This window comes from Ischnura elegans, chromosome 11 (assembly GCF_921293095.1).
Source record: "Ischnura elegans chromosome 11, ioIscEleg1.1, whole genome shotgun sequence".
Classification (NCBI taxonomy): domain Eukaryota; kingdom Metazoa; phylum Arthropoda; class Insecta; order Odonata; family Coenagrionidae; genus Ischnura; species Ischnura elegans.
The window spans coordinates 22,668,296-22,956,653 of record NC_060256.1 but is presented as its reverse complement, the minus strand read 5'-3'; the positions used below and the strand labels follow the sequence as shown (position 1 = coordinate 22,956,653).

Sequence of the window (288,358 nt, the reverse complement as noted above, 5' to 3'; positions counted from 1 at the left end):
TAAAACTAGAGAAACAAACTGGTGTAAAAGGTCGACCAGTTATACTATTAAATTTACCAGCGATGAAAGAAGCAAGAAATAAATACGTAATCAGTAGAATAGCTCAGGCGAAAAGAACTACTAAGACTAGTAAAGGATCAGCTCCCTTAAAGGAGCAGAAAATTTGATCATAAAGTAAGGAAACAATTCATCAGAACCTACGATTTGAGTGTGCTTCTCCATGGTAGTGATTCATGGACAATGACGGAAAATGAGAAACTGATGGTTATTCGGTCATATGAAAATTAAATGGATCGTCCGATTGAGAAATGCGGAATTCCTCGGAAGAGCGGGGGAAGAATAGAAGTATAGTGAAAACTTGGCAGAAGAAAGATTATTCTAAGCGGATATATTTTGAAGCATTTATCTTGGTGGCCTGATGAAGGCAATCCTCGATGGACAAGAAGATGGCAAGAGCGGAATAGGAAGGCCTCGGATATCGTATATACCGATCCAGAAATGAAGGTTGGGAATGAGTATTCGAGAGATTCCATTTGCCTTCACGTGACACCATTAAATCAAAAATCATCAATTATCATTCAAAATTTACGCGAGCTAAGTAACCTAGTAAAATGTTTATTTCCTCCTAGCTTCCTTCATAGGTATCATAGTCACAAAAGATCATACAAATCAACAGCTGAGTATTCGTTGCATAAAACGCTATTAGAACATAAAAAATGGTGAAATACCATTCACTTAAAAAAATGATCACAGAAGTTATTATTTGCAAACTGTAGACTTTTTGGTTTAGACGTGGAAACTAAGAGACGAAAAGAGAAACAGATGACATATGCAAGGGAATATTTAAAGATCTATCGAATAATATTCATAAAGAGAATGATATTGACTCACCATGCTTCTTCAGTCTTCTTCTTCCTTGGAACCTCATTGTAATGCCCCATTAAACCCCACGCATTTCACGGAATTCATCCACTATCCCTTAATTATTCATGCACCTGAAAAGAAAAATTCGCATTAATGGCTGGCAATATTCACGTACTACAAGTTTACAGTTAAGATGGAGCATAATTACAAAAAATTGTCTTAATAATGACCCCAAGGGCGAAACGTGTGGAAAAAAGAAAATGACAAACGAAGTGCTTTAAATCCAATTATGATCGCCAATATTCTCTTACTTTTGCTCCTCATTAAAAGTAGATGACCAATAATTGCAGAGAGGTTTCGGAGTGGCAGTTAAACACCTTAATTAAATTAGTTGACAGCAAATTCCTAGGCTTAAATATCACGGATTTTCCAATATACCTCTTAGAACCTGTAGAATAATAACCTCACCTCACCATTAAAGTACTAACAAGAAAAAATCATAAAAAGGCAAATGAGAGATATCTGGCAACTGAAGCAATCACGTATAAAAGCTTCATTTTGAAATTTCAATTTCTCTCGTAATATAACGAAGCAGTGTGGCTAGTATGAAATACACTGTTCTACGTCTACTGTTAATACCTCATAAATACGGTCACAGCGATAAAATTCATATGCTTGACCTTCGTTAAAAAAGTAACCAAGTTAACGGAGTACTGGACGTAAGCTACCGGATTGCCGTAAGGATCACAACTCCTATGTTGACACCGTTACCTTTGATGTTCTAAGAAACACGTTGAAGGTAAAGATAATACTACTCGCAGGGTACTTATTCATTTCAAATGTCGACACTCCATAACGTAATGCAATTTTCGTAAGTTACAGATATTCCACTCGGAAGCGAATACACACGAACATAAAGGGGGATCAAACAAGTGGAATTATTGAGTATCTGTCAAATAAAACCGCTTTGGGTAAAAATCATGCATGGCATTTCGTCCATTGCCGCAACAGTTTTCATCGAAGGAATTATTTCCATTCAAAATTCACAGGGCTGAAAGTACGATTTTAATCAGAGCTGATGTTTCCCTTTCACTCGTGTTCCTTAAAAAAATTACTCTGAAACTTATTTTAGCTTCTAGTCAAATTCCTCACATGGCATAAAAAGTTAGAACGTGAATACGGTCGGCGTCATAAAAATCGTTCATTCAAAATAATGGCCACAAATGATCGCGATTACTTAATATAGTTGTATAATAAAGTACGTATGTGCGAATTATTCCTTCGCTTTAGAGAATTAGAAGTTCATTGAAAATAATATAATGAAATTTTCACTTAAGGAATAGTTTAGGTACTCACCTCTTAACTCCATGAGAGCTCGCCGCGAAGTGAAGTCCAAGATCTGGGGGAGGGGGACTCCTGGTACTCCGTCAGCCGCGTGACGTATGCAATTGACGTCACGCTGATTTTGAACTGATTTCTTTTTAAGGCAACTAAAAACTTATAAATTGCTAAATATCGTAGATGTTAGGCTATTTAAAATTAATCCAGTAAAATACATTACTAAATACGTTGATATTCTATATTATAAATAAAAAATATATCGCGCGGAAAATCAATACAACGCTTAACCAATAAGAATTGTGCACAAGTTAGCACAAAAATAGCGCGGAAATTCTTTAAAAGCCAACGGTCGCAACACACGTGATCAAGGTTCCAGAATGTTCTAGTCTTCTACGAAGGCCAATGGGTACGTTCGCAGAACACATTATCGCTTTACGAAAAACAATACATTAGACTATCAACGATCTGCATTCAACTGTCGCTTCCAATCCAGCACTTCCCCTCCCCCCACTCAACGAAGGAAGCGCAACACACTCCAGTTCGTCATCAACCGTCCAAGAAGAAGAAACATGTTTTTGCGAGTTTTAAATTCATAACATTAATTTTCCAGACCATTTAAGCCGTTTCTTCGTTCGTTGAAGTCACTATTTCTTACGAGGAAATGAGAATGGAGAGCGGTGACAAAGAAGAAATGCAGCATTATTGATTGAGGTAAGTGAGAACAAGTATTTTTAAGGTATAAGTCAACAGAGGTTGTAATTTTACTCTTATCACGATAATACTCACGCGATAACATGTCACTAATATGGCTCATGTAAAATAATTGTATAAGAAAGTGAGTGGCAGAGATAAGCAGTGTACTGATATTGCGGAGTTCATGTGCGTTAAGAACATTTCTAAAGGCCGTTTTACACGGGGCACGGAATTGCGCAGGTTATAGCTGCATTTATTTCAAAAAATGGCGTGGAATTGCGCGAATGCATAAACGAAATTAGCTCAGGGGTTATTTTGCCGTCTCGCATTCTCGCATGTGTTCTAGCAATTCACCGTTTTACACGACGCAATTTTGACTGCGACTTCGCACGTACGTCAGACAGCGCAATTCCGTGTAACATGTAAAACTGCCTTAATCCCACTATTCGATATTCACATAAGCGAGAAGTATATTTGTGTTCTCATTAGTGATTAAAAAAACTCCCCTTCACAATTCACCCCATAGTCATTGATGTATCAGTAAACGTAACGTTAACAGTAGACGTAGAACAGTGTATTTCATACTAGCCACACTGCTTTGTTATATTACGAGAGAAATTGAAATTTCAAAATGAAGCTTATATACGTGATTGCTTCAGTTGCCAGATATCTCTCATTGTAGATTTAAATTGTAAAATAAATTAAACCGTGTAAAACTGCCTTAATCCCACTATTCGATATTCACATAAGCGAGAAGTATATTTGTGTTCCCATTAGTGATTTTAAAAACTCCCATTCACAATTCACTCCATAGTCATTGATGTATCAAACTTATTGTAGATTTAAATATAAATACCTTCAAATTGAACGAAAGCCACGTTGAACATTAGTAGCTTCCATTCAATTCAAGGATCGCATTCATCTCTTAGGGATAAAACTCACCAATTCTCATTCAGATCAACGCATAATATCGGTAGTAATTTTGTATAATATCGTGATTCTACGAGACGGAAATATTATATCGATTTCCCAGATGTGAATGTGTTATTCGGTATTCTCATAATTGCTTCTTAACGTTCAATCGCAAATGAAATTTCAAATGACATCCACAAAATATTTGTTGCCTTGTTAACAGTGAAACCTATACAGCGCCAAAACAGAACTCTTAATAGCAATCGCGGTCTCCGATCTTCCCAAGAATTTATTCTATTAAATTCAGTCAACAATGTCCTTCCACTATACCACAGATTTCGCTAAAGCTTTCTACGCCATGTTGCATCTGTTCATTTATAATGCCGTAGGTTAGTACCTTGCACACTTTTATTGCAAAAAAGTGTCAAAATAGTGTCATTAATATAATTATGCCATTATTCTCTCATCTTAATGTCTATGACGTTAATAACCCTTGAATGAAATGTTTAAATAACATAGTAGTAATTATTTTTCTGGTCATTCGCAGATTCGTTTCCCAGATAGTCATGCTCAACTCAAGCGATGTCTTGGTTAAATATCCTGATGCCTTCATCATCCTACATTTGGGATTGCTGAATGGTTCGTTGGAAGCAACACTGGAGCCTCTACAACTAACTGAAGATATAATTTACTTGCGAAAGCTGCTACTAAGGAAAATTTGAGGAGCGACTGTTGGAATTAATTTCTTTCCGTGAAGAAAGTCAAAATTCTTGGTCTTCATCATCGAATCCTACTGTAGGTAAGCCATATCGTTATCATTTTAATTAACCAGTTTGTCACCACTTAAATCAATTTTCGTTGATATATTTGTCTTTGTTTTTAATTAATAGTAAAAAACTGGCGCCTTGAGTAGTTTTAAACATTTTTCTAAATAATTAGAAAGTTTGGTTAAAATTTCCCCAAAAATTAACCAATGTTAGTCACATCTAATTGTTCACTTTAGAAGCCGCTAATAGCCTATGAGATGTTCTGAGGTTATAACCGCTAAGCGTAGGAGAGTCCGTTAGCGATCAACAAAGCCCCATTTTCACAACAAAATGTTGCATGCTGCAAGAATAAGCAGTCTGAAAAAATTCTGTAAATGTCAGCTTCAGCATTATCCAAGTTCATCCCTTGGTCACACCTAATACAGTGATTTTTAATTACTAACTGCTAAATTAACGAGTCCATGGATTTTGATAAACGCGTTTTGCATGGGAATTTTAATGAATGTTTCACCAGTAATTAAAACTGAGCCTGTGATGTTTGCTTATCAATATAGCGCAATTCAATAATAATATAGGTCGTAATCCAATAAAATTGAAGAGAGAGTCTTCGCCTGCCTCTAAACCTTTAAATATAAGGGAAACTGACAAAACTTTTGCCGAAAACTCGGATATTCTGACAAAAATTAATATGAGTTTAAAAAATACACTTAGAAAGTTTTCTCTGGTTTTACCTCAGCTATCAAACGATTTAAAAATTTTCAATTGCCATGGACCACGTGAAGAAGAAAAATATGGGGAGGGGGTTTAACTTTGATAAACACAGGAAAGAAATAAATACGGCCGAAATTTTGAGTAAGCATAAATGGCTTGTGTTGCGTCGAAGAATTTTACGGCATGCAAAGCATCTAGTGAAGGTATATACCCTGAATAATCCAAAATAATATTTAGAGAAAGAGCTATACAACTAATATAATCATAATTTAGAAGATGCATTTGGACGAGCGGTTGTGGTAATTCCTTTGAATTCATGTTATTCACGAGAGTGAAAAGTCATTTCAAGCCTGAGAATCCAGCCCAGGGTCGGCCCTAGGAGGTGCGGGGCTAGGGCGAACCTTCAGTGCGGGGCCCTTCACTTAAAATATATACCCCATCTACAAACTCGAGCATTTTGAATCCCTACCACTCTCTGGCTAAGTATGTGTTCCCCTCCCAAATTCAGACTTCGTAATTACGCCGTCATGATACCATCACGCAGTTCGTTTTCAAAACTATCGTATATTTTAATTTTTTTTCGCGAACGCGGGGCCCCCCAAAGCGCGGGGCCCGGGGCGGTCGCCCCGCCCTAAGGCCGGCTCTGATCCAGCCATCACCATACGGGGTGAAATGGGAGAAAGACGCGGTCAAATACGGGCATGCCCGCCGCGATCATTGCTTCACGCAGGTTTGAAGGTGTCCAGAGCGCAGTGGGAAGGGAGAAAGAAGCTTATGCATTTCCCCGGACCAAAAACGTCTCTCTTTCTAACCCACTGTTCCCATGTGGTGACTCAATGTTCTTCTCTATCACACCCTATTTTCACTCGATACGTACTTCCTTGAGAATTTTGTCTGCAATTAACTTGCTCTTACAGACACCTTAATGGAGCTTAAACTACTAGGACTGACGCATGAGAGCAGTTAAATTTAAGTGTTATGACATGGCGAAGTTTATTATTCATCCAATGAATTCGTAATTCAGCTAAGTCGAGCCTGTGAAAATTATTGGCCGAATCACTCGATCATAAAAGGACAATAATTGTATTTAAAACCGATTGAATTAATCTGAAAATAAGTCTTCTTTTAGTTTATCCCGCTATATTACAAAAACGCAAGACTCAGCATTCAAAGAAAATTTCGCATTTTCAAAAAGACTCCACATTGTTTCAAAGAATTTTCCTTCTCGCCAGAAAAATAGGGTGCTAAAACCAGTTTTTTAACATAAATTTCTGCAAAAATGCCTAAGCTTCACATTGAGTTCGAGAGGAGAAGGCTCCCTACCTTTCATCCGACGACATATCCATCGGCGGCAGGTCTCAGCTGTACATCGGCGATTCCCAAAAATGCACATATTCACCAACACTTCACATTCAACACACAACTGATAATGAATTTTTTGATGCACGCATGACACTATCACTTCACTGAATATCTAGATAATCACTCGTTCCTGCCCTTCAGTAACACAGCAGGTAGCTTCACATTATTTCCATGAGACATGCACACTGCTTACAGTTTGACCGATAAGAATATTCCAAGGGCTGAGGCAAAGGCTTCACAGGGATCGTTGAAAGCTTGATTTTAAGCTTGTAACTTCATTCAATGAATTCATTGAGTTATACACTCCAACTTTCGTAAAATCTAAAAAAAAAGAAATAGGCCTTAAGCTGTAACACAAAACATTTCTATTGATGACACTATACATTTAATCATATGGCAAGGAGGAATTATGACAACCAAATTCATGAATATATACATAAACTTATACGAGGTAATAGTCCTTGCTGTTGGAGCCAGATTTTGATAATAGTTAAAAAAAAAAATGAAAAGCCAAAAACAAGAATGTGGGTACAAAAATCTTTAACTTTGACCAAATCCCATTGCCAAAGTATGTTGCCTTCTTGTACAAAAATTATGATTTAATACGTACAAAAAGCATGGAATAATAGGATATTTACGAGCATAGAACTTACCAGTACTCTTCAGCGGTATATCATGCACCTCTCAACGCTAACTGAACTGATTTGAGACTAAAGCTGCACTATGTCAGAGCGGGGACTAAGGGGACAATCCTAAGTGACGCACTGCTTCTAACTTGTAGCCATGAAAAGTAATTGAGGTCGGGGAATTACTAAGGATATCGAGGGAGGTTGCCTGGCACAAAAAGCCCACGGCAGAGTCAAAATTGTTGGCCTTGATTTTGAGTGCATCACGAAGGCGGTTGGGAGTGGTTCGGTTTGCGCGTCGTTGAGTGGAGCTGGTGGTTAAGGGGTAGGGGGAGGCACAGAGAGCGTCGGAGGGGAGGGGGAAGGGCGCCACCAAGGCCCAAGGGCCATGGGCGCCACCCTCAACACAAAAAGACACTGTCTCGTGACGTCACATATTAAGTTTTAGGATAATGTTTGGGGCGTCACTTCTGCTTCTCGAGAAATTTTAGTTTCTCTTACTATTTTCGTTTTCCTCGGTTATTCACCGAAAATATTGCATTTGCGAGTGAAGATAAAGGAACTCAGAAGGAGATGTTGCAAATTGATCATTCTGTTTCGATTTATGTCGAATTTATAATTATTTGTGTGCATTTACTGTGTACTTGCCCCAGTTTTCTCTTTTGGTTCGTATTGTACGTATTATAAGACTTCCTCTGCTAGCAGTTGCGGTGGCCTAGTGGAGTAAACGTGCGACTGAGATAGTGGTGACTGCGAGTTCGAATTCCCAACGTAGAAAGCAATGCTTAAATTTAAGTGCTCCTTTGCGCAATGACGACATAAAGGTGTGCCACTACAATAAGTCGTAAGATTTTAAGGCCTTCTAGGTTTTGCATTCGCTACAGGAAGTAACATCAACATTTTCTTTATGAATCCGTTCCAAGAGATTAGTTGGATCGTTCCATTAATTGAGAACCAGAGAACGCATTCAACGTGAAACCCTAATGATATACAATGTGATGATTATGAAGCCACATAATTCATCTAAGACATCATATAACGACGCATAAAAAGGAAAATTAAACAATATCGATGATCACAAAATGCGAACACTCCACAAAGGTGCAAAAACGTTTACAAATCTTAAAGGACAACCGAGAAAACCGAGGAGAGTTCGAAGTAAATGAATTCTAGGAGATAATTAAGATCGATATTAATCGAAAAAGAATAATAAGTTTCTAGTAATGAAACAAAAAAGTACTTGCACCAGTCTTTGAACAGTTCAATAACGCTAATGCCGCGCCGGGTTTTCACCCGTCCTGTACCACCGGCTAACCCTCTTTCCCGAATCTCTTGCCTTTTAAATATAGCCATTCTTAAAAAGGATAAGACTAACTTGCCTTATTCTTAACTATTGTGTGGCTCACCACAGTTTTTAAAAAGTATACGATGCTATTGCTGCGAATTTAAAATTAATTGAACTGTATAAAGAAATAAAAAACGAGTGAATGACCTGAAAAAAATGTAGGCAATGTTTTTCCACGTCGGATATACGATCTCAGCATCACCACTATGTCAATCGCACGTTTACTCCACTAGGCCACCGCAACTGCTAGCAGAGTAAGTTTTACATTACGTACTATGTGAACGAACCAACAGTGTTAACCTGGGCAGGTACCGTCCGATTCAAAAGTATTCTAGCAGTCAATTCACATATATTCAGCGCCCCCCCACGAATTAATTAACTGGCATTGAAATAGAAAATGTATAGTGTACAATTAAACAGCGAAATTACATTATAACAAAAACTCCATTGCCTGTCCTATTGCGTCGATCGCAATTGTAGATTTTAAACTTTGGAGGAAACTCTACGCTGTCGCTCATATCCTTCGTAAGTCAACTCTCAGTTCCTATAACCATATCTGCGTCCTGAAATTTTTGCTCTATTTTAGCGCTCTTATATATAACACTATAGCAATTAATTGCAACAAAGTTAGTGTAATATTTTTATGTAGAATTTCGGTTGGTTCTTTCTTACGCTTAAGTGCGTAATATTGGGGAATCGCCTTGGAAGTGTTTATTAAATTATATAATTTCTGGAGTAGGTGTTTTGGAATTTTCGTTATTTTCCAGCATTACCACTCCTAAATTTACTTCATGTGAGATTTTTCGCGATGCGGATTACTTCGGAGGATACGTTTAGTCGGATAACTTTTCTCGGTAAAAAAGTAGCATTGGATTTTTCTTGAGTAACCCGAAAAGATTTTATTGATGTTAAGAGTACGTCTTTTAAAAAATTAAAACAAAGTATGATTACTTGGGACTCGATCCCCCCAGAGACTCTACTACCACTACCGCCCTCGTTATAAATCTACTCGGCCACGGAGGCACGAATTAGGAATAGGTATAAGGTGAGTCCAAATATGAATCTAAACACAGGAAATACCTCGCCACGGAGCCCGTGAGCATATGAATACACGGAGCTGTAGACAGCACTTAAAACAATTAACACAAAAAAGCGCAATATCATGACAGATGCTCAGCATTTTCCTGAGTCTCAAAAGTAAAAAAAAATCATCAAAGAAAACGGTTTAAAAGTAAAGTGATCAAGTTGGAGAAGCAAGAAAAATGTTGTTTACTGCCGATTTTATGCACCCTGAAAATTGCAAGTTGGTACATGAGTTTTAAGCTAGTAATCTGTCACAAAAAAGACCGATTGAGCTCGAGGTATGCGTCCTCTTAAAAACTAACACTAAATATCAGCGCTGATGTTGGGCCACTACGAGATAGTTTTTGTATGAGCAATTTTTTTTCGCATAATAAATCGAAGCGGTTAACTAGGGCTGGCTACTGATGAGCAACGGAGCTGTGGCAAGGCGACGTCACTGGAAATGAGTTCTAAGAGGTGTGTAAGGAGCTGTAGAAGACCGTAGCTGCTTTGCAAAAGTTAGTCAAGGAAAACAAACCTGACTAGAGACAAAAGAAAAAGCAAAGCTTAAAATATAGGAGTTATTCGAAGATAAGAGCCTAGATTAGGCGAGAAGCTCATTCCTTGTCCTGGTTGGTTTTTGCAGGCCGAAGCAAGGACAAGAGGTGGGAGCTTAAAGGTTAGGAGGTATAATGGTATGAATTGGTATACGGGTACTTTACTCGGGCAGAGAGGTTCAGATCCAGTTGAGTCTACATGCCCTGACTCGCCCCAAAAAGAGGTAATGCGAAGTTGGGCCTGACCGGTCATATCAACGCGTGGAAAATAGCTGGAGACTGATTGTGAGTGGTAAATAGGTCTAACGCCTCAACAGATGAAAGTTAATTGGAAATAAGTTACACTTATGCAAACCGAAGGTTTTAATCGTTCGTTAACATGAACCGTTCTCGTTTCGTTAAGTTTTAGGACTTGCAAAATACTTGCAACGTACAAAATATCCATTTTTTGTGTGGTGAATTTCTCTCGCCTCTCAAATTTTAAATTCACTATTTCTCGGCAAGCGTGAACCAAGGTCGTAAGACGTGCTCCAGAAATTTGTTGACCGGGGTTTCAATGTAAGCTTTTGAATCGGCGATTCTCGGGACTGTACATTGCTCTATACCGTCATAATCAGTTGGTACTAACGTTGCCTTTTCAAGTTTTCACCGGTGTATTATATTGGTTGCGTCAAAAATTGTGAATCGAAGTATTCGTATATTCCATAACTATGTCGTGATGTGAATCAGAATCTGTAACATGGTATCTTTTGTCAATCTTCATTGGTATATTCCACCTTGCAGCCACCTATTCCACGGATTGGTCTAGGAAATGAGTACATCGATACATAATATGAAACGCTTCTTTGAAACTACGGTTGGGCCATAATTCTGAGGGAGTTGGAAATTTGAATTAGAAATTAGACAACAAGAAGTAAGAAATTCTTTCCCTGTATGATTGGTTCCACCTGAACGGTTAAATTTCCCGGAGCTGTAATGACGTCATCAACTCGTGAAATGTGGGCGTTACCAGCGGCATGGTATATCCTCTTTTCATATTCATATGTGACTCATCGTTTCTGACTTACGAAATTGTGGCTTCATATCTTAGTAGGTTCATTACATGTGCGGTTGCTGCGGTGAAATGTGGGAGGGTTATAATTCGAATTAATTATTCTCTTTTTCATTTTATAAAATAATAGAGTATACACGAGTCAATGCTACATTTATGAAAATAATGGCTCTATCTACCTTTCTTTCTAAACAGATTAAATCACTGAGGTGAAATAAGTAGGGGAAGTGGCAGTAGTTGTATCTTAATTTCCTTGCGGCTGATTACTGTCAAATATCCGTTGAGTAAAATCTCAACTTATAGTATCGACAATACTCAATAACTAACCAGATACATTCGTAGTTGAAATCATTTTATAACCCTAGGGTATGGAAATAATTTAACTCACTAAAATGGGACGTGGATGTGTACATATTATTGAAAACGATTGTACATCACTAGGAGGTACAGATTACAATGTCAAGGGTCGAATAGAAAAAAAATTATTTTTACTTAGCACTTAGCTAACAGGTTATCATTTACGTGCTGATTCAGAAGTCGGAGTTGAATTCCTCCTGTTTCCCAACTAGATATCGTCTTAACCGGGTATTAGTAGACAATTTGGCTATTATTTATTTCTACATCTAATGGTGCACAAACTTTATTCACTACTACTTCGATATTTTCATCACATTGGCTGGTGATGCCATGAATTTCCGTCTTAATGCCTAACATGCGTTTCTCAAGGCCATCAGAACGGTTTAGTGCGTCAGAAAGTTGCGTCTAAAGCACCACATTTTCACTTTGCAATTTGGATACTTGATCTAAAAATTTCTCTAATATTTTACCCTGCGATTCAATTGACTTTAACCTGTTTTCCAATTTATCGTATGGCTTATGAATAGTGTTCTCTAGTATTTTTGATCCGTTATCTTTAGTTATTTTACAATCTCTACGAACAAACAAAATATTTCGTGAAGGGATTTACCTTCCGATTTACTTCTGTCCATCCGGGATGTCTTTCGTTAATTTTGGCAGTCCACACATTTCCAGGATTGTCCTCTTGATTCAATCTCTTCGATGTCAGCGACTCCTGTAGAGAAAAACCATGGAAGGTTTTACGGCAGGTATCGCTATTGATGGAAGTTGTATTCCGTGTAGATGTGTAACACTTTGCACACGAACTAATGCCAGAAAGATTTTGTAAGCCTGCGGATATAACTCCTGTTAGCTCGATTTAACACACTTTTCTTTATACAAGTAAGGCTTCCACTCCATGAAGGCAACTATTTTCACACATTTAGCCGGAAACTAAATGGCTCGCAACCGGCGATGCATAGCGTTGAGTCAACCACACGGAGTGAGAACACATCCATACCCATCGGGAGCGGAACACGAACTGAATGTAGCCAATCTTAGCACCGGACATCGTTGCACTCACTGCCCTTTAGTATACATCTACATACTACCCCACAAGCCGCCTAAAAAGGCGTGCGGCAGGGGGTGTTAGAACACCAGCCGTTTACATATGAAAGAAAATGCTCTAACGAAATAACGACTAGCATTTTTTAAGGTCCTTTATGGTTCGGGGGAAAAACGAATTCACACATCTATCCGTTCGGCAAAATATCTCTCTTAATTTATTGCTTCTGTCGTACCTGGAAATATAGAGGGGCTCTAATATTATGTCCTCAATGTCACTCTTAAAGATATCTATTCTCAATTGTTCAAACAATCTTAGCCTAGCGCGCAGCCACCGAGTCTCCGGTGGCTAATTCGCTTAGTAACGCTGTCTGTACGCCCGTAGCACTTCTATTACGAATCGCGCAGCTTTTATTTGTACTTTGTTCAGCTCACGGATTATGTCTTTATGCACCGCATCCCAGATACTTGCTGCATATTCAAGGTGTGGATGGGAAGAGCGTGAAATAGCACCCTTCTTTCATTTTTTTATCCGAAAATCTTCCCACAATACGCTTCACGACTCTTAAGTTCTTCAAGGCTCTGCCAGAAATATTCCATATATGTGCTCCCCACGATTGATTGTAAGTTACCATAACTCCCAGGTACTTCACTTCGTCCGTTGCTTATATGTTTAATCAAGCGAAGGGGCACCGCGAAGTTTTCAGACACGGAAATGTACCTTTGATTACCCTCGTAACTAAAAGAGTCGAACGTAATTAATTCCGTTACACAGAATGAAGGGAATCATATCAATATTATTTCGAGGCTGTAGAATCTTACCTGGTAATGAAGCTCGGCTGCACAAATCTAGTGGTACCAAAATGACAATCAGCGAAATGGAAAATGAAGGCAGGCCTCACCAGATATCGAATATTTCATATTGCTCCTTGGTAATCAATCACCTCCTTGGATGCCAGTGAAATTAACCCTCCACCACTTGCCCGTTATCGTATATTTATGCAATGAGCAGTGTTAGTAAAAGTGCTGAGAAAAATAAAATGGGCTCAATTGCAGTTCCTTTTTAAAAGGTAATCATTTACGGGTGTAAATTACTGATTTTAAAAGTAATCACTAAAATTATATTTACTTCTTGTAAAATTGTCCACTCTAAAGACCACTTGGCAATTAATGTCGAATATTGGAGTACAAATATGGAATACTAGAGACATTCACCCTGCAAATTGTCAAGTAGAAGAATGCTTGTGCCTTCATCCGTAAGGGCCCACAAGTATTTACAGAATATTAAATGCAATCTCTAGAAATGCACATATTTTTCAGATATCCACCTTTTTTAACAAAGTTCAATGACAGGCAATAAAAAAATGATATTTTAACGATAAAGATATTTTAATTTTCTCTATTTCAAAGGAAATAATTCTTCACGTAAACGACGTATTCCGTTATCCAAAATTTCACATTCGGGGCCGTCCCTTGCCCTTATTCCCTTCCACCTGACCTTCTAAGATTGTTTTCATCAGATTATCATGGCTCATATTATTGCTAACTCAATTTTCCCGTCGTATCCTAAGGATTTTATAATATTTCTCTTTTCACCCACTTTTCTTGGCACTTCCTCATTATACTTACCCAGTCGATCGATTTCATATTCATCATTCGTCTATAGCACCTATTCGCTTCATCAACTTTAACTTTATCATTATCCGGTAGCACCACATTTCGAATGCTTTTCCAGTCTTGCATTCTCTGCTGCTGTCAACGTCCAAGTCTCACAACACGCCAAAACGAATTTGAAATATTTCACGATTATTATCAATCAGCGATTGATAAATAGAATAGGTATTTACATCAACGTCGTCATGTGTTAAAATAACCTACACCATTTTGAATGTAACTTCGAAAAATAGATATCACAACAAACATCACATATTAATATATTTTTAATAAAATGAACGCTACAGTGAGAGTAATTTATGATTTTTATTGATAATAGGAATTTCTATCAACACCGTCATATACGTAACCAAACAACAAAATTTCCAATACACTCGCGAATAATCGTAAGATGGCCCTATAAATTGCAACAGAAAATGTTAGAGGTGGTTTACATTAGGATTCATTTGGTTATCACGCGATTATTTCTCGGAAAGTTTTCCATTCTTCTCTCATACGTAGAATGTAAGTACTATCGTTTTCCAAAGTATGTAGACACCCAGTAGTCCTACTTAACTGAAGGGGATGGGTCGGTGAAAACTTAGAGCGACCTGAATCCCTCACTCGTAAGCAACCAAGAGCCGACGAGGACGGAGGTGGACGCGACCTAGCCACCGAATCTGGAGTCAAACTCCATTACCATAAGCCCAATCAGAATAATGATTAGTGGATGGAATGTACTGAGGATATCTCACGTACACACTCACGTTGGGCCGTCGCAGTGTTTTCTTTCGGGCTCCGTGGCGAGGTTTTGCCTATCTTTAGATTCACATTTGGACTCACCGTTTGTCTCTTACTACTACGTGGCTCCGTCACCGAGTACGTCTATACTGTGCGCCATTGTTACGAAAAAGTTCTGGGAGTATAACTGAGATCATCAGAGGCTCCGAAGTCTTGTACTGCAAAAGGTTTTCGGTCTGGTTATTCTTCTGTTAACTTGAGTCTCGTTGAGAACTCGGAGCTGACAGCTGTTGCTGAATCCTAGTTAATAACCGATTATTTATACGGATATTAGTACTCCTTTTTAAAACCTTATTTAGGCTTTATATCACAGTTGTTACAGTTTTTATAAGGTGTTCAAGTAGGCGTGGAATGCTGATACGCTGTTGTGAATACATTGTTGATGACTTAGTTTACTGTAAGTAATAATATCGTTATATGGACGGGCTCTAGGAACCCTTTAACAATAAATGAAATACGGGAAGGACAGACAGGGGTATACAGTACGTCATAAGAAAACATATGAAGCGAAAATAAAATGTTTGTGTGAAATACAATAATTGTCATAACTAGATGATTCAGGATGCTTCAAAAACTTGAGGAGCCACCTGTCAATAATTTGCCCTGAATCCCTTCACGGAGGGATTCCGATTTAATCTATCCCTTTTCCTTATAACTGAGAAATTTTTTTATATATACACGGCTTCCGTAAACACAGCTCGCGCTCTTTCTTCACGATGTCCTTCAATCTGTCGAATCGAAAATACATGATTACACTTTATTCTTAGATTTTAAGAAAGCATTTGACACGGTACCTCACAATTAACTCATATACTATTTACAGTCATGCGGATTAGATGAAACAATGGTAAACTTGATACGAGACTTTCTGAGTAATCGTAAGTAGCAATTAGTTCAATACGGAATTAGCTTCGATGTAGTTGAAGTGACATAAGGTGCCCCACAAGGAAGCGTAATGGGCCCCGTTTTGTTCATTAGGCATATACGTAAATGACAATGCCCTAACATTAGCAGTAAAATACGCTAATTTGCTAACGACGTTAATGTCTGTTTCCATGAATGATTTTTGTAGATCGGAACGGAACACGTATGAATGCGCCAAATTACAACAAGTTCTATTTTCTGTGCATGCATTCGCACAAGTTGGGTGGTTACACGGTGCATTTTGGCGTTTATTCTTGCGTTCATACATTTAGACCCGTACGTGTTAATGTACCGTGTAAATAGGCGTTAAGAAATATTTTTGTCAGAGCCCTGAAGATGCTGGGATTCGTCGAGCGTTTTGTGGGTGGATTTTCGGATGAGAAAGTAAAAGAGAGGTGCTATTTCAAACTCGCCAGGCCAAACCTTGAATATGCAGCGAGCGTATGGGTTCCGGTGCAGAAAGACTTAATTCGTGAAATTAATAAAATACAAAGGAAAGCTGCACGATTCATTAAAAACCCGCTTCGAGCGTACAGAAAGTGTTACACGGCTGTTAAACGAATTAGGTAGGGAACCGCTGTAGATTCGGAGGCTGCGCGTTAGACTTGGAATGCTTGAGCAATTGACAATGGATATGTTTCGAAGCGAAAACGGAGAACATCATATCAGAGCCCCACCACATTTCCAGGTCTGACAGGAACGATAAATTAAGAGAGATATTTTGCCGAATGGGTAGGTATGGGAATTAGTTTCCCCCCGTCGACAATAAAGGACTTTACTAAATGCTGGGCGTAATTTCGTTGGAGCATATCCTTTTTATTTGTCAACGGCAGGTGACCTAACACCCCCTGCCAAACACCCATTGAGGCGGCTTGCTGGTATGTAGATTTAGGTGGTCAAAACAATTTATCAATAATTTAAATTATGTTGTGGATTAGTTCTGTAAAAGGTTAACGCACCATCTAAATAACGCCCGGATGACGACTAATGATCAATTAATGATGAAATGCGTTTGTGTATAAATTTTTACAAATGTGCTTGTTTGCTGTCGATTTTTTTACTCTGACAAGAACGCATATAATCTTCCTTTTTCATTCCGTTAGAATTTTTCACACTGCCCTCTTGTCGAGAGTCAAACATATTGAAACTTTTACTTTGCGGTGTCCGAAGTTGAGGATATTAGCTCTGAAGAATTTCACAATACAGAGGATAATAATGGTTGCCGAAGAGAAGCAAGTTGAGTAAAATAACGTTGTATGTTATGCACTGAGAACAATGATAAGAAAACTACATATTAGTTGTGGTTCTGTTTGGTTAAAATTAGCTTTTTAACTGTCCGAAGAAAATTGAATTATTCGTTTACGCGAGTATAAGTGGAAAAATTGAAAGGGGCTTCTTAGTTTAAAGCTGATACAATAATATAAAGCTCTTAATTCGAATAATTTCATTGAGAAACGGGAAGTTCTCATCATTGCCCAGGAAAATTACTGGAATATTAGTTGGAACATTGCCACATGACAAAATTGATTCTAAATACCGCCAATGAATAAATTTAGATTAATTTTATGGTGTACGTGAGCGATAAATCTTGCGAAGCAAAGAAGTTAGGGCGCAAGGAACGCAGTACATTATATATTCAACGATAGTTTCATTTGAAATCACGGACCAAACTCCTCTTCCATTACTATTACGTTCCGTAAAAATTCATGCAAGGCAGCTTACATGCTTGTGATAAGCTACCTCAGCCAAACACCGTTTCAAGTTGCTGACTTGATAAGTTTTTCTTTTTTTTTACAAGTATACCTGGACTAGCCATGGTGATAACTATAACGCAGTTACCCGCAATGCACAAATTATGGAAAATCCACAGAGAAAAAAATCATTCGGGGGAGATCCGGGTTCGAATCCTGGTCAAGGCGAATGATTTTTTCTCCGTGGATTTTTCGCACAATGCTGGCTTGATATTATGATGAGGTAGCATTTGACATCGGGATACATGTCTCACTCTCATTGGCGCTAATTTAACTATTCCTTCAAAGGGCATCGGAAAAAATGTCACATGAAACATGAAAAAGTAAAGAAGCTGATTAAGTGTAGAAATAGTCTCTCGCGTACAGAAAGCTACGCTATGGAATGTGATTCGATTCAGTGAATGAGACTCATCATTTTTGATGTGATTTACAGGATAGGACTGCGCTTTTAAATTATTTTTTATTCATATACTTCACCCATGAAGTTGTAAGGTTTGAAAATTTCTATATAATAATTCAATTTCTTGCGTTTCATACATTGAATTTCATTTTTTTTCGGAGTTGGAGTTTTCACGCTTACCGTTTACATCTCCGTACTCAATGCTAAAGCCTTTATACCGATGAAAAATAGGGGTACCGAATGATTTCATATTATTCTCAAATTTCCTCTCATTATAAATTGACAAGCGGGCTTCCACCGCTCGTTTCTTGTACTTGACTTGTAGGCATCTCAGAGCCATATTTTTCGGACATTAATGTAACGTAATGCTTCGTTGGTTTACTACTCCACCTTCCTTATTTCCTGAAAGGATTTTATTTCCTTATTTTCTTCAACATTCAAGCAAAATATACCACTTTCGTCTGTCAACTACACATTAACTCAGTATCATACTAGCCAATTCTTACGAATATTACAACTTAGGGGGTATCCATTAACCCTTTCGACACGGTGGTGTTTTTTTCCTTAGCATGACTGCTATACTGAGCCCCGTGAGATTCTTCTGTCCCCTCTATATGTAGCATTTTTGCAGGACATTGGTTAAGAAGGGATAATCACGCATTCTCAGCGCCAACCTTTTTCGACTTTCCCTAGCGGGGACTCCGCATTATCTGGGACCCAAAGGGTAGTTGGGCTTCCTCCTTTTCGCATTGATAACCCTAACAGCGGCATTGGTTCCGGGTCGACTCATGCTTTGTTTATATGAAGTAGTCACAAGGATAATTGTTGCTTGCACTTATATTGCAGACTTCGAATTCAATTCCTCGTTTTGTTTGTGAGCATTTTCAAATTTTGAACGAAGCTATACCGTCATTATTAACGGATTTAATGCATCAACAATTTCGAAGTTGATGTTTACATTGAAATCGATATATAAGTTAATATTTATGGTAGAATTTCATTTAAAAATTGTAAAAGCTGCTCAAAAGACAAAGAATTCAATTCTTAGTTTATATTTTTTGAGAAAGGAACAAAATAACGAATTACATACACTCATTGAAAATGAGTAACGTGAAATATTATTAGGAATATTTATTTATGATAACTGTTGTTCAATGAGATTTTCCTAGTCGTGTTATCTAAATAGCTCCAACTGAGCAGATCATGAGGGCACAATTATAAAATATCAACTGGAATTTAAACGACCGCAGTCACCAACAAGGAGCTCTCACGCTGTATTTCGCTTGTGATACCATTGACGGGTATGTGTTACGCTAATCTATGCATATCAGTGATTGTAATCTAATTTAGGGTAACATTTATCTTATTTTTAGGGAAGATAAGAAATATCTATGCTTAACACTTGAAAATAATAGTTAATAATGAAATAAATAGCATTTGCCACTCCCATTAAAGCTAATATTGCATATCGGTATATCTATGCTTCCCACAAACTAATACCAATTCGAAATCGTCGGCGTATTGCCACCTGCACGCAGAGAAAATCCGACAGGTTCAATTTTTCTGCGACGACGCAGCAAGCTGACGTGACGTCATCAATTCACAAAGACGGGCTCTAATTGGCTCGCTAGCCGCGGCGCCACGCCGAACTGTGAAGGCACCTTAAGGCTACGCGTACCCGCGACCGTCATAAAAGGAGAAGAGCAAGGAGTCGGATATTTTCGTGAATCGCGCGCCTGCGTAGGAAAATCTCCGCTGCCTCAAAAAAATTTGCGGCTTTCGTCTCCCGGGTCAAAAACCGTCCGGGGGAATATATACGTTGTTAGTAGCGAAAGGGTTAATTAGACGAGACGTTAAGGAGGGGCGAGGGGGTCAAGCCGAATCTAGCCTAATCTCACCTGGGGTCAAGGAGGGGTCCTGGCGAGCATCACGTAATATTTTCATTTTAAAAATTATAAAAAAAATCTAACGAGTGAAGATTGGATAAACGTATACACACTGAAAATACGCATTAATTTCTGTCGCTATAACAACGCATGGTTATGGGTCATGATTTTAATTTACCTTAGTGGTGACACGTGAAATATGGAAATAAGGTTCACTTGACTGCCTCCTTTGTTTCCAGTATCAACGTAAGCGATTTATGCGAAGAGAGATGAAAATTTTACAAAGGCAGAGACTTAAATTATGTTCCGAGCTGCTTTATCAGGATTTCTTCCCGGGAAAAATATTGACTCTTCTTATTGATTAAAAATGAGCTTCCGTACTAATTTATCCAAAATAAACGTTCGAGATATAAAGTTAAATCGTGATCTCGGTGGAACAAAGCAAATTTGAATTCCAATTTGTACAAATCCGTTATAATTGAAGAATCTTGCTTGTTATATATATTTAAATTTTGTTCTCTATCTATTTTTTAAAGCAAAATAGTTATCACGATGTAATATTTCCCAAAATATTTATTTTGCTACGTATTTCTTTGGGTACTGCTTATTCTACAAATTCTCTAGCTGTTGCTATTATAATAATTAATGTTATATATTTCTACATCAGATTACATAATGATACTAATTTTTTACTGCTAAAATTAAGTGGATATAATGAATTCCAAATTAAATTACAGTAATTTAATTTGTTTACGACATTTTAATATACCCATACAATATCACTTTAGCAAGCTCCCTAAAATGTAGCCTATTGTTTAAAAGTCATTTAATAAATATTTGAATTGCTAGAGAATTTTTTGGGTGTCCTTTTTAAATAAATAGCCTTTGTTTTAGCATCCACTTCCGCGATCATTAAATACAGACGGGTATGAAGGTATATGTGGGTCATTCCACCTCATGCGCATGTCCCGTTGGGTCTCAGATTTTGATGAATTCATGGTTGGTAGTTTATAGTTGAAGCTGTTGGTCATACTACTATGATGTTGAGTAGTCATCACGTCCATAGACTGATGTGAAGATGGGTCGGGAAACCGCACGGGAGAAAAAGTGAACGTTAAAATATTTTCAAAAAATATCTTTCAGGAGTTAACACTAAATTTAATTTGATACAATTCTAAGGTTATGTGCCTACATTATAAAAAAATAAATGCTTGGGCCAATTCTGAGATGGATTAACGCACTTTTTTGGATAAAAAATTCCAAAAAATTACGAAGCTAGTAAAACCACATAAAAAAGAGCTCAGGGTATTTAATTTGAGGTAAATGTAGACCCAGATACAGATATCAAAATCTAAGTCCCTTAGGGACAAACTTTTGTTGAATTAAGGTGGATTGACCCATATTTAATCATTTATATCTCCGAATTTCATCTCATTTTTTTCTCTCTCCATAGGTGCAAGCCATCCCCGGATATGAGGGAAAGAATGGCGGATGGAGCAGAAAGAATGAAGAAGAGAAGAAGACGATGGCCTCGCGGGACACCCTTGCTTATTCCTTTTTTGTTATTCGGAGAGATTTGAATCGAATTTTAATCCACATTTTTACTTTTTCAATTTCAGAATGAATATTGAAGAAATTAGAACACCATACATCGACTTGAGTTGAAGCCTGGGAAGAGTGCAGTTTTCCTCGGATTCTATGCATTGCCGTACATTTTCATCAGGTTTACATCAGGTTATCTTGAACGTGAAATGGTAAATTAGGGCCGACCTGAAAGACACAACTGGAGTTATGAGAGACTCCTGGTGGAAAGTCTGGTACATCAAAGCACGAGCTCTAGGTAGCAACAGTGCACGAAAGGTAGCGGCTCAAAGGTGCAAGTTTAAAAAGCTTTCGAAACAGCGCTGACATAAAGGTACCAGAAAGTACACTTTAAAAGGTATTTACTACGAATGAGACCGGTTCTAGGAGACAGAGAATGCATTCTTAGGCAGGACACATCTGGGTATTTTCGTGTCCTTATTTTTTTAAGGTATTTGGGTGGGTTTTGTACTAACACCATTTATTGCAGGAGTGAAGAATGAAGACAGAAGACGTCGCTGAGGCCCCGAAGATTGAAGACATCGCAGGGGGCCTCGAAGAATGAAGAGTGAAGATAATGTGTGTGTGTATCGGGAATGAGTGGACATTGATAATCCCTCCCCGGTACTGAGTGTTTTTTGTACTTAAATGTAACATGTCTGTAACTCTTTCCCTTCCAGCCATGAAGAATGAAGACATCAAACTGAGCTCGAGGAACGGCAAGAATCCGAATGCGTGTTTTTTTATCTATCGTGTGATTTCGTGTGTTTTTTATCTATCGTGTGATTTCGCGTGATATTTTCCTGCGTGTGATTATTTATATTTGCGTGTGCTGCGAGTATTGTTCCGTTGCGTCCCGTTAGGGCTTGCATGTTAGTGTTATTTATTTATTTGTTTGTGTATGCACTAATCTTACCTCTTCACAGATTCAAGCCATCGCTGGACTTCAAGGAAGGAAGAGTGAAGACTTCACAAAGAAGAGGGGATTGAAGACGCAAGTATTCACAGAAGAAAGAAGAGGAGCATCGCAAGAAGACATGTGCGATATATGCGGCTTAGTTTTGGGCCCTTCTGGCCAATGAACATAAGTTTGCGTAATGCTAGGCGTTTATTCCGTGCGTTAGTTTTAGTTTTTGTGCCGTGGTTTTGCATTACGGATTCCATTGCGTCATGCAGGAATGTGACTGTGGCTAGATACGAAATTTATGATTTCCTATCGATGCCATTGTCTCGTTCTTGTGTGATGCTTTGGAGTGGTGCAAATACTCGGAAGGGTTATTTATTTGTGTATGCACTAACCCGCTCTCTCCCTAGGTCCGCAAGCCATCGCTGGATGAGAAGAGAAGAATGAACATTCATCGGAAGAAGAGAAGAGAGAAGAGGACGTCATCGCGGCACCAGAAGAAGGCGACATCTTAGCTTTGGACCCTTCTGGCCAACGAACATAAGTTTGCGTAAGGCTAGGCGTTTTTTCCGTGCGTTAGTTTTAGTTATTTTGTGCCGTGGTTTTGCATTACGGATTTCATTGCGTCATGCAGGAATGTGGCTGTGGCTAGGTAGGAAATTTATTATTTCCTATCGATGCCATTGTCACGTTCTTGTGTGCTGCTTTGGAGTGGTGCAAATCCTCGGAAGGGTTATTTATTTGTGTATGCACTAACCCGCTCTCTCCCTAGGTCCGCAAGCCATCGCTGGGTGAGAAGAGAAGAATGAATATTCATCGGAAGAAGAGAAGAGAGAAGAGGACGGCATCGCGGGACCAGAAGAAGGCGACATCTTAGCTTTGGGCCCTTCTGGCCAACGAACATAAATTTGCGTAAGGCTAGGCGTTTTTTCCGTGCGTTAGTTTTAGTTATTTTGTGCCGTGGTTTTGCATTACGGGTTCCATTGCATGATGCAAGAACGGGGCTGTGGCTAGGTAGGAAATTTATTATTTCCTATCGATGCCATTGTCACGTTCTTGTGTGCTGCTTTGGATTGGTGCAAATCCTCGGAAGGGTTATTTATTTGTGTATGCACTAACCCGCTCTCTCCCTAGGTCCGCAAGCCATCGCTGGACATGATGATATGAAGAAAGAAGACACTTGGAAGAAGATGGGATGGTGCACCTTACCGAGCCGGATTCTTATGGCTCTACTTGATTTGCAGCTGATAAGGAGCGGTATGATCACATACTATTCATTCAAATTTGGTTCTTTTTTCCCATATAAATTTTTAAATTAACGAGTTGCATGAGTATGTTAAATTTTAATTCATTTATGGAACTCTAATTTGCCCATCATGCCCTTAAACTTAACAAATAAACTTAATGTCCTACTCAATGTAGTTATTTACTACTTAGTTTAAAAATTGTACACGGTACTAAGTAAGTGGAGGAGATATTTCTAAGACCCATTAACTTTGAATTGAAAAGTTATGAAAAAATGTTCGAATGGGCAAAATATTTTTATTCTTTGTGCTTATATTTTTCTGGATGACTCATAATCACGCATCAACATATTTTCTTTATAAATGCTTTTTTAATCAAATTCACTTGAAAATATCACCTGCGCAACATGTTATATCATATTATAAAGCAGTCCGAATAACGTTTATTTACAATTAGTTTTGAAATATCTGCTTATTCATAACAAATACTTTATTTTCCATCATGGTTTTTCATTCTGAATCAGAATTATTAAACAATTTTCTTTTCTGTGAATGTTTGCCCGCTTCATAACCAATCCTAATTATTTCCTATTTAAAACAAAGATTTGGTCCCATTTAATTGGAATTATTTTAATATAACAAGCATTATTAATTAATTGAATATTATTTTAATTTCCTCTGCAATACGGGAAATTTTATTTTTTACTCTTTTCGAAGTTTATTAATTAAAGGTGAGCCTATTCACTCTGTAATGTCCATTCACCATAAGGAAATGAATTGCTTCGTCCATGACGCCAATTTTCTAGGAAAATGCTTTGTATCTTGAGTGTTCGTTTTTTTTCAATTGCAGAGTTCGTTGCATCGTATTGTGTGAGTGACTACTCGAGGCCTCGATGAAAGCACGTGCAAAGAGATCGAAATAATGCAGCTCGTTGCCGCAGGCAGACGGTAAGATTTCATTACATTCCTATTCCAATTATGTACCTCAATTTACTTCTGTTATTTCATTATTTTGGTATTATAAAAATTTGTCGAAGTTTTGAGTTCAGTTCAGAACCATTATTGAGTGATCACATACAATATAATTTTTTCATTAAGGAACCTCGATGATAAAAGTAATGATTGCGTGAGAAAATAAATAAATACTTTCACATTTCCAACGGGAAAATATTTATTTAAACCGCAACCAAAATTAAGATCTCGCGCTTTTTTGTAAAACTCACAAAACTCAAATTCCGTGCTGAGTCTCAAGGCATTGATTGGCTGACGACAACGATAGCGTTTGCTTTTTATATTTCGATTTGAAGCTTCATATCCATTACATTTAATACTCCCATTGAAGGACAGTTACGGGGAATTTCGTATATCATAAGTATTTACTTTGCTGCTTCATTTTCCCATTGTAATGTAGAGGTAATTTTCATATTGGCCTCGCTTTTGGTTACTCAGGAACCGTCATGCGCGCTCAAGTCGTTTCTTCCTCGGCAAAGTCGTAACCATGGGAGGTGAGGTCCGGGGGGTCCGGACGCCCCCCCCTGAAATATAAGAACACAATTATTGTCAATCATAAAAGAAAACAAAATATTGAAAAATCAGGAATTTACAAAATGGTTCCTTAAAAAATTATGCTTTTTCGATTATGAAAAGTGTTAAAATTAGTTTAAAACCCATAACTTATTGTTATTGCCCGGTTTTCAAAAAGTTTCCCCCCTGGTCTTGGACCCCCCCCCCCCCGAACGAAATTCCTGGCTACGCAACTGTTCCTCGGAGACCCTACCTGAGGGAAACATGATATTCGAAAATCATCTTTCCCTGAGGTAGGGTCATATTTTCCATGTATTATATTTTCTACCTTTATGAATTATGTCAGTGACTTTGAGGAGTATTCGTGACATGATTTCAAAAAAGTCGCAATAATAATGTAACAATGATGGATGAAAATTCATTTTTATTTAATTTTCGGTAATTTATTTCCGGTGACGCTTTTTACCTTGCTGTTAAATTTTTATTAAGCCAATAATATCGAAAAAATCAGCACATTTTTAATTTTTTCGAATGTTGTTCCTGAAGTGATACTTTGACCTCTGGCTCTTTGCATTATCTTGAGAATTACCATATTATTTCTTTCGTATCAGAAAATTTAATTATTAAATTACACCCTGCAAGAAATTATTAAAATACATCCTCCTGGATAGGTGTAGTGTCCTTAATATGGATGGTTGAATTATAACTTCTGTTTTAGCCTTTTTGAATAATTTCATCTTATAGATTATTATAATTTCATTATTTTTTCCAGTTCATGTATTAAATGCGGAAGGGTATATATTTCCTATCAATTTTTAGTAATACCTATGAAGTCGTAAAAAAAAAGCTTATATAAATAGTATACTCATCTCCATAATGTTTTCCAGCAAATTTTTCAATAATGCCTAATCATATCTTTCAAATGTTTAAAGAATAATGAAAATACATTGATATATCGCCGATTAGATCAGCGTTGAATAATTTGGGATTACACACTTGCATTTTTTTCTTTAAAAAATTTCTAGACATTTAAAAAGTTAATATTTTCTGAATATCTTCCTCGAAATGATATTTCTGAGCTGTGAGTTAACTTTTTGGGTCTCCCCTTCGTTGGATTATGAAATTTTTTTTGTTATATTACTACAGGTCAAGCTTGTGGACAACGACAGGGATTGCCTCTGGAGACAACTGTGGAGATCCATGAATTGGACACCTGAAGATTATTACGCCGACAACTAGATACTATGGGATTTTTTCGTGAAGAAAGGAAGAATGAAGATGAGAAGAAAGAAGACACCGGGCCTGAAGATCGTTTTTTTTTGCTTATTTTTGTTTCTATTATTGTACAGGGTCTGTTTGTATTATTTTTATTAATGCATGTATTTTCTTTCAGCTATAGTTTAGATTTGCGGCAGGAGAGTAGGGATTTTATATTGCGTTCTACCGTCGATTAGAAATAACTCACATTAGGCAGGTCTTTGTATATCGTGGCCACGATTCCGTATTTAGGCGTTAAATTAATTCAGGCGTATATACAGCAGTATTTATTTAGGCAGGGTTGTATGAATGGATGAATGTGATTCTATGAATGAGTGAATGGAGTGTGGTTTGATGAATGAGTGAATGGAATGTGATTTTATGAATGAGAGTGTAGAATGTGGTTTGATGAAAGAGTGAATGGAATGTGATTTTATGAATGAGTGAATGGAATGTGGTTAATGAATGAATGATATTGGTAGTAGTAGTGCTTGATTGTTATGAATTGCTAATTATATTTTGTGTAGTTTTTTATTCTTATTAATTTTGGTCGTAGTGTAGTGCATGCCCCCCTCAAATCCAAACTGTTCCCTCATCGTGGGGAGGGGGTGTAACAGGGATAAGTCATTGCACCAAATGCTTACAAAATTGCACTCTTATTGGAGATGTGATGGAATATTTTTTCTTCCAAAGTTAGTCGTTTTTCCGCATGAATTGCTAATTGTAAAGGCTATTTGATAACATGCAAATATGACTTATCTCTGGCTAAAACAGTTGGTGCATTTGTGATTTGTATTTAAACACGTGAAACCATTGAATATAATGTATGATATGTTGCTGTGATCTTTACTCCAGTGCTTATTGTTAGTACTATTTGCATTACTGTTTTTGTGATGTTTTTAGATAATATTGTACAGAGCCTTTTTTATTTTTGTAACTAGTGCATGTATTTTTTTTCAGCTATAGGTAAGAGTTGGGGCAGGAGAGTAGGAATTTAATATTGCGTTTTACAGTTGATAAGAAATGACTCAGAATAGGCAGCTCTTCGTATATTGCGACCATGAAAATTTAATTAGGTAACACCCTGACCAGATTAAATAGTACCGATTGCTAAGCGCGATTTGTATTATTGTTGCTGATATTTTGCCTCGATTTTTTAATGACATTATTTTAATAGCATTTGAAATTATTAATTTAATAATTTTAAATGCTTTAAAATGGTGCGCATGTAATGTCTCCCTATTAATTTGTAAAAGTAAAGGCAATAAAACTATTTTCTATATACCTTTGCATATGTCACTAAGGAGATGTTGTAAAAAAAAATATTTTAATATCTTTGTGATTTATGACATAAAATAAAACATTTTACCTGTAATTTTTGTTAAAATTAAAGTGCTGGTACAAATATAGTAAAATGGAATGTCGATTAGGTATCGACAAAAGTTTACATTCGTCAGTTGACTATTAACCTAAATAAAGTAAACATATTCGGAAAGTATCCATCAAGGTGCAATTACATTGGGAATATATTATGTGCATAAAATGTTTTAATTCATTCCATCCATTTTTGGTAATCATAATATGACATTGTTACACAAAAAGATTAGGAACATGTATTTTTCCGGCTACAAATTAGATGTGGAACCGGAGAATATGGGTTATATATTAATTATATTATGCTATCGATTATAAATAACTCAGACTAGGCAGGCCTTCGGACATCGTGACAGTGAGTCCACATTATTGCGTTACATTAATTCAGGCGTTAATGTTAAGGTATTTAGTTAGGTAGGGCTTTAACAATGGATTGGATAACAATGGATGAATGTGATTTTGTGAATAAGTGTAATAGTACTGGTAATGCTTGATCAGTATAAATTGTTTTTAATGATAAACGTAATTTTTTATAACCGTAGGTGTTTTTGGGGGCATAAACATCCCCCATATGTGACTACCTGCAACGCATCTGCTGAGAAGACCACAAGCCCTCCAGCACTCCAATTCTCAAATTATGTGGTTACATTTCATTATGTCTTCCAGTAATCAATGAATTGTTGTAATGATGAAAAATTATTTCATCGTTAAGTAGCTGAAAAGTTTGTAACGAGTGTATCGGTCTTATACCTCCAAAGCGACGACAAAAGAGTATCAGTACAGGCAACCGACATAACACCCAAACTCTTCATACCTTTCTGGCTATGTGGCTGACTGAGAACTCAGCAGCGATCTGCCAGGTCAGTTCAACCATGAAAATTAGAGCCTCCTTCGCATAGCTAATTTGCATTGTGTTTTTTTATATCTAACACTGTGAGACATTAAGATGGAGGGGAAGGGGCTTTAAGATATCAGCCTCGAATATTTATACATATAAGATGAAAATATTCCAGGTTGGGCACACAGAGTACAAGACAATTTAATAAAAATCTTTCCTAACTCTGAGGAAGGTGGTAGGTGCCCCTGAAATTTTATTTATTTTCATCTTTAAGTGTGTATTATACTGTGCGCCCATCCGGGGCATATTTGTGTTATACACCTCATAGAGGATTTTCATGAAGTATTTATACATGTAATGGTAAGTAGGAGCGGATCCAGGATTTCTTTCTGGGGGGGGGGGGAGACACAAGCGCGACTGTATCCAGGATTCTGTCCTAGGGGGCACAAGTATACTTCGTAATACAAAGCGAACGTAATGATAATGGGACCGTATTAAAAATATTGCATCAAAATACTATACAATATTCGGGTAATACGAAAAAGGACTTGATGGAGCAGTTTGCCAGACTGAAATATTTTCCATATTATTGGTGCACTGATATTTCGGTAAAAACGAATAATGATATCTACGGAAAGCAAAAAGAGAATTTTCTCCAGGAAAGTTTTGAAAACGACAGGAGTGTTTAATCAAGTTAATATGCGTTAAAGTGGATTTTTAAAATTATTACTGCCATACCATGTAACTGAAAAATATTGTTGCTGAGAGGTTCGAAACACCGACTTCATATTACTACCGTAGTAAGTCTTCTCCTTAACCACTAGTCCATCTCACTCGTTGACTCCGAAGGGGATTCATTACGAGTTTTGTCAGGAAAGGGAATGAACCAGTCTTCTAGTGCCACTAAATCAAACTGAATTTTAACACTCGGTGACATTATTTGCTGTGATATTGCGGTGAATATCTCATGTGCAGGTTTTGTTCGCTATCGCTGATCGAAAAGCTTCAGCGTTAATTGTAAGACAATATAATTCGACGGATCGGCCAACTTACGAGAGGAAGTAAAGTGACGTTCTTGACGTAGAGTTATTATCCGGCATGAGCTGCAAAATTTACGTGGTAATAAACACTGCCCATATCCCGCATACATTTCCCTTGAATGATGTTGTTATGAAAATATTTCGGGAAATGGGAATGTTGTTCAAATTTCCCTCCCACTGGTGCAATAGAAAATACCGAAACTCGATTTCAAAACTTCGGCGAAAGTGGCGCCGCTCCATTTGTTGCAATACTTTTGAATCCTATGACTGATGTTATAAGTACAACTAATGCGTAAAAAATTATTTACTGAATATAAGACTTTTGATTATATTCTCGAGGTTATAATGCATGTGGAAGCAAGTTATTCCTGAGCGAAGAACATTTTTCGGCGAAGGCGTTTGTCCATTCGAAACAATTATGCTTCACCAAGGTAAGTATACACAGTAACATCATTTAAATAATACGTACATACGTTGTTACATAAGGGAAATTATAGCTGGAGAAATGTCTGTTTACGTATCGTTTGGTTTTCTTACGCATTCCTCGCAAACCGGCGCTCTCAGCGGCAGTCTTCCTACCTCCCTCCGTCCGCCTACGACTCGTGACGTCACGACGGAGCGCTCAGGTCCTCTCTCTTGGTGTTCGTGGTTCGGCCCACCCACATCCCAATTCCTGCCCTGCTGATAATGGAAACGTCTGAAAATGGCTATAATGATAGCCAAGTTACTCCAGAGCTAAACTGTCGCAGTTATTATGGCCCCTTATTGTTCGCGGAAAAATCGGCATCTTGAATCGATCGGTTCTGCGGTCTATTTCCCTTTATCGTTTCTACCTTAGCAATTACGCTCTTTCAAAATATCTTGAACATTACGCTAAAAGTATTCTACATGATGTTTCCACAAAAGATTTATTCTAAATTTTTTCCGTACGATCGGTTACTGTTTCCCGTTTTAAATCCTAATCAATTCAGTCACACTGCCATTTCTATCGCAGCAATCTTTGACAAATCTTGCCACTCGCCTCCGTATTCTTCGTCTATAACCATATCCATTCCTCTTTCATACGGATCCCATGCACTAGCGACGCAGGTACTCCAAATATATGGGGTCTCACGAGAAAATAACGATATCGTTCATTTATATCAGCTTCTGTTTTTAGATTTAGTTAGTGGAGATCAGAAACTTCGTGTTCAGTAGGTACTACGGCAATTTACAATCACAACCGATCCTGCGATCTTGATGAAAATTTAAGGTCCCAGTTCACACTATAACTGAGTTACTACTAATATTTTCACGAGGGCATTTTCGACTTTTTGAACATGTTATTTCTCTTTGAACAGCACCTGTGATCCAATGGTTTACTATCCCGATATACGCTACACTCTGCCCTACTCTCTAACCGAAAAAAGGCCTACAATGCTCGGATATGCCATAGCACGGATCACTACATGAAGACTACAACAGAGTCGTGTTTCCAGAGTCGTGTTTCCAGAGTCGTGTTTCCAGAGTCGTGTTTCCAGAGTCGTTTATCTCCAGACCGCCTGCGCATCCCCAAAGCAGAGTTCGAGACCGTGATGCAAGAAGGCATTGCGCGTCGCTCTGATGGGCCTTCGTCATCACCTCTCCGAATGGCACCCAAGAAACCTGACAGCTGGTGTCCCTGCGGAGACAACTGCTCACTCAATTCAGGGAGCTTACCCGACAAGTACCCAGTGCGCCACATCCATGACTTCGGAAACCATCTTCATGGCTCAATCATTTTTTCCACCTTCAATCTCTTCAAGGCGTACAACCAACTACCCGTCAACGAGGCAGACATCGAAAAGACAGTCATTACACCTCCATTCGGTCTTTTCGAATTCCCCTTCATGCCCTTCGGCCTACGCAATGCTGGGCAAACCTTACAGCGCTTCATAGACGAAGTACTTACTGGTTTCGATTTTCGTTTTGCGTATATCGACGATGTTTTGGTTTTCTCGAAAAATCAAGATGATTTCCAACATCTCTGCCTCCTATTCAAGCGAATCAACGAGTACGGAGTTTTGGTGAACGTGAACAACAGCACTTTTGGCGTTGAACATTTACTACTTTATAAATTAATTGAAGGGCAGAAAATATTGTCAATAAAAGTGAATTTGCTTGGTATCAGCATTATTTTCTACTGCTCCGATTATTTGACCTCGAGTTCGCCATTCAAAAATTCCAAAGAAATTCACACCACAAGACTTATTTTTTATTTATTTATTTATTTTATTTTTTATTTTATCCCCAAACCACCGAATACAGCTCATGTTGGCCATTTTACATCGGGGTAGTCAACAAATTTAATAATTAAACGCACACGAACAACCATGCCCTGGACAGGGGAAACCTACCCAGGCGGGACTCGAACCCGCGACCTCTTGTTTGGCAGGCGAGGACGTTACCCCGCCGCCACCGAGGCCGGCGCCAAAGAGAGAAAGAGAAGGACAACGCCAAGACTAAGCTACCATCCTATACGTTTCGGGAAAAAAAGTACAGGCACATAGCGTGACTCTTAAGGCCGTTTTACACGGGACACGGAATTGCGCAGGTTAGAACTGCAATAATCTCTAAAATGTCGCAGAATTGCGCGAATGCATGAACGAAATTAGAACAAGGGCTATTTTGCCATATCACGTCCACGCTTTCTCGCATGTGTTCCAGCAATTCACCGCTTTACACGACGCAATTTTGACTTCGCCTTCGTACACACGTCATATGGTGGAAGTACGCAGGGGCGCAGCAAGGGATTAAGGCTAGGAGGGGTTCCAGGCGCAACTAATACTTGGTGGCCTTGAGGTATTGCATACTCGCCAGGGTAAGCGGGAGGTGCAGAGTCCCTCCCCCAGAAAAAAAATAAGATAAATGGTTCAAAATGGTGAGTTTTACGGCTTTCGGAGGGATATATTCAGGGGCGGATCCAAGATTTCTTTCTGGGGGGGGGGCACAAGCAAGGCCGTATCCAGGATTTTGTTCAGGGGGGGCACAAGGATATCTCGTAATACAAAACGAACCCAATGATAATGGTACATTATTAAAAATCTTGCATATTTTTGAGGGTCTGGGGGGGCACGTGCCCCCGTGCCCCCCCCCTGGATCCGCCTATGGATATATTATTAATATTTTACGTAAGGGTTAATATTGAAATGAATGAACGCCAAAATACACCGTGTAACCACCCAACTTGTGCAAATGCATGCACAAAAAATAGAACCTGCTCTAATTTGGGTCATGCATTCGTACATGTTCCGTTCCAGTCCACCAAAATCATACGCAAACGTGCATTAACTTGTATGTGCTAATGTACCGTGTAACCAGGCCTTTGTACTTGGTATGTTTCCCATTTTTAAAATTTCGAAGGGTATATTTTAGTTCTTATATTTCACTATATTATTTAACATGAATGAGAATGCATATATACCAAGTATCCAAGGCATTTTTCAAGGCGAATCTTAGACACAAGGAAAGAGAGAATCTCATATTCAAGTAAAAAGATGGCTAAAACATATGGTAGCGTATCTGACCGGTCACAGGGGATATCCGGGTTCAAATCCCAGCTAAGCCAAATGATTTTTAATGCCGAATTGGTGTATATAACTATGCAACCGCAGTGACTGCGTAACAAGTTGCTTGTTTGATGCAATACTTTGTATGAATGAGATTACAAAACCTTTAATATGTGACGCTGGAGAATCCTCTTTCATAAATTAACTACCACTGTACGGAAGATAATATTTAGTTGCCGTTCCATGCTTCACAACTTCATTTATGGTATAATGATTAGGTACCTAATGATTTTTAAACGCTCTACTTAAAAATAGATAATCCAGTTTACAATTAAAATCCGAAGATTCAAGCGTAGGTACTACTACACCAATCGGCGATTTCATCAAGCCAAATGCGAGCGAATGAATTTTAATCGTCATCCCGATGGATCTGAAGCGAGAATAAATTACAACATTTACGGTCGCGTCGGGTCAAAACATCGGTTACAGCGAAACTAAGGAGCACCTTGAACATTTAACGTTACTTATTGGTAGAATTACAAGAAATTAGAGACCAGAAAAATTTTAGTTCGAACGACATCATTTTATTAAAGCAGCATCGAAGAAAAAAGATGTTACATGACCCGATGCGATCTATTCAGGGTAATTGGCCTTACCAAAGATTTTTGTGATGCCTGATCCAATACGCAGTTTATGTTGTCCTTACCATATACATTAATATGATGGAAAATGTGATGGTGATGGAAAGGCAATTTTCGTTCCTTAATCATTTGCCATACTTTTCATCAGTGTTCAGTCTGTAGCGCTTTGATTATTGAATACAAATGTCTCGGAAGCTAACAGTATTGAATACACATTTCCGAATGGCCATGGTTGATTACTATTTCATTCATACAGGGGAATATCGTAAAAATGTTTTTTAAATTGTCATGTTGTACGTTAAAAAGTTTTCACGAAGTACGCGCATTTCGGTTAGCGTAATTGACTTTTACGAGGCTTTAATTGACACTAACAAATTTTTGATGTGAATGTTGACCAGCGGACATGGTGGCTCTCCCCTTCGAAGAGTCGAATAAGAGAAAAATGTCAGTTATCGCCATTCTCATAGAAGCCACCCGTTACTTACCAGTCCCTTCGAGAGAGTGCGTATTTGGATTCTGCTGATAAACGTCAACCGTGTGGCTGAGATGAAGCTGAAGAGCGAAAAATCAAACTCCGAATTCTAAATATTCTCAATATCGCCCCTCCACAGTGAAATTTGATACTGCATCAGGTGTTTTAGGTTGGAATCAAGCTGGACCCCTCCTGTGGTCGATCAGCGACTACTCCCCTCCACGCAAGGAAGCTTCCCATTCCACTGGCCGTAGCAGCCGACTTCGTAACTAAAATTCAGTGACCGTCACATTTGGATTTTGGATAGAGCAGCAGCTCAAATTGATTTAAACAAAGTTCTTTGTAGTCATAACAAGACTCTACCCATATTCAACATTGCCGAAACAGCACAATTTTCAATGACAAAGGCGTGGCATCAGTACCGTCAAACAGGAAGATACGGCCTGGAAACGCTAATTGTATAAGTATATCACACAGGTCTCCTGGCTTTGCTTTGGAGGTAATGACGTCACAATGACGTGTTCGTCCTTGACTCCCTCATTCGTAGCCTCGTTGCTTGAAAGACGGGGGAGCACGCTCCTTCCCCTCCACCTATCCTTTACGTGCTTCAGCTGGTAACTCGTCGCACGTGACGCCATTGTTGTTCCACACGTTGTTAATTGTGTTACAGATAGCGCAGTTGCAATTTAATTTAATGACAGACCGTTATAAAAATGTCTTCCATTGTGTAGAAACATTTTTATCGACATAAAGATAACCACGAGCGTGCTCTTTGACGTGAAAATATAGCAAGGAAGTGCGAAATCCAACTCACCGCAACTGATGCATTTGGGGGTGAAACTCAGTATGCGGTGAGAAAGAGAAAAAATCGGGGGAAACTTATGTGAGCAATATTAAAAAATAAATAGTAAGTCATTAGGGTAAACAAAAATAATAATGAATCACAGAGAATGCTTAACTTACGTAAGATCTCAACATAAATTTGTGTACAAGTTTGTCCAACTCCTTGGAGAGAATAAAATTATGTTTCAACTACATATTGGTCTGATACTATATCAGTGAGATTTATTTTATCGCATCCAGGTATTTTAAAGCCACCTTTGGACTAATGTTTAATGCTAAACAAAGGTTAAATGCTAAGTAAAGGCATCAACATTCACCAAGCAGTTTAGGACACGTGACTATGAAACTTTGACCAAACAAGAATTAGAGGCAATTATTAGCGTGGGAGGCATGGTAAGATGCATTTGGATCGGGTGGATGAAGACAAGACATGGTCAGAAGGCACCACTAATCTCACAAATTGTTGTGTGGTGAATAGAGACCTAGTCACTGTAAGAATGTGTCTCATGGCATGTGGATGATGACGTGTGTAGTGCTGAGCCAAGGACACAAGACTTATGCGTATGTGATGCCATAAGATTGAAGTCATACAGTCCACAAAAAACATCCTTTATTTTCCTTGAAGTCAATGCCTTCCAGAACACATTTAATGTGCTACGGCATTTAAAGTTGGTTTTACTACTGGAACTGGCATAAAAATAAATCTCCAAAAACGAACAGTGAAAAAAAAACATTAAATTTTTTAAATTAATCATGAACTGGATACATCCGATTCAATAAGGGAAACCCCATTTTTTATGAAACAAACATTTACTTCTATAATATTTACATCGGCTTTCACCAATAACAGGATTACAGAATCATTTCAATTTGATAATGGCACTTTCTTTGTGGAATTTCAAATTGATTTGATTTTTACAAAAATTTCCATAAAAATCTGCATAAATTAATGAGTTAAATCTACATGAGAACTTATCACACTTCGAATTAAATTTAAACATGAAAAGGGTAGGAGAGATGGCAATCATGAAAAAAAAACATCTTTGTTCAAAACATCCTGCAAGCACCGAAGCCTGTCATTCGGTAAAAAAAGGTAGTAAAAACTTTACAACTTGATATAGCAAATACATTAAATTAGATGTTTAAGGTTTCTTATTATGAGAAAGGCACAAAATGCATTACTGGAGCAGCTTCCCTGACAAAATTTCGTAGATCATCCGTTTCCTGAAGTATGGCATGTTGTCTTGAGAGAATGGGAATGGTGGATACGGGCGTTTGCATTTAGAAGAGCCTTTGCTGCCATTGGCCAATCCCCTTGACAGATGCTCAGCAAACATGCACGCAAATACCCCACAGTCGTACCCATTTCTCTGTTGAGGTATATCCTGGAAGTATTCGAAGGTTGAAAATTAAACTTTTCACATACTTCTTCCCAATGATTTGAAATACATAACTTAATATTTTACAAGGGTGTAATACCATGCATAGAGATACATACATGAAAATAGCATTTTCATTTATATTTTGTAGCAATTTCAATCACAGTTTGTAGCATTTTGTTGTGTCTATTTTTTTTTTTCATAATACATATATCATAAGAAGATGACGACAAAGTGTGATGAAACATAATTATTTGACATAATACGGAATAGTTTAAATAATAGGGTGGTTTCCTATTATCTTTTTATTGACTAAATCGAAAGTTTATTACTCCTGGAGTACCCATTTCACGCTCTTAGATTTCTAAATGACGATATCTATTTTTCGTGATTAAATGAAAAGTGAAAATTTTCAAGTGGCCAAAATGTGACGGCTAAAGTATGAATGCTGGGAAAAGCCTGTGTGACGTCATTCTGGTTCCCACTGTCGCCGTGTGAGGTGACCTTGTGGCGAGGATATGTGTGCCTCTGCCAAAGATATATACACTAGATTGGCAGTGGCGGGGAGTGGGGTGAAGCCGTGACATTCGTTTGGCGGCCATGTTGCTTTCACCCACACATGAGTTTGCGTACGTAAGGAACTGGAGGAAAATTACATTGTGAAAGATAATGGTGGTTTGATTAAGGCTTTTAACTATAGAAAACATTGTCATTTTCGTTTAAGATACATCAAATTAAAAATAAAAGGAACGATCATGACACTTGCGTGGTAAATTAACCGATCTTTGAGCGGAACATAACCGTGATGAAGTTATGAAATTGGTAATGCAAGCAGATCTAAGATTATTACTAATTCGGTTCCTGCTCAACATATTAGAACTTGAATCCAAATGCAAGAGTTATCTCGATACAGAAATATTGTGCACAAATATAAAAGGGGCGTAGCAGATGGGGGAAATGGTTAACTACGTCGTCTGCTTGGAACGGTCAGCTTGCCTAAAATCGCGAATACATGGAATTGTTCACCCTTAGCTTTAGCAGCGGCATTGTCATGCTATTCGAACAAAATAATTCGACAGTATTGCAGATGATTTGGATCTCTTGGATTGGAAGTATTGTTATGACAATTAAATTCTTTCTAACGTAAGCACATTTCTTCAGAGGCTATATCTTGACATCAGGAGCAAAGTCTTTGCCGAGGGAGGGGAGGGGGTTGAGGGGAAGTCTCTAGTAAGTGGTGCGGGACATACCTCAGCGGTGCCGCGGTGCGGGGTGGTGCCCTAGGGGGGGGGATCGCATTACGACGGACGATATCTCCTAAACGCTTAGAGATAGGTTAAAACAAACAGAAAATCGGCCCAAAAGGACATTACTTTTACGTTTTACATAGAAATAGTGCTTTTTCGGCCCCAAAAAACTCAATTGAGGGTTCTTAGTACTTAGGGCCCTTGGGGCACCGGTTGCCGTTATTTTAAAGTAACCAAATTTTAACACGTGAATATAAACACCATTTGGATCATTTTGAGACCAGGAAAACATAACTTTTCGCAATTCTGAAAAATAAGGGCCGGCCTATTGTGCTATGTTTAAGTTCTCCTCGTGAACTGTGCCCAAGAGTGTGAATTATGTTTCTTTCTTCAGTAGGAGATACTTCAGTATCAATGCAACATCATATAATTCTCTTCTAAGAAATAAGCTTCATTCCTGTGGAACCGTAGTGACCCACTCATTACCGCTTGTAAATTACAAACGGTATGTCCTCTTCTCGATTCAATTTATGAACTTTCAGAGATACGAACAATTGAAAAATTCAAGCGTGTCCGAAATTTCAAATTTGGCACCTTTGGAGTTGTCTGATGCGACGTGGTGGGGTGTAAAGGAACTCGGACTTTGGGAAAATTCTGAAAAATATTGTCAATTAAATCCATTGATAAGTCAGTAACTGTTCAGCGTTTTGCCCATTCTTCCTTCCCACTCACAGTGCATTTTTTTTGGCTCCATCCTCATCTCGTGCGGGTTACTGACATAAGCCCGGCTTAGAATCCCTTGCGACAAAACCCCCAGAGGACAAAAGGCCCGACAACAAAACCCCCTGAGGACAAAAGGCCCGACGACAAAACCCCCTATGGACATAAAGCCCCACGACAAAATCCCCTCAACAAAATCGCCCTGGGGTTTTGTCTCAGTTGCTTTTCGCCGCGGGGGATTTTAGGAGCGGGCCTTCTGACTGCGACCCCTCACATGCAGCTAGATCAGGTCATCATAATCGTGAGTTGATGCAAAATTGTACTGCAGTGTCGCCTTCTGCAGGATAAACACACTTTTCGATGCCTTGCATAGGTGTATCAACGTACGAACATGGTCTCGGAACACATCTTGTTAGCATGTCGAGGAGGTACTGTATTTGAGCATATTTTAATCATTTATATCATACACATAACTTTGAATCTATTCTAGAGCATGAATATAAGTTGAAGAGATTGAAGAGATGAGGTAACAATAGCAAGGTATGCTTTTAGTCACAATTCCGAAAAGAATTGCTCTTAACAAGTTCTTCATTACAAACCTCTGGTTTTTCAGTCCCATGAACTTAGTAATAACGAGAGTTTAATGTAATATCTCGTTCTACTGCTGAATCATGCATTTAAGTGCATCTCCAAATACACAAATATTAGACAAAACAAATAATTTGCCTAACCTTGACTTTCTGCATTTCTACCTGCAGAAGGGATGGGGTCATAAAAAGAGGGGATTCAGGGTGTATAGGACTTGGCTACCGTACTTGGCTAAAGGATTCCAGGAGTTACACATTACAAAATAAAAATGCATACTCAGACAGCGAGTATCCCGTGGAGTGACCCAACCCAAAAAAGCAAAGGGAACTTGCCTCTTTATTAAGACTATGTGAAATTGACACTCCTCTGGCTTAGGCAAAGTTGAGCTCACCCCTCACCATATCTCAAATCAACCCTAGGTTTGAACCATTGAGTAAATGTGACAGCTGCCTTTGTTTTTGGATAAACAGAGAAAAACAAGTCTTCAAAGAAGGGAAAAATTATAGTGCTTAAAAAACCGCTGAAAGGCATTCTTAGAAACCAATTTTGCAACTGCATGTGTACAATAAGAATACAACATCAGGAGACAAGGAGTGATAAATGGCCATTTTGTTGACATTCTTAAAATCAACTATTTACTAAATATTTACCTGAATTAGTTTCAATTCCCATCCTGAACCATCGAAATTTTCCTTTTTCTTATCATTCTTCTCTTCTTGCAAATACTTCAATATAACCTGAAAGTTAAAATGAAATATTTACTGGTATCTAAAAAGCACATATACAATACATATGGATTCATGAGATGCCTAAAGATGAGGATTTGAAGAGAATACAGCATGCAATCAAAGAGTGACTTGATACAGTGAAGCCAACTTACCCACTCATAATAGATCAAAATTTTTGATGCATACTAAGCAAGGTTCCCAGACCTAGGAAAGCTCTTGACCCTAAAAAATCTCTTGGAATTCATCTGATCCTACTTATTTTATACTTGCAACATAGATATGCGCTATGGCAAACTATGAGCTAATACTATTGATTACAATGGGTATCAATAACAATTTAGACAATGAATATCATGAAAAAATGAAAAATAGACAACCTTGGCAAATGTTCACTGGAAATTGGTATGACGTGTTTTGACGCTGAGGAGGCGACATTCTCAAATACAGTGGAACCTCGATAAAACGACACCCCACGGTGCACCAATAAACACTCGCTATAGCGAATTGTCGCTTTACCGGAGGTGGAGCAAATAATAGCCAATATACCTCATATTACTCCTTTATTTATATTTTCTCGCTTGGACGTGTTTGGTGTTTTTTTGGCCATGGTGTGTTCCATCAAATGCTTTCTATTCATGCAACTCATGGACGTGCGGGTATGCTGACGACTGCTTTCTGCCGCCCGAGGAACAAAAGAAGATCAAGCATTCGCGAATGCTAATGCCACAATATTTTCACCAAAATTAACTACTTATTTATTGAACGACAGTTTACCACATAAATTTGAGACTGATCACTCCATTAACTTCATTTCTAACAGATCACTAGCAATTACAGAGATTAAGGAGTCTTGGTGTAAGTTTTTCCGGCGGTGAAACCCTCGCTATGGCGAGAGCCAACACCAAAAGGGCCTCGTAAAAACGAAATTTTTAACATGCTTATTGTAGGATCAATTGACGGTGCATCGGCTATCTCTTGTAATAGCGGGGGTCTCGCTATAGCTCGTACTCGCTTTAACGAGGTTCCACTGTACTTCTAAATTCTACCTATCATTTCAACATGAATTTTCACAAAGTTAAAGCCAAATCAATTGATTTCAATGAATATCATACTTGAGAAGCAAAGAGATAGGCAGAAAGTAGGCCATACAATCAATGCCTTAAAAAAAAATAGTGAGATTAAATAGTGATATAAGTTCATTGAAGATATTATAAGTGGTTCAATACTTATCCAAAAATAATTATATTTTAATATAAGTGCTAAGAATAGGGATGATCCGATCAGATACATTGGATCCAAATAAGTGTGGATAATGCACAGGATGAACAGGATAAAAGAAATATACCGTAATTGACGGCATATAGAGGAACTACCTCCAGTTGTTGGGGAGCTGTGCCTTTGCTCAAAATTTTTTTCTTGCGCATGCCATACAGAAGTGAGGGTGTGTCTTATACACTGTTATACGCATTAGGTTGTTGAAATGTATCACCAAACTGATTGCTGAAATGATATGTATACATGGTCTGCCATGCTCTTCTGTGGAGAATTATGGGTTTTGAAATCTAATCGCACATCTGGAGCCACATTACACAGTACCTGTGCATAAATAGAGTAATTCCTTATATTTACGAGAAAGTGCCCAAAATTTTAGAGCATTTGGATCCAAAAATATCCGAAGACCCAACAACTAAAATCAAGGTTTCGATCAGAAAAAAATCCTGGATCCCTCCATACCCAATTAAGAGTAAATTACAAATATAAACATAAGTTAAATATGACATTGCAACATTTCCACAGAATTTATTTTCAAACGACAGATTTAGTTGCCACAACAACATTTTCAAGTGCACTTCAATGGATATATTGCAAAGTTTTCTTTAACTAATGCATATTAATAACTACCACCACGTGGTGCTGCATATCAAACTGGAAAAATTAAATTTATTCCATGGGGGTTTTCATGCAAAATAACTACCACATTTTATTTCATAAATAATAAGGATAGGTAGCCTAAACTGATATAATTCAGTGAACTTGTGACAAAAGAGACATTTCCATTGTTGATTCCACTTCCTTATTAGGAGTTTGGCCTGCAACAAAATTTGTCCTCCAAGTTCATAATACCATTTCATGGCGAAGGTCTAAGATATGCCAAATAATGCTAAGCATCATTACAACAATCATATACCCTCACCTGCTACTTTCATGAGGTTTCAGTTGAAACAAATATTCTTCAATTTCTCTATCTCAGAACAGTTTCCACATATTGTATTTTTATTTAACTTATTTTGGGATTGTATATTTTGAAGAGGAAGCATGACTTCCAATTAGAAATAGAAATGCCCATTCAGTCATTAGATATAAATAAATACATTGGCAAATAACTAAGTATCATAAATTATTGCTTTCCCACACATAACTCCAATAGAGACTTACCAAGAGAGAAAGTGAGAGCACATATAAAAAAAAATTATCTACACCCATATGAATGCAAAATTTCCAAGACTCCTACCTGCAAAATATTCTTCTTCCTTCCATTCATACTGTCATAGTAACAAATACTTTTTTGCCTGAAGTCAACGACTGCAAGAGCCCAATGTATTTCTAAATGTAGAGGCACTATCAAAATTTCTTTTTGGAATATATCAACCTAAAAAAATGTAAAAAAATACATTAGTTTCCCAAGAATATACACACTTGGGAATTGTAAAAGATAAAGAGCAGTGAGAACAGAATTTTATGATTTTTGGGCTAATACCATTAAAATAGTCCCTCATCTGCATCATTGAGAACCACAAGATTGACAAAATTCGACAGCTAAGGCCATATAAGTTCAAAATCAAACATCAATCAGTGTCCTACGTTACTTTGCACCTTCTTTTCTTATGATAAAAGAACCTTTTTGCACCTACACACAAATAATTCTTCAAGATAATTATCCCATAGTGCCAGCAAGTAGGCAAATTAAATACAGTTCCGATCACAGCTACTTAAGCCACACCCTACATGAAGACCATGAGGCTACGTGAAGTGAAAACAGGCTTTGACCCAAGGTTGAGATCATACATAATTGAAAAATTAACAGTAAAAATAGCCATTGAATTATTCATCAACTGATCATAACTAACTTCAGTTAATTTTACAAGCAACATTTTAGTTAAAGTTGACCTCCACATATTTTTGCAATTAAGAGGAAAGGTTGACTCATTTTTTGATTTAATATAAGATCCTTCGTCGATTTAGACATTAAACTGGCCAATTTACTTTCAAAACTTAAATTTTAATCACTACGTTTTCCCATAAAGGGAATTCTAACTTCTGTAAATTTTATCATATGTGTCATATTTAGTCATTTTAAACGGTTAACTTTCCTTGTAACATTTCAAATTAGGTCAAACCAACTGGATGTCGTAAACTTCAGAAGGTGATAAAGCTATAAACTTTAGTAAACAAACTCAAGAAAGATACCTCTCTTCAGGGTTAGAAAATTTTTAACAAATGCCTTGTACACTCATTACTTGCTAATAAGTAAATTTTGATAGTGTATCTGTACTTTTGAAAGCTATGCACTCAAAGTAAATAACATTGAAAACAAATAAGTGAAAAACTACTTAATTCCTAACAACATATTCAAAGCATTTCTGTCCAATATCTAATGTCTCTAAGAGTAACTTTGGTTACATAGAGGACGTTTCATAAGACAAATAAAATTTTGTCACTAATAAGACTTTTTCAAGGCATCCATGGATAAAATACAGATGCTCATTCACATCCATAGGCCATACCTTCTTGGTCCACCTTCTCACAGATGAGTAGCCACTGCTGTTCAGCTTAGGATAAAAGAATGTATTGAAGCAGTGTACAGATGGGTATTCGTTACTTTGGCCACGCTGGGTCAGCATATCCATATAATTATTTATAACCTGAAATAGATGATAGCCAAACTTGAATGATCACATGAAGAAAATACTTATATAAAACAAGTTTATATTACATGGGGAGACAGGAAGCCAAGTGGGTAGAGCTCTTGGGTGCTAACCGAAAGATCTCAGGTTCAATTACCGGGTAAAAAATCACAATAAGCATCAAAAAAGAAACTTAAGCTATGCTTGCATATCCTTCTCGTTGCCAATTTAGCCCGAAAAAAACAGATACATAATGGTGGAGCTAATTTTTTATTCTGTTTGAATCTTAAAATAGATTGCCATATTTGAACTAAAATGGTGAATGGGTTTTACTTTCTGAAATTCTTGGTTTTGATCACGAAACCTAACAATGAATAGTCTTTTCGGAAATGAAATACATGCTGAGAGACAAAAGTAAATCACCTCTTACCTCATCATTCAACCAATTACTGTCAGCTAGAGTCTGAATATCAGCACCAGTAATAGTGTTTGATCCTAAACGAGCCAAAACACAACTTCTTCCCTTCTGCAAGGCATCATGCACACAATCCTGCAAAAGACATGTATTTCAGCCAGAAGATCTTCTGTATACTAGAGTGATCCCATTCTACAAAAAGCTCAGTAAAGTAAACAAAATAAAGAAAATGCACTTCCAAAAATTGACTTCTCATTAAATCGTAAGTATTGGAAGCTAATGATCAGGGAAAAATGTGAATTCCTTTAAACTTAGAAATTTACCAAAATATGATTTGCATTCCTAAAAAAACTCAAGACAATTGACAAGACATCACAATGCAAGATGCAACAGGAATTCTGGTAGCAAAATGGTTGTGAAAACTACTGATTTGGCACATTGCACACAGAATTCATAAAAAGACACCATCATCACAGCAACAGCAAAATTAGAAACCAAGGTTTCTCTTACAAGCATTTCTGTGGTCAATTCTGGCAATTCCTCTTCCTCCTCGGATATTTCCTCCTCCAAAACCACATCGGTGATCTTCATATAACGCTTCAACCTATCCTCAAGGGACGATTCAAATTTTTGCCTCCTTTCTGACCATAATTTCTTCTTCAATTCTTCTCTTTCAAGCTCCTTACCAATTTTTGCTTTTTCATCAGCAAACTTCTCCACACTAAAAGAACAAACCAACCAACTTATCAGAGGCAGTAACAAGTGAATCTCAGCAAAAAGAAAAACCAAGAAAATTCAGCTAAAACACAACTTCTTGTTTTCATAAGTAGCAAATATCCTTTGAAAAGTGTTCAGGGTCCAGTTGAGTTTTGTACGGTCTGTCCCTAACCAACAGTGACCCACGCTCAAGAGAAAATGTCATCGGAAGATTACTGTGACTAATATTTATCATGTCATTAACTAAGGGACTCTCAAAGATTCATATTTTCATATAAACTATACAATTTACAATAACTTCCCCAGATAATTAAGCCTCAATTACAGAGAAACAGGATACTCAGAAAAACAGCTGACATTTGATGTTATTTCAGACAATTTACCCTAGTGACATTAACATGTATTCATGAAATCAAATTGGGTAGTGTCTCAAAAAGGCAATCATTACACGTGTTCAGTAGATCTTCATAGTCCATCAATGTCATAGCAACTTCACACAGCAGACACATCAAGTCCTAAGTACACTTACATGTTCTTCAAAAAGTCCTCATCAGCCACATGGCTCTTCTTGATCATCTGCTCAACAGCATTAGGAGGAGACCAAGTAGGTATTTTCTCCCGATCCATACTTTCTGAAAGTGAACAAATTGACAATTCTGTACCCGAAATTCATGGGTAAACTCAAATACTATTCAATTAAATAAATATGAAACAATATATTTATTGAATAAAAAGAATGATTAGGTGCTTTCGGGCGATTACTCTGTGTGAAAAGCTTTTGCGACTGCCACTGGATCAGGAGCTGGATCGCTACCAACATTTTAACGTAAGACTTGGCCATTGCCTTCATGGCTCATAGTCGTACATCAAAATGCTGGCAGTATTTCAGCTTCTGACCCACTGGCAAACCAGAGCATTTCAATTGATGAGTAAGAAGTTTACACAGATTTCAAGCTGAGTGAAGCTTTGATGGACTTCAAAGTTTCCATTTGTCATTGCCCCTGACAACAACGGTAGCCAACTACGAGGAAGCTTAAAGAGCCTGACAACTCCTTCCTCCAGCTGGAAACCTCAAGAAACTTCTTACAGCATTCATAGGGAAAATTAATAAATTTCCAACATAGGTAATTAGTGCTTTTAAAAATATGCATTTGATTTAAAAGTAAGCCTTAGAATGAATTGCTAATATATCGCATTAGACTATAACTCTAGTTAGATTCAATAATTTTGGTGCAGACACTAATTTGAGAAAGATCCACAGAGAAAAAATCATTCGCCTTAACCGGGATTCGAACCCGGATCCCCCGATTCCCGGTCGAGTGCTTTAGCCAGTTAAGCTACCGAGGCGTCATTCTTCCCTGTGGATTTTTTGACGCCTCGGTAGCTTAACTGGCTAAAGCACTCGGCCGGGAATCGGGGGATCCGGGTTCGAATCCCGGTCAAGGCGAATGATTTTTTTTCTCTGTGGATCTTTCGCACGATTGTGCATTGCGGGTGACTCCCGTAAAAGTTATCACCGCGGCTAGTCCCAGTATACTTTAAAAACTAATTTGAGAACATGTACTAATCCATACCTCCAGATGCCTTGGGGATGCGTTCCCTGGACCTTTGGACATTTATCTTCCTGGGCCAAACTTGAACTACATCACTTTCCTTTCTAACAATTTCAACCAGATCATTTTCAGGTTTCGTCTCCTTAGCTGACCCTTTAGCCTCATCCCCAATTCCAATTTCCTGAACATCATCGTCTGATAGGTCTATTATTTCTACTGCCTGAGAGCTATCTGCGCTCACCTTCTTCTTCATCAACTGCGCGAAGGAATTATTCCGTCTCAACTGAGATTCAAACAATCTGAAAGAAAAGTGAACTCCTTTAATACACAAAACAAAATGAGCGAAAAATGAATGTGAATAGATCCTATTTCAAAAAATACAAACAAGTTTTTATTGTCCATTTTAATTTTATACATTGTGTGAGTTGAAATTATCACAATACTTAACAATAATAATTATCTCATGGTACAAAGGTTTAGGAAAAGATTTACTATTGTTCAAAGCAGCAAATTTTGATACGAAGATTTGCTGATTTTCATTTAATATTACTTCGCTTTATTCATCATCACAATTCAATTTCATAACAAAAAAATCTTCTCATGAAATATCAGTTCTAAAAAATATTTTTAGCAATATTTTAAATGGGAATAGAGGTTGAAAAGGAAGATTTGAGGTTTTCTAAAAGGAGTGAAATTTAATCCAGATGTTCAAACGTTAAATTAAGTGTATCACCAAGAGTTTGGCAAAACCCCTCATCTGGCATCATTCAGGTCCCGCCGATACCTGATTATGGATTCTCAAATAAGGATTCAAAAATTTGAGAGGAGAAATAAGAGACAAACTTATAAAAGAAGGGATCGTTGGCACAGAGTTAGGAGTAACTTTAGATATATTATAAGCGAAGACTTTATAAATGAGAAAAAAATTTGAGAACAAAAACTACGGTCATTTTAGAGGAAAGTATGTTCCAAACTACATTAAATCAAGAAACACTTATGAAGGAGAGATCATTGGTTCTCCAGAAAGTGTAAAGAGGCATAACATGCCAACTTTGTAATCTTGATTTAAAAAGTATTCGCTCATGATTGGCACTGCCAGCCATGACCATGTGCAGAAGATAGTGCCAAATGATGAATAATGTACAACCAACAGCAGAATTAAAGAGGAAATTTAAAACTTACTTAAATGCCTGAGAGTCAAAGCGTGTATTCATCTGTTTAGGAGCAGAATCACTGGTGAACTGTTGCAACATGTGATTGTATGCTTTCATTTCATCAATGGCCGAGCACTGAAAAAAAAGTAATCTTCATGTGATAAATGGGCTACAATAGGTACAGACAAAAAATACATTCATTTAAATCTGCGGAAATTTAAGGGCATAAATACATAATGACAAAGGTGATGAATTTCAATGCTTGGTGAGGTCTATGATTGACTGATTAGTATTCTATGATAACTGGAGTTGATGCCATTGCCCTGTGTCAATAGTATTAAAATAATTTACACCAGATACCACAAATATTAATAATCACTGACCAGTGCCAAGGCTGATGGCTTCTTTTTGATTTTCTCATCCAGACCAGTCCAACGTGAACACAACTTTGCTTCCACACCAAAATAAGTGGGAGGTGGCGGCAATGATTTCCTCAGAACTGCTGCTCTCGACAAATTTCCATTTCGAATTCTTGATTTAACCGATGGGGAATCAAGTTTTTTGCCAGAAGAAGGACCCCTCAGCTCAGAGCCACCACCCATTCTATGTTCAGAGGGAAGACCTAAGGAAAACAGAGAGCCTCTCGAAGAATCACTCATTCTTGGCTTCTCACCCAAACTGGATGCCATTGGTCCTGGAATCGATTCAGGAAACTCAAATTGAAATTATGCAGCTGTATTAGATAAATATGTCCACAAAAATAATGCACGTGAATAACTTCCTTATCATTTTAACCACAAAAGCTAATTCAAACCTGGCTGTTACTAGCATAACACATCTAACATGTACAGTAGGTCATTGCACATAAAGAAGTAAAGTAAACTGGGGTCTATTTACTATTTTTATGAACAGGTGTATATCATCAGCTTGGTAGCCAAAGAGTGTTGATTACTAGTACAAGGAAAAAGAGAATTTATTTATACCTCATGTTTATCAATCCACGTCATTCTATGCCATTCATGAAACTCACTAAAAAGCCAATTCTACATTATTTTAAATTCATAACTAAGAGTACACGCTACATACAACAAATGCAATCATAGGATGTGAGCAAAGACATTTATGGCTCATACTTCTGTCATTCAAAAGAGCCTACAGTGCTGGTACCACAGGACAAATCACGGAAAATTGCAACGAGAGCCAATACTTCCTATCAAACACATAAAACCCATTGCTAGCATACTCTTCAAAGCAAGTAAATATATCTACATAATAAATTTAGGCAATCCAGTCAGTAAAATTACACACTTTGCGATATTAATAGTCAAATCCTTTATCAGCCACTGGCTCAAGTTGAGTTTTGTAAGCACAGTCGAGCATAGTTGAATTTTTATTCTTAACTCAAATTTTGACTTGCTTGCACTTCCCAATTATCAATGATGCCATCAAAATAGCACAAATGATTAAAATGCATAGTAACAATCAAACTGACAGGTCTAGGTCCTTTAACTTAGCTGACCAACCCTGGTCCTTGTAGTGTTGATAATATCACTAATGGTGGTAAAATGCCGATACAACAAAATATAAATGAGAATTTTCCATAAGAAAATAAAACAGTATGGGCGACTACATATATCCAGGGGGTTGAATATCTGAGCCAGTAAAAATTTGGTGACTGTCAGGTTGCCTGCCACCCAGGGGCAATTTAGATACATATTTCCTCAGAATTAGCAATCACGTAAGCAAAGGGAACTTTTTTAATCTGAAAAACCACTAAAATGTAGGTGTAAATATCTTCAATTAACAGAGTCAAAGGCATCACCTTCACATTATTTTCTCACTGATGAAATATCATTCAAATAAATTATCATTGATTATTACATTAGAATAATAGCAGAAAACTATCCTCCATAGATCTACTAACTATCTGCAATTTTAAAAGTTACAAGTTTTTCCAAATTCAAAAGTTTAAATATGTTAACAAATATTTCAGAAATTAATCAGGGGAAAAAAGCCACCTCCCCCATCAAGGCAGGCAACAATGATAGATGAGATTTTTCTACAGTAACTTTGAATTCCCCGGCTTCAACATTGCCAAAGATTAAAATTAATGGATAATTTGCGGAATGTCTGAACATTTAACATGTTAAAAGAAACTACTCTGTACTTCCCACACAGTTTTTCCCATTACCCCTAACTATTTAAACAACTACGTATCAGGTTTAACGACACATTGTGGTTGAAATTGATCAAGTTGGTTAAAAAGCTGAGTGCGAAGTACAAAGTAGTTTCTATAGAATGATCAATTGCCAGTGAAATTGGATATTCAAATGAAAACATCATTGCTAATGTAATTTTAGTAGACATGGAAAATTTCATGCTAATATTTTCAATCTCAATCATCTAATGAATTTTTACAAACACCACTTTTTTTTTAATTCATAACTTAACTTTCACCTTTTTTGTGGCTTTAACCCTTTTAGTGCTATCCTTCTTCCCGGGGTACAGTCGAAAAATGCGGAGGGCATTTTAATAAAATGTAGCAACTAGGAAAAATAAACATTATATAGTTAATTTTTAGATATCTTTAAGCGGTTTTTTTTAAATTAATGAGATTACATTGGACAATAATCACAACATTTTTATACGTTTACTGATAAGTTTTTTTATTGCAATGTCCTCAAATTTAACAACAACCACATAAAAGCCGATATATCGGCGCGCCACACTTTTCAGCCGAGTGGTAAAGGCCGATATATCGGCATGATGCACTAAAAGGGTTAGTGAAATTTGAAAACTTTTAGAAGAAATAACCATTGTTGCATCAGCCACCATATTGTTGAATTTAATTTCCACAAAATATGCAATTAATGAAATAAAAAACTAAACAGCTTAACATTTTTTTAAACTCTAGCATAGTAATGGTAAAAGTTCATATAATAAGCTGAAATTCTACACTGATAGCAATGAGTTGCACAAAATAACAGCAGAGAACAACGCCAAGAAGCACGACTTGTAAGCAAATACCTTTTAACTGTTGTTATTGAGGTAAACTGGGTTTCTCTCCGAATTCTTAATTTTAAAATAATGGGAAATTATTATTTCCATTCCCTAGCATACTTAATCAGGAAAAGCCTAGCCCTTTCATCCATACTTTACATTTCTGAGTTGCTGATGAAAGATTTTATTAAGGTATTGTATCAAAAATATCACTACTACTACTTTATTCCTGTAAACCTACCTCTCTGTTAAAAAGTATGCTTGCCAAGTACAGACTACTCTTCACATCAAAAAAATAAATTCCCCAGGATTGAAAATTTTAAAAAGTCACTTCAAACAAGTTGGAAATGACTTTAAACCTATCATCCTAAATGTTGTATATTTTCAATAACAAGCACCTCCTTAATGGAGATATGTATTCCTTAGATTAATTGATACTCACTTGACAACTTCAAAGGGTTTTTCCATGACATCATGGATGCCCCTGCCTGATTCCTTTGTCTTGAATCCTTGATGAAGACAACATCATCGTCGTCATCATCAATAGCGTGCACCTCTTCATTTTGTGACACCCGAGTTTTTCTACGCACTCCCTGCATTGCCACCAAATTATCTTTTGTGTGTGCACTCTGACACTGTCTGAAGCCATGATTACACGGCTTCAAGTGGCTAACATCACTCAAGTCATCATCTAAGACAACCACATCTGAATCTGATGCTTGACAGCTTGAATTCCTCATGAGCTGATTCTCCTTCCCAATGTTTCTCTTCTCCCACGAAAATCCCTCCTCCTGATACTCCCTCTGTAATGAGAAAAATCACAATTACAAAGTATGGCTATCTGCATCAATAGGGTACTTCGTACATAGTGAAACATCTAACAAAAACAAAATTTGGCAAAATTTACCACATAAATGGAGATCTTAAATAATAACATTTAAAATTCAGAGAACTATGGTTACCGTTGCACCATTGAAGTCAATTTTGACAGGGAACAAATTCATGTCCCATCCATCTTTCAATACTGCACTTAACTAATGGGAAAGAAATTGTGGATACCATCCGTCACAAATGAAGATTCTTTAACACAAATTCATGAAAAGTAAGCCTATTCATTGATAAATCACTGGGTTTTCACTCCAAAAATAAGAACAACATTAAATCTGATAAACAATATATTTTTACTTTAAATCCTTCAATTATTACAGGAGTTGCATTACTACTTTTAGGTTCTTCAACTAATACAGTAAAACCTCTTTACATCGTAATGGAGGGGACCAAAATTTGGGCAATTTGATGTATGGAGGTTCACTATAGAGAGGTTTTAATGTAATACACCATTTTTTCATATACTTTGGAAATGAAAGGTACTACTGTCTTTTAAACCATTATATTTATGCATTTAAATAAACATGCATGCATTAGTGAACATATATTTATTATTTAATGATAACAGAGAGCGAGCGCTATGGTATGATTTTTACCATGATTCAAGAGAGAACGATGTGATCTCTCTCAATTCAACAGTCACCTAAAACGATTAGGATAGTTGGGTATCTTTTTTTTTCTTATTTACTGTTACATATGCTCTCATATGGAACAAAATGGCCATAATGCATGGTTAACGTGAAAATTACAGCATGTTTAAGGTGGAAAAGAAAAAAAATAAACGTGAAACAATTATTACTGAGAATGTCATACCATGTACGTAATCGTGGCTGCATTAATGGTCTCTAGTTGTCTCGGTACAATTTACAGAGGTAGTAAGGCAGTCTTGGGGGTGTCTCCTTGGTATGATAAGTGGAGGTTTTATGAGATAAAGAGATTCACTACAAAGAGGTTTTCCTATAAATTTACAAGTAAATCTGACGGGACTGTAGGGGTGGTATGAAGTATGGAGGTTTATGATGTAAAGAGGTTCATTATATAGAGGATTTCTGTATGTACTTATTTTCCATATTTAAATAAATAAAAGATCATAGCACTTTTCCACAAAATTTTTTACTGCGTACAACGCATTTCGGCTCACTGAGCCATCATCTGGTACAAGACACTGCAAAACATTTGAAAATCACCTTTATACCCTTGAGAAAGGGGGTTGGGGAGGATTTGACATCTTTGAAGAAAGGTGTGAACAGGCATACAGAGTGGAGACGGTGGGAAAAGACACAACTAAGGGATGTGTGGAACCCACATTGGAAGGAGGATTGTAGTAATAACTGTAAAATAACGACACATGGGAAGAACCACAGAAAAACAGGAGGGGGTTGAGAAGAGTGAAAAGAAGGGGGAGGGTACAAAGAGAGGCCGCATGTTGATAGAAACGGAGAGGAGTAAGTAGCGACGCAGGAAAAGAGGCGAGGGTGAGGAGTCCCTTAGCAGGGATGCCGGGAGGAAGTTGCCAGCAAAAGAAAATGTGTAGACCATTGCACCGAATAAGTTAGGACAAGTTATAAATGTAAAAGGGAAGAAACACATCGATATGAAAAGGCTAGCCGATAGGAAAGAGGAATGGCAATCTGCATGAAACTAATCATAGGATTTTTGGCTTATGAATATGATCTAAGTCACTAGCTCCCATAAAACACCTAAATACAGTTAGTAAATTGTGAAGATTGTGTTATACCAATTTATCCAGCAGCCTACACACGAAAAAGGTGCAATATTGTGAGCAGGAGTAACCTTGGAGAAACAAGAAAGGGGACCACATTCAATTTCATGTAGAATATGAAATTTCCATGATGTTGGGATTGCAATTTAACATTTTGTGATCAAAATTCTTTCAGTACTCTAAGCCTTTAGACAAAGTGACAGGAGGAGTATATAAGTAGGGCGACCAGATGCCAAGGGATGAAAAAGAGAACAGAACCCAAAGAAAGAACAAGGAGGACATAGCTGTCTTCACAATATCTATCTATATATATTTAACAAAGTTGAGAATTGTGTTAGTTACACCTTTTATAACACGAGAACAGCTGTACCAATTTTAATGAATGGCAGAATAAACATTATAAAATAGTGAAAGTCAATAGAAAAAATTAATCTTGTTTGTAGGAGTTTTTTTACCGACTTGGTAACACTGCAAAAGCTGTCAAGTCAGTCAAAACTAGATTTTTTTTTACCAATTATATGAATGAGCTTCATAACACTATTAAAAACGTTTGTATATTTAAAATGGATTAAAGAATTTTAATTCGAGTGAAGCTCAGGTCAAGTATAGTCATCAGCAAACACGTCACTATCGTGTGTGCAAACAAATCTCCAAGCAATTGATGATTAACGATAATGGCCGTGTTCTTGTCAACATGTCGGGCAGATTGATTGAATTTCCTCGAAATTTTTGCAATTTTGCTTCATCAAAAGATGAGCTCATCAACAAAATGTACCTGAACATAATTGATAAACACAAAAATAAAAAATGGTAGAGTGGGCAAGTAATTTTGACAGCTAAGCACAAAGACTTTGTAATTCAGAATTAAATTGTTGGTACTCCATATTCACTCAAATCTAATGATTGAGTAACAACCGAAGAGCAAGCCACCAACTATCCATTTGAATTTTTAAATCTCTTGGATGTGCCTCGTTTACGACCGCACAATTCAGAGCTGAAGATGGTCATGATGCTTCCAAATCTAAACCAACCAAAATATATGATGGAACGTGTTTGATCAGTAAATGAAACTGAAAATCAATGTGATTCACACGACCATACTCAAAGGAAAATTCAAGGATGAGGAAGTTCTCATTCCGAGGATTTCCATGATCCCAACTGATATGTCCTTAGAGTTCAAATGAATTCAATTTCCAATCCATGGTGCACTCACAATGACGATTAACAAATAACAAGGTGATTGTTTGTGGTCTGAATCCAGAAAACCCATGCTTTGTTCATGGTCGATTATACGTGGTATGTTATGAGTTAAGTTGGTAAATCATCCGCTTTATTTATTCTTGTGCCTGATAACACAGCAAAAACTGTTATTCATCAAAAGGTGCTTGACTCAAGAGAATAAGCCTGAATGTGTAGGGTTGACCAGGGCATGTTTACGCAGTGCACTTTTCCGAACCAAGTTATAACTAGCGCTCCAAAAGTCATGACATATTATTGCTGCTCCCTATGAGCTATTCTCATGAGATTTTGAGCATCAGTCAAGCATCGGTCTAGCATTGCATTAACTTGCCCCAGGAAGGATTAACACCAGACTTGGACCTAAAAATATTTTTTTTACGGGTAAAAACCAAAAATGGGCCAACAACTGAATGCATAAAATTTTGACTCTATTAACTACTACATAAAACTAAAATGTCTAAAATTTCCTAATTTAAAACATAAAAATTAGAAAATTCATTGAAAAAAATCTGCATATGCGTGCTCGATTCAGTGACAGAAATCTTCGTTAATGTGCCCTGGTCTACCCCACGTAGGTTGAATAAATAAAACATCTTATTAACAAGCCACTGTAATGCTTTTTTTGTAGTTTTATTGATTTTTTAAATTTATTATCAGAACAGCCACTCTTGATTTATATAAATGGTGTGACTAAACTTTTCAATGATTATATAGCAGTATAGCCAGGTCAACTAGTATAAATTAGTAATTTTTATCGTGTTCTTAACTGATGATAAATCCAAGAAAATAATATACAAAATGTAATTCTCAAAATAGTACTAGTAATAGAATTATCTGAATTAATGGGTTCTCCAATAAACCCACGATTTTAACAAGTATCATCACATTGCCATCTTTTCAAAGGCGGGAAATTCCATCATTAATTCCAATGATTAGTGTCAACGGAAAACAATTTTGACATAAACTTGGTATTCATCAAAATGACCATGATATAAATAAAATACATACCGTGTGCACAAGGTGACTTCTGTCATGATTTGACATTGCCGATACTCCTCCGCTAATGGAACCTAAAGAGAAAGGTAATAAACAATTTAGGGGCAAAATATCCGTGGGAAAATATCAGGAAATTGATGGATCTTCACTAGAAAATCAGTTACAGCAGCTGAAAATGCTCTTTTAGAATTCATCTTTTCGCACTCCTTTCGTTCCTCACTAGGACAATATATAGCCAAGAAGTTTCAGAATGATGAAGTTTAAGCGCAAAGAAAGGAAAAAATGAAACTCACCAGAAAAATTCTTAGCTCCAAGTGGTTTTTCTATCCGCCTTAATTTGGCATTTGGAGAGCATTCATTATCCGTTTCGTCTATCCTGTAAGCAAAAAAATACAGACTTAGTGAAGACAACAAATATAATTTGCTCTCAATCCACAGCAAGTTATACAGAAAAATTTGCTTGTGGCCGAGCAAGCATTAAAGTGTGTTACTCCTGTGCGTCTGAACCTTAACTTCGACTTCAAAACAACAATTGATTTAACATTTACACATCACTTTCTATAATGACTACTGAACTCATTGAGTAAGCTCAAATGTTAACATGGCCAAATAAGCATAGAACTTCAACACTTCTGCGAGCTAACTGGAATAATGCCCAAGTGACAAACAACTGTCACAACAAAAGAATGCGGTGACACAGGCTACAGCGGTAACAGTGAGCAGTGAAAATGTTTCTAAATTGAGAAAAGAATTTTGAAATATAATCATACAACCCAAGTAAATAATATAAATATAACAAATCACCTTCTTTTACGGTTGGAAGAATCCCATCCAAACAGTGTCTTCACTCGTGAAACAGTATAATCATAAAACGCAGAAAGCATTATGGATAATAAAAAAAGTATTACGGAGCAGTTCCGCCGATGAAAGGGATGTAATGCGACATTTAATCACTAGTTCAACAAACAAAACTTAACTAAACTATGCATTGCTCCAATTCATTACTATTACAACAGTGCTGCGAACACGAAATTATATTTCCCCAAGCGCCTACAATTCTTGAATGCGGGAACGCGTGAACCTTAACAATAGAAGGACGAATAGCCGAGGCGCGCAAGATTTAGCGCAATTTAGCGATTCAGTGCGGTTGCAAGCAATGGTGTTGTTGTCACAGATATATACAGGTTGTTGTAATGGTCCAAGGTGGTAAAGGAGGTGGTACTTTCTATCACCTTGGTAGTGGTCTAGTTATTTGTTGTAAACTTAACATTAGCTTCACCCAGTCCACTAAATCAAATGTTTTTTCAAAATTTTCGAAGCAGGCAAACACCTCTTGGTTTTATTCTAGGTTTCTCTCCTCGAGGAACCTCATTACCGCAATTGCATCTCGGGATACCTTTCATCATGGACAATAATATCCCGTGTTAGCTTCCAAAGAATCTAGGGAAGGACGGTAAGATAAGGTTTTTCAAACTAGTGCGTAGGATCTATGAGGAGGGATGTTGGCCGGAGAATCGCGAGAAAAAGGTTCTAATATTACTAAAGAAAGCTGTAGAATATGGAGATTATAGGCCTATGGAGATATTAGCCTAATATCACACGCGTCAAAACTGGTACAGAGGATATTTAGCAAACGAATGGATGCGAGGACTAACGAGTATTTGGGCAAAGATATGTGTCCACCGCTTTCACTATAATCATATCACGAAGGGCTCTCTCGATTTCACCGTCTAAAATTCCCGGCCCAAGATTTGCACTTACCTCCTCTTAATGCACTCTCTGGCCTTTTCCTGTAGTCATGCAGATCCTCCACTTATTCCTCCCGTATGCTTTAAGTCTTGTCTTGCTCAATCAGCATCCCTCCAACTTTAGCCTTAACTTTTGACTTGGCTTGCCCTCTTTTGCCACCCAATAGCAACTTTACCTTGGCATACAACACATCTATCTCTCCTTCCATCTGGCACTGTACAGTAGGCCGGCCCTTATTTTTCATAATTGCGAAAAGTTATGTTTTCCTAGTCTCAAAATGATCCAAATGGTGTTTATATTCACGTGTTAAAATTTGGTTACTTTAAAATGACGGCAACCCGTGCCCCAAGGGCCCTAAGTACTAAGGACCCTCAATTGAGTTTTTTGGGGTCGAAAAAGTGCTATTCTTATGTAAAACGTAAAAGTAGAGCCCTTTAGGGCCAATTTTCTGGTTGTTTTGACCTATCTCTAAGCGTTTAGGAGATATCGTGCGTCGTAATGCAATCCCCCCCCCAGGGCGCCTCCCCGCACCGCGGCACCGCTGAGGTACGGCCCGCACCACTTACTAGAGACTTCCCCTCAACCCCCTCCCCTCCTTCGGCAAAGACTTTGCTCACACTGGCAATATCTAGCCTCTGAAGAAATGTGCTTACCTTAGAAAGAATTTAATTGCCATAACAATACTTCCAATCCAAGAGATCAATTTATTTTCACTCTATCCATTAATTTCGGTACATTAACCAAAATAAAATCCATTTTCATTGTAATTCTAATTTTTCACTGGCATCCCATATTTGGCAATTAAAGTGCCTTTCCGCACGTAAGGGTAGTATTGCGATGAAAAGTCACACTTACAGTTAGTAATAAATTTTGAAAGCCCTCTTCCTTCAATGTGACTGCCTAAAAATCTTGAATTAGTTTCACCTCTCTCGCTGCACTATCATTTCTCACTTGATGACCCAGAATAATTTGCAAATTGTTCTTGTACGTTCATCCCATTCTCGCATGTGCACATCAAAGAATGCAATGCATATTTACAATGCATTAAATAGCTTTCTCGAATTAGTATTGACAAAATTTGGAATAGATACCTTAGGCATGTCTTTATGTTTGTAGAATGCCTTCTTCAGTGGATCATATTTTCCTTCACATGACCACATACGGCGTATCACGTTTTTCTTTTCACACCTAGAAATAATTCCGTCAAAGAATGACCGGCCTACCAACTCCTCACTCATGTACCCCAAGTGGTTTGAAAACCTCTTTTGTGCTGCTTTCGCTATGTCCAGGCTAACACTTTCGTAATTAACAAGTCTTTTTAGGAACAGCGGGTCACTGCTGGAAGCTAATGCAGCACAAGGACCGGAGAACCACAACTTTTCCTTTCTTCTTGAATATATTGTAATCTATTCCACCAATAACTGCATTTCGTTCTCCTCTTTATTTGGTAAGAACTTTATTTCTTCAGCCCAAGCACATTTATCTGAGAGATAAACTGCACTTTCCTCCTCGTGCGTCAAAAATTCAATGGTACCGCTCCTTGCAATTTCAAACAAATCATCAAGTTTTCTCTCTTCTCTCTGAAAGATTCTCTTCTCTTCATCTCCAGTGTAGTTCGCGCTCTCTTTATGTCGTTGCACGTTCATCCATTCTTTGCGTCATTTTTCTAGCTTTTCAATCGCCTTATTTTCCGTAACAACAGGAATTCTAGTTTTATACTATGGATGAGACGCATTTCTCACGGTTTTTCTCGCACTAAGTCTTACAAATTTCGAATCCATTAGGTGATAGAGAAAACACATAGTACTTCTCTCATTGTCGGTAAATTTGAGCCGAGTATTTCTTCACTTTCTTTTCCAACCAGTTCAATGCCTGGATTTAGCCTTGATTACATGCCTTTCCTTGTTGGTCTATTCTAATGAACGTCAAGTTTATGATAAAGAATTTATTTCACCACTTTTCTCCTTACATCCTAAAAAACTTAGCTCCTTCTATCCTTTGCACACCATACAAAAGAACTATCTCTTCACATAGTGATCTACATCCGTGAACTGACTGCCTCGTTTCTTCTTCCTTGAATATTTCTATCTACTGTTGGAGCCCTGGAAGTCCTGCTCATTCCCTTAATTCCTTTATAATTCATAGACACAATTGTATCAGATGCTTATAATATTTTGTACATAAATAGCACTTTGGAACAAAGCCTGCTGGAATGGTTCGCGGCCGTATGGCGGCAAAAAATCAAGGGTTAAGGGGTCGGTACCAAATAAATAGGCGTTGAAGGGTTAAAATTGACATTATAGGCTTTAACAACATTAATCATGACACAAGAGGAACAACCTATTCAATTCTGTACCACTAGCATGTAAATCTTGTCATCAGGAGCAAAGTCTTTGTCGAGGGAGGGGAGGGGGTTGAGGGGAAGTCTGTAGTAAGTGGTGCGGGCCGTACCTCAGCGGTGCCGCGGTGCGGGGTGGCGCCCTGGGGGGGATTGCATTACGACGGACGATATCTCCTAAAAGCTTAGAGATAGGTCAAAACAAACAGAAAATTGGCCCTAAAGGGCTCTACTTTTACGTTTTACATAAGAATAGCACTTTTTCGACCCCAAAAAACTCAATTGAGGGTCCTTAGTACTTAGGGCCCTTGGGGCACGGGTTGCCGTCATTTTAAAGTAACCAAATTTTAACACGTGAATATAAACCTCATTTGGATCATTTTGAGACTAGGAAAACATAACTTTTCGCAATTATGAAAAATAAGGGCCGGCCTACTGTACAGTGCCTCACACTGCTTTTTCCACCAAGCCTCCCTCGTCCTCTTGGTTTCACACTATTATAGATATTTGCCTATATGTACATCCTTTTACTCAGCTCTGTTTCCACGCTCGTCCACTTCCTTCTCTCCTCTATTTTTTCATCATTTCCTCCATTATCCTTGGCTTCTTTATCCTTCTACTGTCAGCATTGACTTCTCAGCTGCTTTCACTGTTCCTGTTTTAATCTTATCCCACCCATCCTCTGCCGAGTTTGTATTTTCAATCTCCTGGATACTGTTTCCCAATAGTTTCTGATATTTTTCCTCCATAGTCCCCAACAGTGCCTCCACATTCCATTTCCTTGCCCTTCTAGTTTTCATTAGCCTCTTGAATCTTACACTGCAATTCATAAGCACTACGTTGTGATCTGAATCCTTATCCACTGCTTGGAAGCTGCACGTTTTTCACGCAATTCTCTTCCAAGACCTCCCTTCTTTATGATGATTGAACCATCTGTTTGTTATGAATAAATTGTTTCTCCTACAAAATTCTGCTGCTTCCTCTCCAATCCAAATTCTCCTGATTTTTACCTACCACTCTCCTACCAAGCTTCCCATTTAATACCAGAGCTCCCCCTCATTGACTTTCCTCCCCACCACTAACGCTGTAACACTGTACCCATCACTCCACTAGTCCCCACTATACTTCCACCTCAATTTGGATAGTCCCAAGATATCTATCCTCCCTTTCACCATTTCCACTTTTATATTTTCTAGCTTACCCACCCTCATAATTGTTCTCACATTCCATTTCCCTACATTCAATGATGCTTTCCTATTCTTCTCCATCTTCTTTTCTTCTTTCTTGGATGCTTCTTCTGATGATGATCAGTCTTTGCTAGGATTTCGCATGACACATACCTCGTGGACCTTGCTGCCACCTCTGATACCTGTCCTTAAGGGATGGGTCCTGTGATTCCATCGCTTGATTAAGCCCCATCTTTTCAGGGAAGAGGTAGTTGGTAGGGTTTCCCACTTCCATTCCCCAGGTGTTTTTTATGTGACAACATCACGTGGTCTACCATTTGTCTGGCTCCTATCCTAGATTATAACCCTTTCCTTTGAAGCTAATAGAATTTTAAGTCAGAGTTCCTGACTTGACCGAAGTAGCAGGTAGTTGTTGTAGTAGCAGGAGACTTCCAATGACACTGGCCACCACTGTCTTAATCAGCTTGGGGGGCTGCATGCTACTCCCCCTAAATCCTATTATTTCTTGAAAAATTTGAAAGATAAAAATCTTTAAGCCTTTTACTGCCAGCCCATTTCAGGTGGGATGTGCGAAGACTGCCAAGGCTTTTTTCTGGAATTAGCAACATTTAAGATTTAAAAATTTTTCAGCTACTTAAGTTTATTTAATATGTCCAGATTTTTTTCCCAAATCTTAAGGTATATTTACATCTTATAACCATAGATAGAGTATGGGGGTTTACATAAATTACAGCCATTGAAAAGGCCACAATGATAAAAAAAGGGAAATAATTCGGGCCGATAAATCAGCCCCTGGCAGTTTTGGCTCAACTAGCGAGGGCCGATATATCGGCCCGGTGGCAGTAAAAGGGTTAAGATTGCTCTCAATTAAATTACTTACTTCATCAGTTTAATAAACAATGTTTAAAACTAATTGCAATCTAAAAGCCATTGGTCAAGGCATATAAGATCTCAGACTCATTATCACTGTGAGGTACGCATTGCACGTGCCACCGAGGCGCTATGGAAACTAATGAACCCCCCAAACTATGGCCTTCATCCATCCCTGATTGTCCCTTAAGAAAGTAAAGCAACTGATGAGGGCAAGATGACCTCTCTTGTTAAAAAAGCCATTAAAGGAGATACCTTTGTACAGACATGGTGTATGTTCGGAGGATCAAAAATAAAAATTGATCTAGATAAATGATTTTTTTCATGAACAATTTGTGCTCCTTAGATGACCTGTTTTAGAAATCATTTAAAATGTCCCTAATAGATTATTCCTTTCACTCATTTATTTCCTTACATCAATTTCTACGTATCAAGTACTTATCAAGTTCAAGTGTAGACTAAAAATAACTCTGGTAGACTCACACAGATCCTTTCCTCTGGTCAAACATAAATGCTCTCAATAAATAATTTATTTACAAGAAATTCTTATATTTTATCATGATGAACTAACATCTGCTTTGTTACTACATACTACAGATAATGTACCTACCAGTAAACGTCATGAATGCTATGAGTTGTAGAATTGCATTAAAAATAAGACAAATATGAAGTCAAGCATAATACTAGTCGAAGAATTCATAGCTTTGGCAATCTCTTTGAAAGTTTATTGATTTGGAAAACCATTCAAAAAGTGCCATGAATAACTTGTGTGACTTTCAAAATGAAAAGTACTCCTAAAGGTATGCTCACACGATGTATTTACTCATGTGGGTGGTTGTGTGACTTACGTGCATTCACCATCAAAATTGAACTATTTAGACATCTAAAATTGTGCAAATGCACAAACGCATCTCCAGGACCCCTGCTCTAATTTTGTGCATTTATCCAAGCATTGTTTAAAATAGCAGTTGCACGGGCAAGTGCATCACTTAAACACCACTTAACACGGTAAATAATAGAATAAAAGCTGATAGTTTCAACAAAAAATACAAATATGCAATAATAATATTAATAATTTATTTTGTCTAGAGACCTTACAGCAAAAGATATAAGACACGTCATAAAAGGAAAAAAATGCATATATATATATAATAGATTATAAATAATTGTATGTTCACAGGATATTAATGCTTAATAGGAGGAATGAAATAGGTATTCGTTAACAGAATAATAATTCTTCTCGTGAAGAAAAGATTTTAACTTCCTTTTGAATGACTCCATCGACTGAATTGATTTCAAATGCGCAGGAAGTTTATTATAAATTCTGAGGCCCAGCTCGCGTGGGCCCAGCTTTGATATGTTAGTCTTATTTAAGTTAAGTTCTTAAGAACTTAGGCAATGCTTAATAACCAAAAAAAGATTAAGTGCATAGAACTCACAATAAGTTATGAACAATTATATTTACCTTCAGAAGATATTTTTGACAAAATTAATAAATCATATAATAATTGTGTGAAAAATATGAAAGAGACACATGCAAAGCCTGAGAGAACTTGAGCACTGAAGTATATCATATGTTGATGCAAGCCATCAGCATGCTTAAACTTCAGCAATTGAAAGTCGGGCTTTTGACTCTTTGATGCTTGCCCCCATTATTACTGTGACCTTCAAAACATCATCATACCTCCTATTTCCGAGTATCGCTGTCACCACTTATCATTTTAAACTGCAATTCGAGACTGATATTTCAATTTTGGCATTGAAGTTTCTTTAGAAGCTGGCCTCAGGAGCAATCTTTTCCTGGATTACATGTACAAAATATGTCGGGTACAAACATATATCATGGTGACATTAAGTAAATTACTCTTGGTTTATAGAATGTATTGAAATTCCAGGAGAAACAGTGGTGCAGCGAGGGGGGGGTTTTATCTCCCAAAACTCAGATAAATTTTTAAGTTTTATCCATTTTACTTAATTGGATTGATATTACTAACATAATAGCATTAAGGCTGTTTTACATGGCACACGCAATTGCGCAATCTGACGAACGTGCGAAGGCGCAATCAAAATTGCGTCGTGTCAAGCGGCGAATTGCTAGAACACATGCGAGAATGCGTGGATGCGAGACTGCAAAATGGCCTCAAGGATTAATAAAAAAGCCCTAAGAAAGCAGTAACACTCACCATTTTGACCCATTAATTATAAAATTCTGCAATTTCTTATTCTCGCATCTACCACTTATCCTGGTGGGTATTCCATACCCCCACACACCCCGGTATTAGTTGCACCTAAACCCCCCAGCCTTAATTCCTAGCTGCGCCCCTGAGAAGAAACGATAGGGTATGAATGGAGGGCTCTATTTCTTGCAAATCACACATCTTTTATATGCAAAGATAAGAAAAGGTGAAGTTTGTGGGGGATAAGAGAAAAGAATGGAAGGGAAATGAGCACATTGCAGCCAAAGCGGCCAACATAGCGTCCTTGAGTAGAAATGGATTTCCATGCCACGACCAAATGATTCCTTTCGGAGTATGCATACAGCTCAAAATCAGGAAGGAAGGGAAATCAGTACACCTCACTGAGGGTAATAGCTGGGGACATTCAAATTCAGGGAGAGCATATCATGTATTTCAAAGTTGGCAATGTAAATTGAAGGCATAAGCCATTAGCAAAAGGGACAGTACAGATATATTTCAGAGTAATATCTGGAATGTCATCTTAGACCCACACTATAATTCCAGGTCTAACAGAAATGATGAAATAAGAGAGTTATTTTGCCAAACATATACATATGTATAAACAAATTAGTTTCTTTTTCCTAAACAAGAATGGACTTCATTAAAGGTGGCTAGCAGAGTCATACGTTGACGTAGATGCAGGGTGCTACTCTTCAATCCGCAAAAACCGGTTTTTACATTTTAGACTCCTTCAGTACCAAAAACATCAACTACTCAACACTATAAGCTTTCCCTGTACATTCATTCATGTGGATCTAGGTCAGAGGAAACAAAATCATTGGAAAGCCAGAGTATAACAGATTTCTGGATTTGAATTGCTCCATAAGATCTATTAAATTAGCATCAACTGAGCATCATGTTTCACACCCCTCAATTTACCTCACCTTGAAAGATATACTACGACCACTTACAAAAAGTTTTACATCGTATATAGCATGGGAAAATTTCAACAATGAACAAATAGATATTCCATCCAATAGTTTTTCTGGTGGGAGGTCAATCACAGGGTTAAGGTTTTGAATACCATTATATTAGAAAAACCTGATAGTACACTTGATAAATGCATATTGTAATTAGCTGAAGCAGCACCAGCTGAATGGATGGAATCCATTAACCATGCAAAATTACCCTCTGGATCGCAAAGACACTATGATTATTTTAATAATGATGTTCAAGGTCACATTACTACGCATTACATGGGTAGGAGGGAATAATTAGAGAGATTCTATAATAAGTACGAACAACCTTTATTACATTAAAATAACAAAAATATTAAAATGCCACTTCAAAACACAAGTACATAAATACATGGAAATGAAAATGGTAACTTAAGGACAGTATTTACATACATGAAACAGAAATAACTTTCATTTTTACTAACATACGTTCACAAAGAAAGAGATCATGAATGGTATACTAGCTCTCCAAGAATATCTAACAGTGTGAATAAACATTATGGTTAACATTTTCAGATAACAACTCTACATAAAACTAGCATATACGACAACAGAGTTCAGTACATACACACCCTGCTAGGACCAACAATGACTAGATTTGATATGCTTAGAAAAAACTCAGCCTTGATTAGATATACATACTTCAAACAACTGGTATTCAACAATGAAGCCACTATCTATTCAAATGCAAGTTGGAAATGTAATCAGAAATACTTAATGTTAATTCATTACACATGAAAAAGGCTAAAAAAATCACAACTTTCTCTTGGATCCCAAGGCAGTATCTTTTGGGCAAATCATATTCACTAACGGAATTATCAATTAAATTAAAATAATGACTTTCAACAGAAATTGGTTTTAATTTTAAAATCTATTCATTAACTCACATCCATGTGGTACAACTAACTACCTATAAGACACCACATACGTCTTTTTTTGACAATCTTATTTTTGGCGAGTAGATGGATATATAAATAAAGATATTAAAAATTCAGTCTTAAATGCACAATATGTCAAAATAATAACAAGAGAATGATTTTAACTTAGCCAAATATATGAGAAGCACAAGAGTAAAATTGTTGGCACATGGTGAACTACAGCATCATAACTGCGTACGATACTTAATGACATAATTTCTTATGATCAACAGAAAAAAATATCCTATAAAGTCAAGGTAGAAAAATTATTAACTAAACACTTTAAATGCAATATTAAGTGTTCAGTATAAAATTTTTGTCCACTGCCAAAATGCATCAAATCTATCTATTCTAATTACAAGCACTTCATATAACAACAAGCTTAAGTAAAATAGATTTTTTAAATTTTATCGTGAAAGTAATATCAACCGGAAGTCAATATTTCCTTGAGATGTATCCTTAGGCACAACTGACTTATAGGCTTTCAGAGAATGTTACTAGTCAAGATAACTTTCAGAAATACCTCATAGATTATCTTTCATAATAATGCACACACCCATTCAATGGAGTGATTAAACTTTTTGTGAAAGCTCTTATACTGGGAAAGTTGCCATCATAGATAGCACTTGGTGAATGAAATTCATGAATTAGCCACCAAGTTGAGAATAAATAAAAATACATACTATGACATTCTTCGAATGGCTTCCCTTTCACTTTGCACAAAGTATAAAGGGAGCGATCCACAACAATGGAAATTAGCACACTGGTTAAGAAGAGCTGGAAGACAAGAGACCAGCAGATTTCACCGCCTGCCAATCAACTCCTTGGAAGAAGGGATGGGCCTTGAGGTTCTCAATGCCATTGATGCCAGACCCCAATCTTTCAAGTGGATCAGGCCTCAGCAACTGTTTCACCGAGAAAAGTAAATAGGTACTTATCCATTCAACTGCATTACAAAATATCTTCATTTAGATGACCTTTATGCATCGCAACACGTACTGGCAAACAAATTTTCACCATCAAAAAAATGGACAGAACCAGTGGCGTAGCCAGGAATTTTGTTCAGGGGGAGTCCAAAACCAGGGGAAAAATAAAAAAAAACCGGGCACTAAGTAAAGGGTTTTAAAATAATTTTAACACATTTCATAATCGAAAAAACTTAATTTGTTAAAGCAACATTTTGTAAATTCCTGATTTTTCAATATTTTGCTTTCTTTTATGAAGGACAATAATTGTGTTTTTATATTTGGGGGGGGGGGGGGGGGGAGGGGTCCGGACCCCCCGGATGCCCCTCCTGGCTATTCCATTGGACGGAACAGAATGTTTCATTTACTGCAAAGACTATTCAAATATTTTTTTCATATTTTATATGCATATTTTCTATATTTCACTCAGCAAAGCTTCTGGAGGCAAGGTTGCTAGATTCGGTCAGAAATTGATACAAAATTATACATGACATAACGTTGCATCTAACTTGTCAGATGAGCCTTGTCATTAGTGAGACTATATTGATGCATAAAGACATTTGCAACATTGATTGAGTGAACAAAACTATCTCATTGGAACATTAATGCATTAATGTGGTTTCATAAAATGCATAACTGGACAATGAAAAGCGTTGCGCAGTCAGCATCAAGAGCCTACATAATAATAATGACTTTATTTCGCTTGGTTAGCAAGTAAAATAGAAATCATCAAAAGGAGAAAAAAAACAAAAGTGATTCATAAAGACAATGATACATAATAGCAAACAGCATTGTTTAAATAGCAGAAAAAACACAACAGGACTCAGTAAATAAAAACAAATATGTACAATAGGTTCAAGTATGACAACAGTCACTCTTAGATACCATGAATTCAGAAACACAATAATATGCTTTTTCAAGGAGTAAAATTCTTTACACGGTTTTAGACCTTCTTTCTCTTCCTAACCGATCCATTCGAGGTCAACAAAGCCTTGAATACATTCTCTAACAAATGTTCTTCAGGATTTGATGAAATTACCATCCCTATCTTGAAGGCTGTCAAAGATTATATGTATTTGTGACCCCCTAGCTCACATAATTAATGTTACCTTTTGATGAAGGTCATTTCCCAAACTACCTGAAATCAGCATATGCTAACCCTATCCACAAAAAAGGTCCTCGTGCTGACCGTAACAATTACCGGCCAATATCAGTGCTTCCTAGTCTTTCCAGAATTTTTCTCAATCGTCTCAGAAACATTCATAAGTCATTCCAGCTTTTAATCCAAGTCCAGCATGGCTTCCTAGCAAGGAAATCCACCACCACTGCTACATTTCAGCTACTTAGCCGTATCCACATGGCCCTTGATAGTAGAAATGCTACACTAGGGATTTTCTATGATCTTACAATCATACAAATTTAGGAGGAGTCTAATTTCTGGGTCATAGCCCCAGTCCCTGACCCTTCCAATGGGGCACTGCATGTAAAAAAACCTCCCAAACGAACTCCTCTAATTATGAAAACTCCATACAAGGAACAGAATTCCCACTCTAATTAAATATGTAATAAAATTCACGGTTTTTCCAGGTTTTCAATGACTGATTTCGTCAAATTCACAGATTGTTGTCAAGCCATTTCAGGAAGAAATAATGATCACATAACAATCACCGGCCGCAGTTTAACTAAAAATTTAACAAACACAGTAAAGCCGGGAATGCAAACGCAGCAATGAAAGTGCCCTCATGACAATGCCTATTGTTAGCAAAATTTAAGGCTGGCTAAAGGTTGCGGGTGGGAAAATGGAGGGTGGCAGGTTAGTGAAGAAGTGTGTGATTTTTTTCCAGAGTTGATGAACCCTTTGGTAACCGGTCTTCCAATCACAGGCTTGATGTCAATGAGTCGTCATGGCACACAGACCAATAATTGTGCTTCGAATGTAAATGTGCAAATAAATGCGTGGACAGTGTCTGTGACTGACTTACCTTGAAACATGATCGAAATAAGGATTTTTCTTTTTATCTGTCAATAATAGTCCCATAATCAAGTTTGAGAGATTTTCAAGGTTTTTTTTAATACGAAATTCACGGCTTTTTCCAGGTTCTTTCATGGTGGACAAAATTTACGGATTATTCACGGTTTTAAGGTTGAGTGGAACCCAGATGAAGTCATTGATTGGACCCAAAAAACAAAAAGTGTGACTCTTCATTGAATTTTCGAAAAAAAAATCATATTTAGGGTTTACTAATAATTTTCTCTATTAATATTGACATAGAAAGCAGGGAGTAAACCCAGAGCAGAGGGAACTGTATCTTAACTGCTCTGCTTTGAGCTTTACTTTCTGTGGCACCTTGGCGGTATGCCATACCTCTCAGCAATAATGCATCTGAGGTCTGGTGTGCCTAGACAAGTAGATCAGGTGATGAAACCACACACATATAATGCGATTTAGGGACTTCTTGCCGGTGAATAACTTAACAGAGTCAAATTATAGAATAACAATAACAGCGACATCTGAAGTAAATATGGAAACCAGAGAAAGGGAATACATATTTATTTTCTCCAGTAATTATCGTTAATGTTATAGCCTGAAGGATTTTATGTTGGGCTCGGAGTAATCTTTGCCCATCAACCACTAAAATTGTAACTTTTTTTCTTTTATCTGTAAAAATTGTAAATGTTATATCACTTCATTTATTTGTAACTATTACTTTAATTATTTACTTTATTTTGACGACTTCCAATGTCACCGGAACATGTGATCTCTAGGAACAATAAAAATTATTATTATTATTATTATTAATGAACTCACCTCTGTCAGTAAAGACTTGGCTTCAGGTGAAATGAATTCAGGAATGTTGAGGATTGAATGACTGTGTATGCCTCCAGGATGACAGGAAAGGAGAGTCTGAAAAAATTAATTAATTTATATTTCATTATTAAGGTATTCTACTGATTAAGGTAGGTTTGCTTGAAGTATTAAAGAAGTATCATGGCTATCTGTCCCCTCCCTTCATAGACTGTAATCTTCAATTCACAATGAGGACTACTCCCTTGCATTCTATCTAAAAATCCTATTCTCTTCATCCTTCAACCTAGTTCACCCAACAATCTACCCTCTAACACTGTTTTCAACTAATCTGAAGTAGAAAATTAAAGTAGCCTCAGGCCCTTAAATGTCTTTGGACAGACCTGCCAGTCAACACAATATGTATACCACAATAACCAAAGTTGCAATGAAACAGAAGATTAATGGTAACCAGAGCTGATGAAGAATTAGCAGCTCAATTTATGGATGTAATGGAAGAGTACCTCAAAGGGAAGCCATTCATTATTATTACATTAAGTTTATTAATGGTGATAGCTCAATATTTTTCGTAGAATAAAGAAATACATAAAGTACAAAAGCACAATTTTTCTCAAAATTTAATTGTTTACCAGCCAACCTGAGAACTTCATGTTCAAATTCTAGGACCACAGCTGAGCTACAATGCTACGTAACATGGATTCCTGCTTTCTTTCGATGGATTAAAATATTTGAGAAGCAATTATGTAGAATAAAATTATACATCACCTTCCCAGTCAGCAGTTCAAAAATTATTGCACCAAAGCTCCACCAATCCGCAGATGCAGAGCACCCAAAAATACTGTTCACTTCAGGGGCAGCATACAGGCATTCTGCAGCTGAGCTATCCACTAAAACGTCCACACCATGCCAATGACACATGAAGGTCAGAATTATATGCCCATTGTCACCAAGTAAAATGTTATCGGGTCTCAAATCCCTAAAAAGAACATAAGAACAAATATTAGCCAAAACAAGATTATTTTATAGATACATACATACATCAGCACACTAAATGAGGTGCACATCTACCAATGTGATCTCAAACTTCAACCACCAATGGAACACATAGATCACCATGCTCAGCCACTTTGTTATAATTGCTGCAATGCAAATATTAAGGCAAAAACTAATAGCAAAAAATCATGAGATACTATCCGCTCCTAACATGTCATTTTAAAGCAATTGAGAAGAAAAAGTATTCTATAGTATTTTCAAATGCATTTTATTAATATCTAACATTTCAAAAAAAGTAACTAAAACTCCACCAAACACTAGTGCCATTAACCACGTTCTAAACAAAACATTATCTTTCAACTTGACACCCAACCACTTTGCTAATTCTCTTCCTACAATTAAAAATCCTCTCAATTATTTCAAAATGAATGACAGCTGATTTTACACATCAAACAGTTAATAGCAAATTCTCAAAATATGTTTCCTCCAGAAAGTCTTCCACACAGCTACTGCTATTTTTCTTTCAATTTCTAACTAGCCATCTCAACATATTCTAGCCACTAATGGCATGGGGAGGGCTAATGATAAACGGTTTCAACAAACATTACTTACATGCATACTATATCTGATTCATGAAGTGCTTCCAATGCCACCAGAAGCTCAGATGCCCAAGCACGCGATAGACTCTCAGGGAGCTTTGGTCTTTGGCTGTTACCAGAGGACTGAAAAAACCTGGACCGCATGCTTATTCCGACATTGGTACCACCAAGCTCGAGACTACTTGAGGCCGTTTTCATCCTACCCTCGAAAATATCCTAAAAAAAATAATAACTCATTTAAATCAACACTTAAATATACATGTAAGCTTACAGGATGAGGGTATGTAAACAAGAAATGGATGTCTAAGTAGATGGTAATCTTTTCCAGACACAGCATCACGTCTAACCAGATCAACATTCTCCTTCAGACTTCAGCTTGTTTATTAATTAATGCTTTGCAACCAAGGAGATAAAGGTCATCCTCAAGACCTATAATGTAATTCAGGAATTCTCAATCATACAACAATGTTTCTGAGTCATGTAAGAATGAAGTATTAATACAGTGAGATTGCTATTCCTCAATTTTTTACATTGATAAGAGAATTTCAAATGGTTCGGTACTATTGAAGAGCCTTTGAATGGTGAAGTACAATATTAAGCAATATGTTTGCAATTACTTCAATTGGTGAAGCTTGACTAATACATGTAGCAGCTGAGAAAGACTAATGGACAATCAAAAGTGTGTATGCAATAAATTATGTTACCACAGATGTTAAGAATCTGGAGAGCTACCAGATGACTTCGAGAACAGCCAATACCAAATATGGCAAGGGCTGAGAAATGTATGATACCCAGAAACTCCAGTCTAAAGTCACATTGTTGCTCAGACTATAGCAAGAGGAAATGAAGGAAAAATCAAATCACTCTGCAAATCAGTTAGGATTTGGAAGAATAGAGGAACAAGGGAGGCATTAGTATATTAGCAATAGGCCTGAAAGAGCTATCAAATAAAGTGACCCACATGAAATAATGACTGTAATAAGCCCTCAAGAACTTGAGATGGTATTTGATGATTTATAATGCCATAATATGCACACCATGAATGCAATGAAAAATGCTAATAAAATGGAGCAAGATAATACATAACATAGGATATATATATGTTAAACTGAGAAATAAGGAGGCTGGCTTCTCTCTTTTTAAAACTCACAAACTTTGTGAAACTCACCCCACAGCTGTACCTCCGTTCCAGCCGAGTCCTCGATAAGCTTGCCTTTCTTCTTCCCCAAGAATTCCTCCGCTCTCTCACTTTTCTGGATGCTGAGACAAATGTCGAAGAATCAACAGATTTGCACTTCACAATAGCTAGAGGACGGGATTTCTCCGAACTTGCAGGAGCACTTCTCAGCTCAACATCATTGTCGCAAACGTTCCCACCAACAGCAGCACTCAAATCCAACGCATCACTTGCTTGCTCATCGACCTTAATGTTTTGATTGCTGTCACTCTTCAGCAAGCCACTAACATTGTCCACAACCCCAGTGCTTGCCCCCGTAACGTCAATCGTGGCAGTCACTTTCTCACTCTTCTGCAAAGTTTCATTCACAGACTCTAAAAGTTTTTGCGCATTTTGGACGAGGTCTGTTGTCTGAAGGTTCTCAAGATTTCTCCAAGATACGGTCGGATCAGGAATGTACCTGCTGACTAAATTTGACACGTAGCCATTACTTTGACCTATCTGGACACACTTCCCTACAGTTAATGTTTCAGAATTCACATTTGTTGCACTCGTCGCTTCCTTTGCACAGTAAGAGATTTCAGGTTTCACATTTGAATTTGACAGCTTTTGAGAAAAGTTCATTCTAATCTGAGTATCTCCATTCTTCCTTGGACCATCATCTAAAGGCCCAGTTGGACTTATCCTTGGGGGTATTTTATTCAAACATGGGCCTCTTTGGAAATCTTTCACAGCCAGTGATGTGTAATCTCTTATCAGTTCCATGTAACTTTCATCAATGTCACTGTTAGAATCTCCTGACTCGAGAGCAGTGGCTATTTCATGGACAACACTAGCTGGAAACCTTGAAATTGGCTGGCATTGCTTTGAGATCATATTGGTTCCTGATTCATTTCCTGTCTCAGTATTTTTAGATGAGCTATTGGAATCGATTAGTTTTTGGCCCATGTAAGCATTTTTACCCATTCCTTTAATAGGAGTTTTCTGGGCAGATTGGAAATAAGAGCTTATGTGGTCCCATAGTTTTCCACCACTGCAAATAAAATAATCAACAAATGTTATTTCTTGTAATGATTCAGGTCAATCTGCATTAACATGTATTATAAAAACGTAAGGACACAAGCTTTCGTGCATTGTGTCACCTGAATTCTCAAGAATGTACAAAATATGAGGGCAGTTTTTTTCCAAACTTCAATCACTCAGCATAAACGCCATACAAGCAATAGGCAGATAGTGTGCACAGTAGGAATTTAAGTGTCTTCCGTACCACACACTGTCATTTTTGGGCATAAGATGTGAGTCTGAGCTGAGTAAAAGTCACACAAAATGGGCACCTCCATTGATTCTCCCCCCCAAGTGCTCACTGTGGGGTAGAATCCACAAATATTGCCTCATCTGGTTCAGGATAAAAATGTGTGAGACTACAAGCCCTTGGTGTTTTAGCCTCGAAAGGGGAATATGACACTGAGGGGAATAAGCGTTTATACTGGTAAAGAATAAAACCAAGCGGAATATTACAGTTTTTCATTCCAAACCAAAAAAAGACATCTTCAGCTTTGAAATGCCTTCAACTTTATTAGGATTAAAAAAATATTTTAATCATATGTGGCTGGAGATTAGACATGTTTAAAATTTGACGCACCCAAAACAAAGAAACAATCACAACAATGAATCCACAAGAAATCAACAAGCAAACCAAAAAAATTCAGACAAATTTCAATTTTGTCAAAGGGTATGGCAAAAAGAAGCAGCAAGTTTGCATAATTATTTGCTATTAAATAATTCTAATTATTCACTTTGTCCACTATCTATGGCCCAATGGGAGGTGAAAAAAACTGCCACCATATGTTGCTGAATAATGATAAGAGTTTTGTCATTAGGAGCCAACTGTATCTGAATTCTTCATCAAAAAATTGGTGGTTTTTCAAGAATGAAACATGAACAGCCAACTAAATATTTAATAGATTCTCGGTCATAATTAAAATTAGATAAGAATTGTGCTCAGGAAATTCTTATGAGGTGCTTCAAACCTCATGAAAAATGAAGTTACTCAACATTGTGCAGTTTTAAAAATGGATCTGCAAAAACATATATACATGAATATTAAGAAAGAAGAGGATACTGCTTTAATGGGAGCTAAGCACCTCCAGAGAAAGAATTACCTATTCATTCAAAAATTACAGGCTAATGATCCGTCACTAACTTGCTCTTTCTGAAAACAAATGAAAATTGGTACATAAGACGTAATACATATTGGCTAAGGATCAAAATATTTACCCAGCATGTTGCAACACCAGTAACACAGAATTATCAGTTTCAAAATATTTGTACAGCTTCACCATGTAAGGAACATTTTGAGGAATGGAAGTGGGTTTGGTGTTATTCACAGGGCATGATGACTTATGTAGCACCTAAGAGAAAAAGTTGCCATGATGAGGATATTATATAAAAAGTCAACATACGACAATACAAAAAGGCAAATTATGTACAGTGATAGCTGTAATGATGGGACATTTCACATAATACTAACCTTCATAACAAAACAGTGAGCCGGATTTTCCAAATCCATAACAAGCATAACTTTATCGATGATACCAAGAACTTTGAAATTTTTTAGCTCAAAATGAGGTCTCCTAAGCTCTGAAAGCCTGCAGGTTTTCTGGATTTTGGCAGGAGACATTTGCAGAGGCTGTAACGTAACAGGGTAAGTCAAGATGAGAATACGTGAAAAACATAAACACATAGTTTGAATTACATTACAAAATGTATATGTAGTAAGAAAACAGGTTTCTAATAAGAAAAGTTCCCAATGTTACAGTAATAAAAAATTAAATGGAAATCAGTTTTTGCTACTTTTAAGATGCTGGGACTGAAATATAGTGTATAGCATTGAAATTTATTCAAAATTAATTCTTACTCATTTTATATCCCTAACATCAGCATGGTTATTTGCGATATTGTGCATATTTTCCACTTATTCCAAACACAATGCAGAATTTGTACTATCATTTATGAAATCAAGAGAAAATCCTAGACAATCATTTGACACCATAATAAATCAAAGACATGAGCCACTAATGAGATAAATATTACACAGATATTAATATAAGTTCATATTAAGAAAATCAGTGACAATGTAACAAGGGAATTTGATTCCCTCGCCATTAATAATGAAGAATCTTCATGGCAAACATGGCCTGACAACTTTTTCAACCTCATCTTTACTTCTGAACTTGAGACATTTCTGTCCCCATCTACTGAAGATAATCATTTTGTATCCCTAAACCTTTCAGCCTAATTGGGTCCTTCTTTTGTATGCAAAAGAACAGAGTGCTCTTCGTTCAGCAGGGGGTTCACCAGCATTTATTGCCCTGAATACGAGGGGAGTTTGGTTATGTTACCATCTCAGCATCAACTCAACACTTTTCAACTCCAGCCTAGCAACTAGGGATGGCAAAAAGATTATATTAATCAAATGATTGATTAATCGAAAAGGTGCTCCCAGTTATTCAATTAATTGGTGGAATATTAATCGATTATTTTATAATCGATTGTAGATAACATAATTCAGCTAGGGTAAACACCCACGATTTTCAATTGAAAAACATTAAAAACAGTTGATATTTTTACAAACAATTACATATAAAGTAAGTTACATGAAATTAATCAAATTATTACTGGGTGAAAAATACAAACATTCCTTAATATTGGTCATTTGAAATCTCCACATTAAAAACTCCTCCCCCATCCAAGAGTTCAGAAACAATATTTTTTACAGCATTTTTGTAGACAGTCTGTTTCTTTTTTCATTAGCCATTGCTCCAGTCTTTGAGAATAATCGTTCAGCTGGTACAGAAGTAGGTACCTATAAGGTGGTAATATTTTTGCAAAGTTCATTAAGCCTCGGATAAAGTAACTTCATTTCTTCCCGTGCTTCAATTGTCTTTTCCTTCAGTCCTATAACTGACGAATTCAGATAGAATGCAACCTCATCCTTAGTACATACTTTGAATGCATGAAATTTTCCTGACAGGTAAAAAATCAGACAAAACCACTTTCATGCAACCAGATTGAGCCAAAATAAATTTCAACTTCACTATTTAACTGCCAGATACACTCCATAGGCTAGCCTTCAACTTATTTTTACAAATGGCAGTGCAAACTTTGTATGAACCAGGCACAATTTGCTGAAGAGAAAATTTAAAATCTCAGGGGTACAAGTTGAATTTCACTTAAATATTAAATTTTGCGTGCACTGTGAAAATAAGCCACACCCACTATAAGAAAAGAAATGGTGAAGCAATAATGTAAAGATACAAGTTGAAAAATCAATGATAAATATTGCAGCTTTAGCTTTCCACCCTATTTGATACATTGTGTAACAAAAACTCTCCATTTCACAGTGAAACCAGCAACATTACATTCTGAGCAATCTTCAAATAGCAAAAGAATGAAACAAAAAACTAGATTAAAACAGCATGATTTAACTTAAAGGAAGACTGAAATCGAGAAAGATCTTACACTCCATCTTGAAGGCCTATCATTTTCTGATGACAAGTGCTCTTTGAATATCTTTTCAGCCCGAAGAAGGTACTTGGCTGTTTTGTCTTTCACAATTTGCCTCCTCTTCTCATCAGTGTCACCTATTCAAACAAATTATTGTAATTAAACAACAAAGAGGAACCATACAATACAAAAAATATACACACTACGGAGAAACTTGGTCATAAAAATTCAAGTACATTTGAGTAATACCTTGTACACCAGTAAGAAGAGTTGCAATCCCAGCTTTATACGATGCAAAGGCTACGTCATATTCACCGTTAGCTTCACTCTGAAGAGCACGACTGACATGACAAGCTGCTTCAAGGACATAGTTAGCTTTTTGCTGTGCAGCATTAGATGAAAATAGAGCATCATCACCGGTAGAGCTATAAAGTAACAAATATTGTAAGTCCGGACAGTCAACCTTACAACACATAGATACATACAAATGCCATTTAATGGTCATCGCTGAATGGAAAAATTGCAGTGCATATTATTGCATATTGTTGCATATTATTTTTCACTATTATCAATTTTATTTTTCAATGAAGGGCACTGAATGCTAATTTAGACAATGTATTAAGTTCCCAGTATGTAGCCTTTACCGTGCATTTTTACATGTGAAAACATAATTGTAGAAATGCAAACTATTTCATCAAAAGACCTGCTTTTTAATGCCAGAGTTGAAGGTGATAGACTGGACCGATGCAGTAATGTAGAAATGCCCAGAGGTTTCCAGAAGAACCTTATGTTACCTTCGCTTTGAAAGAAAGCAATCTGAATCTGAAATTTTTTGCAAATATATGCCATTCTATGTCAAATTTAACTTAACCTTTGTGATAAAACACATTATTAATCTTACATTTCTGAATCTGTAGTCATCAAATATAGAGGAAAATATATTGACTATGTCAAATGGATAAAAATTATTACCAACATACAGGCAAATGATCAAAAGTACTACAAGTACTTTTATACAAAAACAATCAAAGAACAAGCTGTATACAAAATACAATGGCCCATCTCAAGACTACTAAATTCAATCACAATGAAGTCAAAATAAGAGCAAAAAATAGGAAAAAAACTATCCAAGAAGTTATTTACAAAAAAATATTATCACAGAACATAATTCTACACTCTAGAGCCAAAACCACAGACTGAGATTGGAAGGACTTGACACTCTAGGAAATTTCTATTCCCCTTTTTGTCACCATGCACAAAATCAACTGCTAGATGGCAGAGTTGGCAATGGCCAATTGTTTATGCTCAACTAATCCTACTGGCACAGCTAAAAAATTGTATTTGATGAAGCAGGCATGAAATTTGACGCAGTTATTCAAAGGGGGAAACTAGGCAATTTTACTCAAATAACAGAGGGGAAAGGAGAGTTGATGATAGGCTAAACAGTAGGCTCTCTTTAATACATATAATCAAAAGGGGCACAAAAGGTGACTGCAAGTACATGCTAAGCAATCAGATTATTTCAAAATTATTATTACTACCAAACATAACATGAAATTTGTACCTTAGTGATTGAGAGTCAAAGCTGATGAGCTGGTTTCCATCAACAGCCTTATCATCCGAAACAGACCTGTCATCATCTTTTCCATTGCTGATATCAGTATAGCTGTTCTGGTAAAGAGGATCAAACATGGCCAAATCAGCACGATGGAGCGGTGTGCTCATTTCACTTGGCCCAGAATCAGTGTCTTCTGTCGTGAAGGTGGTGCATTCTTCATCATCTAACTCATCATCATAAGCTGAGCTATGTGAACTGAGAGATACTCCATCAGACAGCTGCGGACTTTGCCAAGTACCGCCAAGTTTCAAGTAAGATCTGTGAAAATAGGAATTGAAAATATACTAAAATAAATAAATGCCATATATATTCCAGCTAATTGGGCTAATGGACACGAGGGACAGTCTCTTATTTGGGACAAATATACGAGAACACAACCCAAAAAAGAATTACCTTGAATTACTCTGGCTAGTTAGGATATGAAGCTTTTAAGTGGGCCACACATTGCTAGAATTTTCCCAATAATTACATGAAGAAATATAATTGATTCTTCATTAGTGACTGACTTTGTACACTGTCCCTCATCACTGAACTAACCATGGTCACCTATCCTCTTTCATTGACTCTAATGCTGTTGCTTAAGTCATAGAGACACTACGAAAACTTCAATCTGCACAACCTCACCTTCAATGGATGTTAACTAGCCACAGTGGAACTTGAATTTTGTCACCTTTAAGTCTATTACGGTCCTTCCTTTTGTGATACGTACTATGGAGGTCAAGGTTAGGTTGCAGATGATGGGTGACACTTCGCCCAGCGACACTGGCACAAAATAAAGACAATCCACCCCACGCCAATAATAGGATAAATAAATGGGATTCTGAAGTAAATATTTGACAAGTACCCATCAGCAGACAAATGTTGAAAAAGAAATTTGGAGTTGTTACATTAAACTTCCGATTATCTGTATGCAGATTCTCAGGTCTGCAGATTATCCATGCATAAGTTTCACCATCCTTTAATGTTTCCCACGATCTTTTTAAAAAATAAAATCTGACAAAAAAAAGCACCGCTTTTAATGCAAGGATACCCAAGACTTATTATTTCCATTAGAATGCTCTTCGAAAAATATAATTATTTTCTTTACATACTTGCTTATAGTGAATGTTTCAAAGTTGTTAGTTAAACTTTTGCAGACGATGATGTGAGACAGGAAAAATTCTTGATTAATTTTAGAAGATTTCTTCAAGGGATAACTAATCTTAAATTAAGAAAATGTTACCTACGATCTTTAAATGTAATTTTCATACTGCAATTCACAGAACGTTAATCCAACAAAAAAACCTCCTTCCTCCAGAAAGTCCGCATTAGTGATATAACAATGATGAGACCACTGGGCTCTTTTGCACCAGTTACGAGTAACTAACAAGTTAAGAAAATGACAAATTGTATAAGCTGAGTAGCACAGATATGGAGGTGACAGGCAAAAAGAAATCTTTGGTAGGAGAGTGAAAGAAGTTATTTTTCTCATCTAGGGGAAAAAATCATTTGCTTTCCAGTTGAATATCCAGTGAGATTGCATGAAAGGCGAACGTTCAACTACGGAGCAAAGCTGTAGCAGATATATTACAACTTCAGCAGCTTTATATCGTACTTCAGCAGCTTTACAGCTAACAAATTTTCCAACTTATCAGTATTTTCTAATAAATAGGCAAGTTTTGCAGTACAAATGAAAAGATTAAAAATATATCAAGAGCCAAAATAAATTAATTATGAAAACAATTAGGCAAAGAAAAAGTAAGCTACAATTAGTCAAAATTCAGAGGTTAACTTTGAAATAGGAATTAGTGGAAAAAGGAAAAAAAGACTTACAATGTACTAATTCATCATCAGTCTCAGTGAAATTATTTGGTTTTAACCGACAACATTGAGCAAAAGAACACTTGTGATTACCTAGATGAATTACTGAAGCCTTCGTCTCCCTCTCCAGTGGATATCTGTGAGATTCCATCTGATAGAGAGGACGGACTCCTGATAATGGGAAGAGAGTCATTGCTGGCGGCAGCAATCAACGTGGAAGGATGAGAATCACTTGGTGCACCAACATCATTAACTGTGTATCCAGTCTGAAAATTAAGAAACAAGCGTAAAAGAACTACTAATGTGTAGGCACTAATGCTTAGTTCAACAGATTCAGGTCAGTGCAAATCAATTCCCTGATGGCTCCCAATTTGCTTCAATTAGCAAACTCAGAACCGACATAGCCTCTCAAGACACATACCACTAAAAATTAAAATTAAACTTGGAAAATATTTATCAGACTAATTAGGATAATAGGCACACATTAATTTCACCTTAGACTTAAAATACTAAACGTTCTCTACTTACGTATAGCCCTAAAGATATGATTAAGAGAGTTTAAAAATTTATGACCATCTCATACACCTAAAATGATTTTTCCATTGATCAAAAAATTAAGCAATAATAAATCACAACAGAAAAAACTCATGACAATATGAATTTAAGATGATTTCAGATAAAAGATTGTTTTCAGTGTAATTTGGTGGAAATCTTTGATATTTAACATAATGAAAGTACTTGTCTCTGTGCACACTTTTTTATTTCAACCGATTAACCTAAAACTCAACCTGATTATAAAGAGCTACCTTTTTAAGTCACCATTTTAACTTTTCTATACAAAAAACATTTGAAATAAAAAATCCTACACTTCAACCTCAAGATATCTCATTTAAGAGATAAAAAGGGGAATGGTCAAAAAAATGAAATCACCCTACTTTCAGTTGTGAATACCGTATTTCTCCTAATACAGTTCCCTTCTGAATATATCCCCCCCCCCCTAATTTTGAGGCTTGTTTCGGGAAAAGTTAAAAAAATGTGTTTGAATATTGTCCCCCCCTTTACTTTTACCACGGGCATTTTTGGAAAAAAAGGGGGGACTATACTCAGACATATACGGTACATGCATTACTTTTAAGCCAGTTTTTATTTTGATTAACCACACAAAAGAAAATGAAGGAAAGTAAAATTACTTTTTCAAGTCTTTCCAATACTTTGAATCTTCATAATATTTTTTGCATATATGTATATAGTTAATTTAGCCAAGACTTATTAGTGTAAAACATAAAAAAAACATGAATTGATATGGTTGATAATGCTGTAAAATCCTCAGCATTTATTTTGTGGCATCTTAAAATGTTTAGAGGGTCAGGGATCCCAATATTAATACCAGATTTAATATGCTCATACTTCCCAGTGTGATAGAAAGTGGAATTTTTAGAGATAAGGGTTTTTTCTCAAGTGTCTCATGCGCCTTCGATTTAGATATATTAAAGTAACCACAGTACGTACAAGAAAAAATCCTCGATTTATGCAATACATGGCACGACATTAACATAATGTAACCCCTTTTGCACTCATAGCCTAACAATGGAACTGAAGAGTTCTAGTGAAGGCAAATGAGGCTCTATAGCCATAATACTCCAGTATTTTCAAGCAAAAACACTTTCCTCTAAAATTTCTTTTTCTATGACACAGCAAAGTTTGAATACGATCTAGCAGTGAAACTTGGGTATCTTCCCTTGACAGTTATAAACACATACCCATCTTATGGAAACACTTAACCAAGACCAAGACATAGCTCCCACAAATAAAATTATGTTAACACAACATACTCTAAGTACCTATATTACCACATCTAAAAAAATATTGATTTTTCACTATAGCACAAAATTTATAAAAGAAATTACCTCAAAAAACTTCAAAAACACTTGACTTGTAAACAGTGGTGGATGCTCTGCAATGAACTCTAACAGCCTAACAGCACACTGCCTCCTTTCCTCCACAACTTCTTCCTCAAACCTGTAGTTTAACATGCAATTTCATGATTTTAGTTTCATTAAACACTTCACTCACATGCAAAACACTTAAAAAGACATCACATTGAAATCTTGAATCCAATGGAGACAAATTCCAGTAAAACCATCAGGTAGGAGGGGTACTTGCAGGTTCTACATAACCAATTTCATGAGTTGAAGTAAAAAATAACTGCAAGGTAAAAACTGTGCATTTTGCAAAATGAGAAGTTAGAGACATGAAACTTAGTGCGTCTTCACTATACATGATAAGGTACGTGGTACGACTGGAATTTAGTTGTGAACCACCGCTGAGTCATGTCAGCCATGACAAAACTCATTAACCCGTCAACGCCCATGAGTGCCATATGGCACCCAGTGGAGTGCTGAGCCAATACTCCCGCAATGCATTTAATATGTGAATTTTAGCGTACATTTCGGTGCACATACTTAGTAGAAGGTTTCCTCTGTTCTTGAGTCAGTTTGAATTGTGTTCATTGTATTGAGCTCATATGTATCATCTTTTTGAAAAGTGAAATATGTGTGAATTTAAAAAAAACTTTGGATGCTGATGGGTTAAACACAAAGGCGGGTCACTCCACTCAGAACAAAATTTGTTTAACATAAAGGCAGAGCATGACCAACTGGTAGGCCACACACTTGCCAGACTGGGAGGTGACATGCTCAATGGTCACCCATGTGAAACCTGGCACTTATGATCAGAGAAAACCTTGCGCCGTCCTATTTTGTGAGAAGCGCATACATTCAGTGAGCTACATGACCCCTCTTTCAGACATCACTTAAGAATGGGGTTAGACAGCCGGTTTGGTTTTGTGGCTTTGTCTGACATTGGCTTCAGTCAAAGGCTCAAATAGCCAAGGCCTAGAAATTGGAAGCGCCGAATCCCGGCATTGGGTACGTTCCACTGTGTTGAAAGGGGTGCACAATTAAGGGTCTCTAATATAAGTTCAGCAGATTCAGGCTTCAATTGGTGGAAGTTAGACATATTTAAATAAATAAAAGATCGTAGATCTTTTCCACAAGAATTTTTAATGCGTACAATGCGTTTCGGCTCACTGAGCCATCATCTGGTACAAGACACTTCAGAACATGTGAAAATCCCTTTTATACCCTTGAGAAAGGAGGATTTGACATCTTGAGGATGGGGGTGGAAACGGGCGTACAGAGTAGAGACAGTAGGAAAAGATACAACTACGGGATGTGGAGAACCCACGTTGGAGGGAGGGTTCTAGTCATAACTGTAAAATGACGACACATGGGGAAGAACCATAGCAAAACGGGAGGAGGGGGTGTGGAGAAGAGTGAAAAAAAGGGCGGGTTAGGGTAAAAAGAGGCCGCGTGTCTTCTGAAAGTGAGAGGAGTAAGTAGCGACGCAGGAAAAGAGGCGGGGGTGAGGAGTCCCTTTGGGTTAGCTGAGAAGGAGTGAAAGTTAGCGGGGGTACAAGGGAGGAAATTGCCAGCAAAAGAAAATGGTCAAACACAATACGTAGAGAGGGTGGGCGGACGGGAATGGATTTAGGATTTAGGAAAGGGATTTTCACATGTTCTGAAGTGTCTTGTACCAGATGACGGCTCAGTGAGCCGAAACGCGTTGTACGCATTAAAAATTCTTGTGGAAAAGTGCTACGATCTTTTATTTATTTAAAAATGTCTCTAGTATAGTTTTCTTATTACAGCGGGCCAGAACAGTGGCTTCCCCATGCTCCTCCACTTCCCTTACATCTGCTCCCATTGATGAAATGCCATCGGGATGAAGCTAAGCTAGGTGAGACCCACTGGTGAGTCACACAGTGCAGAGTGAAGAACACCGTGGACCCACTCCAATATGAACCCGGGAAGGGAGATCGTATTAATACAGTGCTAAGAGGGAAGAATGCCAGGTAAATGTGGAAGGCAGAGGAATAGGATTTGAAGGCAAAAAAAAAAGGGAATACAGCAGACTCCCGATTATCCGGCTGCGGATTATCAATGCATGATTTTCACTCTCGCCCAATTTTTTCCACGATCTTTATAAAAAATAAAATCGGACGTAAAATCATCGGAATTATGGCATTAATGCCAGGATACACCGGGCTTATCATTTCCGTAAGAATTCCTTCGTAAAACGGAAGCAATCGTGCACTAGCTGCATTCACGGGAGCACCGTGTTCCTGTTTTCTAAGCCTCGCAGTGAGCGATCACAGATACACGTCGTGGAGCAGTTGCAACGCGGGCAACTTGTGCGAGACGCGACTACATGGCGTGGCGCCCGACAGTGTAGTTTCCGACGTCAAGCAGTGGTTTTGAAGCATTCCTGCAAACCACTTTTCTGTATCCGTGACAACACAGCCACGGATGTGAGGTTTTTGAAACCAGGCCTTATATGAAGCATTAATAATATGAGTGTGTACAACCATGTTATTGCCACTAAAAAGATTGCAAACTGGCAAAGAAAGCTCTCATTGAGTCTGGGAAGCACTCTAAAATAACAGAATACCTGCATAAATAATAATATATTGTTTGTTTTAGGCAAATTATGCACATTTCAAGACATTTAAGTGAAAGTTTGGGTTATCCGTGTTTTCCAATTATTAATGCCGTCTCTCCCCATCATTAGCCCGGATTATCGGGAGTGTACTGTATGTCTTAATGAGAATGAAGGTCTATTGTGAGGAGGGAGGACAGGTTGCAGTCATTAGCCAAATGCTCCAACCTATCTGCATCAATAGTAAACCATAAACAATTAAATAAGAAACCATTTATGTACTTAAAGATGATAGAAATGTCTTTAACTCAAATGAATGCATCTGAGGTTATCTTTATATGACAATCTTAAACTGACCATTGAATACATAATGTACACAATACAATCGTCCCTAAAAAACAATACCAAATTCAATAAAAATATGTACACAAATAATTTTATATTTCAAAATGCATTTTATGCGCTTTACCAATATTCTGCATTAAACATCTTTCCTTCCTCCAATAGATCAAGATTTCACGGTGATCTCAGTTGAGCAAAAATAAAAAAATGAGTTTAAAGTATGCAATTGAAAATGAAATAACTTCATGCACATTCAACAATTGCAGCTAATCTACAAAAAACATGCTCTTCACACTATTATTTTTTTAGCTAATATCACATTATCATTAAATAATATTCATCAAGTATTGAAACACTATTCTTGATGCATAAAAATGTAAATAGCTTCATTACGCAGCCATCAGTTCCAGTAAAAAAGTATATTTGAAAATGAACGCTACAGAGAATACATACGCATTTCAGCTTTAAAAAAAAACTAACAGCGAATCAGTTAAAATAAAAATTTGAACATTATTATCTGAAATAATTGTATTTGACTCCAAAATATTTTCCCACAGGGAAAAATTTAGAAATAAAACTATTCCATCAATATTTCTGCAAAACTAATGATCCTAACTGCATATTGTTCAAGGAAAAACAGTCATTTTACCAACCCAGCTGAGGATGGATTTTTTCCTTAAATTTCCCCTGGTTTGGAGCAATTATCATGCATAGTTTTTATGCCATTAAAAGAAATGACTTCTTTCATTTTCAAAAGCATAATGCAAAGGTTTTACTCTTACATTTGAAAAAGAAAACTTCCTTTTTATAATCCTTCATTCTACGTGGGAATGAGTAATGTGCAGTAACTATTGTTGCTTGCCACACATAAGGCATTAACACTAGGAATTATTGTATATCATATGTTATCATTTCAGTAAAGGTTGAAAAACTAGATTTTATAACATACCCTAAATTCTTTGCATAAAATGTGCTAATATAACAACTAGTTATTTTAACATTTAACTCAGAAAAATACTAACAAAATTTTGGGGGCACAATAACAGACATTAACCTATAGTCACTAGAAATCATATACTAACACTAGCGGGCAGTGAACCTTCAAAGCATCAACCTCAAGTCCACTTGAAGCAGAAAAATTCTACAGAGAAAAAAATCAGTCAGTATCGCCAAGACTCAAGCCAAGATGTACCAGATTATTACCAAGATGAACAAGATGTCCTACTCAGTGCTTTAACCAATAATATATTATATAACCAATAATAACTTAATAAAATACCCACTTTCAATTACACATTCCTTCCCAAGAAAAAACTACTGTATCAATGAGATTGCGGCACAAACTAACTGCACAGACTTCTACAGAGCATTTTGTGGCTGAAAATTTAAACCTTTCGCCACCAGATTCAAATGCCCCACAGAGCCCCTCACTTCCACTTCCAGCTTTCTAATTTTAGAGGACCATATGGGAATTGGAGCATTTAACTCAATAGTTTCATCATTCCTATCATAACAATCTAAAAAAGCCAAATACAACGGCAGCAAACTACTCAAACACAAAGCAATATCTAAAGATAAAAATTGCAAAACTGAAGCAATTACGAGTATCCAAGAAGAAAACTTACGATTTCATCATAGAGAGCCTGTAGATAAAAAAGGATTTGACAGCTGGGTATCACATTATGACATAGATGCAACAGTATAGCATGTATGTAGTACAAATGGAATTCATGACTGATTAGTTTTCTCAGGCTCTCAGCTTTGGTAGGGGCTTACTGAGCCAACAAGTTAAAGACTACGCACTCACTATAAAGTAAATACCTATTTATTATAGCCCACTTTGAAAAACTAACGATCACAAAAATTGTAGCAGGAAAGCACAAAATTTAATTTCACCAAGCAGGTCTTGATTTTTCACAACTGAGAACAAAAATGGGCATTTTGTGGTTGAAAATTTTAGCCTTTAGGCACCAGATTTAAATGCCTCATGGTAGCCCCTTACTTCCAATTCCAACTCACTGATTTTAAGGGCCCATAGGGTAGGGTGGTGCGAAAAAACTCAAGTTCCGAATTTCGTATCGTAATAGTACGGAAAAGTTGCGATACGTTAGTACAAGAAAAACAAAAAAAGAATTATTAAAATCGGATGTCATCTTCCGATCCCGCAAAGCACCTGAAAAAATGGCAAAAATGAAAAAAATAGTTTTTTTTTCGTTGTAAAAAAATTTAATTTAATTAATACCTTTTAACGCTGTAGCAAAAAATGATTACAAATAGCATAGGTTATTATTTATATATGCATATTTATGGCTTTTAACTGTTATTACCGATCACACAAGATCATTAAAAATGTATAAATTTTGCAATTTCGCCTATTTTTCAGAGTTTTGTAATAATTACTTGAGGATAATTTTTGTGAAGTTTTAATTAGCTCTTTAGATCAAAAATGACAATAAAACTGACCACTAGAACTGAAAGGCCAAATTGCACTATAAAAAGGCAGCATGTTAACCCTATTGAAGCCGAAAGTGAAGATGTTGAGGTTTTAAATGACGCAACGCAAAGTTCAACAATCAAGGAGAAATTTGTTGACTAGGAAGATTACATGCCTAGTACATCCAAAAAAATATAAATCACCATGGCAAATGAGGGTAAAATTCCAAAGTACAGCTTTTCATTGTGATCATTACGGGGTCTCAACGTACAGCTGCTGCTATAGCATCAAGTGTACTTGTAGACATTGGTGTTATAACTGAAGAATATACTTCTAAATTCATTGACCGATGTAGAATTAGAAGGGAAAAGAGAAATATTATAAGTGATTTACAACAAATCCGTCTTGATTTAGGTGAGCTACACGGTTATACTTTGACGGAAGGGTAGACAATACCAGAGTAATAGAAATTATTGAATCGAAGGAGTACTGTCGGACAGTTATAGCGGAACACCATTCTCTACTAAAAGAACCGGCTTTTGTGTGAGTTATGTTTCTCCAAGCTTCGGGTCTGCTAAAGATATAGTGGTCTCCATACTATCTTATCTCTCTGATCAAGGAGTATCATTAGAGTTCTTAGATGGCACGAGCATCAACATTAGATGGAAAGGTTGCACTATTAGAAAGCTCGTAAAACACCAATGACACCCGCTGCAGTGGGCAGTTGGGTTACTTCATTTCATTGAATTACTTTTGTCATATTTTTCAGTATTTATATGGTGAAACAAGTGGCCAAAAATCATTTAGTGGGCCAATTGGACTAATATGAATGGTTATGGAAAGCTTCCAAACTGCATTCTCAAAAAATTGAATGTGAAATTCTACAAGTTGATAGATAAATTTTGAGCAAGGACCAAAGATACCTTATAGATATTAGTCAAGCAATCACAAGTGGCGACTTTCCAAATGACTTAGCAAACCAGGATACTAGACCATTTTCACATGCTAGATGGCTCGTGTGAACAGAGCAAAGGAAACCTCTCGATACCTACCTGGATATTAAAAAAAAGTAGTTTTCTCTGTTATTGAATGGAACTCTAACTTTGATCACGAAGAGAATGTATTGATGGCGATGTTTTTGATTACAGAAGGCACATTAGAGAGCTAGGGCTAAAAAGAGTATTTAAAGCCAGACAGACTTAACCAAAGGGCAAACCTATCGTAAACTTCATTACTCCTACCATGAACTTCGAAATAACTGACCATATAGAATTGATTGACTGGAATGTAGTCAAACTATCTACTCCACCTATTCTTATGAGAATAATTTCTAATGAAGAAATAGCTTCCTTCATTGAATCTGGCGATAAACAAGATTGGGATGTTATAACTTCCCATATCACCCGCAAGCAATGGAGCCGTGTGTGGAATTGGTAACGGAGGTATCCCTTAAGCTTTGTGGCTATCGATCCAGAGATGGATTTATTAGGGCTAATTCAAATCAAGGTCCATTATGCCACACCTTACCACTAAATCGCAGTACAAAGTAGTTTTCAAAAGTTAAAATTTAAAAGAAGGACAAAAAATTTAAATATTGTAGAAGCAGTAACCTTCATTGGTTGGATGGATGGAGGGTGTGGGTAGAACTCAAAGTGCAGCCACCTCTCCGCGGTGAGTTCTGGGTTGTTTAAATATTATTAAATCATATATAAACAAAGGAAGAGCTGCATAATTAAACATGTATTTTGGACTAAAATATTACCTTAAGTTATTATGACACAACACTGAAAAACCAGCTAAATTGCAAAATTTATACATTTTTAATGATCTTTTGCCATCGGTAATAACAGTTAAAAACCATAAATATGCATATATAAATAATAACCTATGCTATTTGTAATCATTTTTTGCTACAACGTTAAAAGATATTAATTTAATTTAATTTTTTTACTACGAAAAAAAAAAACAATATTTTTCATTTTTGTCATTTTTTCAGGTGCTTTGCGGGATCGGAAGATGACGTCCGATTTTAATAATTCTTTTTTTGTTTTTCTTGTACTAACATATCACAACTTTTCCGCACTATTACGACACGAAATTAGGAACTTGAGTTTTTTCGCACCACCCTACCATAGGGGCATGTCAAGCACCGAATGAAGCATTTTTCTAGTGCCCATGCAGGCACGCTAGGCATTATAAGGTAAATCAAAATAGAATCACTATTTTAGTAGGGGGGATAAACTAGCATACATTTACAGGACGTACAAAACCTTTTATGAAAATCAATTTATTAACCCTTAGGCTGAGGGAGTTCACGATTGTTGCTGCCAGCCAGTGCAGAAAAGACCCCCAGCGCAGGAGGCACCCCTAGCCACAAGGGCCGATCTGGTAGTGTTAATCCCAAAATTCACTAACTCTTGATTAACTTTGTGGTATTCCACTACAAGTTTTCCTGGATATCACACAATTACTTATACCACTTATTTTTTACAGAGTGCGACCCGGATTTCGATGAATTATCATCATCCTCGATGATAATTCATCGAAACCCAGGTCACGCTCTGTAAAAAATACCTATGTGGTATACATAATTGTGTAATATCCAAGAAAACTTTTAGTGTTAATCCCCTTAGCAATCCTTAAGGAGAGGGAAAGTGACCAAGTGCAAGATATCCAGGCAGCAATAAAAAGTTTGGGTAAATGCCGCAGTCAATGTGCAAAAATGATAAAAACGTTCCCACACTCTAAGGGTTAAATCAAAGAGCGACACATTTCATCCTATCAATATAAATTTCTCTTAAAGGAGCAATATTCACAATGACAAAACTCTTTCCTAGACTGGCCAAGGATGTATGAGGATACTGAGTGCATTTACACATATAGAAGTGAGTGACATAAGTTATATGTATCATATTACCTTTGACTTTCAACTATTCAAATTATGACACTATTAACAGCCTTATTCATAGATTAGTTGGAATATTCATTCATATGCCACTTATAATAGGAAAAAAGAGTCAAATTGATGTCCAATTTAGGATAATTTTCCTTAAGAAAGAATTTACCATATTTTGGATCATAAGAATACTCTGAACACAACAACTTAGCAACCAAGTGAGAAAAATAGCATTGAGTAACGTATGGGTAGCTGAAGACATTATATTCTGCTTTGTTAGCACCTCTGATTGATTTTAAGAATAATTTACATACATACCAATGTCAACATGAGACAGATTTATGCTATTTACAAGATTTGATTGATCAGAATACATGCAAGTTGGATCACACTCATCAGCAGAGAGAGAGAGAAAGAAATAAGCCTGTCTTTAATACAGCAAATAGGAATGAAATATACAATGAATATAAAGTTAATACTTTGGCTAATATTTTTACACCGATTTCAACACAAAACTGCACATTTTTTCTTCTTGATTGTGATCACATACATGTGTATTGCAAATGACGTCATGTGATCTTTTTAATTGATTTTTCCACAAACAATTTACATTAAGATTACGCATATCCATTGGCGTGCTCAGCCAGTGGCTGGCTGACTTTTTTGACACAATATTGATAGGTCAATACCATAGTCAATGATTCGATGAAAAATAAACATGAAGGTTATTTTGTTAATACGCACACTCACACATAAGTAGTGATTCTATGACATCACTATGGTGTGAAAAAGGAGAATTTTAAAATTTTGCAATAGGGGACTGCTACCATGGGATTTCAACTACAAATATTCACCAATTTTTCTGGATAAAACATATTTTAATAACTTTTAGAAGACACTTTTTGGGACTTTTTAGGTGAGCCAAGACTGAAAAACTAAACTTTACTGAGACTATGTACATGCCAAAATCACATGACATAAGACAACCAATCATGGTTGAGGTCACTTATTTCCATTGGATTTGGGTAAATTGAGTCTTTTCCTGTAAAAAATACTTACACACTAGAAAGATGCCCAACAGAATGTTTACAAATTGTGTGTTTTTTTAACTGGTACCCCTCAGAGCAGAGAGAATGTCGATGGAATTCATGCCCCAAGTTTTTTCATCGAAAACATAATGTAAATAGTTCCTGAGAAAATAATTAAATTTGAAAGGTACATCCAGGGAATTTACCTAAAAATTGCAGCTGAACTGCTTGTATAAGAGGCATAAAAATGGTTGAGAAGTATTGCTCCTGATAATTTGAGATTATTCCCCAACTTTTCGTCTCCTCTCCTCACAAGCACATATGCTCAATGACAATCATCAGAGTCGGAGTTTGAATAGAAATAGAATTTAGGCATCAAAGTAAGGAAAAGCCGACATTACACTAATATGGCAACACCAAAATCTCTCCTCGAATTGAATTCATAACTTCGTCAAGATTTAATCACAAATAACTGGTATGCATTCATTGATGATAATATACTGATATAAATAGTTTGTGAATATTAGTTAGATGTGACATAACAATATTCCCACTAAATGTATTTTCCTACAACATGCTCCATTGCTACAACAATATTAGAACGTTCTTCATCATTTCTCGTTGTAACAACGAAATGTGGTGTGCAACATTCAGCAGCTTTACAACTCACACCTGCAAGGTGCGCCACCATCGACCTGAAGACACCGACAGCAATACATACCAGTAAAACTGTTGTCACCAAAAGCCAATGGATACAGTGAAAACCCAAAGAGAATGCAGAGATCATAGTGAGGGACATTGAATTTTCCCTGGATATGACGATACTTCATATGACGATTATATCATGATTGAGTCTAATGATTCTCCATAATGCCATGGAGACGACAATGAAGTGCTGACATTTTGTCACAGTACTCTGACATCCTACCACAGGCTTCTAAGATGCACATAATTAAAGTCATTCTACTAAACGTAAGTGTTTTTACGGGAGTATTGAGCAAATCATTCCATCATGTGCCCCTCCCAACAGAGGGTCATACTCTCAGAACCAAAATTGCAATTCATAAAAAGAAAACAGCAGATGGAAGGGAAAGATAAGTTACGATGACGTTCAAAGATTCTTTCCCATTCAACCTTTCTCTCATCCTTAGTACAGAATAAGAGAACACTATAGTTTCAGCCCATTTTCCATGAGTTGATGGTTTATTTAACAGTTCAGACTGAACTATTCATTGAGGGAATGGATCGTCACAAAAGAGTGTAAACAACATCAAAGGCTCATGCACACGGCCAAGGAGTAGTGGGGAAGCGGCAACTTGCTGGCCATGAGCTTGTGAAATCATCAAATTATCTATGAAAGGGTTATGGACATTGATTTTTCATCGCAAATAGCTCAAGATGAAGGAGACAGATCAAAAACACAAAAATATTGGCCTCGTTATTTTTAAAACTCATAAAGATTCAACAAGAAAATACGATTGCTGGATAAACCCATTCATAATAAGTTTTATCTATAAATAATACCTATTCTCTTCCTTGTATATTTCCTTCTAACACAGCTTATAACCCCTTTCCTGAAAGTAGTGGATATAGATTTAGATCAAGGGTGGGGTTGTGGGCGAATACCTTCCAACTAAAGCAGGTTCTGTATAGTGTAAACATCAAGCAACCTAAGGAAGGGGGGAGGGTGTAACCTCCTAGACTTTCCTTTTGATCCACCATTGCCTCATCTCCTGCATCCCCCAAAATCCCGATTGAAGCTTTCTTTCCTCACCCACCATATCTACAATTTTCTCGTTCCTATAGTACACACCCCAGGTATATCAAAACTATTGTGGAAACATCAGCACTATATCCACCTCCATTACTAGTTGGAGAACACAAGAAGGCTTAACTCTCCTCGAAATTCACTCAAACAAATAGATACATATTTGTTAGAAAGAAGGAAAATAATCCCATGGAAGTTCGCTAACTGTACATAAACTATCACGATCACTTCATCATATCTACATTTGGGACGGCAATCACAAGGAAAAATGAATGAAAGATCTATAGCCAGAACATTCCTGGTTGTTGAATTGACCCCCGTTAAAGGGTAATAAATTACGAAAAAATTATGCTATTTTCATTAACCAGGAATTGTTCCGTAAAGTTTAAAATCAAATTGAGGTACTAGGGGACAAAAGGTTCGTGTCAGCCTTTTTCGATTTTGAAGTAAGTGTATCTTACTTTGATTAACAAGTTTGAGAAAACGACCAGCACCTATAACCTCCACCATCATAAAAAGGTGAGTGCGTCGATAGTTTAAGTAAGGAGGGCTGAGAAAACCTTAACTTCTATAAGCCGGCACTGAAACGGAACTTAAACCAGAACACCGATATACCTCCGTCTCTAGAGATTCACGGAAAGCCAACGTGTTAAATTTCTATTTTCTGTTCAGTTAAAAAAGAAACATAATATGGTTCCTAATTGGGCAAGACAGAAGCTCAAAATTACCTTCCGAAAAATTTAGCCTTAGCGAAGGATGGGAATTTATCCTTCAAATGCAACTTCTTGTGTTTGATTAGCAGTTCCTTGTGAAGCTTCTTGAAATCGTTGTACCTCTTCCAAACCACCACCTATAGAGTTCAGAAGATTAAATACTTAATGATGTCACATTGACCTTTACTAGAACCTCAAAATATGGATATATTTATTTAATCACCTTAGTCGCCGCTTCAGGTGATAATTTAGGATACACCTAATGAAAAAACAACAATTAATAACTCCCAAAAAATTATTACAATTTCACAAACAATAAAAATTCTATCACTTACAATCGATGTCACTTTATAAACAGTGAAACCCTTTGAATGTCTCCTGGGATCTGTCACACTGAATTTCCGCGCCCAGTTATCACTCTTCGGGGCCATGTTTTTCAACATAATTGAATAATTGTGGCAAAATTCAATCGATAAAAATATAAGCAATCATCGAGACCTCTGACTCGAAAAGAAAAGCCTAAACCACCGTCCAATTGACGTTGCAACTTGCATTTCAGTGTTAACTTGCGTATCCACGAGTACAAAGAGTAATTAACCGATAAAAAGCCTCAGGAGATACTTCGGTTCCGATACACTGCTATCAGTAACGATAATGTCATTTTCATGAGATCATTAATCGACCTAAAACTACCAACAATAACTGCATTATCAAATTTGATAAAAGATGTCGCATAACTTGCAGACGGTATTTGCTTCGCGCGACAACATTGCTTTTGTTTATTGAATTTCTTTGTTTACTTCATATATGTCACATTCCCAAGAAAAAAGATTTTGTCTCGTGTATTTTATAGTCTTAGTTCCTTAATAATTACTCTCTGAATTATCTCCTTATTAACTGTCTATACCATCTATTTCGCTTCATTTCAGACGACTAAGTTTTTATACGATTCGTCAGAGCGGAATTTTTCATACATTACTTTTCCATACAACACAAGTACGCAAGCTACGCAATTTCGTTATTCAGTAATGAATTTTGGGATTTTGGTTACAACATGTTGTGAAAAGTTACCGGTCTTTTGAAATAATATTGTTCTTCGGAGATGGCTAACAATAATGTGCTCAAGGGCCCTGCGCCCACTGTCGATCAGATAAATGCCGATAGAATAACTCAGGTATTACTTTTGAAATCTCTGAATGCCAATGAAATTGAATGTTCTTTAGGTTTTTATACCTATGATGTTTGGTTGTAATTCTCTTTCGACAGCTCGCAAATCAGTACTGGGCTCCTCACACTTCAGAAAACCACTTGCCTTTTGACCATAAAATTGTGGAAGATATTTACGTTCAAGAAATACGTGGTTCAAGGTAAAATTATACATAGAGTAAATATTTTCATTTTGAATGATCGATTCTTTCCTTCTCTAAACTTTTATTTCTCTATGTCATTATAGTTTTGCTATCAGGAGAATAATGATGCTCGAGTTTAGTCAGTATTTGGAGAACTATCTGTGGCCTAATTATTCTTCGGGTGCATCTTCACATGCCCATATGATGTCTATTGTTGTGATGGTGAATGAAAAGTTCAGAGAAAGAGTTCCTGCTTGGGAACCGTTTAAGAAACGGCCAGATCATTTTCCAGCATTCTTTCACCAAGTGTTAGAAGCTTGTCTGGACGAGGAAAATCAAGTTTCTCTGCGTGAACAGACTGCACTATTGGTGTTTTTGAATCATTGCTTCAATAGCATGGAAGTGGATCTAATAAGAGAGCAAGTGAAGCGCTTAGTCTCTCTGTCTATGTGGGTTTCGTTGCAAGCCGTAAGTATAATATGTTATCCTTTCTTGTATGACTGTTTATCTTGTCGATTTATTTGGAAAAAAAATCCTGTGTAGTCATTTGGTCCAGGCGCCCGTAATTACTTTCAAGCAAATTCTAACTCAGATGATAGGTATTCAATAGCATAGGTGTATTACAGGAATTAGTGTTCGTTTCAAGAAAATTCTGGTACCTTTGTTTTATTTCCCCCATTTTTACTGTGTGGTGTATTTCGAATGTGGGTATAATTCGCCTGCACCGGGATTTGAATTATGGACTTTTGGCTTTCTGGGCCACTGTGCGCACCTCTCTTCTATCCAGTATCCACGATTTCCATGGCATTTTCCCCGAAATCCAAAGGTTAGCGGTTTGATTCCGGCACTGGGGATTTTCCCCATTGAAATCAGTGGGAAGCTCATTTTTACTGTTGAAATGTGAATTGTCGTGAATTTTATGTGCAGCCATCGTCCCCTAGTATCAATTTTAGTTTGAATCCAGAGTTTACCGTTTTAACTGTGCCACCTTCTATCTTTCGGTAAATCTGATTATAGTATGCATTTCATCTCATTTGTTAAATAATACTATCGATCTCTTGTTTACGATTTCGAGCCATACGAACGTAACTAAATATCGTTATTTGAAAAACACCCATTACCTACTGGTATCATGTCGAATTATAATTTCTATTTACATTGTTATTTAATATAAATAAATATAATATCTGTCCTCTGAGAATCTCTGGAAATAAGCATCTCTACGGGCCTCAGTTTTTACCCTTGATGAATGTTATGAAGTATGTAATGTTGAGATAAACAACTCTTAGCAGTTAGCATTTATATCATATTCCTATTTTGATCCTCCCACAATTAACTGTAAGGTTGTAAACCGATATGGCCTTGATGTCAAAAGTGCATGATTTGACTCCTATGAGCACTATATCATCCCATAGCGGAAGTGTAGTGGATAAGCACAGACGTAATTATGAATATAAATAACTTTCACAAAGTGAATCCTGATGTTGTCAAACTTATCTCTAGTATATTTGGTTTATGCCATAAGAATGCAGTATTGAATTTGAATTTGTAAATGTGGCTATTCTTTATTTCAGGGAAGGAGGGAACAGGAATTGAAAGCTGTACCGAAGTGGAGAAAATATTGGAAATTGATTAAAAAGAAAGACAATCCAGAAATGCTAGAGCAGTTACACTGGGAGCGGACATTTCTTCAGAGGATTATGATAAAGTTCATGCAACTTTTAGAGACAGTTGAAGCTGAAGGTAAAATTTAGAGGTTTACACTTTGTTTAGCCAAGCTAGGAAGTCTATGCCATCTTGAATGCATGCATTGCCTGCTGAAATTCATTTTCTCTAGGGTCATTCCATGTCAGTTCACCCAGGCATGGCACCCACCGACTCGGATTTTAATGAAATTTTTATCACAAGCTACTATCACCTATCTTATGACCCATGTAAAATATTTCCTCTCTCACTCTCATAGTTTGCAAGATATGAGGAGTCAAAGTTTGAGATGTTTGCTCAGAAGTGGCACTAGTGGGAGTCAAATTCCAGAGTGCAGGGCACATCGTAAAAATTCATAACTTAGAAACCACATAATATATTTGAATGAAATTTTGACCCCTTGTCTATCCAAGTGCATAGCTTCCATAGTAATGTCTTTTATTCCCCTTGCATTGTTATGTTAGCCAAAATGATGTCAACAGTTGTTAATTAACCGATTTTTTTAGCTCAAAAACATTACTTCATATTTTCAGAGTTATCACCGAAAGGCAGAGCAGTTAACTCATCCAATTTTTTTTAAAAATTGAAGGTTAATATGTGCTCCAATATACTGTGAAATAAAAATGGTGGTGTTTTGACTGCCACTATGAGTATTTCAGGTTTTACTTTTTTTTCTGCCCCCGTGAGAGGGATTTTGGACACGTACTGTAAGACAATAAGTGTAAGTGTATCCATACCTTCATGAGGATATATTTGAAATATTGGTCAGTAAATCTAAGACCAAACATGTAGTCTAGTGAATGTGGCTCTTGTTCATACAATTTTTTTTAATAACAATACTTGGCTTGTGGCAGCTGAGGGGAAAAGAGTCCAAATGGCTCAGAAATGTGAAATGATGCTTTTTCCTGGAATTCACCCATTTTTTCAAGTGTTTAGCATAGGGACAAATTGGTACCAACATACATTAGACTCTTACTGTGCATTAAGAGGATGAATGGAAATACTAATTTAAATAACATTATTTAAATAATACACTTCAATGTGTTTAAGGCATCTCCCGAACATCTCTGGAGGCTCTCTCGGGCAACTAAACGCTTTACAATACCACCAATTCCATCACATGGGGATTTTCCATATGGGTGCATAAATTTCACTTTCACATCATGTTCTTCCTCGTGTTTAGAAATCACTAATCCAAAAAACCAGTGGTCATCATAAGCACATGCAATGTACAAGTTTATTAAGATCTGTGAAAAAGAGATTAAATGAGTCCCGCTGAACTGGAGTTGTACAAAGTTAGCCTCACTTTCACAGAAGAAGTACGGTCTTCCAAACCCTTGGTGATGGAAGAGCTGGCAGAGCAAATGGTATTACTTATAGATATGCAGCAGGTTGTCATCACTATCCACATTCCTTGATAGCAACTGGAGTATTAAATTTCTATTTCACTGGGAGAGATAATGCTGACATTATGTGCCACATTGTTTTCTCCCCTGCCTCACATATGATTGTATTACATGACAAACTTGAGAAGGTAATACAATCCCACCTATTCAGCCTCACTTTTCAGTGTTATTCCATCTCCCTAAGGAATAAGAGAATTAAGTGCAACCTCTACATTAGGAAGAATAAAATGTTACAATGTATCACAGTGAGGGCATGATAAATCAAAATAGATTCTAGGGTACCACTTTTAGTCTTCTGCCAAATCTTCTTGTGTGAAGATGCTCCATGGGTGTCCAAGTTTATTCTGTGTGTACGATCCGTGTATTTTTACCTGTACATTAATTGTGTGTGCAATGAGTTAGGTGAAGCTGCTCATTGTGAACTTCAACATTAAAAAAGGTTGGTGTCTCCACTATGCTTCAAAATGAGCAATTTTTTTAACTGTGCAGCATCGAAAAGTAACTGCATCTGATTGCCTCAAAAAAACCTACACACCAGTGGTGCAACTGAACAAAATTGAGATCATGAGAATACTTGAAAAACAGCTGTAATCTCTCAGAAGTGGTGTACCTGGGGAAGTCCTATCCAATGTCTGCGAACATCACAGAATATACTATTTGAAAAAGTATGAAACCTACCAAATATATTGTCTTGATCCTTTTAAGAGCCACAAGAAGAAAATATCAAAATCACTGAGAAATATAAGTCTTGCATTTGCAGAAAAGGCCTGTAAAATCCCAACTCTTCAGAAATTAGTGCCAGGAATGAAAATATGCCAGCCATGTAGGGAGGAAGTACAGAAACACTCCAGGTTTGGAAATGAGCTTTCTGATGTTGAAGAAGTAGATAGTGACAGCAATGATAGTATTTTGAATTTTGAAACAACAGTATCCCAAGAAAAATCAACTGAGCTACTTAACAGAACGCTGCAAGATAGAGAGGAGTCACCTTTAAAATTTCATGGCATATCATCTCACAGAAGGTCAACCTATGCTAAAAGGAAAGTAGAGTCAGCATGCAGTAATTTTAGAAGGAAAGTTAAAAGAGTTCTTGATAAAGAATTATCTCCAGAAAAGGATGACCCAAAACTGCGAAAAGAACTACTTGAGAAAGTTCATGATATGGATGTGCTCATAGACTTAATGAAACAAAAAGTTGACTCATCAAGCACTCATCAAGGAAAGGTACATCTGTTATCATTGATACCAACTTCATGGAGCAGGAAGAAAGTAATGGAAGAGTTTCATGTGAGTGAGTACACTGCCCGCCAAGCAAGAGAACTTTTCAGAGACAATGGAAAATTGGCTGCACCTGAATTGAGAAAAGGGAAGGCAAATATAAAACATTACAATTAGTTAGGACTTTCTATAAAAGTGATGAGTACTCCAGAATGATGCCTGGAAAGAAAGATTCCATTAGTATCTCCAAAAATGTACATGTTCAGAAGAAAATGTACATGTTCATTACTTGCTAACTTGAAGGAATTGTATTCCACTTTTAAATTTGACTTTCCCAGAATTAAAATTGGCTTTTCTAAATTCTACAACCTAGGTCCAAAATGGTTTGTGGTAGCAGGATCTCCTGGAACGCATTCAGTGTGTGTTTGCACAATTCATTAAAATGTCAACTTACTGCTTAATGCCTGTAATATAGAGGAAACAAGCCAGGACCTAATTGGTTATTTAGTGTGCTCTAGAAAAAATAGGGACTGTATACTGCGACATTGCTCTCAGTGTCCTTCACGTGAAAAGTTGAAAAGCTTACAGCTGAAAAAGTTTGAAGAATGTGACCCCGGAGATGAAGTTTCATACAGTCAGTGGGTTTCCCGTGACAGATCTCAACTGGTGAACTTCACTGCAACATTTGATGAGTACCGATTAACTTTAATTGAAAGAGTGGAAAAACTGGTGCCCCATTCATTTATTACGAAGGTACAGGCTAACTACCTTAAGCAAATGAAAGAAAATCTTGGACCCCATGAAGCGGTTGTTCTCCTTGACTTCATTGAGAACTACTCATATGTTATCAAAGATGAGGCACAAGGGTATCACTGGACAAGTGATAGTTGTACGGTACACCCTGTTGTGATTTATACTCGAGATCACCTGACTAAACAGCTTATTATTTCCAGTTTATGCATCTTGTCAGATGATTTGGAGCATAATGTAGCTTTTGTTTATGAAACCCAAAGAATAATATTTTGCTTTGTGAAGGAAAATTTTACTTTAGTCAAAAAATTGAGTTACTTTAGTGATGGTTGTGCAGGACGGTACAAGAGCTGCAAAAAATTTCTCAATCTTTGCAAGCATTACCAGAATTTCTCTTTAATGGCATCATGGACATTCTTTGCTAGAAGCCATGTAAAATCCCCACGTGATGGAATTGGTGGTATTGTAAAGCGTTTAGTTGCCCGAGAGAGCCTCCAGAGATGTTCGGGAGATGCCTTAAACACATTGAAGTGTATTATTTAAATAATGTTATTTAAATTAGTATTTCCATTCATCCTCTTAATGCACAGTAAGAGTCTAATGTATGTTGGTACCAATTTGTCCCTATGCTAAACACTTGAAAAAATGGGTGAATTCCAGGAAAAAGCATCATTTCACATTTCTGAGCCATTTGGACTCTTTTCCCCTCAGCTGCCACAAGCCAAGTATTGTTATTAAAAAAAATTGTATGAACAAGAGCCACATTCACTAGACTACATGTTTGGTCTTAGATTTACTGACCAATATTTCAAATATATCCTCATGAAGGTATGGATACACTTACACTTATTGTCTTACAGTACGTGTCCAAAATCCCTCTCACGGGGGCAGAAAAAAAAGTAAAACCTGAAATACTCATAGTGGCAGTCAAAACACCACCATTTTTATTTCACAGTATATTGGAGCACATATTAACCTTCAATTTTTAAAAAAAATTGGATGAGTTAACTGCTCTGCCTTTCGGTGATAACTCTGAAAATATGAAGTAATGTTTTTGAGCTAAAAAAATCGGTTAATTAACAACTGTTGACATCATTTTGGCTAACATAACAATGCAAGGGGAATAAAAGACATTACTATGGAAGCTATGCACTTGGATAGACAAGGGGTCAAAATTTCATTCAAATATATTATGTTGCTTCTGAGTTATGAATTTTTACGATGTGCCTTGCACTCTGGAATTTGACTCCCACTAGTGCCACTTCTGAGCAAACATCTCAAACTTTGACTCCTCATATCTTGCAAACTATGAGAGTGAGAGAGGAAATATTTTACATGGGTCATAAGATAGGTGATAGTAGCTTGTGACAAAAATTTCATTAAAACCCGAGTCGGTGGGTGTCGTTTTGAAAATTTCTGGGTGATTTGACGTGGAATGACCCCTCTATAAAAATAAAAGATCACGGTAGATATCATTGCCATTTAACTCTTCTAGTATGTATCCTGCAGTTTTTTATAGTTAGGCAACCATCTGTTTTCTATGCATGCAATGATTTCCTTGTGCTCAATGATAATTTTTTCTTGTTTCTCAAGTTCATAGCATTCCCTGTATGATCCTTTTCCTTTGTACTCCTTTAATGTTGACCAAGTATCTTTCACTCATTGATAGAAATCAGGTGTATTAACTTTTTTAACAGTACTACACATAAACTCGTCCAAACCTAACTCTAATGAAATTGATTAAATTTTGTTGATGTCATAATTAAGAAGAAAATTTACACTTGTATGGTGAAAACCCAAGATTTTATATGTATGTCTAAATATCGAGTAATTTTGTTGCACTGTACCAGGCAAACTAATGAACCACAGTAATGGGAGCATAGATGCTTCTTAATATTTTGTTTTCAAAGACTATTATTTTCTTCTCTTGATTCTTTGTTAATGTCCAATTTTCAGATCCTTAAAGTACTACCAGTTGTATTTGTTACAAGTTATAATGTTAAAATTGAGTTCATTCCCAGTTTTTAGTTTGATCCAGAGATGGTGCTACGACACCGTTTTTGTAGTTATGTATGTTACTATATAAGGGAGTCAAAAAAAGAGGGAACCTATAAAAGGAAAAAACTAGCATCTGCAACCAAAAAAGAGTTATCGTAATGTTTCTTAAATAAATTAGTGTGTTCAAGAATATTAATTTCAATAGTATTATTGTCTTGTATTGTTTTTATTTTGTTTTTCTTGTCAGCATCCTACTTTTCAGCAAAGATTTAAGGACCCAATAACAATTAGTCCCAATGAATAATTTATCTCTGATTCCTCTTTATTTTCCTGTTTTATAGTCTCTCCTCAGTATTGTGTAATCTCTAACTTGTAAAGAGTTATCAAAATATTTTAAGAGTCATCCTACTATTAAGTGTTTTGTCTCTTCTTCCAAAATTTCTAAACCTATTTCTCCAGCTTCTTTTATAAGAGTCTCTGCATGAATGTTTAACTATTTGTACCCTCTGCCATTAATGTCACATTTTCTGCAAAAGCTAGTATCTTTATCTTTTTCCCAACTTCTGTACCAGTTTGTTGTTGTTCTACTATTTTAAAACCACTTCTGATGATAGATTGAATAACAACAAAGAGAGTTTTGTATTTGAATTTCTCAGCCGCTGAACTCTTAGAGAGTGGGAACGTTTTTATGCGTTTTGTACGCTGACTGCCGCATTTGTTAAAATTTTTATTGCTACCTGGATATCTTGGTCACTTTCCCTCTCCATAAGGATCGCTAAGGGGATTAATTCTACCAAACCAGCCAGTGGCGCAGTGAGGGGGGATTTTGGGGGATAAAACCCCCTCCAGAGCTCTGAGAAATTTTTGAGTTTAATCCATTTTACGTTATTGGATTGATATTACTTATAGAATAGTGTAAGAATTAATAAAATTTCCTTTAGAAAGCTGTAAAACTCACCATTTTGAGCCATTTATCTTAAAATTCCGCAATCTATTTATCTCCCACCTACTGCTTATCCTGGTGGGTATTCCATACTCCCACACACCCCGGAATTAGTTGCAACTAAACCCCCCCCAGCCTTAATTCCTAGCTGCGCCCCTGAAACCAGCCCAGGTGGCAGGGGGTCTCCTCTGCTCTGGTCAGCAGCTGTAATCGTGAACTCCCACAGACTAAGGTTTAAATATGGATTTAATTTTTATAAAAGTGTAGTGGTAAGAGAGTTACTTCTGTAAGTTATCATTCGGTGATTTTATACCTATGTACTATGAATTCAATAAAATTGACAAACTCAGCCATAAATATTCATTGAATAAGAAATAGTCATTACTGAAATCTGTTATGTGGATATAATAACTCTAGGTACGTAGGTTTCTACTAAAAATACTTGAGCTGTCAGTCTTCTGTAAGGAAGTGGTTTTACACAGTGTAAAATCAGAGGCGATTTTACACAGACTAATACCTTAGTTTTTTATTAGACTGTAGAATGTGGAAAAGACTAACCTTGAAATATTTGCCTGTCTTTAATTTCGTGTAAGGTCTGTTTTGCTTTTAATGAGCAGTAAACAAAGAAATATTTAGTCAATAGATAAGGGAAAATACGGCATGGGAATATTAAAGAATGCAGTAGCACAGCTGCCTTATTTCACAACCCCTTGGTGGGCAGCAAGCAGACCTGGACGGTTGACAACCCATGTGACGATCCCTTGTCTGTCCATTGAATGTCTGCTTCCAAAGCTGTGTGTGCTCCCTAACCCCTCTGGCCCCAACTTTCAGCCAGAGGGAGGAAGGGAAAGAGAGTCCCCTTTCTTTGCTTACGGTCACATTTTCATGGGGAACTCTTAATTGTCATTTGATTCCATCTTTTGCAGGTGAAATTGAGCCTGAAAAAGTGCATTTCTGTGAACGGTTTTTGGAACTGGTGATTGATCTGGAAGCCCTCCTGCCCACTCGAAGATTCTTCAACACAGTCCTCGATGATTGTCATTTGGTTGTGAGATGCCATCTGTCAAATTTGATCAAGAGATCTGATGGAAACCTTTTCTCTCAAGTGAGTACTCATTTTTTTTCTTCTCTGCATGATTACTCCCGATTATCCGGCTGCGGTTTATCCGGTTTGCGGACTATCCGTGCATGATTTTCACTCTCGCTCAATTTTTTCCGCAATCTTTACAAAAAAATAAAATCGTAGGCAAAAGCATCGGAGTTAATGTGTCGCTAATGTTAATGCGAAATCGCATTAATGCTAGGATAAACCGAGCTTATTATTTCCGTAAGAATTCCCTTCGTAAAACGGAAGTGATCACGAGCTAGCTGCATTCACGGGAGCACCATGTTCCTGTTTTCTAAGCCTCGCAGTGAGAGATCACAGATACACGTCGTGCAGCAGTTGCAACGCGGGCAACTTGTGCGAGACGCGACTACTTCCAGCTTCCATCATTTGACGAAAATGAGACGAAATGACTACGTGCCATTTATGGCTAATAACAACAGGCACACAGATTGAATCTTCCCCAAGAGATGGAACTACCATACGGAGAGGCTCAGTGGCATGGGAAAGTAACATTAGCGCATTTCCCAAGATCCGTTATCCCCCTCCATTCAGCACTCTCCTCCCCATTCTGAAGCTTTCCTCTTCTCCAAAATGAAACTTAAGGTCCCAGCTCTTGCAGGGGGTGTATTACAAAGACCTTAGCTTTGAAAGTAAAATATCAAGTTACAGGAGAATGATAGAATCGTGTTTCACTCTTCTCTCTTTCTCCCCCACTGACCTTTTTCTGCCTGCCTGCTTCGAAGTTCCACATTTCTGGAGGTCAACTGCTGCATGAGTCATCTATTAGCCCAAAAGGTGTCTAAAAATTACTTTCGGCAATTGATATTACACCTTTATTAGATTGAAATATTAGTAATGTGCGCGTAATTTAAAAAAGAATAAGACCAAACACCGCGTATTTCTGACTTTATTTAAGCATTTTAAGCAAGTAAATAAATTTCAAAATACAATGGAGACTTAGCATTCTGGCGAAACTCGATATCCTCGCAGCTGAGCTTCTCGGAAGTTGATGCGGTATTTTTTTTCGAAAACATATATCAAGTTACAATTTATGAGAAATCTTTATTGTCACAGTCAAAGACGAAGGGATATTTTCTCAGGATATGTTTCTCCCTGCTAGCAATTCGAATTCATTTGCCCTTCTGGCGCTACGCTAATTAGAAAAGAATGGGTATCTTTACGACAATATATTTCATGGCGCAGTCATATGGTCATGCTTCACCCTCTGCAGTTTGCTCTGCATAAGCCATATGCGATAGCATCAGTTCCGAACTTCACCTCGTACGAGTGGTTCCCTACTTTCCAGGGTGGCTTGACTTCAAACCACCTAGTGTTTTCCGTGTGAGTTTAATAAAGTCAGGTTTCATTTTCACTAGTTTAATTTTATTCGTCTTCGGACCATGGTCCCTTCGAAGAAACTATTAAGAACTTTAAGACATGGACTGAAAATAATTGAACATGAAGAAAAGAATCCGGGCTAGAAGCGCGTGAATATTGCAGAATGCCTTGGGTTTTCCGCTAGCACATGACGTTAGGGGTGGGGTAGAGCGAGCTACCTGGTGAAAACAAGTAGAGAAATGAAGCCGAGGATCCAGGTGGGCGTGCTGCTGACTATTAACGCAACATTGTTCACGTTTTCCACACTGCCTCAATTATATTTAAATTATATTAATTAGACAGGAACTATTCAAATAATAGACTATATTTGGCCTTTTTGATCCATCTCACAACCAATCACTGCGCCAGCGAAAGCGGTTGTTTTAGCCACAAAATGCACATTGCTCTCGTGAATACGTGTACTGGAAATGGCGTTTGATGGAATAGAATTTTTACATGAGACAGAAATCCATAATAGCGTAAATGCAGAGTGGAGAAAATTTTTTTAGCGAGGTGGCGTGTTTTTTTGGGATATTTGAAAGAGATATTAGTCGAATCAGCAATATGACTTAAGTGTCTCGATGAAGTACTAGTATTTCTGTAATTCGCTAAAATCTTGTTTGAATCCTAATTACTCGCCAAAATCCTGAGTTTCCTGGGGCATAGGCAACCTAGCCAAACATCACCGCATTAGGGTGCCTTCATAGCTCGGCGTTGCGTACTTGGGGGCGGAGCTAACTCATCGCAGCAAGTTGGAGCCCTTCACTGCTCTGCGTTGCAAAAACAAATGAAAGGCAAAAAGCGTCGGCTCCTAAAAATCGGCCTGTGAGCATATCATCTTCGGATTTCGAACCAAACGCACAATACATATGCTGTTTTCTGCATGTTTACCCAATTTCATTTCTTAAAATGTTCTTCTTAACTATAAATAGCATTTGAAGTTAATATGGCGACCATAAAGTCGTTAATAATGCATGTAGTGATGGCCCTTGCCTATGCATTATTATGACCTTTAAATTTTATTTCCTAACTCGGAATATTCAAAAAATAGCTAATTACATACACTCAATGAACATGAGTAACGTGGAATATTATCAGGAATATTTATTAATGATAACTGTTGTTCAAACAGAGTGTCCTAGTCATGTTATCTAAATATCTCTGAGTAGATCATGAGGGCACAATTATTGGATATAAAATGGAATTTAAACGACCTTAGTCACCAACAAGCACCTCTCACGCTGTATTTAGCTTTTGATTCCATTTACGGGTATGTGTTACGCTAATCTATGCTCCTCAGTGATTGTAATCTAATTTAGGGTTAACATTTGTCTTATGTTTAGGAAAGATACGAAATATCTAAGCTGAACACTTCAAAATAATAGTAAATAATAAAATAAATAGCATTTGCCACTCCCATTAGAGCTAATCTTGCATATTTGCATACCCATAAACAAACACCAATTCGAAATCGTTGGCGTACTGCCGCCTTGACGCAGAGAAAATTGAACAGGTTCAGTTTTTCTGCGACGACGCAGCGAGCTGGAGACGTGACGTCATCAATTCTCAAAAACGGGCTCTGATTGGCTCGCTAGCCGCGGCGTCAACGCAACGCCGAACTGTGAAGGCCCCCTTAATCGTTTTACCGCATTCGTCATTTATTCGTATCTTATTAGGAAAAAAAAAAATTCCATAGTGGAGTTTCAAATGAGGGAGGGTCGTCTTAGATTCGTGCAAATACAGTATTTGAATAACACGTTACTTACCTGGAATAATAAGTAGTTTCAGGCATGACCTAATAGAATCTACTTGACATTATAAAAGTAAAGAAAACTTTGTAATTCCACGTAAACATTTCATGTACGACCTAGGTTTCGACGTCATCGTTTAAATGATCAGAAAAAAACACAATTCTAGAAACATTAAGACTTCCTTAAAATCAGTATTTTTGAAAGAGGTGAGTGGAGTTAGCATTCCAACAATGTCTAGTTACTCATTTAAAGATTTATTCCTGTGGAATACCCATGTCAAATGGAATTAGGATATTTTTACAGTCTTCCGAAAGAGGCATACTTGAAATCAAATCGTATCAAGTGAAAAAATTATTTCTCTCTCTGCAAAACATAAAAATTGAATTGCAAGAGATGATCATTTTTGTCTATAGTTCTCTAATATTTAGCCATGGCTGCCCTGCCTTGAAAAAATGTTAATTAGGGATTTGGGTGATTATCTTCTTCCTTTCAAATAACATACAGATCCAAATTGTAAATATTGTCTTTATTGAATATCAAATGCAGAGCCCAACTTGTGGAGAGTGATATCACACAATGTCCCTTGGTGGCAGTTTATTTTATGTACATGGGGACATCAATAATAGTAAGTCTTTTTAATAACATCTATTTGTATAAAAGAATATATTATGACTTCATCTTGAATATCTATCTTTTTCAAGATGTTTTTGAGATATTAGCTGAGAGCTACATTTACTTTTAGAACAACAGAAAAATAAACACTCTCATAAATACATGTATAAATTACTTTAATTAAATTAAGCATTTTTCATAAAACACACATATTCGCTAAAAGTTTGCACTTGAGAGCAATCAAAAAGCATTTTGGTTCTAAAAAAATTGTAAAGTCTATTAAAAGCATTTGTGATTTATACTATGTATATAAAAATATTGGTTTTGGGTAGCAGATGACACCAAAAGCCACAAAATTCATAAAATACTCAAAAATGTACCCATTTGTCGTTCACATTCATTCCAAAACTTCTCGAGTATTCACCATTGACAAAACTGTAAATCTTTCTTGGTTTTCACTAAGTATTCATACTAGCCATTTCCTCACCCCACTCACTTGATTCTTGAATATCGTCTGGACGGCAACAAGAACATAAACATCCTGTGAAGCAGCAGTATTTCTTGACGAGAAAAAGAACCCTCCTTTGGCAAATGCAGATGTAGAGAATCAAGGGGCACTGAATACCATTAATGGCAATGTAAACATACTGTAAGGCATCATAACGGAACCACGATAACAGCAAAAACATCCAAGTGATAGCCATAACGAGGAACAACTTGATGAACATTTTAAAACTGAAAGATGAATGAAGAAAATTAATTGTAATCATAAGTTTGAAAATACAACCTGAAAAGTTGTCGACCGATGTTGAAACATTTTTTTACAAATTCGTGCACTTAACATTCAATCAAAATTGGCTTTATTCCCAAAGATATTCCAAAGAATTTAATTTTAATTAAAAATAATTTATCAGAAATTGTTTCAGCCTTTACTTCATGAAAGTGTTAATCTTCATTAAGAAATACAATTAGATACGTATTGTAAAATTCCGCACTAAATTTAATATCAATGTTCCTGGGTTTCAGCTGCTCAGTGCCATTTTCTTACTAGGCACTTTCCTATACCTAGTCATGTTACATGCATATTAATGATGCTGAGCTATCTAAACCAGGTTGGTCAATATTGAATGAAGTGTGGAGTTAACCATTGCACATCATCGTAAGGAAAATAAGTTGATAGAATGTGTAGAAGAATATGTATGCATCTCCAGTTCTAGTTGATGGTGACATTTAAGACACTTACCTGAATTTCATCTTTTGGTGTATTCGGCCATAGCTGGACATTTTATTTATTGTTTGTCTAGTAGTAATGAAGAAGTATATGTTGACTAGGATTGTAAAAGCAATTGCTGTGGAAAATATTGCTTTCCCGAGCCACCCTGAGGAAAGAATTAAGATTTTTCACTAACTGAATCAAAAACACTGTAATGTTCGGAAACACCAACATCGCTATCTATGACCTCAGTGATAATATTTGATCCATAAAGATAATAATAATAATAATAATAATAATTTTTTATTGTTCTGTTGGTCCAAGGAATAGAACATAGAACATGGTCAAGAGAATATTACAGATAAAAAGAGATACCAAACACACAAAAAACGACACAGATCAATTATATATTATCACACATATATTCGTCTAGATTGTAATAGGCTTTGGATAAAAGCAGCCTTCTCAATTCGCGCTTGAAGGTTGCAATGTTGGACTGAGTTTTTACATGCGGTGGTAATTTATTAAAAATAAGGGAAGCTGAGTGATGAGTTCCCTTTCTAGATAAGGCACAGGGTTGCCTTCTCAAGTGAACATCATTTCTGCGCCGAGTGAAATAATCATGAATGGTAGAGCTCGGACAGAACAAATCAGGATACATTTTGACAAATAGTGCACAATAAAAAATAAACAGACATGGTAGTGTCATTATCTTGAATTTAAGAAACAGTGGCTTTCCTGGAGACCTGATGGAAACAGCAGCAATTGCCTTCAAAGATCTCTTTTGCATGGAGAAGGCCCTTGTGGCAGCACTGGTGTTGCCCCAAAATATCACACCATAAGACAGGTGGGAGTGGATTTTAGCAAAGTAAACTAGCTTTAAGATCTCCACAGAGGTGGTGGGGGCAAGTTTACGAATCATGAAGATACCAGATGAAATTTTTTTGTTCAGATTATCAACGTGGAATTGCCAGTCAAGATTTTCATTTAGAGTTAAACCCAAGAATTTAGTACAGTTAGATTGCTTGATTGAATTATTACTGATAGTTCGGAGTAAAGGGCTTGAAGTCTTTTACTTCTATTGCGATAATATGTCAAAGATGAGAATGCATTTGAAATATTTCACAGTACCCCAGATTATGAAGCCACTCAATTTAAGCATCTGCTGGCAAGGTAATGCATTGGAAAGGGTTCTGGTCCACCAAGTGTCCAGGAAAGGACAAAAATTTATTTTTTAAACGTCTTTTTACGGAAATTTCTGAATTATACATGTAGGATGAAAAGGTATAGACATTGCTCCTTTGAGCTTTCCTAAACAAGTGTACATACCCAGCTCTGAGGAAGTTTTTGGCTTAGTTGATCCCGGGCTCATGTCCAGGAAGAAATGCGAAAAAGCTGCCAAACTCGTAAATACTGCCGTGAAAAGAATCACGTATAGGGAATAGTAACAGTACTTTCTCCCATCAGTAATTCTAATGTATACATTTCGAGATCTGAAATGGAGATCATGTAGGCTTTTAGTGAACAAAATAGGTAAACACAATACACTGTGAATTATATAAACGCACAATTTCTCTTTTACCTGAATGTCTTCCATACGTAATATCCCATTACATTAAGCCAAATGAAAGCTGTCATAAGAGCTCCATATAGGAGAATATCTGAAAGAAGAGTAATAGAAAAATGAATTCATTGCACGGTGTACATAAATGCAAACTTCTCTTCAGAAAAAATAGAAAAATACTATCACGGATATTCCAAAAAGTTGGTGCAGGCCTTCAGTTTGAATTCAAAATGAAAACATTATTTATTATATATTCCCTATTTTGTTGTAAATTAATGAAAAAGTTCATTGTTTGACAAGCTAGGAAATGAAGTTGAGTACTTATTAAGGTCACCTTAACAAATGCATCTTTTCGTCAGTTTGTCCATTATCTGATTTGAATGTTTGATTAAAGACTTCTGTCTCTTCCATTGATTGAATAGGATTGCTATTGGAATATTTACTCATATTTCTCCCATCGAATGTTCGCCCATAGATGGTCTCTTCATAAACTTTCTTTTAAACTTGGTAATTTGCATAGCTGTTCTTTTCTCTTATTTACTAATAACAATTCCTATAAATACATTGACTATTCGAGCAATCTGAATATTATAAATACTTAGTCTTAGAATAATGAGTGAGAATGATTTGTATCACTAAGCTCTGTCTCTATGTATATTTCCCTCGTAGCAATCTTCAGCGTCATTGCAGAAATTTCTGCCCTCTTCAGATTCCATCAGTATAGATGTCAAAATTTTTGTCTCATGGTTGCTTTGCAGTCTTGAAAAAGATTTTCTACTCAGTAGGTGCAGCAAGCCATAACTGAACTGCCAGCATTAGTGAAAGAAAGAACAAATATTATATGGGATAAGTTAACCTAGGTGAATTAATATGTATGTATTTCCATTGGCCAATTTTAAATTTCAATGGGGCGTTGTTGTTTACATTGGTGAATAAATTGCATTCATGTGCATCTATAAATGTAATCTAATCTATGGCATAAGGCTATGGGGGCAAATAAGTGACACCAAAGTTCTCCTTATGCTGCAAAGGAAAGCAGTTAGGTTGATAACCAGCTCTGGTCCCCGAGATAATTGCCATCCCCTTTTTTTTCAAAATTAAGATTCATGGCAGTTTTTTACCTGTACATTTTTCATAAATCCGTACATGTTTATACCTAGTATGTTAGAACAAATTTGACTAAATTTTCCCATATACTATCTTATGTTTTGACCACAATTCCATGACAAAAAATAGTACTGATATATGTAGTAGTAATAGTACAGTACAGTTTAACAAAATCCTTTAATCAGTCAGACTATCTGTCAATCAGATTTTACAATAAACTGCCTCATGCAGCTTCAGGAACAACTTAGGCAGATATTGAAAGGCTATTGAGGAAATGTTCATTCTAAACCTGTTAAACTCATTGAATACTTTAAACTTGACTTTTCCAGCATGAATGAATTTATAGTCAATTTTTTATGTTATTTTCCTTCTCTGAGGACATTAATAGTAGCATGTGTTAATCTTATGATGAATAAAGACAATTGTTGTATATTTTAAGCTTATGATCTCAATTTCAACCCATCATTGCAATATTATGCTTTGCCTGTGATTGACCATTAAAATGAACCTTTGGACACTAGGCTTGCCATAAATTCAGGATAGTGTAAATAGATTGTTAATTATGGTGGAAGTGTATGATCTTTATTTTTCCTTGTGAATAGGATTTAGAGTCTCGGAATGATTTCAAATTGTTAGCTCCTTAATTATGTATGTATGTCATTTTGGGCAAGAGCTTCTTATGGTTATTGAATCATAGAAAAGTAATGTATGATTGATGATGGAATCTCAATTTCAAGCTGTCATTGCAATGTTATGTCCATGTGGTCCCAATAGGGTGGTTTCCTATTAAATTTTTATTGCTTTAATCGAAAGATTATTACTCCTGGAGTACGTATTTCACGCTTTTAGATTTTTAAATGACAACATCTATTTTTCGCGATTAAATGAAAAGTGAAAATTTTCAAGCGCGCGAAAACGCGACGCTTAAGTATGAATGCCAGGAAATATCTCCGTACGTCGTATTTCTGGTTCCCCCTCCCGCCCGGTGAGGTGACCTTGAGGCGAGGCTTAGCGCTGATACGTCGCAGGATGCTAGCGGATAGCTGAGTACCTTGCTGGATGGTAGCGCTTGGCTTAAAAAAGGTTTATTAATACCTTATCAAACGAAGAAAACTTTCCGAACTTAGCCAGTTTTAATAGGTGATTATTAAGACATGTTTCCCTGAGCTCTGTGCCTCATGCATGCATTGGTAACCTCAGTCGATGTATAACTCCTATCCTCTCGTGTAGAAACTAGGTCCCTGTGACGTCATGCGGAGTGGAATCGCATGGGCGCCAATCTGGCCTTTTTCAAATGAGGATAAAATTTGACCCTTGCCATTCGTCTAAACCGGTATTTCAAAAACCAAATAATTTGTGTATTATGAATACACTAATGGTGGGTAACGAATCGCAATCAATGCCTTTTGTTTTCTTTGATGAAGGAAACTACTCTATTGATTACCGTATTTCTCCGAATATAATCCCCCTCTGAACATAGTCCCCCCCCCCCATAATTTTGAGGCTTTAGTTTTGGGAATAGTTAAAAAAATGCGTTTGAATATAGTCCCCCCCTTAACTTTTACCACGGGCATTATTGGAAAAAAAGGGGGGACTAAATTCAGACATACAGACTGTCCCAAGTGTCGTGTGTCATTTTTGACCTGTAATTTTAGTAAGTTTCCGTAGAGCTATGTTCATGAAAATTGGCACACTTATGGGGAAAGGTCCTAAGTTTTGTTGAGTGTAAGCAAAATTTTAAAATTTTGACCTTTTGACCTCACAATTTGGGTCCAAACCAAAAATTTGAATTTGCCTTATGGGGTTTCAATGTTAAAAAAATCGAGATAGAAAAATGTCTGAATTTCATTGACCAAGTTGTCAATTCTTATGGTTTCGGACCCGAGAAACCCGAAAATAACAATTTTATTTACGAAAATTCAACCGTTGACCCAGTAAGGTCACCGTCAAGGTCACAAGGGTGGCAAAAAGAATAGCATACCGACAAAGATGTCGATCTATGGGTTTTATAGGGTGCCCAAGTCATTGGTATTGTCCAAATACCCGTATTATTCACTAATTGACCTACGAGGGTCACAATGGGGGTCAAAGGTCATAGCGTTAAACGTCGGGCCATCATGGCAACTAACGTGTCAAACCATAGGTTTTGAAGGGTCCCAAAGTCGGTTAGGCAGTTCATAGATCAGTATTGTTAGTTTTTTGACCTCCGAGGGTCACAATGGGGGTCAAAGGTCATAGAGTTAAACGTCGGGCCTTCATGACAACCAACGTGTCAAACCATAGGTTTTGAAGGGTGCCAAAGTCGGTTAGGCAGTTCATAGATCCGTATTGTTGGTTTTTTGACCTCCGAGGGTCACAATGGGGGTCAAAGGTCATAGAGTTGAACTTCGGGCCATCATGACAGCCAACGTGTCAAACCATAGGTTTTGAAGGGTGCCAAAGTCGGTTAGGCAGTTCATAGATCCGTGTAGTTGGTTTTTTGACCTCCGGGGGTCACAATGGGGGTCAAAGGTCATAGAGTTGAACTTCGGGCCATCGTGACAGCCAAAAAGTGGAACCATGGGTTTTAAAGGATGCCCAAGTCAGTGTGGCAGTTCGTAACAGTTTGCATATTGTCGATTTTTTACCATCGAGGGTCATAAGGGGGTCAAAGGTCATAGATGTATGTTTTGAAATAATAGGAAAACTAATTTCCCCAACTAAAGGTTTTGAAGGGTGACCAAGTGAGTGGTGTAGTACACGTATCCACTGCCTTTTCCGTCAAGCCTCCCTTACCCTCTTAGTTTCACGCCGTTCTTGATTATTTATTTCCCTAGACATCCTTTTTCCTGACTCTGTGTCCACATTCTTCCACTACATCTCTCTTCAAAGAAGGTCCTAAGGAGGTCTAACGCCACATAGGTCTTTCTTTATAACTACGCTGAAATCCCATTGGTTTTAAAGGTCAACAAGCAAATAGCAAAACCCATTCATGCCGCTTTTCATTTAAGTATTAGACCTCCATTGGTAACGCTCAAGTTAAGGGTTGCGAGTTTTTCCCACGAAAGTCCTAAAAATATGTTAAATAAGTAGTTAAGAGAAAGTCCCAGTTTGACTGTAAAGACCGCAACCTTCTGACTGACCCTCGTCCTGCAAACATTACTGGCTGCAAATTTATCACGACCTAAATTCACATTCCAACTTGGTTGGGTATTTCTCTGCTTTGATGAGATTTTTGAACACCCAACAGTCTCATTGCTATGCTTTGGCCTTTCCATTAAGATGCTTTTGCCGCTGAGCACTATTGTCCGCGCAGCGTGTACTGGACAATTCCAGGTGTGCGATATAACAAAATTTAAATATTCTAAACTTGAAGCCCTAGAAAGTGTAATGTTGCAGCTTCGAGAAGAAGAGCATGGCAATCAAAACCATTTCTGCAATTGGATGGTTGACTTGCGCAATGAAAACTCCATGTTCACATTTCAGTTTATAATCCTATTAATTTTGTCGTTTAATGATATTTCTCTTTAATGGTTAAATATTTATCACAACACATGATACAATCAAACTAAAAGATGGATTTATCCATTTCTTTCATGTTTTACCTTATGGTTTCGGACATAGCCAATATCATTTAAACGGAGTTTTGTCTTCACTTTGAGCTGCAAATCAAAATGATGTTTAGAGAAATAAAAGATCAACTTCGGCATTAAGCTAAGATAGCATGGGAAGCCTGGCGGAAAGCACTGCGAGGAAATGGAAAATTTTTGGAAGGAAGGGGGGTAAGCGCATTGCATATTTTCTTTATGACCTTTGACCCCCATTATGAATTTCGGAGATCAAAAAAATCTGTTATGCGGAACTATGAACTGCAAAACTGACTTGGGCACCCTTTAAAACCCATGGTTCCACTTTTTGGCTGTCACGATGGCCCGAAGTTCAACTCTATGACCTTTGACCCCCATTGTGACCCCCGGAGGTCAAAAAACCAACTACACGGATCTTTGAACTGCCTAACCGACTTTGGCACCCTTCAAAACCTATGGTTTGACACGTTGGCTGTCATGATGGCCCGAAGTTCAACTCTATGACCTTTGACCCCCATTGTGACCCTCGGAGGTCAAAAAACCAACAATACGGATCTATGAACTGCCTAACCGACTTTGGCACCCTTCAAAACCTATGGTTTGACACGTTGGTTGTCATGAAGGCCCGACGTTTAACTCTATGACCTTTGACCCCCATTGTGACCCTCGGAGGTCAAAAAACTAACAATACTGATCTATGAACTGCCTAACCGACTTTGGGACCCTTCAAAACCTATGGTTTGACACGTTAGTTGCCATGATGGCCCGACGTTTAACGCTATGACCTTTGACCCCCATTGTGACCCTCGTAGGTCAATTAGTGAATAATACGGGTATTTGGACAATACCAATGACTTGGGCACCCTATAAAACCCATAGATCGACATCTTTGTCGGTATGCTATTCTTTTTGCCACCCTTGTGACCTTGACGGTGACCTTACTGGGTCAACGGTTGAATTTTCGTAAATAAAATTGTTATTTTCGGGTTTCTCGGGTCCGAAACCATAAGAATTGACAACTTGGTCAATGAAATTCAGACATTTTTCTATCTCGATTTTTTTAACATTGAAACCCCATAAGGCAAATTCAAATTTTTGGTTTGGACCCAAATTGTGAGGTCAAAAGGTCAAAATTTTAAAATTTTGCTTACACTCAACAAAACTTAGGACCTTTCCCCATAAGTGTGCCAATTTTCATGAACATAGCTCTACGGAAACTTACTAAAATTACAGGTCAAAAATGACACACGACACTTGGGACAGTCTGTATACGGTATTTGATGGCACTTGAGAACTTTTCACTTAGGTGGGTAACTCAGTGGTGGAAATTTAATACTCCAGTTGCCATCAAGGAATGTGGATATTGGTGACAACCTACTGCATATCTATAAGTAATACCATTTGCTCTGCCAGCTCTTCCATCACCAAGGGTCTGGAAGACCGTACTTCTTCTGTGAAAGTGAGGCTAACTTTGTACAACTCCAGTTCAGCGGGACTCATTTAATCACTTTTTCACAGATCTTAATAAACTTGTACATTGCATGTGCTTATGATGACCACTGGTTTTTTGGATTAGTGATTTCTAAACATGAGGAAGAACATAATGTGAAAGTGAAATTTATGCACCCATATGGAAAATCCCCATGTGATGGAATTGGTGGTACTGTTAAGCGTCTAGTTGCCCTAGAGTGCCTCCAGAGATGTTCAGGAGATGCCTTAAACACATTGAAGTGTATTATTTAAATAATTTTATTTAAATTACTATTTCCATTTATCCTCTAATGCACAGTAAGAGTCTAATGTATTTTGATACCAATTTTTCCATAAACTAAACACTTGAAAAATGGGTAAATTCCAGGAAAAAAGCATCATTTCACATTTCTGAGCCATTTGGACTCTTTTCCCCTCAGCTGCCACAAGCCAAGTATTGTTATTGAAAAAAATTGTATGAACAAGAGCCACATTCACTAGACTACATGTTTGGTCTTAGATTTACTGACCAATATTTCAAATATATCCTTATGAAGGTATGAATACACTTATACTTATTATCTTACAGTACGTGTCCAAAATCCCTCTCACGGGGGCAGAAAAAAAGTAAAACCTGAAATACTCATGGTGGCAGTCAAAACACCACCATTTTTATTTCACAGTATATTGGAGCACATATTAACCTTCAATTTAAAAAAAAATTGGATGAGTTAACTGCTCTGCCTTTTGGTGATAATTCTAAAAATATGAAGTAATGTTTTTGAGCTAAAAAAATCGGCTAATTAGCAACTGTTGACATCATTTTGGCTAACATAACAATGCAAGGGGAATAAAAGACATTACTATGGAAGCTATGTACTTGGATAGACAAGGGGTCAAAATTTCATTCAAATATATTATGTGGTTTCTGAGTTATGAATTTTTACCCTGTGCCCTGCACTCTGGAATTTGACTCCCACGAGCACCACTTCTGAGCCAACATCTCAAACTTCGACTCCTCATATCTTGCAAACTATGAGAGTGAGAGAGGAAATATTTTACATGGGTCATTAGATAGGTGATAGCAGCTAGTGACAAAAATTTCATTAAAATCCGAGTCTGTGGGTGTCATTTTGAAAATTTCTGGGTGATTTGACGTGGAATGACCCTAAAACCTCTTTACATCGTAATGGAGGGGACCAAAATTTGGGCAATTTGATTTATGGAGGTTCACTATAGAGAGGTTTCAGTGATAGGCACCATTTTTTCATTTCCTTTGGAAATGAAGGAACGACTGTCTTTTAAAACATTATATTTATGTGTTTAAGTAAACATGCATGCATTAGTGAACATGTATTTATTATTTAATAATTACAGAAAGCAAGCCCTATCGATTGATTTTTACCATTATTTGAGAGAAAACGATGTGATCTCTGTTAATTCAACAGTCACTTAAAATGATTAGGATACTTGGATATCCTTTTCCTTATTTACTGTTATATGCTCTCATATGGAACAAAATGGCGATAACTAATGGTTAACGTGAAAATTACAGTATATTATAGGTGTATAAGAAAAAAAATAAGGTTGAAACATTTATTGCTCAAAATATCATTCCACGTACGAAATCGTGGCTGCATTAATGGTCTCTAGTTGTCTCGGTACGATTTGCAGAGGTAGTTAGGCCATCTTGGGGGTGTCTCCTTGGTATGATAAGTGGAGGTTTGCAAGATAAAGAGGTTCACTACAAAGAGGTTTGCCTATAAATTTACATGTAAATCTGACGGGACCATAAGGGTGGTATGAAGTATGGAGGTTAATGATGTAAAGAGGTTCACTGCATAGAGGTTTTATTGTAATATGTATTTCTTTTTATTCAAAATCAACCAAGCCCCAAGCTAATTTCACCAAGTTCCAAGCTAGTTTTTCCTCTGAATGCCACCAATGACATGTAGGCACTGAATTCTCATGCTAAGTGCCCTCTACGAATAATTTATTGCTAACATCTCTCTATTAACTGATAACTTCACAGTTGGTTACATCGTGTAACGTTACACGATGTAACCAAGTTATGAAACCCAGGTCGTGCCCATAATTAAATAATAGCGAACCTTACAAAGTTTTATTTCTTTATTAATGTGCCTTAATATTTACTAATGTCATCTTAATTGAGGGAGGCTTATGAAAATCCCTCATTGGGGTTGGGTGCTTACATACTTATCACCTCAGGGAGGAAGGAGGGGAGAAATATTCCTCCCTCCTTCGTCACTGACCACCGGAAGAAAAATCTACCCCATCTCATTTTTGGGTGTATAGGATTTCGCTCAATCGGTATCCAGGGTAAGCAACTACCCCCTACTTCTATTTAAGTCTTTCCAAACCAACCTTCTTGTTGGAATAGTGAATGAAAAGATTTGCTGTTTCAAGTACATGCTCAACCAGTCGGCTTTGCAGCATCGATGTTACATTGTCCTAAGGACGTTAATGTCACACAGTCATCTCTCATTGTTTGAAACCCTCCTACCATAATCTTTTTCTTTTGACAGCCAATATTCTTGTTGCAAACAGATGGGTAGTAAGCGAAAACATTTTTCCATGGCAAGAGATGTGTAGATTTTGAAAGTAAATATCTGCCGTTAGTATTTCAATGAGCCACAAGGTTGAGTGCAGTAATGCACAAAAGGGTTACTTGGGTTTTTTACCTCCTTTTTGGCCAAAATCTAAAATAATGCTATCTTTCAGTTCTCTTCAGGGAATTAGTTTTCGTATTATATTAGTAGTATAAATACTAGAAGTAGTTATAAAATAGTAACGCTGAGAAGTCAAGTCTTAAAAGAGAGGCAGTTGTAATTGGCACCTGTTGTTTTATCCTCAGAACAAACGTATCTATTTTTAGGTGCTTCAAAATTTTAGCTAGGTAACTTGTTCTTCATCTATTTCAAGTTTGGTTTATTCAAAAACTTTAATGATTTAGGTAATACAGTGGTTTTCTTCTTATCAAGCATCTATGTTTTCTAATCAGAGTCTAGAAAAATGATTCATGTATAAGTTCTGGTGACCTCCTATGTGTAAAGTAATTTGGCCCAGCTCTGTACTGGCCCATGATTAGCTGCAACTATTAAAATGAGTTTTTCAAATGGTCAACCTCTTAAGTGATTCATCTCCTGAGGGTAGTTAGGAGCGGTGAGGGTAGAACTCATCCCGGATTAAGCCACGGGAATTTAAATTTCATAAATTCAGGATTTGGGTTCAGTTACCTTCCTTGTGCACCTCGCCAAAGGATATTTGTTATTGGTTGTCCGAAGTCTTCATCTGGGATTTGAACCTAGAACACAGTGTTGGGTAGCCAAGCATTCCAACCACCAGGCTACCACACTCAGTTATTAATTATAGCGGCCATAAATTTACATTTTGAGTAATTTTTTAGTTGTAATATTTTATCTATCAGTATTCTAACCGTGTACTTAGCATTTTAATATAAAGGTCAGCCTTTAAGCCAATCAATTAATGAGCCTTTACCAGGGTTCAAAATTCGAAACCCTTTATTTAGTCTTTATTTTTATACAAATTTTAGTTTTTTTTGTCGTAAATCGTTTATTTAACCCCAGGTGTTTATATCATGAACTGAAGTTGGAAATTTTGAGGTAGGACAAAGTTACCTAATTCTAAGGACACCAGCAAGAATAATTATTATTTCATGAGCAGAAAAAAATTAAATCTCTTCACCCTTATTATTTAAGATGGTACAGTTTTTCCATGTTAGCTATCATGTAAACCACAGGGAAATACAAATTAATGTGTAAGTAGACCGAAAAATATTTTTGTAATACCACCGTACAATCTTTTTTTTAAGCATTTGCACATAAATTATAGTGTATTATGCGTACCCAATGACCACGGAAAAATGTATCCCAGAAACATTTTAGTTAGAGTGGATAGTCTTTGTTAATAGAGGTATGTCAGTAGTCAGCGCAGAGTGCATGTGTTAAAATTCAGGTTCTTTATTTTCTTCTACAGCATTGCTTGATTTTGATTATTTAATATTTATGTGCTATACTTGTCTCATTGGCCATTTCAAGGCTCCAGAAAGTAAACGAATTAATAAAATTAATTATTTTTTTATTAAGTTTTAAAATTTGGACCTAAGTCGTGTTAATTTTCTTTTGTTTTTCTAGTATTGCTTGATTTTGCGTACCTAATAACTATTTGCGAAATTGTCTCTTAAGCCATTTCAAGGCTAACGAAAATAAATTTATTCATAATAATTATAAAAGTTTTAAAATTTGGACGAAAGTAACGTTTTAACGGTACTCGGATAGCGATAGGTCTTGTCCCCCCATTGAACTCTCCGCTTCCGCGTTTCAAACGTGAAGAGCGCGTCGCGTCGATATCATACACATACTCACCAGCTGCGAGGAAATTGACGTGCTCCGCGAATCCTTGGAATATCTTCACGGTGTCGGCTGCGTAAGCGACCGCCAAGGAGACGCACATGGAGGAGACGATGTTTCCGGCCAGGTCCCGCAGCTGCGGCACCACGAAGTGCGCCACGGCCACTATGAGGAGGCAGGCGATTGCGAGGGCGTGGAGCATCGGGTCCACCACCATCCTCAGCACGAAATCCGCGCTCCCCCACCTCCCCACCGCCCCCCACCCCCCCTCGTGATCCCCATCCGGCGCGCACAGGGCCGCGAACAACACCTCGTTTCCGGTCGTCTGCCTCACCTTGTCCATGCAGTAGGTTCCGGGCTCGAAGTCGTAGGACCTCTTCGGGGCCCTTCCCTCGTCGTAGTCGGCCCATATGTCGTGTTGGTGATTCTCCTGGACGTGGGGGGGGAGGGTGAAGTGTCGCAGGCGACCGTCCGGAAGCAGGGCCAGCTCGTCTTGCGAGCCGGCGTATTGGTAGACCGGCCACGGGGGATGGGCCCCGCACTTGATCATGCCGTACGCCATCTCGACCCTCGCTCCTTTGGCCGAAGGGACGTCCGTCTCCCCCTTCTCGCTCGTGAACACGGGCACCCACGGCGCTGTGTCGTTGTCCGCCTCCATGCACCTCGCTGGTGCCTTGGGCTGCGCCACGAGCAGCTCGTCAGCACCACAGCACTTGTGCACCACCACCGGAGGGATGGGTGCTGCCGCATCTTTCTCGTGTTGCACTATGGCTTCCGGAAGCCGGGATTTTTCTCCTCCTCCTCCTTCGTCCGTGGATGTGGGTGCTGGCAGCAACGCCACCGTCACAAAGGCGGCAGCTAGCAGTGCGTACGCCCCCGGACTCTTCGCCATGACAATTCCGTTTTTCCCGCTCTCCCATTCATTCAAGGGGAGCCAAGCTTGCACCTGGCTCGCGGACGACTCACTGCTTGCTCACGCTCGGTCCTCTTGCTCAGCGTCTCGTCTGAGCTCGCGTTGCTTCTCGGAAATGCATTACGCTGGGGAAAGTGTGTAAACGGATCGTCCTAAGAACGATTCTGCGTCACTCGCTGGAGGAGGTCGCTGGCGGACGCCGACGAAAATTGTTTTGTGTGCTTGCGTGTGGGTTTTCCTCAATGCCACGCCGAGGGCGCTAGTAAACCTCTTTTCGGACGAGCGAGTCCCGGCGACTCGTGCCATCTGGCGGTGGTCTGGAATACTAGGTGGGTCGGTAGGCAGCTCAGGCGGGATATTGGGAAGCGGGGATTAATATTTCTCCAGCGAAGGGATCTTGTTATAAGCCAATAATGTGAAATGCTATTCGTATGTCTCATTTACCCCAGGAAATCATTTAGCAGGTTCATTGCAGTTCTAGGGATTCACTATGAATGTTATTTTTTAAATTCTATACGTGATAATATATGTCTTCAGTTCAATGCTCCAGAATACCTCCTCAGCTATTGAGGATGGCATTAAATATTTTTTATAAAAATTAAATTAATTGAGATATTATGTTTATATAGTGATTTCATACAGAGGATTTATTTGTTTTCCAAATGATGCTTCTGTTGATAAATTTCCATTTTTTAATTCATATTTCCATTTGCATATTATTTCGTTGGTATTAAGTACTTAAATTGCCTCTAAATTCCTTTTTTGTTATTTTATGGTAAGTTTAGGTTATTTTTGTTCTAAAATGATATTTTTTTATCGAATTTATTCTTGCAAAGTCACTTCATTTAAAAATCGTGAAAATTGATGGAAATAAATATTTAAAAAATATATTTTAGGTTAACGACGAAACTTAAACATTCTTAGCACACCTATAATTTTGGTGTGCGACGGTTAAGTACAGTGAAGATCTTTTTTACATGCATTGCTTTTCATAAAATCCTTAATTCTTTCTCATACAAATAAGGATTCCTCCAGACTTGTAGCACTGTGAAATAGTAATTTCTGTGTTATATTTAACGACATAAAGTGTACCATGAGTTTTGAGAGGTAGCAGTTTTGTAAAATTCATGTGTGATCTCTGGCGTATTTTGTATTGAAATTTTCCGTTGTTCAGACAACTCACCTGGAATACTTAGGATGACGTCTTGCAAAGGAAACCTTTCGATCTTGTAACGCTCGGTGCCTTTTAATTTTTTGCAATTTTCCATCGTACTTTTTTTATTGTTTCTCACCCATTTTACCTTAGCTGATGCTGAATTTCCTCTCCGGAAGGAGAATTCCGTTGATTCGATGAAATCGTGGTTATAATGTCATGACGCATGTTGATGCTATGGGATCTTCAACATTCCTAGTCATGAGCTGTCGAATGTTGAGTTTCAGCTCCTGCTAAAACATTTTCAGTGGAAATATACTTACCTTTGTTCCCAGCATTGTAAAAATGCTCTTTGAAATTTATTTTATCGACGTGACCGGTTTTTTCACCTGACTTTTTTATGTTCGTGGCAATATTCACATGAGCCTTTATCCACCTTTTTAATATTTACCGTAAAAATGTAATAGCATCGCCTTATCTGTGTTATTATCTCACAAGCATACATATCTCTTTGTTATTCATGAAGAGGAGACGGAATCATATTTATTTACATATACCTTTTTTTTAGACAATTCGTGTTAGTTCTTTGAAAAAAGTACAAAAATATTATACACACTCAAAATAGTATACTCTGGTATCAGTGTTTGTGGTCACTGCTCGGCAGTAAAGCCTCCAAGTTCACCCGTAGAGCACTTTCATCGCAAGTGTAGTCGAGGATTAATCTTATGGTTAGTTGGAAGGAAGCGAAACACATTCGTTTCCCGATTCTTAATTCCCTTTGTTTATCAAACTCCCGATTACCGTCAAGGCGGATACATTTTCCAGGTAGTTTTTTCCGTATTATATATCCCTTTCAATGAGAAACATTTTCCATTTCCTTTGATTCTAGCTTTGATATGTGCCACACATCGTTCCAACTCTATAGTTAGTTGCAATATTCTCCCGTGGAAGTTGTTCTGTGAGTCTGTTATATAATCAGTGTTATTGTTGTATGCAGTTTTTATGCAGAGACAAACCACTTTTGTTCGTTTTCGAATTATTGAGGAGACAATAGAGTTTCATGCTCTGTCAAGGTGAGGGAGCAGAAAGAATGTGTTATTTGGGGAAAATGAAGTCAACTTAAATCAATGAAGTTGGGAGAACGTTTATGTGCTACGTGAAAGTTAAGGATAGAGGGATTTCTATTACGGTTAGGATATATGAATGAATTCTCCCGCATAGTTTCTTTCCCCCCCTCCTCTGAAAGGTCGGTGATATAGGGCCTTACGTATACCCCTTCCAAGAACACCTCCCCCGAAATTTACCCCCTCTTAAACTCCACCCCCGAAACTTTTTCTGGCCCCATCCTTGAGCTCTGATCTGCAGAATAGATCCTTAGAATCTTAATCACATTGTCTTTTGTATTTGTCCGGGGTAGGGACGTGAGTAGTATCATAGAGTAAGTATATACGTAATCTACGGTAGTATTCATCATGGAAAGGAAAATTGGCGAGGAAGCCTTGAATGCGGTTGAAAAGGGATTTGAAGCTTTCCCGGCGGATGTATTTTCGGGTTTTACTTTGGATCATTGTCTCCATAGTGGCGTTGATTCGAAATCATTTTCTAGCATCCCCCACCGTAATGAAATATCGGCACCTAAGATTTTGGAAAATAATGTACACGAAAGGTCAGCCGCAATGAGGCTTATGGCCCGATTTAGAACTCGCGAAAAAATTAAATTAGCAGATTTTCAATCTGAAAAGTGAGCTTACAAATAGAGAATGCTTGACGCTGTGGAGATTCTTAAAAGGGCATTGTATTCATTTTCTTGGAGAAGCTGAGAATGCCTTGGTGAATTGTTATCGGTGTTTACGTATGGTCAATTGCTCGTCTTCGTCGACATTTAGAATATGAGATAGTAATTCGTCTTCGTACCTTGGAAGAGAAGCCAAGTAAAGAACTTGGAATTGGTATTTAACCCGAGGAGGACTCAGGATTCGGAAAAAATTGTTCTCTTAGACTTCGGAAGGGATTAGATAATTATTTTTGGCTCCTGCAGTAGTGTATTAGTTTGTGAGGAATCACAGGGAAACCAAACGATACGCCAGTAATGAGCAGGTGGTGAAATGATGATCCTGAATTGAATTGGTTGGTTTCCTATTATTTTTTTATTGCCTAAATCGAAAGATTATTACTCCTGAAGTACGTATTTCACGTTTTTAGATTTTTTAAATGACGATATCTATTTTTCTCGATTAAATGAAAAGAGAAAAATTTCCAGCGTGCGAAAATGCGACGGTTAAGTATGAATGCTGGGAAAACTCCACGTGACGTCGTTCTGGTTCCCGCTGCTGCAAGTGAGGTGACCTTGGGGCGAGGCTTTGAGCGCTGGTACGACGCAGGATGCTAGCAGGTACAGAGTACCCTGCTAGCAGGGAGCGCTTGGCTTAAATAATGATTATTAATACCTTATCAAACGAAGAAAACTTTCCGACATTAGCCAGTTTTAATAGGTGATTATTAAGACATGTTTCCCTGTGCTCTGTGCCTCATGCATGCATTGGTAATCTCAGACGATGTAAAACTCCTATCTACTCGTATAGAAACTAGGTCCTTGTGACGTCACGCGCAGTGGCATCGTATGGGCGCAAATCTGGCCTTTTTCAAATGAGGATAAAATTGACCTTTGCCATTCGTCTAAACCGGTATTTCTAAAACAAAATAATTTGTATATTATGAATACACTGATGGTGGGTAACGAATCGCAATCAATGCCTTTCGTTTTCTTTGATGAAGGAAACTACCCTATTGCGAGGGAAACGGCTATCGTATAACTTACTAATTATCTGAGTGACCGATATTGATGATGATAAATGTGTGTTCGTGGAAGTAATGAAAGTTTTGTAAATATTTGAATGCTCTGGAAGATTTGCATTTGAGACACTATAAATGCTCATTTTAACTGTGTAAATATTCCACGGATAAGGAATTAATTTGCCTTGATCGGTATCCCGGGTCTCAGGGAATTTTTTGTGAAATTTTCCCTCATTGTGCGAGGTTGCGGGTGACCCAGTGTTTGAAGTCCTTGTCATCATTTTTGAATTACGCCAATTTCAATTCATTATTCTTTTGGTTGACTAAGTAAGTCAAATTGTGGAACTGCCCCACGTTTTCCGGTGCCGTGGGTAGGCAGTCAGCTTCTGGTCGCCATGTAGAACGGTTGAACTGGAGAGTTATCCTTTTTTGTCATATATCATCAAACTGAAGTATTGCATTTTCAATGATCGTGATCCGCCTGGTCCTTCGAAACATTTATCTTCGTATCCAACGTGTACGCCCAGTATAGGTACATATGAACACCTCTGGCTAGTCCGCGGTTATTTCTTAATTAAGTATTCATTTATAAGCTCTGCGTATTTCTATTAAGAATCGGGAAAAAAATATAAGTTCGATAAAAGGGATTTTTAAATGTCAGCTGTTCGGGTTAAATAACGAGTTAGAAATGCATTGAATGTTTTTCAAGCACTGTCATGCGCCGGGTGGAAGGCACATGTTTGACCCATTTGGGGAACTGAACAAGCGAGAAAATCAGCAATAGTTTATCAAGCACTGTCTTCGTAGAGCATACAACAGTTCCCTTTCGTGCAATAAGTGATTGATCGTTGCCTTCGCTGGGGGACATTCCTTTGATGAAGAGGATTGTTTCCGTGCATGCTGGGCTGGAACGCTTTTTCCGGCGTCTCAATTTGCTCCTGCGTTGCTTTGAACACGCTTGCCGCACGGGAGTCGCGAATTCCAGCAACTATCCTCAGGTTTCCATCCGTTTCATTATCCCCATGGCCTCCCAACGTTTCGCCGCACGAATTGAGCACCGTCTTCAGGGAACCGCGGCCGCATTCGTCCGTCGTTTCCCTGAAGATAATGCCCAAGTAGGAAGTCGAAACGTTTGAGGCCACGGAGATGTCGACCCGGCTGGAGACCCGTGGAACATCATTCGCGGGGAAAGAGCCAGGTCATGTTAGAAGTCCCCATTTCGATTAGCAGCGGTTGCGTTGGTGATGGTCAGGTGCGTTGCATAGCCGCGGATTCCATTGGCACGGAGGCCTCGTCGTATTCCGCGGAGTGGAGCATGGGCGCGTCGAGTTCGGCATCGGGTCCCGCGGTGCACCGCCTGGGGCAGAGGGCGCAGACCACTTTGCGGGACCACTGCCGCTTCGCCAGGGCCTGGACCACCCTCCGCCGGCAAACCACCACCAAGAAGATCAGCAGCCCCTGAAGGGCGTTGATGGTGTCCGCGATGCGCCTGTCGGAAAAATTATTATTTAATTTTCATGTATTCCCATTCTACCGAATAAAGCATATATTTTACATCGGGTTGCTCAGCAAATTTGACAATTACATGTGTGGGAACTACCATTCCCTGGGTCGGGGTAGCCTTCGCAGGCGGGACTCGAACCCGCGACCTCTAGTTTGGCAGGCGAGGACTTTACCACACCACCGCCGATACATTTATTTAGAATAATTTCAGGCTTAACTTTGCGATACCTTTCCAGTATCGAAAGTAAGAATAATACAATTTGGTTTGTAAGGTTCAACGTGTTTGTGTATTTTACGCGACTTGGTTTTCGTTTCATAGTTATAAATTCAAGTTTCTGACCATATTTGCATTCTTGTGTATACATAATCAAGTGTAGAGATTGGGGGAGAGGTGATGCAGTATTTAGCCTATCCCCTCGCAAATCCCCACAATGTGCAATTATTTTTTATTGAAACATTACATTTATCTAGTCCCCCCTTTGCTGTAAAACAACCATCATCCTGATTAATAGTAAATTGCCATCTTAATTTCATAATCATCATATTAATCAATCATAATTCATAGACCCATCCTCTTAAACTGTTAAAAGCGCTTCAGGGTACGCGCGAGCGATGTTGAGGGGCAATGTTCGGAATTGCCTCGCGGACTTCGACGAATATTCCGGAAGTGTGGTGACTGACGCGATCGCCTCTCGTCACCCAGTTTACGCTTTCCATTGACCTCAGACCAATGTTTTGAGTTGCTAATCGTAGTCCCCTCAGAGGTGAATATCGGGGGGTGGAGTGGAGGTTTCGAACTCGGACCCGCGGAGTAGGAAAGATATCGCATCAACTCAGTCCTTTGGGCTCTATTGCTATGCGTTAAATTACTATACTCACCAATGTCCTTGCACTGACTTGTACATGAAGGATATCACTTCAAAAATCCAGGGCACGCCCATGACCACGCAGAGTTTTACGTACAGTAAGCACCTGAAAACGTGAAGCACATTTATATCAGTTACATCGGACCATTCATAAGACGATATATTTCAGTCATTGGATGACTTAATACCCGCTAAGGACTCGTATTTTACCTCCTCTCATTTACACAGTATGAAAATAATATGAAGATGAATTTTTGTGAGGCGGAGAAAAGATTAGGATGCAAAGAGAAAATATTGCAAGGAATAAAATAGTTGTTATTTTCGAAAGAATTTTTGGATTTTGATAGTAATAACTTTTGTACATCTACATCTACAAATTACCCTGCGAGCCACCTCTAGGGTGTTTGGCAGGGGGTGATCAATCACCAGCATGCAGCATGCATTTGGACTCCCACATGCACACCACACCGTCCAAGAAACGTCCCGTATAATAACAAACTATACTACTATATGTACTACTACTACTACTACTTTTAATGAAACGTAAAGTAATTACTCTTAGTAGGATTATGTTTGATCGCTATTAATGATTTATGTTGGTTAAAGTATGGAGATACAGACCATAGTTTGTAGTACGAAAATATTTGTAAATGAAGGCCCATTGATGTTCTTTGAAAAATGAAATCTCTATAAACTGAAAATATTCTATTCGTTTTGGCGCTACTTCAGTTGGTGACACGAAAACAATGCTGTAACAAGTGCAAAGGAAAGCGGCTGGATATGTTCCAAGGAAACATATTAAGGGTGAAAAAGGGTCTGAAATATTCAATACACTAGGATGGTAGACCTAAGAACTTTGGAGGTAAAGGAAAAGACTATGTGTGATGAATAATAATAGTGGGGGTAAAGCATTGGCAGAACTTGGGGTTTAAATAGCAACTCCAAACTACGTAAGGACATATTTTATTTAGACTATGCCGGGTCTAGCCATGGTGATAACTTGAAGGGAGTCACCCGCAATGCACGTATAGGGTGGTTTCCTATTATTTTTTTATTGCCTAAATCGAAAGATTATTACTCCTGGAGTACGTATTTCACGCTTTTAGATTTTTAAATGACGATATATATTTTTGGCGATTAAATGAAAAGTGAAAATTTTCAAGCGCGCGAAAGCGCGACGCGTAAGTAGGAATGATGGGAAAAAGTCCGTGCGACGCATTTCTGGTTCCCCCTCCCGCCTAGTGAGGTGACCTTGATCGAGGCTCTGAGCGCTGATAGGACGCAGGATGCTAGCGGGTAGCTGAGTACCTTGCTGGCTGGTAGCGCTTGGCTTAAAAAAGGTTTATTAATATCTTATCAAACGAAGAAAACATTCCGACCTAAGCCAGTTTTAATAGGTGATTATTAAGACATGTTTCCCTGAGCTCTGCGCCTCATGCATGCATTGGTAACCTCAAACGATGCATAACTCCTATCCTCTCGTGTAGAAACTAGGTCCCTGTGACGTCATGTGGAGTGGAATCGCATGGGCGCCAATCTGGCCTTTTTCAAATGAGGATAAAATTTGACCATTGCCATTCGTCTAAACCGGTATTTCAAAAACCAGATAATTTGAGTATTATGAATACACTAATGATGGGTAACGAATCGCAATCAATGCCTTTCGTTTCTTTGATGAAGGAAACTACCCTATTGTGCGAAAATCCACAGAGAGAAAATCAAACGCCTTGACCGGGATTCGTACCCGGATCTCCCGATTTCCGGTCGAGTGCTTTAGCCAGTTAAGCTACCGTTGCTGTTAAGTTATCGCTAAGTCATTAAGTTAAGTTACCGTTAAGTCATTGCTGTGCGCACGATTTCGTCTCCTTGTAGCATCATATGCTCAGCAGTCAATTAATCCAATGATTTTCTCTGTGCATTTTTCGTACAGCATGTTTTATGGTACCACCGGGCGATGTGGCCTATTGCATCTATTTTATTAAAAATTATTGTAATCAGTGAAACCTTTAGCCTGAATCTCACGATCACTTTTTTCCCTTCTGTGAATGATAGCGATATCTTATCAGGGACCATCAAAGTGATAACTCGACTCATCATTTTCTGAACACGCAATCATTCCACCATCCCTTTTTCCTATCCTATCGCTCATTCCGTCACTCTCCATATTCATAACTCATTCCATTAAAAGCCAATAGATGGCGTTACAATAAGGTAGTTTCCTTCATCAAAGAAAACGAAAGGCATTGATTGCGATTCGTTACCCACCATTAGTGTATTCATAATATAGAAATTATTTGGTTTTAGAAATCCCAGTTTAGACGAATGGCAATAGTCAATTTTAACCGCATTTGAAAAGGGCCAGATTGGCGCCGATGTGATGCCACTCCACGTGACGTCACTCGGACCTAGTTTCTATGCGAGTAGATAGGAGTTTTACATCGTCTGAGATTACCAATGAATGCATGAGGCACAGAGCTCAGGGCAACATGTCTTAATAATCGCCTATTAAAACTGGCTAATGTCGGAAAGTTTTCTTCGTTTGATAGGGTATTAATAATATTTATTTAAGCCAAGCGCTACCTGCTAGCAGCCTACATCGTATCAGCTCTCAAAGCCTCGCGCCAAGGTCACCTCACACTGCGACAGCGGGAACCAGAATGACGTCACAGGGGGGTTTCCCAGCATTCGTACTTATACATCGCGTTTTCGCGCGCTTGAAAATTTTCACTTTTCATTTAATCGCGAAAAATAGATATCGTTATTAAAAAATCTAAAAGCGTGAAATCCAAGAGTAATAATCTTTCGGTTTCGGCAATAAAAAATAATTGGAAACCACCCTATTGCTGTTAGAGGCCGGGCGTTCTGATTGGCTGAAGGACGGTGTCAGGGATGGTGTCAACGACGGAAAAAGGGACTTGCTGGGTGATGGAAAAAGAGGTGGGATATCCATCCCTGGAGGCATTGCGGAAAATGATCGTGTGGAGCGGTCATTTTTTCGACATCGTAAGAGATCGAAAGGGGAGAATAAAGTGATCGTGCGATCCAGGCGCCTCCTTGTGATAGGGCAACCCCAACTGCGATAAGGGTGGTTTTTTTGGGGGGGCGCGTGGGGGCGGAACCCTCATGATAAATTAAGAGATACTCACTTGAAACGGGAGGCCCGCAGACCGGGAATGTTGTCTTTTGCGTCGGATCGGCGCCACAGCCGAAGCGCCGTCATTGTGAAGAAGGTGATGTTGAAGGCGAGGAGGACAGTCATCGGAGCGTAGAAATACACCCACGTCTCTATGTCCTCTGCAAACGAGAAAAAGAAACACACACTTTCGATCACAACTCTAGCCACAACGCGCAGCAATCCAAACATGAGAAAACAACCCCTCCCACAAGTGCTTACGCCATACACGATCGTCCCCCAAAAATTATCATTCTCTGAGATGTAATTGGATGCATTTGGGTACATCTTGATCTAATTTGTACGTATAGATTTGGAGAAATTTGGTTAGCTTCCGTCGAGAAAGGACATGATTGGTGCGAAAGTGTCGATTCTCTGGAGTGTTCTTTCCTCGATCGATAATGCATGTAATCCATTGTTTATGCGCGTAATGTTATTGGTAGAATAAATAATAGCTTTTGCGTCAGTGTCTTAATAAGCCAAGCCTTGTTTTAAATTCAACCGATTCAGGCGTTATTTAGTGTCAGTTTTATGCCTTAAAATAAACTACAATTGAATCTTTTCACAACTATTATCATATTCCACGATTTTTTACATTTTTAAATCATCATCATCATCACCATAAGTCAGAAATCCTAATCTTTTCACACCTACACAATTGATGTCTTTCTCATCCTTCTTTACCTTTCATATATATTGTTCGAGGTCTTCCCTTTCCGTTCTTGCCTTCCACTTGTCCCTCGACGATTGTCTTCATCCATTCTTTCTCAAAATATAGCCTATAAGGTTGTTCCGTCTTCTTGTCAAGGTTTTCTTTAAGCTTCTCTCCTACTTTTCTTAAAACTTCCTCATTACTTACTCGGTAGAACCACTTAATCGTCATCATCACTGCGTCACTGGGGTAGCGAGGAATTTCGTTCGATGGTTGGGGGAAAATCCTAAACCAGGAGGAGGAATTTTTTAAAAACAAGGTACTTATTTGAGGGTTTGAAACTAATTTCAAAACTTTTCATAATAATTGAAAATTTTCATTTTTTAAAACATCGTTGGTAAATTCATGAGTTTTCAATATTTTGCTTTCTTATATGAAGCAAATTAATTGTGTTTATATTTCGGGGGGATCCGGACCCTCCCCCTCGCTACGCCACTGCTAATCATTCTTCTGTGACTTAGAGTATAAAGTTAAATGCATAGTGCTTCAATAGCTATCTTCTGTGGCACCACATTTCGAAGGCCTCCAACCTTTTACAGTAAGTCTTGTTTAGTTGTGACTGGGCTTTTCTTTTGTCGTATAGAAACTGAGCAAGTTGTGAGGATGGCGTGTTCGTCCCTCGATGAGGACAGTAGCCTCGCGAACGACCACTTTGGTCCGGTTTGGGGGATGTCTTCCACCCTCCCCTCCACGTCAACTGCCCCTCCTCCCTCCTGGACAGCTCATCATCCCTCCCCTCATTTCCTCAATCCATTGAGGAAAAGTGGAAGCACTTCCCCGCGTGTCTGCCGAACTGCACGGACTGCGGTGCTTGTCTCCACTGTGACGAGTCACACACACAGGAGGCATCAGTCCGTCCCGTTGAAGGTTGATATTTGCTGCTACTTTGGGCGCTTTTTAATCTGTTCAAAAAATACCGAGGCGCGGCTATGAGTGTAGAGGGATCCAATTATTTATCCATATTCACAATGTAATGTTCGCGATGGAATAGCATCGAAAAGTTATGGATTTAATAGATTATATAAATTAAAGATTAATGTTAGAGATAAATTTCAGTTAAAATGCCGAATTAATTCTTATTAGCCCGTGAAAATCATTCCAATGAACTAATCGTAGAATTGCCAGTCACCAATATGACAAGAAATTGTTATTTGCGACAAGATGTTCGTTGAATTTAGCCATTTATAGTACAATGTGCAAAACAAGATGACAATTATTCATAAAATATGTATTCAAGTGACCAATGTCATTGAACGTTTTGTATTCCGTAGTCTTTATGCACGGATATCATATCCTTTCTTCTCTTAGTCCCGCCACCGTTTCGTGGCCGCCACAGTGGTGTGGCGGACCGGGGTGGATTTACATAAATATGGTTGTTAAAATTAGAATCGCAAGTTATCGCAAAAACTGCATTCTAAACATTGTTCTATATGCTTTTGTCTATCTCACAATGCAAATAACTTCATGTAGCCTGATGTAGATATAAACGATAATTACCGTTAAACATAAAATTCAATGAAAAATCAACACAGTTTTTGAAAACTCATAAAAATATTAATTAACTGGTAAAATGAAACAAACACTGTCTGTATTCATTCCATGAAGACCAATTTTATGGATAAAAATACTTTGAAACCAATATTCTTAACAACGACTCTGTAATGAAGCCACAAATTTAGCTATTTTCAGCGGAAAAATTTTGGTCGCTAAAATCACTCCGACATGCTCTACTTTGACCAGCTTTAAAAATTATATTAACGCGTTCCATGCTCTGTATGGTACCCTATCTTATAGAGTACATGCGTAATAATGAATATCAACTGTTTTTGGATGATTTGCGCTAACTTCATTTCTCGACTTTTGGCCAGCTTTTTTGGATTTTGGCCCACTGTGCGACGTTATATAATCTGGTGAATCGAAAAGACAAGTTGACGCACTATTTCTGGATTTTAAGAAAGCTTTCGTCACGGTACCTCACTACAAACTTTTATACAAATTACAGTCATGCTGATTAAATGAAACAGTTGTAAACTGGATACGCGACTTTCTCAGCGATCGTAAACAAAAAGTAGTTCTTGACGAAATTAGCTCTGATGTTGTAAAATTTACATCAGGTGTTCCACAAGGATGCGTAATCGGCCCCCTGTCGTTCTTTATATACATTAATGATCTCTGCTCCCGCATTAGCAGTAAAATACGTTTATTTGCTGACGATGCCGTCATCTATCGCGAAATTAGTGATCACTCTGACTATGAAATTCTATCATCGGACTTAAACAACGTTCATTTGTGGAGCCAAGAGTGGGGACTCGAACTTAATCTGAGCAAATGCATGACGGTACATTTCTTGCGGAATTCGTCCAACTATAACCATGTTTATGCAGTGGATGGTATTAACATAAAGGCAGCAAACGAAGTGAAATACCTGGGAGTTACGATAACCTCGAACCGCTTCTGGGGAACACATATAAAGAATATTTGCGGCATAGCCCTAAAGAAAATAGGATTCGTCAAGCGTATTGTGGGAAGATTATCGGAGGAGAAAGTAAAAGAAAGGTGCTATTTCGCTCTCGTTCGACCGTACCTTGAATATGCAGCGAGCGTAGGGGATCCGGCGCAGAAATACTTGATCCGCGAACTGAATAAAATACAAAGGAAGTAGCGCGTTTCGTCAAAAACTGCTACGGGCGCACAGACAGTGATAGCCAGATGTTAAGCGAATTAGGCTGGGAGCCGCTGAAGACTCGGAGGCTGCGCGCTAGGCTTAGATTGCTTGAACAGTTGAGAATGGATATCTTTAAGAGTGACACAGAGAACATAATATTACAGCCACACTATATTTCCACGCCCGATAGAAGCGATAAATTAAGAGAGATGTTTTGCCGAACGGATAGATATGGGAATTACTTTTTCCCCCTAACCATTAAGGACTTTAATAAAAGCTAGTCCCAACTTCTTAAGAGCACTTCATTTTTTTTTTAGCTGTTAACGGCTGGTGTCCTAACACCCCCTGCCACACGCCTTTTAGGCGGCTTGCGGGGTATTATGTAGATTTGATATACCCATTGGAGTATTTTCTACATAAATAGAATAAGATGAGCTGCGCGCTAGGCTTACTTACATTGCGCGAATAATTGAGAATAGATATGTCTAGGAGCGACACGGGGTACATCATCTTAGAGCCGCACTATATTTCCAGGTCCGACAGAAGCGAAAAATTAAGAGATATATTTTCCCGAACGGATAGATATGGGAATTCGTTTATACCCCGAACCATAAAGGACTTTAGTATATACTAGTCGCAATTTTTGTTTGAACATTTGCTTTTTATATGTAGACAGCTGGTGTCCTAACACCCCCTGCCACACGCCTTTTTAAGCGGCTTGCGGGGTAGTATGTGGGTGTATATACGCCGCCTAATTAATATCACTTTCGCTTAGGTGGACGTCAATGTTTTGGTTATCATTCAAGTTTATGGTGTTTTTTTAAGTTGCATGGAGAACCTTCTTGTGTCTTAAAGCTTATTTTTACCCGAAGTAAGCAATTTTAGTCTTGACATTGATCTGGTGTAATTGAAAGTATACGTACATGAAGGTGAATTCTGTCGTTACTATGTATGACTGTCGATACCCGCTATGTTTAGTTGACTTCTTACGTGAACATGGTGGATGTTTTCCGGTTGAGTCGGTTGCAGTGCTGTACGGTTGGATCCGGCCTGCAAAGGCGGTGGTGAGCTGTTTGTGTCGTCGGCAGCTGCAAGCACGCTTCGTGAGGTCGTGATGTTTTTAACCTCCCTTGTGCCCTGCCCTTCGGGTGCCCCAAGCTTGCTACTAGTCGTTACGCTCGGTCAGATAAGGGTTCCTCCAGCAGGGTGGGGGTTCATGTTGGTGTTGGGAACGAGAAGAGCCCTTTCTTTTTTTAAACTTCCTCGTCTGTCTGTCGCCACTCTGGACGCCTGGTCCATTCCCCCTAGATACCAGTCACTCCCTTAAATAAAGAGTAATTGCTTTCGCTCACGCTATGGTGCCAGCTAAACATTTGGACCAAATACTATATGTATCCCTCTGGATGATGAGAAAGATGAAGCTCCTCGACCCATGGCTTAGTTCGGTCCTTCGTGATACTATTTTAAACCCTAAGGTTCTTAGCTTCCGTTGAACTTCCATCACTTGAAGTTCACCACCATCATCAGCAGGCAGCCACCCTGTAATTGGTTTGGGAAAACTCCCCGCTTAGTTCGCTTAGTAGCTAACCTCATAATATACACGTATCCCGTTAGCATCGTTGATTGCTTTCCCGAAGTTATCAATTTCGACGTCTTTGTTTGCCGCTCGTCCGCTCCACTTGTCCTTCGACGATTATCTCCTTCTGTCACATCATGCTTATCAAGTTGACCTGTCGTCTTCTTAGGATGTTGAGGAGACATTTCATCTCAGCATTTCCTCTCAAACAACTCTCTCTGCCAATCCATTTGTTGTTCAACATTCGTCTGAAGTCGAATGTTTTCACCCTTGACATCTTTGTAACTCCCAATATCATTCTTCGCTGTCGTATAATGCACGTGTCAGATGTAACTTCTGATAAATTGTTTCGTCGCCTCTATCATCTTTTCCTTAGATGTAACTTCTGATAAATTGTTTCCCCACCTCTTTTCCTTATACGCTAATATTTTCCTCCTCATGCATTACGTCGCCTATGGCTTTGGCTAATTTATCGCGTATTTATTTCTTGCTTCGTCAAATAGCTGCCTCATAACTCATTGCTAATCAACGAATCATTTCGAACTTTTGTCATCTTAACAAACAGTCTCTTCTTTCAACTTAAGTTTTTTTGAATGTGGATTTCCGCCCTTCTCAAGCGGATTCCTTTAATACTTCGCCGAGTTCAATGCCCGGATGTTGGAGTGCTTTGGCACTGTACCTTTAATTTCCCCCTCCCTCAGATCCTCTCCACAGTCACAGCTACTTGTCCTCGGTTGCTTATTTCCTCTTTCTCTCCATCGAAAGTGAAAACAGCCGTCCTAATTTTAGATGTGTCCACTTCAGTTCATTCTTAGCGGCCTGGGAGACGTCTTTCTTCAGTGGTCGTGTTCTTGGTATCGCCGTAATTGAGACCTTTCTATGCGCCCCTTCCAAGTGAGATGGGCCACTTGAATTCATTTTGGGGTTAGTGAGATGTTATTGCTTCCTATCTAGAATGTGCAACATGAACACACAACAGCTCCTAACTAGGTTATTTAGCTTTTTCAAAGGAGGTTATCGTAGTCCCTCAAATCGTTAAGGGAGTTTCTTAAAAATGATGAATGATTAATCGGCAAAATATTTGGTATGGTACAAAATTTCGCGAACGTTTTTTCAACTTTATGCTTGCGTCTTATTGAATTAATATTTTAAGCATAGTAACCTCTAAAAGATTTAGTTTGGCATAATGTTATTTTATATGCTAATATAAATCGCGAGTTTAGGTTCATTAAGTACCCTTCCATTCACTCTAAGGTAACGTAAACTAACTGTATATGTTTTTGTGTTTATATTGAATGTTTTATGAAAGATTTTTGGTACCCTCAAATATTTTTTATGTAGGCATAAGGTGAAAAAGCTAGAAGACTTAAATGCGATGGTGGTTGGCGTAACATGGTGAAACTCCTTCATGATGCACAAAGGTTAAGAAAAGACTTAGCTGTTTCACAAAATAAAATATATTTGCGACCGGTTTCGATACAGCGTATCATCATCTGGCCAGATGATGATACGCTGTATCGAAACCGGTCGCAAATATATTTTATTTTGTGAAACAGCTAAGTCTTTTCTTAACCTAGAAGACTTAACTTAGTTAGTTTAATTATCGAGGTGCAAACTCTTTCTTTCTTTTAAACTCTACTACTTAAAACTTTTTCGTTATTGGGGACACCTTGGTGATAGTTTTTATTTTTTGTTTCCTACCCTAAAGCGCTAATGTATCTGAAAACGGGCTGATATTGACGGGTTATCATATCCTAGATTGCACACTCTCGAATCCTTCCCAATGTCTTCTTAATGTTTGCTGAGGTGAGATAAAGTCAGTGGGCTGTCGCTGTTATCATTGGCTTACTATCAACTGTCGGCGATAGTGAACTCGCTTGTCCGACATAAGTGAAGAATTGACGGCCGATAATTTTGCGAGGCACCTCACTATTTGGGTCTTATTTTCCCTGAGTCCAGTGGCGTAGCCGGGAATTTCGTTCGGGAGGGGGGTCCAAAACCAGGGGGAAAATTATTGAAAAACCGGGTACTAAGTAATGGATATAAAACTAATGTTAACACCTTTCATAATCGAAAAAACTTCATTTGTTAAAGAAACGTTTTGTAAATTCCTGATTTTTCAATATTTTGTTTACTTTTAAGAAGGATAATAATTGTTTTTTTATATTTCGTGGGGGTGTCCGGACCCCTCGCCCCCCCCCCCCCCCCCCGGCTACGCCACTGCCCCAGTCTTCGCGATTCCTAAGAAACTGTATTTACTACCGAGGGAAGCTAGCATTGGTTAACTAATGCGTAGAAGTAGTTGATTATAAAAATAGAGTCGAGGCTGATTCGTGAAGCCTTTCTACCAGAAAATCTGCTTCTGTTGTTTCCTTAAACGTGTGAGTACCATTGCTGAGAGTTCCTATTCATCCTTGGATCGCAAATGGAATCGGGTTTGGTATGGTGGATGGAGTGCTGGCTTCTCACCTTTTGTGTCCGGGTTCAATGCTCGACGGAGATTTTCAGAGATTGCCCAATCCCTGCTAGAGTGTCATGTGGAGGTCACTTCAAGCGCAACACTCAGTCCGTCGGACGGGACGTTATGCCGTGGTCCCTTAGCTGTCAGTCGCCTCCACAAAGTTCCATGTCTTGGATCTCAATTACGAGTCTCAATACAGATCGGAATCGTAAGAATTTTATTTGTCCAATGTGTATGTGATCAGATCCCCTGAAAGTTTTGTACGTCAGCAATAAAATGGTGCGTGCTGTTGAGTTGCAGCTAAAACGCATTTATTGGGACTTTAATTAGCGCAGCAGAGCTTTAAAAAATAGGTGTTATCATTTCGATTTTCATCTCGGCCAATTACGGGTGGACATGTCCATTGTCAATATTTTAGCTGGGGTACAGGATTTGGGATTTATCGTCACATGCGAAATGTGCGTTAACGATCTGCATTAATATTAGAATCCAATGCCCGATACTAGTTTACCAGTTTAAATGATACTAATATTACTTGTGCCAAAGATATTAGCTTGAAAATGTCTCCTTCAATCACAAAATCGTTGGAGTCTCAATACTTCGTCCAAGATTCGATTGGCGTACGATGAAAATCAGCGTGAAAGACTTAGGAAATCTGGATAATTCTATCATGTTACGAGCTCGATACGAAAACAAATGTCGAGTTCAGCTTGATTTCATTATAATGCAATTTTTTAACACTAGATTTACGTGCTATTTGTTTCCCTCGTATTTATGTGTTTCCCTCGTACGTACGTGTTAACAACGGCATGTAGCCAAATTGATAAGTGAATTTCTCCGCTCGATTAATTACTGCTTCCCTGAATCTTACTGATTGGTTAAAATTAATTTCTGCTTAGTTACTAAAATTTCTACGTTTACTTGATCTCGCCGCTTTAATGGTGCTTGTAAACATAACGGTCTGCATTAAAAAATACGGCCTCCTTGTAATTCGCCTTCGCTTTTTTTGCGTTTCGCTTGAAGCCCATGACTTCAGTTAAGTTCGTTAAAACATTTTTGGAGTAATAAGTGCGTGACTGAGCGAGGGGAGTTGTCCGTCTGTTTTTCAATTGGGTGATATATGAGGCAGTCTCCTCGAGTCTTTAAACCGGCGAGGGAAAGGAAACGACGGGATCCGCATCATTTCGTTCGTTTGAGGCAGAATTAGAAAGCTGCAGGAAATTTCTTTCGGGAATTTAATCCTCGTTTTCTACAGAGCATCTTGTTCATTTGTTTTGGTGGCATTAGGTACTGTTATCCCTACACTTTGAGGACCGGGGTTCAATCTAATGTACTTATCAGATTTTATCCCCACAACCCTTTGATTCTCGTAGTAAGAAACATTTATTCCAGATCACCAAAATTTCAATTGATTTCCATGTGTAATTTTCAGAAAATAAAGTAATTTAATTTAATAAAAATTAAATTTTAGAAAATAAAAATAAAATTAGAAATCAATTATTCGCATCGTCAAAGGACTTAAATAAACGCTTGTCCCAACTTCGTTAGAGCGCTTCATTTTTTATGTGGATATCCACGCTGGTGTCCTAACACCCCCTGCCACTCTCCTTTTAGACGGCTTGCGGAGTATTATGTAGATGTCAGTTGATGCAGTGTATACTAACCGAAGAGCTTATGTTTTGGAGTTTTTAACAAAGTAAAAATGCCTTCGTTTCTTGTTGGTGTACTGAGTCCCCTTGGAAGAGGCTAGAAGAATCAGTAGGTCGCAATGATTGTTGCGGAAGCGACGCGTAGGTGCTTATCTGTGGTGGAGATGCATTTTCTCCTCCCTCTAACCAGACGCGATTCCTCCCCCTGCTGCTCTGCCAGCACCTATGCACTTGTTCATCTCGTCGCGAGTGGAGCGTTTCGCAACGGTGCGGCTAACATAATTCAACCTCGCCATTGTCAAGCCATTCTACCTTGAAACTTCCGTTCGAATCAGTTGCAGTGCGCCTAAATGACGTTACCGTCAATCAATCGATGTCAGGGGTCGGAAATTCGTAGCTAATTTCATGCTGTCCGCGCAACTATTAAGGCCTGTTTACACGATACATTAACACGTACGAGTGAATGTACGTTTGCGTGAATGATTTTGGTGGACCGGAACGGAGCATGTACGAATGCATGAACCAAATTAGAGCCGGTTCTAATTTTATTTGCATGCATTCGCACAAGTTGGGTGGTTACACGGTGCATTTTGGCGTTCATTCTCGCGTTAATACATTTAGACATCAACCCGTACGTGTTAATGTACCGTGTAAACAGGCCTTTAGACTGTGATTACGTTTATCAGGTAGATAATGAGAGTGGTCATGGAGGAAGTTCATCGGTTTAGTGGTGTGCTCGCATTATGTATTCGTACAAATATAACATGAAAACAGGGGTAAGTGTATCATTATAAAATGGTTTCTGACCCATGGTTTAGTTGGTACAAAATGTTAGGAGTTTGTTGGAAAACTTTTTCCTTAATTCTGAATCACGCGAACATTTTTTTCCGCCTCTCCGAGTGATAGCGATGGCTTTTCAGAGACCATCAGAGTGATCTCTCGACCCTTCATTTTCGGAAACACAGTCATTCCGCCATCCCTTTTTTCCGTCGCTTTTCTCCTTCGTTTTCCGTGTTTACAACTGTCATGCCGTTAAAACCCAAGCGTGGTGTCACAACCACTGTTAGCGGCCGTGCGTTGTGAATGGCCTAAAGTCGGTGGGTGGTTTTAGCGACGGAAAGAGGGTCTCGCCGCGTTATGGATAAAAAGGAAAGTCGTCAATAAAAGAGAAACGGTCATTTTTCCGCCGTCATTGGAGCGATCATTGAAGCTATTGCTTGAAAGGAACGGGGGAAAAAATGAACATGTGATATTATTGGCTGGGAGTGAAATACAATTTTTAAATGCTAAATTTGTGTTTTTATTTGGCCCTGACGGAGCCCGCTGGTAGAATTCACTAAAGGGCTGCTGTACAGTGGGACGTAAATCGTAAGAAAGAGCTCGTCTCCCATGAGAGTTATATGCCGTAAGAAAATATGTACATGATTCAGAATTGAAGGTCAGAGGGAAACTGTTCAGTTGCGCTACCATGTCTAGCACTCGAAACTTTTCATCGCGTTTATTTGCATGGTACTGAAGTTTTCCGAGCTTTTTTTTCCTCTAAATTTTGTCTTTTGAGTTATTTACTTTTTTATTGTACTTGTTATACGCTCCGTATAACTATGTATGTAATTTATTTATGTTTTTTTAGCCTATCGAACGACTTGACAATAGAGACAAATATTGACGGTGTTACCTTAGCACAGCGGTTCCCAAACTGAGGGTCGCGACCCCCAGGGGACTCGCGGGCCGTTCGGAAAGGGGTCGCGAGATGTATACGAATAATAAAGTGAACTATGTACTTAAACTTAGACAACCATTTTTAGGGGGTCGCGGCTAAAACGTATGGGCTAAAATGGGTCGCAGAAAGAAAAAGTTTGGGAACCGCTGCCTTAGCAGAACGTTGATAGATTTTGTTCTTAAGTGCTAAATAATATAAATTGCATTTATATAATATGCGATATTTCGCTCAGCTAATATCGCCCTAACATAATATTCACTCCTTATTTGTTTATATTCACCATGTCATGGCCTTATCTTTCATATCTTGGACATATGGCTGTAGTCAATTGAATCAATTTCCAGCCACTTTCGGTTTGGGGAGACGCTGCAATAACAGCAGTCGTGCTCAAGGCGAGCTCTGATTGGCTCGACTTAGCCTTAAGCCTTAAGGAAGAACGTTGACTATCTTTCTTACTTATCTAACGATTTGATCGTTGGATCATTCTTCCTCATAGAATTATCTTCCAAGATCGCTAGAATAGTAATAGCTTTGCCTGGTTTCGCTATTTAGTTGGGCCCTCTTCGCTTCTATAGCGTTGAGGTGTTTTTCCCCGTCCCGTTCCTTCCGCTCCTATCCTTATCCCAGAGGCGTCGTCGGGCTCCTATCGCGGCGGCGCCTCTTTCCTTTTTCCTTCCTCTCCAACCCCTCCCCGGGTGATCGGGCGTATAAGCCACGGGCTTGGTTCTCGGCCCCGGTGCGTTGTATCCTCGAAGGGTTCTTCGCCCTGAACCCTCATACTCTATCTTTCTTACTGCTATGCCCATTGTTGAATAACATTTGGCTAACATAAGTTACAGCCTACGTCATAAGGTTTTTGTCCTATGGGGCATCCATTAATTACGTGAGGCGTTTAGGGGGAGGGGGACAAACCGATTCTCACCCAATCTCACGAGGGGGTGAGGGGAAGTCCTGGCAAGTACCACGTAATTTTTTTCCGCAAGAAACAAGTGTAAAATGTGATTCTAGACCACGATCTTAGCAATTTTAAATACGAGTCTTAACTAATCTTCAGTTAAAGTAATTGAGGAAATTGTTTTTTTTATGAATCCAACGCAATGTAGCATATATTAACGTATTTACACTGAAAGTACGCATTTTGAACAATCTCACGTGCTAGGGGGTGGGTCAAAAAATCGCCATAAAAACCTCAAGTAATTAATGGAAGCTCCCTTATTGTTGCCGGCCTCGGTGGCGCCGGGGTAAAGTCCCCGACTGCTAACCTAGTGGTCGCGGGTTCGAATCCCGCCTGGGTGGTTTGACCACCATCCAGGGCATGGATGTATGTGATTGTCAAACAAGTTAACGTGTGAGGGCTCAGGGGAGTCCTTCGAGGATACAACGCACCGGGTCCGGGAACCAAGCCAGTGGCTTATACGCCCGATCACCCGGGGAGGGGCTGGAGAGGAAGGAAAAAGGAAAGAGGCGCTGCCGCGATAGGAGCCCGACGACGCCTCCGGGAGAGGAAAGGTGCGGAAGGAACGGGAGAGGGAAAAACACCCCAACGCTATAAAAACGAAGAGGGCCCTACTAATTAGCGAAACCAGGCAAAGCCATTAATGTGCCAGCGCTTTTAGAGGATTTTCCTATGGGGAAGAAAAATCCATCTATCAAATCGCTAGATTTTTAAACAAGTTAAGTTTAAGAGAGGACTATCTAGTACTAAATTCGCTTGTGAAATAAAGACTTTATTATTATTGTTGTTGTTGTGTGGCGCCAAGAGTCCCTTCCCCCGCTTGCTTTGGCCGCGAAGATATTTGTCGCGCCGTTTGTGCTTTCTTGAAATACCTTGGAACCAACACTTGCTGACTCCAAAGTTTGCCCTCAGGACATTTTCGTGCGACTCGGGTAAATGGTGCGTGATCAGGGTTGCCAGGAGGAATGCGCATGGGAACAGCCAGCCGAAGGCGCAGTAATACCAGAACAGCTGCCGGTCCGTCAGCGGGAACGTTTTGAACCTGGGGAAGAAGGAATAGATGAGAGATTCTAGAAGTCGGTTTTTACAGGAAATGGTCGGGAAAATTGCCCGGGGGAAAAAACGGGATAAGGGTGAAAGTCGTTGAATTTTTCAGCTTCCAATGAACTTTTCAGCTATTTGTGTAGAAAATTATATTTCTGTGCATTTTGTCTTCGTTTCAAATATTTATTGATTTAATTCAGCGTTGGAATGTTTTCTAAACTTGGACTTAAAATCTCTCATGCTCTCTGAATGTTTCACCATGAAGGAAAAATGAATAAATGTTGTCAGGGAAACCAGAAGGATTTTTTTCCATAACCCTGTGGCAGCAGTTTATTTCCTCATTCATAAATCCTTATTACCCGTTCCTTTTTTATTCATAGGAATTCATTGCACGGGTATCTCCAACTTTACTCCATACGTGTGTTCCTAAAAATTGTCATGTGAAGCTAATTTCGTGTTGTGTGAGAGGTGTAGGTATTTCAAGAAATATAATAGGGTGGTTTCCTATTATTTTTTTAATTGCCCAAATTGAAAGATTATTACTCCTGGAGTACGTATTTCATGCTTTTAGATTTTTAAATGACGGTATCTATTTTTCGCGATTAAATGAAAAGTGAAAATGATCTCTGCATTTCTCCAGGGTTTTCTTCCGCGTCAGATTGTTGGTTGACAACAGTTTCGCTGGCTATCCTGCCAGCATCTTCAGGTCGAAGGTGTCGGCTGTTGGTTTCTGCCTCGCTTATGTACTGTAGGCTGGATGGGAGCTGCACTGTTGTCAACCAACAATCTGACGCGGAAGAAAACCCTGGAGAAATGCAGAGATCAAACCATCGCCGCGGAAACCTACGCTCGAAAAGTGAAAATTATCAAGCGCGCGAATACTATAAATATTAATAAAACTTAACTAAGAAAACTTAAAAGAATTATTAATACCCTATCAAACGAAGGAATCTTTCCGAACTTAAGTTTATTTTAATGGGTGATTATTAAATGATGTTTCCCTGAGCTGTGTCTCATGCATGCATTGGTAACCTCAGACGATGTAAAACTCCTATCTTCTCGTATAGAAACTAGGTTCCTGTGACGTCACGTGGAGTGGCATCGCATGGGCGCCAATCTGGCCTTTTTCAAATGAGGATAAAATTGACCCTTGCCATTCGTCTAAAGTCTAAACCGGTATTTCTAAAACGAAATAATTTGTATATTATGAATACACTAGTGGTGGGTAACGAATCGCAATCAATGCCTTTCGTTTTCTTTGATGAAGGAAACTATCCTATTAATGCTGTTGTTTTTTAGTCTTTCCCGGAATTCAACAGCATGCCTCTTTTTTAAATGATGTAATATCTTGTTTTGTATTATTTATAAATACATAGTAGGCTACTTTTAGGTTTTTACATCGATTATGTGCGAAATGACAGGAATCTTTCATATGTTGGTAATGTAACAGTACATTGCCTAACATGCTATGAAAAAAAAGAACAAAAGGTGCCATCGTGGAGAATATAGGCGTTATTGAAGTTATAATATAATAAAATTTATTGCATTCAACTTTTATCCCTAATTTCAAACAACAAACAAGGTTTTTTTTTCTTCTTCCCGTCATCATCTGTGCGGGTTAACTCAGGTAGCCTACCAATAAAAAATTGAAGTTTTCCAAAACAGTTTGAATGTAAAAAAATCATTAAATATAAACTAAAACCACACAATTGTCAACATGACGGCAAAGTGGTTTAGCTCAAACAAAAAAAATATCAAAGGCAAAAAAATATACAACATTAACATAATTTGGGGTGACTGAGTTAGCCCGCACAGTCACGGAAGGGTTAAATTCGTTGATTTACTTATCCTCTCAAATAGTTGTGCTGTTCATCGAATTTATCTTACTGGGAAAAATGCCCCAATTTATTGGTCATTTCATTGGTCATCAATGTCACGATACTTGCTAGCTCATTACCCAAGGTTGCTTACGCTTTATGATTAATTATCGCGGATTTGTATTCTTTCACCCCCGACTCTAAAACTTTGAGAGAAGGGGCTACCTTTTCGCATCCCTTTGATTGGAAAATTTCTCAAAGGAATTCATGTAAGTAATACTGCTGTTAATGCGGCGGTGAAATTTGCATGAGCCCGCATGAATATCACAATTCACATGGATATAATAGGAAAAAAATATTCCCTATAATACTTCAATCGCAATTGTAATATTACACAGTCTAATCACTGGTTTCCCCTTTTTTTAAACAAAAAACAATTTCAACACGTGTTATTCATTTTTCCTTTTATACTCTAAATCAAATTACTTGCCTAACTGATCTCCAGACGTTGAATGAGATGACGGTGAGCCAGAAGAATGACGCCAGCATCCAGAAGTACAGGAAAAACGCTGAAATTGAGGAAAATTATTTATACAACGTTTACCACTCCAACTCCTGCTTTCTTTATTTTTAGCATTATCCCACATCATGTTAAACATTTACCGAGCAGGCACTGCAGCACTGCTTTCCATTTTTATAGTATCCTAAAATGTATTGTGCGTTGATCAGAGGTATCCGATGACTGATTCTCTTTTCGGTTATATTTACCACGTATCAGGTTTTGTTATCTTTATGATAATAATGCGTCGTAGTTGCTAATTAGTACTGAGATGAGCATATTACCTTTAGGCCTGAAAGTATGTTTTCAGTTTGCTTACCTGTGAAAGTTTAGCTACCGTTTTTAGTGTTAGACGCGCAGCACTTCGAAGTCAATTTCTCATTGACGTAGGATTGATAGGAGAGTCCAAGAGGGTAGATATAAAATATCAATTTAATTTAATAATTCATTGTATTTTTACCTATTTTTAAAGGTTATCGCAATGTGATACCTTTCGAACAATAAATTTAAAATGCATGTCTCTAATTATGAACGATATCAATTTTTCCTGGTGAATAATATTCAGGGATTCGTCTGGGTTTTATGCCAGGTTAATTCAATTGTATTGGTCGTCGTTTCGGAAAACGACTTGTCTTTCAGATTAGCGCAACCAGAGAAGTCAGCTGTGGCGGAACAGGAGTATATTTCTCCTTCAATTAACTCCTCAGTCCAACTATAATTTCATCATGATTAATTCCCATTAAATTTATGGAAATTGCGTATCATCCATAGGTTTTACAGTTCCTCCATCGGAAGCCGTGAGTATGCCGCGGAAACTATTGCGAGGGGAGATTTTATATTAGAGTATACGAAATTCTACAGGAAAATGTTGGTGTTCAGCATGGAAAAAATGTTTTATTTAGGTTTAAGAAGTGGTGAATTCGTAAACCTTTCCTGAAGTTGTGTCAGCCGTCCAATGTAGGGCATGTTTAACACCCTTATTAAGTAGGATATATTGAGAAGCCTAGTAAATGGATTTTTTATTCAAAGTTCAAAATATGTTCCTCAAATTGTTAAGCACTTAATCGACTGGCGATCAAAGAGTTGGCCTACCTTTGCTAATTGCTCCAAAGATCTCATTTAACAATCGGAAATTTTCTATCCAGTCAAGTGGCGATGATTTTTATACCCGCTTTAAAATTATAATCGTCATTATAGCCGGTAGCGGATGAAAGGTACATCGTATTATAAATTCAACGTAGGCATGTCTTTCTACTTTGAGATATTTTGAGTTTTTCGCAAATTAAACATATGTTTAGTAATGGAAAATTTCCAAGTCTTAAGATTCAGAGTACGTTTTATAAATAAAATAGACGATAAACGGTCGGCAAAAACAGTTTTTTAAAGTGTCGATTGAACTGTGCACAAGTTTTCTTTTGTTCTAATTAGGTTTAACGTCATTAAAGGTGTCATATAAAAAAGGCAAAATTTTCTCCATCGGTATATTTTCCGCGTTATTCTTTTGAGTCGTGCAGTTCCCTCATTTGGTTGGTAATCTGGTTTTCATGTGTCGGCATCCAGTCATCTCTCATTTCCTGGCGGTGGATTCGGATCGGTTTGGACCGCTGCATGACCCCACTGTCACGTGACCCTCGCGCCGTCGTCGGCTCGTTTGTGACCCACGCATCAAAACAATTGAGCAGAGAACGGGATGGGTGTGCGGGCAATAGGATTTCTGTTGGATGTTCCGGTGAAGTCGCTTTAACCTCTTCTTAACGAGAGTGCCTTAAGGCCGTTTTACACGGTACAAGGGATTGCGCAATCTGACGTACGTGTGAAGGCGCAATCAAAATTGCGTCGGGTAAAGCGGTGAATTGCTAGAACACATGCGAGAATGCGTGGATGCGAGACGGCAAAATAGCCCCAGTTCTAATTTCGTTGATGCATTCGCGCAATTCCACGCCATTTTAGAAATTAATGCAGCTCTAACCAGCGCAATTCCGTGCCCCGTGTAAAACGGCCTCAAGATCAGCGTACTGTGCGGAATTATGAAATGTGTGATGACCGCATATACTTTGTTGTACCTCATAAGAAGAGATGCGTGAAAAACGCAAATGCGATATAGATGCGATGTGCGCAAATAAATGCGACATAGATGCGATTACTGGACTTTTATGATATTTTTACGCAAATTTGCCTTTTCGCCGGCAAAATTCATACATTTTGTGCCGAGCGCAGTTTAAATGCTCCGCCGACACGCACCGCTTAAAGCATGTGAGCGACTGGCCAGCTGGTAGTTGGCTGGGACTACGTGACCGCGAACTACAAGTGGGCGCGGGCAAGCTACACCTCCGCCACTTTCTGTCTTATTCCTTAATTTATTATTGTTCTACAACATAATTGTTTAAAATATTCTGTATTTTGTCATATAATTGTGTTGTTTCACTACATTTTATCGTCATCTACCTCATTATGAAAATAAAAAAAATAGACGCTACAAAATGCTATAAACTGTTATTGGAAGTGCGATAAAATAAAAATGAAAGTGCGATTTTCACGTATCTCTACTCATAAGTTAACTATTATTTAGTTGCCTTTAAGATTTATACTCAATATTTCAATTAGGAAGAAATTTCGCAAAGTAAGCATGGATACAGGCAACAGAAATACCTGAGGAAACTTGGCCGCTGATTGTCGCGAAACGATTGTTGCATTGATAATGGGGAACTTGCATGAATTTTTTTTATTTCATAGGCGGACAGAAAATTATTTTCTGAATACAACAAAGAAAACCGCATGTAAATGTGAGTTTTCGTTCGCGAGATATTTAATGATAAATATAACGAATTTTAAAGCGCGGGAAAAACTCCCTCACCCCCCAAGCCACTGCCGACGAAGCCTCGATGACGTCAAAGGTGCCTAAACATCACGCGAAGCTATTGTTGTGATTGTTTGTAATAGTTGCCAGCAGTTGTGAGAGCTTCGTTTGTTAGACGTGTTGATTATTTTATATTTAAAGATAAATATCCGACGATAGAGGCTTGGAAGCCCTCGTATTTTGCACTATTTATAATATTAATATCTGAGTAAGGGCATAAAATATAAAACTGGAGCAGTTAAACCAAAAATTTGATAATACCTAAATAACATCGTTGTAGGAGTCTGAGCCACGGCCATTGGAAGGGGGATACGTTAATTGTAAGTTGATGTTATCGACGGCATATCATTCATTTAAGTATGTAATTAGAACGATTTTGATGTTTACTGATGTCCGCTTAGCTTTTATATACAAATAACTTCATCCGTTTATTCGTAGGTACCGGAGAATTCGTGGTTTAGGACTGTCAGTGCTTGTATTATGGGGTGAATTCCAGTCAATGCAACTTTTGCTCGCTGATTGGAGACATCTTGGAACATTTTTGTGCCAAAATAGTGTTATTTTCAACGTGACATCTCCCGTTAAGCTACTGCTAATAATCACAGTGCCAGTGGTTGTAAATTACAAAATTATACATTGTAAATACCTTGCGTTAGATAATTTTGAATAATAAATAATGATAGTGATAATCTTAAGGATTAATACAATACGATAGTCGATAATCGCTATCTATGTTGTTTTATAATTTGACAGGCTTTGTGTCACCATTTTAATAATTTATTAATTTTATTATCGCATTATAAAATTCTTTGTCGGGCGATATTAAAAAATAAAAATGCTGTTGGCTAATATTTTCAAAATTATAGGATATCGTTTTTTTACGATGCCATAACGTAGTACGTTTAAAATATTAAGGATGTGGCCCTTCGTTGGGTGGAAAGAGCATTTCTAATGAAATTTTACAATACATATGTACTTGGATTTAAAAGTAATATATATTTTAACCAAAGCCCATAATTTTTTTCCGAATAACATGCTTTGTAATTAGAGGTTCTTCTGAGCAATGACTGTCTGTTAAACTGATTTCCGCGATAACACCTATTTTGAAATGTAGTCTTTCTTTCCCAAACAATGCAAGCATTTATTTACAAATGGTATATCTTTTGTACATTTACAAATTGTACCGATTTTTTTGATACAATTGATTACAGTTGTATTCAAACTTCTTTTATAGAGATGAATCTTAATTCAGTTGTAATAAAAAGGCAAAATACAAGGGAAACACAAAGTTTCAATACCTTTGTAATAAATCTTTAATTAATTTTAATTATAATCTTTAGATTGTAAAATGATGGAAAATTGATATTTATAACTATAGAAAAATAATAGCATAATTTCATAATTGCAGACGACTTTTATTCATGAAAATATCGTAAAAATTATGGCATGAAACGGCCTTGGTAACCATCAGTTGTTGATTTTTTACTCAACAGAGAGGATCACAATAAAATAAAGTTTGGATTCACGAGCGCATAACTTCGGAATACGCTCTTTTTCTTGCTCATAAGTGTGAAAAACATCAACAAAAACAAGATAAAATATCTATATATGCCCTACAAGGCCAGTTAGTTAAGGCCAGGTATATGGCAGTATTGTCAAATATTCCATCTATCATCTCTAAATTTTATTGATAGCTAAGAATAGTATGTAAAACATGTAATAATCAACTATAAAAATCATGTTCACAAAATAAAATTAATTTATTAGTTTATTATGTTTCTCCGATGCCATTAAAACCCGCATAAATAATAATCATTGGGAATTATTGTTGCGGCCAGGAAAAAATCTACATTATACACGTGAAAGATAAAAATCGCAGTTGGCGTAATTGCTGTGAAGACATTATATAACACGTTGAAAGGTTTTACCTACGTATTCTTAAACGTATGCTTAAAATTTGAAACAGCGGAAAGTAGTGTATCACTTAATTTTGATTTCCAATTAAATTTTCGTTATAATGGTTGATTTGGCTATGGACATATTGATGAATATTAGTCAACTTTTACAAGGGTATCATTATGCTAAGAATCCGATATTTCTTTATAAAATGATATATTCTAAATAAAAATGTCACAAAGGGAATTTCTATTAAATATCGCTGTGCCATCACGTGCGGGTAACCCTTCATTATATTTAAATTAATTAAGTTTTATTGTGGGTATTTCTATTAATAATAAATTATGGTTAATTCTATTTGGAAAATACGCACTTCCAGGTGGAAATAGAATTTATGGAACAAAGTTAACACAAAATTAATACCGGAGCGGAGCAGCATCATAGCAATTCGCTCCGCTCCGAGGAGCTCCGACATGCCCTCCACCCGAGTGCTCCGCTCCGACATTGCTCCGACCTACTCCGCTCCGCTCCGGCCGGAGCGGAGTGGAGTACCCCGGAGCAACAATGAAAATTCGCTCCGCTCCACTGCTGCTCCAGGTCCCTGGTTGTAATGCACAAAGTTTGACAAGGTTGAAAAATATCGGCCAAGAGTTATCAGTGTTCCATCGTGATTGAATTGTAAAAAGTGCTATTACGCTATCGATAAATGTCTAACAGTAGTGTAAAAATTGTCAGTGGCGTGCTAATCTCCGTTGTTCACCGTAGATATGACATTTCACGATCACGCTATTGAAATAAAAACTGTGTGTGAAGTTTGTTATTCCATTATTTCAACGAATAGTAGTGAGAAATGTCACCTGTGTCACTTGTGTGGGCTAATTTAAGGGTTTAAATCAGTGAATAAATAGTTGTATTCATCATAACGAGTTCTGTTATTGTAAGTTGTACGTGATGAATATAAGAATGTGATAGTGACATCCAGTTTTTGATAAGAGTATTTGCCTATTCCCCACTATATTTTTATGGTATATGCTAGAATATTGTTTATGGATTTACCTATATTATTGAAATAGGTTGTAGCTTGTGTGTGTGTGTTGGCAGCGGAACCGATTCGCGATCTCACATGTGGATTGTGTGCAGACTGTTTTGCTGTGAATTCGTACCGTAGGACGGATAGGACTACTTTCTCCGTTAATCCGGCGTTGCCAAATTCAACAGCACAGCTTACTCTAATGTCAACAGCACAGCTTACGATCGTTATCCTCCAGTATTACAAGTTTCTTTTACAACTCGATTTGCCGCCGACGTATAGCAATAATTTGTCTTAACAAATTCCATGAGGGTCGTGGCATCAATTTTTGGTGTCCTAAAAAAAGGCTGGTGTCCTAACACCCCATGCCACACGCCTTTTAGGCGGCTTGCGGGGTATTATGTAGACGTAGATGAATTTCAGGTGTACTATTCGAACGAGTGGCAACGTTATCATCCATTTTTCTGATAACCAAAACAAACGAAGTGAAACGCTTGTACTTCATCATCCCGATGCCGCATTATTAATATCCCAAGAAATAATCTAGGCACAATAGCAATAGGAAAACTTGCCCAAGAATAACAGAACAAAATAAAATGACGATGAGCGGCTAAATACTCCCTCAAAACAAATTTTACACCATGCGCTCAGCGTATTTCCCTACTCCATACGGTTGTTTAGGCACCTATGAGAGCACGCCTGGCCTCGGCAACGCTCGGGTGTCTTCGCGCAGTGGTCGGCTCAGAGAAAATTTTCTCGATTTTAAATGCAATTTTTTTATTTCTTTTGATGTTGAATGGAGAAACTGAAGGTATTTTTGCGACCTAATGTATCCATTTGACTTATTCAAAATAGTTTTTAGAGCAATCTACGACCCATGCAAGTTCCTCATTATCCAGTGGTGGTGAGGTTAGCCATTCGTGCCTAAAAACTTAACGATGATATTTAAATCTGAATTGCATTAAGGTGCTTGACCTTATCCTAGTCTGATATCCGAAATTCGCTAGGGCTCATGCAGTCTAATATCGTGCTATTCAGGCTTCTTACAATCTTATGTTAGTATTGGTGCACTGGATTCATCCATTTCAATCTACTTCAATATCTATGTCATTCTACGTCCTTTGGCGTCCTATAGTTCTTTTTCTCTTTTACTTATTAGCTCGATTTTTTTAAAAGTGCAAGTGCTTGTCCATTGATTTTCTTTTGTGGAATTTCCTTTCTCTGATTTACTGTTGTATTTACTGTGTCCAATTTCCGCCAACGAACCGTGTTCTTTTTTCTAGCATAGCAAAGACGTCATTTCATCTACCTTTATACATATTTCCTCTTTTCTCACTTCTTTCGATTCAGTATCTTTCGGTGTCACTTCAGAAATTATGGGACTATTGCGACCAACTGCAATCGTTCTCCTAATGAGGGTGAATACGGTGAGGATAATTGAGCTAAACTGGCATCATCACTCGTTGAAAAGCCCTAGAATTGTGTAATGCAGAGTTGGAATGCTGGAGTTCACGCACCATAACATCACTGAAATAAATTATGGTAAATTTATTCTCATTATTAGTGCTTTCTGCTGATGCGATGTTTTCTCCGCATGAAGTTGGACGGGATAACTCGTGAACAATAAAGTTTCCTCTTTAAAATACTGTAGTTAGAAACGCGACGACGTACGCATAAAAATAATTGAGGTTAAATATAACATGTCGAACTTCCGAAAATTAATAACTTCATCACAATCCGCGGAAATCTCCGTTCTCATGTCCGATTTCCACTACAAGTCGCCTGAATCAGTTAAATTTATTTATATGTTAAAATATTTCTTGGAGTGTAGGTCGTTAACCTGTATTAACATGTATTAAACGAGGTCAAGATAAGAAAAAAAAATAATTATTAAATTTATTTGAAATTTACCACGATAAAATTCAAGCAGATCTTCATAGTTCAAGTGTCGTCTGAAATTCCCAGTGATTCTTTTTAGCAGCTACATTTGGTAATGAATATCATATCCTGGGATGCGAGCATTTTCGATTTCATCGTGAAATGCATGACTCGGCACTGATAGTTATTTATTACCTTTTATTAATTTGGCGATTTGTCAAATCATTCTTCTAGTAAACCTTATACGATTAATTAATTAAGATTCACCATCAAGTCCAACAGCTACTTGAAAAAATGCCAACAAATTATCGATTCAATTTATAAGAGAAGGATTAAGCGGTCGTGATTGATGCTCGCGTCTGCTTCTTCACGTGATACTCGCGAATCAATCCCGCTGCGTGTCTTTTACGCAGATGCCTCCGTCTGGGTCGTGATCATCGTTTTCTTGATGGGCGTCGTGGAATTTTTATCGACTTGGTGAATGAATGCTGGCGGCTCTTTTCTTCTTGATGCACGATAAACTTGTTGTGCTGGAGGTCAGGAAGGCAGCTCGCTTACGTCGGCCTCCCTTTGACTATGTGGAAGTGGCATCGGTCAACTTTCGTTTCTTCTTTACGATCGGTGACCATTTGAGGTCAGGGAGAACTGTTGGATCTTTAAACAAGTCGTTCATTGAGCCATTCATTGCTGGAGTAAACTAAGATGACTTGATCAGGGTGTCCGGCGATCGGGGAAATCTGGAATTGTGCTGGGATTTTTATTCCCTGGAATTATGAATGAATTATTTATGAATTTTTGCTCCAACAGGGAATTTCATCATCTTTTATTTCAAATTCATTTCGCATAAAATTTTGCCAGTTCAACTTCTATTTTCTGGCCTAAAATGTTTTTGTCGTAATTTTAAGTGCAGCAACTTGGTAGAATTTTTACAGCCGCATCGAAACGTGAAATGTCAGTCAAGAAAACATAATCCAAATTTCTAGCCTCAAGTAAGATTCAAAAACACTAAGGATCCCAGGTGACGTAAGCATCTACTGAGGAGGTCGAAGCAGCTTCTTATGGATTCCATTGAATAAATTTAAATTTTACTTGCAACGTGTGTTAACCAATTTATTTCTTGTCCTTGAAAAACATAAAGATAATATTATTTAAAAGTTTTGAAGTAATTTTGGGTGTTTTAAAATTACTATCCATCGCAGTAATCACGTTCGATTAACTTGGAATTTTGTAAAATTCTCCTGAAAAACCGTGAATTACGTATGAATTTTTCTGTTCTGATTTTCTGGACACCCTTCGATGTAAATGGACCGTTTTCGTAGAAGTGAGTCCTTTACGTTAACGGCCAGTCGCGCGCCTCATACGGTCTCTCATTGAGCTTCTAAACTATGTCCGCATTTGTTCTAGTTATGTGACCTTTGAGCCCAAGTGAGTAGTGACACGAAGTGCCGTAAACTTTGGCTAATACCGCTAACATGTCTTCTTCTACCTGGGCCCTGAATATGCTAAGATTCGTATAGCGTGTTGTTGGAAGGTTAACAAACAAATAAGTGAATGAGCGGTACTATTTCGCACTCGTCAGGCCATTCCTTTAAAATACAGCTGGTATATGGGATCCGGCGCAGAAAAATGTAATCAGTGAACTTAATAAAAAAAACAGTGGAAAGCAGCGGGATTCTTCAAATGTTTCTTTTCGCGATTCTTCAAAAAAGCCTTTTTCACGAATTAGACTGGGAGTCGCTTTATATATGTCCGAACGCATAGATTGAGGAATTCCTTTTTTCCTATTTCTTCCTTTTTTGTTACTGCTGGAGTTCCACGTGCCTATTTAGGATTGCGAGATGCTGTGTAGATGAATTTGGGATGAATGGGGCTTCCTTAGTAGCCTAATTAGTTTAGGAGCCCGGGGCGAATTCCAGTTTAATTGGTTCGGGTCCAAATCAAGGCGAATGGAGTTAACTCTTTGAAATGATCGTGCTGACCTTCGGTAACGTTCATGCTCCCTCCGAAGCTGTATATCACAACACTTAACCTCTCCCTTATCTTTCATATCCAACACCCTAACACTCCCAACCCTTTAAAATGGGCTTCAAAGTCTATTCTTGGATGGAATCGTATGGTTTTCATGGTTTTATGTCCGCCGAACGTGCTCGGCGAGACTCGGAAGTCAAGCTAGCGAAACGCGCTGTATAAGCCACGGGGGAAACTGTAGTCGTTAAACACGAGAAGACTGCATTCTTTGCCAGCTGGGCATAATCCTTAATGCATAGTTATGCCTCACCGAACCTGACGTCAACTCCTTGCGGCGGCGCCTTATGAATTGCTAACACACTTCTTCTGGTGTCATTTATTACCGCGCCTAACCGACGAAATTAACTCGAGAATCGCACTGCGATCGGGAACATTCCGCTGAGCGATAACGCTCCTCGTGGCATCCATCCTGATGATTCCCATGAACGAATGGTGTTGTGTTATTTCCTCCGAGCCAGTCTCCTTTTCTTCCCGTGGCTATTTTGGAATGTGGGTTATCTATGAGCTGACGGCATAAAATGCTATATTTATTGATTGACAGTGGAGGATGGGTAGTTGTAAAAAATTGATGGCCCTGTGAGACTCCCTTAAGGAATTTCAAACGCGGAGATCGTGTTATGATTTGGATTCGTATTTCACCCTCTCTTCAGCTGTGATTTCTGTCATAATATGTTTTTTTAGTGGTAGACATTTCTTCCTGGATTGAATCCGATAAATAATATAAATGACTTCGGTGTGAAATATCTCTATTAGTTTGTAGTCCTATTTAGCGTGTCTGCCCTTTAACATTTCGTTGGTTAAACGAAATAGGGTGGCGTCACTAATTGACTGAAATGAAGTTTAGAAGTGTATCTCCTAAGTATAGGAATAAATTCGCCGAGGAATTGAAATCAATTTGGTGTAAAAATAAATTGAATTTGGAATAAATATCATCGAGGCGGGTTTTTTTGTTGGTTAGGCCATCATAGGAGCGGAGAATGTGTCTGGGTGATTCTTTACACTGACGATGGTTTTCCAGCCAACTGAAAATCAAGTTTCGGTGATTTTAATTAACATTTGTATTGGCTTTTGGAGATACACTCCTAAGTGTCATTTCGTTGGTTCGGAAACGGCCGAAATACCAGCTACTGCGTAATTAATCGTAACCCCTAAACCTCTGACGCCAATACTTAGGCTTTTGCTTATTGCGCACCTTCCCATTATCAATTCACCTCACCTATTCCCATGATACCTTTTCATGTCCAAAATTGCTTATTTTTTGTTTTGTTTCAGATTACCCTATTTATGCATTGTTATTCCAAGCATTTATTGTTCTGTTTGGGATGTGTCATTCTGATAACTTATAGATGTCACTCCCGTTATTGCTGTCATTTGTAGACCTGCATTTCCTTTTAAAGGCTTTCGAAGCGTTAATTTTTTTCTGACATCCATTTTCGAGTTTCCTACTGCGAAGAGATTTTTTACCGACACTTAGCGCTTCATTTTTCTTGCTGAGAACATTTTCTATTTGCTGAGAAATTGTCATTATTCATTCCTGTCTTCGTTTCTCTGTTGCTCAGCTCAGTGATGGGAAAAGCATTTTTTTTAATGTAATCAAAGTCGATTGCTCGGGTCAATTTGTAATTAATGACAATAACCTTTAATTTCCTTTCATGTATATGATACAATCGTTGTCAGTATTTACTCTAACAGGAAGTGCTGACAAGAAAACCATTATTTTAATTGTTATTCCGAGTATTTCTGAAAATAGAATGTATTTTGTTTGATTTAGGCACTAAAGGCATGAGTAAATATGATCTACCTAATATTTATCATGTGGGTAAGGTTAATGTTGTAGTAACTGCCTTCCGATCAGCGCGCGTGCAATTCAAATTTTCACTTTTGATTACTCAAGTGTAACGAATAATCGCACTAGCTTTAGAGTAGATTACAAGTAAAAATAACCAAATTTGTAATGATTATCATGAATCGCTAATCGGTTACTTTTACTTCGTTTCCTTTTTCAACATGGCCGCTGGTCGAAAATTTGAATCAAACGGGTGAGTGTTTATTTTGTGCTTTCGTTTTTGTGGCCTCTCTTGGCTTGTATGTATCACTTGCGGTGTCCTTTCCTAGTGTCCTTCACAACTATTGATTACATGTTATTATATTTGAGAAGGCTAGGTGCCGTAACAAACGTACAATTAAAATTGTAATGTGGGTGAGGATTAGTGACCATTTGAAGAGGAGAAAAGCCAGGTCATGGTTTTATAATTAGGTTCCAGAATTAGGAGGGACTGGAAAATTCAATATACATCTACATATTACCCCGCAAGCCGCCTAAAAAGGTGTGTGGCAGGGGGTGTTAGGACACCAGCCGCCTACTTATAAAAAATTCTCAAACAAAAATTACGACTAGCATTTATTAAAGTCCTTTATGGTTCGGGGGAAAACGATTCCCCATATCTATCCGTTCGGCAAAACATCTCTCTTAATTTATCGCTTCTATCGGACCTGGAAATAGTGTGGCTCCAATATTATGTTCTCATTGTCGCTGTGAAAGATATCTATTCTCAATTGTTCAAGCAATCTAAGCCTAGCGCGCAGCCTCCGAGTCTCCTGCGGCTCCCAGCCTAATGCGCTTAACATTTGGGTAGCGCTGTCGGTACGCCCAAAGCAGAGCTGTAGGCGTATATACAGAAATATAGGCGTGGGTTTGTAAAAATAGTATAGAATATTACGGTTTTGTCTCAGTTATTTATATCAGACGAATTTCCACCAAGTTTACTCGTCGGCCATTGACCTGCTTAGGCATTGAAAGAAAGTCGGAAAATTGAAAAGGAGAGTTGGTGTGAACCATGTTAACAGAAGACCCTTTTTCTTCTAAAATGCTACGTGCTCTGTGAATTTTCCGCGATTTTTCGAGCAACTGGCCGAAAAATATATTAAGTGCTGGATTAATTTGGACGAATGTTGTTCTTTTCTCTTTGAACCGTGAATTTTTGCCGATTGTCAAGTCTAGCAGTGCTACCACATGCATATCATGCGGTGAAGGGATATCCTGCCGTAATGAGCTTATTAATATTATTTATGATCGATTCAAGGGCAAATATTCTCTTTGCCTTCAGTTTCAATGAGTGTGCCAGTGATTAGTAAATTGTGTTTTTTTTCATTGTGAGATCTACTGCTATAAGGGGACTTCTTTGTTATATTTGGACCGGAGTGGAATGAGGTCATGTTTCCGATGCGATTTTTTGCCTCTGTGTGGTTTCTTGGAAGATTAAATATGCCCTAGTATTACTTTTGGAGTGAATTGATGTTCTTTGGGAGGCTGAGGAATTTATTGCGTCGTAAAAGTTGCATGACATATTACGGAGCGCCTGTTAAACGCTGAATATAGCTTTATCACCTTGTCCCTGGTCCTGCGCAAAGAATCGGGTAATATTTTTGCGTTAGTATTTATTCGTCTTATGACCATCGTAGCAGCAAACGGAAGTAAATTATCAAATTATGCGGTAGTTAATGGTGGCTTCTTTCAAATAATCTCAATTATTTTATGCTACTGGTTAATTAATTTTATGGCTCTAGCGCAAAGAATAAGAATGAGTTTCTTTCAAGGAAAATTATACGCAAATGATTCGTGGATGTCATCCAGGAATAAGTCTTCTATTTTGTAAATAGTTAGGAAAGCCCTTGTAACATGTGACCTTTTTCAAGTCTTTTTATGCGCAATGTATCACTTTAACGTTGGAAAAGATAATGATGTATCCCTTTGCTCATAAAAAACTAAACACCCGTAGCTTTGACTTTTACGGGAGCCATGGATGAATACCCATTTTATATTAATACTCAAACCATTGGGTATTTACCGGGGCCACATATTATTGTGGGCCTTTCTCCTATAGCAGCGTTTCCCAACCGATTGTACGCGTACCAGGGGGTATGCTGTATGCGAAGAACCAGGGGGTACGCCGAAAATAATCAGTAATGGGGGGCGCAAGGAACTATGTATCTCTTAACCAGGAAATGTGTATACATATTAAGTATATGGGGTATTTAAAACATAGTTTCTATTTATACAATTATTTATAGCTAAAAGTGTCACCAACCCGTAGTGAAATTATGTAATAAAATGTGCATGTTACATTTTTGGGGGTAAAATATTAGTCGCATACGTATAGAGGGATTCGGGAGGAAAAAAGGCTGGGAACCGCTGTCGTATGGGCGTCATTGTTTTTCCTCTGGAATGTGAAGGGAGGATTACCCTATGCCGTCCCATAAAACTCTATACCAAGGCAGGCCATTGTCTCTCGTAAGAATAGAAATAACACACAACTAATTTATTTGGCGGTTTGGCAGATATAAGCTCCGATAGGGCAATGAAATCTAGCGTTAAACATATATTGCACGGTGTTCAATTCACATGCCTTGGTATACCAAAAGACAAAATCCATGAGGTATGGTGAGTGAAGGGAAGGAATAGTGTAGGAATCGTAGAAAAGGAGTGAATTTATTAAAAGGGAGTAGGTTTTATTGCGAACGAATATTGGAAAGTCATAATTGGGAGGATAGGCAGGCTAAGGTAGTCGCCAAATGCTGTGTGTAAATCCCCCCCTTAACCGGTAGAATACTTAAATTAGAATAACGCATGTATGAATACTCAGACTTCTAGATATAATTCTGGCCCACTTACTCATGGGAAGGATATGCTAATGTGTTTCATTCCTATGTTTGGGATGTGGGAATATTACCTTATATCCGTTACCCCAGAGCCAATACTTTAGTCCCTTACGTGAATCAAACAATTTAAAATATTCCACAACTGATTTATATGGAGATTTGGAGGATTTCTATGCTTTTTGGACAAGTAAATGTGGTTTAGAATACAATACAGTGGTGAATAATGTTTTCTTGGAACTCCAAAAAGGATCGACCGAAAGTCAGTCTGATTGATTTTTTCATTCGCCCACTGTTCTCGAAACAATTGAATGCTGGTCGCTATACACCGCCGTGCATCATGGGAGCAGTTTAAGACTGAAGTTCGTCCGGGCATGGCCGACTCCCGTGCATTATTTTAAATTGGAAAGTGCGAAACATTAAATTGATAGGATAGTGAATTAGTGGAAATGACAGTGAGGGGCAAAACCTGCCTTATTGGAGCATTTTTATTTTCAAGCAGTAATCTCTTTCGAATCATAAAAATTCAATTTATAAAAACTGTCATTCGTGCGATTTCCGAATTTATTAGAAATTAGGTCCTCCTTATGGCCGGTTTACACGGTACACGGAGTTGCGCAATCTGGCGTACGTGCGAAGGCGCAATCAAAGTTGCGACGTGTAAAGCAGCGAATTGCTAGAACACATGCGAGAATGCGTGGATGCGAGACGGCAAAAGAGTCCCTGTTCTAATTTCGTACATGCATTCGCGCAATTCCACGCCATTTTAGAAATTAATGCAGCTCTAACCTGCGCAATTCCGTGCCCCGTGTGAAAGGACCTTTAAGATGGCCAGATGGGCAATATCTTGGCTGCGCTTGAGGGGGTATGTTTTGTTCGGAGTCGTCGCGTTGCCTCACCTGACACGATGCAGCCAGTTTGGCGTATGTAGTAGCCCATGAACTGAATCATGGAGAGGGTGAAGAAGCCGATGAGCTGACTTAGCACGGTGGACATGATGCAGCGTCCTTGCAGGTCCCTCAGCTCAGGGAGGAGCAGGTAGACGGAGAGGGTGATGAGGAGGAAGAAGGCCGAGATGCCCTCCAGGGTGCCGTACATGATCCTCCAGAAATCCGATTCCACCATGCGACCCTCCGTGTCCCCGGCGAAGCAAACGAACGCCACCTCGTGGTCAGTCGGCTCGCTCACATTATCCCTCTTCATCCTCGACACGCAGTACCTGTTGAGCCGGAAGAAAATATCATCGATTTATCACGTGAGGCGTTTAGGGGGGGAGGGGGCCCAGCCGATTTTTATTTTTAAAGAAAGAGAACCACGTACAGCATACAGTTGCCATTTTATAGTGGCGAGGTAACAATACATAAATTAGAGGACGAAGACGCAATATAGCAAGTAGAAAACAATAATTACATTTTTGCTAACGGCTTCAGGGTGCAGCTGCGTGTTGCGCTTTGTCGTGCAAGCTTTCGCGTCCGTTGCAGGGCGCATCATCAATCGCCTGATGATGCGCCCTGTAACGGACGCGAAAGCTTGCACGACAAAGCGCAACACGCAGCTGCACCCGGAAGCCGTTAGCAACGATGCCCCTCGCTGCGAAAACCTACGTTCAAAAATAATTACATTTACAAAAACAAAAGGACAACAAGAATCTGCAGGTACCGCCTACTTCGGTGACAGATAGGATAGGGAAAGGCTTTTGAAGGATTTCAATGGAAGTGCAAAGGGGTCGACGTGTGGAGGGAGTGAGTTCAACACAGAAGTAATGCGGTTGAAAAACGAAAGTTTAGTGAGTGAACGTCTAGGAATGGGCATGTGGATTAGGGGATGAGAACGGGTCGGGCGGGGTGGAACTTCAACATTGATAAAAGAGATCAATTCAGAGCAGTCGATGGTGGAATGGAGAATCTTAAGTTTTAAATCAGCTGTGAGCCTATGGGTAGTGAGATTAGGGATGAAGAGGGAGGAGAGAATAGCATTAGTGGACATGTTGCGTAAATGCGGTAATCAAGTCCAGGGATGAGATTTTCACCCATTCTCTGAGCAGTGCCGTAAATGAAGTATACATTTTCTTCAAAGTATCCCATATCTATATTGAATTATCATTACCTCTTATATCCTCTAAAATAACATCACCAACTACTGAAAATATGTGGGAGCATACCTTTCCGTTCTTTTGCACTTTGTCTTATTTAACTCCTCCACATTTCCGAAGCCAGGATCAATGTATTCCAACAATTCTTATTGATTAGATCAGCCGCCAGGTTGATTTGATCAGTCGTACAGACCAAGCAAAGTGATATCCTCTCCTGTTAAGACTATAGGTGTTCATCTCACCTCGGCCTTACGGTCATGAGGTGCCAATAGAGTTGTATTCTTTAATTAAATGAGGCGTTTACGGGAGGGGGGTGTGGGGGTCAAGCCGATTCTCACCCAATCTCACGTGGGGTAATGGGGCGATTGTCACGTAATTTTTTCCGCAAGAAACAGCGTAAATTGCGATCTTAGTCATCTTAAATACTAGTCTTAAGTATTCAAAAATAAAAATAATTAATAAAATTGATTCTTTTTAATAAGTCCAACGCATTGGAGCATAAATTAACGTATTTAAACTGAAGATACGCATTTTACAACAATCTCGCGTGAGATTAGAGGGAGTGCGTCGAGCCAAATCTCACGATATCTCACTGACGAGGGAGGGAGCGGGAGGTACAAAAATCGCCGAAATCGCCTATCGTAATTAATGAACGACCCCTTATAGTGTTGCTAGGAATCATGGAATGTCTACCCAGCAAGCAGTCTCAATTGTGGTGTGGTGGGGGTTTTAGGACTCCTAACAGCCGTTGAACAAATAATGAGGCGATCCTCGGACTGATTTGACGACTTACATTTGCACTTGCACGACGACCATTCCTTGTAGCATTTATTGTTTTATTCCTTTACTGTTCAATGAGAAGCGGTTGGGATAATTTTCCTCGTATTTTAAGCATCATCGCGGGATAGGGGGAATAGCTTAATGTCAAGTCTGAAAACAAATTGTCACGATCCAGTGAGATTGCGACGCAGGTGATAGCTAATTATCGACCTTATCGCCATTTATCGGGTAATAATTCTTTTGAGAAGCCACAGCTTCTAATTGCTTTCCTCCACTGTCAAGTGCTTGGGTGCTTCGAAGACGATAATAATACAGCTTTTCCCACCGAACAGGGATCACCGAACACTTTCTAAATGGCTATTCAAACCATCATAACCCAATGTTGCTTCTAAGTAACACCATAAAATGTATACATTTTCAGCTCTATTCATGAAAGATTTAAACTACGTGTTACAACGGGAGAAAAACAAAATCGTAGACCTTTCCGTTCGGCAAAGCATCTGCATCGTTTTATTGTTTCTGTAGGAACTGGAAGTACAGTGCGATACTGAGATGATGTACTACGTGTCTATCTGAATAATATCTCCAGTCGTAAGTGCTTTAGCGATCTAAGCAAGCCAAGCGCGTAGTGTCCGTGCCTCAAGCGGCTCCCAGATCCCTAATTCATGTGAAAAATGTGTTTGGCTCCCTGTATGCTCTTAGCTGTATCTGAGGAATCTCGCAACATTCCCTTGTACTGTATTAGGTTCACAATTTACCTTTTTCTACGCCGTATCACATATCCTCGCCGCCGATTTCTTTGCCTTAATCGTTTGAAATCCTTACCACCACACGCTTGACCCAACCTAGCTTCCTCTGGGCTGTACTACAAATATTCCTTGTGAGTTTTTTTGTAGATTTAAACGATAGGTTTGAAGATTTCGCACGCATAATTAAGCAACCGTGTTTTCGTCTGATTAAGGACTTTCGTCTTTGACCCTGAAAGATGCCGTAAATACGATTTTGAAATTATATCAACGCTGTATAAAAACAGTTTACTCGCTTTTTTAGTGCATATATGTTCTGATTGCACCGTATTATATTATTTTTTATCCCATCCGCTGGATGCGTATTTTATTTTATTGTCCCCAACATATTCTACAAGAAATTTCTCTCATTCGAACTTGTCAGCTTAAATCTGGCACCATATCTTGACTTATATAAAAAAGGACAGTGATCCCTGCCATTGACGCCATCCCTGAACTTCTTCGCAAAAATATTTCTTGATGTTATTAATGATTTATCAATTTCATTAATGTGGTGTAAACGAAAAGGTAAACATTATATACCGTAGGTAGACACTCAAAGTATTATATAACATTTTGTCATTACCTTTTCAGAATTGTATGTACCTACTTGTCTGTCTCAGAAAGATTTTTTGAGGGCCTGGATATTGATATACTCATGCATATATGTATGTTACTTCTACTGTAGCTGCTCGACGGCTGGAAGGATTTTAATGAAAGCACATCTAGTTTGACTCGTTGCGTTTTGAGATTGTTCTAGGCTTTGTATCTCCGGAAGTCAAGTATTCTGTATAACCTTAGGTGGCTTGTGTTTATTTTTTAACGTCCTGTGTCGTATGCTTCATGCAATTCACCTGTGAACTGCGCGGTGGTAGATTTCACGGGGTCCGTCAGATAACAAAGTTTTTTTTTTTGCTCGACTGTATAAAAATCCTCGGTATCTACACTTTTCCGGGAATGTGATTGATTGCCCCTAGAGTTAGATTTTATGTTACAGATGACTTTGATTTTCCTGAGGAATATATTTCAATCATTATGTTTCGCGCAAATTTTATGTTCATCATTCAATACTCCTTCGTGAGTCAATCTCCGAAGATGTTTTGAATGCATTCAAAGGATATTTTGCATAGCTATTTACTTTATGTTTTAAACTCTGAATGCCTGAAGCTTTGATGGCTCATAACGTTCGCGGGGGTGATTCTGGTTCTCCTCCTGGACAATAATTTCATCTCTGCCGATGTCTTTGTGGGAATGAATAAATACAGTAATTGTTAATTATCATAATATGCTCCTTTGTCAAATTCGATAAATCATTTTATGTTTCGTTGAAATGGATTTTGTAACAGTGGCGGCTGGGGGCTTTTAATGTTATTCTTTTTTATAGTCTGAGGTTTCAGGCTAGATGGAGTGGAAACGTGACATAATGAAAATGAAAAAGCAGGAGCAATTTCCACAATTTTCAAAATTTCAAAAAAAAAATTCTTTTTTGTTCGTGCGGAATTGTGTATGGAAGAGTCGAGAACTCTCTTTCTAGTAGCATATATGTCGGCGCCTTTATTTTGTGTTGGTAGTCGAAGATCAGCTGTTGGAATGAGTTAACTCTCCAATTGATTTCAATGACTTCGATTTGTAAAAATAAACGAAGGATGAAGTTCGCCATGACAACAATATTTGACTTAGCCGGGATTCGAACCCGGATTCCCGATTGCCGGTGAGGCGTGTTAATCAGTTCCACCACCAAGCCATTTTCTCAGAGCGAACTTCGGGATGGGTTTTACCGAACAAGATGTTGACGTCACAAGTCCACACTGTGGCACAATTGGCGAGGGTCGTGCTTACTAAGCCACTGTTGGGGTGAAAAACCCTTATTTTATCGCTGGCCTGCGACGACGAATTTCAAAGCACTGCGGGAACAAGTGACTTTGTACGCAGTCACGCGCACGGGTGCAAAGTTAAATACACCAAAGGAGGAAGTTCGCCATGAAAACAATATTTTACTAAGCCGTAATTCGAACCGGGATTGTAAGTATTAATCATAATAGTAAACGTAACATCTCCTACTATCCATATTGGTTGTCTCTCATATCCCTTACAAGCATTTTAATTACATTTATTTTCAAAATAAAACCAATGGTTACTGCGCAAATTTTAGATCTTGACCGTCCAAGGTTTCGGCATCTTGTGCCATATCAAGGTTATATTTTTTTCCAAAAATAACTCCGCTTTATGTATAGTAGTCAGAGAAGAGGGGCATTGCTATGACTCGGGAAAAGGATGAGAAACTAGGAAAAAAACCGTTGATATTGAATGTCAGGCGACATGGCTAAGGAGTGACAGACCTTAAGAGAGTACAATCTGTGATCAAGTATTAGGTTTCACCGCTGTTCTCTGTCGTTAAAAACAACGTTATTCCTAAACTGTGCCGGGCTAGTATCTATTGTATATAGCACCAAGGAATCCAGCTATGCCTCTTTGGTTAATTGTTGTTAAATGCAAAATGGCAATGTCAAAATTGCTAAAATTACGAATTTTCTATTGTATATAGCACCAAGGAATCCAGCTATGCCTCTTTGGTTAATTGTTGTTAAATGCAAAATGGCAATGTCAAAATTGCTAAAATTACGAATTTTCTATTGTATATAGCACCAAGGAATCCAGCTATGCCTCTTTGGTTAATTGTTGTTAAATGCAAAATGGCAATGTCAAAATTGCTAAAATTACGAATTTTGTTCCGTGACTCACAACAGAATCCCTGTGTGGTATTGAGTTTCATGAAATGCACATCACCGGAAGTTCATATTGTTTGCGAAAGTGGCAATATCATGTCTTTTTTCGATTTCATGATGAGGTATAACTCCGTTGCTCTTGTGTAACGTTTCATGTTTTACAGATTCCTATTCAGTGGAGTGTTTTCAAGACATATATTTCGCAATCCGCGAGAGAACGTTTCCTCCATTCAGTCGTAAATAGTGAAAGTCACGCGCCACTCTTTCGTTGGTGCGTTCAATTGTCTGAGAATATCCTCACTGAAGGAACGTCAGATGAATTCGTTTAGCGTTCGTCCGTCTCTTAATAAATCTTTAACCCAATTCCTGCTGATTTCGCGACTTTTTGAAGTGAGCCTTCATAGATGATACCAAACAACCTCTCTTAGGTATCATGAAATTTTTTGGCTTGAGAGTGAGTGGTAAAAAATCAAGGTCGAGTTTCTCCTGGTTGCAAAGATCTGCGAAATGAATGAGAAGATTTGTACCGAAATTTGCGGCGATAAAAAGGTTGTACGCGCCACAGTTAATCGCTGATTAAGAGTTCTGTGTCGCTCTGGGTTGTGATATGTTCACAAGCAACGCGACATACCTTACGTAACTTTTCTTACAGAAAAAAACTCAATGTAAAACAGTAATTAATGCACTCCAATGTTTACAAGGTTTCACACAATATACGTACGATGACTCAATTTTGAAAACATATGCTTCATAAAATGTCTACTTTTAATGAATGAGGTGCAATGAAAGTATGTCTTTGACGGACTGGCCAATAGCGGCGGTGCTTTGTTCCCTAATTCATTGTCCTTTAATAACGGAACCTAAGAACTGACCTTCGTGAGCGATTTTCCGAAACTGTGGCTTCGAACCTTGGGAAATATTTAACTTGAAGAAGAGGGAAAATATTGCTTATCTATTTAAATCGATGGTAGTTTGCGGTGAAAAATATTTTCATGAAAAGTAAAATCGGTGGCGTCTTAATGTGTATCTGATGAAGGAATACAAAACAAATATTACTATCTATTAATAATTTAAAAAACACTTCTTTATTCGAACAAAAATGAAGTAAAGTGTGGACTTGCACTTTTAAGTGATGGGCAATGGAGCCATTATCAAATGAAGTAGAAAAAACAAGCAAGTCGAGACCTTTTTTATTATTTTTTTAAGTTTCAATCCGTAATTTAATAAGGAGGTAGCTCTCTTCCATTTTGTCATAATTCGTTGCAATGACGCAAATTGACGCAGGCTAGACCCTGGAATATATACTCTTTTTTTTCAATGTCAAAACGATTTACAATTATGGAAGGGATCTGCGACCCGCACGGTAGATCTGGCCCGCTTTGGTTTACACTGTCAACGGGAATTCTATTTACTTTGAATTGACATTATAATTAATGTATGCGTTGGTTATTTTTAAGTTTTTAGCGCGCCGCTCATGATTAGTACTAAATTATTTTCCGGATCGCGTTCGTGTTTTTTTCCAGTTAACCCTTTTTAACCCAGAGCTGCTAATAGGAGAAATTAATTTTCAAGACTTGTCATTTTTAAAAATGTGAGCATTTTGTACTCAATCATAATCAATTTGGCAGCCACATATTTCGCCATTAAAGTTTACAGTACAAAAGAACACGGAGTTTAAATCTTTCCTGAATAGAGCTGAAAATGTATACACTTTTGATGTTACTTAGAAGCAACATTGGGTCATAATGGTTTGAATGGCCATTTAGAAAGTGTGCGGTGATCCCTGTCCAGGGGGAAACGCTGTATTATTATTATCTTCGAAGCACCCAAGCGCTTGATAGAGGAGGAAAGCAATTAGTAGCAGACTGTGGCTTCTCAAAAGAATTATTACCCGATAAATGGCGATTAGGTTGATAATTAGCTATTGCCTGCGTCGTGATCTCACTGGATCGTGACAAGTTGTTTTCAGACTTGACATTAAGCTACACCTCTCTCCCGTGATGATGCTTAAAACACGAGAAAAATTATCCACAACCGCTTCTCATTGTAACCAATGGCATTCCATTGGGAAAAGCGTGAAGGTCAGCCATTTTTTGCACTGCTTGCGTCACATAGTAGTTTTAACAGTTAAATCGGCATTTTATTGTACGGATCATTCTCTGTCTCGGCGCTATGGTCGTATCGAACAGCCAGAAGGAAGTTCTGAGTCTTTCTGAAAATAGTATTTTAAATTAGTGGATTAATACAAAGTTTGTTCGTTTTTATTCCTTTTTGTATTTTAAATATCTTTATCTTAAATTTTTTACTAATTAGTGGGCGATGGACTTCCATGAAAGACGACGAAATTACTTTACCCGGCAAGTAGATCTGACCGCGTATTTTTTGTTTACGTGCAAGGCTATCATCTATAGAAAGGTTTGTGGGAAAACCAATTTTTAATATCCGGACAATACCAAACTCGTATTATTGGTTTTATCCTGGCTTCTCTCTTGGACGAACGCATGAAAAATGGTTCAAAAAATAAAATTCTGACTTTGATCATCTAATGAATTAAGCTGAGAAAAATATTTTCTGCTCCCTTTTATCTATTAAATATCATTACAAACTATTTTAATTTCCTGCGTTATCACTAAGTAATAACAAAGTATGTGGTTGCCAAGGTTATCACGCTCCTATTTAGGCAATGTACTTCATTATCATTGTAAGTATTCCACCATCTCTAAATTCATAAATATGTATTCGCAAAATGGTCGGTCACAATTTTAGCATTTTTTTACTTCTTGAAACATCTGTAGAAGCGTAAAATTTAAGTATAGGTCGAGGCATTTTAGAGTTTTAAATTTGAAATAAACACAGAAATGTTGAAATCGTCGATACCAACGAGGTATCTCGGGAAGGAACCGGCCTGTCTACCCTAAATTTGTGTAATCGACACGAATGAGGCTTAGTCGGGAGTTAGCTCAACCCTCACCTATCATATCCTGGTTCAACTATGTGGAAGTTATTTTTGCAAATGAAGCCGTAACTCAGTTTCCTCACGTTTGTGTCTTAATTTTATAGTGACAGCGATATGCCGAAACATGTTTCTGTTTTATGTAAATTTTTGAAGGGAGCGAAGTCGCTCTTTCATCTTTGACAAGGTAGATTCATTCAAATTATTTTCTAAATTCGTGCCGGAAGCCGAATAAATGTTGGAGTTGAGGCCCTAGATTTTCCTTACGTCTGGTAATCCTAGTTTGGCGTACAACTTACATGTGTGGTGGTATGTAGAATATGTGGCTATTCATGTACATCTCGAGGTAGCCGTCCTGCCTCAATTGGAAGATTCCCGTGGGTTCTCCCTCAGGGTCGAGGATGTACATCCCGTCCGTGCAGTTGAGTGGCCACTCGGCGTCCACCTTGTCGCCTTCTTCGCTCTCGCAAGTGTACGCCGGCCTCACTAAGATCGCATCTTCGGTACAGCACGAGTTGGCGGCGGATCCTGGCAGGATCGCCGCCATCACCACCACGACAACCAGCATCCCTCGACCCTCTGACATCGCGTCCAATCGCCGGTCTGCTGCGACCCGGCCAGATTACGGTCCCCCTCAGTCCCCATCCGCCGATTTCGCCTCTCCCCGCTAGGGGTGCTGCCTGCCTGCTGATGTTTTGGATGATTGTCCCGGGTCGGCGGCGTGGGGGAGATAATTGTTGTCCAGGGATCAGCTGGGTGACCGAGTCGGCATCCCTACTGACCTCATTACGTCGAAATGACGGTCGCTGCAACAGCTGTACGCCTCACAGCTGAACCCAGTCCGACGTGTCCAAAAACGGCTCATTACCGTGTCGAATATAAGATAGTGTGCTTTTTCTCGAGCTTAAATACAATAATCAAGTGTTCAGGCTTCACATGGTGGAACCACATATCTATAGTGCAAAATAAATCACTTTGTGTTGTTCCGCAAAACTTTATCATACCGACCTTGGGTTTAAACTACTAGATAGTCATAATAATGGTAACGGCTGTCCTGTAGTTGAAACCCAGGGTCGGAATAATAAAGTTCAGTGGAACATAAAAAAGTTAGTTATTTCGCACTATAGAGATTACATACGTTCGATGGCGGAGATTTTTCTGAGACTGCCTGATCACTTCTTTTTTCATTGTAGCTCGTGCTTACATCATTTTAGGGTCTTCAAGTGCAGCATTTTGGATTGTATATTGAGCCGTGGTCTCCTTGGCACCTCGGACCTAACGCCGACGCCGGGTTTCTCGCCACCTACCCTTCCCCACCCTTCCTCATGGCACAGATGACCTCAACCGTCGGTCGCCTCCTCCGAATGCTATACCAATGCCTTAAATCCGTTCGCATAGAGCCCCAATTTATTACAAATTGCAGTTCAAATTGAATAAGAAAAAATTCTAAGCTGCCCGTTTAATATAATATGATTTGGAATGGAGTGCAATGTCTTCCTCCTCTATGCCGCGAGATACGCAATTTTTTCTTAGCCAATGTAATTGAACTGCATTTTGTAATACCGGGTGTGTATAAATTATTATCGGGGTTTTAACGCTTTATAATATTTATTACATTATACTTACAGTTATAAATTCTGTGTCAAATGAAAGAGCAACTCAAACAGTTCATCATCATCATCAAACCATCTTTGCTACTAACGCTATCTCGCGGATCGCGACGGAAATACATCTACATAATACCCTGTGAGCCACCTCTAGGGTGCTTGGCAGGGGGTGATCAATCACCAGCATGCAGCATGCAATTGGACTCCAAATTCTGACAACATAAATATTTCAAACAAGATACATTGAAAAGGTGCATTTTAGAGGTCCTCAAAGCAATGGGATGATTTCGGAAGACCATGAAAATCTCCACACTTCTAAAATTACAAAATAACATCGGCGAGGACAAAACTACATACAAGGTTCCGCCCATAGGTAGATCACCGCCTGGACATCCTGTCGACAGCGCAGCGGACGAAACCTATTTCCGTTAAAATTCCTCGCCCCGTATTACGAACAGCTGACTCAAACTGGCTTCCAAAATAATGCTACAAGCCTCCGAAAAATTCCATCGCTGCTAAGTCTACGGAAAGCCAATTGAGATAAAACGCATAATACAGCTGGTATGAAGCCGAAAAATCACTTCCTGCCTCTACCTACTGTCTTTAGTTACACATTCACATCACTTACACACAAAATGAATTTAAATGGCAACCGCCATCAAACGTGAGGATCAGAAACATTTCACGCACATGTGCATTGTTGCTAAAAAAACAAAACTGTTTGAGTTGCTCTTTTTTCTTCTTCTTCTTCTTCTTCTTTTCATCTTCCTCCTCTTTATGGCGAGATGCGCAATTTCTTAGCGTAACTCTTGGAGGGCGTATTTCCTGCCATTGTGTCGAGTTCAGTGAAATTTCCCTCTTGGTCGAATCTTTTCCTAACCTTGTGATGGTAAGCCAATGTTATGCGCGCGCTAAATTACCCTTCGGAGTGCTCTCTTGTGAAGGGCGTCTGTCGGGGTCATCTGGTACATTTCTGCCAATGGCACTTCGTAGACGACACGACTAATAGCAGACGCCGCGCCGGAAAATCCCCAGATCGGGGGCTTTCTTTTTTTTGTAACTAACAGGGTGGATAAAAATCATGATTTTTTTTCAAAAAAATCATTTTTGTTGATTTTTTTATTTAAATCAGATTTTATTGATTTAAATCAGATTTTATTGATTTAAATGAGATTTTTATGATTCTCCATTCATCAAAAATTCAGTTATTTGCAAAACTAACTATTTGGGCAGCATATTGGAGAATGATCGTTTGCAGAAACAATAAGAGGCAACATACTCTAAACTTAATACAACATTTAGTCAATCAGGGGAGAGAACTATGGAAATGCCAATGGTATCAAATTAAAAATTACACCAGCATAATATAAAATTGCCATTGGAAGTATCAAATGTGCTATATTATGCGGTTCTAAAGCATATGAAGTTTAGAAAAATTCTGTAATTGCAACTTTGTATGGTGCCTACGCTTAGAAGTTAAATCAGAAAACTATTTTTTTTCAACGGATACACTAGTATTCTAACCAAAGCCATTTTTTTAAATTCTCATGTTACATGCATTCCTACAGTATCATTTCTATTTAAGAGCCACCATTGTGCTGATAACTGTCGATTCATTGTATTAATTAAGAAATAAAAATCAAAATTATACACTTATAGCTTCCTTTTCTTGACTCTTTAAAAATCAAACATATAGATCACATTATGATTTAAATCACCTGATTTTTCAAAATAAAAATCAAGTGATTTAAATCGTGATTTAAATCAAAGTGATTTAAATCAATCAACTCTGGTAACTAATGCCATCGTGAAGAAGACACTAAAATTTTACATTTTCAAGTTAAAGATTCGGGGATAGAGTCGTAGAGGAGGCTATTGATATTAAAATTTGAAAAAGGAAGCGCAGCATTTAACGAGTTAATTTGTACGTAGGCACGCGCGCGGGTGCAAATCTTTACCGACTATGAAACTTTCCATGAAAAAATCATATTTCCTAGCCGAGGTCCCGGCTGAGCCAAAAGATACTAGTCATGGCGAATTTCATTCATGGTGTGAATCAAACTTGAAGGAAGGAAATTGATCAGAGTCCAAATTCCACCGTAGCCAAGCATGAAAACCGACCTTGAACAGGATTTGTACAAGGAAGAATCTCTCTGAGAAAAACTATGCGTAAAAAAAACACTGTTTAGATACACAAAGAATTGGACCACACGGCACTTTCACTCAGGTTGTTATATTTCCTTCCTTAACCCTGAATCACGCGATCACTTTCTTTCGTCGCGAAAAGTGATCACTAGAGCGATCGCTTTTCGAGACAGGATAAGTGGTCGCTTTAGTGATCATTTTTCTGAATCACACGGTCCCTCCCGCCGCCGTCGCCTTTCGCATCACTTTCGATATCACAGCTCGTTGTCATGGGACCCGCATAACTAAAATATATAGCGTGTTTATGTTTACCTATGTCGTTCCCACGATTGGTAAACGTTGCGCTGCAATCGCTCCATACGGGCATGCGTTCCGATTGGCTGATATGGAGTTTTAGTGGCGGTTTTAGCGACGGAAAAAGCGACCGGACGAGTGATGAAAAATAGCGATGGAAATCCTCATCGCGATCGTGATCGCGAAAATCAATTGCCGACGACGATCATTTGCGAGTGATCACTCTAGTGATCGATGTAGTGATCATTCGGAAATGACGGATAAAATGATCGTATGATTCAGGCTTAACTGAACATCATGAACGCCAGGAGATGACCGCTTAAGAATAGGACAAGCGCAAGTAGAATGGAAGGGAAATGCGTATTGCCTGTAGAGTAGCAAAGAAAGAATAGAATATAATTTGAAATACATTAAAAGAAAAGGATTAGCCATGCTCAGGAGATCATTAAGTAAGTGGGCCACTCCTGACATAATCGAAAACAAAATGTAAGGAATTAATTTATTTTGCTCGCAATTTTGAATGCGGCTCAAGGATAGTGCGGCTTACGCAACAAAATCCCAGCTGGTGTCGTCGGAAAATATTTATGACCAATTTTTAGATTGGGCAGATGGACAGAAAATCGTGATAAATACGAAACAATGGGGAGAGCGTGTATGAAATAAATTATTTAAGAAATGCAGGAAGAATATTTAAGAGAGCTTCTTCCAGTGATATTGCTCTTATTAATGTACTGGCAGATAAAAAAGGAAGAGTTTGGAATAATTTACGACGTAATATTTTAAAACATTCTATTAAGTTAAAACAAAACGCCGAGGCGCTCATAATTGACCCAGAGCAATGGCGACCAATATCAATTTACATAATGCCCAAAATTTAAGTGAAATATCACGTAAATTTGGGTATAAAACTGCGCATAAACCCACAATTTGTCTCCAGTTCCTAATAATTTAGATTTTGAAAGCCTATCTTGACCAGAAAAATACATTAAAATATAATAATAAAGGGCCGAAAAGCGTCTTACTTGAAAATAAAACAGTTTAATTTCCGTCTTTTCTCCTCAGCTAAATTTCCTGTGTGTTTTTCCGCTTCCATTTTGGCATTTTCTGGAAAGCTAAATCTTATTGTTAGAGATTCCCACGGATGAAATGTATCCAAACGGATTATGGAGAAGTGTATCCCAACGAATAATACACTTTTACGGCGTTAACAGTCCAAGAATAGCGGTCACTATGAGCCTTTAGAAGTTTAGATAAGGGTTCGGCATTTGGTCATCATTCTGTCGTATTGTGCACATTTATCATGTTTACGGTTCTCATTTGGACCGCGAGATATTATGACGCGTGTGAAAATTATCTCGAAGCACTCCAGCATCTGGTCCCACAGCATCCCGGCTGACCTCTTGACTTCACCACTGCCGGTCTGTTTTTATATCAATTTTATTGCACTCATCTGTTTTGACTTCCTTTCCTCTGCAGATCACCCTGGTTGAAAGTTTTTTTTTTGCTAAATATTTTCGTCCTAATATTCCTCGCCTCAGATGTGCTGTATTTTATTCACCACATTTATTAAGAATTTCCGATAACTTCTTTCAATTACTGAAGATGCCAAGCGGATTAGCTTTTTTTATTTCGGAGGAGAATAGAGTTTTCATTAGTTTAAAGATAATAATGAAACAGTTGCTGCTATCATTCATGCTAGTGAACCGGATATTTATTTAGTAATTCCTTGTTATTTTCTGATTGATTCAATTTGAAGCCTTCCCTGAGTAAATTTCCTTAGTACCTCTTTTCTCTCATAATTCGTTTCGTTTCCTTTATCGGTGGGTGTGTGGTTTATTCCCATGCAATGAAAGACCAGTTGAAGAAAGCATTCCATCGAAATAAGGATCGACTCACACCGGAAAATATAAGCATGAAAGTAATTTTCCAGAACTTTCATTGCGAGTATGCTTCTCTACAGAAGTGAAACATGGACAATGACAGTGGCGTAGATATCTAGGGTGGAGGAATTTCCTAGCCTCTAGCGAGCAATGAGGAAGTCGTAAGAAGAGTAGGAAAGAGGAGAAGCCTCATGTCAACAAAAAGAGTGCAAATAAAGTATATTGAAGGGATAAAGAAGGGTTCGAAAGAGAAGAAATACGTATGTGTGAAAAGATTAGCTGATAGGACAATTGAGTGTGGAGCTGCGTCAAACCAATCTTAGGAACAATGATGATGACGAATGAAATGTGATGAAAATGCATTTTACGCTTTCGATGTGCCGAGTTTTCATGCGTTGCTTGAGAAAACTCTTTATTTTCCTTTTGATAGCCTGGAGTGTAAATCGAGTTTTCAGTGATGATGATATCCCGTTTCATATGTCATCTTTTCTATCGCAAAGCCAAAGAACCGCTGGAATCTGTAATCTTAGACAATCAGTCTCTTTGTATTTCGGTTTGTCATTAAGATGATAAAGAAGTGACGGCAGTGTCTGTGGACTGCAAGGTCACTAGTCCGGTATTCGAAGCCGGGTTAAGACTTCTGAAACCCAAAAACAAAAATCCCTGTGCACAAAAATATTTGCAAAAATCCAGCTTAGCGGTGAAATTGATTGGCGTATTGGATAGGCTATTAACTGAAAGAGTAGTAATATGGATAACAGAGTCCGGATAAATTTTACACCAGAATTTCACGTTAATTGATTTCATTTTTCAAGGGAAACCAGACGAATTTATTGGAAATGATGAGGTAACAATTAGAGAATTTCTTGTTAGTGATGAATACCGAAAAGATAAAAATTAATTTCTCTTCACCAGAATTAGCTGCGCCATAAATAGCATTTAAAATTTTTCTATGACATCCGGGGTGCAATTAAATATAATTTTCAAACAGCAACACTATTACTTTGACGTCTAGAGTAAAATAATTTCATGGGGATACCATTACTGAAATCGGTATCCATAATGTCCAAAATGTGAAATATCATGTATCTTTGAGCATAATCCTGCACATAATCCCTCCATTTGCGGGGTATTAGTATAGCATTGATTGTGATTTTGCAAAGTAACCTTATTTTATCCAGATGAACTGTCTTCAGATCTGTGTTTAGCATGCCTAATAATTGTAGCTTGTTGAACTTAATGCAAAAATCAAAAAGTCAAATTTCGCATGTCAGGGTTATTTTCACATCTTCATCTACATTCTACCTCGCAAGCCGCCTAAAAAGGCGTGTGGCAGAGGGTGTTAGGACTCTATCCATCAACATGTAAAAAGCAAGTGATCACAAAAATTAAAAAATTATGACAAGCATTTATAAAAGTCCTTTATGGCTCGGGGGGAAAACCAATTCCCATATCTATCCGTTCCTTCTGTCGGACCTGAAAATATAGTGCGGCTCTAAGATGATGTTCTCCGTGTCGCTCCTTTAGATATCTATTCTCAGTTCTAGCGATCTAAGTCTAGCGCGCAGCCTCCGAGTCACTAGCGGCCCCACGCCTCATTCGCTTAACATTTGGGTAACGCTGTCGGTACGACCGTAGTAGTTTTTGACGAATTCCGCAGCTTTCTAATGCATTTATTTCAGTTCGCGTTTGAAATTCATAATCGGTCCAGCTGACATATTTTTAGGGTACCCAATATCAATAGAAACCTAAACACGCAAATTCTCATCAATTCCTGTCCTACTAGGCTTACTACTGGCTATAATTAGTTCCTTAATTTATTTCATTACCCTAGTTTATTCCAATGAAAGCATCGATGCTGTCAGTGACGTCAGTCAGTCGGACCGTTGGAATTAAGCCAGGAAAAAAGTAGGGCTAAAAAGCATTACGTATCATTCTTTTTTAACATGAGCGATTAGATAAAGATCTACTTAAGAACTTAGTAAAAACAAAGTATCCTCCTCAGCTGTGAAGAAGGATGGTCGCATACTTTTTTTTGTCGGCGCCGTAGTTATTGAAGAAAATGAAGAATTTAGCGGGAGTGTGTACGTTTTTCTTATGTTATCACAATCAAGCACTATTAGAGGTCTTTTTAGCGTTCAATTTTCTCGACTCTAAAAAATAACGGCTTTGAGTGTGACCCAATTTTTCTGTTAGATTAAAAGAATTTAGGTCAATTATGCTTCATTTTCTTTGGAAAAGAAACTTTTTCATGGAGCGGCTGTTAAAGTGAAGGAATTTTCAGTATCGCCTTTTGTCTTTTATGACGTAATGATGCGTCGAAAATCATACCATTATGATATTAATAAAAACGATGATGAATTGCTGTGACCTATTCTATGTACAGGGTATGTATTTTAAGTATTGATAATATATTCTTTTAATATGTATATATTATTATATAAAGGTCTTTTCTGTCAGTCCTTATATGCTCCGTTAATAATGCTCGTACACTAATAAATAAAGTATCACTTTAAACAATGAATCAGAAGTTTCTGACGAAAAGTGCAGTCTCAATCTTAAATTTCACTATTTACCCATTAATTTGACTTAAAAGTTTCGATTTTTCCATGTCGATTACTCGCTCGAGGTATATCAACTCCACATATTATTTTATTTTAAACTTTAAAAAAAAGGTTTAAAAACCTGTTATATCCATAACTAAACCAAAGAAACTTAACATAATCTGGCCAAAATATTAAAAATAAAATCTAGGAAGTATGAAGAATGTTAAACGTTCTCTAGAAAAGACACCGTGTGTAAGGAACTTAAAAGATAACGTGTATCACGAATAAATACAAATATGGTGCTGAATATATTCTTATGCGTAAGGGTGAGAGTTTTTCTAATGAAATTTTATTACGAATTAGAGAATATTATAGATTTATATGTAAAGTAAGAGAGTATTCGAGCGAGTGCGAAATTTTCGAACGGAATACCTAGTATTCTTTTGTTAAAAACTTCTGAAGTATCCCCACAAATTAGTAGTCTCGTAAGTATGCCCCATCAGCTTAAGCACACTTCTGGAGGAGAGTTTCTCACGCCTCCTGAAAGTGAACGACCGAAACATCCTTCATAGCGTGCGTGTTAGCCGCTTCGACTGTATCCCGTATTGGCATCCTTTGAGTGCGATTTTCACGTAGGGGAAGAGAGGAAAAAGTCTGCTGGAGTAGACCACGGCTGTAGGGATCCTGGGAAATTATTACGGTGCTTTTCTTACCAGGGGCTCGGTAACCACGGACCCTGGATGCTGTTGTAGTGGCTTGCGCGAAGGCTCTTCCTATTGTTCACTTCCAGGGATCGTACGAAGGGTGTAAAGCTCAGGGCCTGCAGAGGTGTGATGGTACTGAAGTACATATTTTCGTGACCCCTCGATTTTTGTAGCGACATAATAAACAGCCAATAAATTTCTTGAAATGAATTCATTCTCATCACTTAAAATTCACGCACTACATTATATATACTTTATGTACGTATGTATAACATTGTATTGATTTTCGAATGTTCATTGAATTGTTCTTCCGTTTGAATAGAATAAAAAGTTTATCGTGAATGGGCCTTAGATGTTTATGTTTACGTTTGTATTTACCTATGATTCCGCGTGGACTGTATGGTTAAACTCTGATATGGGAATCTTGTGATCTTATTCTCAATTTCCATTTAGTTGTTGGAAGAAAAAGAAGTAATTTTTTGCATTATAAGAAATTTGGAGCGTCTATTGATGTCAAAGATTTTTTCAATGACAGTGATGGAAACACTACACTGTATTTACTTTTGTTTTTTAATCCCTTTTTAATAACAGATTTAAAGCTCCTTTCGGAAACATCTCCTTTCAGAATATGAAGTGAGAGACTTAGAATTTGTGTAGAGATCAATTAAATTCCTTCGGAAAAAAGTTTATAACATAGGTATATAAGGTATTACGAATTTTTTGGAGGGACCTCCAATCAATTAGTCGACTGGGAAATTCTTCATTACCCTCAGAAAAAATGCCAGCCTTCGAGAGCTGGTGGTAAAGAAATATGCTTAGAAGGGAATGGTCGGACTAAGTCAGAGACAAGGAGGGAAACAGGAGATTAGGGGGCAGCCATTAATTACGTGAGGCGTTTAGGGCCAAAGGGGGAAAGAAACAGCGTAAATAGCGATCTTAATAATCTTAAATACTAGTCTTAACGAATCATTAATAAAATACTGGAACGCATGCCAACACATTTAATCCACACGATTTTAAAATATAAGCCCACCCTCCCTTAAAAATTACGATTTTTTTTAACTTGTAAAAAAGAGCACTGCAGGAACAAGTGACTTTGTACGCAGTCACGCGCACGGGTGCGTATTGTAAAAAAGATTTACAAATGTTTTACCAAATAAAGAAAAAAAACGATTAAATTTTTGGACGCGTCCCAATTTTCCATGAGAATGTGTCGGAACGGCGTTCCAGCCGATATAAAGCAGTGTCCTGTGCTACTTTTCCCTCGTTAGACCATATTTGGAATACGCTGCCAGTGTTTGGAACCCTCGCGAAAAAGGCTTAATAACAGAGTTAGAACGCGTGCAAAGAAGAGCTGCCAGGTATGTGAAAGGTCGTTACGATAGTCTTGTTAGTGTAACTGACCTCTTAGATAAACTCGGATGGGAATCTCTGTCGGACCGTAGATTGAAAAATAGACTAAACCTTTTAGATAAATTCAAGAGCAGTGTCTTTTCTGACGAAGTTAACCATATCTTACGGACGCCAACATACTACGGAAGATCAGATCATATAAATAAAATAAGAGAGATGGATTGTAGAACAGACAGATTCCGAATGTCATTTTTTCCACGATCGATAAGAGATTATAACGGCAGCGATAGAACTCATAAATAGATTGCATGACTTGTGGTGTAGCCAACTAACCTATGTAAAACTTAATGCATGTTTCTTAATTTTATTATTATTTCTAACAGCATATAGTAGTGTAATTCGTTAGCATACGGGACGTTTTTTGGACGGTCTGGTGTACATGTGGGAGTCCAACTGCATGCTGGTGATTGATCACCCCTTGCCAAACACCCTAGAGGTGGCTCGCAGGGTATTATGTAGATGTCCTTTCAACCCAACCAGCAACAACTCACACGTGAGGCGGCAAGTAGAAGTTGTACTCTCCCTTGCCCGTCTTGAGCTGTCCGTCGTCCATCACCTCGAAGTGGTCCCAGGGATCCTTCTCTGGATTCATGATGTACACGCCGTTGGTGCAGTTAAGTTGCCATTCGGTGGCTCCCTCGTTTCCCTCCAAAGATTCACACATCCTAGTCGGCTTTATCAGCACGGCGCCGTCGGGGCAGCACGAGTTGCCGGTCGACGCGGGCGCTACTGCCGAGAGAAGAAGCAGCAACAACCCCCCAGTAACGGATCCCATCTTAACGCGCACAATCGTTGCTGATGGCTGTCGCGATGGAATGAAGTGTGTGTAAATATGAATTCTGCCACCTCGCGGTGGCGTCACTATCACCTCGCGTACAGCGCATGCGCGGCGCCCGCCAATCAAGTGGCTCACGCCGCAGCTTTTGAATCGCTTTTCTTCACCCCTCCCTAGGATGATTACAGTGGCGATATTTTTCAAATTAAAGGCGTTATGAAGTTTATTTTTGGTTTGAATAAAATGAATGCTTATTCGTCCAACTAATTGAAGTTCGCGACATTCCCCCTGGCGAGTGCATTTTTTTGCGAGTGAACACGCCGTGTAACAGTTCATTTCAAAACTGACTGATCCGATTGCAGTGTCGCTTTTTTTTAATTTATTTTTATCACACCAAAACATCACTAAGGTCTTTACATTGGGTTTATAAACAAAATAAATTTAGTAAATATAATTAATAAACATGTATAAAAATAATCTCATAAATAACAACCATTTTCAACATATACAGTATATATGTACAAAAGGTCGATGTCAAAAAGATAGTCTTTTCAATTGATTGTTAAAATTGGTGCAGGAGGCACAGATGTCAAGAGAGGAAGAAGTATTTGAGATTGAATTGAAATTAGAAGGTAAGCGGTAAAAAAGGGATATATGGGATATTGCCAGACGGAAATTGGGCTGGTGTAGAGCTTCAGTATTGCGGGTTTTGCGAGCTGGAATGAGTACTGAAAAGAATGTTAAAAGATCACTGCATCTGAAGGACCCATTCATGATGCGGTAAAGAAATTTGATGTCTGATGTCAATCGGTGGGTGCGGTGTAATTATCCTAGTGAATGAAGTATTTCGGCACGTGAAGATTGACCATGGTGATGGTTGACTGCTGCAAGCGATGCTTAGGAATCCTCGGCGTATTCGTGTTAAAAAGTTTTTTTCTCGATAATTAATGCCATAAAATGCATGCTTAAATTTTATTTCTGCGTAGAAAGCAAAAATATCGCTCTCTTTCCGTATCTATAGCTATCGGTATTCTTCGATAGTCTAGTCGTCGTCCCCACACAGTTCCTGGAGCGTGAATTGAAGTTTTATTTTGTCACCTCCAAAGCCTCCACAATATCCGCCGTTATCAACGCCTCTTCCTTCTATGTGCAACATGCCTTCACCAAATAGATCTACTGATTGTGGAAGTTTACTCGGGTTTTCCACCGGTTCAGGATCTCCATCACGGCCGACGTGGTGTAGAACCTGGTGGGCCTGGCGGAAATCGCGAGTAACCTTCTTCGATACAATACGCCGGGAAAGTATGCTATCATTCTTCAAGTCTACAGATATTAATGTACTTCTACTTAATACCGTGCGAGCCACCTCAAAATTAGGGATGGTCGGGTCGGATACCTCGGATACAACGGATACTCGAATCCGCGGATATTGCCCTTCATCGGATACATCGGATCCAAACTCGCGGAAGACATCGGATCTGGATCCGAAATTTTAAATAATAGCTTCAGTGAATGCAACGCCCTATAAGGGTGGAAAGAGTTTCGATTCTCTCTTCGAATGTGCTGTCGCATGCAATTCTTGTCCTACGCCACTGGTCAGTGGTTTATCCGAAGATTTTTCCTATTTTCATTTCCAAACCCAAGCGTAACAGTTTAGGTCCTGAGCATTTTTAAAGCATATAAAAATGATTTTTAATTCATAAAAATATAAAAATGTGTATGAAAATCTAAAAAGCATTCCTTCTATTATACGTACCCAGAATAAACTTGAATAATGACTTCGTTTAATAGCAAGAATTGCAGGAAAATGCATTTGGATCCGAAAATATCCGATCCGAAAGATCCGGCTCCGAAAATCAAGGATCCGATCGGAATCCGGATTCGAAAAAAATGCTGGATCCGTCCATCCCTAATCAAAATGTAGTGAATTTTGTGCCCTCAAATTGTTTGTCAGTTAGATTCATCATGTGATCTCGGATTTTGCCATCTCAATCTTGGTCACGTGCGCAGAAGCCGACGACAGCTCTTATGTGGATTTACTCTCAAGGCGGGTGCTACTACAGTTAGAAGTTTCGGTTCATTTTGAGGACTCGATTCAGGTGATTTGCTTCTTGACTATGATTCGATTCTTCAAATCGTTCATCTACATCTACATAATACCCTGCGAGCCACCTCTAGGGTGTTAGGCAGGGGGATGATCAATCACCAGCATGCAGCATGCAATTGGACTCCCACATGCACACTACGCGGTCCAAAAATGTTGCGCATGCTAAGAAATCATACTACCACATGCTGTTAGAAATAATAATAATAAAATTCTAAAACATGCATTAAAGGGTACATAAGTTAGTAGGCTACACTACAAGTCATGCAATCTATTTATGAGTTCTATCGCTGCCGTTATAATCTCTTATCGATCGTGGAAAAAATGACATTCGGAATCTGTCTGTTCTACAATCCATCTCTCTTATTTTATTTATATGATCTGATCTTCCGTAGTATGTTGGCGTCCGTAAGATATGGTTAACTTCGTCAGAAAAGACACTGCTCTTGAATTTATCTAAAAGGTTTAGTCTATTTTTCAATCTACGGTCCGACAGAGATTCCCATCCGAGTTTATCTAAGAGGTCAGTTACACTAACAAGACTATCGTAACGACCTTTCACATACGTGGCAGCTCTTCTTTGCACGCGTTCTAACTCTGTTATTAAGCCTATTTCATGAGGGTCTCAAGCACTGGCAGCGTATTCTAAATGTGGTCTAAAGAGGGAGAAGTAGCTAATTTCTCTCACTTTGTCGTCGCTTTTTCCTAATTTTCTTTTAACAAAACCCAATTTACGATTGGCTTGACCTGTTATTTCCCGAATATGTTTATTCCACGATAGATCATTATTGAGTCTAACTCTTAGATATTTCACGGATTCTACAGTCTCTAATTGGGTACCCCGAATGATATAGCTATGTTGTGGGGATTTATTCTTTTTCCAGAAATTTATTGTTACGCATTTTTTTTTTATTTAATTCTAACTGCTATGCATCGCACCACGCTTGAATAGGGATTATCATCGTTCGTTAATTAACGATGAACGAAATTGTAGAAACACACGATTCTTTGCATTTATTCCAATCCAAAAATCTATGACGCACTTGCAGTGGATCCTAATGATTTTTTATTTCATCATGGGTGAACGTTGAAGGGTATCAGTATATTTTATTTCATTCAAAGTCGAATATATGTCGAATTAAGTCAAAATATTGCGAATTGTGGCGATTAAAGATGATTCTTTTCGGTAACCAGCCTGTTTTGCCAATAAAGCCAATGTTGTCCGTCTTCCAAAGATGGTTAGCAAAAATAAACGTACAGTCCTCGTTGTAATTTCTTGTTTATCATTGTACAAAATCCGAATCTGCTGCTATTTGAATCCGTTGAAAAAAAATCGACCAATGACAACGATTTGTTGAGCTAATATATGAACTCCATTACTTGGTTTTATAGCAACCCAACCAACCACGACTAAATCTTCCTTCTGTCATTCCATCTAAAAATCATATTATCTTCCTTCCTCTCCCTCGTTTAAAGTATAAAAAAATTATTGCTATTTTAAAATCATCATAAAGATTAAGGTAGTACCTATTTCATGGAGTATTAAAAATTGTATTCAGAGTGTCTCCTCTACCTTCATGAGCTTCCCTCTTCAATTCACTATAAGGCCTACTCCCTTTCATTCTATCTAAAAATCCCATTCATATCCTTCCTCTCCATCGTTTACCTAACATTCTACCCTCTAACATTGTTTTCAACATCCCCTCCCCGCTAAGTACTCGCTCCATCCATAACTTCTGTCTCCTCCGTATCTCGTCTATATAGGTAGTATAATTTGTTAGTATGCGTGACGCTTTTTGGACCGTGTGGTGTGCATGTGGGGGTCCAATTGCTTGCTGCATGCTGGTGATTGATCACCCCCTGCCAAACACCTTGGAGGTGGCTCGCAGGGTATTATGTAGATGTAGGCGTAAATTAACTGGATTTGGATTCATCATTCATTTTGAACGTTTTTTTTTTTTCATTTTTGCACCACTTCGCAAGAGTAGGTAAATCGATTCACTCAATTTTTCACTTGAATAATTCATTCATGAACTACGCAGCTCTATGCGGTATCCTTACACCCGCAACAGCCACATTCCATTTAGGGTCTCCTCCAGGCCCTAAATCGTCCCCCGCGCAGAGTCGTGAGTTTTCCCGAGGACCAGTGGCGTAGTCAGGAATTTCGTTCGGGGGGGTCCAAAACCAGGGGGGGGGGGATTTTTTAAAAACAGGGTATTATATAATGGGTATTTAATTAATTTTAACACTTTTCATACTCGAAAAAACTTTATTTTTTAAAGAAATATTTTTTAAATTCATGATTTTTCAATATTTTGTGTTCTTTTATGAAGGGAAATGGTTGAGTTTTTATATTTCGGGGGTGGGGGGAAAGTTCCCGACCCCCCGGACCCTCACTCCTGGCTACGCCACTGCCTAGGACTGTGCCTTAAACTGTCCCACGTGTGGTACCTTTAGTGCTACGCGGCTAAAACCAGTCGTAGACACGTGTTTTACTCAGAGCACTATCCCCTTAAGCAGTTTTAAGCATTAAGAGGGGGGGGGACCCAAAAATAACGGGAATTTCGCAATAACTTTTTTATTAATCAATATTTTCCCTCCAAATTTTTAATCACATTCAAAGTAATCCTCATTGACTTTTCGACACTTTCATCTAATCGTTTCTTCGACTGTTCATAACAAACTTTTTTTAATTCACTTAAGTCAATGTTCTTTCGTCCCTTTAGCGATTTTTGTTTTACCCTATCTGCAGTCCCAAAACGATTTACTTTCACATCCCTTTTCAGTCTAGAAAACAAAAAGAGTCACAGGTGGCAATTTCTGGTGAATAGGGGGATAAACAATTGGTGTCATGCCGTTTTATTTTGTCAAAAACCGCTTCATGGACAGCGCGGTGTGGGCGGGTGCGTTGTCGTGGTGGAAGAACCAATCACCTGTGCGCTAAAGATCCGCCCTTTTCTTCCGGATATTTTCCCTTAACCTCTGCAAAATATCTAATAAGTTCTTCGATGGTTCGGCAACGATATTCTTGAACGAGGGAGTGGATTTTCGCAACATTGTCATCCGTTCTTGATGTTGACGGGTGGCCTGAACGAGGATGGTCATCAATCGACATCTGTCCATTCTTGAAACGCGAAAACCAGTCTTAGACACGTGTTTTACTCAGAGCACTATCCCCTTAAGCAGTTTTAAGCATCACTAGAGTTTCTGCGGGAGTTCTCCCCAACAAAAAAAACAAAACTTCACAGCTGCACGTTGCTCCCGGCAGTTCGCCATTACACGTTTTCGCTAAATCGGAAAAAGTTGGTCAACCAAAAAAAAATCGATGACAAACGGATGCACTCAGAGCGACCAGGATTCGCGCACTGACTCAGGAAATATCATTGCTTAGAATCCTATACGGGAAAAACCGATCCCTCATTCAAACGATCCCCCTCACCCCCACAGCGCTATCCCGTTACTTTTGCCCCCCTCGTACTTGCATCCCATTTAATAGTGCTCCCGAGTTAAACTTCTATGTAAATCTACTTTAACTGTAGATTACCTAAAAATTACGTGATATTTAGAGAAGCTAAGACAAATTACTAATGCGCTATCTCTGCGGTTTCGCTGTCCCCCCTTCCACAGGGCAGTCCGAATATGACTAAGGGCTGTGGAACCCTCTTGAGGGGACTGTCATTAGTGACCATTGTTGTTATTTCCAATAACTCCCCTTATCGCTGGCTTGACATCAGCCATGCGTACTTGGACTAGAATGTGACCCAATGGATGGCTGGCGTCTTACGATATAATGGGTCTCCTGACGCACGTAAGTCTCACTCGTCAATTATGGGATGATTTGGAATGATGTATTTCGTATTCCTCTGGGCCATTGAGTGTGTGCGTTATGGGAGATATTTTGAAAGAGTGCCTGTTAATCATCTTTCTACTGATATAGATGCATCCTTTGTCTCTTTGTACTAGTATTCTATGGCTTTTAATCTACATCTACATAATAGCCTGCGAGCCACCTCTAGAGTGTTTGGCAGGGGGTGACGAATCACCAACATGCAGCATGCAAGAGGACCGCCACATGCACACCGCACGGTCATAGAAATATTACGCACAATAGAAAAATATACATGCTTATTCATTAAAAAAATTGCTAATGGTTAGTAATTCCTAGAGCAAATACATGCAAGGATAGAACTATGAAAAAACAAGCAATGAGTGATCCTAGCGAGCGACGCCATTAATCCTATCAATTGAAACAACGTTGCTATCCTTATTAGTGCGAGGGAAGAATGACATTTTAAATCTCTCTGTAGCATTCATACTTAGCCGTCGCGTTTTCGCGCGCTTGAAATATATCCCTTTTCATTTAATCGCGACAGAAAAAGATATCGTCATTTAAAAATCTAAAAGCGTGAAATGCGTAGTCAAGGAGTAATGATCTTTCGATTTAAGAAATAAAAAATAATATGAAACCACCCTATTTCAATCAGTCATGAGGAAATGAGATTTTCGCCCTGAACCAGGGGTTTTAATGGTGCCCGAACGCCGTTAGTAAAAAGTATCAGTCACTGCCGGTAATACTCGAAATCACTGTGACTGTGGATTCTGCGAAGAAAGCTGCTACCAAGTGATGAGCGATATATCGCTACCAGTGATTGAAGAGAAGTAGCCGTCACTGATGCCGGTGACTAATTCACTAAATACTCTAAATCACTGCGACTGTGAATACGGTGAAGTTAGCTTCGGTGAATTGGCTGCTACCAACTGCAGCAATGTTGCGCATAATAAAGATTGTCTTATTCATCATAAAAGATACATACGAAATAATTTCCATAAAATATCATACGAAATATTCAGCAAACGGTTTGGATATAAAATATGTTTTAAAATTCCGACGGGATTTCAATGATTGCTCTGTATCAATTCCTTTACCATATTGAATTTACTTAATTGTCGTAACATAAACTCAGATTCAGACCTATTCCCTCAAAAAATTATTTTGCTGAATTTCCAACTTTAAATAAATATATTTGTTCATATTGCGGAGAGCTCATTCGTTGGAATTGGACAAAGTAGCAGGAATAGCAGCGACACGAATCACTGCTCACTTTTAATAGTGATTCTCGTCAGTGATCGCAAAACAGTTTAGACCCCAACTACTTGATGAGTGGCAGTCACAGGTGACGCAGTGATTGGATAATCACAGTTACGCTCACCACTAAAATCAAGTCCTCCAACCTTCACTTCGATGATGACTTTTAAACGTAAGCGAAGATATTACACAGTTAGAGTGGACACAAATTATTTGTCCCAACAGATACTGTTGGGCGCAGTCAAAAATTGTCTAAATAGACATATGAACTCCCGCCACGGAAATCTTTAGTAAAAGGCGAAAGATTTTTACGAACTGACTTGAGTTCTGTCTTTCTTAATTAAACATTGGAAAAAATTGAGGTCCCGTTTCTAATTGACGGGAAAAGTCATAGCGAGAGTTAGTAAATTTTTTAAATTATTTCAAAGAGGCTTGATAAATGAGATAATTAGATTAAATCACACACCAAGAATCTTCCGAGGCATCGAAATAGATGTTTGAAAGTGCAAACACCGCAAGATGAAGAGTAATACAGTAAAAAAACTAGCAATAAAATGCAATAGACTTCTTGGCAGCCATCTGTCGTCAAAAATGGTAAGCAACCTGTTCCAGCGCACTCGGGAGAAAGCGTTTACGGCAGGGTAAAAGCGCAGGTAGACAGGGATCCCAGGGATGACGGATGACTCATGCGCTGGAGGGCATGCTACTACTACAATGGGCGTGGTATGGAGTGAAGCAGTCTGCGACCATTCGGCATTTCATCTACATATAACATTAATTACCTATTGTTACAGACTGCATCCGAGAGTACATCTACCTAATACCCTCACGAGTCCCTACCAGGGTGTTCGGCAGGGGATGGCTGATTGTAGCAGCATGCACAAAGTACACCAAGTATAAATAAATTTTCATGCATTACATCTACATCTACATAATACCCTGCGAGCCACCTCTAGGGTGTTTGGCAGGGGGTGATCAATCACCAGCATGCATCATGCATTTGGATTCCCACATGCACACCACACCGTCCAAAAAACGTCCCGTATAATAACAAACTATACTACTATATGCTGTTAGAAATAGAATATAGAATAGAAATTCAGAAACATGCTTTAAGTTTTACATAGGTTAGTAGGCTACACTACAAGTCATGCAATCTATTTACGAGGTCTATTGCTGCCGTTATAATCTCTTATTGATCGAGGAAAAAATGACATTCGGAATCTGTCTGTTCTGCAATCTATCTCTTTTATTTTATTTATATGGTCTGATTTTCCGTAGTACGTTGGCGTCCGTAAGATATGGTTAACTTCGTCAGAAAAGACACTGCTCTTGAATTTATCTAAAAGGTTTAGTCTATTTTTCAATCTACGGTCCGACAGAGATTCCCATCCGAGTTTATCTAAGAGGTCAGTTACACTAACAAGACTATCGTAACGACCTTTCACATACATCTACATCTACATCTACAAATTACCCTGCGAGCCACCTCTAGGGTGTTTGGCAGGGGGTGATCAATCACCAGCATGCAGCATGCATTTGGACTCCCACATGCACACCACACCGTCCAAGAAACGTCCCGTATAATAACAAACTATACTACTATATGCTGTTAGAAATAGAATATAGAATAGAAATTCAGAAACATGCAGTAAGTTTTACATAGGTTAGTAGGCTACACTACAAGTCATGCAATCTATTTACGCGTTCTATTGCTGCCGTTATAATCTCTTATTGATCGTGGAAAAAATGACATTCGGAATCTGTCTGTTCTGCAATCTATCTCTCTTATTTTATTTATATGATCTGATCTTCCGTAGTACGTTGGCGTCCGCAAGATATGGTTAACTTCGTCAGAAAAGACACTGCTCTTGAATTTATCTAAAAGGTTTAGTCTATTTTTCAATCTACGGTCCGACAGAGATTCCCATCCGAGTTTATGTAAGAGGTCAGTTACACTAACAAGACTATCGTAACGACCTTTCACATACCTGGCAGCTCTTCTTTGCACGCGTTCTAACTCTGTTATTGAGCCTTTTTCATGAGGGTCCCAAACACTGGCAGCGTATTCCAAATGTGGTCTAACGAGGGAAAAGTAGCTAATTTCTCTCACTTTGTCGTCGCACTTTCCTAATATTCTTTTAACAAAACCCATTTTACGATTAGCTTGACCGGTTATTTCTCGAATATGTTTATTCCACGATAGATCATTATTGAGTCTAACCCCTAGATATTTCACAGATTCAACTGCCTTTAACTGCGCGCCCCGAATGACATAGTTACGCTGTAGGGAGTTATTCTTCTTCCAGAAATTCATTACGACGCATTTTTCCAAATTTAATTCTAACTGCCAAGCATCGCACCAAGCTTGGATAGCAGCAAGGTCATTCGTTAGTTCATCTATATCTTTGCTGGAACGAATTTCTCTGTAAACTACAGCGTCGTCTGCAAATAATCGTAACTTACTCTGCACTACTTCGCCAATGTCGTTTATATAAAGAAGGAATAGGAGTGGGCCAATGACACTACCCTGAGGAACGCCAGAAGTGACTCTAACCTCATTGGAGACTTCACCGTCTAATACTACTCTTTGGACGCGGTCGCTCAAAAATTCTCTAATCCAGGAAATGACATCTTCGTCTAGACCATAAGATTTCAGTTTTAATATTAACTTTCCGTGGGGTACTTTATCAAATGCCTTTTTGAAATCAAGAAAAATCGCGTCTACTGGAATGTTGTCTTCCCCGGAGACTAAAATATCGTGGGCGAAAAGCGCTAACTGAGTTTCGCACGATCTGCTTTTCCTGAATCCATGTTGATTTCCCATTAATAAGTTTTGCGCGTCTAGGTGTTTCATTACCGAGCTGACTACGATGTGTTCAAGGACTTTGCAAGAGATGGACGTTAAAGATATCGGCCTGTAATTAGATGGCTGTTCCTTGTCTCCACTTTTAAATATAGGCGTTACATTAGCGATTTTCCAGTCATTAGGTACTTCGTGTTGCTTGATGGATTTACTGAATATTAACTGCAAGTAGGGGGCAAGTTCTGAGGCTAGTTCTTTATATACGCGAGAAGGGATTTCGTCTGGACCAGGTGATTTATTTGGACTAAGCGATTTCAATATATTTTCTATTCCGAGCGTACTAATGTCAATAGCTGGCATCTTATGAATACAGGGATTGTCATCGGTCTCGGGTGAGTTTTCGGAAGGCTCCGTGAACACGCTCTTAAAGTAGGAATTTAATAAATTGGCTTTATCGTAACTGCTTGTCAACACATCTCCATTGTCGTTTCTCAGCGAACATACGGTAGATCGTTTACCTTGAACTTCCCTAACATATGACCAAAATGCTTTTGGGTTATCCTGTAACTGCTCTACTAGTGTTTTTCTTTTAAAATTCGTGAACGCATTCCTGAACGCTTCCTTCGTGGCGGCTTTAGTCATCCTATATTTTTTAATTATTAGCTCGCGTTCATTAGCGGATAAATCCGTGCTGACTTTTTTCATTTTAGCATGACACGCTCTCTGTCGCCTCAATGATTTTCTCACTTCCGCGTCGTACCATCTCGGTTCGCTGCCTTCTTTTACTATTTTACTAGGGATGTAGCTATTTATTCCCGAAGTTACGAGCGAAAGAAAAGCTTTCCAAGTATTCTCTACATTTAACTTTAATACTGATTCTTGAAACTCGGGGAAAGCATTTTTCACATGACTCTTAAACCCATCAAAATTAGCTCTTTTAAAAATGAAAACTTTACGCTCTTTTTTAAAGTTTACAGCGGTATTTAGAGAAAACTTTGCAGTTACTACCCTATGGTCACTTATTCCTTCGACAGTGCCAACGTTTATTACCTGATGTGGTATATTTGTCGCTAATAAATCAAGAATATTTTCTCCTCTGTTCGGTGCGGATGCTATTTGAAACAATGAATTAGATGTGAAAGTGTGTAATAAAGCCTCGCAGATCACTTTATCCCTCCCACCAGGAATGAAGCTATAAGTCTCCCAATCTATAGAAGGTACGTTGAAATCTCCACCCACAATCAAGTTTCTTTCAGGATACTTGGATGCTACGCTGTTTATTTGATTTTGAAAATCCAACATTGACGTTATATCTGAGTTAGGTGGTCTGTAATACGAACATAATAAAATAGTTTTGAATTTTGGACATTTAATTAAACACCACACAGATTCAACGCTGGTCTCAGTTACGGTTATCGCTTGGCTGACGATTGAATTCTTTACAGCTATAAAAACTCCGCCCCCAACTCGATCAATTCTATCTTTCCGATAAACAGTGAACGATTTTGGGAAGATCTCATTGTCTGAATCATCATCTGTTAGCCAACTTTCTGTTCCAAAAATGACGTTACACTTCGTACTATGAATTAAATGGTGGAATTCGGGAATCTTATTTCTTAAACTACGGCAATTAACCACAGCCACGATTAAAACTTCGGAACTAGTATTATTGCGATTCGGGAATAATTCTGATTTGCTTTTGTCGAATAGACTATTCACAGGCTCTATACCGCTGATAAATGGAAATGCATGTCTTATTGACACACTATCAAAATGACTTGAGCCTTGACTGCCTTTGAACGTGTTGCTCGACTGACGCTTCTCGTGCTTAAATGTAATACCTGAAACGCTGATTTTTCTCTCTACTTCTCTATTCTCATTTCTGGAAGAATCTTTGTCTGTGAAAAGTTTTGAACTTACCCCTTTATTTTTCAACCCACTAATATATCTACACTCTGCCCTACTCTCTACTCTAAAAAAGACCTACAGTGCTCAAATATGCTACTCGCTACACGACTAGCCGACTCGGCCGTGTAATGGACTCCCGAACGGTTCAGAGGGATCCTACACGATCGGATTGCCGGCCTAAGGTCCACGAAGGAGGCTCCGATGTCCGTGCAGAAACGACGCAGCCTCTGGTTTATGCCTTCCACTCGGCTCCAAACCAGAGAACCACGATCGATCCTCGGGACAAGACTACAAATCGAAAGCTCAATGCCGACTCCAATGGTCCCACCCACCCGCTTCACTTCGGAATTCAGATCCCGGAGGGAATCTAGAATTTCCTCAGATCCACGGAAGGTGGCATCATTGACGCCGACATGAGCCACGACCCGCAGTCTGGAGCACTTCGTGCCCCGTACCGCCGCACCAACCGCCTGCGTCACCTGAGGAACACCGCCACCAGGGATGCACCATGACGTTACACGGTCGCTTACACCCTCGCGGTCTGCCCTCTCCCGTAACGGGACCATCACACGACGGACATTGCTACTCCCTAACACTATGATCCCCCCCTTCCCACTCTGACGCCCCTTCCTAGGTGCCGGTTTCGGGGTAGGAGTAGGCACGTCAGGCACCTCGGAGTTTCCATCCGACAGCAACTGGTACCTGTTCGAGACGGGGACGGGATTTGCCTCAGCATCCCCCAAACCCCGTCTTAGAGTGACACTACCACCGTCCCTCCGAGACACGACCCTCCAAAACTCAGATTTACGGGGTGACGTGACCCCGTCATCGAGAGATGGACCTCGAGGAAGGCTCTCGATCGACCAGCCGCTATTTGCAATCGGGCGAACCCGTGCAGCAAAATACCTGGCAGCTCTTCTTTGCACGCGTTCTAACTCTGTTATTAAGCCTTTTTCATGAGGGTCCCAAACACTGGCAGCGTATTCCAAATGTGGTCTAACGAGGGAAAAGTAGCTAATTTCTCTCACTTTGTCGTCGCACTTTCCTAGTATTCTTTTAACAAAACCCATTTTACGATTAGCTTGACCGGTTATTTCTCGAATATGTTTATTCCACGATAGATCATTATTGAGTCTAACCCCTAGATATTTCACGGATTCAACTGCCTTTAACTGGGTGCCCCGAATGATATAGTTACGCTGTAGGGAGTTATTCGTCTTCCAGAAATTCATTACGACGCATTTTTCCAAATTTAATTCTAACTGCCAAGCATCGCACCAAGCTTGGATAGCAGCAAGGTCATTCGTTAGTTCATTTATATCTTTCCTGGAACGAATTTCTCTGTAAACTACAGCGTCGTCTGCAAATAATCGTAACTTACTCTGCACTACTTCGCCAATGTCGTTTATTTAAAGAAGGAATAGGAGTGGGCCAATGACACTACCCTGAGGAACGCCAGAAGTGACTCTAACCTCATTGGAGACTGCACCGTCTAATACTACTCTTTGGACGCGGTCGCTCAAAAATTCTCTAATCCAGGAAATGACATCTTCGTCTAGACCATAAGATTTCAGTTTTATCATTAACTTTCCGTGGGATACTTTATCAAATGCCTTTTTGAAATCAAGAAAAATCGCGTCTACTGGAATGTTGTCTTCCCCGGAGACTAAAATATCGTGGGCGAAAAGCGCTAACTGAGTTTCGCACGATCTGCTTTTCCTGAATCCATGTTGAGTTCCCATTAATAAGTTTTGCGCGTCTAGGTGTTTCATTACCGAGCTGACTACGATGTGTTCAAGGACTTTGCAAGAGATGGACCTTAAAGATATCGGCCTGTAATTAGATGGCTGTTCCTTGTCTCCACTTTTTAATATTGGCGTTACATTAGCGATTTTCCAGTCATTAGGTACTTCGTGTTGCTTGATGGATTTACTGAATATTAACTGCAAGTAATGGGCAATTTCTGAGGCTAGTTCTTTATATACGCGAGAAGGGATTTCGTCTGGACCAGGTGATTTATTTGGACTAAGCGATTTCAATATATTTTCTATTCCGAGCGTACTAATGTCAATAGGTGGCATCTTATGTATACAGGGATTGTCATCGGTCTCGGGTGAGTTTTCGGAAGGCTCCGTGAACACGCTCTTAAAGTAGGAATTTAATAAATTGGCTTTATCGTAACTGCTTGTCAACACATCTCCATTGTCGTTTCTCAGCGAACATACTGTAGATCGTTTACCTTGAACTTCCCTAACATATGACCAAAATGCTTTTGGGTTATCCTGTAACTGCTCTACTAGTGTTTTTCTTTTAAAATTCGTGAACGCATTCCTGAACGCTTCCTTCGTGGTGGCTTTAGTCATCCTATATTTTTTAATTATTAGCTCGCGTTCATTAGAGGATAAATCCGTGCTGACTTTTTTCATTTTAGCATGACACGCTCTCTGTCGCCTCAATGATTTTCTCACTTCCACGTCGTACCATCTCGGTTCGCTGCCTTCTTTTACTATTTTACTAGGGATGTAGCTATTTATTCCCGAAGTTACGAGCGAAAGAAAAGCTTTTCAAGTATTCTCTACATTTAACTTTAATACTGATTCTTGAAACTCGGGGAAAGCATTTTTCAGATGACTCTTAAACCCATCAAAATCAGCTCTTTTAAATATGAAAACTTTACGCTCTTTTTTAAAGTTTACAGCGGTATTTAGAGAAAACTTTGCAGTTACTACATTATGGTCACTTATTCCTTCGAAAGTGCCAACGTTTATTACCTGATGTGGTATATTTGTCGCTAATAAATCAAGAATATTTTCTCCTCTGTTTGGTGCGGATGCTATTTGAAACAATGAATTAGATGTAAAAGTGTGTAATAAGGCCTCGCAGATCACTTTATCCCTCCCACCAGGAATGAAGCTATAAGTCTCCCAATCTATAGAAGGTACATTGAAATCTCCACCCACAATCAAGTTTCTTTCAGGATACTTGGATGCTACGCTGTTTATTTGATTTTGAAAATCCAACATTGACGTTATATCTGAGTTAGGTGGTCTGTAATACGAACATAATAAAATAGTTTTGAATTTTGGACATATAATTGAACACCACACAGATTCAACGCTGGTCTCAGTTACCGTTATCGCTTGGCTGACGATTGAATTCTTTACAGCTATAAAAACTCCGCCCCCAACTCGATTAATTCTATCTTTCCGATAAACAGTGAACGATTTAGGGAAGATCTCATTGTCTGAATCATCATCTGTTAGCCAACTTTCTGTTCCAAAAATGACGTTACACTTCGTACTATGAATTAAATGGTGGAATTCGGGAATCTTATTTCTTAAACTACGGCAATTAACCACAGCCACGATTAAAACTTCGGAAGTAGTATTATTGCGATTCGGGAATAATTCTGATTTACTTTTGTCGAATAGACTATTCACAGGCTCTATACCGCTGATAAATGGAAATGCATGTCTTATTGTCTCACTATCAAAATGACTTGAGCCTTGACTGCCTTTGAACGTATTGCTCGACTGACGCTTCTCATGCTTAAATGTAATACCTGAAACGCTGATTTTTCTTTCTACTTCTCTATTCTCATTTCTGGAAGAATTTTTGTCTGTGAAAAGTTTTGAACTTACCCCTTTATTTTTCAACCCACTAATATATCTACACTCTGCCCTACTCTCTACTCTAAAAAAGACCTACAGTGCTCAAATATGCCACTCGCTACACGACTAGCCGACTCGGCCGTGTAATGGACTCCCGAACGGTTCAGAGGGATCCGACACGATCGGATTGCCGGCCTAAGGTCCACGAAGGAGGCTCCGATGTCCGTGCAGAAACGACGCAGCCTCTGGTTTATGCCTTCCACTCGGCTCCAAACCAGAGAACCACGATCGATCCTCGGGACAAGACTACAGATCGAAAGCCCTATGCCGACCCCAATGGTCCCACCCACCCGCTTCACTTCGGCATTCAGATCCCGGAGGGAATCTAGAATTTCCTCAGATCCACGGAAGGTGGCATCATTGACGCCGACATGAGCCACAACCCGCAGTCTGGAGCACTTCGTGCCCCGTACCGCCGCACCAACCGCCTGCGTCACCTGAGGAACACCGCCACCAGGGATGCATCATGATGTTACACGGTCGCTTACACCCTCGCGGTCTGCCCTCTCCCGTTACGGGACCATCACACGACGGACATTGCTACTCCCTAACACTATGATCCCCCCTTCCCACTCTGACGACCCTTCCTAGGTGCCGGTTTCGGGGTAGGAGTAGGCACGTCAGGCACCTCGGAGTTTCCATCCGACAGCAACTGGTACCTGTTCGAGACGGGGACGGGATTTGCCTCAGCATCCTCCAAACCCCGTCTTAGAGTGACACTACCACCGTCCCTCCGAGACACGACCCTCCAAAACTCAGATTTACGGGGTGACGTGACCCCGTCATCGAGAGATGGACCTCGAGGAAGGCTCTCGATCGACCAGCCGCTATTTGCAATCGGGCGAACCCGTGCAGCCATCAAATTGGACGTGCACAAGCTACGCGACGTGATATTATTGCTCAGTATTCTTGATTTTTCTGCTCTGAGAAATCGGATTCCATCTCGCTTGGGAGAAAGTTATTGAATTCTTCGTGTTCCCATTCCTTATTCTCAGCGAGCGAGAGGACAAATATATTTTTATGCTTTAGAAAAATGCTTTTAGAAAAAAAATAGTTATGAAATTAAATTAACCGCTTAGCGAAAAATTAGCTTCTAAGCTTTCGGGCGTTTATAGAAAAAAATTACGAGCACTGGACGCAGTCTATCATTTCTCTGCTGAACTAACAGCAAACTGCCGCACACGCTGAATTGACATTTGCCTTTGCATGAATGTGCACGGATATTTTTCTATTATGCGTAATATTTCTATGACCGTTAGTGTGCATGTGGCGGTCCTCCTGCATTTTGCATGTTGGTGACTGATCACGCCCTGCCAAACACCATAGAGGTAGATTGCAGGGTATAATGTATATGTAGGCTTTTAGTTGAGTTGTTTCTTAGCCGCAACGATGTCTTTTCCGGAGTTCACTTTTTTCCGTTCCATGTTATCTACATAATACCCTGCAAGCCACCTTTAGCGTGTTTGGCAGATGGTGGCCAATTACCAGCATGCTGACACTCCCAACATGAACACCACACGGCCATAAAAATATTTCGCATAACAGCAAAAATTATATGCACATTTGTGCAAAGACGAAACTTGTCAACGGTTAGTAATCCCTGTGGTAAATAAAGGCAACGTTAGTACATTTATTATAGTATTCTACCGATTAAGGTAGGTTTCAATGGAGTACTAAAAAAGTGTTTTGGAAGCCTCTCTTTCCTTCCAGAACTGCCTTCTTCAAATCACTGTAAAGCCTAATACCTTTCAATCTATCTAAAAATCCTATTTTTTTCCTTCCCCTCCCTCGTTTCCCTAACATTCTACCCTCTAACACCATTTTCAAAAAATCCTCCCCGCTAAGAATTCGATCCATCCATACATTCTATCTCCTCCGTATCTCATCTAAAAGCTGCCTCTCCTCGCCAACCATATCCAGCACTTAGTCGTTCCTTTTCCTCTCCGTCCATTTCACCCTCTCCATTCTTCTCCATACCCACATCTCGAATGCCTCCAATCTTCTCTCGTCTTCTTTCCTCAGTGTCCACGTTTCCGCACCGTAGAGAGCTACACTCCAAATCAAACTCTTCACTAACCTTTTCTTTAAACTCTTACATAACGATCCTCTCAGAAGCTCTTTCCTGTTCATGAACGCTTCCTTTGGTAATAAAATTCTCTTCCTAATGTCCTTACTACTGTATCCGTTTTCCTCTAACGTTAGTACAACCGAAAAAATTAATATGCAATGAGTCGTCCTATCGAGTTACGCCATTATTTATATTAATCGAGACTCCGTTACTATCCTTAATAGTTCGAGTAAAGAATATCATTTTAATCTCTCTGTTTTGTAGTCTATTTTCTTCTCGCGATCACGTCTATATTAGTATGACGGTAAACGAAGGATACGTTTCACGTCGTCTTATAAAAAATGTTCTCAGAATTTACCAAGTAACTTATAGCCAATACTTCTCTCTATGCTCCTGTAAATTTAGTCCATGTTATTTTTAATCCCATGATTCACAGTTTGAGTTAACAGGGTTCCAAAATCGATTCCACCCCACGATAATATTCGCGCTAAATTCACCACGGTCCGCGCGAATATTTTCACCGACATATGGGATTTCACGCGGAGGATTTCATGCGGGTAATTTGTCCTAAAAAAGAATGCTTATGTTTTCTGTGTAAACCGACCCGACCGACCTTTACGCAAGGGGCGATTGTGACAGGTTATCTGCGGATTGTCCTTCTTGTAATGAGAGCGTTCCAGGGTTTGACTGAACTCCATGGTAAACTAAAGACAGAATAACACTGTCCGCCAATTCTTTGCTCTACGCTCCTGTAAATTTAGCCCATGTTATTTTTATTTTACTTACTATTTATCATATTTATATGCGTAATAGTTTTATGACCGTGTGGTGTGCATGTGGGAATCACCTTGCATGCTGCGTGATGGTGATTGATCACCCCCTGCCAAACACCATAGAGGTGGCTCGCAGGGTGTAATGTAGATTTAGACATCTAGTTGAGTTGTTTCTTAGCCGCATCGATGTCTTTTCCGGAGTTCCCTTTTTTATAAATATATTCACATTTTTATATATTTGCACCTTATATTTATTTTATTATACTATTATTATGTATTCATACGCGCTTTTGCAAGGCCTCGCTGATTAGAGGGGGCAAGCATATTCATAGCGACCGAGAAGTGATTCAAACCCCCCCCCCCCCCCACCGAAATGTGTCCTAAGGCCGTCTCCCCAAACGGGTCGCCTCTTTCGCAGCTCGAGTTGCTAACCAATTGCCCCATAATAGCAACGCGTTGTGACTCATGTGAACGGGGAGTCATGCATCGGTCGTATGAAACGCAATTGATAATAACTAATTAGTGACGGACGGTAATCAATTATACAATCCAAAGTTATTCAATTACCGATAGCGATTACTTTTTTACTTGTAATCGTTACTTGTAAACAAAATGCTATTTTACTTGTAATCTGCCGCTGAGAAACTGTGTGTAATCGTACATTTAAGTAGTCGTACTCTTAATCTGCAGTGAGCTATGTATTCTACAGAGTGTTATTCGTTGGAGTTTTGAGTATGTGCCTTCTTGAGGTCAATTCGTTCACCTTTTCGCTGTGGCAATGCGTACAATCGTTGTGTAGGTTCATCCATGTATCGATGTATGTACGTCGAGGTATCGGTAATTTCCGGTGGGTATTAATGATTTCACCAGGTTACCATTTTCGTGACTGTCACTTCGACGGTAAATCACGGAATGAAGTGATGCCTAAGGCACATGTTCCCCACATTGCGTCGACGGGCTCCTATCGCGGCGGCGCCTCTTTCCTTTTTCCTTCCTCTCCAGCCCCTCCCCAGGTGATCGGGCGTATAAGTCTCTGACTTGGTTCCCGGCCCCGGTGTGTTGTATCCCTGAAGGGCTCCCCTTGAAACCTTAATCCGTTCACCACATCCCTCCTGCGAGAGACGAAACGTATTAGCCAGAAATCCCAGCTATCCTCGTTCGATTAGGGAATTGAAAACATCGTTCGATTAGGGAATTGAAAACATGTAACATCCAATATTCTATTCTCACAAGTGCTGCCATGGGATACGCGCAAAAAAATTCTCTCTTCGGATGAAAGGACGGGTCCAGAAAACTTCGCTTCTCTACTCCGCGAATAATTATCGTTCGCGCGGAGGGTGACAGTTTCATATCGTAGAAATTTCATCCCTGTCGTAGAAATCGCGGCTCAAAACGCCATGCTCCGCGGGCTTCAAAACTCTTTTAAATCTGCAGGGAAGAAGGCCCTCACTGGACGCTCGAAGTGCTTGTTATTCTCGTCAGCGGGGGCGTGGTTCAGCGGCATCGCCAATTCGGGACTTCGAAAAATTTCGGCTCTTGGGTGATAAGATTTTTCTGCCCGGGACTGTAAATAATTTATTATTTGTTCAAATCATTTTTCAATTATGACCGTGACGCCAATTTACAGTGAAAATTTTGACGCAACATGAATGAGACAATACAATAAAAATATAAAACTAATAAAGAATAAACCAGAGGATAGAGGCAAGCATTCTATTGGATGACATATGAGACAAAGATTACATGGCGAGATTGTTGCATGGCAAGTAAAAAGGATCGGTGGAGGTTGGGATTGAATTTAGAAGGGACAAGAGGCGATATAAAGGTGAGCGCTAGGTGAGGGAGATATACATGGCAGAATAGGCAGATGGAGTTTGGATAGCGAGCGGGTGGAACGAGTTGGTAGCATAAAATACTCTGCGATCCACGTCTAGGATGTTTGGCAGGTGGTGACTAATCTCCTGCATTAAGTAAGCATTTGGCACCTCTCATGCGATCCGTATGGTTATCAAAAATACGTAACCAAATATGAAAATAAGCCTGAAAATCATAAGCGATATGGTTTTCTTCTATGAGTTAAAAGGTCAAAATAAATGCGATGAAAGCAACCTCTTATTTCTCGCAAAAATCCTTTCGTATGCGCCTATTCATGGCTCAAGGAATACATCTAAATACACCTGAATATTTCGTGGCTGTATCTTGAGTAATTTGGACGTTGCGCGTTGATCGGTTTGATAATATTTATTTCTTTTATGTGGCCCAGATTAGGCCACAATCCGGCCCCCTCTTCCTCTGGATCGGCGAGAGAATCAGTTGGACAGGTTGCTTTACATATGAGATTGTTTTGGGTTTTTTTCCGTGCCATTGGAATGATTTTTACTCTGTAATTTAAAGTCTGCTAAAGTAATTACAATGGGTTTTATATTCAGTTGTAATCTTCAAGGATTAACATTGAATGCATTGGGCGACTCCTTGGCCGGTCGTCGCTACCTTGATGGATTGGCGTGATTTCGTACGTTTGCCAATTAGTCGCCTATACATATGTATTTAGAGTGCATTTGGTCATTAGATGACGCTGTTTTAGTTTCGCTTAAAATGTAAAAAACTGAGATTTATTAGAAGACATCGGTGACTAACTTGCGATAAATTTTGGTAAAACAATAAGATTAGGATCCAATGCGTTCTTTTCAGTATGGACTCAGTTGAAAAGGGAGGAAAACGCGTACCTTATCATCCTACATGCCGTATATATTATGTAATTTTATTATTATTATTTTTTTGACGCTGAATGAAATTTAATCATTTTTGGTGTTGCTAGTTTAGTGTCTTCTCGTTGGTGTATCACCTTGTGATCTCGCCGCTCCCTAATTTTTAGGCCGTAAGTAGACGCTTTATTTTTCATCGTTTGGTAGCGTTGGATTCATAATAATTTAATTTCGAAATCGGTGGCACTAATCATTGGCTACGATGACGTTAAATGTGGGATTTTTCTTGGCATTTCACCACGGCAAAACCCAGTTAACATTCGAGTCTTTTCATACACAGGCGCACAATACCGCGAAGAAAGGTCACTAAGCAGCATCGGTTGGCGTCTGCATAGCAGCTCGCTGGACTTCTGACCCTGAACATTCCCTCGCGGTCGTGACTCGGATGAAAAACATAGGACGTCTTCCCTTCGTCGCATTAATTGGGAATCAAGTTGACAAACCAGATTCGAAAGTCGACGAACGAAATGGTTTTGTGGTGCAGTGCGAGGTAGGGCTGCTTGTCGCCATTGCTGTTTCGAATTTTCATCGTTTCAAATCGTTTGATCCACTGTCGATGTGACTGCCCCGTGAGCCGTGATTGCCGTAATCGTAAATTGTTATTGCATCGTAAATTCATTTCGTCTTTTTTTCGTGTCGATTTACTCATTTAAAACTCAAGATCTGACATAATCTCATAGGTTGCGTGAGCTTTTGAGAATAGATATCTTTAGGAGTGACACGGAGTTAAATCATATTAGAACCTCATTATATTTCCAGATCCGATAGAAGCGATAAATTAAGAGAGATATTTTGCGAACGAATAGATTAGGGAAATTGTTTTTCTCCCGAACCATAAAGGACTTTAATAAATGCTAGTCGTAATTTTGTGTGAACATTTGCTTTTTATATGTAAATGGCTGTTGTCCTAACACCGCCTGCCACACGCCTTTTTAGGCGGCTTGCGGAGTAGTATGTTAATGTAAAATTATTTTTTGTATTATTTTTTAAATTATTTTCTGAAAAAAAATCTTCATGAATGATTCTGAAAGAATATTCATTCAGATATCAAAGAAGTGGGATTGATATGGGCCTGCTGGATAATTTTTAAATTGAGTTGTGTTTGGATATTGTGGCTATATTATTACCATATGTCATCATTTAATTTTATACTTTATAACCAATCCAAATTGTATAACTCTCACAAAATTGTAAGTGTATATTGTTAGAGTAAATAAAAAAAGTTATCATCGTGAAATATTCAGGTTGAATGGAGTAGATGAGGAGAGCGTGTTGGTCCAGTGGGATGGGTGTTTTGCCACTTACCTCGGGGTCCCGAGTTGAAATCCGGGGTGAAGCCTTCAGACACTCTTGAACTAAAATCTTCCAAGTGTGAGGAATGGCCCAGGATTTTACCCTGAATGTGTGAAATTCATACTTCTTGAATAAAAATATACAAACTTAGTGAATTTCGCTAGGAAAATTTATTACCACCCTGGTTTCATCACATTTTGTTATCATCAGCCAACTTTGCATAGATTCCGTCCAATTTTATATATTCAACTGAGTATCAATACAATCTACATTCATAGTACAATCTACACCCCTTTGGTGCAGTCTGGGTTTAGCTTTACCATTACCTATTCATGCCGAACTCTGGTGAGAATCTCAGAGTAAATGTTTAATTTGGGATACCTGTTAACATAATTCCTTTCATACATTCCTTACTGAGGTCAAACATAAGACACCGTCAAATGTTGACAAAATCTCTGGATGATATTTTAATTTTTAAATAAGTAATTACTGCTGAAAAAGGCGGCTTGAGTCGGGGCAATGTATGTATTCTCTTAACGTCAAGTTCTAGCCGTACTCCACTTATACTTTTGATGTGCAGAAACCAACCAGAAAATGAGTCTTATAGGAGGAGTTTGCAAGACTGGTTTGTCACTCTACTTTGAAGGCAGCATATGTTGCTACAAATGCTCTAGCGTTATTATGGTGAAAATAAATGATGCTCTTCAAAATGCATTATTTTATATTAATTGCAATAAGACTCTCCTTTGGTTCTTGGTTTATTAATGCTTGGCTTTTAAAAGTGGCTACACCATTGTTCTCTTGGCATCAAGGGTCAGAAGGGCTTGGAACATTTCTGTGGAAGAAATTTTAGAAAACTCAACATTATTTGGCGAAAGTTGTGAATATCACTTGATTTCAAAAGAATGGTGAGAATTTGGTTGCCAACACGAGGTTTTACCCTCAATACTCATTTTGCTGGAACTTTAAAGACCCTGCATATCTATTTAATTATCTCTGTAATTCTATTTAACCACCCTACTTTCTACTCTCTACTACTACTACTACCCTACTCTCATCTCTTTGATTGTGGGATCTCTTGTTCTACCAGCACATCCTGTTCCCATGACCTACTCTGAACTTTTTGAAGTAGAGAATTCCAGTTATTTCTGATTATAATTTTCGAAAGTTGTTGATGCTAATCATCTACATTTTATGGATCGATAAAATTAGAATGATTGTGGAAATTCCTTGATGAAACTTCCTAAATATCAGAGTCCTCATAGACAGGAGTCTTAAGTCAATTCAATAGATTTTTATTCAAAAATTTGCAATTGTACCCACCCGGTTAATTCAGTTAATTTTCCAAATATAAGTTCCCCAATACCTGATGAAATATACTGATATGCATCTGTCTAATTTGATGCTTTTCTTTCTTCTTATAGTTGCTGGATATGCTGAAATTTTATTCCCGGTTTGAAATAAGTGACGAAACTGGCGATCCTTTGACAGATCATGACATGACTCAAATTCATTACTCAAAAATCACCTCGCTGCAGGTAAGGAAAAATGGTTCAAATTCCTATAAACGGCTTATTACCTATCCCAGTGAATGAATTAACATCAGCACTTATATTTTATGTTTCCAGAAAGCTGCATTTGCCAAGTTTCCTGATTTGAGGAGTTTTTCGTTGGCCAACGTTGCCAGTGTGGACACAAGAGAGACACTCTTGAAGCATTTTGGACCACTGAGGTATTGCATTATGCTTTTTGTCCCTCAAATGGCCTGTCATTTCCTCTTTATATTATTTCACTAAATAATCTATGGATAATGTATATGCTCCACAGTTGTTTACCGTTTTTCTGACTGCGGGCTGATATATCAGTCAACCAAATTGTGAAAATCACCACAGGCTAACTTTTTACAATTATAAAGAGTGACTTGTTTCATATTCCTTTATAGCAATAATAATTTTGAACACACTAAATTATTCCAGTCTTGGGAAAGAATCCAGATGCATTAAATAAAATTGATCAGTTGAAATAATGAAAAATCTGATTTCTTTCAAGCTTTCTGAAAACAAATTGGTAGTATCAGCAGGTCTCATTCAAACTGTTCACTCTGTAAAAGGGCTAAACTTCATCTTAAATGTGACTATAAACGGTGATCTGCGATAGTAAATTGCTGTGTGAATCACTTGCTCGTATCCTTATTTTAGTGCATAATGGTTAGCTTCTTAAGCTCTCATTTTATTGTGCGAAAAATCCACAGAGAAAAAATCATTCGCCTTGACCGGGATTCGAACCCGGATCCCTCGATTTCCGGCCGAGTGCTTTAGCCAGTTAAGCTACCGAGGCGTCATTCTTCCCTGTGGAAATTTTTGTGGAATATTTTCTCTGTGGATTTTTCGCACAATTGTGCATTGCGGGTGACTCCCGTAAAGTTATCACCGTGGCTAGTCCCGGTATACTTAAATTCTCTCATTTTATTATTTTCTCCTTATTTCATTTTATTTAACTTATTTGTTCTAAAACTTTTTCAGCAATGATATGCTCCGTGAAATCGCCATGTACCTGAACTTGGTTCCTCCAATAGGAAACAAGGAAAGAGAGGATTGGTTCAGATATGACTCTGAATTTCTTCTGGAACTTTTGGTATGTACCAAATAGTTGCAACTCCACTGCTTTTTTTCTCTAAAAACACTTGACTGTCACTAGGTCAGGGAGAAGGTTTTAAAGAAAATTTGTCTTCCAAAAAATCTTTAGGTTTTCAAAAATAATATTCAAGGTGTAAAATTTATTTAGAACTAATAAGTTTAATCACTATTCAGTAAAAATTTTTATGTATTCTCTCAAATCAAAACTTCAAAAAAAGGTAGAGGTTGTCAAAGAATGAAACTTAACATTGAAAGAAAAATTGTGCAGTCCCAGACAAAAAAATGGTCCACTTTGGACTGGGTTGGGGGCCTCACTCTTGAAAGCTCTGATAGCAGTCCCAGTTTTGATGCACTGCACTGCAATTTCAACAGGAGTTTCAAAAGAATGGGTGAATGGTGAGAATGCACTAGACCTAGGCCCCTTAAACTAATTTATGGCTATGTGTCTGCCAATTTAAACGAGTTTTATCCACCTAAGCAAGAGAATTTTGGGGTACACACTATAGTATTTTATTAATGTTGCCATCATTTTTACATGGATCATGAAAGAGTGCGAATTAGGGTACAAATTTGGTTTGATAATCTCTTAACACGTTTCATACCGGGGTATAGGGTACAAATTTGGTTTGATAATCTCTTAACACGTTGCACACCGGGGTATAGGGCACAAATTTGGTTTGATAATCTCTTAACACGTTGCATACCGGGGTATAGGGTACAAATTTGGTTTGATAATCTCTTAACCCGTTGCACACCGGGGTATAGGGCACAAATTTGGTTTGATAATCTCTTAACACGTTGCATACCGGGGTATTTAAATTCCCAGGAATGCCGAGATTGGAAATATGTGCCTATTAGGGTGTAATGCCTTTGGTTTAAACATGTTTAAAAAGCTAATGTTTAGAATATAACTTTACCCAATCACACGTTATGATGCATCAATTCATTATGAATAACGAACTACAACTGAAAACGTACGAATGAATACGTAGTGTACGCCTTAAAATGGTTTAGGTTGACGCAGCTACATGACGAGAATTTTCGTCATCCGTCCGGAACGTTCGGGGAAAAAAATGACAAAATTCTCGCCATCCGTACGCAACGTGTTAACTAGGTGTTTGGGTACATTTTTTAACCCTTAATTTTTTTTTGTATCTCTACTTACTAAGTAACCCCTTTCTCTTTTAAAATCTTTCCCGTTGTAGCTACCTTTTATTACGTCAACATGTTGCATTATGGTTCTAATATTTTTTGTTTCCAAACAGGTGTCTCGCCATGAACGACGGGCATCTCAGCTGGAAGCCTTGAACGAAATGCCTCTCTACCCAACAGAAGAAATCATTTGGAATGAAAATATTGTCCCGACGGAATACTTCTCAGGAGAGGGTTGCCTTGCATTGCCCAAACTCAATCTCCAGTTCCTCACACTTCACGATTACCTGTTGAGGAATTTTAACCTCTTCAGACTGGAATCCACGTGTAATTATTTCATTTAACATATTCATCAGATGTTTGTAAATGAATGACCTGCAAGTTCTACTAAGTTCTACTTTGTTCATTCACCTTTTTAATTGTTGGTTGTATGTTGTTTTCAAAATGTCTCAAGTGTATTTAAATTATAATTCCATTCTAGCATCCTCATTTTCAATTATATATAATCATCTTGTTATAATCCAGTTATATTTATAAAGTAGAGTTCGACATTAATTTAACCCTTGACCGGTGACGTGCGGTCTGAGAGACCGCTGCGTTTCTAAAATTATGAATATTTTCAAAATTAAGATTTCAAAATATCTATAATTCTCGTTCACTTCATTTTTTTTGCATAACAAGGACATCCCACTCTTAAAATTTAACGTTCCTTTTATTAATTTCTGTAAATTTGCAATTGAATTCGATTAGCGGTCTGTGATACCGCACGTCACTTACTAAAAATGCATCAAGAAAAGGAATAAGTGGGATAAATTTCATGGCTACTTACTACTTAGCCTTCCAAATTTAAAATTTAAGGCCTTTTTTTGAATCTGGCAAAATATTGATACATAAATATAATAATTATAACTCAAGTGTTTTTGGCATCAGTTTTCTGATCCTGCTTCAAACCACAATTTTTTATGACAAATTGGTTTGTAATGGGAGTGTAAAAATTTTAATATAAGTTTTAGAATAGTTAAGCATTCAAAGAAAAATTAAACAAAGCAATAAAAATGGCGTAGCAATATTTTATGAATTTTTGATTTATTGCGGTCTCCCAGACCGCACGTCACTGGTAGTGTAACAAGAATTTCACGCCACTGGTTAAGGGTTAAACTTTATATGATGCTACTATTTCATTGAAATTTTTTGTACCTTGCTATCATTTGTTACTCTTGTCCTTTGCTAATGCTATTGAATTTTCTCTTGTATCTCATAGATGAAATCCGTCAGGATATAGAGGATGCGGTTAGCAGACTCAGTCCATGGTAAGCTTCCATCATATGTTCATTCTTAATTTTTTCATAGAGAGGGTACGTATTGTATTCATCCTGACTTAATAATGAGGCTTGAATTTTATCATAGTTATTTGGTATTATGGCTCTAATCAGGTATTAATAAAGTAATTAGGTATAAAAAAAGGCCATTTTTCAGCCTTAGAAGAATTTCTTAAGAAAATTGAGACTCATTTCAGCCTTCAGTGACCTTTGCATATTTTCAGAAATTCTTGTAGATATATTTATGATATATGCCACAGTTGCAAAACCACATTTTTATGGAGCTGGTGTATATGATTCTTTTACAAATCTACTTCCATAGTATGTGTTACAGTCACTATGTATCAACATTTCATTTGTATTATCTAATTCCAGGAAAGCCGAAGATGGGAGTGTTTTCTTTGGTGGATGGGCAAGAATGGCACAGCCAATAATCAACTTTGCTGTTGTGGAAGTTGCAAAGCCTAACATAGGTATGCTTTCTTTTTAGCTGTAATACAGTGTTATCATAAAAGAATGATGAGGTTTCAGTAATTCATAGGAAGATAGTAGGGAAATATAATTATAACAATATAGGGAAGATAAAAGAGTAAATTCATGAGAGTTATATGTTTAATTTTGATTGTCATCATCTTGTGGTGTTCTGCCTGTCAGCGGGTCCCCCACGCCAATGCTGTCTCCATTCCCTCCTGTCTCCGGCCATCTCCTTGAAGTCTCCATATCTTCCAATTTTTGTGTTGACGATAAACTTCAGCCTTCTCCTTCCCCTTCTTCTGATCCCTTCCACTGTTGCCTCCAAGGCTACCTTCAAAATGCCATTCCCTCTCATCACATGTCCCAGCCAGTCACCCTTCCTTTGATTTATTTTGTCAATCAACGTTCTTTCCTCATCTTTCCTGTTCAACACTTGCTCATTCCTTACATGATCCGTCCGCCATATTCCCTCCATCTTCCTCCAATCCCACATCTCAAACTGTCCCTGTCTCTCTTCCCCATCGTCCAAGTCTCAGATACATACATAAACACACACTACACATAGCACTTCACCAATCTCTTCCTCGATTTCTATTGATTCAATTTTGATTGTAATTTATTAATTAAATTGTGATTCAGTAATTAAATTTCCATGGGAATGATGGAACAGTGGTCAGAGCAATGATCTGGAATGCCAAATGTCCGTAGTTTTTTTTTTCAATTAAGGGGAATTTTTTCCCATGGCAATAATTGTGAAAGTAAAAATTGATATTTATTCATTATTTCATTTGTACAGCATGAAAAATGAGTCGAATAGTACCCTTAAAATTGCTGTATGAGTTATAATATTAATATGATGAAGCTTTAAAATGCTGTCCATAGACCTATCCTAAGTGTTTGACGTTGAAGCATTGAACTGTAACAAAGAATAGTGTAGTTTCATGAAGAAATGAACGATGATTTTTGCAGGTGAGAAGAGGCCATCAAGGGTGAGAGCCGATGTAACAGTGAACCTAAGTGTGAGGCGAGAGATCAAGAGTGAATGGGAGAGTTTGAGGAAGCATGACGTCTGCTTTCTCATCACAGTAAGACCAGTTTGCAACATAGGTGAGTAAGAGTACAGGTGTACCCTACTAGTGACACAGTGAGGGGGGATTTTGGGGGATAAACCCCCCTTTTCAGAGCTCACAGAAATTTTGAAGTTAAATCTATTTTACGTAATTGGATTAATATTACTCATAGAATAGTGTGAGGATTGATAAAATATCCCTCAGAAGGCCGTAAAAATCACCATTTTGAACCGTTTATCTTAATTTTTTTCCAGCGGAGGGCCTCTGCACCTCCTGCTTACCCTGGTGGGTATGCCATACCCCCAAGCCCCCCCAGTATTAGTTGTGCCTGAAACCCCCCCTAGCCTTAATTCCTAGCTGCACCCCAGTACCCTGCTGCACTGTGTGGTTCACTCAATGATAAAAACCAAAGGTTGGTTTAGACAGGTCGGGGTAGAGGTCACCTCAGACTTGGTCACAGGCCTGTAAAAATTCACACATTCACAGGGTAGGAAGGACAGCTACTATCCCTGGGCAACTTCACCCTTCACGAGGAGATTTTGTTTAGGGGTGCCAGCAAGCTTCACTCTGGTATTGAACTCGGGCCCAATGGGTCAGCAGCCAAGCGCTCTACCCACTAGGCTACCTCACTCCCCATCAATGGTTCTCACTTTCAAAAAAAGATGCCTTACTTCCAAAATGCTTTTTATCAATATATCTCTTGGTTTCTTTGTGTGGTGGTTCCACTCTTTTTTAATTTTATCTGATTTTCCATAAATTTAATGTATTATTTAATTTTATGTTAATTTTTAAAGTGACGGCCTTAAATATTACAGTTTTTCAAGCCCTCCATAGAATTCAATGGTGCTAAGGGTGCCAGCAAACCCTCCTATCCTTCATGCCACTCACCAAGGCCACCCCTGTGGGCTGTTACATATTACATTTTATGCTTTTTTGGCAGTCATTTCCAGGGTTGTTATGGTACTAAATTTGGTAGCCTGGGGAATTAGATCACTCCTCCGCCTTTACTGCTCTTAAATAATGCGGAGAAATTTTCTTGGGGGATTTCTGAGGTATGGACTAACTGACCCCTTTCTACCTGCTATTGGCTGCCCTAGTTGAAACTATGGTGACATGTTTTCTATATTAAAATGTGATTACTGAATTGAGTAATCCTGAGGCATTAAATTCTGCTCACCAAAAGTGATTTTTCTTATGATATAAAACTTAAATATAAATTAAATATGTATTTATAATTTTTATCTGAAGTCCCTAATGTAATCAACGTGTATGTTTCTTCTTTATAATGCAATTAGTGGAGTTCTTACGTAATGATTTGTTGCTTACAGGGACCCAGTTTACACACACGCAGCCGTTCATCCCTCAGGTTGGCCTCGTGTACGTCAGAGGGTGTGAAATTGAGGGGATGTTGGATCAGAACGGGCGAGTGATGGAGGAGGGGCCAGAGCCGAAGCCTCCGTTGCCAGGGGATACGAGGACATTCAGGGTGTGGCTGGACTGCAATCAGTACAGGACTGACATGGATCTCGCTTCGCAGGGAAAAGAGGTCAGTCGTTCTTTCTAAGCCTATTGTTTTCATTTCTTATAAATTTTCCATGTAACAATTTGGTAAATCAATTTCTTCCTCTTGACCTCAACTATTAAATGATGATTAACGTTTTAGAGTATAGGTCATAATTAGACCCAGACCTATACACAGAGATGTAAATCATCATTAAGTTACAAAAGGGTAGTTTCCTTCATCATAGAAAACGAAATGCATTGATTGCGATTCCTTGCCCACCATTAGTGTATTCATAATATACAAATTATTTGGTTTTAGAAATCCCAGTTTAGACGAATGGCAACGGTCAATTTAAACCGCATTTGAAAAAGGCCAGATTGGGGCCCATGCGATGCCACTCCACGTGACGTCACAGGGACCTAGTTTCTATACGAGTAGATAGGAGTTTTACATCGTCTGAGATTACCATTGCATGCATGAGGCACAGAGCTCAGGGAAACATGTCTTAATAATCACCTATTAAAACTGGCTAAGGTCGGAAAGTTTTCATCGTTTGATAAGGTATTAATAATCCTTATTTAAGTCAAGCGCTTCCAGCTAGCAGGGTACTCTGCTACCTGCTAGCAGCCTGCATCGTATCAGCGCTCAAAGCCTCGCTCCAAGGTCACCTCACACGGCGACAGTGGGAACCAGAAATACGTCACACGGACTTTTCCCATCATTCCTACTTAGCCGTCGCGTTTTCGCGCGCTTGAAATTGTTCACTTTTCGTTTAATTGCAAAAATCGATATCGTCATTCAAAAATCTAAGAGCGTGAAATGCGCACTCCAGGAGTAATAATCTTTCGATTTAGGCAATAAAAAAATAATAGGAAACCACCCTATTTTGACAATAAAACATATTTTTTAAATAACAGTAACTTAGCTAGTGGTGAAGTGTTACTTAGTCACCCTTGAGAGGGTGGTTTAAATGCAAACATTTTACACAAGAAAAATCCTAAGTTTGACCATAAGTAAAAACTTGCCTTGATAAAGACTCACTCCCTCAGTGATTCAAGAGGGAGGTTGGTTTTGTGAGGAGAGGGTGGAGCTCACTCCAGACTTGATCATAGACATGTGATTATGTATCACACATTCAGGGTATATGGGCAAGTTCCTTACCCTGGGCCACCTCACACATGGAGGATTTTTGATTTGGGAGTGTTTGAAGGCTTCACCCAGGATTTGAACCAAGGACCCCTTGATCAGTAGCCATGCACTCTCCCCACTAGGCTATCTCTCTGTCCTCAGTATAGACTCAAGCTTGTGTTTGAAGAAATGTGTAATTTATCACCCTTTATTGGTTTTCACTCATTCGCTCTCTCTGTTCCTGTTTGACTCACATATTTGCCTATATGCACAATTGTGCATTGCGGGTGACTCCCGTAAAAGTTATCACCGTGGCTAGTCCCGGTATACTTAAATTCGTCAAAGAGAGAACACCTATATGTGTTCAAAGTTCGGACTTTACTCTCCGGCTGTGGCGCCGTGCGCACGATTTGGACTGCTCGTCGCATAATATGCTCAGCAGTCCATACCACCTTGTCCGGTATAGTCCACAAATTTCCACAGGGAAGAATGACGCCTCGGTAGCTTAACTGGCTAAAGCACTCGGCCGGAAATCGAGGGATCCGGGTTCGTATCCCGGTCAAGGCGAATGATTTTTTCTCTGTGGATTTTTTGCACATATATGTAATATGTATAATCCTTGAAAATTGTTTAACTTAAGTACAAAATCACTCCATAAGTATATTTTATTTGATAGGAGTGGTTATTTTCTAGAAATTTGCTTGCAGAAGAAATTTACTTTGGTGCTCTATTACGAAGTGATTGATGTATATATTAAATTTTTGTATAATTGTTTGGGTATTACAATCCTTGCTACATCAAGGTAGTGAAATGCTTAAATTATATCAGCCATGACTCTTTTAATATTTTTAAATTTTAATAATTTGAATGAAATCTATGATTCATCTGTGCAGGATGTCTATGAAACATTCAACATCATAATGCGAAGAAAACCAAAGGAGAACAATTTCAAGGCTGTTCTGGAGACAATACGTGAACTAATGAACACAGAGTGTGTTGTCCCTGATTGGCTGCATGACATCATCTTGGGTTATGGTGATCCTGGAGCTGCCCACTACTCAAGGTAACTTGTAGTCTCTGAGAGAAATGGAAAACGCATTATGTTGATGAGTCTGTTTTATCATAATTGGATGCAAGCACTCCATGTAATTTATTCTATTCCTTTCAGGATGCCAAATGAAATTCCTACTCTTGACTTCAATGACACATTCCTTGATATGGATCATTTGCGTGCAAGTTTTCCAGGCCATGAGATAAAAGTGAAGACTAATGATCCAACAAAGTTGGTTCCACCATTCAGGTAAAAATGTGTATCAGTATGCTCTTTTTGTTATTTAATATCAAAATATTTTTCATTTTTACAGCTGCGAATGATATGTAGATGTATGCTCTTATAATATTTTGTAGTGATTTGGAACGTGTATCAGGAGGTACAAACCGTCCAAAATGTGTCTACATTGTTCCCCCTCCAAACGAACCCACTCAAAATGTATCCCCTCTCCTTGAACCCCCCCAATTTTTTCTGGCTGAGGCATTGAGGCTGATTTATGGAAAAAATTAGAGCAAAGTTAAGGACGTAATAAAAAACTAGCGCATTCTGGACTACGCCATCTATCATTCTTCTGAAGAACAAACCACAAACTGCTATGCTTACGTTATTGAAATTGACTTGAGATTAGCTGCCTCGGTGTCTTTTGTGAAGTTTACTTCATTTCATATTATGTTCATGTCATTTTTCATCCTGAGATGACGTCTTCCTTGATTCATGGTTTAAGTTGGATGAATTGATCAATGCAACAGATACAGAGTGTATGAAAAAAATTACTGTGACTCTACAGGCTCCAAAACTTTCTGCTACATAATTATGTATCCCATTTCTTCCAAATTGACAAAATCCCACTCTGATTTGCCAAATTTTGCATTAAATTGTTTTTAGAACGCCACCATTTACACACGGGTACTGGAACCTTACGCTTATTGCTCCCTGCTGTTTTTTTTATTGCCAAGTTTTACGGTAGGCCAGATTTTACACATAGTTAAGCAAATTTTTTCTTCGTAAATATACTTGCATTGATAATAATTTACTGCATATGACAATTTTATGATCACTTTTAGGTCTTTGCTAATGTCTAGGTTTGAAATGTTAACATTTAGTAATTTAAAAATGTTTTTAATTACGCAGGTTAACTTTTGAAGATGTGTTAAAGAAGAGCAAACAGAATGGCGTGGTCGATGAGGATGAGAAACCACATAAAGTGATTGTTGTGGAGCCACATGTGATTCCTAGCAGAGGCCCCTATCCTTTCAATGAACCAAAGAAGTATGTATGCATTTTTAACATGTCACGTATCTACATATGCATAGGGTGTCGTGTAACATAATTGCATTGGTATAAAAATTTCAAAACTTTTTCCTTTCTTGTTTATTTTCAATTAATATTTTCTTTGCATTAAATATTTAATTATTGAAGACAGCTATGTGGAATGAGATTATTTATTTTTACTGTTCCAGTTATTTTTAGGCTATGAATGAATGACTTTACAAAATGAATGTATGTGTGGAGTTTAATGTCTCTGTCCATCTATCTAATCTTACTTAAATTTTGGACTCTTCATTTGTTTTTTATTTTACTATTTTCTTGGGATAATATTTTATGGTAAATATTTTTAATTAAAAAAAATTTAAGTCTGTATGATTTTTTTCTTGCATTAAGGAAGTACTAATTTTGAATCATTGCCAAAAATGTCATAAAATTGATGAATGATTTATCGAATGCTACAAATTTATTGAGTTAAGACCCATGGTGATTTGTCGGCTCTTTATTGGTGGACCGAGTTGGGCTAGCAAACAAATTGCTGTATCTTGAAGCTATTGCTTTCCATTCCGTGGTTTACAGAACACGAATAAGATGTTAAATATTGGGTACAATATTAGGCAATTCTTAATGTATTCCTGGATATCAGGCAATTACTTACACCACTTATTTTTTTATCAGAGCGCAACCCGAGTTTCAACGAATTTTCATGATCTTCAGGCGCTAAAAAAATTCTAATATTCTAATTCGCTAAAGTAATTCTTCTTCTGATAAAAAATAAGTGGTGTAAGTAATTGTCTGATATCCAGGAAAACTTTTAATGGAATGCCACAATGTAAATCAAGAGTTAGTGAATTTTAATTTTTAATGTGTTCTCTAAACAATTTGACTTAATCATTTTTGAATTTGGTGTCATGGGCAAGGCACTGATGAAGGGTTGCATCCGGCTGGGGGAGTGGGCATTATATATTCTTGATTTTATTTCTGGATGAGGGGGTTGCACGCAACTGCAGGTTGTGATTCTGTTTTGAGCCATTGAATTCATGCTTAAAATTCTCTTTTTAGGAATACCATTCCGTTCACCCCCACTCAAGTGGAAGCTATCCGTGCTGGATTGCAACCAGGTTTGACTCTTGTGGTCGGACCTCCAGGAACGGGAAAGACTGATGTAGCTGTACAAATTATCTCCAACATTTATCATAATTTCCCAGCCCAAAGGACGCTTGTTGTAACGCATTCCAATCAAGCGCTTAACCAGCTTTTTGAAAAAATCATAGCCCTTGATGTTGACGAGAGGCACTTACTTCGTCTTGGTCATGGTGAAGAGGCTTTGGAAACAGAAAAAGACTTCAGCAGGTAAACCATCAATGCAAATGGCTAAATATATGCTCTTATTTTAATCTTCCTTTGTACAAATAGCATTGAACACTTAGAGGATAGACTTCATCATGCTGAGTACGTGTGTAATTTGAATTGCATTCCCTTAAAAAATGTTGTTGAATTGTTCTACTCCTGTGGACCAATTATTTAAGTATGGTCAGCTGATCAAATCTATCACTGTAACGACTTCATCATCAAATGTATTGACCATAGTTATTTTACACCCCCTAATGACGATTGATGCTTATATTGCCATAAAATTTCCATAATTTACTTGCTGGAAGGTATTAATCATTTGCAGATTTCACTGTAAGGAGTGATCCTGGGATATGCTTGCTTAAAATGTGGCATTGATTACTTGTAGGTATGGCCGTGTGAATTATGTGCTAGCAAAGAGATTAGACCTTCTCACGGAAGTCCAGAGACTCCAGGAGAGCTTATGTGTGTCTGGGGATGTGGCATACACGTGTGAGACAGCCGGACACTTCTTCTTGTACCAAGTGTTTGCACGATGGGAGAGGTTTCTGAGCAGAGTGAGACCTGCTTCAGGAAAGGTTAGTTGCATAAAAACAGTACAAGTACATCAAATACAACCGTGGCAAAAATTTACTCAGGTGTACTAAGTGATTCTTGTAGTAAGAAAATTACTATTATTACGGGATCAAGGTCATAATTCCTTATTTCACAAATTTTATTATGCTTCTCCTTAAAATAAGTGTTTTCCTCTTTATTGTTATTAAAATATTCATGTATGAGGTGTATAATTGTCATAAGTGACAATAATGTACAGACATGTTCACTAACTTTTGTGTTAGTATTAATATTATGTGATAGGATTGTGAATTTTCAGCTCTGTAAAATTTATCCAAATCCTGGAGAAAAAAACTCTTCTCTGTGTCAAGATATAATTTGTATTATAGGTTAGTTTTGCAGGAGAGAGCCTCTATTATTAATGGCATTTATGGCTCATCTCATTAATCATCTGATATTTTTTTGAACTCACTCAAGAGCAGTAATAGATATACTCACACAGACGGAAATGAGAGAAACTATTATCCAGCCTTTACTCATGAAAGAACGACGACATATTATTACTTTTATCCTCCATTATTTATTTTTTAAATATTGCCTAGCTGAGATGATTGTTGGACTATATTTTACCTTTAAAGTTATATTTTACGTTGGTAGTCTTGTTATTATTTGGAGAAATCAACCTATTCGACTGCTACTATGCAGCTTTATTTTCAGTAATATAATATGTTAACTTTCACTGTACGTATGTATATATTTCCAGGTTGTTCCAGTAAAAATCATATCAAATGAGTTCCCATTCCATCGGTTTTTTGATAATGCACCAAAACCCTTGTTCAAGGGACAGTCATATGAAGAGGACATGGAAATTGCTGAAGGATGCTTCAGGTATGTCACATAGTCCACAATCATTTCTTATAAACTGTTTTTTAATTACCTCACTCCGTGTTTGTGCAATTTCATTTGTTTTCCTGAAATCATTTTTTGATGTCAACGGCTTTCGTGGCCATTGCAGGTTGCATCATCAGGCAATGAATGATGCGACCTGTAATGCCTGCGAAAGCTCGTGTGACAAAGCGCAATATGCAGCTGCTTCCGAAAGCCGTTGACATCAATGAATCTTGCTGCGAAAGCCTACGTTTCATGAAATCATATTTGTTCAATTCATAGGTACATTGAGAAAATCTTTACGCAGCTGGAAGAGTTTAGGGCTTTTGAACTTCTTCGAAGTGGCCTGGACAGATCTAAATATTTGTTGGTGAAAGAGGCAAAGATCATTGCAATGACGTGTACTCATGCTGCCTTAAAAAGAAGAGAGCTTGTTGATCTAGGTAAGTACATCACTTTAGGAATTATTTATTCTTATTCGATAAGACCGATATTCATGATTTTTTCCTGTAAACTCTGTACAATATTATATGTGGCGGTTTGAAAGGGTATTTCATACTTGAGTGAAATGAAAGGAGAATTGAGCTAGAAGGAAAGTTTTAATTGGAATTAGTAGAGGAAACTGTGTCATGAATACTTCAATTTTATGTGATGATTTTGCATTGAAAATATTTAGGTTTCAAGTATGACAACATTCTAATGGAGGAATCGGCACAAATCCTGGAAATAGAGACTTTCATTCCACTGCTTCTTCAAAATCCACAAGATGGGTTCAGTAGGCTGAAGAGGTGGATAATGATCGGAGACCACCATCAGCTGCCTCCTGTGATTAAAAATATGGCATTCCAAAAGTATTCAAACATGGAGCAGTCTTTATTCACTCGCATCGTTAGACTAGGAGTACCAACTGTAGATCTTGACGGACAAGGAAGAGCTCGTGCCAGGTAATTACCTTTATTTATATTTATTTGAATTCCTATGACGGTTGATACTTTTAATGTGAAATATAATTGGAACAAAAGACTATGTAATTATTATTTAATTTGATTTTCTGTGGTCTCGTGGGCGTCTTGTTGGTAAACAAGTTTATTGTAAAATTAGCCCTTGTAATAAGTATGTACATACTTTAAATTAGTATCATCCAATTAGTACCAAAATAGTACCATCAGGAACAGTATTGGAACAAAAACTTTGTTTAATTCATGATGATGTGACATTTATTAAGAATTGCATCTTAATTTCAAGCAGTCAAATCTAGCAAAGGATTAATTTCATGTGAAAGAAATTCAAAGGCTATGGAAGGAGCTTTGTAGGAGACCTTATATGGTGGTGTTAGGATCACTATCATGACCCCTTTCTCCTAAACCCATGATTTAAATAGTTCTTCTTAACACAAATATATAAATGAGACTCTGGAAAAAATTTTGGCAAATTAAATTTTTGTTTTCTAGATTTAGGGAATATGTATTTCCATGTGTTTAAGTTGCATTCACTTTTTGATTGCAACATGGTCAGTTTGGTTCATAAAAAACTATCTTTCTCTCTCTGCTGTTTTATATTAATATTACGGTGTTGAATATCCAAGGCGATAAATATTTTATTCTGCAACTCAACTCTTTTCAGCATCTGCAACCTTTACAAATGGCGTTACAAGAAGCTGGGAAATCTACCTCACGTTGAGTACTGGCCAGAATACAAAATTGCCAATCCTGGGTTTTGGTATGATTTTCAACTTATTAATGTTGAAGATTTCAACGGTGTTGGAGAGTCTGAACCTAGTCCATATTTCTACCAGGTATCTTTTGAATTTTTTGTTTTATATTCAGTCTATCTAACGAGAAATGAAGTGGTTGATGAAAAAACTGAAATTAACTTTTTTTCTTTTTCTTAGAATTTAGCGGAAGCTGAATATGTGGTGGCCACTTTCATGTACATGAGGTTGATTGGTTATCCTGCTGAGAAAATATCTATTTTGACGACCTATAATGGACAGAAGCATTTAATCAGGGATGTAATCAACATCAGATGTGCAACTAATCCCCTCATCGGACGGCCCCATAAAGTAAGCTCATATACTATATTGTTTGCTTTTATAATCAGTTGTGTCTTTAAATCTTTTGTTATTTATCCCATGGTTTAAATTGTTATGGATGGTTATTTTCTGATTTTGCCGAAAAAGTTTTTAAACTTGTAATGCAATTAATCTTTAACATTAATGTGCCAGCACTTTATTTCTTGCATATATGCATGAGTCATTATGAAAATTTGTGATTTCTATTGCTATACAGTGTGGGAGTAATGAGTTACATAATCTTTATGGTATAATAATTCCTAGTACATATTTAAGGTGCCTCATTCACCATCTATTATTGGAAAAAATTCCTGAACTTAATAATATGTGCATGTTTAGCTTGCGTTCTCAAGTCATTCTGCAGTTGGATTTATCTGTAATTATTCGTTTAATGTCACAATTTTTTGGGGATAATGTCACATTTGGTGTATGTAGTATCCAAGTGGCTCCATGGTAAAGTGTTGAGTCTTGTGATTTCCTTTCTTATTTCTTTAAGTTTTTCTGTGTTAAAGGTCTTTTAAATGATATGAATTCTTATCTTTCATTAAAGTTAGTTTTGATCTTTTGATAAAATTGAGAAAAGCATTACTCGTGAAACTTACGTTTAACTTATTCAAAATACATTATATTATCATTGAGATTTACATTTGTAATCTGTTAAAAATTCTGTTTGGCATGCAGCAATTATAGATTTTTATGCAGGGAAGCATAATTAGAATTGTAGAACTAATTCAACAATTTGGAAGTTATATCATTTCTTTGTTTTTATTTCCTTAGGTAACCACAGTAGATAAATATCAAGGCCAGCAAAATGACTACATTTTACTTTCATTGGTGAGAACTCGTGCAGTGGGTCACCTGAGGGATGTTCGTCGTCTTGTTGTGGCCATGTCCCGAGCTCGTCTCGGCCTGTATGTCTTTGCTCGTGTCTCCCTCTTTGAGAACTGTTTCGAGCTCACGCCAGCCTTTGGTCAGCTCACGGCAAGACCTCAGCAGCTTTACCTCGCTCCGCACGAGAGCTACCCAACAGAGAGATTGGCAGATGCTCAGCCTCGAGGAAGTCCTCATGTGGCGGAGAATATGCCTCAAATGGCATCCTTTGTCTACAACTTCTATATTGAGAAGGTCCAGGCCATGAAGTCCATGTATCAGGTAATATTGATAGGTACACCCTTACACTCAATACTGCAACACATACTGTCGCGAAAATTATTGACAGAAGGTAGTCAGGTGTGGAATAACAAAATAAATTGGGATTGGTATCCAAGATGAGAAATACATTAAATTTCAAGTAATTACAGTCGGCTGAATACTTACGATGCTAGGGTAACACGTGGAAGCATGGACTTATCCACGGGTCGTCTACTCACTACATGTTTCACATGGGCGAGGTGAAACAGGAGGAGTTGAAGGAGAAGAAACATTTAATACCCAAAGTTGATCTCCTTTTCTACTACTCTTCAAATCCGATCCATTCCCTCTGAGTAATTAACTTATTATCTAGCATTGTCGCCCATAAGAGAAGAATGCTTTGTAGGCGGGTATTAGGGAGGAAGAGAATAGGATTTATTGACCGAATGAAAGGGAGTAGGCTGTATAGGGATTTGAAGAGGGCTGTTCAAGATAGGACTGGAGCTGGCTGGAGTGGTTCTCAAATGCTCCAAGCAAATCTATGCTAACTTGTTGAATACTTTAATAAATCCCTCATCTTTTTGTGTTTCAGGATGCTCAGAAAGTGTGGCAGAAGCCTGGTGACCACAAGGCAATCACGCCTCAACGATTTGTTCCTCAGCACCCTGGTGGCGATAGAGACACTGACAGTGAGGAGGAAGACGACAGAGTGAAGGAGGAGCAAGGGATAGTGATGGGCAAAGGCAAAGACAATGGGCAGAAGGGTGGCAGTGGCCCAAAGGAGGAAGTGGTCGTGGAAATGATTGTCAACGAAGTGGACGAAGCGAATGAAGAAAACGAGAATGAGGGAATGAGTGTTGACAATGAATGAATGAGAGAATGTATGTACATTTTATTTTGTGTGAGTCTGTGTGATGGAATGAAATAAATTTTGATATTTTTATGCAGATATTTTCTTATTTTTAATCTGTATTTTTATTCAGTGCACTTACTTTAAAATAGTACATATAAACCTTCTGAAAAAAATATGATTATATGAGGAATTGTCGTCAAATGATTTCCGCTGTGATCAGAGTGTGATGAAAGAGGGCTGGTGTTGTACACTGGGATTTTTGTGATGTGTTTGAGTAACTTTTGAGATGTACTGTCACTGCTCAATGTGACTCGATAATCTCTATTTTTTTATTTTTGTTGAGTGAGGTCATGTTTTGAAAATTAAGGCACGTGTATTTTTCTGTTTCTCCATCCACCACCTACTTTTAGAGCTATTCACAGGTACAAATCTATGGTCTCAATCCTTTTGCAGAGAAGTTGATGGCATCATAAACCCAAGATGAGCATACGAATGTTTCTCTGCTATTTTTTGGCCTTATACATGTGTCTTGTATGGTATGTTGTTTGTTTCACTCTGGTGTTTGATTCCTTCTCTCAGTGAAAGGTTCACCCTGAGCGAGTAAATGAACTAGGAATCCATTAATGTCACCTACTCGTGAACCTTTCCCTGACCTGCCAATCCTTCTGCCAATCCTTCATTCATTGTTGATGTTTAACCCATAACAACTTACCACGTTTGGTGCCGAATTGCATCTACTCTACTTGATTCAGAATGCTGTGGGACACACTGGTGCTTCCTGCTGCTCAGTGTGACTCACTATTGAGTCATACTAGGTTCATCTTTTGGCTTCTGCCTAGAGGTGGCCTTTTGCCAATGTGAGCTAGCCGAGGGAAAGCGGAGGTGTGTTGCGCAGCCACCATTCGGCTCCGCTGCAGCAGGAGAGTATGCTAGAGGCCTTCCCAGCATAGAGCCTCTGGAACGTGGTGCACACTTACTACCATGTCTTGGCACTGCTAATTTCTGATGAGTCTTATCATCTGTCACCGAGGTGTCAGATTGAGGACAGTTCCAGGTGGAGCCACTGAGGTGGCACTAATCCCTTTTTTTTTCAACTTTTGTTGTCAAACTCCATCCTGAAGTGACCTTAGCAGTGGGTCGAGCAACCCACGGAATGTATTCGTTGAATTCAAAACAACACGAAGTCAGGTTAGCTCTGATCGTAAGTGGTGAGCTGAGCTGGCCATTTCATGTGATGCTATCCCATCTGGCAAGAGAGTGGCCCACCAATGGTTCTCACTCTGCCGTGGAGCAAAAAAAGTTTCATCCTGGGCAGCCTTACCCACCCATGAATCAAAACTTACTTCTGGTTGAACCACATTGGTTACCATTAGTTATAAGAAAGACAATCCTAGTTTTATGCCTCCAATTTTTCATTTTTCCATGGTAGCAACCACAAAATAAAGAAAAATAGTATATCTCCCATTGTATATGGTGGAGTTGGGGCATGTGGTCCACACAAGGTGACAGCAATCAAACTAAGCCTCTTAACCAATCATCAATTTTCCTCCTACTATGTTTTCAGAAGGTCTATAATCTCTCAATGCTTTAAAATTCTGCTTTTATCTCATTTATTCATGTTTATTCCTTGCTCCCTCTTCAAAATTTATTCCAGTTTTCACTTTAAGTTTGTGATGCTATAACAACATGTGTACAACAATTCTTTTCTCAGCCATGTAGTAGATAATGGGCAGGGGTATGAAGATTCAATTGACTTAATGGATTCCAGATTTGATTGAATCTATCGATGCAAGATATCATACTATCAATCAAATCACCCTACTTGCGAATGTCCACACAAATATTACAAATCAAAGTCTCCCGACTTTCCAAAGTTTAAATGCTGTTTTTTTCCATGTTTCTTCTCGTCGTTGTTGTGATGGAGACAACAGAGCCTCCTGCATTCCAGCAGGCATCCTCAGGTCAAAGTGCTTGATGCCGTATCTTGGCCGCCCTTAAATAGGCAGCCCGGTGTGTTGTCAGATTGGTCACCATGCGACCAATAACATGGGGATGTGGGGCAAAGTGTCTTCCACGTGCTGTGGATTTGATGGCTATCCTCTTGATTGAAATTGTGATCATGTTTAGATATTTCAATTGCCTCTGGAATGAGCCTGGGAAAATACTGGGATTCTCTGGCAATAACTTTTGTCTATTCCCAGTTGATGTCGTGCCCTTGTTCACACAAAGTATGCTCAGCCACAGCTGACATTGTGTTTTTCAATGCTCTTGTATGCAGCTGTACTTCACAGCTCTTCCAGTCTGCCTGATGTATGACATTCGGCAACTGCATTCAATGTCTTCCTAGGCATGAGGGGAGACAAGATCCTTAAGAGTTGGAAGAAGTTCCGCCATCTTCTAAACCTAGCTAAAGTGTGCGGTAACGTTGAATTTTCAGAGGATTCTCGCGATCTTTTTGTTAGTCCCTGCCACATAGGGGATTGTGGCATAACCCGCTGCCTTGGGTTTCTCCATTTTGGGATTTGGTGTCTTACTTTGGAGTTGTCTTTCTTTCTTTGCTGTCCTTTTGAGGGCCATATCACTGTGGTATCCATTGTTAGCCAGGGCCACCACCAAATGTCTTTTTTCTGAGGGAAGTGAGACTCGGTCAGAGATCTGTGCACTAATGTTGAGATTAGAGCTGCTTTCTGAGTGGGGTGGTGGTATGAGGAGGCGTGCAAGTAGCGGTCCGTACGAGTCACCTTTTGGTGGACTCTGTGGCCATTTCCATGGAGACTTTCTCACAGAGCTTTCCATTACGTTTCTTCATCACCAGTACGTCCAGAAAGGGTAGGCTGCCATCCTTCTCCACTGCCACAGTGAACTTGATTGAATCATGTTGGCTGTTGAGGTGTCGTAGAAAATTCTCCAGTTCTTGTTTTCCATGTGGCCAGATGACGAATGTGTTATCCACATATCAGATGTAGAGGGCCGGTTTCTTTTGGTATGATGTCAGCACCAAATTTTTAAATTCCTCCATAAACAGATTGGCGATTACAGGGGACAGTGGTGAGCCCACGGCAGCGCTATCAATCTGTTCGTAGTAATGGCCATTACACAAGAAGAATTTCAGAGGTAATGTTCCACGAGCCTGGGAAAATCCTTGGGTTATCCGTTGTCTATGAGCTTCTCCACAATATTGATGGAGTAGTTAAAGGGTACATTGGTAAAAAGAGATATGGTGTTGAAGCTTACTGGCAGATCTCCATCCTTCACAGTAGTTTCTTGAAGAAGTTCAACGAAGTGCGTTGAGTTCTTCACAAAAGATGTTGTGTTCCCGGTGAAAGATTGAAGTGCCTCAGCCCGGTATTGAGCCAAGTGGTAGGTTAGTGCGCCGATCAGTCTTGAGTGGAATGCTTTCCTTATGGACGTCCGTAGAGTTTTGGTGGCTTGGACACTAATGGGAGGAGTTTCCTTTGTACTTCTGCAGGTATGAAGCAAGTTTTGATGATACTCCTGGTAGATTGTATATTTTCCACAATTTCTTTATTATATTTTCCCAGTTTTATGTTTTTTTCCTCAGCCTTTATTATTCGGAATAGACATATTTACAAATGATTAAAATATTACTAAGTGATGCAAAAGATAAAGAGCAAATGCAGAAATAGTATCATTTGAATGAATTTTAACATTTCACAAGAATCGTCTGAATGACTATTGGGAATAGCATGCTCAAGTAGGTATTGAAGATTAATTCTGAGGATTAGGAAATACAACCATTTTGGCTTGATTTCTTAACAAAGATGGTTTTTCAGAAATTAACAATTGCCCTTTCCAATAATTCAGACAGTGAATATCCATGACTTTCCAGGTCTATTCTTTGGAATGGATTTGAAACTTAACTGTCAATACTTCAGACTGACTGTGCTAAGAGAATATTTTCATGTGTTTTTCATTAACACATACATGTCTTTACTCTATTTTCATTTTTAAGCTATTTATGAGTTTGGTTTCTCTATATGTTTTGGCAGGAGTGCCCTTGTGGGGTGCAGAGTGGGCTTTTGATATTTTTTGGGGAACTCCTAAAATTATTTAGGTGGGGTTTCAAATCAATGTCTAAAATTATTGGTGAAATGGAAGAAGAGAGGCATATTGCAGCAATTAGGTACCTATTAGCCATAGATATATACATGTTAAGTTTTGGAAGAGATTATTATTAAAGTATACCTCAGCAAAAAGAAAGTTGGCGGAGTTAGGAGGTACTATACTATTTGGTGATTTCTATGGGTGAATAGTTGTATGCAAATTTGCCCATTATATTAATAAGCAAAATTGATATTGATACCAACCAGATATAAAAATTTCTAAATAGGAGGAACTTTCAATTGCGTCTATTCTATTGCAAAATTCGATTAAAGCTCAGCACGAAATACGTGGGAGATTAATTTCTCACGAACAGAGAATTCCACAAGAAATCCTAGCGTTGGATCGCATTCATTTCCAAGCTAGCATGGAAAACTTGGACATCATCGTTGAAAATATAAAAAATATTTTAATTTCAGCAAAGATTATAAAGTAGTGGAAACAGAATTAGAGAGAACAAGAACTCCGTTTGATTTATGCAAGCGTAGGTAAACATTAGGAATTACCACCATTGACGCGATTAAACCGTCACCTTGAAATATCAGTTAACAGATGGCGTACATGTTGAAAATAACACAGAATCAGCTGTGTTGCAAGCAGTTGCGAAGGGGATTAGCGGGACTAGCTGATCTCCCTGGGGGAGATAAAGAGCTCGTTGACTGAATGATGAAGGATCCAAACGAATAATATTTTGAGTTTTGTGTCTTCCTTATTTAGTTTGTCTCCAATGCGTCTGCATATTGCATCTGTTATTTCAAGTAACAGGAAGTGAGGAAATGGTCGAACCAAAAATTACTGTGAATTTTCTTTGCCAAAGATGCCTTCAGCCATTGAAATTGGACCCTGCTTTTGGCAACCTTGACCAACACACACTGAATGAGCTATCACGTTAGTAAAATTTCCTATTATTTTGCATTGAAATAGTTAAGAGTGTTAATTTTTCTAGGTTCTTTGCTTATAGAAATGCCCCAAGCCCAAAAATGCGTCGTTAATATTTAGATGGGAAGATTATGAAATTGCTTGCTTTTCTCCAAATAGTGCCTATTTACCCTGCTCCAGATGTCGATTTGGAATCACAAGCAGCTAGTTTAGATCACTACATTCCTCCTTTCCGACTGACAGACTCGAGCAATGCAGCAAGTGGATTTATGCTAATTGGGGATGAAGGAGAGACAGAGAGCCTCAGTCATCATGTTAAGGTACTTATTCTCAGCTTTACTAAACTTTGTTAGCATTTCGTCCAGAGTCATTTGTTTTCACGAAACCCTTGTGACATGATAATGAATTATTCAGTATTAATTTCATTTCAATGAGTCATCTATTGGCCAACTCCGGATAGCAGGCTTAGAAAAGAAATAATATAATAACGGTTTGCTATTCCGTCGTTAAATATTTATGGAATGACTAAAATTTCTTGGCAAACACTTGATGGATTATGCATGCAATCCTATGAAGTTAAATGCTTTATATATTGCAAATAAATGAAAGTAGTTGTGTGGGAACTAGTATAGGATCTTGGATCATTTGAATATACCTGTGGTCCGAATCAGTCATGGAAGTATTTTCATTGAAGGAAAATCGAAATATCCTCGTTTACAATTTCACTATGGAGAAGTCTTTTCAACGCCAATATATGAGCTTTTGTGTCCAGTTTTACATATACCTATTATCATTTCGGAATGGGTATGCATGTTATTGATCAATTAATTATTAGAATATCTTTATGCATAGGGTCAAGCATTTGATTTGAAATTAATAAAAGTTGGTATTCAATACCGAAAGGTATACATATACTCAGATGTCACCCAAGTTTGATTATCTGTATTTATTATCACGTTCAAATGGTAATTCATTTTACTATAGATTGAATGGGTACTTGGTTCTTGATCACTCACTCCAAAGGCCTGGTTTCATAATACATTAACATGTTGTACATGTCAATGTTTAAATGCATGGAGAGAAGTAAAATATCTGTTCTTTGAATTTGTACAATTTCTGTTCTGGTCTACCAACATTGTGTATGTATTCACAAATTAACTCAATAGGGTTAATTTATCGTGTCACCAGGTCTTTGAGGACCTCAATAAAAGGTGTTAATTCATTGATTAAAGTTGTTATATGATGCAGTGAGTGATTCTAGTCGGGTGCCAACCATTTGTACACTATTCGGCCATATTTTCCCTCCCCTTTGTCATCCTACTAGGGGAAACTCACTTATATTATGGTTGCAATTTTTTTGGAGTGACTCCATTACATTAATGAAGGTGTAAATGTAATGTAGTGTTTATGAGTGTATGTTTTCGGTTTTGAGGGTACATATTCAGTATTAACTCATTGCAGTGGGGAATGTAGATCACATGTTTGAGGAGGTGGATGCAAAATCAATCTAATGTTAGGTTAAGTTGTTTCAAAACGGGCATCCTATGTTTGGCTCATGAAACTAAATCTCATTTTGTTTCCTTATTTTCCTCATTTTTTGGGGAGTGTCTGGACTCCCTTCCTGACTTGTTTATGTCCCTGACCCTTTTTTACATGATCCTATTGCGTTAGAATAATCATGTTTACATAATGCATTTACCATGCAGGTGATATGTAAAAACACTCACCGATCAAAATTGCCGTGAATAAACACCCAAAATTTTGCAAATTCATGAATTCTTATTTGAATTTCTAATTCCATGAATCTATCTGAGCATTAGTCCCTACACCATCTTGGATGGGTGAAGGCATCATGCAATCATAGCATTAGAAGATGGATTAATGAAATCACCTTCAAGATTGCATCATTTGAACTCCCCAAGTCTGTGTATGTGTGTGAATAAACGTCCACGTTACTGTCCATCTTCTAATTCTCAGCACTCACTGTTGTTTTGGTCACCCATGCATCCACTCTAAAAGTGTTGGCTCTGCAATATTCCATCTTTTTTATGTCCATACCATTTCCTCCTCATTTTGTTTATTTCTGTACATTTTCATGAATTTCTTCCATTTCTATTAATTCTTTCCCGATTCAAACCATTTACATTTATGGTCATTAGAAATGTTTCTGGCACTTTTTGATCAGCGTGGGTTGACACTGGTATGGGAAATAAATACAGTTGAGGACCTCAAATCCAGAAACCCGGAAAACCCGAAATCCAGAGCGTTTGAAAATTCCTCTGTGTAGTGTTTCGACTAGCCACCTCGTGGCACCACTCTCCAAGCCTTGTTCTGAGATGAGTAGGAATTTAGCACATACTATGGACATACGCTAAGAACCTTATCAGGGACACATAAGGATATCAGATATCAAGTACAAGAGCCTGAGCACATGTATAAATTAATTAATTTACTAAATATGGGTCATTCCATGTCAGTTCATCCAGGCATGACACCCACCGACTCGGATTTTGATGAAACTTGCCAATTTTCATCCTTCCATGCTGGAATGAAACAGTGTAAAATATTTCTTGGCTATCTCTAATAGTTTTTTTTTCACGACCATTTGAAGTTTGGGTGAAACTGCAGTTTTTCAATGAATGTGGTCTCCAGAGGCACTTGTACCTCCAGAGGGAAATAATTTGTCTCAGCCATAGTTTTCATCCGATTCTTATGAAAATTTGCAGGTTTACTATAGAAGTCATGAGGATTCCAAAAACTAATTGAAAAATATCCTAAGGAATATTGGAAATTCTCTAAACTCGTATGTTTCATAAGATTTTAGAAAATTTTGCGTCAAACACATGGTTCTATAAAACATCAAATTTTTACCTGAGGCAATATCTGAATCAAGCTAAATTATTTTTTCTAATATTCTTTAAGGTATGACCCACCACCTGTAAAAATAAAATTCATGGCTTTTTGCTTGCTTTGTTATTAAAAAAAATGTTATGCAAAAAAAATCCCTTTTCACGACTCTGGTCGTCAGTGTTGGGTCCTCCTTCAAGTGTGATGAAATGCTTGTGTTAACTGTTTTCTATATCTAAGAAAATATTTACAACATATATCTAGTGCAAAATACATTCAAAAATTAAAACATTTTTTTATGTGCAGGTTGTTTTTCTCCCAATAAGAAAAATATATTTTTGAAATAGAATATTTTAAGGAATTCATAGCACTTACCCATCATTGCTGGGGAAAACTTGATTGTTGCTATATAAAACACATCAAATACAGGATGCATGTTAATACAAGTTAACTTTCTCCATTTTGTATTGACAAAAACCTCACGAATGTGTTTTACTTCATTAATGTTGCACAACTTATAAATGAACTATCACAATATATAGTCACTTTTGTCTGTGCATCAGTTTGTAGTTAAATAGGATAGTATTAAAGGTCTTCAATGGGGCCTATCTCTGAGAAAGCTAATATTTCAGTTACACTAGAGTTTCATTTCTTTCCCAGTAGTGGTAATTCCAAGTTTTCCTTTTAAATCCAACAGCCGTCGGTTCACACGTTCAATGTCATTCTCCGATAAGTAATGCATTCGTCCTGAGCCTCTTGTGGTAGGAGTTTCCACATAACAAATAACATTATTTACAGGAACATTGCAAATATCTTCTTTCTCTTTTGGCCAGTAAAATGATAAAGAATTTCACTTTTATATCACCTGCATCAACATCCTTTGACATAAGTAGCCCAAAAAACCAGTGATTGTCATACAAGCAGGCCACAAAAGAATTACCGTATAGGCGTGTGTAAGAGGCGCACCTTTTTTCCCAGAAATTGCAGCCGAAAATGAGGGTGCGCCTCTTACACAAACTTATAAGTGAAGAGTGCGGAAGGAGAGGTCGAGGGGAAGGAGCGCGATCCCTCCATCTTCGAAGCAACGAGGCTACGAGCGAAGGAGCAAGGGACGAACACGTTCGATCTTGCATGTGACGTTGTTGCCTTCAAAGCGAAGGGGCGAAGGCGCAGCAATGTGATATATGCAGTTTGCATAGCCTAAAGTTTCCAGTCCGTCTCGTCTTGTTTGAATGCGCTTATGCTACGCTTGTTTCTTCCGAAATTGTCCTGTTTGGACTATTTTGAATATTAGTAGCCTTGTTGTAACTATAAACCTTTGTGTCAAACAATTAGAGCTTAAAAAACTTAAATTCTGTCAGGTATGCGTCGCGTTAGATCTCTTTCTTTTTTTTGAACCTCGTGCTTGTCATACAATTACTGAAGGCTATCGAGATATCTTCGGGCTCAGTAGATGACTCGCCAAGCATTTGGCCTCCAGAAACTGGGAGATCGATCAAGGTCAGTTGGTGAGACGGGGTAGGGGTGAAACACGTTTCCATTGTTCCCCTGTAACTCGATATTATCCTGTGGGGTCTCGGAAAGGAAAAAAAAATGGCCGAGGCATTGGCTGATGGAGGGCCGAGTGTGACTCCATTAAATCTACGAAGTGGTTATTATCCTACGGCGCTGAGATTGCCCCTATTGTTGTCCAAGCTCTTGGGAAGGTTCATGCTATGTGCCTGTCGTGTTTTGCCTTAAAATTTTACAGGGCTGCAATTCTATTGCAATACTCCTGCGAGAGCATTTAGACAAAATTGTTCGTGAATAGGACAAGCATCGTAGAGCAACGGTGTATGCGAAGAGAGGATCGGAACTCTTTGTACTCCCTCTTATGCCGCTATTACCGCCGCAGTTATCAAAATTTCCTATTTCAATTAGTATTAAAAGAGGGAATTTCGATAACTTTTGAAATTCCAGTCATACATCTGCAACACCGCGCCATAGTATAAAAAAATGCCGCAAATTTTTTTCTTCATAGCTTCGATGCTCAAAATAAGGGTGCACCTCTAACACGTGTGCGCCTCTTACACACGCTTATACGGTAGTACAAGTTTTTGTCAAAATTTCTTCCCAACTTGGCTTTATCAAGAAATTGTGGACAGAACTGTATGTGGTATCAAACCTAATTTTTTTTGTCGCAATAATGTATAGAAGAGTGGTAGCTACGAGTACCTGGGATTGTTTTTACAAGGTACCAGTGAGTTTCTAATTGTTGCCGAATCATTGATCATTGTTCTTTTTTTAAAACGTAAAATGAAATTTTATCCACTTTGTACTTGCAGAACTCACACACCTTTTCAATGGAAGTCATTGTATTACCCAGATCCCGCTGAAGGCTTTCTCTTGTAAGAATGCACTTAACTGTTCCACCTATCTCGTCACATGGAGATATCCCATGACTAGTTGAAAAAAAAGACCAAGAAGCATGCAAGTCAAAGTCCAGGTGATGATGGCACAGGTTTATAAAGTTTTTACAGTTCTTATATTGGCCAGCTCAACCATTACTGAAATATTGCACTTTCTTTACTTCAAGGAACTTTTCCTTTAAAAACTGAGTGACTATTTTTTGCATTTCAAATACGAAAGCTATATCATGTTCTAGATGGTCACAAAATGCACACAAACTTGACACACAGAGATCTTTCTTCAGCTGCCCACGAGTATAAATTACCGCTGGATGTAGGGAACAACCATCCTCATTCCAGTGATGACCCTGAACCTCATCTTGGATTACATAATGGTAGTTTTCACTGAAATCCAGCAAAACAATGGCTTCATCTGGCTGTAGGTTATTTTTTAGTTCTTTTAGGTATCTCGTCTGGGATTTGTTTATGAAGGAATGTGGGAGAAGTTTTTCCAGATTGTTCACCAGACTATTGATGTATTCATCCAGAGTCACTGTTAACCTAATTTATTGGGTCCGATCTGTTGTCACCCATTGTATGTCACTTCATCTTCAGGGTCCCATTCCTCAAATTTACTTTTCAGATGCTCCTTCAGTTTGTCAGACATACATTCTGAACAGTGCCGTAACATGCAATCCCTGTTATCTTTGGAACATACCAAGTAGTCAAATAGGTTGTTGTAGGTCTCCTCTATAGAGCATCCGTGGAGAAGAAGTGATGCATTCTGATGGATAGCACAGACACACACAGAATGGGTTGCAGAGGAGCCTGCCAACACGCACCATTTAGGCCACGACCGACAGAATTTTGAAAATGCTATTTTTACATGTGGGAATTCAAATTAAAAAGCTGCACACAGCTCATTTAGGTTACTTTAGAAGTAACCTCTTTTGCTTGTGGACATTTTTGGACACACTCACCTTATCTTTCATTCCTGGCATAAGGCGTGAATACTCGTAATTTTGGTAGAATGTCGGAATTAAGTCCCCTGCAGTTTGTTCTATGTTTTTGCCCCTCCTTGGATCTGGTATGGCTATGATGCCTTTCATTCCTAGAATTCCCTAGCATGCCGAATTGTATATTCACTAGCATTAATTTCGGTGGCTACTTTTTTCAAATCCACGAAGTCGGAGCTGGTGTTAGTAGCTGAATTATCTCTTGCTGACTGCCTGCTGTCACCAGTTTTTCTTTTAGTAACCCAACTAGCATATCCATATCACTCGCTTAATCAAGAACTTCTGAATCATACTCTGGAAGGAAATCTTTATCCAGTACTTTGAAAACCTTTTTGTTCAAAGTAGAACAACATTCATGAGGTAAAAAACATTCGTGAAGTTTTTTGTCAATACAAAATGGAGAAAGTTAACTTGTATTGACGTGCATCCTGTATTTTGATGTGCTTTATATAGCAACAATCAAGTTTTCCCCAGCAATGATGGGTAAGTGCTATGAATTCCTTAAAATATTCTATTTCAAAAATATATTTTTCTTATTGGGAGAAAAACAACCTGCACATAAAAAAATGTTTTAATTTTTGAATGTATTTTGCACTAGATATATGTTGTAAATATTTTCTTAGATATAGAAAACAGTTAACACAAGCATTTCATCACACTTGAAGGAGGACCCAACACTGACGACCAGAGTCGTGAAAAGGGATTTTTTTTGCATAACATTTTTTTTAATAACAAAGCAAGCAAAAAGCCATGAATTTTATTTTTACAGGTGGTGGGTCATACCTTAAAGAATATTAGAAAAAATAATTTAGCTTGATTCAGATATTGCCTCAGGTAAAAATTTGATGTTTTATAGAACCATGTGTTTGACGCAAAATTTTCTAAAATCTTATGAAACATACGAGTTTAGAGAATTTCCAATATTCCTTAGGATATTTTTCAATTAGTTTTTGGAATCCTCATGACTTCTATAGTAAACCTGCAAATTTTCATAAGAATCGGATGAAAACTATGGCTGAGACAAATTATTTCCCTCTGGAGGTACAAGTGCCTCTGGAGACCACATTCATTGAAAAACTGCAGTTTCACCCAAACTTCAAATGGTCGTGAAAAAAAAACTATTAGAGATAGCCAAGAAATATTTTACACTGTTTCATTCCAGCATGGAAGGATGAAAATTGGCAAGTTTCATCAAAATCCGAGTCGGTGGGTGTCATGCCTGGATGAACTGACATGGAATTACCCTATACTATGAAGGCCAGATATCCAGAAAAACCAGAAATCCAGAAGCTTTCTGGATTTGAGGTCCTCAACTGTATAAGAACCTGCATTTTTCTATTTTTGGTCTATCTCCTACTTCTCAAGTTGTTCTCAGGGCACATCAGTGGGATTTTGCATATAAGTTGATGATGAACCTGCTGAGGGGGAGACTGCACCTCAGCCACCTCCCCTGCTCCTTGCATCAGCCACGCGTGGCTTGCTTTTATTTACACTCTTGTGATCAATTCCTTTGCTCAATATGGTGTTCCCTGTGAGGAAGATTGTGAACTGGAACTGCAGTCATGCACTCATGAAAAATGGGTGGCAACTTTCGTATTACATATTTAATTTGAAATTTTGAGGATAGTATCGGAATAAATTAAATTATTTACAAAAGGCAGCTCAAAAATACCTGAATTACTGCTGCTGTGGAAAGTGGAAGGATATAAAAAATTTAAAAAACATACGATTTGAAGATGGCTCTAAGAAAGAAAGCAACATTGAGGTAAAGGAGTGTGACCAATTTGAAACATTGATTTCAGTCAGAATGAATCTCTTGGAATTTCCAGACGTCGTAATTTCTACATCCAACAGAGTACAAATGTGAAAATGAAAAAAATTAAATTCACTGGGTATTAGATTCAAGTCAGATTAATACCAGATAGTAGCTCATTGCCTCTTGATTGCTTGTATTCATTAGTTTATGGTGATGGTTTTTAGCCATGATTTTTTTGCGTCATCACTTTTTGTGAAATTCCACACAATATCCCAATATTTGGGATCATGCAAAATATTATTCTTCCGGGCAAAACTTACATCATTTATTGCAGGGTTGTTACTGGCTAATGATAGTATTAATTGATTATTCAGCCTACAATTAAGTGGAATATATCTATCCAATTGTATAATATTACACTGTTCAAAATCCGAGATGATCAAGGCATTAAGTGGATCTACGAGGGTGGCTTTTTTTACCTCTGATGGGCCATGAACAGATGATGAAGTGATTTATTAAGAATTGTTGTATTGCTAAGTATTGAGCACCTTTCAACGTAATGGCCTCCGTGATTGTGGGATTCGTCGATGGTACCGCGTATGACTTCCAATTAATTATTCCTTTTCCCTGAAGCTTATTGTGTGTTTGAAAACGCTTCCCTCCTGGCCACATCTACTTTTCAGTGTAAAAATCAAAGTCATAAGGTCGGCATTGTATGGTGGGTAATCGAAAATATCCCATAGAAATTGCTCAAGGAGCGGTTGGGCTGCATCAGCGCTGGGATGATTTTTGATGAGCGATTGGAGGTTGAAAGAAAACCGCCCTCCTATATAAAAACACCAGTCTTGTTAAACAGGTGTATATATGAATTAACGTATGAAGTCCATATAATAAAACCATTCACAGCTAAAAAATGCTGTACATTACATTAGACTATTTAGGTTTAAAAAATTGTCGATGATATAAAATGGTTGCTTTTATCTAGTGGGTTTGGTAATGGGTGGGTGGTTGTAATCAGGGAATTTTAAATGACAGGATGCTATAAAATGGTTGCTTTTAACTAGTGGGTTTGGTAATGGGTGGGTGGTTGTAATCAGGGAATTTTAAATGACAGGGTGCTATAAAATGGTTGCTTTTATCTAGTGGGTTTGGTAATGGGTGGGTGGTTGTAATCAAGGAATTTTAAATGACAGGGTCCCCACTCAACCTTGAAAACCTTTAAACCGTGAAGTATCCGTGAGTTTCGTACAGTGGAACCTCGTTAAAGCGAGTACGGGCTATAGCGAGACCCCCGCTATTACGAGATATAGCCGATGCACCGTCAATTGACCCTATAATAAGCATGTTAAAAAATTCGTTTTTACGAGGCCCTTTTGGTGTTGGCTCTCACCTTAGCGAGGGTTTCATCGCCGGAAAAACTTACATCAAGACTACTTAATCTCTGTAATTGCTAGCGATCTGTTAGAAATGAAGTTAATGGAGTGTTCAGTCTCAAATTTATGTGGTAAACTGTCGTTTGATAAATAAGTAGTTAATTTTGGTGAAAATATTGTGGAATTAGCATTCGCGAATGCTTGATCTTCTTTTGTTCCTCGGGCGGCAGAAAGCAGTCGTCAGCATACCCGCATGTCCATGAGTTGCATGAATAGAAAGCATTTGATGGCAGACACCATGGCCAAGAAAACACCAAACAATTGGTCGTTGCTTGAGTAAGGAAATATAGTGATGCAAATAAACATCACCTTTTGTCTGGATTTATCCTTACGTTTATCAGATAGAAATTTATCTGTCACCGCACCACTCTGTTCCTGTATAACTGTTCACAACAGGTATACATATTGGCTATTATTTGCTCCACCTCCGGTAAAGCGACAATTCGCTATAACGAGTGTTTATTGGTGCACCGTGGGGTGTCGTTTTATCGAGGTTGCACTGTATATTGTGAAAAAACCTGGAAATAGCCGTGAATTTCATCATAAAACCTTAAAAATGTCTCAATCTTGATTTTATGATCGTAGAACAACGATTGACATATTAAAAGAAAAATGGATATTTTGATCATATTTCAAGGTTAGTCAAGCGCAGACATGGACACGGATTCATCTGCACACGGATATTCAAAGCAAAATTATTTGTCCGTATGCTATGCACCAAAGCCGGAAGACTGGCAACCAAAGTGTTCATGAACACTTGCAAAAATTCAGACTCTTCTTAACTTCCCTGGCACCCTGGTCCCACCATTTTCTCACTCACAACCTTTCGCCGGAGCTGAATTTTGCAAATGTTATGTGACGTCAGAAGAGATAGCACTTTGATTGCTACATTTGCATTCACGGCGTCACTCGCGTTTGTTAAATTTTTAGTGAACGTGAGCCAATGATTGTTACATGATCAATATTTCTGCCTAAATTGGTTTATCTACAAACCGTAAATTTGTAGAAATTTAGACCATGAAAACCTGGAAAAAACCGTGAATTTTATAATTTAGATTGAGTGGGAACCCTGAATGGGTCAAGGAATTCTGGGAAGAGGGAGGGAATGTTGTTTTTGGCATCAGGGAAAACTTTGTCTTGGTCAGTGTTCGCACTGAAGCTCTATTACGATTAGTATGTGAGCCCTGATTTTGGAATCACTGCTAATATTTTTTTTAAATTTTTTTTTAAGCTTCACCAGAGTCATACGCAAGCATGGAACAAAACAAACATCTCTATATAATAAAAATCAGTAAAGCACTATGAATCAAACAATGAGTGAATCAAAGGAACAGCCATGTTGCCATCTGGCTAAGGACATATGTCTTTGACCTGGGATGATGCTTTTAATTTGCCTTGTGAAATGAATAAATTCAATAGAAAACCTATGCACTCATTATTGCAGGAAAATTAAGACTGTAGTAACATCACATTTCATAGCATTTTTTTTATATTCTATTGTCAAATAGTTATTACGTTTTCTTATGTCTAACAAGTTTTAGGAGCAAATTCTCTGCCCCTGCTCTCAGAGTCTTACAGAAAATTTTATCCGAATGTGAGCTACTGCAAGAGATTAACTTTGCAATATACTGTTCTTCTCTACATTAATTTTTACAGGGCATGTTTTAAAAATAATTTAAGAATTTTGTATTTCTTTTACTCTCTTTCTTTGAAAAATGTGGTGCAATTGTTGAATTGGAAACAGAGGAAAAGTGAGGGAATCCATGAATCTTTTAACAATCTTGTACTGAATTTCATGAGATTTTCGGCTAAATATGAAATAATTCAAGCAGCTATAAATGTCTATGCATTGAACGTTTTTCCTCAGAACATATTACCAAGGTTGTGCAACAACCACAACATAATTCAAATTCAGCAGTAATTGCTTCTCTTGCACCAAATTTCATTTCTTATTTCATGTCTGAATATTCCTCTTCCTTAATACTATGATCAATAACTGTTAATACTGATGGAAATCTATCATTTGAATACAATTCAAGGACCCATTGATCAGTGGGATAGCCGGGAATTTTATTCGGGGGGGGTCCAGAATCAGGGGGAAAATTTTAGAAAAACAGGGTACATACTTAATAGAGGGTTTTAAACTAATTTTAATTATTTTCATAATCGAAAAAACTTCATTTGTCAAAGAAATCATTTGTAAATTCATGATTGTTCAATATTCTGTTTTCCATCATGAAGGAAAGTAATTATGATTTTATATTTTGGGGGGAAAGGTTCCGGACCCCCGTAACTCTCCCCTTGCTACGCCACTGCCATTGATAATAACAAAAAAAACTAAGTGCATCTTAATCCATAGAACATTAGTATGTAAGAAGCTTTTAACTTCCTCCTTCAACCACAGTAGTATCTTCATATTGTCAACATCCATTGACAATTCCAGTTAAAGTCAGTAAATTTTCTTGCCCAGAGTTCTGTGGATATTAATATTTACCTTGCTTGCTTTTTACAAAAATTACATATTCTTGTTTACCTCAGCATTACAAAATGTGACTTTGAACTTGCAGAAATTCATATTATTTATTCCAAATATTTTATTTGCAAATATTTTATTTGCAAATATTTTTTGTTGATGTTAGCACGTGGTCTCCCATGAAAAGAGGCGAGTTAACTTCTGCAATTTAGGTAAAAATAATTTTCATAATTTCATTTTGTTTTTCTTTCAGTTTGGTGTATAGGTACTAAGTATTTATGGACATATTACATTTTGAGCATTGAGAAACTATGACACAGTGTAGAATATGATGAGCCCATGGTCTTGGGTTCATAGATAAGTGTATAAATCATTCATTTTATAGTCCTTCAAGCTCCTATACTCTTATATGATGTTAAACCTATATGAGGATTGTTGGACAGAGCAATAAGAATGGTTTGCCATGTTGCATTTCAATCATTTTTTTTTCCCAAATAAATTTCTCTCCATTGTGTTTAAGGTCTCTGTCACACTGTCCTTTGTCATTACCTTCATTGTGTACTTTCATTTTGTTTCAAAACCAATGGAGCTGTTGTGCTGGTGCGAAATTTTAATTTGACAATATGGCTCTCTGTACAAAAAACTATGGTGAATTAGATGTACTGTATGCAGTAATGTTCATGGTAAAAAAAAATATTTTGAATAGTATGCTGAAATTGTGCATTGATTTTGCTACCTTTTTGTGTCTTCAAATCCATTATTTTTGCTGTCTTAAAGTTATTCATTTGGTGATGACTTGTTTGTTTTCTATTTATGCATAGCAAATTTTCACATGGCTTCTTAAAGCTTGGATGAATCTCTTTCAGGTGACTGCTGGTCTGTTTGATATCCTGTCGAACACATCAGATGTTGATCACCCACTATGTGAGGAGTGCACAGATAGTTTGCTTGATTTGATGGACCAGCAGCTGCGATTGACAGAAGATGAATGGAATGATTACAATGAGTACCTTAAGAGGTAAATTCTGTGCGATTGAAGTTTGAAAATTCATCTACAGCATCGTTTTATATCCTAATAAATAGTTTGAGGCATCATTTAGTGAAATTGCTTATTTATAATTTTATATTCTTTTTTGGAAAATAATTTGCTTTGATTTAAGTGCCACATTATAGAATATTCCAAAATATTCTAATGATTGTGTCATGTAATGACTGGAAAAGTGGTACAAAAGCTCCTTGATGAGCGGATTTGATTCAGCAGGCAATAGTTGAGGGCTTTTGCTGTGTAGATATTGATATTGAAATGAATACTTGCAATTTTTCGTGATTAGAAAATTTATTACGACCTAGGTTTCAATATTACAACACCCTGAAGATGATGTAGTGACATTGCATCCTAGGTCATAATAAATTTAATATTATTAATGTGTAATTCACTCAAACAAAAGAGAAATTTCATAGTTAAAAGTTTCCATCATTAAACCTTTTAACCTTTACGACACTTAGTAAACTGGTGTTTAAAATTTTTAAGCATTTTTTCAAGATGTTTAGAACTGACACCTCCAATGCAAATACCGAAGTCACTTAATACTGAGCAAAATTTTGGTATGGGGATGTCAAAGCAGAAAGTGTCAACCTGGTTTCTCTTCCCTCCATACAGATAATAGTTCATGCTGAAAGATTTTTACAAACCAAAACATCTAGTGTTGATGTTGTCAATATCAGTTAGTTAAGAATGGAAATTTTAGTGTATCTCACAAATTCAATCATTCTAGTTATTATTGAAACTCATGAATGGGCCAGTTATTTTTTTAGGATTAGTTGTTGTGACAGAAAGAAGCATTTGCAATGCTGAAATCAGAAAATGAAATAATTTCGATTGAAATCTTAGAATTTAAATAACTTTTGAAAGGCTCTCAATACCAACTTCCCTGTTTTTTCCCATAGGTTTTGACTGTTCAGGTCCTTTAATTACTTTATTATTCTTCTGTTTTTGTCCAATTATTGAATCTTTGGACTTTAAGTTAAATAAGTACCTAATTATCACATTTTGAATGGGAATAGCCTATTTTTTTTATGTCTGGCTTGTGAAGACACATAGTGCTAATGATGTGTCTTTTGTTTCAGATTGGAACTGGAAGATGAAGAAACTGCTTTAAGTGCAATGGAGAAAGACTTGGAAGAGGTAAGAAAAGCACTCTTCCGACATTGAAAACATATTATAGATTTTTAGGGATGAATTAACATTTGTTGAAAGGGTATGATAAGTGGGTTATACAAAGAAGCTTTTTGATGTAGAGGTAATGGCTGTTATATTGAGGCTTTAAAGATTTTTCCAATTTACACAAGTTTTAAAGGATTCTCATGTCGCTAAGCTGGCAGCGAGATATTGAGGTTCAAAGCCAGCCTGACAGCCTTAAGATAATAGGTTTTACATCTGTCATGGATATTATCTTTGCTAATATTTGGTCCTTGGTCATTCATGATCTTGTAATCATTTCTGTACCCTGAAACTTAATGTGATACTGTTCAATCAACAATTTTATTAGACAGTTACATCCACATACCACTGCTTTGGTGTACGTTTTTAATTTCAAAGGTATGAGAAAGTCAGGGAAACGAAAGATTGATGTCAAGAAATTTTACATTCAGTAAAGAATAAGTTGCACACTTTTATCACATGAAAATGTAGCCTTTGAATCTTTCTTCTAAGCTAATTTCCATGTTGTTTCACATGGAAATTAACTTGGAAGAAGAATCATTTAGTGGTGAAACTTGAATCTCACCTTACCAGAATTTGGAACACCAGAGTAGGTATTCAGCTGAAGGCAAATATTTTTCACAGAGAGGTCTTCCCTAGAATGTCCTTACCTTTCTGACCAAATTATTTCATAAAAATTGCATCATATAAATTCTTTGTGTAAATTTTGTATGCTTTGAGGCATGATGTGGTGGAAATTCTTAACGTTAATTATACTGCAATATTTCCATTGGATTTTATTTTAACACGACTCGTTTCGTTGTTTCAAACAACATTATCAAGTGCGACATAAGTCTTAAGAGTTCTTCCTTACATATGTCTTGGTGCTTTAAGGGATTAAGGTGAAGGATAGGGTTTGGGTGTCGAGAAGTGGGGATATTGAAGGTTGTGGGGAAAGGGTTGATTTTTTTTAGGGTCTCGGGGAGGAGCAGGATGGGGGGGGGGGGAAGAGAAAGATTTCCGGGTGGTTGATGGTACCACTCATGCCTTCACTGTCTTCTTTTGCATTGTGGTTGTCCCGATGAAGTCCTCGTCCAGATGATCTTCTTCTCCTGGGTGGTTGACCCCCAGTCCTTCTTCTGTTGCTCTTTCATGGTTTGAAGGGGAGGATATAGCATTTGGGTGAGGTTGTGTGTAAAGGGTTGGTAGAAAATGTAAAAACATTTGGCGAAAAAAAATGATTACGAGGACATCTAATTTTTTCTCATTTGTTTCTTACTGGAGTATTTCTGAGTCCAAAGTACAATAATGCCCTGTTACCATTATGTTTTTGGCCACCATTGACCCTTTATTGTAATGGATATACGAAAACTAAAAGATCTGGACACTTCCCTGATGAATGAAATTCTATTTCATCCTCCCTCAACATTACTGACATTACAATTTCAAGAACCGAGACACATAAAATAGAAATTTTATCCATGAAGTGTCAAATACCATTCTCCGCCGACCCCCTATCTCCACACAGTGTGCATGGTACCCTCACCCATCTGGAACCTTTCTCTTTCCCCCCCCCCCCCCACCCTGCTTCTCTTACGAGACCCTAAAAAATTAAACCCTTTCCATCACAACATTCAATATCCCCTCTTCTGAACTCCCAGTCCCCATCCTCCACATTACCCCCTCCGTTTAAGCACCAAGACATATATATGGAAGAACTCTTAAGACTTAATGTCACAATTGATAATGTTGTTTGTAACAACGAAACATGTCGTGTTAAAATAAAATCAAATGGAAACATTGCAATTTCTAATTTTACTAATATTCTTTATGAAACTTAAAGCTCATAATCTATCTGATAGATTTTATAATAGACTGGCTAAAATTATAAAAGCAGTGAAAGTTTATGTGGAACTTTGGTTTTATGTAGGGTTTGGTAAGAAATCTCTTTAGATTTCAGGCCTATTGAATAAGTTGTCTGCTCTTGTCCTTTAGTGTTGCATTAGGTCTTTAATGAGAAAATGGATTTATGGGAAATACTTTTGTACGTGTGAACGTGATGGTTGTTATGTAAAGATACATACAGTGGCGTAACTATAGGGGGGATTGGGGAATGCCCGCCAAAGTCTCTGAGAAATCAAAAACATTATTTTAAAATCCTGTCTGGATTTGATACATAATAACTGCCTCTGTTTAAAGTTAAATTATAAGTGCCAAAATGATGTAAAATACATTTTCAGGCATGTTGATTTTCAAAAATTTCCTGAACTCCCTGTTTCTTGGGGGGTTGCCCCCACTAATCCCTCACATCCCCCCCAAAAGCCCCCTCATACCCCCCTAAGCACTTCCTAGTTACGCCACTGGATACATATGTACGTTATTGTGTAAGTTTTGAAATTGGAGTTGTCCAGTTTTTGTTGGTTTTAAGTAATGAATTTCGTTTCTGAGTTTCTAATTATTCCGTGATATGTACAATTGTTGTTGGAGAAGCCATTCACTCCTGAAAATGCTGATAGTGGTGTTGAATTTCAAATATGATGGATGGAAGTCAATGTCTATAGTTTTTATTGAATTACAAATCTTTCAATAAGCCCAAGTCCTACTCTTTTAAAATAATATGTAGTTGCCATGTAAAGTTGGTAGAAATTTACCTTGCATATTTAAAATGAATATTACGTTAGGATGTTTGTTCCAGCCTTTTCATGGTATGCTTATGTGCACTAATAGCTGTATAGAGGTTATGGAAGCAAAGCATGTTATCAGTGAGTGATTCTTGGCAATGTCCATGTCTATAGCTAAGGCTGGAGGAGATGAGGCTCCAGGAAGATCTCAAGCAACTCCAGGCAGAAGAGGCAGCTACTTTGGAGTCGATAAGAAAGCATGAGGAAGAGCGAGATAAACTGGAAAGGGAAGAAGAGCGGTATTACAGGGAGTACAGCAGGCACAGGCGAGAGTATCTGTTGACAGAGGATGAATTCCGAAGGTTTGTTGATACTACTACTGCAGTGGGATGTATGGATAACTTTTTATTGTCGGAGTTGAATTTTTAGCCCTAAAAAAGCTTTGGATTCTTCCTTTAGTGAAGGTGTGTTCCTTTGATTAAAAAAGTGTTCATTATTTGTAAACTCTGCTGTCACTGTAAGCTTAGAGAATTTGCATAGCCTTTTTTTTCAGAATGGTCAAGCAATTTACTTATGGGGAAATGTTGTGGTTCCTCTTTCTTTGATAAAACTTGTGTCAACCTTCTTTATCCAAAGTAGTTTACAATGACCTGAAATAGAAAATTTTATGGCATCAAGGTCTTTACATTCTTTTGAAAGCTAAGCTTTCATCAAGTGTTTGAGAGAGTGAAGGGTTTCATTTTTCTAGTTCAGCTGTAGCTATGTACACAGTTGCAAGGGGTGAATCTCTTATATGATGAATCTACTCTTTTTCTCAGTGAGTCACTAATAGCCATCATTGAGCATCAGCAGAGATGCATTTGTATAGAATTAACTCCTTTTGTATTGAGCTATAATGAAAGTCGGAAAGTATTTACCTGCATACTAACTAACATAAATCATTAAATATTTCACAACTCAGGCTTGCATATATCATGGGATTCGTCCAATCACATTGTACTTTTATTGGTGCCATATGTGTACTATCCATGTTTGGATTTAATAGTTAAGAGATGTTCTCTATTATTAATAATTTCAAGTCTTGTAAAAATTGGCTGATTTTTTTAAAATGGATCGGCTGGGTCTTAGATGTCCTATACGGAAAATGAAAGTTGGCCAAGCATATCGGCCCTTGTATTATTGTGAAGTTTAGAAGCAGTCGTTAGCTAAAATATCAGTTGGTCAATTACAAATGTGTCTCATGCATCAAAGCTGTTGCTTAAATGACCCAGCCATAAAACCAACTGAAAATTGACTGTGGATGTTATTAGAAGATTAATGATGACCCTCTTGAAGGCTATGTTATATGAGTAATCTACCTGTGGATGTCATAATCAGTGTGCAATAGTTTAATTTACCTTGGTAAATGCCTTTCTTTTAGTTTGGAGTGCCAGCTGCACTATGCACAGACTCAGTTGGATAAGCTGAAGAAGACCAATGTGTTCAATGCTACGTTTCACATCTGGCACAGTGGCCATTTCGGAACAATAAATAACTTTCGACTTGGACGATTGCCGAGTGCTCCTGTGGACTGGAGTGAAATTAATGCCGCTTGGGGTCAAACTGCTCTCTTGCTAGCTGCTCTGGCGCGAAAAATGAACCTTACCTTTCAGAGGTTTCGACTTGTTCCTTATGGGAACCACTCATACATAGAGGTAAGTCCTTAGATATGTGCTAATAGACCATTTACTTTACCGCTACCATCACAGAGAAAATTTTTGTGCAGTTTTTTTCTAAACCAAAAACACACTGTGCCATAGAAATTATTTAGAAATATTATATCTCCGTAATTCTCACAGCCTTCTATCTTGTTGTGAGTTGTACGTTTGGTACAAACACGTCCAGTTCTTATTTATCAAATGAGAAGTTCCAAAGGATTTTAGCTGGAGTTTCATTTTTTAATAGTTATTATTCCTTCTGATTGAAATGCTACTGTAAATATATTAAATTCACGTTCATTGTTTTTATCTTAATTCGCATGGAGGGAATAATGAAATGTTACTTCAGAGACTGATGATGCTATTTTGTCCTCTATCCAAGGCTTTTGAAGATATTTTATCATTCTGGAGGGATTTCTGTAGTTTCCACTTTTTATTAGCATCTTTTCTCACGACTAATCCAATGACTCTCTTCAACTTGCAATTTCATATGTAGAAAAGATTCAGACCTGTCAGATTTTTCTTGTATGCTTGGTAGGCATGTGGTTATAAGCGAGGGCCATTAGAATGTAGTAGTGTTGCTCAAACCATATATTTTTTGGAGGAAATTCAAGGCTTCAAATATATGAAAATTACGATTATGAATCGAAGAAAATAATGTTGGCTTAAATTTTAAGTAGTGATGGGTCGGTTCGATTCCTCGATTCTCGACCAAGAACCAGAATCGAAAACGAGTACTTGGCAAGGTGAAAAATCGATTCCGATTCCAGTAGTACTTCAAACAGCAAAATATAAGACCGCGTTTCCAACAGTCATTTGAATTTTTACGCCACGTAATCGTAATAAAAAAACATATCTTGGAGTGATGTGCGAGTACTCGAAAATTCAAGTCGATCGAGTAGGTGGTGCTCGACTCGACCGTTTCGAGTTGAATTACGAATGTCGAGTCGAGTTGTTAAGGTTACAGAGCTTTCGAGGCTTGTAGGTCCAGCAATCTGGTGACAGGAAGCGCTATCATGAAACTCATGTAATAATGCAATTTTTAAAGCCGATAAGTCAGTCTAATGCCTTGGCCTGGTAGTTTCAGCTTGCCGAATACACTATAGTTGTCGACGTGGAGTTTTAGAGATCGGAGGGAGGGATAACCTTTTTTATACTTTCAATGACTTTTGAAGATTTTGGCTCTCATCTGTCTGGTTTTACAACGCAAAATGGCCGACCCGTTTTTCACGTGAAATTTGACATAAAGTAGACATTATCTTTCGTTTACGAAAAATATAACTCGGAAAATTTGAACCACAATGTAAAGCAGAGTTTTCTAAAGAGTATTAGAAATCTTGGAAAAAAAGTTTGCGGGGAAGGAAATAAGAGCGAGTTTTCATTCGCGCGTCGAGGCTGTGCTACACGCCGCAGAAGGCTCGGTAACTGAGGCCGATTTTTCATGTTTTTTAAAACATTAGTCTTGAAAATCGTTATTTAAAGCATGGATAATCGTCTTAATTGACTTTAAACACTAAAATGAGGATGTTAAAAAGGATTATGTATAGATCGACAAGAAATTTAGCGCATTACTCGAGTGAAAATACGAAGGATTGGATATTTTTCGGAACCATTCCACGCATAAGAAATATACCTCGGGTATTGAAGTAAATAAGTGAATAGATTAAGTCAGCATGCTTAAGAGAGAGAAAAATGAAGTGTTTCCGCGAAAGGCAACAACCGATACCCTTTTTCCCTTTCCACCTTCGCCGAGGTGAGTCGCGCGGAAAGGGGAGTTTTCACACCACAAGGCTCTTTTAGCCTTTTTTATTACTGCGTCCGTCCGATGTGATATTCATTTGTAGCGTTTAGTTTCTTTCTTGAACTGAAAAAAAGGAAGAGATTTTAAGGTTGATTAAATGACGTGAGAAGTATAGATTTTTTTTGGCTCTACAAAACTTAAGTTTAGTTCTATAGTTCGTTCGCTTCGTCCACTTGAATTCCATGAAGATTCAAGATCCAAAAAAATCTTTGATATTATTTTTAATAAAAATTCCAAAGTCTCCGAAATCTTGCAATTTTGGTAGGAAAGTACTTGCCTAATCACACAAGTGTGTTGCAAAAGGAAATTTTCTGCAGGCAGTAATACTGTAACATGGAGACGTCAAAACCTGCTGGCTGAGCATGTAGAATAATTGGTTTTTCTGCTTGAGAATTTGAAAGGGCCAAATATTACATGATTCATATACGTAGTATGTAATCTTTATTACAACTATGAAAATTTATGTACTCAGGGCTCTCCCTTGTAGTTTGGACTCATACATATGGTCGACATATTATGAGTGCCAATATTCTAAAGTAATACCTATCATGTAACACCACTTTTCAGGTATGTTAACTGTTTTGAAATTTAGCTATTATATTTTAATTGCATAGTGCTGATATGAAAGATGCTTTTGTCAACTGACTCTTTCACAGAGTAATATTTTTTTAAGTGGTTTTCTTGTTGCCTGGAATTAAGTGATATTTTTCTTGGAGCCTATGGCACCAGAATGGATGGAATCAGTTCTGTAGAATCAGAATCGGAATCGGGATCGGAATCGATAAAATTCTGGAATCGACCCATCACTAATTTTAAGTGAGCTAAAGGGTTTGGATGGTAAATATTCATTGGTATTTTTTTGTGTATAATTTTATGATCTCTGTTATCATCTGTATTTCAACTGAGTAATTATTTGTGGCTTTTGTAAAAAAACTGTGTAGCATTCAATGGGCAGAAAGCATCACAATACTGAAAGAAGAAGAGAAGTGTCGGTCTTAATAAGAGTACAGTGAGTCCTCATTCTACGTCACCCCGTTTAACGTCATTTCGCGATAACGTCACGAAAATTTTGAGATCGTCATTCGTTTATCGCACTTTCGCTTCGCGATAACGTCACGTCTTTTAAATTTCGCGTGAGAAAAAAGGCGAAGTGGCAAGCGTTGCAGGTTGTTCATTTCATGGTGGTAATACAGTCAGTCTATACAAAGTGTGAAACGGTGTGTATATTGTTAATTGGGATTACGGTTTTAGCAAATTTTAGCATCTGAGACATTTCCACGCAAAAATGTCCAAGAGAACAATGTTCACAATAATTTTGGTTCCTGTTACTGCGACGATGTTTCAGCGATGATGATGCCCAGGCGAAGCCCGCCCGCCTCAATTCGCAATTAAAACCATCTCTTCGAATTCATAATCCCAGTTTGCCCACCCTCGTCATTTCCGCCATTTTGATTTCGCTCCTGACTGGTCCAAAAATAAATTCTCGTAGCGAACGTAGGGGCTGGTAGGGCCAATGGACCGGTGCTCTGGAGCAGCGTCTGGTAGCGGAAGTAGCATTCATTGGACCGCACCCCATAGCGAAGCCGAAAAGCAAATGTGGGAAGATACAAAAATGGAGAAGGAATAATGTCACTGCTGCTATTGTCGTCAATGAACACAGGAACTCGTATTTATGCCATAGCATGGCATTCCCATCGTAAAAAATGCCCCAGATACGATACGATTACATTTTTTCGCATCAGAATTGTGAGGTCTAGGAGCCGATATTCACTTTTTACATTGTTTTTTATGGGATATTATCCTTTGATTAACGTCATTTAGTTTATCGTCACATTTTTCAGGAACGGTAAGTGACGTTAAACGAGGACTCAACTGTATCTAGAAATACATACTTTGAAAATTTATACTTATTACTGTTAACATTTTTAGCTTTTCTGATAGTTATATTAACAGGTTAAAACTCAAGCTGTGGTGATGTAACCACCACAGCTTAAGTTTTTCCACCATTCTTACCGTGGAGTGTGGTATGTATTGTATGGTACCGTATGGTAGTGGCTGGGAAACAATCAATTTTTGAAAAACACAGAGAATCATGTGATCGTCATTTTCTAATTAGTTTTCACTGGGTGGCATGTTAACAAAATTTTCTCAGAATTTCTGGTGACTTCGTCTTAAAATTTAATATTGAGCAAAATGTGCCTATAAATTTCGTCTAATAATAGTTTTATTTTTTTCTTATACTCTTTGAAATTGATCAGGTATTGGCTGAGCATCGAGAGCTTCCATTGTATGGTTCTGGAGGCTTCAGGTTTTTATGGGATACCAAGTTTGATGCTGCCATGGTTGCATTCTTAGACTGTTTGCAGCAATTCAAAGAGGAAGTGGAGAAGGGTGATTCTGAGTTTTGTTTACCTTACCGAATGGAACGGGGGAAAATTGAAGATTCCGCGACTGGAAATTCATATTCGATTAAGTAAGTGACATTTGCTTTAATTTTCGCATTAATCCTTATATGTAGAGTGGCCCTTTTTAATGTTGTGTATTATTAATTCCTTCCAAAGGTTTTACATTAACCCTTAGGGTACAGGAACATTTTTATGTTTTGCACACTGACTGCGGTATTTACCCAAAACTTTTATTGCTGCCTGGATATCTTGCCCTTGATCACTTTCCCTCTCCATAAGGATCGCTAATGGGCTTAATTCTACCAGACCAGCCCTCGTGGCGGGGGGTCTCTTCTGCACTGGCCAACAGCTAAAATCGTGAACTCCCGCAGCCCAAGGGTTAAGCTTTACCTTCTAAAACATTAATCTTACTTGTACGATGATGTAGTTCAATTTTTGTGTGTAACTTAGTCATTATACTCTTTTGGCTATTCCATTGATTCAAATGTACATCCTGGAATGGTATAGCAGTTTTAAGGGAGATGGGAAGTAGCTAGCATTAGGCTTCATTGATGGCAGGAGTGAGGAGATTTTAGCTATCTGGGACAGAATGGAGGCTCCTTGCCATCAGCGATACTTACTGATGCAAAATGGCTTTTGCTGCTAATATTAAGTCAGCTCAGCTTCTAATTGTGGCTTATCTACTAAAGTAAACATGTAAATGCATCAAGGAGGCTATTGCGAATGTTGTGTACATGCACTTAATAAGTAACGATCTTAATATGTTCCATTAAAAGCAAGCACTAATCGAAACAGTGCTATTGGAGTCACCAAGTTCCTCAAAAAACTGTAATGTTCTGTAGCTTAACTAGCCATTGGGATGCTAATTTTTCTATAATACAATGCAGTTTATACCACTTTTAAGTGATTTAGCATAATTTATGAATTGTTTTTTTCCCAAGTGTTGAATATTTTACCATTAAGTATGAGTCATAGGAGGCTTTACATCAATTCAAATGGGAAGGACCAATTCTATAGGCAAGAAAAATGGTAGAATGGATTGGAAAGTCTGGAAAAGTCAGAGAATTATAGTTTGATATTTCAGAAGGCCACCCTAAAATTGCAAACAGAATTTGGAATGGAATTTTGAAGGCAGTTTGAATTTAGTGAATGAAGATATATGTCAATCAAAGCTGTTTCTGTACATTCATATGTCTGGGAAGCAGGAACACTTGGATTGTGTTTTATATCCTAAGCAATGTAGAGATTAAAGTCATATAAAGCGAGAATTCTATCACGCTGGGAAGAATTATCAAAATGCATGTATTGAACTTGTCTTTCACAGCAACCACTTACTGCTCGCCTATGAGTGACTTTCTTTCAAGCATAATTATCATGAGAAAAGTGCTGCAACGGAGTATCTAAGGAGAAATGAATAGGTGCGTCAATAGGCAGTGGTCACATGTCTTGCAATGGGAGTTCTATGCGGTTAGTGCATTTAAAAAATAATGTAGGTATGTGCTATCCCACTAGTTGCCTCAGAAGGCATTTGGCAGGGGGAGTTACGACACAAGACAATGAAACTGATAAGGAGTAAATTTTGTTATTCAATACTTTTCATGGAAACTACTGAGTGATAGTTTATTATTTTGGATAATCCTGCATGAAAGAATGATTTCATTTTCAATGCAATTGGGAATTATTTCCCTTCAATAGATTTTACCTCATTTCATTTAAGTGAAAAGCTTCAACGAGATGACATTCTATCGTACGAGTTTCAGCTCATATACTGAAATCTTGTGTTGAAGATGATGAATTCTTCCCTGTGACTGAAAATTACCTGGTATTTGACCATGATGATGACAGGGATGAGGAAGGTTTGTTGTGGCATTTGCAGTGATTCTGAAAGGGAAGATGATATTTGTCCTCCTTTTCCTTCTTCAACAACATCTTGCAAAATTAACCAATTTAAAAACCTAGGCCATAACCATCACTACGGCAGAAAAGAATGACTATGATGAATTGGATATCAGGGAAGAAGGGAAATATTTTGTTAAAGACAGAATGCTGCAATTTCCATTTTTCACAATCAGCACATGGTACCGATACAAGAAGCAGGTAATGGAAGCTGATGCTTTGAGAGTAAAATACTAGTCGGTTCAGGTTTTCTCTCCTCTTTCATTTCAAGACAGCTAAAGAAAATCGCCTTGTGGTTCACAACAAGGCATTACAAAGGTGGGTTCTTTAGGAGAATAAGAAATTGGTTTAGGTGAAATCTATAAGTCACTCCAGTGAGACTTGGGGTAGTAACAAAATTACACAGTTCTGCAAAAGATATCCATGGAGTGGTCCAAAAACTATTCTGTGGAACTGCAGTCCATCACAGAGAGCACGAAAGAATTTGTCTAGAAAGAAAAAGTGCAATTCCTGGTGGTTCATCAGAGTTTTAAAAACCAATCAGAGTGATTGCATGAAAGAAATCCATTTCAGTCACTGACTAAACTTCAAGGCCATAAAAACGCTTGAATCAGTTATACAAAGTCACAAAGAAGCACTTGTATACAATTCAGCCCATGATGTCCATCGAAAGGAAGCTCTTTATCGATGGCTAAGTTCTAACAACACATACCTAAAATTCAGCCGGTTTGACACAGTTATCTTAAACAAAGTGTCATAAAATTGATTGTTTGAGGCGTAACTTGGTGAAAGCGATGCATTATTCAAATTGAAAGGAAGAACTTTGTGATTTCACATTAATATTTATTCACACATTTGCGACCATGGTTTCAACGTTAGACGTCATCATCAGGTGAACTCTACAGAGGTCCATCACATCCTTTTATACCAGGCTACGAGGGGGAGGGAGGAAGGTAATTAGGTTGAACGGTTTGGTTAACGGAGAAGATTGTTTAACAAGGGAAAAAAATTCATAATTTTTTTATGGTTTTAGGCAGTGCACCAGTAAGAATGGAGAAAAGCCCTCAATGCTCCTCTGCAATATTGTTTTTCAAAAATATTTTCCACAGATTCTATGAATACAAGACCGAAATTATAAGTGGGAACTTCATGTTAATAATATGTGGGTATTGTAACTTGTGCTTTAATAACTTTTTTACAGATTCACCTCAGTGATCTTTTTTCAACTCATTAAATATTACAAATATTTGTCTCTGCATTCCTTTTACCTATCTTTTCTTGATTATGGAGTGAGTTGCTGTGGTATCAATAATTATATCATTGGGTAAAGGATACTGTTTGCATGGAAGAGGCTGATCAGTGTAAAAGTTACTAAAATTCAGGAGGGCGATCTAAGTCCCACTGAAGGGCATGTCACCCCTGCCTATTCACTCTCGAAGTCATGGTGATTGCTGCTCTAGGTCAAGAGCCGTGAGGTCTTTTCCTTCATTGGCTTACTCACTCGCTTGTCATTGAGTCTTCGACAGCCTATTGCAACACATTCCTCATGATGATTATGCTTGAAAGAGAGATGTGGTCTGATGGTGCTGGGCGAGCTTGCAATCTATGTGATGATTGAGGCAGCAGGTAAGCAAGGAAATCTTGCAGCATGATATCAAGGAGTTTTAATGTGAAAAATTTTAGAGTTTCTAAGCGATGATAGAATTCAGCTTGTAGCCCCATCCATATGAGTGAACAACAAAACATGCAAACTACACCATCCAACGAACGCTTAAGGCGATAGTTTCTGGTAGGGATGGTGAGCGTGACATCACTGTGTTGTTTACACATTTTGATGAGGTCACTTACAATTTCACTAAATTTATTTACCCACCATAATCTACGAATCTTCCAAGATTCATTGCAATCAGGGTGCTACACTTCAGTGTGTTTCTTGTCAATATGCAGTGCTTTGAAGCATGGTGGTAGAATCTCTAACTTACAGTTAGTGGCACAGCAAAAATGAAGAAATTTAGATTTTTATGGTGGGTGCAAGAAAGAAGTCCAGGTGTGCTACGTCTTTACCCTCAAAATATTTTCATCTCAAAGTGAAGTCTTACTCTGCATTTGTTTATCTGTATTTAGCATGGAGATGGTGGTCGTAAGAGGTATACCTTCATCGCTAAAGCTATAGATAGAATTGTTTGCCAAGTTTTGGTCAGCATTGTAGAGCTCTTTAAGTTTGCATAACTCATGCTAGATATGTAGAGGCAATAGATCTGTGGACACATTTTTGAATAGCTATAAAACTACAGACACGTATATGCACATCCAGATGATTGATTTGGGAAGGAAATGACGTAGTGGCACTTCTTAATTCACCCCAGGCTCATCACCACATATTCTAGAAACAAGAAGTAATAGGTATTTATTTGAGAAAACCCCCTATGTATAACTGCATTTGAGATTAATCTAGCGATTTGAGCATTGGATTATTCTTCCTCATAGAATAATCCTCTAAAATCGCTGGCACAGAAATAGTTTTCCCTATTTTCGCTAGTGGTAGGACCCGCCTGCCTTTGTGACTTGGTGTGGGATTCCTCGTCCCATCCCTTCCTTCCCTAACCTGTTCCAGGAGGCGTCGTCGGGCTCCTATCGCGGCGGCGCCTCCTTCCTTTTTCCTTCCTGTCCTCCCCCTTCTGTGGTGCAGAGGTGATAAGCTAACGCTTCCAGACCTCGGCCCAGGAGTGTAACCAGCGAGCCCGCCCTAGGGTTTCGTATCCACTGTATTTGGGATTAGTACTGTTCTGATTTTAAAAACTATTAAGTTCAAACAAAAACTGAGTTTGGTACAGTCTTTTACTTTTGAAGTTTGTGAAAATTATTTAACTTCATTTGTGTCATGAGCTCTACCAGTTACTTATCTATTTTTGAGATATCAGTTCATGTAGTGAGAATAATTTTGTCACTTAGTAATAGTACAAATACCAGAATCATGATCATCATTATGATGCAGTGATTGAGATTTCACTTCTACTTGTATATGACTGAGATTCTCTCTTATAGCAGGGAGTATTGCCGTTTATTTTATAATTCTCAGAAAAAGTTATTAAGCTTTCGAGCTTATTTGCGAGAAATTTTCACATTACCAGGCTAAATGTGTGCTTTGACAGTTTTTGTTATCATCGATAGTCATAGCTGAAACTAAAGTGTTCTGACATGATATTTTATCCGATTACAGGATTCAGTTCAACTCTGAAGAGCAGTGGACAAAGGCTTTGAAGTTTGTGTTGACGAACTTGAAATGGGGTTTGGCTTGGGTTTCGTCACAGTTTTCTAAAGATGATGTTAACAATATATGCTTGGAATAAGTGGTGGTTACTTCGTAAGTCAGCAGAAAGACTGTTATATAATGTAACTGCTATGGCACGAACACTTAATCATTATACAATGCAAGAGCAAAAAAGAACATTTTTTATAAAGCTAATGGCTGATTGCAATATTATGCAGACCTTGCAACAAACTTTGAATGGCTACATTATGGAAATGCCATTGTAAGATTATGTAACTGTTTATTTTATTTAAATTGTGAGAAGTGAGTCACTTTATTTTCAAATTAAAGGTGTTTTATTTTTTTTAATTGATCTTTGATTTCAAGGACCCAAAAATTCTCCTTCAAACCCAACATTTTGTGGCCAAGCAGGTATTGTAATGAAAAATAATAATGCCCACGTCAAAGGAAATTTTTTGCTCCTAGATATTATTACCCTCAGTGTGCAATGCTTTTGAAATGCTTCATTACACTCAGTTGATGAACACCAGCTATCAATCTCTTACAATGTTAGGTATATACATATGTCATGGTATACACTATAGCTTTATTGGCCACTTACTTGAGCTTGTTCAAATGAGGTTAAATTTGACCTCTGATCTCTAAGAAAACAGAGATTTCTTAATTTATGTCACTTGATGCACAATAGGGAAAATACCAGTGGCGAACCTTGAGGCCTTAAGCTAAGAGCCTGTGCCCTAAATTATTTCTGCCAAGCAGCAAGTTTGCAACTTCGGCCACCTAATTCATCTCCAAAGAATGCAAGGGAAAATAGCATTCATCCTTAGTGTCCACACAAGGCGTTGAAACACTGGAAGCTGGGTAGTTTTCATGCTGGTGGACTTCAACTGATTGTATGGCACGAGCAAAATGCCAATCGTTTCCACATCCCACTCTACATGACCCTTGTAGAGTCAGTCCCTCGCACACTTTTTAAGGAGTCCAAGTGAATGACCCAGAGAGGGCAAGACTGGGAGTGGGTATTAATGGAGGCTGAATCAATACACGAAAAATCATAGTGAACTGATTTAACCCTTTCACTGCTGTGAACTTACTTTTTCTTCCTCCCCATGTGCTCAGCACTTTCGCTGAAGCACTCAGAATGGTCGCTAATGGCCATTTTCCGGTGGTCCGCAGCCACATTTTTAGCAAAGTTAACAAAATCATTATTTTTCATCGCAGAAACACGGTTTAAAGACATACTTGATTGCTGAATGCGATGCAAACGATCATTTTTAACGATCAGATTGATTGATAGATTTTCAAAATGCAGTCAGAGTGGTCACTTTTGGGGAGTGAGGCCCCTGCTCGGAGGGTCGAAGAGACGGGCCAGCGAGGGTGAGTTCGTCAAGGAAAGGGTCCCAGATTAGAGACCCTTCGGAGGGTGTACCACGCCCATCCTGGAAGTAGCTGCTCCATGGGCCCACGAAACGCATTTTAACCTTTTCGCCGCATGTGAGGAGAAGGTTTTCAGAAATTGAACAACAGTGAAAGGGTTAAGTCATTCCATATATTCAATAACAGTTCTGTAGGCCTAATTATGTATGCAGAATGATTTTGGGATATGGGTAGTATTGTTGATTAGTGTGTATAGTGCTGATCAAAGGGTCCCTGGTTAAAATCCCGGGGTGAAGCCTTCACGCACATGCTAAAGAATCTGGCCCCTCTACCCAGAATGTGAAAATATTACATGCCTGTAGCTGTGTTTGAGGTGAGCTCAACCCTCACCTATCTAGCTCAACCTTCGGGTGGGATTCCCAAGTGAGATGGATTTTAATCAACTGATACCATCAGACATGGATACTTTAGGAGAGAATTAAGATACTGATGGGCTAGAACAGGGATCTCCAAAATACGGCCCACGGAGGGCTTTCATCCAGCCCGCGCACTTGTTTCACTGTTAGCATACCTGACTGGAAATAAGGAGATCTGGAATCAAATCCCTGCTAAGCCAAAATATTTTTTTTGCTGAATTTCACCCTTAGTACATGTATATCCTTAGATTACAGACAAAAATACCTGCATCTCATCTTTTTTAAACCAGCCACTTTCTGTGGATTCATTCGATACTTAAAATGTGAATTTTAAGCAATAGCTTTTTCAAACACTCTGAGAAATATGCATTGATTACCTGGTCATAAAGATTGCTGAAAACAAGCCCTACCAGATGTGGTTTCCTTACTCCTGTTTTTCAAGGGTTGGCACTACATTCTGCCCATGGCTAATCTAAGTGTGTACATATGCAAAATAATCACTGCATAATTACAATATTATCCTATTTTTACCCTTAATATGCACACTACCAGTGACACTTCTTGAGAGTTGAATTAAACTCATCTATATTTCCCTGCCCCATCTCAGGCTCATTGCAGAAACGCATAAACGCACCACAGAGGATTCTACATTCCCATGGTTCTATTGATTCCCACCGGTTGCAATAAATAGCGGTGCTCTAGTTGCTAGGATACAAGTCAACATATGTATAGCCCGCATGAGATATGCCACGCGTTGAATATAATCGCTTTTTGCTCAAACTCAATTTCATATCTAATAGTTAAAAAAATGCAGTTAAACATTTAAAAGTGAAATGTACTCCCTTCAAAACAATATGCAAGTACTTTTAAATGTGGTCCAGTGGTTACCGTGGTGGATTACCATTCTGAAGTTCCATGTTCTATTCACATCTGTAGTATAATTTTTTCATAATTTCCTTCTACTTTTTCTTTTGCAGAAACCTGCTATTCACAATCATATCCATGATTTTCACTTAAATTTTAATTCTGTGGGGGGAAATGTTTTTGTATACTTGTGATGTTTGATATTCTCCCTTTTTTCCACACGGAAGCTTGATTTGAATTATTTTATTTTCGTGACGCCACACGGCACATTATTGAGATGCACATGTATTTGGTTTCCTTTTATACTGCAATATGATATTGTAGACTCATTCTAACCATTCATGCCTAGTTTTCAAATCAGATTTCGTTATAAGTTGAACTTTTAACACCCTGTGGAGTAGGAAAAAACATAACTGGAAAAGCAATATTCTTTGATGATTAAAATTGATAATTCTCTCGATGGAAAAAGCAAAATTTACCAACAAGTCCCTTCTCCGGAGCCTCCTCTTAGATTAGTGACACCTCACTGAGTGAAAGGATGGTTGACCGTCCCCAACTCCGGAGGAAGAAACCATTCCCTCCCTGGCTCCCTCTATTTGGTTTCCAACGGTTTGTTCCTTTCCTATGATTCAAACACTAGGCTTGAATTGTCAAGAGCCCAATAACCCATATTGCAATATAAAAGGAATCCAAGTACATGTGTATTTTACAAAATGCATTGTGATGCAACATGGAAATATAATAATTCAAAGAGAAATATTGGGAAAACACCACATGCTGCATGAGCACAAAAAGATTGTAAAGAAAACGTGAAAAATAATTGTGAAAAGCAGACCTCCGTTAAATAAGAAATATTGAATAAAGTATCGCTGATGACAATTGATCTTGGAACCTCAGCACGGGGGTCAAACACCGTAGCTAATGGGCCAGTGAAACCCCATGACAGTGTTTGTTTCTTCCGGAAATCTGAAGGGAATTCATGGCCAAATACATACATTGACAGCTACCGATCCTTGTGCCACTAGTGACTTAAGTTGGAGTGCGAATTAATGCACAGACTGGTTTCACTGTATTGCAGCAGCTGCTCCCTAGTGGAGCCACATATAGTAATATAAACTGCTCAAAACCATTCAAGATGCTATGTAATAGTAGTCTCTTGGCACCAAATAATCACAAAGCATCAGATGCAAGAGCACATGGCCATAGATGGGTTTTTGCACTTCGTGCTTATCAGTCATTTGGGAGTCCAGCGGCCAGACTCCTGAACTTTTCAAGGCAATGCAATGGAAGGAAATTTAGTGAAAAAGTCATTTTATCCGTCTCTCATCGGAAAAATATTGATGATTATGTTTGTATGCATAATAGATGCAACTAAAATCATTTAGGATACTCCTTTGAGTCGCTCTGATTACCGTATATGTCTGAATATAGTCCCCCCTTTTTTCCAAAAATGCCTATGGTAAAAGTATAGGGGGGGACAATATTCGAACACATTTTTTAAACTTTTCCTGAAACTGAAGCCTCAAAATTAGGGGGGGGGACTATATTCAGAGGGGGACTATATTCGGAGAAGTACGGTATCCCTTAAGCTTCACAACTGCACTCTTTCCCATTCCACCTGCCAAACTGTCAAGACAGTGAATCACATGTTGACCCCAAAGATCCACAAGCTGGACAGGTCTGGGAGGAAAAAAATTGGGCAAAGAAACACTCACCTTCAGTGGGGGATAATACCTGCATCTTACCCTCATCTATTCTAATCTTGGAAGGAAGTGGTCCAGCAAACACCAATTAGGGATGGAACAGTTCCTGTTGCATCAATTAGGCTCTTAATTCTCACTTGATCCTTGAAAGCTTAGGCCACACCTATTACCCCAATACCATCAATATGACCCAAAGTTTTTTCCCTAGTTTTCAACAAGACTTCGTCTCAATTCTGAGTATGTCTTGGCTTCGGTAATAAAAATTACAGTTTTAATGCTAAGTGATGTATTTTGGACTGCAATTTCCTCACTTCATCCTGATTGAAATATATCATTTTTTAAATTATTGCCATGTGTCTCACCATTTGAAGAGCAAAGAAGTCGACTGTTATTAAATACAAGTTCACATGACTAGAATAAACTATCATATACTTATTAAAGCATTATTTTAGTAATTTTAAACTCTAAGATTTAACATAAAAGAAGTCTATCATTATATTGAAATAAAAACACCAGCCCATTCCTGAAACAATTTTTTTCTCAAGAAAACAAACCTTTTATGTCCTGAAATATTCATCTTGACAACCTTTATCCCTGAGGCTGTTTCAGCACAATCAATCTATATGGGCAGTTTTGAGATAGTTGAAGCCAGCAAAAAGATACAAAATGTTTTATGAGCATCCTCTTGTTCAAGAGAAGAGATAAAATCAATACACTTACAACGTAGCCCTATCATCAAACCAATGTCCCATCTTGTTAATATGCCATAAAAAAAGCTAAGGAAATCAGCAATAATGATTCATACCCATACAAAATAAGGATATAATAATAGTTGTCCTAAAGATTTGATCCGCACTTAATTTTAACCAAATTTTTTTGGCTTCATTAACATGCTTCTGCTTTTAGTTCTAAAATGAATTAGGTGCATTAGGGAGCCTTTTGTTGGTAACCCAATAGTTCAATCATGAAAACTACCAGAGTAGTCCTTTCATATAACTGATATCAGATAGCACACAAAATTCCAAGGTAGACCTATGAAAAAATTAATATAATGCTATTTGTACAATTGCCAATACAGACTTATTTGGGTAAAATTTTCATATCTCAGACAGGCAAATGATGACTTCTCCACATGTCCTTAAAAGTGAAACATCAATCACTCAAGGATATTTCTCTTACACGACTCATTACCTTTGCCCATCAGTTCAAAAAGATGGATGGCTGACAAAATTAGAGTAGCCTTGTCAACTCTTAATTACAGACATTTAGTGAATATTAATTACCACAAATGGGTTACCCCATTGGTCCTTAAAGGATTCAATTTGGATTTGGATCCAAGGATTGGTCATCATGAAGCATTAAGTATTCCCTCAAAGCAATGTGGTTTTCACGTAAAACAAAATTTCTGCACAAGCCTAAAAAGTTTCATACCAAGGTCCAAATTTATTTACTTCAAAATTACTTTTCCATTAAATTTGGAAATTCAATCTAGGCACATCTTACCTCAAAACCTATTAAGATTTCTATTAATGACAAAAGCACCCACTGGTAGCACAAAGAACACTTCCATTGTACATTACTAGAATAATCAGAGTAGTTAAACGTTGCCCCATCACAGTTGATGGTTATGGCTTAAAATTGAAGGAATACACAACCAAATTGATCGGCAGAACATGTTTTCTAACTTATATTTAATGATACATCTGGTATGGTACACAACATGAGATGAATGCATACATTTTAAAACAGACCAACAAGAAAAAGCTTAAGTCACTGGTTGAGCATTAAAGAGCACAACTAGCAAGATACTCCAGCCACTTAACATGTAGGGAGCCAGGGATAAGTATGACAATCCTTTTCTATGTTACATGTGCGACTATAAAGACTTCCAAATGATTACTTATTATGCCAGAAGAAATTATGAGACAGTTACCCACACCTATGCCAGTGATTAACAAGGAAATGTGTGAAGCGTAGTTATAAAAGATAACCATTACCCGCAGCACTTAAAATTCTGCGAACCTTACCCTTTGAAATTGGAGATGAATGCTAAATTCAAACACATAAATACTCTAAACAACATCAGCTACCATATGCATGTGCACCATAAGTACCACAGAAAATCGCCCTTTTGCAATGCATTAAACGGAAGATGCTAAATGCGACCACGAATCGGGGACAAACACTGATTTTCAACAGTTTATTCAAATGGACCCTTGTTGTGCAAGAACCATGTCAAGGCAAATAGAAAACCACCAGGACTTAAGACTTCAGGTCCATCAAGAAGTTTCTTTACGTCTGGAATCGTCATTTCAACCACCTCAATAAATTCTCCTTCTTCGATATTTCCACCACCTTAAATCAGAAAAATATTCAAGAAACATCGAAATATGCCACAACGAACGATTTGCAATGTGTAATCACAGAGCGTTACCTTGACTAACTCTCATATCATCGGTAACTTCCACATAGAAAACAGTCTGCTTATCTCCACTAATACCCACACTAGACCTAAACGTGTTAAAATAGATGGATAAAATTAAAAACATCCTATTTTGAAATTAAGAGCTCACTTTTCAAGTAACACAAATGACGGATAACTACCATCACCAACAGGTTGCCCTGCGAGGAGCGACAAAAATAAATTACTGCATGCTAGGAAGTAAATCCATCTAGTATCACATTAATAATACACAAGAATATCTGAGCATAGAATATGTAAGAACTTCGAAAGTTGACTTCCACAAGGACATTTTTTTACTCGTCCCACATGTGGAAATTATTGCAATTGTCCTTTTTTAGCCACAGTAAACACGCCTTTAACGGAAATGCAGTTCTAGAAACTTGGAACTATGTTTTTTGAAACTTGGAACTTAAATTTTTATTATTATTACAGCGGCTATCAATGCTTAACACAAACTCGAATCACTCGTCTAAGAACTATGAATGAAAATGGTACATACCGGTATTGGATAACACGTTGCAAATTTGTAACAGGAACTCTGTAACCACATTCCTCCAAAACTTCGTCCTGAGCTATTTCCTCTAGAGATTTGTTCTTATCGACTATACCTGCACACAATTCAAGCGTCAATCCTGTTTTCGGATCGTATTTGCTAATATCTATGTTCCCCTTGGAATCACATGCCGGAATTGCTCCATAGAATACAGCTGTAAATTGAAAGCATAGTAAATTACAAAATGCTCAGAACACTGCTAGAATTTCCAAAATACAACGCGAGCTGCAAGCTAGTACATTAAGATAAAATAACTAACGTTCAATGCGAATACTAAGATTTCCTTACCCGGTCTAAATTGTTTCACCAAAACTACGACTTTTCTGGTTATGTTGTAAATTAATATCGCCACGCTAGAATAATAATTATGCGTCATTAACATTAAAATTAACCGAAAACTAGAGCATTTGTGCGAAACGTACCTGTCGTGTATTTTCAGCAGATCCCACTTTTTTCGCACGCCATGCTGCGAAGTGAAAATATTTTACCAAACGTTGTCATCAATTGAACTCAAAAAATTACCATGTAAGACTAATGACGATTACAGCAAAAACGCACGATATTGCTAGCCTGGTTAAGGTTAAGTTTTGACCTATTAATCCTACGACATACCCTTTGAAAACATACCACCATGTCGTAGCCATTACATGCAACTTATATATAAACACTTATTAACAAAATCACAATCATCCTTCCCCTTACCAAAGTATAATGCATTTCCATAGGTTTTACGAAATTAGATTTCGTCAAATCCTGGACATGCACGTCTTGCACGAAACTCATTTTCAAACCTCACCAACTTTCACCTAAGACTGAAAAAGGTATGAAACCACCACCGATTATGGTTTATAAGAAAACTTCAACGATGGAGAACTATTTAGAACAAAATGCGCGTCACAGACCGCACTCCCATGAGAGATATCAGCGTTATCGAGTTACTGAAAACATGTGGTCGTCCGACATCTTGAATTTAAGTAAACGTGTTTCGCAAATTCTGCGACTACCCGTACGTTATTACCCGCCTTAGTCGTGCCATTTCAAAGACTAGGGAAAGTTAAATATGCAGTTATTGGGCAAAACTTGATGAAATCCGGTTACTCACCTCTTAGTAACGCCTCCTCGGGCAGGCCGTCGTCCAAATTGCAGTTGCGGGTAAATGCTTACTTTCGCGTCCCTTACCGAATTACTACAACCCATAAGACAAGAACTTCATTGGGATTACCAGCGCAATAGGCCTACAAGGAAAATAATTTCAAAACCATAAATCATTTTCAACATGTAGATTTTTATTCAATATTACACATTTCCATACTGATACTTATCATTCATTTTGTTACACTTTTTTAAGGACCTTTAGTCAAGGAGTCAGTCAAAAAAAGAGTGGCTCAGAACTTACCCTTGCTTCTGACCACATTATGCAAGGTACTATGGATCATATTTGCAATACAAAGCAAACCTAATAGTGCTGCCCTTGACTATCCAACCACAACCGATTTACAATAATAGCAAGGACAAAGACAAAACGACTTCTTAGATGAATCACAGTATACAGCTCGATTACACAAAACAGTACATCTTTTTGAAATAAAAACTTGTCTTCCAGTCCAGAGGTTATCAATCTTCATTTTTTTTATTGCTGTAGGCCAAAAATTTCATGTTACAGTGGGTTCCTGGTACCTTAATAAAGAGTCCTTCCTTCACGTTACACCAGTACACGTAATAAATTCAGTACCAGAGAACAGCTCTTAATACAACAGCAAAGATACGATGTGGTTACTTGCGGTCATCTCTCTCACAATCACGGCTTATGTGACCACTTTTGCCGCACTGATAGCAGGTCTTGGAATTATCTGGACAGTCTCGGGCCAGATGACCAGTCTTGTTGCAGTTGTAACAGGATGGCTCGTCTGGACTCTGCTGACAATCACGAGCGATGTGACCCACGCCATTGCAGCGGTAGCACCTCTCCTGATCTTCTTTGCACTCGCGTGCGAAGTGCCCAAAGCGATTACATTTGTAACACTTTTCACGACCACGTCCGTAGCCACCACCCTGAGGACACTCACGGGCAAAGTGACCTGAGCGGTTGCACTTATAGCAAACACTTGAACTCATTGCAAATGAGTACCCGGCAACCACACACTGTATACGGCAAGGAGTCGAGATTCACACAGGTAATATGGCGACAACGCCTTCGAATGGCTGATGCTCGTCACGTGGACACGTGGTGTATTGCACACGGCCCTCCAAAAATCCCCGGTTTCAATTTAAAATTTAACTTTATGAATAAGATATGTATTCAGTCCCTGATACATTTGGTAATTTATAGCAAAATCAAAAATTATCAACAATATCTGAACTTCGACTGTCAAATAAATAAATAGTAAAAAAACTTTTGGCGGGGTTACTATGACATCGAAAGCCAAAACGGCTTGCAAAGCTCTCTATCGCGCCTCAATTACTTAGGTATTTCCTCAATAGATGGCACCACCAACGACATTTCGGATATGAACGCGTCGATCAATATAATGTAACTGTGGTTGACGATTATAAATTCGCATAAATAAACCAAAAAATAATATGTATTAATTCATAATAAATATAAATATGCTAAATTAAATATTTTAAACTTTATATCTTTATAATATAAATGGACGTATAATTCAGGAATATGATATCCACATGAGTGCGAATTTCAAACCGCTTTAAAAAATGTACCATTACATTTTCGTATTTCGTAATGAAAAGAAGACCAAAATTCCATAAATAATTGTCACTATTATTAGAATAGAACAATATATTTATCATCATTTATTTATTTCGCGAGGTTAATGAAATAAACGCTATTTTTATTATTTGGATCGGCATAATCAAGTAAATCTGTTCAAAAAACTAGCTTCCTGGCAGTTTTCCGATATTGACTCACTGCTGTGTCCGGATTCTCCTCCCAAGAAATAAGTTTTGGTGTGTCACCTTGAGAGGGAATATTTTGCAAATTTTCATTTTTTGCATTGCGTTTCTTAGGATCCTGATCTTTCGAAGCACATTGATTTCCTCTATCGTCCATTTTCATTTGATTAACCTTTCCAATCAATGCATTTTCATTTCCTGATCCACCAATCACATTAGCAGAAATTCCTCCTTCCCCTTCATTTCTCGAAGATGTCAATTCACCACAAATATTAGATGCGTTCTCTTGTATAAACTGGGATTCTGTCAACTTCACTGGTACACATGGGTCCCCTTTCAATCTGGGCGTGGTGAACGCAATTTCTAGATCCGATGGATTCGATTCTAAGTCCTGTTCTTTTCTGTTTAGCCTCATAAACAGGCCATTTTGGTTCCTTCTGTCTTTTGATTTGTCTCCTAACGCTGCAGGATTCACGGAAATCATATAAGAGCCGCCGCACATTTTAAAATGCAAGGAAGGCTGATCATCCCCTTCTGCGACTGTATTTGATCGAGACTGAGTTGATAGGGCCCGCGAAGGTTCGTCTGCTTTATCGACTGGTTGATCTAAGACATCTGTCTTCATTTCTCTTTTGCTTGGGCTTTTACGGGTGAAATCCCCTTTGCCACCTTCTGGATCAAGTCTCGAGCTATTGAGAATCTCTGCAATGTTTCTGGGTACAGAACCTGGCTTCCAGTGAGGATCTTTCTTTGATTTTTCCGGCCACGTCCAACCACTTCGTTTTGGCAATTTTTTTGGCTTTTTGACGCACTCTTTATGTCCGACATTTACCCCTGGTGCTTCGAAGTTCTTCGTCTTTGCTTTTCCTTTTGCTTTTGGTTTCCTCCGTCGCTTAGGCCCAGCTATCATCGTTGGTGCCCTCTTCACTTTTAGCTCTTGAGCTGCATATCCTTCGTCGCAGTAATCGAACATAGGTGCTATGTAGCTCTTTGACTCATCGGACGATTGGTAATTCAATTTTTCTTCTCCGATAATCTTCCTGAAATCAACTGACTCACATGATGCTTTCTTATTCAATGAAAACGCCCTGCTAGAATCAAATGAACTGTAAAGTCCTTTCTCCTGATCTCTACAGGACGAGCGGTAACTCTGACGTGGAAAATCTTTTGTAAAGAGGTCATCTGAGTTATTCAAATCATCACTGTAGTTTTTTGTGAGACACGATTTAAAACCAGAATCCTCATTCCCCTTCTCGCATCTATATAAATCCTTATCATAGTTAAATGTGGAAGCCCTTGGAAGGTACTTTGATTGGTAACCACCCGTGTCTCCCCACGATTGGTCGTCATCTGCGCATTCGTCATTCTCAGTATCTTCACTTTCAGCAGCCTTCTTCGCTTTACCGCATTTGAAACACTTGTTACGTTCGTTTTCATTTTGAACTTTGAATAGTATGTTATCCATTCCACTTAAAAGCTTGAATTCGGATAAAATACATTTTCCGTAGAAAGACAATCTCATGTACAGCTTAATGACTCCAACTTGAAGCTGTTTGCTGTCGCACAGAGGGTAGCACCCTTTGCAGGACGTTTCAGAGTTATTCGAGTCTTCTTTGAGGCAAGTACACAATTCTTCGATCATTTCCTCGTCAAACTCTATTTCTCCTCGAGCTAAAACTTCCGGAGTTGGGGAATCACAGTATTTTGCGCTGACGGTAACACATATGGGATTACTTTGAATAACCTCCAAAAATTTACAAGGGTTTGCGGTAAAGAGGCAAGATTTGCCTGAGTGAAATTGTACCGTAACATCTTTGGTGCTCGGGCAAAGTATTTCTTCCGTTTTCTCCTCATTTTCTTGTGTTATTTCAAATGAAAACGTATTGCAAAGTTGAAAGCTTATTGTCCATGGCGGATCTTCTTGTTGATCGTCGCATTCCTCATCATGGTCTAGTCGTAACGTGGCACTTTCGATAACAGTTTCCAATAAAAATAATTGATCATCTACATCACCTTCTAAGCCCATAACAGACGGCTTGTTGTCTCTGTATAAATATTGAATAGGTTATTAGTACCCTGAGAATACAGGAACTAGACGCAGCAAGCATAAAGAACAATCTATTCGCTCACCTGAGAAAATCAGCGGTATTTTCACTGTGAATTTTGTTAAAAGACTATTTGAATTTATTTATGAATGACGTTCATTCGTTTTCAGTTGTTTATAAACTTTTTCCAATACAATCGAGTTTGATATGTTAATTTATATCGGATCGCACCATTGTTGTTGTCGGATGAGAAGAATGGAGGAATAATGTAAATGCCATATGTCTATATCTATTTTTACACGCAATATTTGATGAGTGTGGAGAAAATAAAGTTAATAATTAATTTACTAGTATAAATTGAAAGAACTAATATCAGTGATGCAAGTAGGGGACAAAAAGTAAGCAGGAGCACTGAAAGGTAAGGGAAGATATGGACCAATGGACCGCATCGGCTTATCTTTAGCATTATTATGCATCAGGTTGTGGACCCTCAATCGCCTCAACGAACCCTACATGGCAAGTATTCATGTAATTATTAATTTAGTATTATTAGCTATGTAACAAAAGGAAAATATTATGAGAACAATTGGCAGGTTATTATTATCAATGGTTTCACGGCAAAGAGGAGAAAAAAGTGTTGGTGTGACAAAAATTCGTCAAATGATTTTTCTGATATATTATAAATGATCTAATGAGACAATGTCGCATAAAAACTGCTGCGTTTTGGAGCAGGTAGCTCTCCGCGGCGCTCACGAATGGGCTGTCAATCCTTCGCCTTCTTGTACCCCAGACAAAAATCTTTTCTTCGCTCGAATATCCGCACCATGTGAATGTTTTCTCTATTCCTGAGCAAAGAGAAGCGTCTTATTATCATGTGTGGTGATAGACATCCTGGAAGGATAATAGGATTAAAAATATTTACACAACTGTTTGGTCTTTGTGACTTCCAATTATATTTAACACAATTTGTTTTCATCTTACTTTTACCTAAAAATACAGGCACGGTATGCTATCATCGGTAGGGCTAGCAACACACCAAAAATACAGGCACAAGGGTGACAATACATTTTTTGGGGCATGGGTCCCCTTTTCCCCGGACTTCTTCATGTAAAAATTTCTTCGAAACAATTTCGGCATTTGGACATTCTGCACTGCGAGCAGTAGGGATGTACCCCGTAACTGAAGATTTAATTTAAACTTCAGTTACGGGGTACATCCCTACTGCTCACAGTAAAGTCAGGTAAGTGAAGAGTAAAAAAAGTAAAGAGTCAAGTAAAGTGAATAAGATTGTTGTGAAAAATGATTCACAATTAATTATTCTTTATTAATAAAAATACATATTTTACTCCACGAAGAAATTTTGATTGAAAGGATTTCGTCATACGTATTATACATAAATGAATTCATGAGCCGCACATATTTTAAAATGCGAAAATAATTTTGGCGAAATATAATATTATACATTTATTAAAAAAAATATCATGCAAAGTGAATAAGGAATGTTGACCAATTAAAAATATCAAAGACACTCGACTAAGAAATAATCAATTACTTGTTAGTTGCATCATAACAAACGACTTTCAAAACTGAGCTTTTAAATTTTTAATAAAAATATTAATTTCTCAACTCTCACATGAAAATTTCCGGAATTCCCTCTTTCATTATGTAAATTTGGAAGTCAAGATATCCGTCTGGGCTTAGGACTCCAATATTGAAGTGATTGAAAAACTGTTGTCACTTCTCAAAGCCTTTGCCCGAAAATTAAGTTTCTGGGTGTGGTTCGTTTGGAGAGGATGTGTCACATTTCGGGGTTGGGTCATTTGGATAGGATTGCAGTTAATTTGGAGAAGTTACACTGAAGACGGTATTTGAAATATATTTCGAAAGGGATTCCAACACCAAAACCCGCTGCCACGGCCGTGTTACCATCAGGCCCGCGCTGGACCATGGCCAACTCTAATACGGACCCCTTCTTGGTTGGTGGACAGCCATGGCCAGAGGGCGTCAGGACCTTAAAGGGGGTGGACAACCGGAATGATTCAGAATGAATCACATGAATTTAAATTATTGTTTTGTTTACTCAAGACGGTGTTAATTATGCTGTTAAAGGATACATAATTGAAATGAAGTTAGCTGATCTATGCTGGGGTATTCTGACCGTAAAATTTGTCAGTTTCGGATCAGGGGGGCGCCAAAGATTTCCAGGCTGGAGGGCCCTCCGGGATACGTCCCGGTGTCCCAGCGGCCCAGCACGGGCATGACCACCTATTCCCAGGCAATCCCATTCACTTCCCGAATTCTTTCCATCACCGTAGAGTGGCCTCTGTTCAAGACTTGGTGGCAGAGACTTCCTGGGTGGATTTCAGCCCAATTTCTGCTTTGATTTGGCGAGAGTGTAATTTTACAAAGTCTTCTCTAGGTATTTAGTCGATCGAGTCTTCTTTGTGGATACTGACGCTTTATGTAGCGTCGTCAGCAAAGAGCGGGGTGTTGACATCGCTGAGTTTTCCTTCATTCTTCCCGCTCACCACTCAAAAGTTTTTTCTTTGGTTTTACCAACCTACAAATTTCAACAGTGGTGTGAATCGGAAAAATAATTTGATCATATGCCTCGTATAAACAGCAGTAATATTATAATTAGAGAATTAAACCTTTTTTAATCTGTTGCTTCAATAACCTGATATAAAACAGAAAAGCTGGTTCTATGATACTTTAGCAGACGATGCGGGTTACAAATCTGTTTGTGTGGCAATATTGTTTATCATGGTGGTATGGCGGTATGGCGGTCACGTTAAGGGGCGCGTTCCGAAATTCACTGGCAGTACTGCCAGTGCTGCCAAACCGTTCCGAAATCAACTGGCAGTACGGTGCAGTAACGGATGACGTCAGTCGTTTGATGACGTTCCCTACGGTGGACTCTACTGCGGCTACTGCAAGCCGAGAGCAGCAGTAGCGGCAGTAAAGCAGACGATTGGCGGTAAAATTTTAACTTGGCGGTGTGTTTTCGTATAGTCATTGCGCGCGCGAGAAGATGCAAATTATAATAAATGCCTGAGTTATCTCTTCACAGCCACTAAAGAATAAGTGGAAAGGGTAATAAAATGTTTTATGCATGTATAATATCTACTTCTAGTGACTGAAAAGCTCGAATATCTGCTTATTAAAAGTTGGGTTCGTGAAGTGTTCAGCAACCGAAAAAGATGATTTTTTGGGGGCTGATGGTAAATCAGGCTGCTTTGCCGTCTTCTCTTTGAATTATTGGTCCAGTCAAAGTTAATTGTATTCCATCGTTTCTGGATACATTCTATTTACAGTGGAAAATAGAAATATAACGATGTTGTCTTACTTTTGACGAAGATAATTCAGGTCTTAAATTACCCAAGTAATCTTTAAAGCCTAATGGAATATGATTTTTGTGAAAAAGTGTTAAAATGACGGTAAATCGTGACTCTATTTGGCATTATTCTTGCTGACAATTCCTAAAAAATTGCCCGAGAATGAAGGTGCTATACTCTCAAGAAAAGCCTCTTGCCGTGGGCAGGAGCAGCGGCAGTAAGCAGACGGAAGCCGATGTTCACCTGTTTTTGGAACACTGCAATTGCCTTGTAAAACACATACAATACAAATAGTACGCTAAACGTGGTATAGTACGCAAGTAAATGAAATATAATGGACATAATTCAGAATATATTCAAGTAAACTGAGAGAAATAACTTCCACTCATAAATATATATTGGATGTGAAAATGGCCAGTGTTGTGCGCGAATGAATTTCTGTATGCCTGTATGAAATATTTGGTTTGCTAATTTCGTGTGATTAACCGATGGTGTCTTGAATAATGTCTCGTTAACTCCAGTTGTAGATAAGAAGTAATCCCCGAAAACTTCAACGCAAGAAACTATAATTAAAATTACGTTTTCCACGCATGTATGTGTATCATGTGTTACAGAAATGTATGCATAAACTTTCTTAATTTCTATCATCAATGAGATGCAACTTCCTTATTCTATGCCATACGGTTTAATGTGTATTCTAGGTAGTGGCACACGCAATTTTAACTGTACGTTGGAAATTCGTCTCCCTTGGCATTCTTCTACCTTACAACTGTACCCATGCATGTTTTCGTCTGCTTAAGTGTCAGCATACTCGCTTATTTTGCGTTAGTCCATGAAGTACGAAATATAATGTGTAGTAAAGCGTATATTGCCTTTAAATTTTCTTCAATCATGAATATTGAGGAACAGCTAATTAAATCCTGCATCGGTGCCTTGTAAATTGTTCTTGATAATGTTTACGCACTGAAAACCTAACAATGGAAGGCATTTTTCAACCTGAGATTGAAGTACTTTTAATTTTAAAGGTCTTAGGTGACTCTCCTCGATTGCAATGGATATTTTAAAATATTTCTTTAGGCTACAATACATCAATGTCGAAGTTTCATGCTTACAACTTATATATTGAATTTACTTTGAAAGTGGCATTTGCACGATTCATTATTTCCCGCGAAATTATCACGGCAGCTACTGTTGACCGTTCCGAAATCACTGCCTTGCTTACAGTGGCAGTACTGTTTTCCGTTCCGTTTTGCAGCAGCAGTAGCAGTACTGCCAGTGAATTACGGAACGCGCCCAAGATAACCACGATAACCACTACCTAATCTTCGACCACTACTGTGAAGTAGCACGTTGCATGTTTCTAAGTCATCGGTGGGACACAGGGCTAAAAGTTTACAATGGCGTTATTTTATAATGGTGTAAGAAGGAAATGTTTTATGCGCCAAAGCAGGTACGCATCAGTTCCATAAGATTGAACTCATCTTTATTAGTCACCGTGGTCAATAGTGTATGAATGGCCATGCCTCAAGTGAATATAAACTTGGCTGTTCCTAACCTTGGCTGTGTTGTTTCTTGGCCTCCTTATTGGATCTTTTCTGAATTAAATATACCATACTCCCACATATATTATTTATCAGTATGTACGTTTCAATGAAAACTTCTTAATAGTTTATGTGTTTCACAGCTGCAAGTCCGAGGAATGTCGTCATGATGATATCGCCTTCTTCCTACAATGTCCTCTGAAGTAATCACTGATTTTACCGTTTTCAATCAATTTTCAGTGCATAACACTATATGGTAGCTTGTCGTATTGACTCGTAATGAGAGAAATGAAAGGTCGTTTATGTTCCTTTTAAACCTCAACCGATCGTGCCGCGCATTTTTTCATGTTACCAGCTTATTTCATGGAATGTTCAGGTCATTGTTGTGTGTTTTGTATTTATAAAATACTGTTTCGTATTCGGAAATTATTATTCGTCGTTTTCTAAAGGTTTTTTGAATGGACTCGCTGCAAATTTCCGTGATGCTGCGCCTTTCATGGGACATTGAAAGCCGGAGTGGTAAGGTAGTGGCTTCTCATATAGTCTAATTTTCATCTGTCGATATTGAATCATTCGTCGTTTTTTTTGTCAGGGCAGTAAGGCATTATATTTCAATTTGTATGTCCTTCATCAAATTTGAAAATATTCGATTGTAGTCCACAAAGTTGTATGATATATTATTCTGTGATTATGTTACCTTAATATTTATTATTCAAGTTGAACCACATCTCTGAAATAATGCTTTCATTTGCAATTGCGGTCGGTAGGGGCCTGAAATTTTTAAATTTATGGGACAAATTTGACTTTTCGTTTTTTAATGTTAAAGAGATTTTTAAGAAAACTTCGCACAGACCAGAAATATTCATTTCAAACTGTCACTCAAAATTTTTTAGAAGATTTTTGTTGGTCTGCCTTGATAGACTACACTACAATGCCTTTTGGTCACCAGAGGTATATTACTACCCTTCAATGATTTGTTTCCTTGGCTCTTTAAAAAAATGTTCCCAAAAAGATCATGGCTCTAACGTGATACAAAAGAAAGAGAAGGAGTAGTGAAAACCCGAGTGGTTTATATAGCGTAGCTGGGCATAAAGGAGGACACCTGGGTAGTTTAACTGGCGAGAGCACTCAAATGGAAAATCAAGGATATGGGTTCGAATCCTGGTCAAGGCGAATGAGTTTTTCTCTGTGGAATTTTGGCACAATTTGACATAGCTTGCATATTGAAATTTCCCCTTTGGCTTTTCATATTTCATGTGACAAATTTCAGTGTTGATTCATGTGACATCCTTTAGTAGTAAGCCCTAATTGCAAATTTCTGTCCATCTTATGTAGTTAAGGTTATTAGGTGGTACCAGGGGTGGATGCAGGATTTTTTTCTGGACGGGGTCACAAGGGTCTGATAAATCTTCTCATATTTGAGATTAAAAACAAAATACAACAATTACTGTAGAAATAATCTTTTTATTTTGACATGAAAGTTATTTAATTAAATTATTGAGGCTCTCAATCCACAAAATAAGACGAACATAATGATAACCATATTAAAAATCTTAGTCTATTTTTTAAGTGTCTGGGGGTAATGTGCCCCCATGCCCACCTTGAATCCCCTATATGGATGGTACGGTGTGGTGTATCAGGGTATTTTATAACTTTGGAACCTAGATTTTCAGGCCATTGATTGTGAATAGCTTTCATCTCAGTTGAATGAACTGTCATCATTGCCCGCTCAGTTGCGTCTTTGTTGGTACCAGCTTTTCATTTGCGATGACTTTTTGCACTTTCATAGTCTTTAAGTTTTGGGTTGGCCCTTCCCATATTTGATTTGCAGGTGGCAGATAACAGTCTGTTCTTTCTGCCCCTTTGATGTCTCTCAACCATGTAGTTCTCTGCACCTGACTGCCTAGATCTAGCTCCTTGCGTCACCCCACCGTTGCGCAGAAGGGCAGCAATATTTGTGGCACAGTTGTATTGGGAGATAATGTTGTTTTGTTAGGGCTCATGAGATTTTTTTGGATGTTCTGGATGTACGCAGATGAGGGCACAGATCTTCTTTTTAACTGTCTCTGGTTATGCTGTTCAGGGGTGCAGCTAGGAATTAAGGCTGGGGGGTTTAGGTGCAACTAATACTGGGGTATGTGAGGGTATGGTTTACCCACCAGGATAAGCGGTAGGTGCAAGATTAATAAATTGCGGAATTTGAGATAAATGGTTCAAAACAGTGAGTTCTACGGCTTTCTGAAATATATTTTATGAATTCTCACACTATTATATTAGTAATATCAGTTCAATAAAGTAAAATGGATTAAACTTAAAAATTTCTCTGAGTTCTGAGTCTATCCCCTAAAACCCTCCCTCTCTGCACCACTGCCCCTGTTGGCCTTACTTGGGTCATCTCTTTTGTTCTCTTCTGTGTTGATAGCTTTCCAGAGATTCTATATCAATATTCAATACTCTTGGGATGAGCCCGTAAACACTTCAACTTGTAAGCTAAGCTCGGCATGGGATTAGGTATTGAGATTAGGTATCATAAGATCAATCAAATCCACTGTTTTGGTAGATGTTCTTCGTGGGCTACACTATGGAGAATTCTACTCTCACATAGCTAACAGTATCCTTTGTTGGAGTTCATTGCCATTGAAATTCTGTCTATATTTTTCATGCTCCTGTTATTGCAAAATTAAACTTACCTGATTATGTGAGAAACAATGATGTTCAGAAATACTCAATAAGGCAGAGTGATCTCATGGGATAAAGACATGGGTTTTATGTATGGTTAACAAGTGCATTTTATGGGCCCTCAGCTCCATAGCAAACTCCCATCTGAGCTTAGGCACATTAAAATATGGCTTCATTTAAGAGTAATCTAGTTAGTCATTTGGAATTGAAAGTTTTTAACGCAATTGTGGGGTATTTTAGTGATATCTGATATGTCTTGTGTCCATTTTATGGTCATATTCTGTATTTTTACTCTTATATTATGGACATGTCTCATACCAAGTGAAACATGTATCGACATGGTCTTTGGACAAATAAAGCAAAAATGATTAGCTCTATGGTATTGATAAGGAAATTCTTTTTCGTGCCTGTGAGGATGAGATGATGATGTTTTTAATGGATTCTTGGTCAAAGACGGAGAAGTGATGTTAAAATACTGTTCTGAAGATGGCTCTCTAATGAAGCAGAGTCGGCATGAGGTATCTGTGATGGTCATCTTCCTGAACAATATTCCAATGTTCTTGAAGGTGAGCAAGTCAGAATATTGCTGTATTCTGTTTCTCTCAATCTCCATGGTGAATTTTGTGCCTTTTATGTGGCTATACAGGTACCATAAGATGCTGTTGAGTTCGTAATTGCATGAGGGCGTGTAACAAGTGTTTCCGAGGTATTGTTTAAGCATTAATTCTCATGGCTACTTCAAATTGTTCCATGAAAAGATTAGCCATGATGGGTGATAATCGTGAGCCCATTGCTGCTCCTTGTCCTATTTTAATAGAATTAAAAATTGAGATTAAGTATCATAGGCTGGCTTCATTAATAGGAAAGCCAGTTAATTAAGGAGTCAGGGTCAGAACTGGGCTGTGGTCCGTCTTGCAGATCAAGTATTTTTTTAATCTGGAACTTCATGGACCTTGGATAGTCTAGGAATGAGAAAGCTGAATCATCTGCATCAAACTTAATTGTATTTGCATTATCTGAATTTTGTTTTTTTTTTGCATTGTATATAGCAATTGGAACCACTGGGTGGCTACAGGCTTTTTTAAATTCAAATGAAAGCTCTTGTGTACTTACCTTTTGGGGTAAATTACTGGTTAGTCTCGTATGAAACATTGGTTAAGCAAAAGATATTTCAATATAGTGTGTGAGAGGGGCCCATGATAATAATACCTGGAAGTTATTTATTCCATTGGTGAATGAATTATCACTACTTTGATTCTTTTTAAAATTGCCCGATTTTTCATAATAAAAAAAACTATGGCTCTGGTGGAAGTTCCTGATTAATGTTTTCCGATTATGAGCAAATTTTGGATCTGAGACCCTGGTCTTTGTCCACAACTTTCAATAGTTAAGGAAAAGTGCCCCTGTGCCAGTTGTCTCTTGAGGGGATGCATGATGGTCAGTCATGGAAAAAAATCTCCTGAACCATGAAGGACAGGGGTGGTTTGGCCAGGTCGGCAATCGCCAAGGGCCCCACAATGCCTGTGTCTATCGTGAAGCATGTATGAAAAGTATAATAAAGAAGACTCTGATTACTCGAAGTAAAGGTTTCTTGCAATTATAAAATTCTGTGTTTTCATGAGTTGCATTATTTACAACATTATCAGTGTAAAAGATTATATAAAGAATAAGGTGTCAGAAGGTAAAAGAACCTGATGCTTTTTTTTATAAGGGTTATTGGAAAAAGTTATTTTTTTTAGATTTCAGTGCAGTTTCAAGGAACACATTCACTAAATTAATAATAGAACCATTATACATTATTAAATGTTATAAGCTGTGAAATTTCACTTCTAATGTTTGCTATCTTTGCACTAACTTTTACCTAGTTATTAAGAGTGGCAGCGCGTGCATATATGCATGTTAGCAAGTGCACACCCAAAGATGAATGAATTATAAAAGATAACTATCCCTTTACAATGAGAAGGATAAAAATCCTCTCTGCTTAAGGATGTGATACGAAGCTCCGAACGCTACAGCTATCTCCTTGGCAAATTCACCGCTCTGCAAGTGTAGGACAGTAGGATCCTGTGCGCAGGTAGTGTAGCTGCCGGCTACACTACCTGCGCACAGGATCCTACTGCCTGTAAAAAAAGCAAGACACCAGAGTTTGAGGAGCTTCATTGTCTAAACGAGGCAATCAATTTCAATGCAACAAAAAGCATATAAAAGAGAATTTATTTCTACGTTGGATCATTTACTTTTTTCAACAAATTTTTTGCGCCATAGTATTTCCTGTACTTCATTTTTACTAAAAAAAATACCAGTTTTTTGTGCGTAAAATCAAGTTGGTCAGCTTTGAGCGCTTGGTATTTTCGTAGTTTTCGTTCCAGTAACTTGGAATTTTGCCATATGAAAGCCAGATCTATTTTTAACAGTTTTTAGAAAACAAATTGTTTACTCCACAAAAATTGGCGGATTTGTTTTAAACAATGCAAATCTCTGCTAACTTCAAAACCAATGGGCATATTGAAAATTGAGCTTGAAATTATTTACATGCCTGAGGACTTCCGCAAAGTCTCCAGTGTCGTTGCCCTACTAGGATGCATTGTTGAAAACAACATTCAAAACACATTCAGTGAAACAACTACACTACTGAAAATTCTTGCGACAATTCCGATGACAGCTAGTGAAGCAGAGAGGAGTTTTTCTACCCTTAAACGTGGTAAAACGTTCTTATGTAGCCAGATGGACGAGGGCAGTCTCACTGCTTCGGTGATTTTGTCAATTGAAAAAAGTCCCAGGATGGTATCGAAGGTTTCAATGACAAGGTGATAGACAAGTTTGTTCAGAAGAAGGAAAGGAGAATGAATTTTACCTATCGTCACTTGTAAAGGTGTGGTTAGAATAACTGTTTTCATTAGCATGCTTACATTATTTCAGTTTTAAAGGTAGAATGTATCAGTGGTATGTCTTGCATGCTGTGTATTCCATTACGACTAAATGTGATGCTCATGGATTATAATTAACATAATATAAATTAATCATCTTGAATCTGCTCTAATGCACACCCTGAATAAATTATCACCCGCCACCACTGGCCAGAATGGAGTCAAAATCCATTTCCAATCATACAAATTCCTAAAATTTTCCGGGGGTGGATCCCTGAATCCCCTGGTAAGGAGTGTCCCATCATGAGCCCCTGTCAAGAGCCCCCAATCACCCAGACCACCCCTGAGGAAGGACATTTGAGTTTTTAGGCTACTGAGCAGACAACTACGCTATTGAGGTTCCTTGATTCCCAAGCAATTTTACAGATAGATTGCAACACAAGGGAGAATGAAGTCTCTAAAATCCACAAGCACATGAGGACATTAAAATGCACAGTTGCACATGGCAGTAACTGTGATGTACAGTTGAGGACCTCAAATCCAAAAAAGCTTGGGACCGAAGGGCTTCTGAATTTCTGGTCTTCATAGTATATTTAGTAAATTAATTAATTTTTACATGTGCTCAGGCTCTTGTACTTGATATCTGATATCCATATGTGTCCCTGACAAGGTTCTTAGCGTATGTCCATATTATGTGCTGAATTCCTACTCATCCCAGAACAAGGCTTGGAGAGTGGTGCCACGAGGTGGCAAGTCAAAACACTATGCAGAGGAATTTTCAAATATTCTGGATTTCGGGTTTCCGGATTCCGTATTTGAGGTCCTCAACTGTATTTTAAATGAAAATTCACGCACTTGTACCTTTGAAACTTGGGGGCCTTGCTTGGATATTGGTTTTGGGCTTGGGCAAGTTTATTTTGAAGTAATGATGTTGTGTGGGGTGTAGGTGGGAGTAGCCATTCTTGCTGGGGAGTTAACTTAATTACATGTGTTCGCTGCCAACCAATACCACCTTTGCTGCTTCCTCTGTTATGTTTGCTCACTTTTATCTTTAATTCACTTCTCATTGAATTTTTAGATTTGATATTGGAATAAGTTACACCCTCAATTAGATGGGTTAGACAAGTTGGATTAGTTGTCCGTCAAGCAAGAATAAATTGTAGACAAAATTAGTGTGTTGGTAATTACATTTGCCTTAGTGTGAAGTACTTTACCTTCCCATCCGCAACCCTACCTCCCACAGGCACTCACCCCTTGCGTGCTTGTGTTCTCTGGATTTGGGGGCCACAAAGTTTTTACCTGACTGTAATAGTCGTGGGAAATAATTCCATCAAGCCACGGGCAAATGGTTCTCCAGACCACTGCACAGACCCGTGGTGACTTGTCAGGTGGCAATATCGCATTTATACCGTATGGCATAGCCAATAGGGTAGTTCCCTTCATCAAAGAAAACAAAAGGCATTGATTGCGTTTCCTTACCCACCATTAGTGTATTCATAATATACAAATTATTTGGTTTTAGAAATCCCTGTTTAGACGAATGTTAATGGTCAATTTTAACCTCATTTGCAAAAAGGCCAGATTGGCACCCATGCGATGCCACTTCGCTTGACATCACAGGGACCTAGTTTCTATACGAGTAGATAGGAGTTGTACATACATCGTCTGAGATCAAGGTTCTTAGAGAAAGAACAGTCTAAGAACCTTGGTCTGAGATAACCAATGCATGCATGAGGCACAGAGCTCAGGGAAACATGTCTTAATAATCACCTATTAAAATTGCCTATGGTCAGAAAGTTTCCTTCGTTTGATAAGGTATTAATAATCCATATTTAAGCCAAGTGCTACCTGCTAACAGGGTACTCTGCTACCTGCTGGCAGCCTGCATCGTATCAGCGCACTAAGCCTCGCCCAAGGTCAGTGCACACTGCGACATCTGGAACCAGAATAACGTCATAAGGGCTTTTCCCAGCATTTATACTTAGCCGTCACGTTTTCGTGAGCTTGAAAATTTTCACTTTTCATTTAATTGCAAAAAATAGATGTAGACATTTAAAAATCTAAAAGCATGAAATATGCACTCCAGGAGTAGTAATCTTTCAATTTAGGCAATTAAAAAAAATAGAAAACGATCCTATTGGTGGCATTCTGACGTACCTAATAAGATAAGGCTAACTTTAACCAAGTTATTTATGTGCCTATTCAGTATTTGGAACTGATTATCGAGAGGCATTGTATCCTTGCTATTGTCCCTTAGTAATAATATTATTTATTCATCTTGTCATGTTTACATGTTATCATATAGTGAATGTAAAGGTTTGGAGTTTACTAATCACCCGTGTGACGTATGTGAGGTGTACCGAATTTTTGAAACTGATGGTTAGCCTCTGTGAATTTCTCTTCTGCCTGCCGTTCTCAAAAAAACTTAGTAAAAATATTAGTTTTCAACTCATTTATCATATCAACAAATCATATCACCTTTGTTAACTGCAGAAGATTGCATATATCAGTCTACACCAGAATTTCTGTAGCTGGGATTGACTGAATATTCCCATTAGATTGCCTGCCTGGTCTATAGCTATATTTTGAGTCATGGGTGAATGGATTTGACCATAGTGACTGAAAAAGCATGCTGAGATTCTCAATATTCTGTGTTAGGATTACAAAAAATATGATTGTTTCCATCTTCCTGATTGATAGTTCATATATGAGATTATAAAAAAATTGTTTCATACTTTCATTAGGTATGTTTGTTATTAAATGGGGGGGTTAGAATGGTTGAGGTGTACAGATATGGAGGCTCTTTAGATAGTGAGAACCATTTAGAAATAATAAAAGAGACTCGATGGATTTGCTGTATTTGCATTACTTCATGCTTACGAGATTGCTTTTCAGCATTTTTTTCTTATATTTGTCTTGCATTTTGGGGCGTTAGAGGGGCAGAGGTGTCATTTGGAGGGCTCTATGTCAAATAAATTTCAGGAAGTTGTGAACTCTGACTTGCCCTAAACACCTTCACTACGATAGGAAACAAACTATTTTATTCTAGCAAACAAAATTCTGCTGCCAATCCAATGCTTACTACTCATTGCATTTCAAGTAATTGTTTTTTTTTTTTAATTTTCAAGGAATGAATATTGCTTGCATTGAAATCTGGGCTCTACAGTGAAATAAATCCCTTCCAGAACTTTCGCGATGCTCATGAGTTCATGCTCGGCTCATGTTCGTGTCCTCACTGGTTTTACCCAGTAGTGTGGCTCGTAGCAGAACTCTAGGCACTATAGGTTAGCTTGGAGGTGTGTGCCAACAGTAAAATTTCTATGGTGGTGGTACATATCTTGATGTATTTTTTGCTGTGTTGGGATCGTGCCAGTGTATATTTTTTAGTCATTTTATGGTCATGATGCTAACATGTTGTCTATATACTTAAAATCTCCTTGATTTTAATTGCAATTACTCATTTAGTAACTTATACTGCATTCCTTTGAGGAAATGATGTTGCAATTGATACTGATTGTTAGAGATGTGCACCTGTCTGAATTTGGAGAAGTTGTTTTTTCATCTGCGGCCACAGTTTTACATTGTGAGTTGGGAAGCAAGTTTTTTTTTTGTTGTTGGTAAAAATGTCACTGTCCCATCTGTGGCCACGTTTTGGGATGTAGAGATTTTGGTGACTTTCAATGTGGAGAGACTGATGATGGATTTGGAGTTATTTTCTATCCTATTCTCTACTCCATTCACTGTAATCCCCCTCATATAGGATCGCTTAATGCGTAGGATCAGGTGGAATGAGGAGACTTTGTTTCCTTGATTGATTCGATATTTTGGTGAGTTGAGTGGCAAATAAAGACATGAACATCATGCAGATGAGATGTAGTTGGAAATTAGGGTAATACCCTTTTGGGAGGCAAGGATTTTAGGGAATTTGGATTTGATTGAGCATTGAACTCACACTCCATATTGTGCATCCAATTTTCTTTATTTTATGCATAATTTTTTTTCCTAATTAGCAATAAATATCTGTGACGGTTCCCAAACTTTCAGACCAATATTACAATTTCCTCACTTTAGAGATGTTTACTAATGGACTAGGCGCCAAAGCATGGATTACATAAGAATGGTTGTGCTTTGCACTACCGCTACCCACCAAATTCTATTTATGAATTAAAGATTTGAGGGCATTAAGTGGATCTGTATTTATAGCACCTAGGTGATTATGGTTTTGTACCCCATACAATAAATAAATATCTGCTCTTGAAAGGTTCTTTGAGGCCTTAGATAAGGTATTGGAATTTTCATGTAGTACCTAAAACCAGCAATTTAAAATGAGACCTGGAAATGATATGCTAAACTATTGCGTGATATCACCCGTGACTTCTACCTTCTGAGGTGAAATATTCAGTATGTCAACTGTTGTGGTAGTTGAAAGTGTATTATCACAGAATCTGACTGATATTTGTCGTGATTGACGTTAGTGGTGAGCTAAGACAGAGCATTTGCGATTGACTCACCCAAGTGAATGGTGAACAGTGATCATCACTGAAATAACCGACTTGGCACATCACTATGTGTACACTACTTAATCCTTTGGATGATAATCCTTGAAATTGACTCATGTGGGTGATGGGCTTTTCTCATATTTTCTCCTTACATTGTCCTTGAGGCAGTGGCGGATACAGATGGGGGGCGCAGGGGGTGCGCGCCCCTCCCTTGCGGGTCTGGCCGTATCGACAAACATTGCAGAACCACAATTGTGACTTTTTTATATCATAAGATGGCATTGTCTTAAATATGTGTATAATTACTTTAATTAAAATATTATTTTACTCTACCTGTGACATGATTATTTTTCATCACGATAAAAGTGAAGGCAACTCAATATATCTTTTGCGCCCCCCCCTTGAGTGTTTTCTGTATCTGCCACTGCCTTGAGGTACAAACTTATTATTATTATTATTACATAAATTTTTACAAGTCGACCATGAAGTCGGGTGGTGACATAAAGTCAGGAAGTACATTAAGACAAAAATGTAAAATGCTAAGTACCAGCTTGGTTGATTGGTTACATCAGACACAAAAATATACATAAACCAAAATACAAAACAAAATGCTAAGTACGAAGAAATTTTTAAGAGCTCTCAAAATACCATTTTTTTACACAATACATGTCCCCATGTACATCTCAGGGAAAAATTTTTGCTTTGCAACTGCTTTGGAACCCTATTGAAACTGCTTTGGAACACCAAAATCTGCATTGGAACTGCTTTGAAACTCATTTTCACTCATTTGTACCAAAAATTAGAAATATGAAGACGTTTGTAACTCATTTGTGATCCCCTTTGGAACTCCTTTGTACAGAGTGTGTTCGTTTGGAACTACTTTTGAACGATTCGGCAGGATTTCCAGACGTCATCATTCGTATTGTAACTGCTGTGTACGGAGAAATGTCATTTGGAACTCCCTTTGAACGAGATGACAGGATTTCCCTGCGTCATCATTCGTATTGTAACTGTTGTGTACTGAGAAGATTCATGTATAACGGCTTTCCATACGTTTGTAATTCTTTGTGAACAAATCCATGCGATTTATATACGTCATCATTTGTTTTGGAACTGTCTTCTACGCGCCAACATACCATGGCCAGGTTCAGTCTGATACGTTTGGTCGAGAAAACGAAAATTCTTTAATGTATGCAATAAAAATGCATTAGTGGTTTAATAAGAAATAATCGCAAGTCAGTTAATAGAAACGGAACTCCCAAATAATCACTCGAATTAGTTTAAAAATTATTCTATTTTCCTTGTGGCTTAAATCGTATCTTTGGGTCCGATTTGAAATGCGACAAGATTATCTTCACTACGTACCGAGAATTTTGGTTGAGTATAATAAAGGTATTCAATAACAAATTCATAGCGCTCGCGTTTTTTTGCGTTTCCAAGTATATTATTATCGTAAAAATTCAATGTCTATACTTTCAAAGTATAATTCGCAATTATAAATATTGCGATTTTTACGGCATATTTGCAACCTTTTCTTTCATTGCTTTCGTTCTTTGATATTACCGGAAAAGTAGTATTTTGCATAGATTAATATACATAAAACCATAGAGTAAGTATATAATATGCTTACTCTATGATAAAACATACCGATGTATTGTCTTCGCGATCCCTTGGAAATGGTTTATGTCCATATTTGGATCCGTATTTAAGGGCTGAATTTTTTCGCCATGAATCCCTCCTTCGAAAATATATTTCAATGTCGAGGTTGACAAGTTCGATTACCCGGAAAGGCCTTTTTTCGCATTTCCCATTGCATTTTCAGATATTTAACATGACGGTTTTCAAGAAAAAATATCCAGAAACGAAGGCATTTCACTCAAAAATGGACACTGAATGATCCACACCAACCACGTAAGATCGGAATTAAGCTCTCGATAAGGACTTTCTTGACCACCAAAGTGACTTACTCCTCACTCCGCAATATGAAAACATAAAACTTGTGCTCAGCTTGTCGAGCTTGAAGGTCTTTCGTTTATGACTAATGCTTTGCAAAGCATTGGAGCTATAGTGAAATGGCGGCACTGCCGCACTTCAATTCCTAATATTCATCTTGCCTAAATATCCGAAACAGACTAAAATAAACTTCAAGAAATTTGAGTACGCCATCTTGAACTGCTACAAAGCAGGTGGCATGGTGTACAAATGAGTTCCAAATGGGTGTCCAAGTGGTATAAATCAGTTTCATAACGGATGAACGAGTGGTACAAACGAGTTCCAAATTTAAATCCAAATGAGTACCATAGCAGTTTCCAATGGAAATCCAAGGCAGTTCAAAATATGTTACAAATGAGTTGATGACATGGTAGGACGCTATGACGTCATGAACTGCTGTGTACCGTGTTTCAATTCCACAGTAGTTCAAAAGCACATACAAATCAGTGGTACAAAGCAGAAAGATGACACTTCCAAATGACTTACACAGCAGAAATTTTTCCCTGAGATAGCACCAAATCAGCATTATGCATTAAGTAATGAAAAGTATCATTGGCTTCACTTCAATATGCAGTGACATTCTTATGGCTGTTGAGAACTTGGAATCTTAAATGATCCCTTCATGTGTTTCCTTTGTTTCTTGGACACTCAAAAAAAATCTGATGTTTGAATACGAGTATATATACATATATAATTAGTTACAGCATTTTTCTCCATGTATATTTTATTATTTGTTCCCAGGTTAATTGCTATCACTTTTATTCAGTACACTGCTAATCTTAATATGCCCTCATATGCCTAGTGTTAAATATGGTGCTCATTAAATTGAATTCAATATTTTCAGGTGTAACCTTGTGAAAGATGAATATGAAATAATGATATATGTATTATCAGATACCTACTGACTTTGAAAACCTTGCTTGTGGTAGCTCTATGTATCCCAGTGATGGGAACAGTCTCTTCCTATTCTTCCAAATTCAACCCTGGGGTATTTGTCATACTCATAATGCACTGATCCACGCACCCTAATTCCTTCCCTAATTGTGGACCCCCTTTGAAACTCAAGGGAAAAACATCTTCAGATTCTCAGAGAAGTCCCAGCTGCTGCAGCATAATCTCGCAAAGTCAAAAGACTTCCAAGAGGGTGATTTCCAGTTAATTTTTTTATTGCCTAAATTGAAAGATTATTGCTCCTGGAGTATGTAATCCACCCTTTCAGATTTTATAAATAACGATATCTATTTTTTGCGATTAAATGAAAAGTGAAAATTTTCAAGTGTACGAAAATGCGACGGCTAAGTATGGATCCTGGGAAAAGCCTGTGTGATGTCATTCTGGTTCCGGCTTCCGCTGTGTAAGGCCACCATGGTGCAAGACTATGAGTGCTGCTACGATGCAGGCTGCTAGCAGGTAGCGCTTGGCTTAAATAAGTATTGTTGATACCCTATTAATTATGCCTAAATACTTAGGCAATTTTAATAGGTGATTATTAAGAAATGTTTCTCTAAATTCTGTGCCTAGTGCATACATTGGTAATCTCAGATGTTGTACAAATCTTATCTACTCATATAGAATCTAGGTCCCTCTGACATCACGTGGAGTGGCATCGCGTGAGCACCAATCTGGCCTTTTTCAAATGAGGTTAAAATTGGCCATTAACATTCGTCTAAACTGGGATTTCTAAAACAAAATAATTTTTATATTATGAATACACTAATGGTGGGTAACGAATCGCAATCAATGCCTTTCGTTTTCTTTGATGAGGGAAACTATACCCTATTCCAAGTGACTACTTTTTGAAGTTGGATAGATAGAAAATGGGAAATGAATGTGGTAATTTTAACCAGTAGGAAGCAATATCTCTAATAGGCCTAGGGCTGGTTATTGGCCCTGGATCTGCCAAGTTGTAAGTACATAAGGTGAGAAATCGTGAATCATGGGCTTCGCCCCCTGAAATAAGGGAAGTAAAGAAGAAGTAAATATTCATATCTGAGATTATCAGAGTCATGCATGTGGGAATTGCATCGACATATGACATGACAACCCATCACATTTGTTGTTACTATTGTATATAAATGTTAAATATCATGTCATGTCATTTTGGATGACTCAACCTATCCTTAAATTGGTCTTGTGTCCCCTATGCCATTATCTATTCATCATATCTTGTAATTTCTAAGGATTCTTTTTGCCCAAAAATATATTGTGATAGAGACAACCAAGAAAATATCAAGGACTGAAATTGTGTAACTGAATTTGATGAATATTCATGAATTGTCCCAACAGCTGATGTTGCCTTAGAACTCTGCATCCTCAGGGGTGAATGTGACGAAGCCACCCAGTCTTCTTTCCCAAAAATGAGGATCCACGTATGCCAATGAGGAGTTACAGTGTGTGACAAAGAGTAATTCTTCATTAGGTTGCCCTTTTGCTGGTGGTTTTTGTGGTAACAAAAAACTTTTTGGGTTATTTATCCGTGTCAATGATCGAGTGGTCCCAGCGTTTCCCAACTGGGGCTCGTTGCTTCCTGAAGAGAATGAAATTTAAAGAAATCTGTATGGTTCCCTTGAAAAAGTGACCAATATGGGTCAGGAATCATTGGAGCCTCCCAGACATTGACATGGCAAATGAGCCCAAAAAGTTAATTACCATGTGACTAAGAGATTCAGCTGAATGGTACAAATTTTTTTGTGTCTACCATGACTATTAGTTTTCAATTAGTATGTTACATCACTCTTCAAATTTTAACAGTGTCTCCCATGATAAAAAGTTTTTAAGGTACTTCTCAGGTTGTACACTAGGCTGGCAATTGGCATACTGGCCGGTGATTCAGTTTTTCAATTCCATTGCTATTCTCAGCAGAACTGTGACTTCTCAGCTCACTGCTGCCTGGAACACCAAAAACAAATGACAGGCAATGGTGCAACATCAGAAATAAACTTGAGGGCTGCAGAGAAATAATGTATGGTCATTATTAAAACACTGACTCCTGCAAAAAGTTCTTCGTTTTCATGTGAAACTCGGAAGCCTTCGACAAGTGCATCTTCGTGATCCTGTATGCCATTCCCCTGCTGTTGATGAGGGCACTGTACGCGTGCATTTCTTGGGGCCTTTGGGCCATGACCACCTCGAGGAGGAGGGCCCACCACAGGCAGAAGAGAAAGCCCCGACACAGGAGGGCCAATGGAGAACAACACAGTACACTCCAAAGGAGCCTAACTGTTACACATTCTGCTTTTGGGGCGTTGAATCCA

General features: G+C 38.1%; 9 protein-coding genes, 1 long non-coding RNA gene and 2 other non-coding genes across 17 annotated transcripts in view; 2 read left to right on the top strand and 10 right to left on the bottom strand.

Annotated features, from left to right (window-relative positions):
- Positions 1 to 6,965, bottom strand: part of LOC124168322 — a 19,101-nt gene extending 12,136 nt beyond the window's left edge. The window contains exons 1-2 of the long non-coding RNA XR_006866904.1: positions 6,612 to 6,965; positions 892 to 995 (exon numbers count right to left, since the gene is read on the bottom strand). This is a non-coding gene — a long non-coding RNA (uncharacterized LOC124168322). The remainder of the gene's footprint in view (positions 1 to 891; positions 996 to 6,611) is intronic.
- Positions 6,966 to 36,143: 29,178 nt separating this feature from the next.
- Positions 36,144 to 56,685, bottom strand: LOC124167936. Its single transcript, XM_046546002.1, has 14 exons — positions 56,409 to 56,685; positions 55,898 to 55,980; positions 55,617 to 55,678; positions 51,201 to 51,561; positions 48,142 to 48,452; positions 47,787 to 47,893; positions 46,626 to 46,903; positions 45,581 to 45,683; positions 44,845 to 45,055; positions 44,350 to 44,469; positions 43,800 to 43,937; positions 42,527 to 42,664; positions 39,937 to 40,023; positions 36,144 to 36,737 (listed from the first exon to the last, which is right to left on the bottom strand). Exons 1-14 carry the CDS (start codon positions 56,486 to 56,488, stop codon positions 36,531 to 36,533), a joined length of 2,286 nt encoding a protein of 761 aa, XP_046401958.1. The 5' UTR covers positions 56,489 to 56,685; the 3' UTR covers positions 36,144 to 36,530.
- Trnap-ggg lies at positions 46,326 to 46,398 on the bottom strand. Its single transcript has one exon. It is a non-coding gene; the product is annotated as a tRNA-Pro (tRNA).
- Positions 56,686 to 64,354: 7,669 nt separating the features above from the next.
- On the bottom strand, positions 64,355 to 94,804 carry LOC124167793 (ribosomal protein S6 kinase delta-1). Of its 2 annotated transcripts, XM_046545818.1 has the most exons (16): positions 94,336 to 94,804; positions 94,224 to 94,259; positions 94,016 to 94,137; positions 86,787 to 86,804; positions 82,230 to 82,341; positions 80,416 to 80,588; positions 78,469 to 78,780; positions 77,154 to 77,329; positions 76,920 to 77,041; positions 74,929 to 75,087; positions 74,676 to 74,809; positions 72,390 to 73,431; positions 71,235 to 71,437; positions 70,395 to 70,605; positions 69,633 to 69,728; positions 64,355 to 66,763 (listed from the first exon to the last, which is right to left on the bottom strand). In XM_046545818.1, exons 1-16 carry the CDS (start codon positions 94,441 to 94,443, stop codon positions 66,626 to 66,628), a joined length of 3,162 nt encoding a protein of 1,053 aa, XP_046401774.1. In that variant the 5' UTR covers positions 94,444 to 94,804; the 3' UTR covers positions 64,355 to 66,625. The 2 variants fall into 2 exon arrangements, with proteins under 2 accessions (XP_046401774.1, XP_046401775.1); XM_046545819.1 differs by lacking the exon at positions 86,787 to 86,804 and having other exon boundaries at positions 94,336 to 94,803.
- Positions 94,805 to 95,025: 221 nt separating this feature from the next.
- LOC124167792 (RNA helicase aquarius) lies at positions 95,026 to 223,149 on the top strand. 3 transcript variants are annotated; one of them, XM_046545814.1, is made up of 25 exons: positions 95,026 to 95,174; positions 95,267 to 95,367; positions 95,454 to 95,817; positions 96,924 to 97,092; positions 104,295 to 104,473; positions 206,029 to 206,142; positions 206,233 to 206,336; positions 207,127 to 207,238; positions 208,506 to 208,719; positions 209,654 to 209,702; positions 210,087 to 210,184; positions 211,155 to 211,292; positions 212,584 to 212,801; positions 214,781 to 214,950; positions 215,056 to 215,187; positions 216,070 to 216,207; positions 217,267 to 217,557; positions 217,946 to 218,135; positions 218,876 to 219,000; positions 219,283 to 219,443; positions 219,677 to 219,944; positions 220,624 to 220,795; positions 220,892 to 221,062; positions 221,849 to 222,223; positions 222,795 to 223,149. In XM_046545814.1, exons 1-25 carry the CDS (start codon positions 95,103 to 95,105, stop codon positions 223,071 to 223,073), a joined length of 4,404 nt encoding a protein of 1,467 aa, XP_046401770.1. In that variant the 5' UTR covers positions 95,026 to 95,102; the 3' UTR covers positions 223,074 to 223,149. The 3 variants fall into 3 exon arrangements, with proteins under 3 accessions (XP_046401770.1, XP_046401771.1, XP_046401772.1); XM_046545815.1 differs by lacking the exons at positions 95,026 to 95,174; positions 95,267 to 95,367; positions 95,454 to 95,817; positions 96,924 to 97,092; positions 104,295 to 104,473 and adding an exon at positions 203,655 to 203,801; XM_046545816.1 differs by lacking the exons at positions 95,026 to 95,174; positions 95,267 to 95,367; positions 95,454 to 95,817; positions 96,924 to 97,092; positions 104,295 to 104,473 and adding an exon at positions 205,305 to 205,512.
- LOC124167794 (probable G-protein coupled receptor Mth-like 5) lies at positions 108,112 to 122,914 on the bottom strand. Its single transcript, XM_046545820.1, has 5 exons — positions 121,543 to 122,914; positions 111,012 to 111,090; positions 110,759 to 110,922; positions 109,460 to 109,595; positions 108,112 to 108,951 (listed from the first exon to the last, which is right to left on the bottom strand). The coding sequence occupies exons 1-5, from the start codon at positions 122,417 to 122,419 to the stop codon at positions 108,675 to 108,677; spliced, it is 1,533 nt and encodes a 510-aa protein (XP_046401776.1). The 5' UTR covers positions 122,420 to 122,914; the 3' UTR covers positions 108,112 to 108,674.
- Positions 126,871 to 182,171, bottom strand: LOC124167795 (G-protein coupled receptor Mth2-like). 2 transcript variants are annotated; one of them, XM_046545822.1, is made up of 7 exons: positions 181,847 to 182,171; positions 162,330 to 162,649; positions 147,017 to 147,095; positions 144,538 to 144,707; positions 131,902 to 132,049; positions 128,769 to 128,861; positions 126,871 to 127,875 (listed from the first exon to the last, which is right to left on the bottom strand). In XM_046545822.1, exons 1-7 carry the CDS (start codon positions 182,128 to 182,130, stop codon positions 127,635 to 127,637), a joined length of 1,335 nt encoding a protein of 444 aa, XP_046401778.1. In that variant the 5' UTR covers positions 182,131 to 182,171; the 3' UTR covers positions 126,871 to 127,634. The 2 variants fall into 2 exon arrangements, with proteins under 2 accessions (XP_046401778.1, XP_046401777.1); XM_046545821.1 differs by lacking the exon at positions 181,847 to 182,171 and adding an exon at positions 171,066 to 171,536.
- On the bottom strand, positions 189,537 to 189,655 carry LOC124168554. The gene has a single exon (XR_006866976.1). It is a non-coding gene; the product is annotated as a U5 spliceosomal RNA (small nuclear RNA).
- A 4,613-nt stretch (positions 223,150 to 227,762) lies between the features above and the next one.
- Positions 227,763 to 256,207, top strand: LOC124167766 (beclin-1-like protein). The gene is made up of 8 exons (XM_046545780.1): positions 227,763 to 228,065; positions 228,216 to 228,376; positions 240,835 to 240,986; positions 242,096 to 242,153; positions 244,964 to 245,151; positions 246,210 to 246,483; positions 250,546 to 250,760; positions 255,809 to 256,207. The coding sequence occupies exons 1-8, from the start codon at positions 227,954 to 227,956 to the stop codon at positions 255,936 to 255,938; spliced, it is 1,290 nt and encodes a 429-aa protein (XP_046401736.1). The 5' UTR covers positions 227,763 to 227,953; the 3' UTR covers positions 255,939 to 256,207.
- Positions 256,208 to 261,893: 5,686 nt separating this feature from the next.
- LOC124167495 (uridine diphosphate glucose pyrophosphatase NUDT14-like) lies at positions 261,894 to 264,246 on the bottom strand. 2 transcript variants are annotated; one of them, XM_046545419.1, is made up of 7 exons: positions 264,139 to 264,246; positions 263,939 to 264,048; positions 263,659 to 263,702; positions 263,525 to 263,589; positions 263,183 to 263,390; positions 262,654 to 262,730; positions 261,894 to 262,574 (listed from the first exon to the last, which is right to left on the bottom strand). In XM_046545419.1, exons 2-7 carry the CDS (start codon positions 264,017 to 264,019, stop codon positions 262,420 to 262,422), a joined length of 630 nt encoding a protein of 209 aa, XP_046401375.1. In that variant the 5' UTR covers positions 264,020 to 264,048; positions 264,139 to 264,246; the 3' UTR covers positions 261,894 to 262,419. The 2 variants fall into 2 exon arrangements, with proteins under 2 accessions (XP_046401375.1, XP_046401376.1); XM_046545420.1 differs by lacking the exons at positions 263,939 to 264,048; positions 264,139 to 264,246 and adding an exon at positions 263,849 to 263,884.
- A 255-nt stretch (positions 264,247 to 264,501) lies between these two features.
- LOC124167496 (CCHC-type zinc finger nucleic acid binding protein-like) lies at positions 264,502 to 265,522 on the bottom strand. The gene has a single exon (XM_046545421.1). It carries the CDS (start codon positions 265,349 to 265,351, stop codon positions 265,010 to 265,012), a length of 342 nt encoding a protein of 113 aa, XP_046401377.1. The 5' UTR covers positions 265,352 to 265,522; the 3' UTR covers positions 264,502 to 265,009.
- A 514-nt stretch (positions 265,523 to 266,036) lies between these two features.
- Positions 266,037 to 268,406, bottom strand: LOC124167494. The gene is made up of 2 exons (XM_046545418.1): positions 268,277 to 268,406; positions 266,037 to 268,191 (listed from the first exon to the last, which is right to left on the bottom strand). Exon 2 carries the CDS (start codon positions 268,170 to 268,172, stop codon positions 266,121 to 266,123), a length of 2,052 nt encoding a protein of 683 aa, XP_046401374.1. The 5' UTR covers positions 268,173 to 268,191; positions 268,277 to 268,406; the 3' UTR covers positions 266,037 to 266,120.
- Between the last annotated feature and the right edge of the window lie 19,952 nt (positions 268,407 to 288,358).

Bases quoted from the DNA above. Each gene is read 5' to 3' on its own strand.
- LOC124167936 (XM_046546002.1), bottom strand. From the start codon at position 56,488: ATGCTTTCTGCGTTTTATGATTATACTGTTTCACGAGTGAAGACACTG. The intron at 48,453-51,200 runs GTGAGTATCAAT...AATCGATTCCAG, and splicing joins AAACCCTTTGAAGTTGTCAA to GACCAATGGCATCCAGTTTG. The intron at 47,894-48,141 runs GTCAGTGATTAT...CTTTTTTTTCAG, and splicing joins AGCCATCAGCCTTGGCACTG to TGCTCGGCCATTGATGAAAT.
- LOC124167793 (XM_046545818.1), bottom strand. From the start codon at position 94,443: ATGTTGAAAAACATGGCCCCGAAGAGTGATAACTGGGCGCGGAAATTC. The intron at 94,138-94,223 runs GTGATTAAATAA...TGAACTCTATAG, and splicing joins CACCTGAAGCGGCGACTAAG to GTGGTGGTTTGGAAGAGGTA. The intron at 70,606-71,234 runs GTAAGTAATGTT...TGTTCTTTTTAG, and splicing joins GAATCAGATATAGTATGCAT to GGATTTGAGACCCGATAACA.
- LOC124167792 (XM_046545814.1), top strand. From the start codon at position 95,103: ATGGCTAACAATAATGTGCTCAAGGGCCCTGCGCCCACTGTCGATCAG. The intron at 209,703-210,086 runs GTAAGCTTCCAT...ATCTAATTCCAG, and splicing joins GTTAGCAGACTCAGTCCATG to GAAAGCCGAAGATGGGAGTG. The intron at 217,558-217,945 runs GTAAACCATCAA...GATTACTTGTAG, and splicing joins ACAGAAAAAGACTTCAGCAG to GTATGGCCGTGTGAATTATG.
- LOC124167794 (XM_046545820.1), bottom strand. From the start codon at position 122,419: ATGGCGAAGAGTCCGGGGGCGTACGCACTGCTAGCTGCCGCCTTTGTG. The intron at 110,923-111,011 runs GTAAAAGAGAAA...TCTCCATTTCAG, and splicing joins TACGTATGGAAGACATTCAG to ATCTCGAAATGTATACATTA. The intron at 108,952-109,459 runs GTAAGTGTCTTA...TTCATCTTTCAG, and splicing joins CACCAAAAGATGAAATTCAG to TTTTAAAATGTTCATCAAGT.
- LOC124167795 (XM_046545821.1), bottom strand. From the start codon at position 171,352: ATGTCAGAGGGTCGAGGGATGCTGGTTGTCGTGGTGGTGATGGCGGCG. The intron at 144,708-147,016 runs GCAAGTAATTTG...CTTCTTCCCCAG, and splicing joins AACGTCTGGAGATCAGTTAG to GTTCAAAACGTTCCCGCTGA. The intron at 128,862-131,901 runs GTGAGTATCTCT...TCACGTTTTCAG, and splicing joins CTGCGGGCCTCCCGTTTCAA to GTGCTTACTGTACGTAAAAC.
- LOC124167766 (XM_046545780.1), top strand. From the start codon at position 227,954: ATGGTCGAACCAAAAATTACTGTGAATTTTCTTTGCCAAAGATGCCTT. The intron at 228,066-228,215 runs GTTAGTAAAATT...TTCTCCAAATAG, and splicing joins CACACTGAATGAGCTATCAC to TGCCTATTTACCCTGCTCCA. The intron at 242,154-244,963 runs GTAAGAAAAGCA...CCATGTCTATAG, and splicing joins TGGAGAAAGACTTGGAAGAG to CTAAGGCTGGAGGAGATGAG.
- LOC124167495 (XM_046545419.1), bottom strand. From the start codon at position 264,019: ATGAGTTTCGTGCAAGACGTGCATGTCCAGGATTTGACGAAATCTAAT. The intron at 263,703-263,938 runs GTAAGGGGAAGG...TTCACTTCGCAG, and splicing joins TGGAAATGCATTATACTTTG to CATGGCGTGCGAAAAAAGTG. The intron at 262,731-263,182 runs GTATGTACCATT...TAACACGTTTAG, and splicing joins CAACGTGTTATCCAATACCG to GTCTAGTGTGGGTATTAGTG.
- LOC124167496 (XM_046545421.1), bottom strand. From the start codon at position 265,351: ATGAGTTCAAGTGTTTGCTATAAGTGCAACCGCTCAGGTCACTTTGCC.
- LOC124167494 (XM_046545418.1), bottom strand. From the start codon at position 268,172: ATGGGCTTAGAAGGTGATGTAGATGATCAATTATTTTTATTGGAAACT.